The sequence below is a fragment of the Embiotoca jacksoni genome, unplaced genomic scaffold (assembly GCF_022577435.1).
Source record: "Embiotoca jacksoni isolate LCO1_2020_lvr unplaced genomic scaffold, fEmbJac1.0.p SCAF_1, whole genome shotgun sequence".
Lineage (NCBI taxonomy): Eukaryota > Metazoa > Chordata > Actinopteri > Embiotocidae > Embiotoca > Embiotoca jacksoni.
The window spans coordinates 19,204,157-19,478,175 of NW_027185229.1; the positions used below are offsets into that span (position 1 = coordinate 19,204,157).

Below are 274,019 nucleotides of genomic sequence, written 5' to 3' on the forward strand. Positions count from 1 at the left end.
TGCGCACATTTACTTAATTGAAAGGTTAACAAGCCAAAAACATCTTGAAGTGTAACCTTCGCTAAGCAGGCCAGTTAAAGTCTGTCCATTCAGAGACCACCATCAGTCACTGACTCACTTATTTCGGCCCGACATTTAAAAAAAAAAAAATTATTATTCAAAAGAAGCGCATTGCTCTGAATAACTTGGGAGAAGTTTTATCCAACACGGGAGTAAATAGATTTCTATATTTTTTCAAAAACGATTAAAAAAAAAAAATACTTAAATATTTACCTGCAATTAAGGACAATTAAGTATTTTTTACTACTTGAAATGTATGTATTTTTTTTAAATGAAGTTATTTTTGCTTTAATTTCTTGCTCTATTGTCGCACTTAGTGCATTTTGTAGATTTATATTTCTTCCGTTTTTTCTGATCAAAGCAAGAAAGAACGAAAGAACAAAAAAAAAAAAAAACACTTTAATAATTGTAATATAATAATAATAATATTAATATTCCTGAGGTTTAAACAGCTGAATGTCATGGAAGCAGACGCGTTTTTGGAAAGATAGGATTTAGACTAACATTTAGATATATTAACATTTTGAACTGGTTTGGGTGTATGGGGTCTTATGAGGGAGGCAGTCGTGAATTAAAAGTGGAATGTGTTGCTGTGATTGGTCGGCCGGCTCCTGGCTAAACCCACTCTCTTTCATCCATAAAAGAAAGGGCAGGGAGCCTATGGGAGCGCGCGGCTGTCTCCTCCTACGACATGCACGAAAGTTGGCCACTTAAACTACTACCAACCAGCCAGCAGACATTATACTGAACCCAAACAACACCAAGGGGAAAGAATCACACTGCAATTTTCCAACGCAGACACTTTAGGTGAAACTCCTCTATTTTTGCTAGCTTTTCTTTATAGCGGCTTTTTTTTTTTTTTAAAGAAAAAAAAAAAAAAAAAAAAAAATATCGTTTCTGCCTTTACTCTGTATTTTGGCGTGTTCATCGCACCAGAGGAGAGCATCACTTTTATTTCCCCCCCCTCCCCCTCCCCACCCCCCCGGTGGAAGAAGGGTTTGTCCGGTTTCTCCGCCTGGGATTGGGATTTGACAGCAGCAGAGCATCTTTTTGATAATTTTGAATACGTTTCGGGGTTGTTGTTTTTTTTTCTTTATTTTGGCTTGGACTTTCTGAGAGCAGCGCTGTCCGGTGTTGTGTTTGTCTGAGTAGCTACAGGATGGCTACTTTATCAGGAACAATGCCTCGGATGATGCGCCCTGCGCCAGGCCAGAACTACCCCCGAACCGGCTTCCCCCTGGAAGGTAAGAGCAACAACACCGTGTCGTTTGATGTTTGAACTATAGTGGCTGACAAAACGCGTCAGCTGTCCACTCTGTCAGCTTGTGCCGTGGTAGTGACACGTAGCACAGTTTGTTATCGGCGACATGCTGGGAAATATAAAGGTGGGTGAACAAATACAACCTCCAGTCAGTGCTGATTAAAGTTAACCTCAAGTCATGGTCTCGAGTGAATTAGAGTTGCAGAAAAGCCCAGTCCTCAACCTTTAAAACACCTTACACTCGTGTATGTTGATTCACTCTGGATTTTATTCAACTATTTAGATTATTAGTGATGTTAGTATATTTAAGAAAAATTCTCTTCCAGTAATTTCTACTTGTTATAGCTGCAGTACACTTCAAATATTTATAATAGGCCGGATAACAATTTTATTTTCTAATTTATGTTTTGATTTTCAAAACACATTCATTAAAAATGACCAGTATAAAATGTTATATTATATATTATCCTACCTTCAATTTTATATGCCAAAATAATTAACGTTTTTATGACATTTTAATTTCTACTACCCCAACTTTGATTGTCACACACACAAAAAGCAATCTAATTGGTAATTTTTTTTTTTTTTTTTTTTTAACTTCGATTCCCACTACACTCGAGTCGTCTGAACATATGGGCGGAAAAAAAAGATCATTTTGTATTTGCATTCATTTATGGAAACAGTTTTCCCATTACACCCAGTTCGTGCTCAAGTACCCTGGACTGAAATGGACAAAAAACACGTAGCTCGCGAGTTACTCGAGCTCCGGGATTTGTTCAAGTGTACTGTTGCTGGAAATGGCAATAATACACACAGCAAAGAGATGGCTCAAAGGATCACATCAATATTTGTACAGCATGACTAGGAATAATCAAGGTGGGAAGTGTCGCCCTCTTTAGTGTCTCTTGAATGTGAAATTGGATCCTGAAGTGGCCTTGGATACATCCTGCCAGCCAGACTGAGGACGGATGAATTTGGCACGACGCACTCTTGAAAATGTATAATATGACAATGTCCGGAAACTGCGTCCCATTAAAAGTCAGCAACACAGCAAATAAGACATTATTTGACTGTATGAGGGTGTAAATTGTTGCTTCATCGACTCTAAATTGAGATAAAGCTTCATGATGTGTTGTTGTTTTTGTTGTTTTCTGAGTCTTTTGTTGTTTATTGTGGCGCAGTGTCCACCCCTCTGGGCCAGGGTAGGGTGAACCAGCTTGGCGGAGTGTTCATCAACGGGAGGCCCCTGCCAAATCACATCCGACACAAGATAGTGGAGATGGCCCACCACGGCATCCGACCCTGTGTAATCTCGCGACAACTGCGAGTTTCTCACGGTTGTGTCTCCAAGATCCTCTGCCGGTACCAAGAGACCGGCTCGATCCGTCCAGGCGCCATTGGAGGCAGCAAGCCCAGGGTGAGTGGGGGCCCATGGTCCTAAAAGTGGGTCACAGCAGCACGAGGATAGCAATCGGTTTTGGGGGTGGAGTGGCACGAGGCGCATGACATCTGAGTGAACTCAGATGTGATGTTTGTGTTAGTCTGTTACTGATGGAGTGACACTATTACGACAAAAATGTTAGACCTCCTCAAAAAAATAATACAAATTATGACAATAATAATAATAAATTGCCTTGTCTAGCCTGTGACTTATGTCTTATGTAATTTAAATTACGTGTACATTATAGCACACCTGTAACATCCTTTCTGTGTCTCTTGAAAAACTTAATATTTAATGTTATATTTTTCTAAATATTTATGTAAATATCTACTATTTTACACATCATAAAAACTCGTGAAAATATTTATCCACAAAAATAAATAATACAAATTTATAACAGGGACTACTTCTCAAGAATGTATAGCCTATACAATTGTCATTATATTCTACACTGATATATAACAGTAGAATTGGGTATATTTGGTCATTTTTTACATATTTTGATATTAGATTTATGAAGTTGGTTTATCGTTACTTTTTTTTTACTGATTAGTCAATTTGTTTGTCTCCTATATGAAACCATAAATCCGTAATTTCCCAGATCAAAAAAATTACAATAATATCGATTTTACTTCATTATGTCTTGTAAGATAGTTTTTTTTTCCTCTTAAAAAAACCCTCCAAATTAAAACTGAAATTCCCTCTGCTTCGTGTCTTGTCTTATTCCCTCCCATTACACCATTTCAAACATTTCAAAACTAAAGCAGGTGGCAACTCCCGACGTGGAGAAGCGGATCGAAGAGTACAAGAGAGAAAACCCGGGTATGTTCAGCTGGGAGATCCGGGATAAGCTGCTGAAGGACGGGGTGTGCGACAGAAGCACAGTTCCTTCAGGTGAGGCTTCATCTGGTAAGCTGCACTTTTTTTTCTTACTACGAGCGAACACTGCAGCATCACTTCTGAATGAACATCACTTTGAATCCAACATGTTTTAAGCCCCAGTTACTGATAATAAAATGCTTCAGCAGTACAGCACACCTACAGCTGTTTGACCCAGAAAAAAAAAAAATCACCCTGTTGAAATGTGGCTTCAGTGCTCAATAGAGATTTTATATTACTGTTTTTTATATTACTGAATTTTATTTGAAATATTTTCTCAACGCTGCTGCTTCATGTAAAACTTTTCTTGTGCTATTTTTTTTATATCCTTCTAAAAAAAAATGTATGATAGGATTACTATGGTTCTTTTATGGGTTTTAGGGCTAATCACCCATTTACCTTTTTGTTGCCATTAGTGAGCTCCATCAGCCGCGTTTTGAGGGCCCGATTTGGCAAAAAAGATGACGAGGATGACTGTGATAAGAAGGATGAAGATGGAGAAAAGAAAACAAAGCATAGCATCGATGGCATCCTCGGTGATAAATGTAAGTTAACAGCAGAAAGTCTATGGCCCTTTTGTATATGTCTGAAATAACAAATTATTATTATTATTATTATTATCATTATTATTATTATTATTATTATCATTATATCGAGTAATTTGTAGCCTTGTAAGCAGGAAGCTAATGTTTTAAATAGACTTCCTACTTGACGTCCTCTTGGGAAATTGTCCCACATCCGAGCTGCAGCTAAACGCAGAGAATTTATTCCTGCTTTTAACTCCGAGCCAGCAGTTGCTCATTCACTCAATTATTTATGAGAGCCTTGGCAGAAGGTATTCAAATGCCGAAAAATTAATTTGTGTAGCGAATTCCTCCTCATTCATTCACTCCTTTAACGACCTCTAAACGACAGCTGACAGTTGACCCATTTCACAATCGATGTCAGCTCACTGACATTTCACCACTTGTCAGTTAAAGTGGAAATCAATGTTCATATTATCATTTGCTCTATTAGTAATAGGGGGGGAAATAAAGTGACGCAGGTATTCGCTGTCAGTGTCTGTCAATAGTGTTTACAATCTTATAATAGCTTTGAGAGATTTTAGTATATGCTGTGGTGTGTAACGTTTTCATAGCGTATTTTATGGAATTAAATTTTAAACATAAGGTGAGAAATACGATACGTGGAACATAACAAGCAATTTAGCGTTAGATTTAGAAAACATAATCATTTTCTTATTACGGTTCATTTAAAATTTAAAGTGGAGTGATGTGAAGAGCTTCTGATTTTATTGTCATATTTTATTGGTTTAGCGTTGGACCTTTTTGTGTGTGAAAGATGCACAGCCTCCAAACCCCTTCTGATGATCAAACGTATGAGGGTGTGAGATATTGTTTTTTTTAAATCACAAAAGACTCATTTTTCTCAAAAAGACACTGTTACAAAATTTTCAAACTTGAAAATGAACTTCACGAGCAAAACCTCCTCCTCTATTGATGCTATTCTAAAGTGAAGAGTCCGAGGGACAAAAGCAAATCCTGGAAAGCAGCGCAGCGAAAAGGAGAGTATGGACCCGTCCATTCTCATTTAAAAATCTGGTAAAAGAGAGAGAGAAAAGTTTGGACAAAGGGCAAGAAGAAACATAAAAGGAGATGAATTATTCAGTGCGCCCCGCTGGTAGATAGTTTTGTAATTTTATATAATGGCCCGTTGGAGAAGAATCAGTTGATAGCGTGAAAACGGTCTCTTTTTTCTGTCACACCACGCATTAATGTTAGGAGGAAAAAAAAAAAAAAAAAAAAAAAAGTCACCATTTTGTTGCAAATGTGTCCATATAGATGGGTGGTAAACCCTGCTGACTGTAAATGACCAACATTATGTGGAGAATCTTGGTTCTTACGCACAACTGAGGTCCGCGTTTGCTGGCCTTGCCCTGCGTTATCAGTGCATTATTATCGACTGTCTACTGATGGTACAAAATACCTACATAATGTTCCTGCATCTGTTTTCTTTTTTCTTAACGCTGCTTGTGTTTTAAATTGGGATTGAATTACGTTGCTATAAAAAGAGACGCACCCTCTGCGTAATGCAGTTTAGACTACCAGCATCCGGATGGCATTTAATAATGTTAATACTTATTAGAGTAAGCACTGGAAACGATGGTTGCTGAATAGGTGGCTGTGTTCGTGCCGGGTGTAATAGCTCGCAGGCATGGTAAGAAATGTATTTATCCCCAATCAGCCCCTCACTCTACGAGTTTGAAGCACAGCCCTTATGTGGAGAGGGGTTTTAAAGCAGATTAAATAGAGCCTTTTATTTCTTTTCACTTTCATCTCAGAGCGGAGCTCACAGTTGCTCGCCCTGGGCACAAAATTCATGAGATTTTTTTTTTTTTTTTCGTTTACTTATCCAGATTTTAAGACTTTATTTATTTATCTATTTGTTTATTAGGTTTGCGTATATGATTTTCTCAGAGGTTACATCACGGATTTATCCCAGCTCTAATCTAACTTTATTAAACGTGTATTTAAACTCCTAACTATATTACAACAGTATATATTTTTTTATTTTGCTGCACACACTCAGCTGTTATTTCTCAGAAGGATGGAGAGGAAAGTAGAAAAAAACCCCAAAAAAACCCCACCTTACTGCGTATTCACCAACATATTTCCACTTTTTCACGCTACTGACCCTTTTTATTGTGATAATTGTTTATTCCATAATGGAGCGGAATTCCTAGTCCATCCACAGTTTGTGCCAAAATAATTTCTAATCCGATGTGTGCACTTTAATGGTCACGCATGGCTATTATAAATATGTGCTAACGTTTAATTATGCGCAAGATGGGGCAAAGGCTGCACCACGTCTGCACAAACGTGGGCATCCTTTTGTTTTGCGCCACACCGGTCAGAAAGGTGAGTTAGCTGTCCGGCTTTCATCCGCCACACTGATGCACCAAACTGACCGTCAGATGAGGCGGAGACAGGCGATGGACACTTCAGCAAATTGCAGGATTACCTGAGGTGCTCAGTCTAATTAAACAGATGCCAGGTGGGATTATTTCAGAGCATCGGGGAGGGGGAGTGACAGAGCAGCGCAGAGGTGTGAGGAAGGCAGACAGCCCAGAGATCCAGTTTAGGATTGGGCAAGGGGCGGCAATTCAGTGAAATAATTTGTAATGCAATAAATATGGTGTGCAAATTTTGAGCATATTTTTGTTTCAAAAATATTTGGTGTAACTGTTTCTACATATTCCTTTTATAATTTCTGTTGCTCTAAATTAGCTGTCAGGATTTAATTTCAATTCATGTCAAATTACGCATTAAAAAAAAAATAATTTTCTTCAGTTTCATCCTCCATTACCAGGTACAACCGTGTTTTTCTACAGAAACAAAGCAACACAAAACGAATAGGTTTTTTTTGTTGTTGTTTTTTTTTTTGCCTATAAAGTGTAAAAAGATGCCCCATCCGCGCTTTACACGTCACGGACACACATGCGCGCACGCACGCACCCACGGACGCACGGTCGTGCACGCACGGCCGGTCTCTAAGTGTATGGTAATATAATGTAGCTATATTTCGGGTCTAAAGCCGTGCTGAATGAGAAGGACAGGGGAATGAAGCGAGAGACCACTTCAAACAAATCCATCTGGAACAGTGTGTGAGAGAGATTCAGTGAAAGTATGGGGAAGTTATTTAGCTATTAATAACGTTTTTTCCTCAGGCATTGAGAGTGACTCCATCTGCACTTTCTCGCAGCTATTTGGCTGGGTGGAAATTGAGGGAGACCCAAATGTTGGGCAGAGATAACATACCCATCATAGCCCAGACCCTGCGCTGTGCTTCACTGCATTAAACTCGGATTAACCTCCCCTGTCCCCGCAGCCACTCAAGCCACATTTCACTGGAATTTACATCGGTAGGCCTACATTTCTTATAAAGGGGGCAGGAGCTGAAAGACACGACATAATCGATATTATTATTATTATTATTATTATATAATATGATCATAATATGATTATTAGCCTATTATTATTATTATTGGCCTAGTTTTTATGAGTGATGATTCAGTTAGTTTTTCTGAATAAAAATTAATAGGAAGATGCAAAAAAAATATGTAGGCTATAGGCCTATATGCTGTTTAAAAAAAAAAAAAGTAAGTTTCAGACTTATACAAGGTATCTTAACAAAACAAAAAAAATTAGTCTATTAAAACTTAAATAGTCTATAAAAAAAATAGCCTGTTCAAGAAATAGTGTCAAAGTAATGGACTAATTTTCGCCATTTTTTACATTAAAAGGGACATTTACAGAACCAAATGAATGATTAAAACGCCGTCTACAGGGGGTCTATTTTAAGGTTTCTCTTAATTTAAAGGATATAACTATTTTTTTTAATTTTTTCTTGCAGAAACGTGTCTTTTTTTTTTTTTTTTTTTAATGATGTTTATTTGATATGATAGCTTGCGACTTGTAACCTTTTTCTCGATGACAGGTCTCAGCGTCAATGTATTATCTGTGAAGCCTCAACAACTTCCCCAATAACACTTAAAATCTAATAATAAGACGAGAAAATAATTTAAAATAAAACAATTCCCTTTTTAGTCGATGTAGCTAGCTTAAATTTCCCGTTAGCTCAAAGCTCGCTGGTTGCGTGGTAACGTGTTGCTTAGTAACGACTGTAGTATTTTTTTTTTTTTTTTTTTTTTTTTTTTTTTTTTTTTTAACAGTAGGCCTAAAACGGTGTGACAAAATTTCACTTTTAATTTCAGTAATGAGTAAAAAACCTGTAGATTTCGAACTGAAAAACGAGAAGTAGCTAATCAAAAAAAAAAAAAAAAAAAAGTCTAAGCATTCCCACCACTATTAATTCAAAGATTAAAGTATAATTTGTTATTTAATGACATATCGCGAGACTTGATGACAGGCGCTACTACCAGTGTAACAAATTGGCCTATTGGTTCCAGCAAGGTAACAATCCGTGCAACATAATAACACAAAACTCATTGCTTATGAGTAATGAGAATTGCATCAATTTTTTTTTAAGGAGTGCAGTTTAAGCTTGTAGGCCTACCAAACCGGCGAGACGTTTCAGTGTCAGGAGCTTTAAGTGTCGACAGCATTAAATAAGAAAAAAAAAATGGAGTAGGCTTAAATTCATTCTGTGCTGGCATTTGACTTTGATCACATGAGAAATATTCATGGAAGCACAAACACTGGCCCTGTCACCATTATCCAGGCTGACAGTGATACCTCTCAAGGCTGTCTATTAATTAAAGTGGCGCTTACCATGTGGGACGACTTCCTATCTGGGCACAAAAATGGTTTTTCCATCTCTTGTGGGGCTCTTGAAAAGGGGCAATCTTCCCTCTCCAGCTTCTTGTGGGAAATTTAAAAGTGTACAGAGGAAGACATGGGGATTTCTAGCTCATTTATAAAGACGAGTTTATAATCCTTTCCTGCTTAATAACTTAAAAGGATTCAATTTCTCCCCTCATTTATGGGGTTATGATCACACATTGTTAGACGCAGATAGCAGCATTTCAAGGTTAACATTTCCTGCTCGAAAATATCAAGAATATAAGCGGTAAGCCCATAGGTGCCCTTTGTTTAGCCTGCAATTTCTCCCCCCCCCCACAAATGCTGATAGGCCCATTTTAGATGTTGTTACTATTAATGTGATAACGACGACGAAGCCGAGGAAGACCAAGTCGATAAGATGCCACTATGCCACCGAGCATTTTTTTTTTTTTAAATGATACGATATTTAATTATAGCATATAATTTCACCATCGAGAATTAAATTCAGTAGGCTTACGCAGACTCTGAGGATTGAATGTCTGGTTGGGGGTCTCAAACCATACGAGACAAATTAAAGAGGAAGCGTTGCCCTCCAGGTATCCTGTCACAACAGTAGGGTGCTTCAGCGCGTCTCTCATTTCTGTCTGTGTTTTATTCCGCCAATTTTCACTATGGGGCTCCGGGATCCTGCGCTGTGCCTGCAGGGCTGCGGGCCAAAATAAATAGAAAATCAACATTTTTCTTTCTTTGCTCAAGTTTGACTTCTTTCTCTCTCTCTCTCTCCGTCCCCACCTTCATTTCCCCCCCCCCCCCTCTTCCCCCCCTTTCTCTCTCGCTAACATAGCCTATTTGCACGTCAACAGGTGGGGGTATTCAAACTTTTAATTAGCTTAAATTATTTTGATTGTCCAATGAAAACATAGAGCAACCTCAATTTCTAAGGCGTATTCCTTTTTTTCTTTTCTGCAATTTTATTTTTCTTGGTGTAACTTAGCTCAAAAAGATGGGGAGGGGGGGGGGGGGTTAAGTTGTGTTAAACAGCCAATGTCCTCTTAAAATGTCAGTTTCGCTAATTTTAAATATCAATCATGTAGAATTTAGTTAATTTCTTGAGAAAATTTGGAGTTCATTTTGTGGTATTTTTGTTGAAATTGTCACTTGGACACTCTTTTATTTCATCTATTACCCATTTATTCTTGTGGAAAACAGGAAAAACAACAACAGTTTTGTTTGCATTTTTTTTTACCACACATGCAACATTATTATTATTATCATTATTATTATTATTATTATTATTGTTGTTGTTATTGGCGGCATTATTACTCTCACCAGCCCGACTGACATCGCCTCAAACATTTACATTTCCACTTTAGGCGTTTAATGTATCCCCCTAAATTGCCAGCGCTTTGTTAGCATTAATGTTTAATTGGCTGGAAGAAGATGAATGAGGCTGACAGGAATCAGCTGTCCAGAGATTCCCCTGTGAGTCTGACTCGGAAATCATAACCTGACCAGCTTTTCCTCCTCTGAAACCAGCTCGTTGAACTTGTCACATCTAATTAGGGTGTTAAAACGCACCGAGTGCATCGGTGGGAAACAGTAGGTGGTTGGTCCGGGGCAGCCAATAAGGCCTTTTTGGGTCAGATGGTGGAGGGAGGAGGGGAGTTGCAGCGTGGTTGGATGGTGATGTTGTTGAATTGGACCGCTGCGGGCTTTTATTTCTTAAGCAGCCTTTTTTTTTTTTTTTTTTTTTTTTCCGCTATTACTTCAATTATGGCCATCCAGCAGGCTAAACAGGCCAGCATGCATGGACGGTAGCCTTGTTTTAATTAGGTATGAAATTAATTAGAGCAGACATCTATTAAAGACTTTTAAGTTTGGCTAATATTTTTTTTTCCGGCAGAGTTTAAAGGTATAACAGTGGATTAATGGCTTACACCCAAAATTACATTTTATTGCATCCCATCATTTCTGTGCTGCCTGTCTAACAGGTGTCAGGAAATCTGTGAATTTAGATATAGTGAAGAGAAAATGTATATTTTAATAGTATTTTGGTTTAATCTAAAAAAAATACACACAGGAATTTAAAACATTTTACCCACACTTTCTGAAAAACCTGAATGTTATTTTGGCCGTACATTCTCTGTCTCTATTTACTTTTATGTATGCAAACATTTTAAACATTTTAACTTAGCTTATAGCTTCTGTGCAAATATAATACAATTGTTTTCAATTCCCATTTTAAGAGCACACTTTTTTTTTCTTTTTTGAATACTTTTTTTTCTTGTATTGGTACAAAAAAAAAAAAAAAGATCCCTGTGATGTCTGACAGCCTACTCTCACCATTGTTAGATGAACAGCCACTAGAAAAGGAAGAGAGAAAGAAGAGGGAGGAGAAAAGGGCCTTCTGTTATTTTCTGTCTTGGGACTTGCTGCATAGGCTATTCAGGCAAGTTGATGAACTCCTCCAAAAAGTTTATTAAGGGGACGAAAACAATAAGAACTAAAGCCTTTGGGTGCCTGTGCAGACAGTTTATAAACTAGCTGCTATTGTGCCTCAAAGGCAGATGCATGAATACTTTTGAATGGGGGCCTTCAAACTGACACGATCAGGCTGGACAGCAGCAGTTTTAAAGGGAGACAGGGTGCTTCTGCTGCAGCTCAGATCGCTGCCTTTTTTTTTTTTTTTTTTTGCATTAATGTACATCTGCAAGGGAAGGGGGAGGAGGAGGAGCTGGGCACTGTTTGTCACTGGTTTTCTCTTGGTTTTGCACTCTGTGTTTAAATGAAATAAAAAGATGTAACATAAGTCAAAATATAGATGAGCATATTCTTAGAAATGCAAGTATAATAGGAGCTCTATTTTTACGATTATTCTCAAGGAACACAAGTCACATTCAAGAAAGTCTGTCCAGTGAATCATCATAAAAGCATCATATTTTTTACACTACTACTTACCACTACTATTGTTATAATTTTGTTATAATATTTTTTTTTTTAAAGGGAAACGCACAATCTGTTATAGAGACCAAGAGCACACCCACTTTCTTGTAAATGCAGAATTTAAACAAAAAGCTTTAAAATTCCTGATCATTTATGCACCAAAAAAAAAGGAATCTGTTGTGTGCTCTAGCAGAGCAACTCAGATTTACTGTTGATATATATTTTTTTTGAATGGGGCACACTGGTTACGTGGACTCAAGAAGATACATTATTCCCCTCCTTTTCAGTAAACAATAGACTGTCACTCTTTATCCCTCTTCCCTCCTCTGTCCCTCCCTCTCCAGCTTTCTCTTTTAGCCCTCTCAGTCTCTGGCTCTGTGCCTCACAACATCAGAGGGAGTCCAGTGATTTGTGACCCCAGCAACCCGCACTTAATCTCGCTAAAGAGGGGGAGCATCCAGTTTACAGCTTGGCGGGCCCCAAATAGACCAAGCCTGCTCTGGCAGGTGTCAACATTAGCAAACAATTGGTCCCCAGTCCCATGCCCCGTACCCCAGTGCGACACTGAACCTAAACTATTTGAGGCTCGCTGAAAGGAGCCACATAATAGGGAATGTGGAGGGGAGGAGAGGAGGGGGAGGACAAGGGAGAGATTACACTCTCAGACAGCTATTAGCAGGGATGAGGCTTTTCTAAACAAACAAAAAAAAAAGAGAAGACGATCAATACTGTGTTAGTTTACCAAGTGGAGTCATCATTGTGGCTTTGGAGTATTTATTTTCTGCTCCATTGTTTTTCTCGACTTCTCGAACGTCTGTGGGCCGTATTGGCAATCCAATTAAGTTTGGAGGGGGTCCCTGTGAGGCCTATTTCTTCTCCCCGGCAGCTGTGTGTTTGCGCTTGCAGTGGGCAGTTCATTCACAGATTTGGTGTTGTAATGAATCCTGATTGGTGAGTATTACCTTCGATAGTGGACACTGACTGGGCTGTCCGGAGGGAAAACAACACTCAGGGATGACAGAGCTCTGCTTAGCCCCTGTGGGATTGCAGTCCCTTTACTTCATTAGACAGGAGTGTCTTAGCGAAAAGAGCGGAGGAAATGGGAAGAGAACAAGTTGACATGTGGACTGTTGTTGCTGTTGAGTGGGTATGTGTCCTGACAAGAGGGCCAATGTTTTTTTAAAGGCTATTTATTTATCCCTCACTGCTGATTCCTGGCCATGCCACGAGGAGAGACAAGTGTTCTCAGCAGGGGAGATTAGTTTCAAAGGTTTTAATGGGAAAACCTATGATAGTTGTTATCGGACAGAAATCTCATTTAATTGCTTTGAGATGTCCTCTTGGTGTCTTTTCACCTGGCCTACAGAGAGAAAAAAAAAAGAGAAACATGGGCTAAAACAAACATCGCGCTGCTGTTGTTCTGCACACATCACTAGACAAGCTGCTGTCATTTTGCTGCAATAAACATGTGTAATTAACTGACCTCTTGACCTCCACAAACAATGCTGCTTTTTGTCAGGAAGCACCAATAACAATGTTGACATGCAATAAAGTAATTCTGAACATTTGTAGCAGTAGGACATCGCAGAACATGCAGAGCGTGCCCCCAAATGTAGAGTGATGATATTTTATTTTGAGACTCTAGGTAAAAGTCTTTTTGTTTTGTCTCATCTAGGTGAACTGCCAGAGGGGACAGAGAGTTTATAGTAATATCCGCTTGAAGAAGTAATTAATTAACCATGTAATTTAATGAATTGTAGTCATTTTGCCTAATAAGTTATCTACCAGACATCATAAAAGTTGTCGTTGGCTGACAAGATAATGTCACACAATTAAAGAAGAAGCCTGTGACTATGTGAAAGGTTTGCCAGTAATTATGCATTCAGCAGCAAATATAAGTGAGGAGAGGCAAGCTTTTGCTTTCAGTTTCCCTGTTTAATTTAAGACAAACAAATTTTGCCATCTTGTATTTGTAGGTCAGATTGACTAAGATCCGTCTCGTTGTTTGTGTTGAATTCGGCAGCCCGTTTTTACTGACTGCTTTTGCAGGTGTCAGACTAATACTCTACAATACACGGAGTCTTACATAGTTTTTCTATTGTTTCCCTTCTGTATTTTAAAAACATCGAAGGTGATGATTGGATATCTTTTAATCTGTAAAAATGGTCGCATAATAGTGTAATTTATTCTTGCACTCGCGTCATTAAGACTTGTTTTCGCTAAACATGTTTTTTTTGTAGCATGTAAATTTTATATTAAGCCCACTCTTAGGATATTGTTCTGTACTTTGAGGAATATTGAATAAACTCAATTCAAGTTGAATTTTCTGCCTGTCTGAGGTAAACATTTTAAGATGAACAGTGTAATAATAAGCAGGACCTTTAGTAGAAATAGATCTTTGTCTCGGTGATTAAGCCATTGTCATCGTGCTAAACAATAAAGGATCACAATAAAAAATGAGTGTACAGTACATCAGGACATCTCAGGCTTTATTATGTCCATGTTAAATTGTGCAATGGATGAGCAGGTCAGAGCCACATCATTTACTGAAAGAAATGTAGTTTCCTCCGATTCGCCTTGCCAGCTAAGGTTGTCAAACTCTGACAGCTGGCACAGATCGGGGACAGTGTGTTGCATTATGACCATCCGCTGGTTACCATGGCGCTGCATTAGAAAAGACAAAAAGCATTTCTGGCTAATTTTATTACAATACAGGAATAGCCCGCATAATGTGCAACAGTAATTATGTTTAGCACAGTGCGCCCATGCTCTCCCTCAGTGATGAATGAATAACATTGACCATGGTCTGCTAGTTTAAAAATCGCCATTAGCCTATGCTACTTAGGGCCAGAACATTTCACATTTTATGCTCTTGATCTGCTTCGCTATTGAAATATTCATTTGTTTTAATTGTGCATGTTCTTTTTTCACATCCACAAAGACAATAAACATGTTCCCTAAGTGTTGCAAATCAGAAATGTGTTTTTTCCTACCAAGTTAAAATGTGAAAGCGGTTGTCCAAACAGTGGGGTGGAGCTCCTGTCCTCGCCGACAAAATAACAACCTCAAATGTTGTCTCCTATTTTCAACTAATGGGCTTATTTCTGCATCGTCAGTCATTCTCTCCTTGGGGAATATGTTGTCTCAGTATAAAAAGCTTTTCTACTGTGCACATTACAACCCCTCAATATGCCGAAATTAATGCCAAGCACTCTAATGCCTAACTGTGGCTAGAAAAAAAGCTCTTTACAGGAAATATTCATTAAACTGTTGTATATAAAGGAGCTCTTTTGTGACAGTTTGTTTACTTACAATCCACTAAGGGTCAGTGGACTATAACAAAGTGGAGCATGATATTCTTTTTGAAAACATATTTTCAGGATTTCACACATTACTCAGAAAAACAAACAATACTGTTTTTATTTGTTTTCATTATAAAAAAAAACAACCCAATGTCCTGATGGAAAATACAGGAAAAGATGTAATATTTAAACACAAATCAGTGGCCAAAAGATCATAATCATATCAACAAAGTGACCTGGAAATGTGGTGTTTTTTTGTGAAGATAGAAATCTTAGTTATATTTATTGTGTATGAAATATTTTCAACTTTGTTCACGTTAATTCGTAGTTTTTGTTGAAGTTTCCATCTTTCTCTTCTATCCTTCCGAGTGTCCTCTATATCACGCAAACTTTTCCACAATATTTGCTGCCCATCCTTGTCCAGAAAATTAGGAAACTTCCCTCGGGCACCTAAAAATGTCCGCTGTGCATTCCTATACTGTGCCCAGTAATCTCTCTTTGGCTTTGTTGAAAAAATGATTTGTTCCTCCAGGAGACCTCGGCTCACAGCCCTGAGACGTAACTGTTTGATTTCCTGCGTAGGTTTTGAGAGCTTTTTGCTGGGGGAGCGGGACTCGGGCTCTTGTGCCATTTGGTAGAAACCCCCATGGGCTCCCTTTTACTTTCTTGTGCTCTCTGTTAATTTCATTACTTTCGCTGTGACCTCAATTAGCAAAGACTTGAGCTCAGGCGGTGACATTCTGCTCCACAGAAGAGAAAACCCGGTGCAAAGCTCAGTCTTAGTGGGGAAGCAAGAGGTGGCAGGAGTCTTTCTAACAAGGTTCCCGTTTTGTATCCTCTGAAGTCTTTAAGGGTCCATGTGGTTCTCTTAGATCCTCTGTAATCTGGCTTTGATCTTAAAAACTGACATAGAAGAAAAGGACATGATAAATGCATGTATTCCATTGTGTAAATTGATGAAAACTGCATATTTGCAGTGTTTGATGGGAGGATATTTCTCCGAATAACTTCATCAGTACCTGTCTTTCAAAAGAAGAATTCATATTTCAAAAGCAACAAACTTAAACAGTATGCTATTTGCCTCATGTAGAAATAGAGTATGTCTTAAAGTCAAAAGCAAACATTTATATTGTCACTAATATCCCAGTTTTAGTCAGCAGTATATTAAAGAAAAAGAATCCCACCCTTCGAGCCCTTCACGCTTTCACACTCAGGCAGCGCAGAGGCATGGGGAGTCAATATGTCAGCGTTTATGGATGCCCTGCGGAGCTGCACAGGGCTGTCAGGCCCCTATTCATGCTCTAATGGCCCCCTGAGGAGCTCGTCTCTCTGGGCTGAAAAGGCCGGGAGGCCCAGTGGACGCCCTGTTGTTGAAGGTGAGCGTGCGCTCTCATGGACGCGCTGCGCCTTCATCCATATGACAAGAGCCATAAAAGAGCATCGCTCTCGCTGCTTCTCCCTCTCTGTCTCCTCTGCTTTCTTTTACGCTCCCCCCCCCCCCTCTCCCACTTTCTCTCCCCACCTCAAACAGAGAGAAGGGGGCTAATTGTTTGTTGTGAGAGCCAAAGATTATAGAGCCTCCCATCTTTCTTCCTCCCTTGCCTTTTTCTCCTCTTTTTCAAGCCCCCTACTCCTTTTCTAAAGAGCGTGATTCTGTCAGAGAGACAAGGGAAGAAAAGTATTGGAATTTTCCTGAGGAATGTCGACGTAACCGAGACACTGTCAGAGAGACAGTGGCCGTGAGAGATCGTGTGTTTGGTCGTAAAACAGGGCGATCTTGTCTAGATTTATTAGACGTTGAGCGTGTTTGAAGTTATAAAATGCGTGTAAATTCTACGCAAGTTGTGCACATATTTTAGAGCTCTCCTACACTTCTGCTTTCCTTTTTCACTTTCCTACCACTTGAAATAGATTTTGGGAGAAAGTGTCCTTGGCCCTCAGCCACCTGCTATAAACCAGTAATTGACATGATAGGCGTGAGACAAAACTGAAACCACTGACATCTGTCCATAAAGGTGAGCGGAGAGTGATTTTATCTAAAGATAGACGGCGGATTTTTAATGTCTTTGTGTAAAGTTACACATCTCATCCCGAGTCAATTTCGACTAAATGTCAAATTGCGACCCGGAGAAGTTCACCGACAACCAGAGGAAATTCATGATGCATTTTGGCTTGTTACCTAACCAAGTAAACTGTTAACTTGATTTTGCCACATACACAGTACTTTTTACAAATTGTTTGGTATGTTGATCTGAATATTTTAATCCAATGTGAATAAATTGCAGCTGTGACGAGGCTAAGCTCACTTTTAAAGTGTTGAACTTGTTTTTCACGTTGCGGGGAAATAACTACAGGAAAAGATTATTCATAGGGAATCTGTCTTTATACCGTTATGGTTATCGCTGTCGTCTATCTCGTGTTCACATAAGGTTCCTATCTCGGATACATCCTTCGGTAAATGCCTTGAATCACATGGCTCCTTTAACTTGGCAACCCCTTTAGGAGGAACAGGCAAGTGCATTAAACAGAGATGCCGCACCATTCTCAGAGAAATGCAAATTGGGAAGTTGTTAGTTATTTGATGTTGCTGCACGATCCCCCCCGCCCCCGAAACATCCCTCCACTCCAGTGTTGGTGGTTGAATCGCATGCAGTCCTGGGGACAGGCAGGGTTGTTTATATGCAGGCCTGGAGCAGCAAAGACAGCACAGAGACAGATGCATGTCAGAGATAGCAGATCCCATCTCAAGCAGATGCCTCTTATCACAGGCCTGTTTGCATAATTAGGCCTTTTGATATTCACCCCCTCTGACTGACAAAAAGTATAATTGCAGTATCAAGTACGACAAAAGGTAGGCACAAAATAAACAAGTCAACATAAATAGGGAGAAAAGACGCGGTGTTATTTTTGTCCTGTGGGAAAAAAAGAGGGAGGAAAAAACACCATTTTTAACTAAATCTGCTGTCAGTCACAGTCAACTGGTGTGACTCGGTGCTCAGAGGCTGGTCCTGTGAATGCCTGCAAAACACAGAGCGCGAGGCCTGATTGTAATTATGCTGGAACTAATATGCTTTTCAAAATGAGCCATTATGAGCTAATGCTGCACTGCCAAAGCCCTGTCTGTTTTTGTCCCTCTGTCTTGGATAGTTTGCAAAGGTATGGCTGATATTGAGGCCATGGGTTATGATATCAGAGACAGTCTGACGAGGATGAGTGCTACTTTAGCCTAATACTGCTCACAGGTGAGATGAGGGATGAAGCACCTGCTCTACTGTGTTTCTGACGGTGACGGTCTTATTTTTTAGCTGTAAATATCTTTTGCACTTGCACATCAAAAGTAATGCTGCTGATGTTTAATTAGTTATTTTGTATTTTTTTTCTCCACTATTATTTCTCTTCTAAGTCAAAGTATAGAAATTAAGTAGTTTACCAGTTTTCAGAATAGAGCTTTTATACCTTTTAAACGTTTTTCTTGCTGTAATTCCTAAAGCTTTACGATTAACACTAACTTAAAGGACAAAGAGTCTGGTATTTCAATAAAAACCACCGCAAAGTATCAGATGCACAAATTTAGGCAACTTTTTTCAAGCACCTGGTAGAACATGAAGTTTATTGTCGTTATTACGTATCGTAAACTTGTAACCTTACAGATCACTTGGTTAATTGCTGGTTTTGAGTAGACAGATGTCTGTTTAATCAGCATTACCTCAGCGTCTCAGGGGTAAAGGTGGAGGACTTGGAGGGAGAAGATGGAGAAGATGCGGAGTCCTGAAGGAGTAGGTGGGGAGGGGGGGTCGTCATGAGGAGCAGGGCTTTGAGGAAACAGGGTGATGAGGATCCCATCTGCCTGTAGTCTGTCTGCAAGGTCAGCAGAGGAGCGTCAGGGGAGAGAGCAGACTTTAAACCTCACAGTAACCTTAAAACTATTAACTAGAAGCTCGAGTCCTTCAAGAGCAAGAACTCGGTTTTATCTAAAGGGCCTGGTCAGACTTAAAGCATCATTAAAGGAAAGTCCCACCGGAGTGAAAGGATGTTATGTGGTTCTCAACATCTGCGGGGTTCTTTTGTTTTATGAAATTTTACACAATAATTAAACACAGTTAACCAATTGTCACTGCAACATATTGATTGGGAGTGTGTTTAACCACCGTGTATAGTTTATGTAATAATAGGGGGTTTCTCCACTTCAGACACTTTGAAATTTGACTTTGTTTTATTTTTTCGAGAGGCTCATAAATAGCTCCCTAAACAGTTTTCAATATTTGAAAATTTTGATAAAGAATGATCGCCTATTGCTGTGGCTTGGCCCCACGTCAAACTACATCCTAACTCTTAGTAGGCACACTATTCTCCAACAATTAAATGCACAAAGAAACTGGAGAAGGAAAGAAAAGCTTATCACATTTGGAAAACATTTCAAACTAATTATCAATGACTGTGAAACAACTTCAGGAACAAACAACGCAAAGTAATATTGTTTGGATAAAAAAAATTATCTATCTTTGTGAAGTTTAAATATAGGTGAATTATAAAAGGACAGATTGATTGACAGCTGATTGTATGAATTGCATCCCTTCCTGTTGACATTAACTACATTGATTTTGTGTACACTGGCTGTAAAACTGTAGTACACAAAGATAATTAGTATGTATTCTATAATATACCCTAATGTATGGATTATTTTAATTATTTTTTTATTATTAAGAAGTTTTTTCCTTCTTGAAGTGATCAATCATTTTTTGGGGGGATTATTAATTAAATGATCCGCTGATTGATCTTCTTCAGTTAAATCTCTAAACTCTTCTGTATTGAAACCATCTCTTTCAGAAGTCATGACATCCATTAAAACGTGAGTTAAGGTAGCTTTTTACGTACACCGTATCCATTGTTATTTATAATCTTAATCAAGCATTTACCTTGAAAAAGCGGAGTCTAAACCTGATTAATTCCTATTTATAATGGGCACAATTTTAAATCAATATTGAGGTGAAACCTCTGAGGGCCCCTGGAGGAGAGTACACGGCACTAATCATGCCCACTGGATGGCACATAATTAGATTCTAATTGGACGATAAGTAATGAGACAAGGCATGAGTGGTTTATCAATATCCCATGAACCTTTGAATGGAAATTACAGCAGTCGTATTATGCAGAGGTCTAATCAGAATGTACCTTTTTGTGCCGAGCAGACCATTAAAGGAATTGACCTTGACAGCCCTGCAGGGATTTTCTTCAGTCTTATTTTGTCTTTTACTGTTCCCATTTGCAAGTAAGTGATGAGGGGAAAAAAAAAGAGACAAGTGATTTAGATTTTAAAGTGATTTTGTCCAGAAAACTGCCTGAAAAGTAATTGTTTTCCGTCTTTATACTTGCTTGTGTTTACTGATGCGTATTGAGGCTCTGTCTTACATCAGCATGGAGAGCAGCAGCCATGTGTTTTGAGATATTTTCTGTCTCCCACTCGCCAAATACAGTCAGCATATAGATGAGTTTTACGTCCAACCCCAATCCCAGTTGGCCCCATGGAGTGTGTGCCACGTTCTATTTTCCCTTACTCATTACAGGCAGGGCCGTTGACCTTGTGCTTCTGGTTCATGTACAAGAGCAGATGTGTTGGCTCTGCGGGGCTTAATGACGAGCAGCAGTACGAGCTATTGTCTGTTGAGGTTTATCAGTCATTAGCCTGGTAGCATGCTAAATGTGACACTGATTGCCACGGCAGTTTACTGGGAAAATAAAGTCGATGAAAGCGCCTCAAACAAAGGGGAGGACATGAAAATAATTTGAGGAGGAGAAGACTTTGGTGTCTCTCTCAGAACCCCTTGAGTATGTGTCGGCCCCGGCGTCTTCCTGTAGGACACAGAGGGGTGACTTTGGAAAGTGATCTGCAGACTGCCGGTCTGGTCTCAAGTGTCGTCATGGCAAGTTACCGGGCAAATGGATATACGCATCCTCATGAAAACCAACAAAGGGATATGTGGTGTATGTACATATTCAACTTTGTATGTTCAAGGGTGTTCTGCAGCTGAGTGAGCTTGTGCTTCAAAAATCAATCTTTATTAAAAAGGATAAGACTGAAGAATTGATTTAATGAATGCGGCCTCATGTCCTGCGGCCACATGTAATCCGCAGAGAATCATTGAGCATGAGCTCAGGGGGACAAAAAATGTTCGTCGAAGACTCATAGAGTGGCCTGTAATGATAGTCTCCATATAATCCCATAATTCCTTGTTTAATTAAACTCTGGAGCTGGCCTTGAGACTCCGCCAGCTCTGTTGCTCTTTTGTTCTCACAGTTGTTATTTGGAGGCTAGGTTTGAGTATTCTTTTGTCCACTTATGTTGAAAGATTTGACTGGAGTGAGCTATAAACAGAGACCGGAGCCATAAAACAATGAATTCGACTCAGACGAGACACTCAGGTGAGCATTATAGTTTTGGTTTGAGCTGAATAGCGAAGGGTCCCTGTCAGAAGCAGAAATCTCTTCATGCACCCTCTTCTTCAATATCTTCCTTTATTTTCCCTCTCCCACACTTTCTGGACTGTGCATGATGCAATCCAAATAGGCCTGGAGCAACACTGGCACATCACGCCGCCTTGTCAATGTCTCAATGAGGAAATTATGAAAATATGAATTTTATGACATGAAATGAAAAGGGCCATGGAGTTTGAATAGACATGCAGAGGAGGTGAAAATGATGCAATTTTCTAAATTCAGTTATAATGGTAATGTGCAATGGTAATGCGTATTTGCTGTCAAAAATTTCCCTGTCGGCCTGGATTGTACAGCTTTGTGCTGTATCTATATTCCTCGAGCAAAAATTCATCTTAGTTGAATGCCTAAAAAGTAATGTAAAATATGTTCTAATTCATTTAATGACAGCAGATGGAAACACATGGGACTGAATGGTTTTGGTGTGATATTGTGTTCTATTTTATACACTTTGGCTGTACTGTGGATGAGCTGGGTGCCCTGGGCCAATGACAGAGAAAAGCAGGGTGAGGAGCAGCAAGGTGGCCTGTGCAGATTAACCCCTCTACCCACCAACACCCCCTCAGCTCTCTGCCGTCACAGCCTCTGGGGCCCCTCTCAGAGGCAGGATTGTATATCAGGGCCTCTTCTATATTAAATAAATATCCACAGATTAAGATAATATTCTCCCAGTTGTATATTGAGAGAGGAATAGCTGTCATTTGAATCCTCTATGATGCCAAGCCTCCTCGCTAAATCAACAAAAGAGGCTCTTTTTAAATTCCAGTATTCGCTTTTAGACCGAGTTTGTGATCAGATTCAGCTCGTTTTTGTTTCCATTCTCTACAAAAAAAAAAACTCAGTTAATTCACATAAAAGACTTCCTAACTCATTTTTATTACATGATCATACAGATGGCCCTTTTTCTTTTCTCTTTTCACCCCAGGTAACCGCACAGACGATGGCTCAGATATAGATTCGGAGCCCGACTTGCCTCTGAAGAGGAAGCAGAGGCGCAGCCGCACCACCTTCACCGCTGAGCAGCTGGAAGAGCTGGAGAAGGCTTTTGAACGGACACATTACCCTGACATCTACACCAGAGAGGAGCTGGCTCAGAGGACAAAACTCACAGAGGCGAGAGTACAGGTTAGACAAACACTTGCAGTACACAGATTAATGAGTGCACACGTTGCCCTGTACTATGCTTGCATAAAAACTTTCTCTGGTAGTACCGAGCCATGAAGAATGATTTTGCTTAACACGCCATGTTTTGTGGGCGAGCAACCAGCAACATCTCTTTCCAGAGGCAATGAAACTCCTATTTTGGATAACTCATGCTTTAAATTGTTTTTATGGGGACTATGTGAAGTAAAAAGTTGTTGCATTGATGCGATTTTTAACACTGTAAACACCACAAACAAAACTCAACTAAGTAAAAGTATTTCAAACACTCAGTCAAAACTATCTGCATGACTTCAAACCACTGAATGTAAGCAGAGAAATATTTAGTTTCCTTCTAACTTGGGTGAACTGATCCTTTAAGTGCACGTGTAATTGCTGTAATTGACATTTATCTTTGCTAACTGTAAAAACTCCATCTGTTAACATCAGTGTGCTGCAGCAGCTCAGTGCTGACACTCAGCCTGTTATAGAAACTCCACCGCTGTCTGTGCTGCACGAACAACAAATATCACAATTCCCCCAAAACAAACTGGAAAAAAAACATCTGAAAACCTAACAACATTTTCTTTCTTTTATATCATGGCAATTAAAGATTCATCCATCAGGACCATGTTGTCCTTTTTATCATACTTCACTGGGAATGTAAAGGAGCTCACTGTCTACTCCTGTCCTTCATGTTCAAGTAGTTTGACAGAGATGCCACCCCCCCCCTACCCCCCCCCCCCCCCCACACACACACACACACACACACATACACTCACACCTCAGACCCTGACAGCCTGAGTGCCCTACAGTTGTGTGTGAGATTGAAGGGAGATATGTACAGCAGAGTTATAGCAGCAGCTGTTCTTCCAAAGACGGAGAGAGAGAGAAAAAAAAAAAAAAGAGGAGAGGAGAGAAAGGGAATGCATTCCTGATGGATTTCTCATTTCGGCCTTTGGCCAGGATCTCATCCCATCACTTTCAAGCTCGCCGCTGCTTGTAAAACCCTTCACATATCACACAGGGTTCTTCATCCTCTCCAGGGACCCTGTGCCCCGACAACAACATTAATCAATCAGCCACGAGTAAAAAAAAAAAAAAAAAAAAAAAAAAAAAAGTCTGGGGCACCCCTCTCTTCTTACCACAGTCGTTCACACTCGCTCTAACCCCCCCTCCCCCAACCTCTCCCTCCCTCCCTCCCCAAACTCCACACCGCATGCTAACTGTTCATCACACTACAAACATGCAGTTTGGGTAACTGATTCCACACATGTCTTTGTCCATCTTGAAACCCCCCAACGCGCATGGATGTCCAATATGTCGGAGTATTTAATGCCTCACTCAGGGAAGGAGATATTTATCTCACGGCTCTTATGAAGCAATATAGTTGTGTGTTTTTTGGTTTTGTGTTTTTAGTGTATGAGAAATAAATAAAGAGGTCAAAGGTATAAAATTATTTTTTATACCTATAAAATTATTTTTTTTTATAGAAAATGTGCTGTGACACATTTTGATAATATTGATTTAGAAAGTAAATTCAATTCTGCATTTTGTAAATTGACTTAGAAATAATCATAATCTAATGAATATAGACACGCAACTGCTTTATATATACATTTGTGATAACGGCCTTGTACATATACATTGTGTAGTGCATACCAAAGTCATCATGGACAACAGTTATTTGGGTTTAAAATACAAATTCATTAACACCTGTGTAGTTATGGAGCATTTCAAAAATGTCTAAACAAGACAGCAAGAGAAGAAATAAACCGGAGTGACTGCCGGCTCTTTGCTGTTAGATAATAGACTTAAATGATGTCATGTGAAAACCTGAGGAATTTGAGTCATGGCTATAATTTGTTAATGCTGTTTTCCTCATAATCTAATTCTTTGAGGCTTTGAAAGTCCCAAAAGGTCAACTCAAACTTAATTTTCTGAGAAGGTTACAAAGAAAGGGGCTCGGGTAGTCAAAATAAATAATGTCCACAGTTGTGCTGCAGTTTGGTGAGCATGTGTCAAAGAAGATGTTCTATAACAATAACTTTTTTTTTCTCACAAGTATGATAGTCTTTGTCTGGTAAAGACTACTGAAACGGTTAGATAATAAATATAAAAGTGAGAAAATGTTTCAGTGTAAAAGCACTGGCGTGTTATTTGTTTCACTGCGATCTTAAAAAATGTCCACCAGCTGGGCTTTCACATAGTTGCCCAAATGGCCCATCACAGGGCAGGAGAAAGGAGACCCTTTGGCCTGAGAGCAAAGCTTCTCCAGCACAGCTGCAATGACGCATCTTCCAGATGTCGTTCAGAGACTAACCGATGTTTGAGGGCCAAGTAAGAAACTATGGGTAGGGGTTGTCGGAGGGGGGTTTCACAGACTCATATTTTAACTTGAATTTGTGTCAGCTGTCATGGTTCACTGTTATCCGTTTGTCATTAAACATGGTGATAATGTGGAAAGTAGTTTTTAGGTTGGGTGCGGAGGTAAACTGTTCTCGTGCGGCGAGCACCTCCGCAAACATGGCTGCGCCGGCTCAAAGCTGTGCTGTAAATTAAACTGCTAGACTCTCGTGGAAGTGATGAGTGTTTGGCTTAGCGCTGACTCACAACCTAAACTCATAAACAGAGCTAACTCCCTCGTGTATGCCCTTGCCTGCCATTTTAAGACCATTTCGCCATCTATCTTTATCAGCCCCGTTGCCCTTCTCCGCGGAGCTACCAGCGCTTCTTCGCCACCACGAGCCCTGCAATGGTTTTATCACCCCAACTGACAAATTGAGGGATATGATCCATATCTCTCAGCAATTAGTTCCAGGCTGTCTCAGTAGGAGGGGATACTGCCAAGTCTACCTTCAATATATCCTCCACTGCTCTGCCACTTTCCATCTGATAACCCCTCAGTTCTAACAGGAGCAGGCAGCAGAGCCACTCCATGAGAGCATCATTTGTATCCGTTCCCTCCGAGGAGTGGACCGGGTGGGGGGGGGGGACGCACCAAAGAGAGGATGGGGATGTGCAGGCAATAGGCAGCAGGCTGCTGTAAATCAGCTCCCACAGACGAAGCAAGATACATTCTCTTCTGTTTAGGCTGAAGTTTTAAAAGAGACTGACTCCTGCGTCTCGTCTGTGGCTCATCATCTCAGCATGCCGCTGCCGGCTCGCTTTACCAAACCTGTCACATAGGTCCTCTTTCATTACCAATAAACATTCTGCATGTAGCTATTACAGTTAGTGGAATCTAATAAGGTATAAGCACTGCTTTTTACGAAGCGTGCAAATCAATTTGGTAAAAAGTTTCTCTCTTTATCCGTGGCTTGTGCTGGCCTGTCGATGCATGGAACGAGCACGGGGAAAAGGCCTATATGGAGCTTGATTGCTGGCCTTTATGCGACAGAGCAGGACAGCTGAATTCAACCTCATCCTGACGCTTTTGAGCAAGTTTTCAAAATAGCGAGTGGAAATATAATCTAATGGGGAGGCGTAAGGAGGTAACACACAGTTGTCTGATTGTTGCGCTATCAGTCATGTTTCAGCAGCAATCACAATGGAGCCGAGTGGCAGCAACCAAACCCAACAGGCAGCTGTATTCCCGCCAGTATGGGTTTATTTTTCATAAAGGAATAAATAGGATTTGTGTAGATTGTAGGGGAGAAATTGTTGCAATGCATCACTGTGAATGTTCTAACAGTTTCTTATTATTAGAATTTAAATGACTTTGGTACAGTGCTTCTGTACTCCTGATACTTATCAAGCTAATCCCACTCTCCTCACAAATTCACACTCCTAGCTACTTTAATTAGCATAGTGCCAGTCTGGAAGGCAAGCAGGGAGGGAATCAGAGAGAGAGAGCGAGCGAGTGAGGGGAAAGAAGAGGGGAAGGAAAGTGGAGGAGGTGTGAGGGGGGAGGAGAAGAGGGGGGGGGGGTATTGCGTGGTATGAGACAGAAGAGGATTTGTATGTTGAAGCTGGTTGCATCACCCCTGTGTTTTTGTGGATATGAAGTCAGCAGCACATTTTGTTTTGTCATTATCTCAGCTCTTGGTATTCATCTACCGAATGTTGCAAATTGGCTCCTGAAAGGCGTCACATATTCAGCACTTGTCTTTGACAAAATAATTCATGGAGGATTGTACAAACGGGGAATTCTGAAATACGAGTGATCCTATTTAAAGGGAAACAACACGCAGAGAGGTTTCTACTGCAGTGCAGTGTCACGCCTTTACAATGTCAGTGTGAGTGCGTATTATCACTTGATCGGCGATAAGAAAAATGCAAAATGCCACTTGATCGCAAGGAATCAATTCTGTTGGCTAACAGAGAATGGAAGATTAAAGGCAATGAAGCGATGCACGCAGCTAAACACGAACTGGGGGCTTAAACTGTGTCGCGGCACGGACTGTGCTGATTGCAGGTTTGAGGTTGGTATCTGCAGCCGATCCGCTACAACAACGCTCACTCCCATCCAACTATGTCTTCCTCCTCTTGTGTTTCTCAAGCTTGGCTTTTATAAGATGGGTTCCTGCTCGGCTATCCGACCCTCCCAAAAACTTTCTCCAGAGATGCAGCGCAACCCTATCCAAGTACACTAGATGCAGGGAAACCTTTTAGTCCGTGAAGACGAAACGGAAGTGAGCCACGTGAATTCGTCTGCACACTTGTAGGTTGATATGGGAGACATGGAGGAGCTCTCTGTACTGCAGAGAATTAAACCGGATTGGGGAGAGCAGAGGAGAATCTGTGGTCCAAGGTGACTTTGTGATCAGGTTCCAGAGCGCAGCCTCAAATCCTCAGCTTCAGGCTGTTGTTGTTAGTCCGAGTGAAAGTGAATGTGTGCCTGTATAAGACTGTGCTAGTAATGTATGCATGCGCATGATAGCGTACATGGGCAATGGCACGCATGTGCATCGCCACTTGAGTACATGTTTATCCCATTCTGTGCTGAGAGCCCGATGATTGTTGGAGAAAGCCACTCAGTCTATGACACATGCTCCTCTCCTGTCCTGTATATTAAAGTGGACGCACTGCACCCATTGCATGTTAACAGAGCTGCAGCCTGTTTGGTAGTTAAGGTCATTTTAGCGAAGGACATTGCAGCAAGTCTTGTGCATATCCTAAAAATACAACAAATTCCAATGAATTATGATGATACTCAAGACTTTCTTTTATGTGAGATTTTCTGATTGTGATTTGACCTCAAAAATAACCTTTCTGTAGTTCTGATTTGCAACAGCAAATACATTTTGAAAGAAACCCTGCATAGGCAGGATTGCTTTTTTTTTTATCAACATAAAAAAAGAAACATTGTTGAATGAATCCACCAAGTCACAAAATGTTGACATTGAATGAATCAACTAAAAACTGACTTTTTATGGTTTTTTTTTTTTTTTTTTATATATATATATATATATATATAACCATGTTTGCAATAGAATACCATCTTACCATAGCAACTAGAGCATGATTAAACATTTTATGGCTAAATATTACTTGACAGACACAGTTCACGGCTAAAATTAGGACACAATAACCTGAAGTACCAGAAATGAAGACCATTAATACTTGTGAGTATCATTAATACAGTTTGGAGAAGGAAATTGCAGTGAAAGGAAGTGAAACTGCAACACCGAAAAAAAGGAAAATGGCGAAAGCAAGAAGTGACTTAAACATTTAGGTGTTCTGGGTCTGCCAAGATGGAGCACCTCCTTCCTAAGCTTGGATGAAAAAGAAAAAAGGAAGTTAAAGTGAACATAAAAGAGGGGTGGGGTGAGTGGATGAGGTCGGAGGTGAAGTGGCACTGCGGGGTGGGGTGATTGGGAGTGTGTGGAAGGAAGAAGGGGTGTGCTCGCCCCCCCGTTCCCCTCCCCTTGGGCCAGGCAGCTGTTTGTCTGGCCCGGTTGGAGCTTAGTTCAGACCTTGGACCACGCTCCAATACATCCCAATAGCAGAAATTTCACTGGAGCCACACATCACATTTGTTTTGGAATAGCTGATTGAGGGACTCAAACTGGGTCTTTAGAAGCAATCGGGCTTGAGATAAAGATTTCCTGTTGGTTTTCCAGTTGTATAATTGAGGTTTCTAAAGCAGCGACAACAGCCATCGCCTGTTGCATCTTATTTTCTACCTTGTAAGCACTCACCATTAAACTGAGCTATAGGCAAAAAAAACAACCCAAAAACATTGACCAGGTCTTTGCAGAGGCCGTGACTGTGTGGGAAAAGAATCACATTCAAATTAAGATCTCCGTTGGGCTGAGATCCCTTGTAGGCCTATACGAGTTTATATGTATGTTTGTGTGTACAAAAAGAGGCAGCCCCCAAAAAGCAGTGAGTATGTCGCTGTGTAAGTCCCCTTGAAAGTGTCCTTCTTTAAGACCTGTTTAAAAGGGACGCCCCCTCTTTGTGTCCACTGTTCTCTGTGGCGTATGGAGGGGCTTTTGTCCCCCTCTTTCATGTGCTCTCACAATAGCCCTGGCCGTTTGAAACACAACAGTAGATGAACTGCGCTGACAGTGTATTAAACTCTGATGAATTGCCTGTGCGAGGCATAGATCAATGTCCTTCAACCCTTAGCACACAGTGAAGCCAGGGCCTTGTCTTGGTTAAATGGAACAGGTTGCTGGCTCTTTTCAAAGGGGGCTGATTATATTCATGTTTTGTTGAAGCAGAAACCTTTTTAAAATGTGTAAATCTTTGCCGTTCAAAAGAGTCCTATTTTTTCCCCTTTTCATTCAGGGAATTGACATTGTGTGTCTGCGCTTTGGTGCTGCTCAATTTGTGAGCATTTTGCTATTTGTAACCTCAAACTCTGCGTCTCAGGCCTGAAGTTAAAACACTTTTCCCGCTATTTAAAAGGACTTTTTAAGCTTTAAAAACAGCCACATTAAAACAGCACAATACTGATACACCACTTAGTGTTTCTCTCTGTCTCCAGCAAAGCGATGGCCTCTCTCAGAGCATCTGGTAGCTTTGCAAACATACTTGAGGTGTGTGGTGCATGAGGCTAGTGGCCTACCTCTGACCTTTAAATGACTTCTTCCCTGTGAAGGGGGCTTAAAGCAGCCTGTTTACACAGATCACAGCCTCAGCCACTTAAGAACAACAGGGACGGACAGCTCAGCTCCCACGGGGACTGTAGACGCTCAACTACTACCAACAGCACCACCACTCACACCAACCAGCAGATTAATCACAGGTGACAGGAGCCAGCAGACTGCGGCTAAAAGCTCATACAAGCACAAATGAAGTTTCAGTGAATGGAAGACAGAACAGCCTCAGACACCCAGGAACTCAACATTCAAAACTGGAAATAAAAATGCAAACCTCATTTTACTTTGAAACCGTGCCTCTTTTTAAGACTTATATCTCTCTCACAGGTGTGGTTCAGCAACAGACGGGCTCGGTGGCGTAAACAGGCCGGGGCCAATCAGCTAGCAGCCTTCAACCACCTGCTTCCTGGAGGATTCCCACCCACAGGGATGCCAACTTTACCCACATACCAGCTCCAAGAGTCCGGCTACCCCAGCACCACGCTATCGCAGGGTAAGACTGACTCTGCTCCCACTCCAACTAATATGTCTCCATACATTATACTGCTTCCTTGGAGTTTAATCCAATTTTAGAAACGATTACATTAGTCCTGTTCATTTACGGTATGCCATCCATAATTTATGTTCACGCTAACAATGTTATGAATTCTGTATGAATCATGTGCTGCATATAAAAACCATGCAGCAAGTAGTTATCTTTACAATCACATCTTTGTCACAGTAGAACAGAAACAAGTCTTATGAGGAAAGGTCATTTCTGCATCACTTTTCATACATAAACATGTGTTTGTACTTTCTAATGGATTTGCAGAAAGTACACTTAATGTATGGCTTATGACTTACTGAGTGTAAATTTGGAGGCCACTTGAGCATTTTTCTTGGGCACAGATTATTTTTGCCTTGATTTGTTCTTAAGTTTTGCACTGTGTTGTTTATTTTTTGTCAGAGGGCAGCAGTACATTGCACAGACCACAACCCCTGCCTCCATCCTCCATGCACCAGGGAGGTCTGAGCGCTGACAGCAGCTCGGCTTATGGCCTGTCGTCCAATCGCCACAGTTTCTCCAGCTACTCTGATACTTTCATGAGCCCTTCGGCATCCAGCAACCACATGAACTCTGTCGGCAACGGGCTCTCCCCACAGGTCAGTCCAACAAGCTTCACATATCTGTACATACAAGTAATGTTCCCCTATAGGTAGTGTTAGCAGTCCTCAGTCTACCACCTCCCTCCTCCTCTTCCTCCTCCTCCTTCTTCCCCCCCTCCTCCTCCTCCTCCTCCTCCTCACACTGTTCAGAATAAGTAATTGTATTTGACTGAAATTAAAATTCAGAAACAGCATGTTCAGCAAAATAACTGCCAGTGTGGGCTTTTATGTTCGCCTTCCAAAGCCCTGGATTTATTTTAGCAACTCTAAATTGCTACATTTGTAAAACAATTGGATTAACATCAACAAATTAAAATTCATCTTGATAGTACACCGCAAGTACTCAAGCTGCTCCAAACAGCGGTTTTCGACTTTCCTGGGACATCTAAATCCTGCACAGCGCACTGAGAACACATGCAGATGAAATAATTAGCTAAAGCTTATAAATGTAGACTCATAATCTTCTTCACGTAATTGTCTGCAGCTGGAAGACGGCAGTGCTATGTGTGATTTTTCTTCATCTCTTTACTGCATGATTTCCAGGCAGCTCTGTGTACAGAGTGACAGAGGGTCTCTTACATATACGGTTCCCTTTATCTGTTGGTCACTTCACCTGCTCCTCTTGCTGTAAAAAAATACTGGGAGTATATAGGTTTCTACATTTACTAATTCACGTTTAAATCAAAAGAGGATCTGAAAATATCTCCTCTACAAATTCTCCCCTTTGTTATCTAATTGCATGCTGCTGTATGTGCAGGTTTGTTTGGCCTGCCTCTGAAAAGCGCTGGATTTAAGATGTTAACCTCTTTGGACTCCTCCATTAATGAGCGTTTAAATGCGACTCTATGGTGAGGGTTGAGCCTTAAGTAGCACAGAATGAAAAATGATTTGTATTGATGCAAATCGTGTGTACGGAGTGAATTATACACAATTACCCATCAATACTGGCCAGTCTTGCCCACCCTCACCAACAAGATGTGGTTAACAGGCAGAAAATAAGATTGAAATGGTGTGTAAAGAGTTGAAAATGAATTTCAATGCTGCATTTGTCCACAATTACCCCGTCGTTCACACGTGTTTTATTGGGAGTTTTTTTTTTTTTCTTCAAATATTTCTCAAAGCAGATTGGAAACATTCTTGGTATTACCCTCTTTCTTCAGAGAAGAAAGAATTAAGGATTTTGTGACAAAAAAGAGATTTTCTCTCCTGCTGGAGCGACGGAGGATAACATGGAGGCTCACAGCGTGTTTGATTGTTAATCGTGGCACAGGGGCTTTAACTGCTAATGCTCTCACTGCAAACCTGCAGAAAAACACCAGGAACATGGAGTCGTTTTTTTTTTTTTTCATTAATGGCTCTCTCTAATACTGGCATGGGGTACACTGTCGCTTTCTCTCCCTCTCTTCACAGGCATTCAAGAATGTGTTGGGATATTAAACATTTCCTGTCATAGTGAGGATTAGGACAGGAGCCTTTGGGCAACTGTACAGCATGGATTTTCAGTATTCAATTACTCTATCAAGTGGTTTTGATGGAAGTCTTTTTAAAGATCAACCTAAAATGCACTTTATTTGTGTTTCTTTTTTTTTCTTTTTACTCATTTATTTCTTTAGAAGTCAAAATGTGGATTTAGTATTTTCTAAGGGAGACATATGCATATAGTGGGGATGTTTTGACTGCACAGTTGTTTGCACTGAAGTGAATTGTATTGAATGCATGCAGAATGCTATGTGGCATTCCTATCAGTCTCTCAGCGTGGAGATGAATGTTCCCACTGACAGCAGAATCAGAGTTCACTCTCTGGTGCAGCATCCTGCTGTGCTGGGCAGCCCCCATCTCTTTCTCCCCTTCTCACTTCACAAGCACGCAGCTATCCACATAAAACTCACAACACGGAAAACTCACACAATAAGCCACCAGTTTAACTTGCCCACATCAGACTTTGATTTTAGTTTTTTTTATTCCAATTAACCAAATTTAAATCAAAAAGCAGATCAGTTTCAGCTTTGAAAATGATCAAGACATTCTACACCTCTCCATTTATTTATAATGTTTCTTTCCTGGTATTCCTTCCCTGTAATGGAAAAAGGGCAACACAAAGAGACTCTCTATCGAGATGGAAATGAGAATTTGATATTGTAAGTTACAGACAGCATCTGTTTGCGGGAGATATGCTTGTGCATTGGTATGTGCAAGCTATTTCTTCAAGTGTCTGGCATTGATGGCCTTGCGGTTGCTGTAAAGATTGACAAAAATTCTCTGATTCGCAGTAAATGGGCTGCAGTGGCGAGGTGCCAAGTCTGTAATGGAATCCTGCAGCGTTCAGCAGTCCCGACAGGAGCTCGCGTCCATCCCAATCCCATAACCTATCCCGACAGCACACATTTTCCCATTACAGGCAGTGGAAAAGCCATCCACACTCAAACTGGTTGCTGTCATTGTGGGATCTACAGCATGTTTGGCTGGTTGAGGGAGGCAGTATATTAGGGTTTGGGAGAATGAAGCTGTGCATGGCTGGGCAAAAGGTATGAAACCAGAAGTGTGTTTTGTTGTTGGTCTTGTTTCATTTAGTGGCACAGCAGGTGTTGGAAAATAGGAAAGGCAAGGGCACGGAGGACAGGCATTCCAGTATTTTTAGCCATCTTTACCTGAAGTTTTAAGCTTTACGCCTGCCTTTTTCCCCCAGTCTTTTTCATATTAAATATTGCCTTCGTCTTGACCTTTTAAATCAACGTTATGATATTTAAAATTTACATTTTACAGACTAAAAAACAAAAATTGGTTTTGGAGAGACAGCTTGAAGAGGTCATGCTTTGACAGGCAATATTGCATTATCTCTGAAGAGCACAGTATATTTCCCATAAGTAATATGAAGCTGTAAGGGAAAGGATTCTTTAAAGCAGTATTCATTGCATTTGTGTGGAGACATTTGGGCTGAATTCCTCATTATTGCATGACAGGGACACCTGCTGGGAGAGGAAAGAAAACAACTGCTCTCACTCGAGAGCTGAAGCCACGCGAGGAGCTGATTGGCATAACTTGGGCTTCACTCCTCAGAGAAATTTCTCGAAATATTGACATCAGGGAATAAAAAGAGCAGAGTGCATTTCTCTAGCTGAATAAAAGTGGGAAATGCATGCAGAGCTGTTGTGGGTTGTTCGCCGGTATCTTCTTACGATAAGGAGGTGTGATAGGGCGAGTGGGAAGTCTGTGAACTCGATAGGTATGGTGGATAGAGATTTTATTTCTGTTTTGATGAAGGAAGTTCACAAAGTTTTGTGAGGAACTTTTTTTTTTTCTGTTTTGCAGTTTTGTCAAAGTGTTGTGTGTTTTGGAATGACAAGGATGTATGTCTGTGTGTGTGTGTGTGTGTGTGTGTGTGTGTGTGTGTGTGTGTGTGTGTATGTGTGTGTGTGCGTGCGTGTGTGTGCGTGTGTGTGTGTGTGTGTGTGTGTGTGTGTGTGTGTGTGTGTGTGTGTGTGTGTGTATCCGAGGAGGGCCTTTGGGCTGTGTGAGTGGGCCGGGCCTCCACACATACAGACACACAGACACACAGACACACACACACACACACACACACACACACACACACGTACACGGGATCAGAGGCAGAGCGGCTCTCACCCCTGCCTCCCTTTGATCTGTGTCCCCAGGCCTGCCTGCCCGCGCGGCGCTGCACCGTACCACGCACGCTGACACCATGCTCACCAGCGACTCCCCACAACTGTCTGAGAGAGATAAGCCAGGGGAGACTCCAAACTGTGCTGCTGCTCTTCCATTAGCTAGCGCAGACGCTTCTTTTAAAAATGGGATGAATTATTTTTAAGAAGCAAGCTCTGCCGTTGCCAAAAAAAAAAATGGAGAGGGGAAAATGTACGGAACAATCTGGAGCTCTGGCTTCATTCCGCCTCCCTCCCTGACTTCTAACAAGACATTCTGCACCTGAATACCAATGAGAGGGGGAGATTCATGTAGTCCCCCACATTATTAAAACTTGGGCATTAAGCCTCTCACCGGGCACTGTGTCAGCTGGCAGGCTCCACTGACAACAAATCAAAGGGGATGAGCACATAGCCTGCATTCATAGCTCAGCCACTCGCAGAGCAAGTGGGGGAATACATACTGGTTAATTAGAACTCCCATTAAAACAAATACTGTTTCAATTTGGCAAGTATAAAAAAAGATGTAAGAGGCTTTCAGAAAAAAGAGACCTGCTGTTGGCAGTTGCCAAGAAAATCCAGGGACTGTAAATCATATCCACTGGCTATACTGTTTCTGCACAGATTATTAGTGTTTGCTGTTGTTTTGCAACACTTTTGAACTCTGAGGAAAGATTTTCCCTCCGTGACACCAGAAATATATCTTTGCGTGCACTGCGGTTGTCGTGCATTGGCCTTTATGGTTTTATTTTGGCCGCTTGCAGACACTTGTATCTGTATAGCTGGTACAGTGTATGACATAACTAATGATTTTCTCTCTCAGTCTAAACGTGAAGCTTCATGATACTTTTAGGAAACGAAACACAGCACGTCATGGTCACAGCTGTGGGTTTACCGCTTCCTCTAGTAGTAGAGACAGTACTGCAGCTCTCTAGCCTCTGCATACCTGAGCCATTTGTTGCTCACTCCATCTTTTAAGTCTCTCGAGCAACCCAGTTGCAGCCATTTTCTTTTTCATTCCAAAATATTTTTGGTTGGAGCCTGGTGTATTCATAATCTATTTTTCACCTACCAACCTTCCTTTCCTCCATTTGGCTTGTTGTCATCCAATGATGCCTTGCCAATAGTGCTTTGCTCTCTCTCTCTCTCTCTCTCCCTCTCCCCACCTTCCTCTCTTGCTCCAACTCTCTCCCCTGGAGAGGCAGCTCTTCTCCCTACGCCCAGATGAAAGGCTACGGCGGACAATAAAAATGCTATTTAAATGCAAGGGTGTTTGTGTGCGGGTGAGAGATATTTCCTGCTGAAAGTGAGCTGCTGCATCCTGATAAATAGTAAATATAAGGGAATGTGATTTACATTTATCTTGCAGAGGCAGCCAATATGAATTTCAGTAAATCCTAGAAGATGGGGATTTAAGGAGGAAAATGACTGAGACTGATTCACATGCTGTGTGTCCCACGCAGTTGAAATGCCTATAAGGTGGAGAGTGCTCCTGCCTTTATTAAAGTATAGGCACAGACATCGATCCTATCTAAAATACCTATTACACACAGGCATACACAGAGTCACATGCTCATCTGCGGAGATTTCCTTCCTCATACACACATAATTTGAAGGTGACTTGTACCATAATAATAATAATAATAATAATAATAATAATAATAATAATGAAATGTAATGTGTAGTAGCAGGCTGCTGGACAGGTGAAGTGTCTGTGGGCCGTACGCTGGGTGACCTCTCTCTTCAGGGTCGAGGGTCAGGGTGCAGGGGGTTATGAGATGGCTGGGGAAGCAGGAGGGCTGTGAACCTGCCCTGCTAGCTGGAGGTTCGGGATGTTGTCTAGCTGCATGTGGTTCCTGTTAGTTCCAGATGCCACTCTGACAGGTGCATAGCTGTGATTAATACTCTCTGACTTGTTCTCTCACCCATTTGGTCTCTCCTTCCTTCTGTTTCTTTCTGCATGCCCCTCACTGGCTTCTTCACTCTCTTGACTTCTCCGTCACTGTGGACTCACACCTGTGACCCCTTCGCAAAGTTTATCCAACACTCACAGTTTTCTTAGCCTTTGTAAAAGAAAAAAAAGAAAAATATGGCTATCTATTTCCAGTAAGCTTCACTGCATGTGTCTGTTTCTCTCTCCTCCTTGACAATAAGATGAGAATATGGGAGGACGTTGGGTCCTCAGCTGGTTGTCTCATGCAGCAGCTCTACCCTCTCAGTCTCCAGCTGAGAGCTATTTCACTATTTATTTACATGTAATTATGGCTATGAGGTGCAGATATTAACACTGTCAAGAACAATTTGACCTGACATTTTTCACTAGACCTGGCCCCTGCTGTTTTTAGCAAACAACCCCCACTCCTCCTTCTTGCTCCCCCCGCTTTTTTCTCCTTCACTCCCTCGATCCGCCTCGCTTTCCTCCAGGAGCTGCTCTCTCTCTCTCGCACACACAGGCCCATGCTGAAACCACTCTCCTGGAATCAGAAAATCTGCCGTTTAATTTAGAAGAGGCGTTGGTGCAAGGTGCAGAGAGTTGAAGTCTGTGTGTGTGTGTGTGTGTGTGTGTGTGTGTGTGTGTGTGTGTGTGTGTGTGTGTGTGTGTGCGTGTGTGCGTGTGTGTGTGTGTGTGTGTGTGTGTGTGTGTGTGCGCGCCTGTGTATGTGCACGCTTAGAAGGGGCCTCTCTTGTTCCCAGTGGCTGAATCCATCCCATAGTTACTCAAGCATATCACTAGCAGAGAATAGAGGATTGCTCCCCACACGTTCTCCAATTGCAGTCCAATAGACGGCATATTAACCTCTGGTTAGTGCGGGGCCAAGTTTATAGCTTATACTGTGGGATGTTTAGGAGGGAGGGGGACCTTCCTCCAGCTTGAGCAGCTGTGCTTTCCTGAACGCCGAGGCCAGCATGAGCAGAAATTTTAGAAAGGGTTTAGCTTAATGAAAATTTGCAAAGAGACACAGAGGAAGTGCGGACAACCTCGGAAATAAATGTGAATTATCTTCCATTTCTGCTCATTTAAGCTTCTTTTGTATGTGTGAACAACCTCACGGAGCGCAGAGAGAAGAGACACGGGATGGCTAACATGTTGTGAGGAGTGACAGCTTGTTCCAGTGCCCGCTAATCGTCCTCATCTGTGCCTGACTTGTCAATGCCCAGATTCTGTCAGTGCCAATCAGCCACTTAATTGAACACAATTAGCAGCCCACCCCACCCCAGCCCCCCTATAAGCATTACATTCTTCAAAGGCCCATTTCTCTCCCTCCAGCACAACCCCCTCCTCAAATTCTACCTCTCATTCTGCCTCTGTCTCTTCATCCTATGGTGCGAGTGGAAGACACTTTTCAGTTTTTATTAATGTGCCGCAGCCAATTAACGCAGTGGCATGCAGGCCAGAGCCCGTCATCTGCTGCCTGCCACCATCCCGGCTGTCTGCTGCGGCCCCACGCCACCCCTCGCGCCACCTCCACCGTGACCAAAACGCTTTAATTCAATTTATGCAATCACTGTTATTTTTAAATAGTCATTTTGTCTGCTCAGATGAGGGGCCTTGCTGCCCGCTGGGCCGGCCCTCTCATGTGAGGGATGGGGGAAGGGTGGGACGGTGTGGGAGCAGGAGTCGACTGACTTGGGGAGGGAGGGAAAGAGGGGGTTCCCTGATATTTTCATTGGGTATTTACCTCCTTCATTTTTGTTTTATTTAAAGTTATTAAGTTTCAGATTTTGTTTTCTTTTAAAGGTTTAGAGCCAATAAAAATTACAGTTTTATTTAACAAGTTATTAAACTAAATCTCTCAATTTTTTCTGCATTTTATATCAATTAAATATTAAGCCTATTTCATATTTTGGCTGTTCCCAAAGTCAGATACTTTCCAGACACTGGATCTTTGTGACTTCTGGGTCACAGAATTAAACACTGCTCTCTTCCTGTAATCACACCCTCAGGACTGGCCTTCAAATATTGATCTGAAATTCAGTGTCATCATTGTGGATCTTTAATCGTTCTCTGCTGGAGCGAATATCAGTCAGGCAGATCTGCTAAGGTGCACAATGCTATTCTGCAGCACTCAGATAACTTACAGACATTTGGAGTGCTCATTTTTCCCTGTCTGCCCCGGTGACCTCTGCCTAACTTAAAGGTACATCTTGGGGGCATTTTGATTTGGGCAGAACGGGGAGGTATCGGTGACAGAGGAACTAATCCAGTATTGCGCAGATTAAGAGTATTTGTGGAGTGGGGTGTGTTGGCGCTGGCGCTGGGAATGGAACAGAAGGGGCTCCTATCAGCTCTCCAGGCAGGCTAGCCCTCAGGCCAGCGCAGTCCTACAGGAGTCTTTGTACTTCCCAAAGCCTCCACTTTCCTCTCACTCACTCTGTATCACTCTCTCCTCTGCCCCCCTCGCCTTCTTTCTATAGGCTATCATATTTTCAGCGCTCCATTTCCTCTCCTCTGTACGTTTGTGAATATGTGTTGTTTTAATCTTGCGCAAGAATGCACACTTTACTATGATCAGGTGCGACAGTGACAACTGCGACAGCTGCAATATGTTTTTTTTGTGAATGAAAGATTTGAGATGCATTCCCTCCAAATAGCTAAACATAGAGACATAAATGCTGTACATTTCGACATTGCATAAGGCATTCGAGTTAAATAGTTAAGTTGTAATAATACCAACAAATAATTACGATCTTAGTATAATAATAATTGTTGTCATTTTAAAAATGTCCGTATTGCAACACATTTGCATTCCCTCTCTTTACTGACTTATTTTTCTCTCGTTCTGTTTAAAAAAAATTCTTTCACTCGCAGTGCTTCTCTCAGCTCTGTCTCTGTCATGTTGTTTTATTTTGGAGAGAAATCCAACAAAGAACAACTCGTCAAACATTCGGGCAAACAAACAAAAAATGTAATTTGACTGTTGAAGAAATTAGGGAGGTATAAAAGGGCCTCTTTTTGTCTCAAGTGTGCTATTTATTTATCTGAAAGGATGCACATTGTATCAATTTACACTTCCCCACTCACTTTGCCACAGGCTGGAGGGCTCAGAAGTTGAGAGAATTAATTACTTTTTTATTATTATTTATAAAGTAATCTATCTGTAGAGAGGGAGAGCGGAAAAAAGGAGAGGGAGAGAGTGAGGGGAGGGTGGTGCGTGTGTGTGTGTGTGTGTGTGTGTGTGTGTGTGTGTGTGTGTGTGTGTGTGTGTGTGTGCGCGCGCGAGAGGCAGGGAACGCCCTGGAGCATTGTCCTTTAAACTAGGTCCTGGCTCACATTATCTCCCAAACCAGCACTCACACAACGTCAAACAACAAACGAACTCTGGGCTGCTGAGGACGCTGTGTGCAAGGAAAGAGAGGGAGGCGGGGGGAGAGGGAAGGAGGAGAGGGAGGGAGAAACTCTGCTCTGTACGAGTGTGTTGTATATATGTATGAAAAATAATGTGGACGGCAAGATTTATTATATAATTTTACATTCATTTGAACTCCAGAATGGACTTGCGTGTATTTAAATAAAATAAAATTAGAGCTACATCCTCGTGCACCGGATCCCATTTGTGTAAAATGGTGTATCAACCGTAACCTTTACCACATCATCAAGTTGTTAGATTTTATAAATTGTAAAAATCGAGAAAAAAAAAAAAAAAAAGCATTTGATTTCTTTCTGAGAGTATATGTTCATTGGCTTTGAGGATTTAGAATCACCGCCACCATATAGTAGACGTCAAGCCAGAAATCTATAAAGTTTGTTTTATACGGCGTGCAGCAACAGAAATATGCGAGTGTATCCAGCCGCGAATGGTTTTCACGAGCTTATGTGACAAAGTATCATTTAACACTTGAATGCGACGTAAAAAAAAAAACTTTATGGGAACATCAAAGTAGCAAAACCCTGCAATTAAAACTGACCCGTGGATCACATATAATACTGTAGGTATGGGTGGAAGAAGACTTTACTCAGAGGCCAGTATAACAGAATTTAGCCTTAGTCCTGATAGATAGGTTCACCTCCATCTGTGCCTTCATCAGACGGAGGATAATGGTGATAGCAGAGTGAACACAAAACACAATTTATACACAGCGGAACACAACCCCATGTGTCTCTTCACCTCTAGGAAAACTTAAACCATTTACACTTTTTTGGTAAGGATGTCATAAGGATAGCTACGTCCCCACAGATGCCAAAACTTGTCAGACTCAAAGTGGCCGACCCACCCTAATTCGCTAAAATAGCAAAACTGCAACAATGTCAATGATAAGAAGTCATTTTCTTTTGAAGAACTTTTATGAGCATGAATAATAATCGAGCCAATTGTTGGCTCTTCTATTTCATAAGGAAGCGATGTAATCAAGCTTCAATTAACCAATGACTAAAATGGTCTCATGCCCCGCAGCTGTCTCTCTCAGGACACTTCCCTTTCACTTTAAGCAAACCATCAGTACTCCTCATCCTCCCCAGAGTGTGCAGCTCAGCTCCATATGGGATGGAGCATCACATGTGTCCAGCATGAAGAGAGCCATGAATCTCCTTCTTATGGATACATGTCACATGCTTTGTCCGCAGATGTGCAGGGGACGATGGGGGTTTCCATACTGATAGAATTAACATGTGGAAATGACTAACCAGCCTTTATGTTTCTGACGTGCCTCGAGTGCTTCATATTTCCTAAAGATATGATTAATTTGCAGAATATGGTTAATTTTCTCTCTGTGGGATACTCCTGGCGTAGTGCATTATTTGTGGACTGTTTGGCTTGCCCCTAGCATTGCCTCTATGGTTGCTGCATAATGTGTGTGTGTATGTCTATGCATGTGTCCATTTATGCGTGCATGCATGCAAACACATGTCTGTGTGTGTGTGTGTGTGTGTGTGTGTGTGTGTGTGTGTGTGTGTGTGTGTATCACCCCTGTGTAACCACCTCCATGATGGGCTAATTGGTTTAGCAGCCAAGGGGCCAAAGGCCAGTGCAGCATAGCGAAACTCAACATGAACCTGATGTTGAAAGGAAGGCTTCTCTGCTATAGGTGGGAAGCATGTGTGGGACAATTCCCTTTTTACCACTCCCTTCCACACACACACACACACACACACACACACACACACACACACACACACACACACACACTCCACGTTCCCTTTTTCACTTAAAGAAACTCGCAGCATAAGAAAACAAAATTCTTCACAGCGTTCTGGGCCACTGTGCTTCAGATTGAAGGAGCACCAGAAGTAATCTCTTCCATTTTAACATATTTTGAGACCTTCTTCTGACGAATGTCACATGCTATTACATTAATCTAGAATATTGAATTGGAAGCTTTTATGCACTATGAGTAATATACACACTGTAATATTCAGGCGAGCCTCAACCTGCAGTATCAGCGGCCCCCTCAGTATGGTTTGTGAAGCCTACTTTGTGTGGGGATCTGAGGGGATCATTTACCAGTTCCAACTCCATTACTATTCATGAGATGGGTAGGCTAGGGGCGAGGGATTAGGGACTCCCTCGGTGCTTGTTGTGCTGTAGGCTCGGGCTCATGCCTCAGGCTCCGGGACAGGGGCTGTCTGGCAAGGATGGTGGGTCTATTATCACCCTGGGACCCTTCTGTCCCACAGCAGAACCCTTACTGGCAACGGCAGCTAATGGAAACTGTGTCTCTTGTTCCCTTTCTCCTTTTTTTAACCTCATCACCCTCCTTGTATCCTCCCCCCTGCTCTTTAAAAAAAGATGGGGAAGTTTCTCCCTTTCCCTATTTCAAAGTTGAAATGGTGTATTTCTATTGGCATCTTCACCGTGAAGTGCTAGGATGGCACTATACTTGCAGAAAAAAAAGTACTTTCCCTCAACTCTGTCAATGCTTTGATCCTCAATTTTCCAAGTTTCTACCCCCCTCTTTTTTTTTTTTTTTTTTTCCCCCCCCCAGGTGATGAGTATCCTGAGTAACCCCAGCGCCGTACCCTCCCAGCCCCAGCACGACTTTTCCATTTCCCCCCTGCACAGCAGCCTGGAGAGCTCCAACCCCATCTCAGCCAGCTGCAGCCAGCGCTCTGACACCATCAAGAGTGTGGACAGCCTGGCTTCCTCTCAGTCATACTGCCCCCCCACCTACAGCGCCACCAGCTACAGCGTTGACCCTGTCACTGCCGGCTACCAGTACAGCCAGTACGGCCAGAGTGAGTAAACCCTGCACAAACATATAAATGCTGCTGCTGTTGCGTAAGCAAGTGTTTTTGTGTGTTCGCGACGAGCGCACGTCACTCTTTTCTGTCCTCCTCTTAAGTGGACTAAACTTAAAAAGCCTATGAAGTGATGCCCGGCTCCCAGGCAAGAGAGCCTCCTGACCTTTGCACCCTGGTTGGTGGAGGCAGACACGTGCTCTTGATAAAGACCCCCTTCACCCCACCACCACCACCGCCATCCGCATACAGAGCTGCCTTAGTCACACCCCACTCCACTTGGATGGGAGAGAGAAGAGGGCCACTTCAAAGAACGGCACACCCTCAGGGGCCACAGTGTCCTCTTGCCCACCTCTCGCTCTCCCTCTTTCTCCCTGTTTCCATCACACACACACACACACACGCACACACGCACGCACGCACACACATACACGCACATACGTACACACACATACATACACACGCCCTTAGGGCAGGAAAGAGTTTGCTTTATTAGATTAGCATAATTGACTGATGCTGTCACAGCCCTTCATAAAGAGGTAAAATGAAGCACACTTCCCCAAAAAGCCAACCCGCATCAGCTCACTGACATTTGTTTGTATTTATACACAGGCTCCAGTAGTGATCGAGTGTATTGTGCATCTGGTGCTTTTCTTTTTCAAAACGTGTTTGTGCTGCGCGTGAATGCAAGCGAGCGCGTGTCGATCCGTCACGTTTTGTGTGTGCGCGCCAGTGTTTTGTCAGCAGCAAGAAACTGATGGCAGTGCGGATGTGAGCTGATGTGAGGTTAATTAAGATGGTGATTGAGCACAGTAGATGGGTAATGAATGGAGGAGAGAGGAGAGAGCTGCTGTCTGAGGATGAAAATGATCGGCCATGTGGAGTGTGGAGGGCATGAAATCAGAGATGCCAAGTGTAATGAAGACTGGCACATAGAACACACACGGGGACCCGTCTGAGTGACAGCATGGAGACTTAACCAGGATGCACATGCTCTGTGCCAGCAGCGTGCCAACCTCAGACAAGGGACAGGGGAGGGGTTCTTTATCTTTCACTCTTTCTGGGCGAATTGTTCTTCATTTGACTCATTCTCTTCTGCCACAACTTATTTCAGCCTTAATCAGAGAAATGAAATGGGAGTGAATAGGACAGATGTCTCGAAAATCGACCACCTATCTGACGTGTTTGTTGTTTTTTGTCGTTGTTTGTTTTTGTGTAGCTGCTGTTGACTACCTGGCTAAGAACGTGAGCTTGTCCACCCAGAGGAGGATGAAACTCGGAGACCACTCGGCAGTGCTGGGGCTGCTGCAGGTGGAGACGGGACAGGCCTACTAAAGCCGCTCGGGGAGACACCCTGCACTTCACTCTGCTTCGCCCGCTACCACCCTCCTCCATGCTCCATCAAGTCTGGACTCCAAACTCCAGCTCGTCTCTCTGCTGCTTGGCCATGACATCAGTGCACAGACACGCAGCCTTTCTCTGTGTACCAGAGAAAGTGGCGCTTGCGGGTGTGACACGTCTCTTTGGGGAACGGAACTAAACTTTCCACACAACTGTCAACCACCAGGCGGCTCTGCACCCTTTCTTTTAAATCTTTGGGCATCTTTGCCTGCTCCTTGTACTCCTGTCCCAGCCCCAAACCCTGTTTATTTTGCTCAGAGGGCCAAACAGGACCCCAGGCGACCCTACGATGTCCGGCTGCCTTGGCCCGGATTCCTCTTTGTCATGGCTGCAGTCCAGCACACATTTAGAGCCATCAACAACATGTACTTTGACCTTGCTGTTCATAGTAGTTAACAAAGCCAATATCATTTGAGCGACTCTTATTCTTGTTCCTTTTTGATATTGTTAAGATTATTGTTGCTGTTATATGATTATGGTTAATGTGATTTATGTTGTTCTTTGATTCCCTTCGTATCTCTTTTCTCTGTTAGATGTTGGTGTGTAAAACACGGTGGATGACTGAGATGATCAGGGCGTGAGTGTCTGTTGCGTGTGCATGTTTGCGTGTCGGCACAGTCACACTAAAGAGGATGATTGTTTTCCAAGCTGCTGTTCCCCTGCCTGTTCCCTGAGCTCAAATGTTCACGAGTGATTTGACCTTCCCACTTTCATATTCATCTTGACATTCCTAAAGAACTTGGCCTCTCTGTGGGAAGTCTGGCTGGATGGATTCTGCAGGGAATTAAAGCAGCGTTTTGGCGGCCAATAGCTTCCCCCTTGTAACCTCCATCCCATCCTTAGCCGCGGTCCATGGGGAGGGGGCATTGTTTTCAAAAACAGGATTGGGGAAACTAATGTATTTTGAAATATGGACCTTGCCAAGGAGGGCTAACTCAACTGCCCTCCTCCCCACTCCTCCCAAATCCCATCTGCCAGGGAATCCTGGGTGATTTAAACAGTGTAAAGCAGATTAAATCACACAAATATAATGTGGAAGCTAATTCACAGTGACCCTTTCCATTACTAGCCATTGTTTCAGTTTTTATAGCTTAATAATTAGCACATTTTGTAAATGCACCTTCAGTTGGTTTTCCACTAAATAAGCATTCCTTCACAACATTCCTCAGGCTCCATCTACGGATACATTATGAGCATTCCAGCATTTTCTGTTATTAGATTAAAAAGTAGACAAGCTGTGTCATTCACATGCACTCTGGAAAATCATATAATCCAGTCAGTTGTGAAAGGGCACAGGTAACACCACTGATTGGCCCCCCTCTCTGGTTTGGACCGGAGCCCTGTCTAATCCTCCGCTTTGACGCATTTACCGAAATGTACAAAAGAAGAAAAAAAAAATTAAATAATAGTGGATATGAGACATTTGTGTAGCACTCATAGTTGACTTTTGACATGATCCAGGACCACCTGTTCCCTCGAGATGTATGTGATTTTTTTCCATTGACATCAGTGTGATTATGTACACAGAATTGTTAACTCTCGCGACAGAGTTTGGTCCTCCGTCGCCTTTAAAAACTGAAAAAATGTACAGTAGCTGGAGCAGATTGTGTATTGTTTCTTTATAAAGAGTATGTTTTATACTAAAACAGAACTATGTTGAGTGGTAGGTAAGCAAGGGATCTGTGGAAGTAAATGTTTTATTTGAGTTTCCTTAGCTGGCTTGTTTTCTGTTGGTTTTGATTTGATTGTATTTAATTGGTTCACTTGTTTCAACCAAAAGTTTGTTTTTGGGCCCAAGCAAGATTGAATTTGTATAAATTAGTAAAATAGGAATTCCATTGAAATTGTTCCAATTAAAATTGAATTAAAGAGGATCAAACTGAGCTCAAAGGAAAACAAAAGCTTGCTGTCACAGACTCCCTGGACCAAAGGACCAATGTATATTTGAAAGGTGGCAGGATGAAACATCCATCATGTGTCTGAGAATTTTGAGGGTGTTTTTGACCACCTGGTTTTACAGACTGATTATCAGCGCAGACCAGGTCTGACTGGACCACGGAGCTAACACACCTGGACCCCGAACCTTCGGTGTGGGACATATTCCAGTGGTTCAGCATGATGATGATGATGTTGATGATGATGATGATGCTAGTGACGACAGCCTCTCTGCTCTGGGAAACTGAATCGAGTCACGTTTGATTTGTGGACCAATAAGACTTCAGGAGAAAACGACAAAGTAATGCTGACTCCGCACTGAATCGCAGCAGCTGCTGCTGCTTCACTTAGACGCCTCACTCATGTGTATATTTTAAAAAGGAAGAATTTTAGAATTGTCTTTAGTGTATCAAACCCATTTCTAACACTTGCGTCAATAAACATTTGGATATTTAAGGCATACGACTCCTTATCCCCCCTACCGTCTGTTTGACCCTTAACCTGTTTAGTTGCTTTCTGACATCTGTGCTTTGCTTTACTCCTTTTTCTGTTCCGCATGTGTGTATATTATCATGGTATAATTTATTCTGCTGTATGAAGTATTAGAGTAGTGGGAAACTTGTATTGGTATTTACTACCTTCAGCCTGTTGGTGTGTTTACTGTAACACTGGCGTAACTGTTATCAATTAAAGATCCAAAACTGACTCCGGTATTTCTCCCTTTTTTTTTTATTGTGTGGCTTGTTTATTATGTATTTTAATAATTTAAGCAGTTCGTTTTACCTCCTATGTGCTAATGTGAAGTAGCGCAATTTGTCAATAACTTATTGATTAAATAAATAAATAAACATTTTCGACAGCGGATATCATAGTTTTTCAGCCTCGAAGCTAAAATGCCAAACAATGTTTCAGCTGTACTGAAAAAGTAAAACAATGCTGTTTTTCTTTTAATGTGTTTTTATCTCACTAAAAATAGCTGAAAAGCATAACTCTGTTCATTTAAATGAAATGTTCTAATTTACATTTATGGCTTTACCTATCATTTTGTTTGGATAGAATATAAACTGTCAGTGGGACATACACGGCATCAAATATTTTGGTGATTGATTACTTAAATTGCTTTTAGCTGATACAACGTTTTATTCTTTTCAGTGTAGTTATCGATATGAGTCATAAAGTGGGGGTTTTATAGCTTTTCTATCATTTGCATCATAATAAACTGAATATATTTCAGACTTTTGAGACTATTTTGCACTGTTAGTGAGACAAAAACAAACAGTTAAAAGGTATCACCTTGGGCCCTGGGAAAATTAGACTGGTATTTTCACTATTTTATGAGATTTATTAGACAAAAAAAATGTATTAAAGAAAAAAATATCCACAAATTAACTCCAGCCCTGGTGTGAATTGTGCATCTGTGCAATCACAAACAAATCATCTACATAGATACACCTAACTGTATATGCCAATAGTCGATGCATGTGTGTTCTCCATGTGGGTTCAAGCACATGTGTGGGGTCACTGGGCCACCAGTGACTGTTCCAGCACTCACGATGTGATTAAGGAGTGATGAGAGCTCAGACTAAGTCCAAGACTAAGAGACACAGACAGAGTGTGTCTCGCTGCAGCTGTAGGAAGTCATTCATTTTGTCCGCTGACCAGCAGCACTCGCCTCTCCCGCCACTGGCCGGGAAATGTGGTCTGCAAATCTTTGCGGCATGGCATGAATGTAGGGGAACTAACCGGTGTGGTGTGGAAGCATCCGCTGCGCTATATATTACGACGTCAGAACAGAGAAGCTCATTCACTTTTTACCATCAGCACGGCTGGAGGTATGTCAAGCGTGCCTTAGGTATGTTCATTCAGTCCTGACTGATTTCAGACATGTTGGATATGTCTGCAGTCACCGTGGACATAAAATGTTGATAAGTCATCTTAGGCAATTAGGTAAAGACAGCAAATCAAAGATGTATTTACAATTTATGTACCACAAAATAATAACCAATACTTTTCCTGCCATTAAATGAAACTAATTAAAGGCATCACTAATCACAATTATTAACATCATTAACATCAAATGTATGAGGAGAGAAATTTGATGCTCAATGAAGTAAGTACTGATCTGAATAAACTTCCATTTAGACTGTCTTATCGTGAGGTAACCAGCATTTATATTTCATCCTCGGTGAGCATAAATAGATGCAGAATATTTAGTATTCGCTTTAGATTTACAGATTCAAATCAGCTACAAACAGCAGTGTTCTCATCACATTATATCATCAAGGCTCAGATCAATTTGATGCAAATGAGAATTTTCTTCAGTGTCTAATTACAAAACATAAATCTAAAACAAAGCAGTGTTCTTCGGTACAGGGGTAGCATACCAATAAGGCAGGTCAACTATTAAATCAATTCTAAACCAAGTTTTCTACGAGTTCATTCTGAGGAGACTGAAGGATTTCAGAGGATCCTCTCAGCACATTAAATATGCATTGTTAGGTGGCTCTTTGACTACTGTGTGTCATCCCTCATATATTCCTCTAAAAGTTTGTGTTCTGGTTGTCCAGATTAGACCTTGGCATGTGCTATGGTTGTCCCCTTTGCTCCAGCTTGTCTCCTGAGGTGTCGGCCCGGGAGTTTTGTCTCCCTCCGGTCTGCTGTCACTCAGACTGGACGAGGTGGCAGCTCAGGCAGTGGTGTGTGGGAGAGCTTTGTGACACTTCCCTCATCTCCTCCTTTGATCCCCTAATTGATTGACTACAGGAGCAGAGGATAAACAGAGCCCACAAGAGCCGATTCCACTCGCCTCTCTGGAGTGGTTTAGATAAAGTGTAGAGGCCCGAGCTCTCCGTTCCTCCTCGCCCTCCTCTATATGGCCATGCGGCCATTGAAGGTGGCTCTGTGCCATGGTAGCTTAGCTGTGGGCTGTGTCCTCAGGCCCGGGGCTTGCGTACTGCCCCTGTGCATAAATGGCTGTCGGTAATGGGTTTGTTTAGATCACAGGGATGGAAATGAAACTCCTGAGCCTTGCTGTCGAGACCAGGAGGCCCTATCGCTCAGGAGGCAGCGATAGAGAAGTCACAGCCTCAGCCCGGTCATACTTACTTTTAGAATGAGCCATGGAATAGAGGCTCTGATTCTGATCTAATTTAGGACCGGGCTCCCGAACCTGACCATGCTGTGATAAATAACCTGCTTCGGAAGACTCAGGAAAGCCATGAAGATGAAGACGGTAGAACATAAACAACCAGCGAGGAAGGAAAACAGGCCAAAAATGTTCCCATTTTTAAAGAAAATTTTGGTTTGAAAACATGACTTTAGAACGATTTATACCCGATATGATAATTATATTCTAATTTTACAAATTTGTCTTCAGAAAGAGTTCAGAGCCGTGTGCAGGTATGCTAAGAAATGATTAAGAGATGCTCTGGGGGTCTCGGTTTTATTCTTTGAGATTATGTGTCACAGGGAGTAAAAAGCTCCCAGCTGTCGCCATGAAAGCACTTACAGTATAATAATCCCCCAAATCCTGTAATTATGCCAGCATACGCTGTGTACCTGAGCCTCAGCTTTGTGCTCGTCACCTCAAGGATCCCACTGACACAGACATAGACGCACAGCTTGCCGTGCATATATCTCCTTACCAACCATGTATTTTGCATAGGGAGAAAATCTTATTTTCAGAACATTTTAGGTATTTTAAATTTCATGGTTCCCCTCTCAGGTATTATAGACAGATAATCTGTCATGTATAAGAAAAAAAGCAGGAGCTCAAATAGGGTATTGTCATAGCTCAAAGTCGTCTGATTTACAGGAAACCACCACTTCCCAATAATAAAATCTTTCACCTTTATCACATTTAATAAGTTAACTAATACTTTATATAGATATCTCTTGACTTTTATGTCCAATAATGCACATTTGCACGTACACACAAATCAATGCCCACATCCCTTAAAGCAGTTTTAAAAAAAAATGAAAGGAGAAGAAAAAAAAAAAGTCCAAGTAAAGTTGTAAATCTAAGAAATCAGAGCAAGATAAAAATCACTGTGAAGCCAGGCTTGATTTACATTTAAAATCTGAGCGGTGTTCTCAAACTAATTAATATTAATAACAAAAATGGAAATGAGTGCAGTGGCGGCCCTAAGTGAAGAACAAGCTGTGTGCATTCAGTCAGGAGATTCATATACAAGCCCTTTCTCAGGAGAAGTGGGCTCTAAACAAGCGTGACGGCAGGGCATAGACCGCCATACACAGAGACAATTTTTCTAGATAATAGCCTATCACGCAGGATACAATTTAAATTAAAAAATGCAATTTTCACCTTGAAATGAACAAATGATTACAATTTCTATACAAATTAAGGCATCCAGGCTGTGCCTCAGTACTGTGCCAAGGCCATGAAACCTGACATAATTACCATGAAATACATTTTCAAATATTTGTATTTTGTCCATCGCTTTAAAACATGCCACTCTGCCTTCTGTGGGTTTGTGATCTCACCTTCTGGGGGAAATACATAAAAAAAGAGAGAAAATCATCAGAGATGAAAAGCTCTTCAACAGGAGAGATAAAAATGTGGAAAAAAAACAACCTCCCATACACACAGTAAATCAGCGCAGCTCAGCACAGCGGCCCCCGGAGCTATCTCTAAAAGCCAAATTACTGCTCCTTATCTAAGGAATCATATCTACTAGTTATCTGCTCCTGAGATAGGCTCCTCTCTCTCTTGTGCCTTGTGCTCATCGCCAGAAAAGCTATTTATTTGTGATTACAGACACCCTTTGAATAAAAGATGTTTGTGTTTGAGATCCAAAGTTTCGGCAGATTCTGAACTCCACAGATTCTTCAGAGAGGAGAGTATTGAAGGCAGAACACCTTATTTGGGCAGGGTTGCTAGGGGTGGTCTGCTGCAGAGAGAGGGATGAAAGTGTAGCCGATGGGAAATATGAGACAAGACCTCAAACTTCTCTGACGCTTCATATCACATATGCTTTCAGAGGGGATTCATACTGAGATGAGGTGTCGAATTGACTTTAAATGCAGAACCTTATGTTTGAAACACACGGAGACATGAAGTTCTGGCATGTGTTTTGTAGAATGCTGCCAAAAGCGGCAAAGTTTTGGAGTTTTCCAGAGTTTCTCTTCTCAAAGGTATGTAAGCCCTAAACTGTGAGGAAAAATATGAAAATAAAATAAGGAAAATAAATGCAGGTAAAAAGTGTCTAATACTAAAAGCTAGTCATGTATTGTCTAGTAAGAGATGTTTGGGATGGAAACAATTAAGGGATGTCCAAATACTGAAATTTATCTTTAAAAAAATAGACTCTCATTTTCAGTATAATATTCAAAAATCATAATTACATCCATTTTGTATTTATCTTGTGTCCACTTCAAAATGAAAAATGCTCAGACAGAGATATTTTTGCACGGCTGATAAAGATGTTTCATCCCTTAAAAATACCAGAATTTAACCTTGCCTATATTTATGGTCATTCTTTAAAAAAAAATTTTTTTAAAAAGCAGATCGCTCGAGTTCAAAAATCAGAAACTACTTCTCACCCCACTTACAGATTTGACATATTTCAAGCAAAGTAACGTGTTGGTACAACACTTAGAGCTATGATGTACAACTTATTAATCTAAAGTGCGTCCTTTCTCCTTCCATTTCTTACCTTCCCTCTCTTTCCCTCCATCTGTTGAAGTCCCTCAGCCAGAGAGGCACACATCAGATTTCAATAGTTGACCTCTTAATGCTGAGGTCAGCACTGCACCGGCAGCGATTTCACACTCAAGATGAAAGGGAAATGAACACTGAGGATGCTGGGGGTGACATGGGGCCCTGACCATGCCAGCCATTGCCCCTCTTACCGCTTCACTGCACTGAGATCTGAGGTGAGCCAGAGAGGAGGTGCTAAGATTGAGGTTTGCCACCTGTGTAAGAATTGGATAAAGTCACTGACCTACAACAGATAAGCACTGATTGGTTTTCAGTGACGATAAAACTCAGTTAAACTTTGTTGGACTATTGATTTCCGATGCAGCACAAGGAACGGAGAAGCCAACAGAAGCAGGCGTAACTCTACTAGTATCGGCAGGTCTGGAGCGCTGAGCTCCCGTGTGACTGAAACTATACAAAGCTCTAGATGTCACAGTCATACGAGCTACCGGACCCTGACAGATTGTTCTTTCCACCAATGAGCCCGGGCCATCCTAAATGTGCCCTGATGCTTGGCGTCAGGACTGCCGGCACTGCCTGCCCGCTTACAACCGCTCGTTACGAGTGCATTTCTCCGAGGCCATTATTGAATGAACACTGAGACAAGGCGAGCAGTGAATGGACAGTTTGGTTACACCGCCATGAGGCTTGAGCTCCTCAGAGTAATGTACCGCTTAAGTACCTGTCAGCTTTATAAAGGAGGGAGTAGACTGTGTAAATGTGTGTGTAAATAGAGTGTCAGATCAGGACCCCAGGGAGTGGAGGTGGGGAGTGTGCATGTGTGTGTATGTGCGTTTTTATGCTCTTTTGTTCACTGATGCATATGTGAGCGCACGGGTGTGTGAGTGTGTGTCGGCGAGTGTGCATGTGAGTGTCACAATAATGATCATTTAACCCTCCTCAGCATTCCCCAGGGCTCCACGTTCCCCTTTCGACTTCGCAGGGCTCCGGGCTCTCTCCCTCTCTCTCTCTCTCTCTCTCTCTCTCTCTCTCTCTCTTTCTGCCTCTTCTGTCTGCTTCTCACGGCTGGGCACAGTTGGGGAGCAGCTCCTTATTCATTCATGAGAGAAGCACCGGATAAATAAAAAGGTTCATTACTGTGCTAAAGTGTTACTAATGACATGTACCTGCCACTGAGCACCTCCGAAAATCTAATGTGACACACTAGAATGGAAAATCTATTCTGCTGCACCGAGGCCTCCAATGGTGCTAGCACATACTCTATGGAAATTTCTCTCCGCTTGCCCTCCAATTGTGTCTCTCTAAAACCAATATTTACAATCCCATAGCCATTATGTCCTACTACGCCCTCTGCGCCTGCTGTTGCGACCTCCATATTAGCTGAAAATTGGACTTTGCAAACTTAGCAGGGGAGAAGAGACTGTTCTCATAGATGAGAGGGGGGCAGCACCAGGGGGACTCAGCGTGAGGTGTGGGGTGCCTCTCAGCTCCCTGCTGCCCAAACCCTAAACTGACAACACCCACCAAATGCCAAACAAAAATAAAGAAATTCTAGCTTCACTGCATTTCATCATGCTGTCTTTTCAATTCAAAGTCTGTTATAAATCGAATGCAAATAAAACGCTAACTGAGTGTTTAAGAGACACTCCAAAAATGACAGACTTTACATTATGGTTACACTGGAAATCTGCATGTTTCTGTTGTTTCTCTGGAGATATGAGCTTTCTTTTGCCACTAAAATGTGTCACTTGATCACGTACATTCAGTCGCGGGTTTATGGGGCTATGCAAATAAGCTCGGCATCAACACTTAGCCATTAAAGAAAGCTTTTGTAATCGTCTGATTAATATAGCCAACTGCAGGCACAAAGCTTGACTGGCAGGGGATGGATGGATGAAGAAGCCTCTATAGCTCCCACAGTAACAGCACTTAATGTCTTTGATGACACACTTCAATACTTCTGCTGTTTGAAGCAATGCCAATCAATTTCTCTGAAATCCTAAATGTTTCTTGAAGACGTTGCACTATTTAAATCAGATGCAAATATTGTTCTCAATGGCATAACATAGTAAATGTTTCGATGATTTTGCCGGAATTATATTTCATATATCATAATAATTGTGGTAGTTTTGTTGGGTTAAATATCAAACACATATTTGTTTTTGCAGTGTACCACATATTTCTCAATACAGATCCATGCACGGAGATATTTCTGTATAAGGAAAGCAAGTGGCTGGGTTTTCAGTTTTGATGCCTTGACTTTGATACCGGTTTTTGAACGATAGTTTTTTATCAGTACCAATTTTACCAAATTCATTTTAACCCATAGAAAATGATATCACACATTTAGGTACAAATCTTTAGTTTTAATGCAGCTTAGAGAGGGAGAGGATAACCTAGGTTGTTTTCTATGGTGACAATTAACAGATGTTCCCTAAGCGCCTCACTTGCTATCAGTAGATGCTAGCTAGCCAGCTGCTCACACAAAGAAGCTTTCAGTTACTTCAGCACACGCAACTCAGACAGGTAAATGGCAAAATAATGTATATGAATAATTTGAAATAAGGTGATCTAATGTTTGATTTACTTACTTAAAATGGCATTCATTAATTTGCGTAGAGGGACGTTTTCTGTTCACCAAAGTGTAATACTACACATAGACCTTATAAAGAATAAAAGCCATTTATTAGCATTTAACACTGGACCATATAAATAAATATTTAATTTCTGTTTGCCCAGCAGGTTTTGTAAATACAAATATTTTTATATTTTTGTCAGATATGACAAAATTTACAACTTTACTTCATAAAGCCTATAACTGAAATATACAAAGAAATGAATGAAAATGACAGGCAATAATCAAAATAAACAGTTTACTAATTCTCCGATTATGTGTCATTAAAGCATAGGACAAGAAAGAGGTGCGACATGATGACGTCATTAAAGAAGTACAAGACAAACCTCTAATGGTGGGAAATGAGTGGAAACAGTGATGAAAATAGGACATTTCTGTCAGTTTCATTTAGTTGATGAAAAGAAACAAACGATTATGGAAAATAATTGTTGTTAGCTTAAATAACTGCAATCAGGTCGTGATAATTGTGACAGGACTACACCCAAGCAGGGGCTGTGGATAGTAAATGCTGTGGCTCACTGACGTTGATGACATTTACTGTAGCCTAAATGTAGCAAAAGTTATGGTAGGTATTAAAATTTGGTACTGAATGAGGAGGCATTTTTCATTGTAGATCATATTGAAGCAATTCAGTCGGTGCCATAAAAGTATAATGGTTGAGGAATTGCCTGCTCTTGTAAGATGGAAACAACCTGTGGCAAAAAGGAGTGATTTTTCACTTTGATGTTTAAAGGATAAGCTATTTTACAAATAACAAACCTGATTAGTTTAGGAAAATTTTGAATGGTTTTTTTTTTTATATAATTTTTTGGAACATAATGGGACACAAAAGGATTTATGAACTGATCTTTCATAAAATAATAAAGAGATGTTTCAAAAAAAACAAAAAAACTATAGAAGTTTGGTACCCAGCCCTTGGAGCAGGCGTGTCAAGCAAAAGAGTGAATTACTTTAGTTAGAATAACTAAAGTGTATCCATAATTGAATTTAAAAAGTTACAAATTACTTACAAACACAACTATTACACTCAGAGTAAAGGTTGCTAAAGAACGAGAAAAACATATAAGACAATTAAATTACAGATTTAATTTGAGTTCAGCATGTGATATTGTTGCACATTTTCCTATTTTGTATAAAAAGTTAAGAATCAAATTATGTCATTATTTTTGTGCTTCAGGCATATCCAGGAAAGTAGCTTTTCTACTGGCTAAGACAACAACTGCCCTGTTCCAAACAGATTATATCATAGCCAGATAGACGTTAACCATGTTGTCTGAAAAATGTAATACTACAGATAATTAAAGATGTATGATTTTCTTTGCACAAATTTAATTCAGGTTTTTTGATGCAAAAAAACCCAAAAACTATAATGAGCTACAATTTAAGATTAACAGATGCAAAATGTGAAATATACAAAAATAAATATAAATAAAGTTAAGATGCATTTTACACACATGGACCAATGGTTCTACACGTGTACAAGGTCAGCTAACAAACACATCAAAGAAAACAAAGTATTTACTGAATACATCCTTAATATTCAATTTTTAAAGCTGTTATTACTCCTCAATGATCACAATGACTTTAATCGTCTCTCAGGAGCTTCACACAAGCTTTGGTTTGGTTGTTGTCATCCCTCCTGAGCTAAAATACTTGTTGCATCTTTAAGAGCTTGGTATCTAATTGAATCACGGCTTCCATCAGTGTCACAGCAGAGTCTTAAATGACTGTTTGCTGAACATGTCTGCCCATTTCCACTGATTAATTCATACGTAGCCAAACGAAATGTTCTGCCTTGTTTGTCATGTCACATCTACGCCCTGCAGTCTTCCTGCAGTCAGTCCTTCATCAGAGTGAATGTTTGCCCCTGTCTTACTCTTACTTACTCTTTCATTTGTGCAGTGATGTCAAACCTATTCATATTTTATGTATGCATGCAGGAAATGTGTGTCCTGGCAGCATCCTATTGGTTTGATTATTTGGCTGGTTGTGAATGCATATGATATGCAATAAAAAAATAAAATAAAAAAAGAACAATCAAGAAAAGCTTCTAAAACGTTGCTGTACATCTCCTGAAGCAGATCAGATTGAATATTACTGCACAAATCTGTTACACTAATTTAATGGATTATTTAGATTACTTAAGTTAATGATGCATCCAAACGTTTGGTCAAGCTAATCAGGCGGTGGTCAAAGTACACTATACAATCAGATACTGTATAACCTAACAGTGGAAGGAAATGAAAACAGTAAATCAAACCAAGTCCATTTTAAGTTTTCAAATAAGGCGGACTAATCAAGATTTAACTATGTATTCTAGATGGATATTGAATGGATTAGAAATAGTTTGTGTGAAAACGCTTTGGTAAAACAACAGCAGAACAAGAACCTTAACTTGGAAATGAGCCGAGAGGAGATAGTTATAATTTGGTCAATTTTCTCGATCACATAAGAAAGAAAAAAATGTGTCCTTTCACGGTTTAGAAGTGTCAAGTGCTATGAGCTACACTCGTGACTGAGGACTGACTGAAAGTCACTCTTCGATGGTTTTCTGAATATGATCTGTAATTAGACAGTAAAATACTCTCCTAAAATCGCTGCTGCATTGCCTCGTGTGTGTGCGTGTATGTGTGTGTGTGTGTCCGTGTGTGTGTGTGTTTGGTGGATGGGGTGTGGTGTTGTTTTACACTCAAAAACGTGTTTGTGTTACTAACAGAACAGAAATTCAAAAATCATTAGCCTCATGATAAATCAGTGAACGGGTTAAATAGTCAGTGGTGTCGTTGTATTACAGACCTTGTGACAGCCACTATAATTAACTCCCCTCCAAATGTTTCCCTGGGGTCCCATAAACCACATTAGCCACTCTAGCCAGGCAGATCATTTTAACTTCTATGAGGGCCTCCTCCTCTGAACATCACACCAATCCACCAATGTGTATGCCTACATCCAGGATTTGACACAGGGGTAAATATTCAAACACGATGATTTCATTATGATGTGCCCTCACTGCATTACATCTCTGTGTTCTGGTGTTAGTTGTTTTTATTTTGAAATGTCATTGACAATCGCAGGGCAGGTTTGTCATTGACTTCTTCACATTCTAAAAATCTACAATCAGGGCTTGATTGAGCACATATTTGTCGCAGTGTCTCTTTGAAAAGCCTGCTCAGTCCCTTTTCAGCAGCCTGTTCAGTCCGTGATTGACTTTCCCCTCAGCACCCTGCAGCAGATGAAGGAACAGAGCTTAAACCTGTTACTGTCAGCTTCTCACCTGGATCATAAGAACTCCTGCTCGGAGCATGCAAACCAATATCCTCCTATTCTTCGCACAGCCGCCCAGGATTCACAGCAGTAGCTTTTCACAAAGAGCAAAGCAGAGCGCGGTCCGTGTTATCTTATTGAGTTACCTGTAGCTAAGCTCTGAGCGAGCATACACAATGGCAGGCAGTTAATGACAGCGCAGGGCCTAACCCCTTGTCCCCGGCCTTTCCCTGAGCCTCATTTCCGCGCGGCGGCTGCCATTTCACAGCTGTTAGCCACAGACTCTCTTTGTCATGATTAAGGACAAATTAATAGATGCCTCCTGGTAATCAGCTTTCATTAGGGCTGTCAAACCGTCAGTGGCATTCGCTCAGTGCGCTGGACACGGGATGATCACCTCCTAGTTGAGAGACACTACAGCGGACTCTGTGCGGCTGTGGTGCAGCTTCTTAGCTACTGTATTTGTGTGCTTGGTGTGGCTAAAGTGTGGGTAACCAGTGCATTAGCACGCTCCTTCGTGGCACAAGTGCTTGTAGTTGGTGCATTAACAGTGCTCCGTGTGGAGCTGCAAGATGGAGGTCATCGTGGGAATGACATAAAGAGTAGTCTTTCTGCTGGGTGTAATTGGCCCCAGCATGCTGAAAATGGACTGTGAAATGTAAGGGGGGGGTCAAATAATTGATTTTCCCCCGAATGCAGAATCCAGGGCAGGGCTGTTTAGTGAGTAATTTACAAGAGCAGTTCAGCCCAGGCTGACTGGCATATCTGTTGAAAGTTCCCAGGGGCGCAGGAAGAGATAACACACACCTGAGACCCTGGAGCAGATGGACAGCAGTCACTGTGCTACTCAGAGGGCAGAGAGGATTCACATCAAACTTACTTCCACACATATACAGTATGTATGCAGAGGGGGTATGAGTGCGCGCACACACACACACACACACACACACACCCACACACGCGCGCACACACACACACACACACACACACACACACACACACACACACACACACACACACACACACTGAGGATGATGGACACAGGCTATTGTATGTAGAAATAGACTCTCTCCTCTCCTCTCCTGTCCGTCTCTCGTTCTGTCTGTATGTCTCTCTCTCTCTCTCTCTCTCTCTCTCTCTCTGCAGCATTTCTGGAATTGATGAAATAAACTCATCAGACTTCCAGCAAGTTTGGCATTGTGAGAGGGAGCTGAAGTCATTTCAGTATGTAGATTTCAGACTTAAACCCATAACCGTGTTGCGTGGTGCATGACCACCCCCACCTGCTGGAGAGAGAAGGCTGGGGTGTGCATGATGGGATAGGGACGTCTGTAAGACAGGATATAGCCTGGCCCTCTGTATGTTTGGTGATTTCTCAACACACAAGCCTAAGGGAATTAAGACAATAGCCTTATGTCAGATAGTATAATCTAGTGACAAAATGGCATTTTATTTGCTGTGCCAAAATTGAGCTTGAATACATGTGTAAGCTAATTGGTAAGAACCGGCTGCTTAGCCATCTGCATGGCTAAAATTGGTTTCATCTTCGATTCAGAGAATTTCTTGTTCAGTAAAAAGATGAGTGACGATTGTCAAGATCTATGATCTCTGTAATTTGAAATTATGGAAAACAACAATGATTACCTATTGTCGTATTGTACCAGAAAGTCATTGCTGTCAAAAAATGTAGATGAGGCACGCAGAGCTGATATATTGAGCTCATCACGACAAGACATTTGTATGGCACGCAGTCAGTGTTCTTCAATTTTCTTAAGCATCTTGGTAAATTGCACCAAACAATTTTCAAGATCAATTCCAGCGTCAAAAACAATGCACATAAATCCCATTTCTTCAACCCATATTGTGTCGGAGAGGGCCCCAGTGTTTGCATGAAGGTAATTACAGTGGGATTTGATGTTGTGGTGTGCCCAGAATTCTCCAGCTTTAGATCAGGCTCAGGGTGCTCCACCCCATTAATACTCCATATGGGGAACCCAGCTGTGATCAGAATTGGAAGAGCGGGAGGGGAAATCGATTTCATTTGCAGGATTATTGATGTAACCGAGATGCTGTTTGTATGAAACATAAAGTCTCATTTCAGAGGTTATGGATAAAACTGGATTGAAGGGCTGGCTGTTTGTTTTATTCAATGAAACATTACAGAAACAGTCAATATACACACTTATGTACAGTCCATGCTCACATTGCACCACATTAATACTTTGGAACAAGTTTTTTCTTCTTTTCACGTCTACCTGTCTATACTTACACAAACTACTATATACAACATGCAGAGCGTTGAGAAAATGCGGAGAAATTAGAGGAGAAATAATTGTGAAAAGAATAAAGTATGAAATAAGACTGTGGGAAATTTAACAAGATAAAAGTGATTTACAGCATTGCAGGAGGCAAAAAAACAGGGTTCAAAGTAACACATAATGTTGGCAGTGACAAGTGACCTGGCAATGAGCCTTTTTCACCATGTGCCAAACTTCCCCCTCCACCTGTTCCCTACATTTTTTTAGGAGGCTTTACAAGTCAGGCTGATGTGTTGGCGAGGTGATCACACATACATTAAAAACAGTATCAGACTTTCCCAGGGTTCAGATGGCCTAACAGCTGGATCTTTCAACTGAATCCATCCCTCTCTCTTATTATTCCTCCATCTTTCTCTGTTCCCTGTGCCCTGTGGAGGCGATAGTACTTCGCACTCGTATAACAGCAGCAGTTGGAGTAATGGCAAACCAGATGGGAACGGTTTTTTTCTGGGTTCACAGACCTCAACTGATGACAACAGTGAAGTTAAGTCTTCTATCATCAAGTCAGTAAGGCACTTAATAGGGCTGGCTACTCAACTTTGATACTTTTATGGCACTGACCGAATGCCTTGTCATTGCGTCCCAGATTTTGCTAGCTGGATTATATCCACACCAACATGTTTTTGTGTTAAAACACATAACTTTTGTTGCATTTATTCAAGAGTAAACCCATGACCCACCCACGAAGTCATTTAATTTTAATTTAGGTAAATCTCATATTAGAACGCCATATTTCCGTCTTTTAAAAAAAAAAAAGTTTGCCACATACGGGCAACAAAAATACCATCGCTAATCACTCAGTTGATCTCCTGTTCGCACTGTGGCATTTAATCTCACAGCATCACAATTTTACCTGGCAAAGCACCAGGGCTCGGTAGAAATGTGTTCTTTTCCTTATGTTGTTTAATGGTGGCTGGCAAACAGCTTTTCGGTGAATTACCGCCACCATCTGACAGGATTACCGCATTACAATCAGGCACTGGTAAAAACAGGCGATACAAGAAAGGACAAAAGTTGTATACACCAGTCAACTTTTTACATTGTAATGACTTTGAAAATCAGGACCCAGCCATACCACATACCTGTCTCTTTGCACAGCTGATCAGCTACCAATAGCATGTGAAGCATTTAGGGAACATTTATAAATTGTAGCGCTGGGCGATAGGGGATGTGAGGCGTTTAGGGATCTTCTGTAAAATGTAGCTACAAAAAACAACCTGGGCTATACTGTCCCCCTTGAAACTGGATGAAAACTAAATATTTGTACCGTACAGTCTAATACTATTTTATTTTGTATTAAAACAGATTTTATAAAATTGGTATTAAAAAAAAAGTTTAAAAAAAAATGTATCAAAGTAAAGTTATTAGTATCAGTATCAACATTTTTTGTAAAAGCTCCAGCCCAAGTACTTCTACATTATCAACAGATAAATAAAAAAAAAATTAAAATGGTTAATTCATGTAAAACTGCTGCAGCATAACTACAAATCCTGCCTGTCAGTTACAGTAAAGATTGTACAAAGTTCTTCCATCAAAGGCATTTTTAACAACTGATAATGGTCATTCATTTTATTTAGGGATGGAGGCCTTTGAGGGCAGTCTTCTCCCCCGACTTACTGTCCTTGTTCAGAGCAGATGTTCGGGGTGTTGTAGTGTCAGTGATGGGCAGTGTAAAAGCAGGCTTACACATGTTCATGTCACCATATCGTTACAACTGGAGGAGGAAGTTATGTCATCAAGCCAGCTGGCTCTAATATACGCCGCAGCATTGTGTGAAAAATACAGAGTAGAGGTGGAGCCAAACTCAAACTTGGCTGAGTTGCTTCAAATATTTCCTGCTTTGGGGTTTGGGGTGCAGACAGACAATGGGCACCTACAGTGGAGTTTTTACAAGTTATCATAAGTATGTCATTAATTTTACAGTGTACACAGATGCAACAACACTGTCAATCCTTCCTGTGCAGTTTTGTTTTCAGCCACAATAATTATGGGCTTAACAGTTAAGAGATGGGCTTGTTGCAGATGATAAAGGAAATTGCAGAATTCCATCACAGAGCATTTGTATTTTTACAGGGAGAAAGCTGAGCCAAGTGAAAAAAGAGAGCATGCCATTTTTGCGGGCCATGTCTGTGAGGGGCCGTTGTTTTGATATGGGCCTGTTTGGAGTGGGAAGGGAAAGTGGGCCCCTGTCTGGGAGAAAGGGCCGAAGCTCTGTTATAGAGTTTAGTTCTCCATCTAGCCTAATAAAAAACACTTAAGCCAAACAACCCCCTCTCGCTCTCCTTGTGTCTGATCCTGGGAGCTACCTGCAGGCCCTCCACAGAGCACATTTAATAATGGTCCCCCCCCTCAGCGATGGGCTGTCCATACGACGCTTGGATTTAAGCAGCAGCATGGTATTCTGGGAAGGCCGTAGCTTGTTGGAATGGCATGAAGGGTGTGGTTAGGGTCCCTGCAGTGTTTGCTTCGCAAATCCAACAGTGCCAAAGTGTTTTTAATAATGATATTTTTGGCATTTTTCCTGACTTTATGGAATTTAACCACATTTTAACTGACACATTTTATGTTTATTTTTCCTCTCTTCGTTCGTTTTCACCCTGGCGTTTTAAGGCGCTATTCTTTGATGGTGTTTACAGAAGCAGTTTGAAGTGGTTTTCCTTTGCCACCATAATCCCTGGTTTCCATTCCGCACAGACCCTGATGTGAATGAACGTAATAAAAGACTTGTGCTTTTGACTGCGTTAAACCTGAATAAAAAGTGGCATCTTTTATTTGTTTTGCCTCATGTTTGATTCTTGGTAATGCAGACAATCAACAGGGTAGAGGAGTTAAGTGCATTATAAATTACTGAGAGGGAGCCACCTCGCTCTTGGAGCTCATCCTGATGCTGCTGCTGCCACTTTGGGTTATGTGAGGAGTAAAGTACTTTAGCAAAGACCGTGGAGCTGCTCCACAGCACTCCTTTGCATATCAAATAAACAGCAGGGCATGATGGCAGTGCCAACCCAGACAGCTATGTTATATGTACACGCTGAAGCACATGCATATGTGTATAAAGGTGCCACTGAAGTCTATTGAATATCTCCTGTGATGCGGGTCGTGGTGACACAGTGGCTGAGGATGAAGTGGTTTGTATGTGGAGTATATAGTGTTCTGATGAGACGTCTCAAATGGCGAGCTTTACCTACAGGCTGTGACACTCTTGATTTGAAGCATCACAGGTGAATATGGTAATTAAAACCAAGCCATTCACAGAGAATATAATTAAGAATTTTACACAAGAGAGATTTCATATTAACATGAACTGTGTGCCTGATCATTCGCCCTGGTTTCATGTTTTTAAATTGCATTGTGTTCATAAATAGATGTATTTAAATGGTGCATGCCTTCATTTACAGTAAAAAAAAAAATTTTTTTTCAAGATTTTCATGCTGAAATCCCATGTTTATAGTCCCCTTTTTTGTGTCCTCAATCCACATTGTAAAGATCCATGACTCTTATTTTCATAACAAAGCTTTGCAGGGTCCAGCAAACAAACTGTTGTATGGATGTACTATTGATTTCACATTCACACGTCCAGACTTAAAGGGACTATGGGATTGCCCATGAATCCCAAATCTGTGTGGTACTCACAGTCTGTCAAGTTGACATCCACTCTCTTCTGTAAACTGGCAAGATTATTCACTCAACAGGATCTCTCTGCCTTTCATCCAGCAAACTACAGGCCAATCCGGCCGCTGACAGCCAAGTGATAGCATACAGATGGAAATGAAGGCGAGCGGGGGAATGGTGCTGTTTGTCAAACATTGGAGAAAGCTTCTGGGTTCAGGGAGTAGATGGTTGCGCCAGACTGGGTGTTCTGACTTCACTTAGTGTGAGGTTTCCGCTCCCGAAATCTTATACTCAATACAGTTATCATACATGTTCTATGTAGGCTGCACTTAAAACTTAATATGATCTGATTAGCTCTAGATATATGTGGTAGAGCCATCAAAGTAGGTGAAGTATATACCCACTTTCTTTACCACAAACATGTTGCAAGACACTATAATGAACTTTCACTTATACAGACAGGAACACTTCTCTGTAAGCCGCATAATGTCACAGTACCAATAGTTTTTGGCCATTCCTCCCTCTATTCTAAACAAGCTACGGTGAGCCGAGTAAGAACACAAGTACAGGGAAGAAAAACAAAATAGTCTGCTGAGGAGATGTCATTCATGTCAGTTATTTGTGGAAGTAAATTAAGTACAGCCACCACGTAGATAACAATCATCTAACAAGTAAACTGCTCTCAAACCCTGTGAAATGTATTTCCTTCTCCTTGGGCAACAGATAATATGCATTCCTCCCTGTAGTCCACCAAGCCATACAGAGAATGAATTCTGCCCGTTCAATCATAGCGTTGGCTTCCGCTTGGAGATGGTCATTGTGCTCTCTGGATCACAATTCAGTCACTGGAATGAAACCAATTTTAGCTGCTTTCAAGATAATGCAAATAAATATCAGCCCTGATTTGCCTGTTTTTTTCACAACTTTCCTCTCTTCACTGTCTTATCAGCAGACAGAGCATTTCTCTCTTTCTTAAGGGTCGAATGAAAGGTCCCTCTTTTCTTGAGAATCAAGGCAGAGGAGAAGCCTGGTCCAGGACTGATTCATGTCGCACACACTGGTGGGATGTTATGCATGGATAATTGATTGTCGAAGCAGCATGGCCACTGTTGGATCTTGATGGTGCTGCCGAAATGTCACCTTACTGATGTTACAGCGGCGCCGATATTAAAAAGGCTGGTCTCAAAGACTTCCATCTGAGCACACTCCTCTCCCACTGTGTCTGCGAGAGACAGCACTGTTTGTCAGGCTTCTATTTCAGAGAGACAGATCTTGCATTCGCAACCTTATCTGCACAGGACAGTGCACCCACTTCCAGAAGTGCATTGAACATTTCCAATCATAGGGATATATCACTCTCCTTTTAAAGTGGAAATCAAAAGTGTGGGAATAGTGAGTGTGTGTGTGGGGGGGGGGGGGGGGGGGGAACCACACACATAATTGAGATCTCGTAGGATTTATTTGTAGGTAGTTTGTCTCCTCCAAAACCCAGAAAAATTACACTCCTTGCTGCATATATCCCCTTCAACAACAATAAAGAATCCATCATTTTCATGGGAATGTTTTCATACCAATTCGAAGAAGTTTTAAAGGAAAATTGTTTGGAAACGTCTCAGACATTAAGTCAGATAATGTAGTGTGCGTTTATATAAAAAGTAGGGGATTAAGTGAGTAGAATCCGGTTAATTTCAGAGTTAGGATAGTGTACCGACAGCTGAACAGGGACTGGTAAACTGTGTTAATCTATAAAGGCTTATGCAGGTAAAAATAGACTAACACCGGCATGCCTTTTTACCACCATAATACTTTGCAGGGGGAGACTATTGCACATCCATTTCCATTACCAAGGAATGGTAAAGGGATATTTTACCATCACTTTTCAGAGTGGCTTCCATACATTGTCCAAAGAATGAAGCTACAGCTGCCATCAATTCAGACGCCTGAAGAGGAAAAAAGATCTAAACAGAATCAGAATTTTTTACTAAATTTGATGCACTATGAAATGCAACTGATTGCAAATATTTGAGGCAATACCACATAGGAATAAAAATCCTCTGAATGTACCAAAAAATCCTATATTCCCAGAAAGATCTGTTTCTGAGGAATGCTCTTGTAAATACTGTTAGAATTTTTTCTGTAATATATTGGCTCAATATTGTGTATCTACTGTTAAGGGGGTAGCCCTTGCTTTAATGTGCCTCTCTGACATACTGAAACCATTCAGAACTCAGGGTTTCCCCCATAATCAAGTGTGAATGAACATGTAAACTTAGCCAAGTATTAACAGAACTTGGCCTTCCTTCCATACACTGCAGTTCATGCTGCTGTGTGTATCCTGGTTGGCGTGACAGAGGTAAAAAGGCAAACAGCTTGAAGAGTGAAGAGGACCCAAAACAGACAAGCAGGAACAGACCATACTGTTGGGCACTGGGCTGCAGCTGAAAAGGGAGAAAGGAGCATTAATAGACACCATATGTCTGCATATTCTGGGGGTCTCTGGCGTAAATTTCATTACCCGACGCAACAAAACGGACCATCTAAAAGACGTGTGTAACGTGGCCTGAGACAGCTACCGTGTGAAAAGCAGGCCGTTATGTGTGAGAGCCATGGCCTGATCTGTCACGCTGGGGTTTTTAAGGAAAAAACGGGGGGTAGCAGCTGTTTGGTTCACCTGTCCTGTCCTGTACACGGCTTTCCATCAAACCAGAGGCTAATGTCCTCGCAGGCCTGCACCCGCAGACGTGTTCCTCCACAGTAATGTCAGATGTAACACTCCCATCTAATGTGACAACATTTACAAGAACACAGCCTCTGTTTATCAGACTTGTACAATTATATGGTGTTCTATTTGTATAAGCACACTGCTTATAACAGGAGAGATATCCATAAACATACTGTAAGGCATTTAGTCTGCCTATGCTCTGTATTAGACCACCTTTTCCGCTGGATGTTGAGTGGGATAAATCAACTATGAAAGAAAGTGCATTATCCTTGTATTGGACCATAAGGTTGCTGTGTAGGATAAACTACGCAAACATGTGTTGTATTTTTTTTTTCAAGCGCCTACTAGTCAGGAGTTGGAACATTTTAGTTTGAGTTTGCAGTGGGAAAGTCTTTAGTGAAAAATATGCACACCACGAGTATGTGATTGAATTATATTTAACTGTTTGCACATATGTTCCCTTGTTTAAGGGGGGAAAGTTACTACAGCGCCGCTTAAGCCATGGATTATCTGTCTGCGTCCTCTGCCTCTTTAGCATCAACATGAATTCACCCACTCAGAGTCTATCACACATCCACAGAGCTCCCTGAGAGAGAGCGGACCTTAGGGAAGCCCGAGCGGGGGGTGGGGGGCACCTCGAAAGAGCCGAGTGGAGCTGAGCAGGGTTGTGGTTGCGCCCATGGGCATGGCCCTCTCACTCTCTGGCAACCACTTTGTTAGGCACACAACACTAATCCTCCTTGTGTCTTTATTGCCCTCTGTGCAGAGGAGCAGGCCGGGGCTGAGGCTGGGGGGAAGCACCGCTACAGGGCCAGTATCATCAGCATTCCTGTTTGATGATAGGCCACACTGTACAGCATTAAGACATCTAATAGAAGCAAGCTGAGAGCAAAAAAAAAAACAGACTGATACTCTCGGAGACAGAGAGGGAGAATAAAGAAAAAGGAGAGTCCTCAAATATACCCCTCCTCCTCCTCCTCGTCCTCCTCCTTGGGTGGGGGCATAATTTGAGGATAGGCAGATTATTGCAAACCAGAAATGACTGTGAGGCAATTCTGGTCCATGTTGTTACACATACTCAATAATCTAAACAACACATTAATGTGCCGCCTTAATTTATAATACTGCCTCTGTGGTTGAAGACAATTTGTCATGCGTGGGATTTGTAAGAATCTCGTTTTTGATATTTCTAAAGCATTTAACACACATTTTTTAATTAATGTTGGAACATATATCCACATGTATGTCTGGTAAGTTGGTATGTTCATTTAACAATAGAATACACATCTGAAAAGTTGATAATTTGACAAAGAAGACTACTGATTTCCTCTGGTGTATCCTTACAAACACAACTTCTGTATTATTTTATTTTTATTATTTGCTGTTTCAAATATTCTTACTGTGTCCATGCTATCAAACTACCCCACACAAAGTTGAACTCACTCAACTGGCGCCATCTTGTGTCCATATGGGGCAGGTGTCTGCAGACACAGGTGCATAAAATTCAATGTCACCTTTTCCCCGGGATCTCCTCACTGTCCCCCAGCTGTCACCTGAGCGCTTGGCAGCATAGGGTAATAGCATCAAGATGCAATCAAGATTATATGCTTGTCACTCATTCCAATGCGCTCAGTGGCTTACAATGTGTGAAACAGACACAAGATAAAGCCGGTGCACAGATGGGGAGATAAAATGCTTCTAAATATTCATCAGTTTTCTGACTGCAGCAATGCAAGCCCCCGAATGTTACCATTAGATCATTGGGAAGAGGAACTGGTTAGCAAAGGGTTCACCCCAAAAAAGGAGTAGAAATGTAGCAATGCAAAGAATAAATAAAGAAAAACATCTGAATATTTTAATCTCTCCCTGTAGAAGCAAATTTTCTGTAACCACTTTGAATTTTGTGGCATTCTTCCTTACTGGGGATCTGAAACAGGGTTCGATGCTGTCTATCTCAACTGAACAGAGCCTCTGCTTGTAAGCTACATCCATATTAGCAGTTTATTTCCATGTTTACACCGTTTCATATTCTTTGCAATAGTAACAGGATTACTTTGTGACAAACGGTAATTTGTGGAATTCCCTCATTTCAGTTTGAGGATTTTCTTTTTTGCTCTGTACCCGTCTTATATATATATATAAAAAAGTGTTTCTGTATTCTTGTCTCCCCGGAGGTTTGATTCCAGAAGCCCTTCAGGTTTTCGAGAAGACCTCTGTGAAGGGCCAGATAAAGCAGAGCAGTGCAAGGCCTGGTGATACAGGCATGAGGGAGCATGGCAGAAATAATAATATGCCAAAGAATCCATTGATGAGTCCCCATTTTACTCCAAAGGCCAATCTAACATTTACCAGTCAAACATAACATACTCTTATTTAATTTGCTGCCATGTGACATGCATATTTTCATAAATTCCCTACAAATTATGTATGCTTGTTTCTAAATACTTCATAATTTCCCACTGATTCCTAATAAAGATCAAACACAATAACAAAAAATATTGACAAAAAAAAAATCCAGCTGCAACAGCAGGTAACTGCAGTTTTTAGCAAATATCACATAAACATAAGTAAATAGAGCCTTAAATGGGAACTATATTCAGCCATGGATTAATAAGTATTGGTGCCAGTAGGACAGTGTATGAGGAAATACACTACAGAGGCCATGTTTATCATAAGGGACCTGTCACCTCGTGCAGCAGCAGAGATATTTATCCGTTTTTAATAGTTTTGGATAACAATGTAGGTCAAAGAAACAGAGCAGTAAGCTATATCAGGTTTATGCTTATAATAACAAAGTGGACATCCTGCCCCTATTTTTTTTTTTTTTTTTTTTTTTTTTTACATGCACTGCTTTCCGTCACAAGTAAAGACTTGAACCTTGACATGAGAAGATAAAACTCTATGCAAACAGTTATATAATATTATTTTTTCAGTTATCAGTCAGGGCGTTTGTTTTCAGTGTCTCAGACATTAAGCGTTGTTGTTACAACTGCGTCACAAGTCACTTTAAAACATTTCCTGAGTTTGATCATGCACTTAATGATTACATACCGAAGAGAATTAGTAAATGTACATAAGTGAATTAATGTATGGAAATTAGCCCGAGTGCCATCGCAGGTCTGCTTCAGTTGATCCCCAGCTGCATATGTCGGTAATCACCGCTGCTTCTTGAATTCACTCTCAGGCACGCAATAAACAACCTGCTGCCAGCACCCCCTACGCTTTTGTCTAATCCGCCGTTTCACTGGGCTCTAGTTTGTCGCACAAATATGAAAGTGAATCTCAGCAGCAGAATGCACAGAGGCACATTAACTAGGATGTGCGCCTGCACACTAAAGCCCCAGACATTAGGTCTAGGATTTACGCTGGAATATGATTCCCTAACTGTCTTAAAAGTTTTCTGCAGCAGTTCAGACAGATCTTGAAGAACTTGGTGACCTTAGAGACTTGCTGCCTGGAGTTGTTTTCCAAAGTACGTTCATTAATTTACTCACTTGGCCCTTTGAATTGCTCCTTATAATCTATAATAAACCGAAGATGAACTAAACTAATGATACTTTTAAAAAGTATAATATTGGTCAAAGTTACATTTTTGTCTTTGGATCCCAGACGGTGGTGAACATTATTGATGAATATAAATATCTCTCTCAGGCTTCCCTTTAAATCCCTTCCTGAATCTTTGGTTAATGCTTCCACCTACTGGAACAAAGAGTGTATTGCCTGTCATTAAATGCCAATTTTAGCACTTTGCTTAAATTCTTGATTTAAGTTAACCATCACAGACTGGTAAACCTTTTGTTTCTAGTATCACAGAGAAATTAAAAATTGTATTGTTGTATGTGGATGAAGTAATAGTACCAAAAGCCTATCAACTTTTAGACGGTTAACTAGCTAACATAAGAGTGCCTCTTCTTAATTTCAGTGTGCACATGAATGGACACTTTTAAGATATAACAATTTAATGCTGAATTGACACTGAAATGGGCAGTGCATTTTTTTTCTTTTCAAAGAAAAATTATATTTCTATTCTATCAATGATTAAACACAAATCTGGCCACCCCTAATAAGTATCTATTCAAGCGAATTTTCTGAGTTGGTGTGACTTTTCCTTTATATCAAGCCAGCCAACCTAATCTAATATCCACTAGTCATAGCCGTGGGAACATGTTTCTAATGGCAGCTGTTGTGGGGATGAAACAATGTGTGATTTGACGGGGGTGTGGGGCAGAACCATCTTCAATGTCCATGTGAAAAAGTTTTGTATAAATGATACATATAGTAAAATATACAATGGTTTTCCATGTGTTCTCACAAACATTATTATAGCTCTTGAACAAGAAGCTGCTTACCTTGATGAACAAATATTATTTGTCTTTAAAAAGAATAATTATCATGTAGGAAAACATACAGAAAACACAGGCTACAAACACACACACACACACACACACACACACACACACACACACACACACACACACACACACACACACACACACACAAAACAGGAGCTGGGCACTGGGTCATAGGAAAGACAGATTTACACAACTAACGTAGATGATAAAACACACCACTGATTGTTTTTTAGTGTCACAGCAGGGGAGGATATGATGGCACGCAAGTACACACTCCGATACACAAACATAAAACAATAGCAGCGATGCACTGGTTGTTTTCAAAGACATGTTTACAAAATATTTTGATTATTAGAGCTTCAACTACCGACAGAGATTGTACTCACAGGCCAAGCAAGTAAATTGGATCGTCAAATTAACAGTAAATATTATAATAATGTGCATGAAGGCCTACTGTAAAGGGGCCATCCTAGAGAATATACACATATTTATATTTATATTTTTTTCAAAATTTGGATGACATGCTATAGTATGATTAAAAAAAAAAAAAAAAAGTCATTAGAGAAGGGGGAATAAAACCCCCAAACCTTCTGGCTGAGAGGCAGCAGTGCTAACCACTGCACCACCAATCTTCCCAGGGATCAAACAGCATTGTGACAAATCTTTAGCTCACTGCAACCTATAACTCCATCGTCCATAAATATTCATTCAAATGCGACCAAAATTGCCGCAGACATTCTTTGGATAGTAGATATACATGTTTTCAAGGGGGTCTGCAGTGATATTAAATATCTTCCTGTAATGTGTAGTGTATGCAAAACTTTTTCAATTTCTCCAAACGTTAATACTTCACTAAAAGTTGAATCACCATCAACAGGTGGAATCTGAACCATTAATATCAACCTTGGTGAAGTCGAATCTTTTACCTGTTGAGTTAACCAGACTGTTGGTTAAGTCTCTGGAAGCTCTGAGTGAATTCCGTGAAACTCTTTCTCCTGCCGCAAATCATTTTACGGCGCCGAAGATTGTCCAGCGGTCTACGACACCAACTCCCAGCTGGAAACAACCTCATGAAGACACGGGTTCGAGCCCCGCCGAGGTAACACATGGTACACGGTTTACCCGCCGAGGTAACACACAAGGTTCACGGTTTACCCGCCGAGGTAACACACATGGTACACGGTTTACCCGCCGAGGTAACACACAAGGTTCACGGTTTACCCGCCGAGGTAACACACAAGGTTCACGGTTTGCTGAGGGCAAGTCCCCTTAATAAGCCACACAGTTCACCAAGAGCAAATCCCTCTAAGGGTAAGCCACATGGTTCACAGAGGGTGAGACCTCCTAAGGCAAGTCCCTGTAAGGGTAAGCCATACATTTGTACATGCAGTCATATTAATACCAAACCAAAGGTCAACAACAATACAAAATAAAAGTCACTTTTTTTTCCCTTCATATTTCAGACATGAGTATAGTATAGTATAGTATAGTATAGTATAGTATAGTATGACAGTAGAGCAGTTGCCTCAGTGAGAAGTAACTTGAGGCATGCATGTCAGTTCAGAAAAAGGTCATACTCCCAAAAGTCATGAAAAGTCATCCAAAATATCCAAAGTATGTCATCCAAAATGTTCAAAGAAAATGTCATCCAAAAAGTGACCCAAAATTCATTTTTGTATATAGTATAGAGTATAGAGTATATGGTATATTGTATAGAGTATATAGTAAAGAGTAAATTGTAAAGAGTATAGAGTATATAGTATATAGTATAGCCAGGGCGATGCGGCTAAGTTTGATGTTTCGCAGTGACACAGGAAGTTGATGTTTAAGGTCAAGCGATGCTCCAAACCTCATGGAACTTGCGTCAGGCACCAAGTTTCATGAGTTTTTGAAGATGTTAAAGCCAACCAAAAAAAGCCTTTTTAAACAAAAAACAAAAAAAAGAAGATTAAGGAACAAGAATTATTGTATGCTTATGCCTTTAACCCTTAGAGATACACCATAGACTAATTTCTGTCTTTATTAGGCGGGCACAGCGGATCTTTAGGGGAAGACAGTAAGTCAACAGTATCTGCCACCTAAACTTATAATACAACATGAGAAAGCGGGGAACCTGAAGATCCCGCATTTTGCCGATCAGTACTTTCCTCAAATCCAGTCATATAGCTGCCGCCTATTGCCCACGCCCACAGCAAACGACATTTCTCTTGCTTTTGCGCATGCTTGGTCGACACCTGTAGCCTCTCGCTTGTCTGACCCTAGTCTGACCTGAAACGTCATTTCTGCCCAGGCCTAAGCCTTTTTGGAATTTAAGTTCCACCTGTTGACTACTTAGTGAAATCAAAATATCACTAGAATATGACCATAACCAACACAAATTAAGTAAAACGGATAGTCCAAAAATGACTTGTTTATTCATTTAATTTGTAGTTGTGGGCATGCAGTTCTCCTACTCTCTGCTAGGGGGTGCTGCTGCACCCTGTACACCCACGGTCTTGCTCAAATTCACTCAAAAGTATATTTAAATTTTTAAAGAACAAAGAAACTTCTCTGCAAAACACCCTGTATTTATTGTACAGCTAAAAACCAAACGAATAAACAATTCTGGAGTCCTTAGTTGTCGCCATTTAACAAACTAAAACTCTATTTCAGATTAATGGCTGCTCTGTGTGTTCGCTGCAGGAACATTATGCATTTGTTTTCTGCTCTAAGTGCAGGTGTACGCTATTTGTATTCACGATGGTGTTCGTGTCTCTTTGGTTCACACATTTGACAATATTCTATGAAGTCAGGGATAATACTTGACGTGTTTGTTGTGGAAGTGGAAGTAGGACCTCTGCGAAAGGGGGATAGACCGTCGCAGTCTGGCAACCCCGACTGTCAAACCCCCTCAGTCGCTGCTGGAAGTTGCACACTTTAACTTAGCGACTTTTACAGCTGGCTGCAGCAGAACTGCTAACTAACCATGGCGGGAAAGAGGGCGTTAGTAATCCTGCCTAAAGGTGCAGAGGAGATGGAAACTGTTATTCCGGTGGACATCATGCGCAGAGCCGGGGTTTGTAACTCGTCTGCAGGCCGGAGATGCTGCCTGTTAGCGGCTACGTAGCTAAGTGAAGGCGCGGACCAAAGCAACGTTAAAACTACGAGCAGCATTAAAACGAGCCAGCTCTACAGTCATAACGGCGTCGTGGTTTTTCCCCGTTTTGTGGTCATAACAGCTGTGTTAAGATATGTCTGTCGTCGTGATACCGGCGGCAACTACTTACTGCGTAGAGCAGTAATCGTAATTTGCGGCGTGCTAAAGTTAACATCGAGGAACCGAGGGGGCAACTTTGCCCTTTAATATATATGTTTGTTGTAACGGGGAGACCTTCATCAGCTGTTCAGGTTGCGGTCTGCTAACCGGTTAACAGCACTCGTAACCTTTTAAACGTCGTTGTACCTCTCCGCCATTTAATGTACTTTCAAAAATAAAAAAGTGTCCACCAGCCACGCTGCGGACGGGATGCCGTGTTGTGCCATCGTGCTAATGCTTGCACTTTTCACGTGACTCGCCCAAACCTCTAGATTGCGGTGACGGTCGCAGGTCTGACGGGCAACGAGCCAGTTCAGTGCAGCAGAAACGTCGTCATCTGTCCTGATGCCAGCCTGGAGGATGCAAGCCAACAGGTGAGGCTCGCCATCCCACTAACACTGCGAATGCATAGGAGGGAAAAAAAAAATACCTCCAACTTTTCTCAAGGTTTCAAAGCCATAGTTTGTATTTATTATTGTATATTTCCAGTCTGATTAGAGTGGCTGCTGTTGTGCAATGTTAAACCTGGTCAGCTCCCGTGTGTTATTGTTTCTGTCTCTAAGGGCCCTTATGATGTGGTGGTTCTGCCTGGAGGGACGCCAGGGGCCCAGAGAATGGCAGAGGTGAGAAAATACTCAGACATTGTTTGTGTTTTGATCTACTTTTTGATTCCCATTACAACAACAACAAAAAAAACCTCAATCCCAGTGGTTTTCAAAGAAGAAAAATGCTGTGCTTGCAACTCCATGTAAATGAATGTATTCTTTCAAATACAAAACACCCAAATTGAATTATTATTATTATTGCAGTGAAATAATGAGAATTGCCTGAATTTTATAGCTGCAACAACCGATTGATCGACAGAAAATTAACCACCAAATATTTTGATAGTTGATTAATTGTTCTAAATAATGAAAACATTTTCAGAGACCAGCTTATTAAGTGTGAATATTTTCTGGTTCCTTTAGTCCACCACTATAACAAACTCAATCTCTTTTGGTTGTGGACGGTTGGTCGCAACAAAATTAGACAGCCTAGGCTGCACCTTCATTATTCTTGAAACACTGGTCGACATTTTCAGACCTTTTAAGGACTAAATATCACTTTAAAGCATCATCTTTATATACAGTCTATACTTCAAACTAGTGAGAGGAGCAGAGACATCTAAAATTTGACAGGAAATGTTTTGACTCTGATAAAATATGTTTTCTGCGCCTATACACATATCTGGATCTAGTCTTGCTCATCTAAATTGTAGCCTTACCAGCATGAAAGCATGCTCGTATATTGTAACCTCATTCAAGTCATAGGTGATGTGTTTTACATTAACCCTTGTACAAATGTTCGCTGCTGCAATGGTCACCTCACACTTTGAAAGCCGCTAAATATGCCTTTCCGTCTGAGGGTGTCATTAAAAACGATAAGTTGATTACAACTACTTGAATGAGTTATCCTTAAACAGTTGTTGACTGAGTCAGTGATAATGAATCAATACCCCAAACATTTTGTATTTATATTTTGTAAACATTATGGTTAAAAAAAACAACAACAACATTATTTGATAAAGCATTCTGGGTTTGAGTCCATTAAATTCATGATCTGCTTTATAGTTAGTTTTGGGGTTGTGATTTGAAGCTATTTTAACTGATTGTCCCTTGCCCAGTGCATGGTGAGGTAGGCTCCAGTCATTCTGTGCCCTACATCCAATCACCCTTTGTGACTGGATGGAAGGAAAGTAAATGACCCTAGTGGCAATAAAAGAATGTGTTACCATCATTTGAGTTCATACTCCATGTATTTTGCACTTGTACTTGGATTCTATTGTATTCTTCTCTATCTTTCTGCGCTTCAAGATGAGCATGGAGAATATCATTATTTTAGTGTTTTCATGAAATAAAATGCATTTTATATTATGTAACTTTTTGTCAAACTCAACTAATAGCTTATAAGGCAAAGACCATGTGTAATTGACATATTGTTGTTCAAGGATTCTTTGGTTGTATTGAAACAGTGATGCGCTATTATTGTGGAGCAGTTCTGTGTGTTTGATCAGTTTAAAACATCGCCAGTTTGTTTTACTGGTTCTAATGCAGTCAGCATATACACGGTGGAATCGCATGGCCTGCAAATGACTCACTGTGCATCCGTTTTCTCTGCTCTCTTGCAGTCTCCTGCTGTGAAGGAGGTGCTGAAGGATCAAGATGGCAGAAAAGGCCTGATTGCAGCCATCTGTGCAGGTACAGTTTATAAAAACAAACCAAACTCATGATTATGCCGGACCAAACTCTAATAGTGATGTCTCTAAATAGGTTAAAGCTTTAATATGTGGTGACCTTAAATTTGACCATCACGTCGTTGCTTTTGATGAAATACTGTAGGTGTAAATTACGCAGCCAACACAGGGCAGTTTTTGCTTCATAAATACTTTTTACATAAATTTTCCAAATTGAACCAGTTTGGTACTAACAATATACATGAATGAAGCATGTACTTTTCTACCCTGTGGCCCATAAACATTTTTAGCTAGAGGCATCATTAAAGGTATATTCTGGTTTTAGACGTACCAATCTTATGTTGTGCCGGTAAATGGGATTAAAGAATATGGGGCAGAAAAAAAGGTGGTTTTATATTTACATGGCAGTTGATTCAGGACATGTTCTGGTATTTAAGTAACTGGATGTACCCTGAAAAGAGTTTATCACGCATCTTAACCACGGTTTAAAAAAAAACAAAAACGATACACTGTTAAAAAATGTACATGCTTCATTATCTTATGGTCATTTGTGAATCTTCCTTGGCATTTGATATGAAAGGGTGAGGGTTTGATGAATAGGTGTCCCTGAGTGAACCCACAAGCACTGACATTTTATTTGACAGGTTCTGTATGCAGAGAAAGGACACAGGAAGGACATTTTGAATAGGGACAGGGGACCAATGCGGCAAACTGGATTGAAGGGTGTCCTAGAAATGACTGAAATCCTCACAGGAATATACAGTTTAATGAACCTGCCAGCAAGAGGGCCCATTGCAAGACTTATTATTCTGCCGTAACATGAAAGTTATTATCTTGACACATGAGAAAGGTTAATTGACAAAGGACTTGATTGATGCCCGGAATGGTAATAAGTGCAAAAATACTAACATTTTTAACATTTCTTTTTTTGATCTAGTATTTTTTTTTTTACATTGTCATTCATAATTTGCTGTATGATAGGATCCCTTCCCTCTACATTTTCTTTGCTGTCCGCCTCGGGTTCTCAGAAGGTCTCTCTCTCATACTGGTGTCCTCTGGGTGGGGACTTGCTGTAACAGGAGTAGCCTGGCTTTAACTGGCAGTCTGCTGTTCTGCCAGGGGAAAGTGTAATCTTTAGACTGCACGGGAAGGCAGCCAAGGAGCATAATCAATAACTTTCTATTTATTAACAGTGTTTGGATGAGCTTACTGCAGTGCTAGGACATAACCAAAGTTAATGCAGCAACAGTCAATGTCTTCAGCCTCTCCTTTTTTTTCCTCTCTTTTCAATGTGGTGCAGATTATTTGGAGAGAAACTGAAACTGTATATGTTACGGGTGTATTTTTAGAAGCTGTGGAACAGTTGAGGACACCTATAGGACAATTGTTTATCATTGAATATTTTATACATATGTCATTCATTTATTATTCACTGAATCCCATAATCTAAAAGGGATCGTTTTTGTGTATTTTTTTTCCTTCGGCATTATGAGTTTTGTGTTGATCTTGAAGGGGAGTGATTCAAGTCAGATACAGCGGTTTGCCTCATCTTACCCATGACTCTGTAACCTTCTTTAAACTGCATTAAGATGAAAATCAGGACTGACACATGCAACACAATGTGTTCTTTAGTGTCACTTCATCACAGTTAAATGAACCAGCTTTGCCCTTCTGCAGGTCCCACTGCTCTTCTGGCACATGGCATTGGCTACGGCAGCACAGTCACTACACATCCTGCCATGAAGGAGAAGATGATGGCTGGAGGTAAGAAACCAACTTTATGTGCAGCTAGAGGCTTTTAATATTTACTGCTGTAACTCAGAATGGGAGGGATTGTAATGATTTTTAAAGGGCAGCAGATGGTGCTGTACTAGCTCTTTGCTGCCTTTACAGAATCATGTCACTATGCAGCAGGAGAGCACACCACTCAGAGGTGAAAGCGATGCAGGAATTTGACAGAACATGCTAGAATTGGGTCAGTTTAAATGGTGATAGATTATCTATCTGCATATACTTGTAGAACTCTTTGATTTATGACATGTATGGCTTTTAGTTTGTAGCTTCAGCTCACATATTGTCATTTTTCTTATGGAATTGCTTTGTCTTTTTTCTTTTTTTTTTTAGACCATTATAAATATTCAGAGGCTCGAGTACAGAAGGATGGACATTACATCACCAGCCGTGGGCCAGGAACCAGTTTTGAGTTTGCCCTGACGATCGTAGAGGAACTTATGGGGGCTGAGGTTGCAGCTCAAGTCAAGGCTCCTCTTATCATGAAAGACTGAGTGTAGCTACGTTAACTCAGTCCTGCCAGCAGCACTGCCGGCTACACAAGTCTGGCAATACTGCGACAACTAATGTAGCTGACACCAAGAGTCAAAGTCACAAGTGACAAAGTATTCTTCCCAGGGGACATAAGTCTGTTTTTGCTCTGACAGGTTATTGTCTTCCTTTGTCTTTGTTGGTGGCCAATGAAAGGCACCCTGTTATTTAACACTGAAATACAATATGGATAATTGACACACATGCTTTCCAAATTAGATTAAATTGGTTTTGTTTTATTGTAGTTTATATCAGATTGCTTGCTCATTATTTTTGACTAGTTATTGTGTCATTAAAATATGAGTATGTTGAATCTTTGTTTGTCTTACTCTATGCTATATTAATATTGGAGGTCATTGTGACTTGTTTTCGCATGCCTGCAGTGGTTGTTGACACCTAAATATAGGCTGCATAATGTAATGTTTCGTGAGCACCGTTTACAACGCGGGAAAAAGAATCCAAATAGATTGGCAGGTGACCTGGCCAATGAGAGGCCTCGGCCCGGCTGCAGTTACGTTCCATCTGACGAATGGCAGTCCGCGCGCAGTTAGCTGGGCGGGGCTTCAACGCAGCGCGTGGTAGCTGTGGCAGTGCAACAAAATCCAGACACAGTGGAGAAAGAAGAGAAGGATTTCGCCAGAGGTAAGAGCTTTTGGGTTTTCTCAATTGACAGGAAAGTGTTGTGCAGGTTGTCAAGACTTTTAAAGACAATAATATTCTGCCGTAATTGGTTGCCTGCTATTTAATGTTGGAAGATCAGTTTACGCAACGTCAATCACGGCAACTAGATATAAACGGTGTCGACATTAACATTACACCGAGATATTAAAAAGCGCGTCAGCAACCCGAACCTCATCAAAAGAGTGCGCAGTGAATCATTCTTGTTGGCCGTGAATAGCTTTCTAAGCAGGCTGAGCGGTGAAGCCTCAAGTTAGCTGCAATCCATGATATAATGGATTAACATCCATTGGCGTCTGATATTGACCGGGGCAGAGCAATGTTCACTTGCATGCTCGCAGATCAGACCGAGCGCGCAGGAACGCGTGAGAGCGGGAGGACGTTGTGTCGTTCACCGAGAGATCGTTCTGCAGATGTGACCCGACGCATGGAGACGTCGGTTCCAGAAGCTCTCCATCCTCAGCGGCAGCCGCAGTCAAGACTGCGCTGCACACGCTGTATGTAGCTGGTACAGTGCGGCAGAGGCCAGTTTAAGTCCTCCCATCAATCCGAGACGTCAACGAGGAAACTAACAATATAATAATCTAGAAATCTTCTGAGCACGTCTTGTGATCTTAATAAACACGATCGCTGAAAATGGTATAATCTCAAGGTTAGTATCACGTTGATATTAATGGGATTATGGGTCATTATTAGTTAGAATAACTGATCGCCATAAATGCATTGAAAGCTGTGTGAGAACCTGGAGCAGCATTCTTCTACACGAGCTGTCAAGATTACGCTTCTTAATCTTAATTTGGGCTCTTATAACAGGAAGAACCAGAGGTGCTATATTCACAGTTTTCACTTTTTGCAGTGACAGGAAATACAGTGCATGTTCTCTTCTGGTAGACTGCGTGTTCAATTGCCAGGAAACTGCATCTTTTACCACTTTCAGACAGCAGTCATCCTTAGCGAAGCATGCAGAAGCTCAGCAGTCAGGGGTCATCCAAATTGGAGAGCAACTCGAGTAGCTTTTTCATCCACCACTGTATAACCAAACCGAAGTGAGCCAGAAAGGACTGAGGCTCTGTTCCCATTACAGTGCATCAAGAGAGGTTTGTTTACTGTTAAAGTCACGTTGTATCAAAATCCACATCATCAAAAACACGAGTGTGTACCTGTGTATGGTGATTACTTCTGGGTGTATTTCGCAAAGGTTTGCTCGTCAACATTTTAGATGGGGCTATTTCTGTCATGTTGAGGGACCGTCATTTCATGGTGTGCCTGAGCTAGTTTGAAAAAACAAAAAAAACCTGATCTTCACTCACTAGAAGACAGACATCACTGCTTAAATAGTGCCTTGATGACAATTGCATAGCCCAGTCTCATTAATGCTGTTTTTTCAGTTGGATATTTCTGGAACGTTAACATTTTGCGCTGTTGCACATAACATGTTAGAATTATCCTGCTTGAGCAGCTGTACAGTAAAGAGCTCGAGGCTTGACTCCCTATTTCTGGATGGGGCAGAGGAGGGTGGGGTGGGAGGAGGGTGAGGTTGAAGTCTCTGTGACTGAGTCATTGGTTTAGCTAATGATGCAATTAGAGTGCTGCACTTTGCATCTCCTGATTAGATCCCTTACTTGCATTGGCCTGCAGACGATGTCGTCCGAATTTGCTTGCCTGAGTTGTTGTTACGAATACATTTTGGGTGGTAATAGACAATTTTCAAGCAATTGAGGTTTCATCAGGCATCAACATTTTTTTTTTTTCTGTCATCAGCAGCAAATGGAGACATTTGGTTCTGGCACTTAACCTAACGTGGAATCTAAATTATAGGTCTTGGTAATGGTGCCATTTGGAGCCATGATATGTCAGCGTTTCCCACACTTGACTTTGGAATGAAATTGACATTTTATGTTAAATGTTGTCCACCTCCATCAACATATTAAATTTGTAGCGGTGTGCACATCGTCAAGTGAACATGAAACTCTCTTCCAAAGATATGGAAAAAACCTAATTGTTGATGATACTGTACTATTTTGATATTTGAGCATCAATCTTGGATTATATGTTTTAAATGGATGCATGATGTGTTTTTAGCAACCATTTTACCCCAATTAATTTCTCTAGGGGATTTAGTTTGCCAGTGACATGGTTTGGAAAACTTACTCTGCTGCCATCTATAAATGTAAAGTACAAACTTGTGTTCGTTTATTTTTCAAACAGAATATGATAAGTTAATTTCGCAGATACTCAAGACTTTTTATCTAGAACATTTTTGAATGCAAAGGTTAATACGAAACGCTGGATCCAGCAGTCCTTTGCAATTAGTATTTCCAAAAACAAATAAGGTTTCATGGCTATCTGAGGACAGGCTTCAAATCTTAATAAATCTACATTGAAATTTTCATGTATTGATGATGGGTGTAACCATATTTACAGAGACTACATTAAGGCATTAGAGTGTTGTCCACATGTGACATTAGCTACAGCTTTCTTCCTTTTTTTCTGTTTGTCATTTGGTCAGGTACAATTTGCAGAAGTGAATAAATCTGACTCAATGTATAAAAGAGGATCATAAACCCAAACGGGAAGATTATTACCCTGCTCAGCTTGTTTGCTGTATGGAATAATGGCATTTGTTTGTCTGCTGTTTAAGGAAGGTGAGCGACCGCACAGACGAGCTAATGCCGCTCTGTTCTGTGTCGTCCCATGTTGACCTGTGAGTTGTGCATCCACTGTTTGCTGTTGCTGAAGTACCTACATTTCTGGAATAATTGCCTAAATTACATCACTCATACCCTGTGTTATCATGAAAACCAAATCCACACGTGCATTTTTTTTTTAAGCTGATACCTACATCTGCTACTTTCATGTTCAGCTTATTGTTTATTGCAGTCACATTCATGAAGTCGCTTGCACACATGACTGATTTTTGTCTGTTTGTGTTGTCAGTCTTACACATCTCTCCTTGTTGCATATTTACACTGTGATCTACCAGGTCAGGAGTGGAACAAGGATTCTTTGTCTGTTTGTGTTGTCTAAGAGTAAAGCAGGATTCATACGCTCTTGAACACCCCATACCCCGCACCTTTCCAATGTCATATAGGGTGTCTTATGTTCACCCATTTCTGTAACTGTGAAATTGACAATAGAAATATTCATCCAACTCGACATGCTAAAAATCTGAGGTGATAGTTTACATAAGTTCCGGATCAGGTGATCGGACCAGGAACATTTGTGTCAGGACATGCAGTGCTGAACACAGCTGACTGGTCCGGTACACAGGCTGGATTTTTTTTCTGCAGCGTTGTCAGACACTGGGTATTTATTTTTACACCTGCAACTTTGAACAAATTGTTTTACTTGTATCGTGTGGTTAACAATAATTTAGAAAGAGGAAGAACATATATTCCTAAGGCCACGCCAAAATTCTAAAAACATGATGGTGCTTGTTTTTCTGTAGCACTGAAGGTACTCTTGATTCTGTAAGTACTGCAGATACTGGACAAGATCAACAACTTGTGGAATGGTAGCGGCGGGTGATGAGTCATGAATGGAAATCTTTTGCCTGAGATGAGCAGGGGGAAGTTGTAGACGACCAGAAGCCAGAATCCACACGGTATTACAGAGAATTTCAAACTAAGGAAGGAAACGCCTCAAACTTAATTCAGCACATTAAAGACAGATATTCCGATATGTACACAGATATATCACAGTGAGAATTTCATTTGTTAACTTTAACAACATTTTGTCTAAAGTTTAATGTCCTGAAATGTTACCATTTCCGTTTGTGAATTGCTGACAGCTGGCATCTGTTGTAATAAGGCTCCACAGATGAAATTCAAACAGGCTAACGCTAACATGTTTAGACTAACAGAAACGGCTCATTACGTGAGCTGGGTGCAACTCGTAATGTTAGTTAGTTACTGTGTGCTTCACTTCTTATCTGTGACACTTCTAATGCCAACAACCGAAGGCAAAACTATGAATGTCTTCCTGGAAAATATGCACCATTATGCTCATTTTCAAAGTGTTTTTCACTCCCTGTTGTGGTTGCGAGAGGCCAAAAAAAAAAATTGCCTAATTCGTCAGAGCCCATCATTTTGTTTAGTTAATGCCTGTCACTTGTCCTATTCTCTGTGTGGTAATCCCAGTGAGACCAGGCAGAGACTGTAGTACTAAAAGCCTAATGGCCATTCACCTCAGCAATACCCAAAGGACCCCAGAGTCAACTCAATACGAGGCTGAAAGAATAACCAACTGCTTGAAAGCTGTTGTGCTGAGTGTTGTTTGTAGAGTTATGATAATTTGCTCATCCTTGTAATTTTGGCTGATGTTTATCTGTCGAGTTACATTTTTTCTCTCTCTCTATTTAGGCCCATGGAAAACTTAAAACCTTTTGTAATCACTTCATGACCTCACTGAAAATTCAATGTGACTATGTACTAAGTGCCTTAAGCTGTAATACCACCGGGTGCCACTAGAGGTTGGCTCCAAAAAGCCTCCGGCTCCATAGACTGCCATTCAACTTCTCTCCTATCAATAAAAGTTCTCCACAAGTTTTCTGCATGTCATTCTCTTAATTCACTCTTCATAGATTAGCGTTCTGGCCGTCCATCTGAAAATAATCCCATCATTAATGATAAAATAAGACTTAAAAAAAAAAAAAACGGGTTTTGGGGACGTGTCTGTTTGATTGACAGGCCTGTGGTGAAGTCAAGTTACAGCTATCGGCCGGCGGGTCGTAGTATCGCCTGGTTTCCAATCAGATCGAGTCAGATCCCCCGTTTGCTCCCCCCCGCTCGCCCAAATATGGTCACTAGCACCTCCAAACCGCTTGTGACTAGCAAGATGGCGCCAGCCAAATTCCGAACTCGAGGCTTCATGTCCCACAGTTTTTATATAGCTATAAACAGTCTCATACAACGATAACCGTTGAACTGATGTGGTAGAAAGGCTTGGACCGTTTAGTTTAAATACATCCAAAGCCTTCCTGCAACAGACTTCCTTTAAGAGCTTTGTCTAATTGAGAAATGTGACTAAAATAGAGAATACCGTGAATTGAACTGCAGGCTTCTGTTAATGCAGCACATGTACAATAAGCATAGTGGGTTACAATTGCAATGCTTTATATAGCTGAAAGGGATCCATTAAAAGAATACCTTAACCTGACCTGAAAACTGTTCTCCAGATTGGCTTGGGCCAAATTTAATCAGTTCACGTTGTGTTTCCATACAACCAGTGAACTGTGCAGACGCAGTTGAGTGTAGAAAATGGAAACATTGATGTTGCCTTTATATTTTTGTGAAATGACATTTTGGTATGCTTGTAGACAGTTTGGGGGGGCTTCAAGTCAGCCCTCAAACTCAGTCAGTATGAACATGGAGTTATAGGTTAGTATACAGCGTTTTTTGTAGCAGAGCTCAAGGTCATGATTTTTTTGTTTGTTTGTGCTAGCTCCTAGTTGTAGGTGCCGAATCAGTCATCCAGCATTATTTTATTCATTTCATAAAAGACAAAAATACATGTTTGAGTTGGAGGTGAAAATCAATGGCGTGGCCTCATCAGACTGTCTGGCAAACACCACACCATGTTTGGGGTCGTGATTGGAGAGGAGCAAGCCATGGGGCTGGAGTTTGACTGGAAGCAGAAGTTGGAGATGCCGTGACTGGGCTTGAGCTGAGAGAGAAAGGCCAGGGACAGTGGTGCGCAACAGTGAAGCTCTAGTTGTCTCCTCGGGCTTTGGGCAACACAAACATGTACACATACAGGGGCAGGCAAATCCATTTACACAAATCTAAAGGAAACAGCTTTGAACATCACGCTGAAAACAAACTACAGTGGAAGAGCACATTAGAATATTAGATACTTCTTGGAAGTCCAAGTGCTTAGTTGGCAAAAAAGACCTTGAAAATCCAAAATGTGTTATTTTTCAAAGCCAGCATTTTTGTAGACTTCTCAATTTTGCTGAAAAAGTACATGAATACCAGGGCAACTCGAGTTGTTAGTAACCTCAATGCCATAAATGCTAAAAAAGTGACATTTAAATGTTTCGTCCCTCTTTTCTAGAGCTCGACCGATACTGAATTTTTGAGGCCAATAATGATACCAAAAAGGGAACAAAATTGCAATATCAATAGATTGGCCGATATTCTTAACATGTAGTATCTTAGCACACTTTTTTTGTTGCAATGAACCCTTCAATGTGGTTATCAAACACTTTTGACACTTGGGAAAAGATATTAAATGGAGGCCGGATATTTTAAAGTTTGTGGTGCACAGTGCCCTCAATGCACTGAAACTGAAATTTAAAACTATAAGTGACCCAAAAAAACCAGATCTATTTCTAATGTACCCCAAGCATCTTTTTTTGCTTCATATTCTGCAGAAAGTTTTTATGTCAGTGCATATTAGCCAACATCTACACCGATACTAATCCGTGTTAGGTCAATATTGGCCATTTAAATTGACCAGTGGATATATCGGCTACCCTCTACTCTTTTCCTGACCCCTTCACTTTGTTTGACTCCTGCACTCACTCTTTATCTATTTTCTTTAAGAGTAGTCGGTAGTCGGTTTCATAAATGTTGTTACAAAAAAATCAATAACCTTAAGTCAAACTTCCATCCCTGCTTTCTGAAAGTAGTGGTTTTATAGCCGATTGATTTGTGCTAGCATTACTTGCAAATACTATTAGCAAGCTGAGGTCAGGTTCTCAGAAACTGCACTCGTGTACATTGCCTTGAGATTTCAAATTATGTTTTGGAGAGTAGGCAGCTTAATTCATACTAGCATGCATTGGATTTGATGTTCAGTCGATTACATTATAACAAGTTATTGATACTTGACCCCGTCCGTGCATGAAGGTAAGAGTGCGCAGACCTGGACAGGGCGGTGGACCTGAAATAGATTTTGTGGCACGCATAAAGATGGCGTGGTACTCGACGTTTGGTTGCGGAGTACATACCGCACTCGTGTTCATGTTACGTTCTGCCATATTAATGTGGGATTTCAAGGTGTGTTTCTGCATAGAACCTGGAAACACCGTGCAGCCACCTCCTCCAGACTCAGCTCTCTGAGCAGTGTTCACTTGCTACGCAGCCAATTAAAGTTGAATCGATCCGTTAGTGCAAGATAGGATCACTTGTGACTGAATTTAAGATTAACACACAATTGTTGTTTGCTTTTCTGCGGCCAATTCTCCTTCTTTTTCGGCATTTACAGCTAACTCTGATCCACTGAATGCATGCTCACTCAAATGCTGACAGTGCAAAGGGAGGTGTGTGTGTGTGTGTGTGTGTGTGTGTGTGTGTGTGTGTGTGTGTGTGTGTGTGTGTGTGTGTGTGTGCGCGCGCTTGTGTGTGTGTGTTGGTGGGAAAGAGGGAGGGGCATTTCCTTTAATGCATCTGCTCAGTGACTTCAAGCTCACACATTTATTCTGTCTCCTCTCTGCATCTCTTCCTTTTTTTTTTTCTTAGTCCCTGTTCTGTCTGTGGTGTTTCACTTTTTTTGTGTCTCATGTCTGACATACATGCTCATCTCACTCGGGCGCATAATCTTCGTCACGCGGGATCTTACATTCACTCGTCTTCTACTATCCTCCTCCCTCTGTTTTCCTGCTCAATCTCTTGGATTTTGGCTGCTGCTCCTCCATCATAGCTCCCGTGTTCTGCATTTACTCCCTGGTTCAGCTCACTGCGTCAGGAATCAGCAACAGACTGAGGTGGGTGTTTTAAGAGCATCATCGCTAGATCTGAGGCTACATGTCTTTGGTATCTCTCGCTCTCTCTCGCTCTCGCTCTCACTCTCTCGCTCTCTCTCTCTCTCTCTCTCTCTCTCTCTCTCTCTCTCTCTCTCTCTCACTTTGTTCCGTCAGTGAGAGTCGGGATGATCATGTTTGTCTGTTCCCACAGGGGAGCAAGTGCCATACTGTCTGTGTGCAGCAGCATTTAACATTGTCACAGACTATGCTAGGGAGGTAGCATATCTCCCTCTCCAGATCTCTGTGACTGTCTCAGAGCTGTCAATACGGTTGACAGTGCTGCAACTGCTGCATTGACAACCGCCGTTGCATCCCTTATTATACTGGCGTGAATTTTGCTCTCTCTCGCTCTCTTTTCTGTCTCTACTCCATTACTCTCTTTTGTCTAAATGTCTGTCATGTTTTATGCATGCTCTGTCCTTTTGAGTTCTCCTTTTGAGTTTGCCAAAGACTTGGCCATGCTCTAAGATTTATAAGGAACTACCTTAAAATAGACTGAAAGCCATGGGTGCAGGCTCGCGCTAAAATGCACATGCGCATTCACACAGGAGGCCGGATTCCTTTTCACTTTACCTGCCCTGCTGCTGCTGCTGCTGCTGCTGCTGCTGCTGCTGCAGTTCCATTAGTTGCAGTTGCCACAGCAAGCAACACCCCGGTGCGAGCCTTTAACAACTCAGTGTTGTGATGTGTGTTGCTGAGAGATTGTGACAGTTGGCGGTGGCTGGCTGCATGTGTTACTGTGTCATAGAAACGTATGTTTGTGTGTGTGGGTGCTCATGCTGAGGCTGGTTGTTGTGGGCCAGTATCTCTGTGTGTGTGTATGTGTGTGTGTGTGTGTGTGTGTGTGTGTGCGTGTGTGCGTGAGTGCGTGCATGCGTGTGTGTGGTGTGTGTGCACTCTTGTTTATAGTGTGTGTGTGTTTGCCTGCTCATGGGCTCCGGTCCAAGAAGAAAGCACAGGAGAGGCAGGCTGCAGGGGTTCAGTTTGGTGCAGTAAGCTGTTGAATGCTCTGGAACGAGCAGGAAAAGACAGCTTCACTTGCTGGTGTGTCCTCTCACTTGGCTGGTACATCTGTATCGCAGAAAAGCATGGCTTTTTCTGAACTGTCTGCAGTCCACATGTCCTTGAAAAGCATCATTCTTAACGTGAGCTTGCTGTACTAAGCTATAACTTGTATTTTCTCATGATGAGAGATGTGGTAGTGTGACAGTGCAGAACACTCATAAGGTTTGTTGGCAGGCTATATATTTTTTTTGTATCTGTTATTGTAGGGAAAGGCAGTGATGGGACACAAAAACATTTCTGCTCACAATACTTGAAACACAATTTCTTGAATTAAATGCAATGTGACATCCAATGACAAAAGAACCGTCTGATTAATCTGCAATTTGCAAAAGTACTTTTGTGATGTGTCATGCTTAATTGTTGTGCTCAAAACAAAGATAACACTGCTTCTCTGATGATGTTGCAATTATGCTGAACTTGCGACCTGCTGATTTTGAAGATAACTGTTTTGATCTGTTACTGTATAAAGACACAAATGAAACTACAATAGCACAGAGAAGTTAATTCCTATGAGGTTTAAATGTTTCCTTTCCTTAACATCAATATTATCAATAGAGTTGCAGCCATTGCTGTTGTAGAGGTTATAACATTAGTAAAAGGTGCAGTGCGCCCAAAAGAAATCAGAACTCAGACCTGGGGACATAATGCATTGTTTGATATATTATTATTATTATCATCCCACATTTAGAGTGGATTAGATACATTATCTGTGTTTTGTCTTACATTGTGATACTGTGTTCTTTCTGCCCAGTTGTATTTAATATGGCTCTGTTGTGCCACCAGCTGCTTAAACTAGTCTTGGTTGTGTTTCCATGCTTATGAAATGCAAAGCATTTCATTTGTAAACATAAAACCGCTTTAAATTTGTTTTGAATGCACTTTGGACAAAGCTTGGCTAAGACCTTGTTTTGCGAAAGCACCTCAGCAACCACATAGGATTGTATGTGAACAAAATGAGTGCAGTGGAACTCGCAATGCAGCTAGTGCAGGCAAGACTGGTGCGAAACAAACCCAATTTCACCCCGTGAATATATGTGTCTGGCCACCTTCCCCAGGGAATCGTTTGCGGCTGTTCCATCCTACATGGCGCAGACCTCCGCTTATTTAAACTATTCAGCATGCGCTGAAGCCGGCTGACACTCTGCCACCCCTGCAACTGCCTACGCCCTGTCCACCAAAGCCTTGTTTGCTGAGTGCAGTATATGTTTTTTTTTTAATCGTTCAGTAATTTTGTCCGGCAATGGGAGTTGAAAAATATTAACAATGCGCCCCAATCACTGCGAAGGAGGGGCGGGACAAATGCGGTTAACCACCGACACTGCTCGCTTATTGGTCCACCCTTCAGAGTGGCTGGATGCCAAATGCTGATACAAGCCGAAATTACCAGACTGTTATCACAGCAGCGAAAGCTGGGAGCTGTGAGCCACAGACGGTGCAGCCACACCAAGTGTAGACAGCAGTGTGGTTTAAAGTGGAAGTATATTTGCTACATCACATGGTGTTAGCTGTGTCAAACAAAGACGTCCGGACTCTCTACAGTTTTAACGGCGGTGTTTCGTAAACCGAGCTCAGTAATCATTTGGCAGTAGAGATTTAGCAGTTTGCCTGGTTTCATTAGCCCTGTTTTGGAACTCCCAAGAGAGAGAGAGAGACACACACACACACACACACACACACACACACACACACACACACACACACACACACACACACACACACACACACACACACACACACACACAGATCACACGTTTGTTTTACAGGTGTGTTTTCCTCCTGTTTAGTTCACATCTCTGTAATCTAGAGTTGCTAAGGTAAAGAGAAGATGGAAGTTTCAGGTTATATTAGTCTTGTTTTGGACAGACTCTTCATAATAGTTTGAATTGGTGGGTCTGTCTGCATTTGAAAAAGTTGATAATGCATATTGTTGCACATCAATTCTGGCTTTGCAATATTTGATTAAAAAAATGTGACAGATTGCTTATGTTGCCCGACGCCTGCCAAATAAAAACTCAACCCACACAGTCTTGATGAAGCCCATCAGTGTAGCTTGGGTGTGAAACATTTGATAAATAATATCAAAGAATCTTTTTGTGTCTTTCGCGTTCTTTCTTGTCCCTTATTTGGTCATTAACAGTTAAAGATATTGAGACGAATGTAAGATCAGAAGCCAAGTTGTCCGAGGCTTTAATCAATTTAATCAATGTCTTAAGGTGGATACATTTTGCAAACATGTTCTGGCAGCTACTGACTGATTATATAGAAAACTGTTGTTAGACAATTTTATGTGTAGCTAATTTAAGTTTAACCCTAACTATTGACTGTTCCTTGGTTAATATGCTCTGGATGTTTGTGTCTATATTATTTATCTTCAACCTAAGAGGGTTTTATTGAACAAAAACACCACTTTTTTAAAAATTATTATTTCACAGTTTGGATAGATAGAGGAAGGACTGTCTTTTTGCTTCATAAAAAAACAACAACAGAGTGATGCGCTCTTTTTTGGCAATCACGCTGACTTTTTCATGACGTTTTCAGTCGGGTATTAAGCAGGTAGTAAGCAGCAAGCCAAGTCATTCGAGAGTGAACAAATGACAAATGACTTGTAGGATTAAGCCCATCACATTGTTCTAAGCCTTTTTTGCAATTGTTTCAAAAATATTTTGGTTATAACATTTTTAAATAAATAAAATAATAAAGAAAATCTGGAGAGGCCTTAAAGCAAGGCCTTAATTGCGGGTCATTTACTGTTTATTCATCCACTCTGACCACTTTGCCTGCAGCTTTGCCTGGCTTGTCATTAACAGCCTTGCTTTTGGTGTCTCAGATAAGACAGATCGGCGTAGCCTAGTTCCAGTTGTTGTAGATCCCCCTAATGTGATTACTGAAGAAGACAGCCACTCAGGCTCATCAGTTGGTCATTGCCATGAGATTTAACATTCCAGCTGAGTCAGACCATGCGGCTGAAGTTTGTCTTTGAAGATGCCATTTTTCCTTTTTATTGTGATATTTGTCCTTTCATGAATTTCTTATGATCACAGTACCAGGACTGAACAGATGCTGATTTACACTTATTCTCCCTTAAGGATAGCTCTATGTTTTGAATCAGTAATGACGTTAAAGCCAAGGACCATTAGTGGCCAGTGTTGACTACTACAGCATGCCCTTGCCCTGTGGCAGGTATTGTGCGTCTATTGTGTGTCCTTGGAACTTAATAAATCACTGTAATGGAGAAAATTACCCCAGAATATTTCCACACAATTGTTGGATAATATGTTGGTTGGCTAATAAAGAGCGTAACTTACAGCCTTAAGTGTGATTGAAATGGTGGTTTGTTTTGAAAGTGCTGCTGCTGAGGGTTTTCAATACAAGCATACAAATGAAACATGGAAAAAAAACAAAACATGGATTTAAGGATGAATGTTTTTCACCTGATTGGTTTGAAAATAATAACCCCGAGTAGGACTGGGCACTACTTCAATCATTCATGTAATTGTATTGTAATGGAGTTCATATTTGTAATGTTTAAAAATATTTTAGCAAAGTTTCACAGTGAGATGTCAAAGTTTGAAAATTCGTATTATTTTCTTCTTGTGCTGCAAATTGCGTATGCATTTTTTAAATTGAAAAAAGTAGGTATTATTTTTCCACCATGACGCAGGCAAGGCAATAAAAACTGGATATGGCATTACATATTAAAGAAGAGTTGTGGAACTAATGATTTCAGCAAATGTGATAGCAAATTGATACTGCAGTAAAAGAGTGAGGACTAAAGGCTTCTCTGACTGTCTGAGGCGTTTAGCGGAAATTTGTGAATTTTGAGTACGAAAACATCGTGGGATACACTTTTCCCCTTTAATGTTTAGTGAAATATTTGGAGGTTTGTGTTTTCAGTGTCTCATAAGTCTTTACTTACGCCAGCAGCTTGCCATGGTGCTGACCATTTATTCTGTGCTGAATGCTAAATGACTTTGTTATTCATTTTATACTCGTGTTTTTTTTTTACACTTTTTTGCACTTTCTTGTAAAAATGTCTCACTTTTACCAAATTGCAAAATGCAGTATTAGTTTAATTGACCACTGCAAAGCACTGTAAAATGTATTACAATTTGCCATCATTTATTTCATTGTTTGTTATTGATTTAGCCACAAGTTGATGCTCAAAACAAAAAAACTTTCTCATTGGATACATGCTAGGTAAAGTAGTGCCGCTGGTTGTTTCCTCTAAAGATTTTATATTATAAAGGTATATTGCTTTTGATTTTGTAGGAAGCCCACCTCCTCTTTGACGCAGTGAAAGCTTTCACATGCAAGTAAGGAAGAGTGACTGATACTTTCTGAATGTTGTCGCATGCTTCCTGTACAGCACCGACCACAAACAAGACTAACGGTCCTAAATAGTTCAGCACGCATTTTCACACATACTCTACTTTTAGGTGATACTGGTCCATGCTGAGATACAGTGGGGCTGTTTCCCCTCTAGATGTTTCTCTGATTATCTCTGATCTTACACAGATTTAGTGCAAGCACAGTGAATTATGGTTCCCACATTCCTTTTTACAGGAGATGAAGTAATGTGTGTGTGTGTCAGACATTTATGAGTGAAGAGGCAATTGACGAAGACAATTCCACATCAATCATGATGCACTGCAACTCCGTGTAGACAGGCCATGTGAATTACGGCAACAGTATTACAGGTGTGAATAATGATTTGGCACTGACTCTTGTGGTTGACATGCGCTGGTGACTTATGGGATGTCGTGCTGCTGGTGACGGCTGAGTTATTGAGGTCATGTCTATATTTGCTGCAAATACTTTGATATTAATTTGAAAACCTCAGTGTAAACCTGAAGCCCCGTGTGGGATTTGTTTCGTGCCGATTCTTGATTGCACTGTGTTGCCTGCTTCGTGTACAGATCACTGATTCACTTCCCACACTTTGCAATTTGTTTATTTTAGGGTAACATGGTGAACCTTTTGCTCACTTACTTTGTTTTAGTCAAGTGTGATGTGCACAGGGATGTTTTGGAACATTAAGGGAAGTGTTAAGAGTATAGGTGCACTTCGATTTTTCTGTATGTCCTGTATCCCTCACCCAGATTTTCTGCTGCAGCATCCTTCAGTTGGCCAGAGCTCAAGTGGGTTGGACCAGCCACTGACTAAAAAAAGGCTATGACCTATCTCCTAGGGAGGGGGGAGAGGGGGATCAATACAGCATAGTATGACAGTATTTTGCTGGCAATATTTCATTGTATGAATAAATAAATGCATTTCTCAGGCGCATACAAGATTTACGCAATCTTTTTTATGACAGCATTGGTAAGTCTGTCTGCTCCTCAATCCCATTTTACTGCCAAAAATGATTGAAGTGAGATAATTTAATTTTTTTTGATAGAACAGAGATTTACAGTTTTTCTTTGGGTTCATAATTTGCAGTTAAGAAAAGGTTAATAAATTGCAATACATTGCAATATTAGTAAGGTGTTGCAATACTTTGTTACGTTACTTTGCAATACGTCTTGCAAAATGTTTCAAATCATAATCATACCGTATCATGATTTAGATATTGTGTTATTATAATACACTATCTATATTAGTGAGCCTCAAAATAGACTTGGTAAATGGTTCAGGAAAATGGGTTGAAAGAAACTAAGGCGTTTTAATTCTTCTCACACGTGACAAGGATGACAAGGATGAGTGGGCACAAATCTCAATAAGAACAGGCACAGATTAGTAAAGTTCCACCATTAATAAAAACAAATGTAGACAAGTAATAACTGAAAACCCATTTGTCTGATGGAGATTTGTCAGTCATGGTGTGTGTCTGAGCTGTAATGAGAGCAGGGGGCTGGCTGAACTGGCACATAGATCTCAGACAAGGGGGGAGAGGGTGAAAATAGGCTAATGGAAAGGGAAATGCAGAGAAAAAGAGCTCCAGAAGAGAAGGCAAACCGACCAATAGGTAGATGTACCTTATTTGTTAGTAAACTGGCCTGCAAGGGTAGGGTACTTAATTTTTTTTTGTCAATATCTTTTTGTGCCAATATTAGGTAGGACTGATCATTTATTTGTTTGTGTTACTTAAAAAAAATAAAAATAAAAAAATAAAAAATCTTTCCGGTTTAGTCATACTTTTGGAAGGTGACTGGAACTTAAGTTCAAGGGACTTGCGTAAACAACTAGGATATAGAAACGTGTCTGAAAGAGGGGCTGAATTTCTTTGCTAAGTGACTATGCAGTGAGCTAGTTCATATCCAAAGTTAATATGAAACACAGTAATTTTATACATTAAGGGGCTCTCCATTTGTGAATGACTAGACAGCAGCTTTGACCTCTGAACCCATATGTGACCCCTATCTCAAAGATTTTAGCTCATTAGCTGGCCTGATTTAAAGACAAGATGTCTGTGATCTAAAAACTGTTTTCTTCAAGACTTTCTATTCATCCTCTCTGACTGTATTTTTTTTAAGATGTTTTGGCAACTCCTGTTTTTACTGCTTTACAGTTATATATTTCTCTCTCTTTAGTCTGGTCTTCTGCAAGTGGAATGCAGCTCAGTTGGATTCAGATCTAGTAGAGGATACTGCGCTTCTTTACCCTGAAGAGCTTAGTTTATATGGCTGTATGTTCGGGATCACTGTCCCGCTGAATGTTGACATGCTGTCCAAATTAGTTTTGATGCATTGGACTGAATCTGAGCACAAGATTCTCCTTTAGACTTCTGTTTTTGTCATGTTGCTGTCGTCTGCAGTAAAATCATAAATATGCCAGCGTGCCAGTTCCATTGGCAGCCATTCATGTGCAGTTCATAACAGAACCACCACCATGTTTGACAGATGAGAGTGTATGCTTTGGGCCATGAATCCTGATTTTATTTCTTTCCCACTCTCCCGTGGCTTCCCTGCAGGTCTCTCGAAGTGTAGGTGTCACTGACCGGGTCTCTCATCGCCCTTGTCTTCACCCACAAAGTTCCCCCCGGTGGAGGCTTTGGCCGACGGGGACCAGAGAAGTCAAAAACACCCCCTGGTCTCGGTCGCACTGCTGACCTGACACCCCTGTGTCGCCCACCACCTCCACCTGAGCAATACACCTCTGGGAGCCCTTCAACTGGGCTGACAGTTGATGATGGGGTGTGCTTGGAAGCCAGTGGGGGGGGGGGGGGGGGTCACAATGTGAAGACAAGACCCACGGTATAAACTCACCACTCAAAACCTTTAACCTCTGCAGAATAGGCTGACTTCGGCCTCCACAATAGTTTGAGGCATTCATTCATCGACCCGAATGTGCTGCTTAGAGAAACGAGGGGACATTTGACGTAAACTGCAGTTGCTGTCCTTTTTAGGGAACATTATCCTGAAGCAGGTAGCCAAGAAGTGAGCACTCGTATAACAACTATGTTCATGTAAGCAGTGTCATACAGACGGTGCTCATTTGGTGCAAAGGAGCCTAATGTTTGGATATATTCCTGCCTCCATAGCAGCCTGGGCAGAGTGCTGTCAATGTCAAATTCTGTCTCTGTCATCAACATGTCGCTCCACAACATGGAAACTTTTGGACAGGTACAAGCTTCCCCACTCCAACCTCGGCTGATGATTTGTCCTCTGTGACAATGTCACCTTCTCTTTGACAGATTGTAAAGCATGATTATCAGCCGCTGAAGTCCAGTGTCATCAGTGCTTGATTGTACCTGCTGAAAACGCTTTGGAAGATCACTCTTCCCCTCAGCGGTGACGCATTTGGTTGCAAACTTACGGCTTGAGTCTCAACACGTTTGGATTTTCTCTTAGAGGAATAAAATGGTTTGTTGACGGTAAGCGTCCACTAATTGTTTATTTTGTTTTAAGCATTATATAATGTACGTTGCTGTGCAGATAGCAGGGTTGTAATTTGGCTTATGTGGGTGGTGAACGAATTTGCCAGTGTCGACATGCCTTTAGGAAACAACTTCTTTGGAGGAGGTGATAGTTTTTCCACTGAGATGTCTAATGCAGAGACTAGTGTCAGGTGCAAGTCAGATGTTTTCTAAATTTGGACAGGTGGTCTTTAGCTTCTTGGGTGTCTTATCGTCATTTCCCTCTGTAATTACAAATTTAAGTCCTTGGTGTCCTACATATGCAAAACTTGACTGCATGCTCAGTTGAATTCTCACACATCTTGTCACCTTCTACACAAATGTAAGTTAAACTGGTTTCACAACACAGTCCAAGCTAAAATGCCCCATCTTTCTCTCCGCAGTGTTTACAAATGCAAGAGAACCATAACTCAGAATGTTTTTTTGACATCAGAGGGCAGATGGTATTGCAAATGTTTTTTTTCCACTCGATGATGCTCATCACTAAAATATTAAATGTTAAGAATGTCTTTTACAAACAAGCATGGTTTTGTCCTATTTACCACACATATTTATATGTAACAATTGCTTGGACACGAATGTTTGAATTTATATATTCATATTTGGAACTTATATTATATTTATATATAATAAACTCGGAAGAAGTTCAACAGTAGAACATCGATTTACTTCATCACAGGCTGGGGAAATGCTGTGATTTTTGTGTAAAAATTTGAATATTCACCAATGAGAGAGAAGAATACTGTCATTGGGAGTATTTGAACCCTTGTACATAGAATACGGTACATGTTTCAGTAAATAGATAGTGAAGTGTCAGAGGCACATGAAAGGGCTTCTCAAAACAGGTTGAGAGACAGATGGGCGACACCGTAGGAGGCAGAGCGACAGTCTACTGGAGACCTAGAAAAACTGATACAGATATTGAGTTTGGTAAAGATGAAAACATGAGACATGACCGCTATACTTTCTCACCTCTTTCAGTATTATTTACAAACTTAAAAAAAGGAAAGGTTATGGGGGACAACACCTGATGAGATTCTTTTCTATGAATGTGATTATTATTGTTTTTTAGCTTCAGCCTCAAACCTGATGTCTACTAGTATAAAGGTCTTAAACTACTTGCAATGAGTAACTTGTACAATATCATGCCAATACAACCTATTACCAAAAATAATTATTTGATATCAACCGCAAGCTTTGTCGGCAAACTGATCTTCTAGTTTGCTCAGTGAACGAATACCGCAAAGGCAGTTGAACATCCGTGATGGGGAAACAGAGGAGCTGCACTTTGGGAGTTACAGTAGAGTATAGTTACAGTAGAGTACAGTGTTTGAAAAATGACTCAAATGATTATTGGATGAACTGCTACTAACTTACCCACTCCTAAAGCTAAAGCTAAGCTACAAATACTAAAACGAATACTTGCTTGGGGGGGATTTCAGGTTGGAAAACAAAAATGTATTAAGTTTTTCAGCTTTTTACATTTTTTGTGTATGATAGAAAGCATATGATCTCTCAAACAAGAAAGATATTACTTAAATGTCTGTCTGGCCACTTGTGTGATACAGGAGTGATAACATTATTTACTAGTGACAGGCTTATTTTTAGAGATTTTATCAGTGAAATTTTTAATGAGGATGCTCACACTTTGGATTTCTGAGAAGTTCCAACAATACTAGGAAATTAACATCTGACCGGGGGCAGAGGCACACATTCAGTATTACAGAACGGCTGACAGCAGTCTTTCTCATCTTCATATCATGCGAGCCTCACAGTCTACCAAGGTTAATATAACGGCACAGATGGCACGGTGATTCAGCGTAACACCTGGACACATTGCGCTGACACACAGGATCAAAACAAGTGCTATTACGTTAATCCACATAGAAGCTTGCTCTTCTTCGAACAGAACTGCTGTTGCCTCAGGGGACTCCGTAAACAAACTCTTGAACTTCTACAATTATTGTCTGTAACACACTATGGGCAGGCCAACGGCATGTATGTGGACATGAATGAACAGCATTACGTTAACCCTTTATGCCTCAGGAAACCTGGCGATATTCTCATGCTTCACCGTGCGAGCACTAAGGGTTTGTGTAGGGAGTCTGATGTAATGCCAGTGTGATTGTGTGTGTACAGAGAAAGAAAGTCCGAGATGGGCAAATGGTGCCAGTCGTCCTTCTGTGCTCCTGTAGATACCCGCATAGCCACGGTGTTTAGGCATGGTTAGATGGATCCATACACTAGCATACAGTCAATGTGTGTGCACTTACACGTAGCCATTAAGTTTATCCTACTTTCAGCTAAAGCCTATGTATTCTATAGGCCTGTTGGACTGCAGCTTCTGAGTTTGTAGTCTGATTCAGTTTGAAAGCAAATCTCTTCTTCAAACCAGCTGTTTGAGCTCCATGAATGTTGTGTTTAAAATAATGCTTGTCCTGCATGTTGAGTAACTTTATTTAGCAATTACTTGCAGTGCCCTCTGGAGAACAAATGCTCAGAGTCACAATGTGAATGATGGTCCACTCTGGAGCCATTACTAGGAGCAGTGTGTTGTTGTAAAAGAGCAGCTGCCTAAGTGTCCTGAAGTTGTGTATGCATGTGCGGAAAGTGACCCTTGCAAAGTCATCCACGAGTGTGTCCGATCTGCACACATGTACTGTATGCGATCAGAGGAGTGGAAGCCCGTGTGCACTTGGTGGTTACATACAGGGGGAATTTATCTGTAGTCTGCCTCTGTAACTAAGGTTACAGTGATTGCTATGAGTGGACGTAATGGTGCAGACAGTCATAGTCTCACAGGCGATAACCACAGTTAAGGTTGCAACCTCCGTCAGCCGGCATTTAAAGCCTGTTTGAATCACTCATATCATGTCAGACAGGCAGATTGTCTGCGTTCCACAAATCATGAGGGTTTTACTGCTATCTCAAATGCACAGTATGTAGCCCAGCTGGATTTGAATAGTCTTAATTGTTTGTGTCTGCCAACAGTTTTTTTTTTTTTTTTTTTTTTTTTTTTGCATGTGTGTATTTTGACATCATTCTGTTGTTTACTTTCTAAAATGTTTTTTGTTTTTTTTTACATTAGGAATGTCCCATCCTTTGATACTCAGTATATCCTGACTGCAGGATATGCTGAGTTGGTGTAGATTTTCACCTTTCACCATAGTAGTTGGACATCACAACCCAGCAGTTGTGCAGGACTGTGACTGAGGAGTGCTGGTGAGTGGGTGGTTATACTGTATGTGTAATCTGCCAGTTTGTCACTCAGTACTGTGATACATTGGCAGCCCATGTAGAGGATGCTGTAGTAGAGTAGACAGAAGAAGTTCAGAGCAGGAGAATTGTGGAATGAAATGGGAACAAATTAGCTCGGGTGGGAGCTGTTATTTTTTAATTTTGTCTTTTTTTGATGTGTCAAATGCGTCTTGATCTGCCCATTCAACCTTCAATCCTAAAGCACAAACATGCTGTCAGTCTTGTCTACTTGACTATTTTCACCAGAAACTAGGCTGTATCACAGTTAAGGAGGGGGGTGCTCTCCTTTATGTGCAATGCTCAACCATACTAACACTATAGCAGGACTTCAAACTAAATGTGTGAACACACATTTACAGCAGTAACACAGAAACAGCACCTCCCTTTTACACTGTCTCAGTTCTTCAGTGATTTTGCAATAGTTTGAATAACAAAAGCATGTTTTGTTCCAGTAAAGTGGCAGCCGGTTTCTGTACTCGGTCCATCTCATTCGTTTTCTTCCGCAAGACGCTCACACCACCCCGTTTAGTAACTCATTGGTCGTTACTTTGGGCAACAATGTCAAATAAAAGCTTAGGATGCTTCCAGGATTTGGTGACCAACAGAATTGTCTCTACTTGTTCTTATCACAAAACCTATTAAAAGAGTGCAGCAACCAGCTTGTTAAATATTTTATGCGTTGAGTGGTCTGACACTGTTAAAGGCAAAACTCCAAAATGGCACATTGCACTCTACTCTGCAAAATAGGAGTGGAAACCTTTGGCAATTTCACGATTTGATTCAAAATCATTTGTTTATTGATCATGGTTACACGTAGCATTGTATACTTTGCAGAACACCAAGAAAGAAGCTGCTGCTCTCCAAAACCAAAGTGCTACTGGGAAATGTTTTTTTATACTGAAGAAACCAAGGAAATCGCAGCTCTGCAAAGCAACATGAACACATCATCATGATGTACAATGGGAGGAGCCTCCTCATTGGGGCATGCTGCGTTACCTCTGGGCCTGGACAGCTCGCCGTGTTTAAGGGGAAATTAAATTCCCATGTTAAACAAGGGAAATTACAGGATAATGTCCGGGTGGCTGCCCGGCAGTTAAAGCTCACTGGTAACTTGGCGATGCAGCTATGCAATAAAAACTAAAGTGCATCTACTACAGAATGAAAAAAAAAAAAAAATCATCAGCTGGAGTAGTCTGGGCACAGCTTTAGACCTTAAGCCAATAGAGATGCTGTGGAATGACCTTAAGAAAGCAGTTCACACCAGAGATCCTCTGAGTATAGCTGAGCTGAAGCAGTTCTGTGAGGAAAAGCCGTCTGAAATGCCTCTTGAATAGTCTGACCCGCAGCCACCAGAAGTGTTGAGTAATTCTGCTAAAGGAAGTTTGACCAGATGTAAAATCCAGAGTACCGGTATGTGCAAATCAAACCGAGAACCCTTTAGTTGGCTGGAAGGTTTCCAAGTTTTTAGTCATCCTCCAACATTCAGTAACTGACTTAAACTCACAGAAACAAAGAAGGGTGAAGATCCAACCTGGGTTTTATATTTACTAGCATACACATATCCAAAACACAGGTTTTCAATTTCCATCTGTTCTGTAAATCTCTCTTCGGATGACGTTTGAAAATATTCAACCTGTCCTCGATGTATGTGAACAAAGGGTCTCTTCCACCAGCACTGTGAATGCATAATGAGCATGTTCAAAAAATATTTGATTTTGATACTTAAACACGTAGAGTCAATGCAGAAAAGGTTCACATACCTGCCACTATGCTCACATTAGCTACATTACTGTATGGATCATCACTTCCAAAATATTGATATAGAGTATTAAGAGTTCTTTTTTTTAGCATGTCATTAAATATTTCAGTATTCATGTGGTTTATTTTGTGAAAGCCTTGTAAAATGTGAGAGTGCTTGTGACTAGTCAAGTGTAACGCATTGCCACAGACCATAAGAGGAGACAAGTGAAGGTCTGAAATGGAGAGAGGACACAGAAGGAGGAGTGATCCGTAGCGCTGTTGTTTTTCAGCACAGGGACTCCCTGGACCAGCCTGCTCTCTACTGCCTACTCAGCTTTTTTTTCATCAATGTCTACTCAACTGCAGTTTTCTCTTCCTCTCTCTCCTCCTTTCTCCTCATTCTCCCCATTCCTTATTATCAGCCAGTGTTTTTCCTTTTCCTCTCCTACTTACCCAGAAGGTGTGTGTGTGTGTGTTGCTTGCTAGTCACTGCGGGCCTGCTTCTCCTGGGGCCACTCAGAGTCTGTTCAAAGAGCCGCCAGCCACTTGCTGCATTTGCGCCACAATTCATTTGGAACTCTGGACCACACTCGCTTTGTTTTCCCTGTCATTTAGTAAAAGCATCCGTCAGAGTGGCGTGGTAGCACCCTCAGGGAGAGGGTCGAATCCTGAGTGGCTGCAAAATAGAAAACCAGAGGTATCAAGGGCTTTTTGTACGTGAACATTTTAGGATAATGCATAAAAACACTTTGTGAATTCTTGAACAATCTGTTTAGATGACAATTGTAACTGTATAAATAGAAAACCAGCAAGCAGAAGCTAAGCGTTGAACAACACTTATCTATTGCAGTGGCTCTCTGCCATCTGCACAGGCTCCAAGGAATCCTTAGGCAAGTGCACAAACTACATCAAGCAGATAACTTAAATACCGCCACCGGCTATAATGTTTGTGTTGATGGCTATTGACGCGTTTACCAGTTGTCTCCTTCGTTTTGTGTTTGAGGCAGACTGTTACAATAAAGCGGTACCAAAATTTCACTCGATATTTCCAGCCAAGCCTTTCCAGAGCCCACGGCTCTATCCATCAGTTATTCAAACTTTAAAACCTCTACTCTGCTTGGACAAAGCTCATGCAGTATTTAGTAGAAATATTATAGATGCTACATCAGCAAAAAGGTAGGCAACTAAGTATAACGTTCTGTTGTTGCATATTGCTTTAAGTTCCTGTATGTGCTGGGCAGAATTCACTGTTTTTTCTGATCGGCTGCAGTTGTCTTGGTCTTCCCTAATAACCGTCTGGATTTAGTATTGATCACCTCTGCTACTCTGTGTTCCTCTTCACTGTTATGTTTTTGTATCAACTTAATACTTTCTGCTCACCTATGCAGAACTAAATATTGAACTCCGCTGTACAGCCTGCTCATACCCATATGTCAATGCATGTGCAGTGGTGCGGATAGCACTGATATGTATCACTTGAACAAGGATCAAATTAAAAAAAACAGGGCAGATCATTTATGGTGAAAAGAGTCTTGGAACCTGAATCCTGAATCCTGAATCTGGAATGTAAAGCATAGGAAGTAGATTGTGCACTGAATGTATGTGGCAGGCAAGTGAGAGCTATTGCAATTCTTTAATTTCTGTGTGACTGCTTACAGTTGTGATTGGAACAGGCTTTCAAAGCTGCACGGCAAGGACACGCAGCTCAATTTGAACATATTGGTACTTTAAAGTGGAGGTGGGATGTAATCTGACGGTGCAGCCTATCTATGTTAACAGGTTTGAGCCCGTTTAAAAAGGTCAGTCCGACACTATGGTCCACCTCAAGCCTCCTCTGTCTTGGGCCAGTCTCTATAGACACTCGCACGTCAAACATCATGTGCCGAGTGCTGGGATGTGAAGGCGACACGCGAGAGAACCGCTTCCTAAAATCACACGTCTCTCGGGGCCCAATTTTGATTATCGGTATTTTTCTTTGGTTTGCACCGGGAGCGCTGGGATGGTTTCATATTTCTACTGCAGTGTGCTGCTCTGTGCTCCTCGTTCACTGCACCATGTTCTCTCCCTGCAGTGCTAACGGATGCCTCATTTCTGCTTCTCAGGCCCAAGTTAGCTGTGCAGTCCCTCGTCAACTCATTCTTTTCACATTTACACTTGGTCTGTAAACCTGACTTTTTTTTATTTCTGTAGGAGCTTCTGTAGCACTATTATGTTTTAATATTAGGGATTGCCTATAAGTCAGTACCAGAGGATAAAGGAAATGTCGAGCTAGGACATACAGAGTGCTGATTCATCTTGATGCTGTCAGTGATACAGGCAACCTGGGACCATACATCTCATGCAGTAATAACCAGGTGGTGGGAGGTACATGCTACACTCCATGGGGATGCTTTAGGGCTTATTTATGCTCAAAAACACTGATGTCCGACCTAAATCTTTGTCATTCATTATTACATTAGTTTCAACAAGATGGGTTTTGTTGGATTCTGTCATAAACCATGTTTATATCCCATATGTGGATGGGAGAAGTGAATGGATTTTGCCGAACATGGGGGGAAAAAAAGCACTCACCACGAATAGTATAAAAATTAGATTTGATAGAATTAAGATTTTAAGGATTACTTCCACGTATTATGGCCAACATTAGACATTTGCAGCCAAACTCTAATCTATGTGGGACCAGTCACACGGCCCCTGATGATGGGCATGGCTTAAAGTTTGACCATAATATGTGGCAAACCTCTGTGTGTACAACAGCTGCAGCTGTCCTAGAATTTAATGACTCCTGACAGCAGAGCGCTCAGTTGCGCTTTTAACTTCTTTTAACTGAGGGGAGGAGGATTTGTATCTGAAGTTTGCTTTATAAATAGGCTATTTATGCAAATTGCTGTTCACTTTTTTTTTTCACAGTTGGCAGCCAGTGACCCGTACCGTTTCAGTAATCAAGGGCCCTCCACAGCTTAACAGAAAAGAGGCCATTTATGAAATCACAAACTGTCTGTCTGATGATGAGAGAAAAGACGATGCGCTAACGTGGATTCCCATCTTTACACAGGTTTGACTTCCATCCTTTGATGAATGTCACTGAAGATGAACAGGAGATTCCGTCTGAATCCTCCTTGTAGCATGATGGAGAACAAGGCTAGGTTAGCTTCTCTCTCTTTCTCTGCCTGACTGAACTCCCATGTAGGATATCCCTGGCAGTTCTCGTCTGTTAGCCTGTCTCCCTCTTCTGCAGCCATCTGCTGGGGTCTGGGTGTGTTTTCCGCAGCTGCCAACATACTACACAACACCGTGCTGTGCTTTCCAGGCCAGCGCTGCCTGCCTGCTTGCCTTGCTCACGTAAGCCCTGTCTCAAGAGGGAATTCACTCAGGCTGGGTGTAGGTGGATTTATGGATGGAAAACATGAAGAGCAGCCTTATTGTGACTCAATTTTGCATTTTGTTTGGAAGAGACTGAGGTGTATGAGATGAGCTTAAGTGAGGCTATGAAGATAGATGTCTGTCATGACTGCCACCATCTCTTCGTTCCGTCCAGTTTGTCCTCTCTCACCACAGCCTCTCAGGCTGTAATGTACTAAGGCTATATAGCTTTTATTTTAGCCTGACTGGACCTTTATTTCCAAGGATTTTTTTGAGAAGTATCCCTGAAGTTATTGTAGGGCTGTGAATATGATCTGACATTTGACATATTGAGCAATATGTTCGTGATAGTTGACTGAAATTTACAGTCAATCAATTATTAGAAATCATTTTTTGGCCTTTTTTTAATATATTTTTGTGATAAATAATGGTGTCCACTCAAGATGTAATTCACTGAGGTAGTATTCAGACTTTGTTTCCCCTCAAAGTCCATCTATTGTGCTCTTACTGTGCATGAGTTTCGTCTAATCTCCATCCAAATCTGAGCACACAGTCGTTTTAACTCCTAAAAATAAAAACCATTAGTTGTAAAAAAAAAACTTGTTTACAATAACTTATTGATGAGATAAGGCCTCTGTAAAAGCTGGATACAAAGCTCTAAAATTTAGAAATATAAATCCAATAGATTCATTTTTTGTAAAATGCAGATGTATAACAAGTAAAATGATTACAGTTGTGGCGTAAATCTGCAGCCTAAAATTTATAGGCTATGTTGGTATTATTGTGAAATATAAGGTAATGCATTACTGGTTTAGAGATTAAAAAACTCATTTCAGATATTATGTTCCCTTTTTGTTCTATTTTTATTCAGATGACTAAAAGAAACAGTTCACATGCCTGTGTGCTTTTTTGTGATGAGACTATTTGAAATGACATGTAAACATAGATTTTGAAAATGGATAACTCTTGAGCTCCAGGCTGTGTTGAGGTCAACAGTAACACTGCATCAAACACGCAGAGGGCTGCGTTAGTGTGGGTGTGTTGCTACTTGCTACAGGCTACAGGGTACCTGTGAAAAAACAACAACTAGGAAGTCCATTCTGACGTTGACCGATTCCCCTGACGAAAACAACTTGAGCTAGAAATGCAACAAACATAATGAAGAAACATTTTAACAGGAGCAGATGATTGCTTTGTGTTAGGAGAGAGGACTTTTGTTAACAGCAACTATAGTGAATACATTTTAGACTTTGGTTATACAAAACAACACCCCTGTCTACATTTTAGTGCTTTGCCTTTTCTTTTGTCTTTGTCTTTTGTTTTAAATCCAGATCTAACTGAGTGGAGACATTGAGGAAATAATGCTCCAATATCAAGTCCTTTTTCTCTTCTTTCTTTCTCTCTCTGTCTTCAGTTTTAATCTGCAAAGTGCACCTTGGTCGATTAGTGCAGTAAATCTGAGCCCTCTAACTTGAGCCAGGATGAGTCTGTAGTGTTCCGCATTGCTGCAGTCAGCAGCAACATCCTCTCCAACTGCAGCTCACTACAGGCATCTCTGTGAGACTGGTGCATTGCTCTACAATGTGCTACAGTCAGAGCTGATGTTAACGCAAGTATTTTGTGTAGTATCTAAATAGATCTAAACTGATAACGTACTACATTAAACTCCAGAGAGGGCAGAAGTAGCACTGGGCCCCGCAGGCATTTTTTCCTTTTCACAAATAAAACACAAATGAGCAAACAAAACGAATTTAAATCAAATAAGACAAAACAAAACCAGCTGCCAGCTTACAGAAAAAGATGCACATATATATATATATATACATATATATTCTGTCTGTAGGATGACTCCAATGTCCTTAAGTGTATTAACAGAACCAAGACCATGTGAGGTCGAGAAAGGCCCAAAATGAAGGCCAGAAAACTACAATTCTGGTGAATCAAAGCACAATACGTTACAATGCAGTAGTACAATGCAGTCGGATGTGACCCCATGTGGATGTCTCTCTTTCTTAATATGATCAATGACCTTTGGCTCTTCGGGTGGGCATTGGACAGAGTATACAAGAATTCCTCAGACAAGAAAACATATTATGTAGCCATCTTTTAAAGCACGTGTTGTCATTGTGTTGGTGAATCTTATTGCCTGATTGGTCCAAAGCATTAGTGTCTTCAACTTGTATTTGTATCTTGCTCAAATATTATGTTGCTCGCGAATATCATTTTCTTTTTGTAAAGTAGTTCTCCCAGCAGCAGTGTGTAGGGGTGTAGCAGTTTGTCGATTTTGGTATAAAACTTGATTTTACTACAACTTGTGATTGAAACTGTTGCTCTCAGAAGTCTTTTCATGTCTTTCGTGTCTTACAGCATGCTAGCTGGGTTAGCCTTTAAAGTGGGTCTTGTATGATGTGTTAACTCACATTATGGATGATAATTTACCCTCCTGCACGGCCAGAACATGCGACCTGGCTTCAATGGTTGATTGAGTTAAAAATAGACTAAATGGACCATTTTAATTGTTTTATACTTAATTAAGACCATAAAGGGCAGAGTTTTATAATGGGGCATTACTGGCATTATTTTTTATTTATTATCATTATTATTTTTTTTATTATTGATGATATGCCAGTATTTGAGTGCCTTAACTGTTAGATTATGAGTTATGGTCAATTTTCAAAATATATTACAGCAAGTTGTGGAAATGAAAAACCCCAAAGCTTGCATACTAAACTTTGAACTTTTTGTATCGCTACGCCTTTATGATGGTACTTCTGCCTTCATGGAAACTCTGTTTACAATGATACCACAGATTACCATGGTTTACCTCTCTAAACGATAAGAAATATGATTTCTATTTCATGTTGTATTTTACTTGAGATCTAAGCTACTTCCAAACAAATATGGTTGCTGTCCTATTATCTTTATGCTGAACTTGTTCACCTATGATTGTTTTGGAAATCAATATAGAGTTAAAAACTAAAAGACCTTCACTTGGAATTAAAACAAATTTTTTTTTTAGCTATTTTACTTGCTCATAATACTTGATTATGTACTGAACAGTACTAAATACTATAATATATTTCTGAGTGCTGCTAGGTGAGAAATAATAAATATAACAATATTGTAAACGTATGGAAACACAATACAGATGTTGATGATCTTGAGTATTCACATCTCATAGAACGGAACTATTAATTTCAATCAACCTGGATCAGTATGAATATCCTAAGTCCTACTAGGAACTAATTATTTGAAGATATTCCTGCGACCATATGCTTTCATAGCCCTCCATCCATCACACAGTGTCCTCTGATCCCCATCAGTGACAGATGAGCCACGAGGACTTTGCTGTGCTGTGTTATAAATCTGCGACCATGCCTTTTGGCCATCAGGTTCATGTCATCATCATCATCTGATAGCCGGAATGACCTGTGGTCCATTGTGGCATGATTGAAATGAGTGGGCAGGGAGCGTTAAATGCGTCCTTGGGAACATGGGACACGTATTCGCAGCATGGGAAATGGATGGCAGGGGAAAGTCACCTTCATGTTATCATTACGATGTCTGTTATGAGCCATGACTCACGTGAGTGCAGCCACTGGTGAAATAGGGTAGCATGAGGTTCTCAGCTCTCAGCTTTGTCAGGGTGACATAGTTGCCACTCTCTCTGCTGCTTTCCTCATTTTAATTGATCCACTACAGTAAACCGGGCTAAAACATCAGCCGTGCCTTTCCCCTCCCTCACAGGCCATAGTGGTAGCTTAAAATGTTGTGATAAGGTTGTTTTTTTTTTATTCGATTTTACTCGTTTTAATGGCATGTGTATACCTAACCACCCACCCAACCCTTGCCCAGCTCTCTTGTTATAGACCGTTTTACAGCAATGGACTGCTTCTTTGGCAGACACTTTGAATTATTCATAGAATCACGTCGCTCTGAGCAGTGGATCAGCTGTGGTTTGCTGTAGTGAATGCACATATGTACAGTCCACAGCAGCCATGGCTGATGAAGCTAGAAGGATTGAGGTATTTATACGTGTATGTGCTGCTAGTTGTCTCTGACCTGCCTTTTACGATAGAAGTGTCTTTGTGTTGTGATGTAATTATCCTTCGCTCTGAATAGGTAATTTTGTGATTGTTGCAAACTGGTATCCATGGCATGCACCGTTCTTCAAATTCGCATGTCATAGCTGTGGGGAAAATAGAGGTTAAAATAGTCTGATAGCTCATTCATTCAGCTCTTGCTTGTAGAGTGAGGACACGACTCCATCTAGTGGTGTTGGTGTGTAGCAGTCCTTTCAAAAAAAGGTGGGACAACGTCACCTTTACCCTGCTATTCCAGTTCAGGTTCATGATTTCGAAAATATTGTTTTGTAGTTTTGGTAAAATTCTAAATTGCAAGAAAACCAAGATCAAAACCAAAAGTGACATGAACTCGGTGGATCTTTTGGCAATCTGCAGTGTTGCATGCTCCTGTCTTTGTCTAGGATGTGCTGATCATTATCAAATTCACTTGAGTCAGTCTTTTAGGGTGACTGGTCAAACAAACACAAACACTGGCCGCTGTAGCTAACAGTAGGTTGGAAATGTGGTCACTTAATGTAATACATTTCCTGGCGTAATGTGTGGTGGCCCTGTGTTTTGTCTGTGTCTTGTATAGTCCAGTTCTCTGATTAATTGAATTGCTTAACAAACGGGAATCAATGGGTTAAAATGTAGAGTTGCAGTTAATTTTTGGGCTGAACAAAATTGAGTTTCTGAATTGTTTCACTGTTAAAAATAGCAACAAACAGGCCGATGGTTGACATGAATCCACAGCTGAGTCTTACATATCACGACGCAGGACGGCTTTAGCTTTGTGAACTGAGCCGTCCTCTTCTGTTGTTCTCTGTCACACAAGGACATCTGACAATGATGTTTAACTGACTTGGTGGGATTTTCTAAAATGTTTTTGTCTACGATAAAATCCCACTCACCAGCTGACATACATGTGCTCTCTCCTTTCCAGACGCCCTGATCAGTGATAGACTGTATACCCTGTGGTCCCGGTGAAAGAACACCACCCCCGGCAGGCTGGCCACACCCCTGTCCCTCCTGCCTCCATGTATCCTGAATCTACCACAGACTCCCCTGCTCGCCTCTCCCTCCGACAGACTGGCTCACCGGGCATGATCTACAGGTGAGCTGGTGGACGAGTACTGTTATCACATGCAGATACAAACATGTTTCTGTACATCGGTGTGCGTGTATGCCCGCATGTCAGTTACTGTGTGGGTGTCAATTTAGAGAATATTTGGACTAAAAGGTTATTGCCAGGTAATGCTTTGCAGGAGATGATTTAATAACCAATCACATGTACTTGCTCGTGAAAAGAAAGAAATCTGTAAGATGTTTGTATACTATACTAAGCTAAAACCTCAAGCCAAGACAGTTAACTTCACTCTGTTATGTTAACTGTGGTTCTCACCCCCAAAAAATACAAGTTTAACAGTGTGCTCAATTATTATTAGGCCAGAAAGTAAAATGCATAACTTGACATGTTTTCCACTGAACAAAAGTGGAACCAAGAGTTTGTCATTTAGCCCAGACATCTATATGGAGACGTGTCAGCTTTTTTTTTTTTAACTTTGTGACAACAGTAGTATGGACCACCAGTCCTAATGGTATGATCCTTTCACTTTGATGCTTCACCAGCATGTGGCGCCAGAGACTCATCCACTTGTATCATTAAAAGGCATCTGGTCCACTCTTGTTCTCAGTCAGCTTTATGGCTGTGTTTCACATTGCCTTTATTATGAACAGATGGGATGCAGTTGCTGTCAGCATAAAGCATTTTGTGATACGTCACCGTGACTACTGGGAAGCTCTTGGTCAGCTCAGTGATACAAAAAGGAAAGTAGATGAGATTTTGACGTGGCCTTCACTGGGAGTTCTGTAGCGTTGAGTCATTGTGTAGTAGCCTGTTATCAGCAGCCCATTGAAGCAATTCAGAATTTGTCCCACAACAGCTCACATCCACCACAAAGACTGCAAGTTACTGCAAAACTACTGAATTCAACTCGAGGCTTAAAATGGACCAATGTCATCGAACATCATGGGGTGTTGCTTTTTTAGTGATGGTTGACAAGTAGTCACATCTGAGCTGTGTTTTTAACGTCTAGGTTTACTAATCAATTATTGATAAGTTATGTAAAGTTAAATACCATTCTGTTTAATAAGTAAAATTTATTTAATGTTAACCTTTAATCTTTGCTGTATTCTTGGTATGTAGCTCCATCCAAACAATATTAGATTTGATTAGATTTGACTTTATTAATCCCACAGTGGGGAAATTTAGTTGTCACAGCAGCATAGAAAAGACAAAAAGGTGCACCCAATATGAAAACATTTACAAATACATATAAGATATAGGAAATAGAAAAGATTAAAAAAAAATATTATCTTAGAGAAAAAAAAAACAAGAGCAATGAATAAATACACACACACAGACTTTATACACAAAAAAAAAAAAAAAAAAAAAAAAAATACAGCTTGGACGATGAATGGAAAGTGACAGGTGCTGTGGATTGAAATGACCAGTGCAACATTATTTTATTGTGGTGTTGAAAAGTCTGTATTAGCTTCATCCCACAGCAGCCTTCTAATGACGTACATTTTTCTGCACAAGTTGCACATATGTATCCTGCACTCCGTACAAAGCTAAACAGGAATAGGTATTAAATACTTTAGTTTCTCTCCTCACAAATAATTATTCCAATTAGTTTGAGTAGAAGGTTGAGGGTGCAACTACTACTTTAGATTCAGATTTATAAAACTGTACAGTGTTGTTTTACTTGTTTATGTCTTTATCTTATCAGGTAGCATTAAAATAAAAATAAAAAAACATAAATGTGTAAATTGTTACAGTATGTATAAAAGAGACTGTGCTTCAAAAAACAACCCCATAGGTTTTCATAGATCATAGAAATCTAACGTCCTGGAGACGATGTTCAGATGACAAATTTAGGACATACCTGGGTTGTATTTCAATGTAGGAACAAATCACATATAAGGTTGTATAGGTTGGAAGACTTGTTGTGTTACAGCATTCATCCATATTCTGATCTCAAACTTTTGTCATTTTTATTAAACAAGTATCCCGGTAGCTGCATGTAACTGGGATGCAGATTTGTACATCATAAGTTAGGATATGGGAAGAGATTTTATTTATTACATTTCATTTATTTTTTTATATATTTTTTTAAATGTGAAAAGTTGAGGAAAAATACCTGGACAATTTTTGTTTTGTTTTGTCCTCAAACATGTACAAAGACCTGCATTTCTCATGAAGTGTAATAGTTCTTCTTGTGAAGGTTATGCAGTGATTGTGTGTTAGGACCTGACTCAGCATACACATGCTACTTTATCCAGCAAACACATTAAACAAACTTCTGAACATATTTAAAACTCTGTGTTTGTCTAATGCAGTCATTTCTTTTTCCTCCTATGTAAATCTGCCACATTTTGTTCCGTCTTTGGCTAATGTCCTTCATCTCCTTTGTGTCTGTATCTAACTTCTCGCTACAACTAACGTCGTTCCTCTCCAACTTTTATTAACGAAAGCTTTCCTTCCTTTTTCCTCCTCTCCCTCGATGTCTTCAGCGCTCGTTATGGGAGCCCCAAACGACAGCTGCAGTTCTACAGGTACCTTTCTGTCTCTATCTGACACAGAACTGGAATGAATATGACGTATATATTGTCCGTGTGTGTGCGCAGTATATCTTCCGAACAGTTTGTATTTCTTTTTTGTTTCATTTCACTATGATAACCTTGCTGCCGAGACTTGCTGTTCTGTCATTTAAAACCATGCATCCATCCTCTGCAGCAAAGATAATTCTTATCAACTACAATTTAGCTGGCAATGCACTATCCATCTTAAACCTGATAGGAGTGATGATGGATTTTGTTGCAAGGTTGCACACAAAACCTTTGAATCAACAAGAACTGTCTGAGTTTGAATGTTTTCTTTTTTCCCAGAAGTGACATTTGAGACATTCACTTTCGTACTTGTCAAAACATGAGCTTTTTTCTGCTTTGTAGATTTTTTTTTTTTTTTTTTAACTTTTGTGCAACTTAGCCTAACTGTTTTCCTTTATTCATCATTCCTATGTTACAAGCTCTTGGGAGTTGAACCTGATGTGTCTGATGTTCTAAAAACCACAGAGACCGTTTTGAACGGTGCTGGTGCTGAGAACACGCTCTCCTAGAGAGGGGTATCTGCTACTCATCCTGTAGTAGTGAGCTTTTAGACGGTAAGTCTTTGGGCTACTTTAGAGTAGGATCATATTATATGGTCTCATATCAGGCCTTATTCTGCTGATCCAGTTATAAAATCCCTGACTGTGTGGATGTGCTTGTAATGAGCTCACTATCAGATTTGTATCTTGGCGCAGAGCACGTTTCTGTCCTTTTAAAGTGCAAAGCGTCCCACTAGCTGCTCCCCTGGCCTCCGAGAGGGGGATCGATTAAGGCCCATATCTCTAGCTGTCTTGTATCACTTTGAGAAGCCAAACAGGACAATGCTGGAAAGAGAAGTTTTATTTTTTTCAGTTATAGAGTCTTTACTGGGATGCCAATGTACCTGTACATTTTGTCCCTATTGTGATGGAATCCAAGCACTGCTTTGTCATTATTTTATATTTACACAGTTTGTTGAATTCATTTTTTTGAAATACTCTTTCTTGTGTTGATAACACGTTTTAATTTTGTGCACCGCTGTAAACGCATGCATCTACCAGGGTGCTGAGCCAGAGCAGGAATAATGTAGAAACACAGTCATACAGTAGAAATTCCACTGCACGCAAGGGATGTCTGCTATTAATTAAATATTCTGACTGTTAATAAACGAAGACGATCTAGACATCCCTCGTGTGCACTAGAATTTCTTGTGCATGTCTATTATCCTACTTTATTATGTGATGAATTGCTTTATGCTCCAGCCTGAGTTGTACATTCAACTCAGGTTTGTTTTGTATCTAGCTTTTGTGATTCACTACTAAGAAAGCTTTTAGTGAAGTATTTTCCGGCCCTGGCTTTTGTTAAATAATTTTACTGTTTTTCGGGGACTGAGTGCCTTCCTGAAAGCAAAGGTACTTAATCTCTGACCTGAATATGCGTCTTGTGTAGATTACGGAAAAACAGATATGGTAGAACTTAAATTGTAACATCCCTATTAATATGGTAGGTCATGTGCACTTGGGCAATGACCACATATTTGCATAATACAATATACCCTGCTATGTGCAAGAGGGTTAGGTGCACTCAAATATAAACAAGAGGGCGTGCAACCCTCTGGGGTCTGCACTCGTGAACAACTGGAAAAGCACAGGCCTAGAGCTGCGAGTTTGAAGAAACCAAACATACCTACATTATTATTGTTTCTTTTTTTTCTTTTTTTTTGAGGGGGGGGTGTTTAAAAATTAATAAAATGTTCTAAATTCAAATTACTTTTTTATTATTGTGTGGTACTACAGCAGCACACATATTCAAATAGGGCCCGTTGTTTGAAAAAATTATAATCAGTTCCTTGATTGTATCTTGCAGCACTGAATATTTACCATTTTTTGAATATAGTACTTTTCGTTTTTAGCATCCCTGTTCTTATAACTTTTAAACAACTGGGCCCAAATAGCTGACCAGACTCAGAGGCAGGGTCAGAGAGACGATGTGTGATGAGAGACACAGCAACGAAAATATGCATCCAGAGGCAGATAATGTGGTTTTGTGATTTCAGTCGATATCTATTGACATATTGATGTCACTGTTTAAAATCAATGATTGTTACTTACTTATGACTCATACGTTTTCATGCATGTACAGTTAATGGTTTTCTTCTGTGGCCAAAACAAAGCATCTACACTGCCATAATTGTGTGGCGCCCTCTGATTTTGACCTTCATCTCAACACAAGGCTACTGAGAGGTAGAGATGCTGCAAGTGTGATTTTCTAAAATGCCTTGGTTAGACAGTACTCAAGCATGGTCGTTTATGTTTTTCTCTGTGTGTACACATACAGTCTATATTTGCTCGATACGTTGTGTTTGTGTTTCATGTGCACACAACACTTAGCCACTCATTATTGTCCAGCTCTTAGTATTCTTTCCTGTGGAACAACAATCAGATGCTTTTAGTGCAAAAGCTTTGGTGAATAATTTAGGGCTGATATTATTTGCTGCGGTTAGCAGAAACAAGACGTGCCCCTAAACGACATAAATGGATTTCTTCCATGAGATCGCACAGAGAGGGGAGGAGGAGAGGTGTTGGTTGAGATAATAGAGTATGGTCCAAGTGGTGAGGGGAGGGATGCACTCTCTTATTACCTAATTGGTTTAGACATTTCCTTGTAAGACACTCCCAGTTTGGGTGGACCTGCTTCATCGCTGTCTGCAGTGTGTTTATAAGAGCAGGCAGGAACCCCACAATCCGCTCATGAGCCGACCTCCAAGAAACCGGGTGAGTTTGAGGAAAGATTTGCACTCATGACCACATCAGGAGTATGTTTAATTGTGGGTATGTTTGGTGTGTGAGCGGTTGGTGGAGTTGAGTGGGTGTGGGTGTGTGCATGCATGCTGCCTAGCCTGAAGTCTCCTCCTGTATTTATATCTTCTGTCTGCGTGTGAGGAAACCAGTTGCTTGGAAGAACTTAATGAGATTTGTAATTAATAGAGACTGAGTCATGATGACATCAAGGGTTTGGCTAATCTTTTTTTTGTCCTATAACATAATTTCAGATACTATTGGTGTCTTTATAAGTGTGTGTTATATTAAATACTTAATGTGAGATTTAGTGTTAGTTTTAAATCTTGGTTTTAAATGGAGGTTTTGGTTTTATTGTTGCTCTGCAATGAGATGTAATGGATGCAAAGAAAGTGCTCTTCAAGTGTTGTATATGTCAACAGATTTTTAAAAGATCCAATAGAGTGTTGGGCTGAAGTTATATTTTAAACCAGCAGTGAAATACAGTTTCCTTAGTGGTAAGAAAGAAGGGAGTCTACATTTGACAATGACGCAAACTGAGAGTAAGTCTTGTTGAGGATACAGACTGTAGGATAAACTGTGGAATTGCAGTTTTATTTCAGTAATTTTTTTTAAGTTGTCTTTATTAATATGTTAATGTAAAATTATTTCAGATTGACCTTTTATGTCTGGAAAGACAATCTTCATCCTTTCTAATATTAATATTTTGTGAACAATTTATCTATAATGAAATCAAAATGTATTATGTTGAAATACAAAAATAAGAGAATCAGTGGTTGTTTAAAGCGTTTTATCATCTATTTTTGAGCAGCTATGACCATTTATTCAGTGTTTCTACTGTATGTAATTGTTTTTAATTGAAATCATGTATATTTAACTGACATTGTTTTGCAGATTTAAATATTATGTCTCAAATTCAATAATGCATTACTATAGCTATTCTTAATGTGATACCTCGTCTTTACCTAGAAAGTGGCTTTGTGGTCAGTGCTCACGAGTTCCTTTGGCATTAAGTTACATTCCTGTAGTAATGGTGGATCTGACACAATGCTGCCCTCTGTTGATTCATTTCAGCACCCTTTCTTTTGTAGATGTGGATGAGGAATCAAGTAACTTTAGAGTGGGACAAGAAGAGATGAGTCTTAGTGATTGAAACAAATACTTTTTGAAAAGGGAAACACAGTTGGCTGAAGCTCTCTAAACCCTTGAACCTGAAATAAAGCCCAACCTTGCATTAATAATTTGTGGAAAATGCATATTGTGCAGCTGTTTGAGGATTTTTTTTTGGGGGGGGGGGGGTCCTTGTTGTGCTCATCTATTTTTTTACAGTCCGAATTTGCTTGTGTGACCAGTTCTTGTGCCAATTGTACTGTGGACTACTCCTAGCAAGTTGGTCTCTTGGCTCTCCTCATTAGTCCAGTCAGAATCTGAGGTGAGAGCAGGGAAGTGTCCCCTCCTGTTGCTTGGTGCATGTTTAAATGCTTCCCCTTTGCAGACAGCATGTGCCCTCTTTCGTCCTGCTCCTTAATCACCAGCAAGTCACCTGAATGCTCCCTATCAGTGTAACCCTGCCATTGTGTACCTGTCAGGGGAGGGTGGTGCTGGGCAATGTTGTGCGACTCTGATTACACTATGCATGGCCGTGTGCTGCCCAAGCAGGAGAGCTGTTTTTTTTCGTGGGAGCAGGTGCTATTTAAGGAGGTGGCTTTTCCCTGCCGTCTCCTCGCACCGTCCGTGTCACTACTTTATTTCTTCACTGCACGGGTCGCCTCAGCATCACGAGGAGGAGGAGGCGAGGGAGAGGGGGGGCATGTTTGCGGGAGGGTACGCCAGCGGCTCCCGGGGGGCTCCCGGCAGGCGCAAGTCCAGTTACTGTCCTCCTGAAAACCTGCAGATCCCCAAACCGGCAGCGCCAAGCAGTGTTCGGAAGAGCAGCAGCAGTGGAAGCGGCAAGATGCTGTCTATGTCATACAGTGACAGCATCCGGAGCGGGATCAACCGCTACCACTCGGACCAGGGGCTGAATCAGCCACCGACCAGGCCCCCCGACCAGGCTGAGCTGCAGAGGCTCCGGGAACAGAGAGTCGCCGCTCAGATTAAGAACATGGAAGACTTCCTGAAGATGAACGGCCTGGCCCTGGAGGAGTGTGTGTCCTATCAGACAGGCATGAAGTACAGGTAAGAGAGAGGCAGAGCTTGACAGGGACTGAGCTACTCCCCAGACCAGGACAGCGGTGGGTGCTGAGAAGCGGCAGGTGAGAGCAGCAGAGCTTTGTGGTCAGAGAGGTCAGGGACCTGAGGGACTACTGAACAGGTGTGTGCGATTACATAGGTGTTTTTGATTTCTGCTGGTCATCAAACATAGTTTTTTAACTTGTTGATTTTGTTCTGATAAATGTGGTCACCAAAAACATATACGCAGATGAGAAGTGTTTATCTGCCTCTTCCTTGTTAATATCACCACGGTTTTGCTCTGTCCTCTGGTCAGACTGCACTCATGCAAAGATACTGGGGCCCAGGTTTTATTTTAATCATCTAGGTCGGTGGCATATTTGCCCAACTACATGGGAAGGACAGACTGCTCCGTAAGGAGTTACCTGGCCCCTTAAAATCTCACTCAGACTTTCTTTTCCTTTTCCCCTTGATCACGTGGAGAGGTACACTACCCATAATAATATTAGGTTAGATATTATTTTTAGTTTTTTTTGTTGCTATTATTTTGTAATACAAATTCAAATTGTGGTTTAAAGTGTTACCACTTCCTAGCATTTTTAAATTTTTAAAACCCAGTGAAAACCAAATCTTATATGAAGGATTAAGTGTTCCCTTATGGTCGGAGAATTTTTTTTAACTTTTGTAACTTGTAAGCAAACAATTGAAACCCACTGCATTCAAATGCAAAAAACATCGGACTTTATAAAGGGCTTTATTTATTAACTCATAAAAGAGATGTTTTGTAAATGCATGGTTTTTACATTAATATGCACATATTGTCACATTACTATCAATGCTGTACCGAGGCATTACTGCATGTAAAAAAAATATTGTAACGTTTTCCAACATCAGTGCGCCAAGCTTTAGTTCAAAATCAGAGGGTCAAGATTTGGATTTTCACGTTTCTACATTTATTTTCTACTCCTAAAGGGTTCTGATACTCATCTAGGCCCTTCTAATGCGTTTTATCTCACAAGCGATAAAACTTGAAGCATTTGCTCATTTTGTCCATGCCGTCAACGCTGTGTCAGGAAACCAAACAAGCTATTTTATGGGCTGTTGGACTGATAGAGCAGCAGGCTCAGCGGCTGTTGTATTGCCAAATGCAGCCGTTAAGGTGATGTTGTTATTGTCGTGGACATGGATAGCTTTCATCACGCACAGGCATGGCTGCTGTTGTTTTTGACCGAGACCAGTGACTAGAACGCAGGTATGGCTGGCTACTGTTGCCACGTCTGGGGTGACCAAGTTTTTACTGTCATCTGCCGGCAGTGTTGGATGTCACCACCGCTGGTATGTTACCTTGCCTATAGTTGCTTGCTTGTTGTGTAAAGCTCAGTCAGTGGCCCATGACGGACTTGGGTGCAGCTTTGTGAGCACGCATGGTGAAAATGGGGGTTTAGTATTGCAATAGGTTTTTACTAATTAACGTCAAAGAGTCTCCTACACTAATTATCAATACTGATACCACTTAAGTTGTTTATCTTTTATCTGAGTTTTTATTTTGCACTGTTCAATCAAATAGGTCCAGTGTCAAATCTAAGTGTATTATGTTATTTCTTCGTGGTGATGTATTCAGTCATTGGTATTCGTTACCACAAGAGCATTAGCTCATCCAGCAGAAGAAGTCCTGTTTCTTGTGTTGTAATCACCTGCAATTGTGTAATATGGGCTGCAACTGGGTCAGCAAGTACATGCAACCCCTGAGTAAAGCTCATCATTATTTCAGGTGTGTGGTCAGGAAGGCGGGCCAGCACCACCAAGCCACATTTAACCATTCTTAGCAGTGTAACACCTTTTCTAATAAATACAGGTTAAAACGTTGTTGTCTTTATTTTGCAGACAAACACTTTTCAGCAAATATCAACACTGGCTTTATTCGCAATGTGAAATACTTTTTTGCTGTTAAGGGGCTGTTATTTTTCCCGCTCAGGAAAGGATCGGTTTAATTTCCCCTGCTCTAAATTAACATAATGGACATTACATCACTGAGACATGAGGAGCGGTCTTTCTAGTATTGTTTAAATATGAATATTAGTGGTGCTGAACCCTTAATTATCTTAAATGAAATGTCTCTGATTTTGATTATAGGTATTTTCTTATTGTTGTAAATAGCATGCAGGTCAAATTAATTAAAAAAAAAATATTGCCATTATGTTGCCCTTGAAACAAAATACTACTACTCAGCAGGCCCATTTAGACACCGGAAAACTTTCCCTCGTATTCATGTCCTCCGACTGAAAGAGCCAGGCGGTGGGGTAAAGGAGCCAGCTTGAGTTCAGTGAGCTGAGACAGGAAGCCTTGTGTCTCCTGATTTATGTGGAGGAAAGCTGAGTGAGTATAGATTTCTGGAGCGACTCAACACTAATGGACATGGTAATGACCTCCATGTTTTTTTTTTTTTTTACTATAACTGTTCCTTGATGTCCGATAACAATAATAATAGTCATTTGTAATGAAATTTTTCTAAATCTTTGTATAATTGCTTTGATCCCATCAATTAGAGAGAAGCTTTGAGGTATATTTATTAACGCTGCAATAATCAGCTTTTGCCCACTAGGGGGCAGAAAAATATCAAAGCTGTCACATGAATAGTCGACACATAACTGCATTATAAAGTTGCTATAGCTAATACTGTAGCAAACAATTCCCTTTTCTGCATTCAGCAGACATTTAAGAAGCATTCACATGTATTCAAATTGTGTTTATGATCCACTGATGAATGTAACGCCAATATTCATTTGTTCTGAACTCAGTTTTTGTCTCTACTGTCTCCTGACAAAAATGTCTTTCGATGTTTGATGCTTAATTGCATTCACACACCTCTTACTTTTGATTATCTGCTAAGTAAGCTGCAGTATGTATTTTCAAGTTCTATAATGTGTGTATGCTGTATGTGTACGTTACATTTACCGTCTCATAATGACAGCTGCAGTGTTTAGTAGATAAATTGGGCAGACTATTTACACATAATTTATCGGAAACTTTTATTGGAATTCCTGTTTGCATTGTGGGCAAAAAACAGTGTGGAGCTGTTAGTCAGACAGAACAAGATATTTGAGGATATTACCATGGACTGTGGATAATTATAATATATATTCTTCACTGTTTTCTTCATTAATTAATTAACATTGTCACAATTACTCTTGTCAGCTAGATTTCTTGTTAATAATGCCTGATCTCCACTAGGTGGTGCTGATGTTCCACTGTAGCAGCCCAGTTGAAACTGTAGTACACATTCCTTTTGCCTCCCACTGCTTTTAATGCCATAATGCAGTCACTGAACACATTGAAAGCATCACACTCTGCACTCCTACACTAGACTGTATAACTTTGTTTTGTGCACAGCCTGGTATGGAAACTTGTGCAAGAGATGACTAATGCCATTTAAAATTGCTGCCTCAAATTGGCTGGCAGTGTGGAGGAATGCCCTTTATTGTTACTTATTTGCTTTAGTTTCAAAGCATTATTCAAGCACATTTCTCTCTCTCTCTCTCTTTCTGTCCTTATTTCTGTCTTTCTTTCTTTCTTGCTCTCTCTCATTCACACACTTATGCAGTTTATCTTATGTTTCTCAGATAAACACTCTGATGACAAGACAAATCTGCACTGAGCCACTTTAAACTGTTATTATTTTATTTTTCTTTCTCAGTGGCACTGCAGCGTGCGTGTCAGCTCGGGCAACTGTGAAGTTTTTCTTCAGGCGATCCCCTACTCAAGGGCTAAATTTAGCAACAGACTCCTATCCACAGCTGCAGCTGGATACAGCTGAATGGGCTGCAGATTAACCTGTTCATCCACGATTATACCTCAAACCCACTGCCTCGCTGTCTTGCTGCTCTGATGCGAGCTGCAGAAGTGGCCGTGCAATATCTCTGTCGCAAGTGTACGAGATGATGTTTAGGTATTTGGAGTGATATAGATTTCGTTTCCAGTGTTGACCTCTCCAGTTCCTCTTTGAGCTATCTCTGGCTGGCCTAGTCTGACAGCTTGCCAAAATGTTCTAGTCAGAAATGTGACTTGGGCACGGCGTGGCAAGTGATGGGAATGCCAGGGATTACACAATTCTAGTTTGTTTTGCTTGTTGTTGTTGTTGTTGTTGTTGTTGCTGCACTTCCATTTAGCAGCCATGTTTGGCAGCTCAACTGAATGATCAGAATCTGGGTTAGTGCATGATTGTTTCAGATGTTCGAAGTTACCGTTTAAGTGAAACTCTTACTTAAATAATACTACATTGTGACATAAAAGTGTCTTCATCTGGGCTTACAATATTGCAGCTCGTTAATTTGTAAGCCTTTGTTTTTGGTTGTGTTACACCATATATTAAACTTTGATGTCTTGATTTATGTCAGACGACCCATAAAAAAACATCCTTGAATGTCAGGAGGACATAGCCTTGTCACTCATGCGCGTTAATGTTGCTTTTATGTGATATGTTGCAGCCAAAATCTTGAGAGAATTGTTCATCAAGTGCATCTTCTTCCAGTGAATCACAATACTCACCATTTGTTAGATGGCAGTTCAAATGGTGATTATGAGAGGGGTCATTTTTTTTTTTTTATTCCTATTTGCTGTAGCAGTTCTTGATTCCCCATGTACAACATTGGCCCCAGAGTGGTTATTTTCCTTATTTAAATGGTGAAAGCATCTCCTTCATACTGCTGAATTTTAGCTGCAAAAAATGTGAATGTTTTGTTTTGAATAGTAACTGATGATGTTTCACCTCTGTTTTTAATGTTATTCTCAGCTGCTTTATTTCGTTTGTGTCACAACCCGTCTTCTTTTATGCCCTAAAGTATGAGTCTGTGTATGTGTATTAGTGTGTGTCACTCGAGGCTGCCAGGATCACTCTGTTCCTAATGAATACCCAGTAGTGACAGGAGGTCAGAGGGCCTCTCCGCTGTCCTGAGCCTTTTAGATCCTTTAGAGCTGTGCTGTTGTCCTTTTGCATCCCATAAAATTTGTCACTGAGCAACATCCAGCACATTTATCCCAAACTGCTTGGTTTCATAACCAAATCAGATGTTATGTTCTGCATGTTTAAATGTTTACTGGCAAAGATATTGCTTTCCTTGTTTTTGGAACTTTGCACTTAATAATGCTGCTTTTACCGAAGCTTTTAGTACATTTCTATGGTTTTGTGGCCGCAGCAAATTTTATGCAAAGGAAAGTTTTCTGTTTCACACTTGACTAACTTCTCAGAAATGAAGCAAAACCAGGCCCTTGCTTTGATGCAGGTGTTGTATAAAGTAGATATTATTTGAAATTGGAGGGTTTTTTGTCAGTTTACTCCCTTTAATTAAACATTTGAAGCATATTTCTTTTCATTGCTTTGTGCCTTTGATAAGACAGATCAGCTAAAGGCATGTCAGTGTCTTTGGGTCTGTCTCTCCGATGCTTTTATGGCTCATATTCGTGTTTGTTTTTTTAATTATATAACCGTCCTGGCTAAATCTACTTCTCTGAGCTTGATAGTTGAGCTCATCTCATAATGTTCTAAAAAACCTTTCTGTATTACTCTGACTTCCTTTTGTTCCTCGTGGTGTAACATCTGTGTATTTTGTGATCTGTTTTGCCTGATATTTCCTCACAGATTACTCCTTTATTTCAGGTAGTAGTGTTAGTGTGGACGGAGACTTCAGGCAGAAAAAAGGTTTGGCCTCTGAGTGTCGAGGTCGGGGATTTGCTATAACACCAGTCTGAGCGCCTTATTTAGTAGCTGCCTTGTTCCTATGTGTTCTACAGGTAGAGGCCATTCAGAGTCACAGACTCAGCAGCTAAGAATAAAATGGGAACCATCTGTTTCATAAGCTCAGTTTAACCCCCTATATTCAGTGCTTATGTGACAAAACCATCAAAAACTTAAGTTCAAATGGCATTTGCTATAAAGTGATGAGGTAATGTACATAATCTTTGTTAGTCATCAAAGTTGTGGATTGTCAAGGCTTTCATGATACCTGTAGATTTACAGAAAATGGTTATTCGCGTGCAGTCTGTCTGTATAGTATACAATACCTTTGTCAGTTTAGTGATATAATTTCAATAAAAATATTATTTACAGCAAGAGATTGTTTTGTTTGTTTGAAGTAGGGTTGTAAAATGTACTTTTCCACAGTCAGTGAGGGAGATAGGCACATCCCCAGCTTTGGGAAGCAGGTAGCTGTGCTTAAGCAATATTACACGAGAGGGTGTGACTTCAGTGATGCCTACAGACCTCAGCGCAAGCTCCTCGGTCCTGACCGCATCACTGTCGTGCCAATAATCACGTTAAAGCACACCCTCTCGCATAATATTGCGATTGTATAACAAGTAACCATGTAAATAAAATATGTAATCAAAATGTATTCATATTGGGGGCAATTCGCCCTCAAAATACAAAACTTTTTGTTAGTCTGTTCTCCGTTTCCATGGCAATACATGGGGTATGACTAACAGCTGGAAAACAATTAGTCGCGTCAGTAGAAGTGAATGTGTGCGATGTTTACCACTCCAGGAAGTAGTCCGACCATTAGTAACGCCGTAGCAACAGAGACGAGATCTAGTCTGTTTTATTGCTTTCTAGAGATTGTTTCTCAAACTGAATAAGTACAGCACATAGAAACACTAAACTCCAAACTAAATATCGATGCACTCATGTATTTGTTTTTATTTTAAAGACACCAGACTCCTCTGACAAAAACGGTAATATTACTGCTGCTGCTTAGTTTGTTTTAGTCTAAAAAACACCACCAAGTCACACAATAATTGAAACTGGTACTGATTTTTTCGTAATTTCTTTTAGGCTGCTGTGGGGCTTTTTTTTTTACGTGGCATGTTTTGTTGCTGACCCCGTCCACAGCAGTATATTGCTTAGCTTTTGTGCCGGTACAGCTGCCTGCTTCTCCAATCTAGGGACGTGCAGACTAAACCAACTTATTAGTAAATACCCCAAGTCAAATAAACCAAACCAGCATTTGAACTCAAGTTTCAACTCTGCACTCTGGATACAGTACGTCAGGATGCCAAAAGCATGTGCATCCTTCCACCAAAATATGTGCATCGGAATAACGCTTTTCCGTGCGAACATTACCTAAGGTATGACAGATACACATAGGCAGGCGTGAGGATCTTCCACTGAGCAGGATTATTGTGTTTTTATGTTACATAAAATCAAGGGATTCCTGTCCTCTATTTTTTTTTTTTTTTTATTGATTCAGCTCTCCGTCTGCTAGATGTCAGCAGGGACTGCTGACATGACAACTCCTCCTGAGCCCTGCTGTCTGCGGGGATTCTGTCATGTTCACTGGAGAATTAAGAATTGCAGCGCTCGCCGCTCACAGATGTGACCTGCGTCTCTCTTCACTCTTCTCTTTTCTCAGGAATTCCCAGAATCACCGTTTAAACAGACAAAATTTTTGACATTTCTTTGTATTTCTGAGTGGTATTTAAAACCTACAATACCTCTTTGTTACAGTTGAGCTCATTCAGATCAGTAATTGGTAGTTATTTGATGAAAGTACAGAAAATAAACAAGCAGTTGATGCTAAAATCACCTATGAAAGACAGCATTGTAATATATTTGTCTTGAGTGAATTACGTCCTCATTACACTGATTAAACAGTCAGCCATTAGAAATGTTCAGAAACAGCCTCCAGATGCATTAAGCTGCTAAAAAAGCATTACCACATCTGTCGATCAACACTGTCAATCTGCCTGACCTCACATCTCTTTCCATTAACTCTCTTAAGCCCTTTCTCACACACACACACACACACACACACACACACACACACACACACACACACACACACACAAACTCTTCTGCCTCCCTCATCTCAGGGATGCTGTTTCAAAGGAATCCTTATCTGTGCAGTTATTCCTACAGAGGGCTTCAGAAAGCCATGGGGGACTAAACGAGCTTGTACGGATCAGGCCCAGCACCCTGCAGCAACTTTGGATGCCAGTTCATTTGCCAGTCCCAGCTCGACGGAGGTACCCAGTCTGCCCCAGAGAGCAAATTAGTGACACACTGCATGAGACACTCACTCCTGTGACAAATGTCAATTTTGGAGTCCTTTTTCCCCTTTCAGTGGTTGAGGGCATTCTTTGTATTTTGTCTAGACTGTCTGTGTTGAATTGATTCAGAAAGCCAGTGCCTATTTTTAGAGCTAATACTGCGGTTGTGGCGAAGGATTGCTGCTCATGACAGTACCCAACCGTACTTCTGTGGTCGGAGTAGTAGTCTGACGCTCTGTTGATTTAAAGTAGTTGTCTTCTTCTCTCCTCCACTGGGCTTCTCAGCTGCAGTTGAGCCATAGTTTGTGAGAGGTCAGTTGTCTGAACTGAAACTCCTTTACAAGCAGGACTGACTCTTGAGGCTTCATGACAGCATGGCCTCATCGATGACCTAATCTTTCATCTTTCTGGCCAGGGCTGCAAGGATGAACTGAACAAAACCAATCATTTTGATTATGTATGTTTGTGTGTGTGTGTTCTGCACTTTTCTGTAGTGTTAATGGTAATAAATAAAGTAGTATTATCAATAAGCGGAATACATTTTTCAGCCTATTTTCATAGCCATTTGCATGTACTTGCAGCTACTGGGCTGCATGGTGAATTTGAATCTGAATGTTGTCCTCCAGTCTTTTTGTTTTTCTTCTTCATGTGCGCTTTCTCGCAAAAAAAAGAAAGAAAAGTGTGCTGTAGTTGGTTTTGGTTCATTTTTGCTCAACTGTAGTCGTGATCAGGGAAATACACATTCTTCTGTGAATCTTCAGCTTTTCTCTCATCTTCCTCCCCCACACATTGAATGAGGTGCAAGGCCCTATCAGTTTGCTGCGTTCACTCAGTGGTAATGTGTCAGAATGAGCTTAGAGGCTCTTAAGATTTTTGGATGACAACAAATCAGACGCCTAATCTAGGCAAGGAGGTGAAACCTCCAACACAAGGGAGAGACTTGCTCAGCACTGCCATAACAAATAGCTACTGAGTCCACTGTTAAAAAAGGGAACCAAAAAGATTTGGTTTGCAGGTATTGTTTAGTTGTTTCCTACTGCATTAATACAGACATTACGTTTTATCGTAAAAGAACAGTTGTGCTTGGGCTTTAGCACATTCTGAGTAACCCAACCGTGTGCACCCTTAACACAATGTCACTAATTAGCAATTCAACAGCAGCGCTCTAAGACATTATGTAAAGATCAGAGTTTCTTATTTTTAGTTCAGCATCCGCTATGACTGATTTATCTTGTGACAAACAATGAATAGAAGTTCATTGAGAATGTGTTCCAGCGCACGGTGATGAATGAACACTAAGCAGCTCATATATTAGGCCAGTATTCGCTTGATAATAGTGTTGCGAAAATAAATCCTGATGAAAGCGTGTATGAAAGACTGGATGAAAGTGTTAGTATTTGTCCAAACTGACTCTGACTATGGGTTCCCTACCAGGCCAGGAAGCAATGCGTCCTTCCTGTGCAGTTTTAAGTGTCATGCAAGTGCAAACTTCAGTAATGAATTAAACACAGAGGTGATGTGTTGGTTATGAGTAGCAGGCAGATGAAAGTCCTCCGCTGCAGGAGTGTTTCATGTTCATAATGTGGAACAGGGTCTGAGGTTTGTAACAAAAGACATGTAAACGGTTTCCCTAAACATCTTTTCACTTGACAGCAGTAGGTGTAGACCCACAACATGTCTTGTCAGGCGTGCTCACAGTTACGCCTGCCAACATTGTGATTTCTTCAAGAGAACCATACATGTCATCATGCAGTGATTAGGTGTCAGTCATCTTTAATGATCTTCTCATTTGTTTATCTGGTCTTTAGGTCCTTTTTTGTTTTTGTTTCCCTGATATAGTCAAGAGGAATGAAACGCATGCTGTCAGTCTGAAGCAAGTTGGCAGGTGTGCCTGTTATGAATTATTAAATTACAGTTAGTGTGACAGGCATGATTTATTGGATTGAGCATATTTTTTACTCACTCTTGATATATATACTATCACAGTTTATAGCTCTTGCTGTATTTAATAAGCACAAGGCGTTAGTGCATGTGGTGTAATTCTTATTGAAGACATTTTACGGGACGGTTTCAGTGCAGTCTGCATCTGGTGGTGGGAGTTGGTCAGCTGTACGAAATGGCAGAAGAAACAACGCGTTAAAGATGGTTGCTTTGTCAATACATTTAGTAGATGGATCACTGGCCTCTCGGCGTGCTTGTATTGATTACTCTACCTTGCATTGCACACCAGCTAATGAATGTGTAGATTTTCAGACATGGATAAATCAAGGGTCAACAAAGGACTTTTACGGTGTGGTAATGACAAGACTTCAGTCGTCACATGGTTTCTGTAACCCTGAAAATCTGTGGCAGGGATGCAAAAGCCTCAACAATATGCTGTAGGATGAAGATTGTACGTAAATAATCTACTCCCCCCCCCCCCCCTTAAATATTGTTAGATGTACGTTTGAGTTGAATGTTGATACCATGTTCCCATATCTAACTGGCGCTGTTTTTGTCAGGCTTTTTTTATGTGGGCTTAGCACAGATCACAAGGATGACACTGTATCTGTACAGACTGAGCTCCCGTCCCTGGCCTCTACCACTTCTAAGTACCTTCGCCATGTCACGACTCCTGGGGGCCCTGGAGCAGAGCAGCGTGAATTGTGGCATCACGTTTCCACGGCAGTGGTGGCGAGTGCATGGACCATACCCTGTGCTAAGGGGACGTCAGGTCAGACTTCTGCATTCACGCTCAACTGCTCTGATGAAATGAGCACACAGAGGTGGTGAAGGGAATGGCCCAAAATGGGTTTCCCATCACCCTGAACAAAAGCAAAATACATGCCCCTGCAAAAATTCAAGACCCCATCAGCGTTGCCTGCAGGCTGCTTCTGCTGCTGCTGTTGAGACTGATATCCAAACATACATTAAATATGTTTGGTATATTGTCACTGGGATGTCCCTTTTAAATTTCTTCAATCTGTCTTTGTTACAAGACGGAGCATTCAGAAGATCCTATTGAACTCTGCTTCTACGCTCTCCCTACACAGTGTGAAACTGAAATCAGATTTCAGGTCAATTAAACCACCTTTTCCCTCAGGGTTCTATTTAAGTCCAGGAGACCAAAAGGTCATAGCTCCAAGAATAAGGCTGTCAGTTCGCAACAGCATGTTGGCTGGATTCCTTTGATGATGGTGCCTTCTTCGACTGCTTTATTATACATGTCTGCTACTGATGGGATCTCTTTTAATTATCTCCTTGGCACAGTAGCCGGTCCACTCAGATAAGCTTCAGTATTGTATTACTGGGAGTGTGCGTCTCATCTAATATCTCATCACTCTGCAACCACTGTTGCATTGAGTCTAGCTACTGTACTGTGGTGTTCACTTTCAACCTCCACCCATTATCATATTTGTACTCTTCACTCTTACATGTACACCTCCCAGTTCGCCTAAGAGTAGCTTTTAAGTAGTACCTTGTTAATCAGATCAATTTCTAATTAATAATAATAACAAATGACACGGTAGTTTTATTTTACCACTTTAGTTATTTCACTCTTGATTAAACAGAATTCTGCACACTTGAAGAGTATTCAAGATTGAGGACAAGAAATATAGCTGTCTGGACAAAAACACTGTGACATGTCTGTCTTTGACATATTGTCACAGATATAGTTACGTAATGAATATTTCACGGGCAGTTGAACACACCCACGTGAGAGCCCCCTTTTCTGGGGCCATAGGCTATTGCAAAGTCCTGACCATTGAGCATTCAGCCTCCCACTTTTCTCCTGACAGAAATAAACTAAAACATACTGCGGGGCAACAGACGGACAAAGATGAGCACAAAAATTGCACTACCCTTTCTTCGCAGAGCTGCTGTAAACACACCAGATTTCAATGCCTGGATCTCTCACGCAGCTGTGGCTCTCTGAATATTCCACCTCATAGCGTCTCTTCATATCCCTCCCACTACATTCCCTCCCTCTCCCACTCTCTCTCCCTCTCTCTCCCTCTCTCTCTCTCTCTTTCTCGCTCTCTCTCGTTCTCTCTCCCCCCTCCCATCTCTCTTCTGTGTGCACCGTGCCGCTCTATGCCGAGCACAAGGCATACAGATGTAAGTTTTATCCAGGCAACAGTCAGAGCTGGGAAGTGAATACGAGGTTGACCTTTTACTAACATGCGGTAGTAGTCAGCAGAACATGCAGCAGCCAGCGCTATTGTAAAGGCGGACTTTGACAGGGAGATGAAAACCTCCTGGAACTGTGTCGCGTTTTGTTCTCCATCTCTTTGTGTGGATCTATGCGTTAACACTCTTGAAGCTTGACAGCAAGAGGTGTTATCTCTAGCGCTGAGCTCAGTTTAAAAGGAAATTGCAAGACTCTTAATCTGCTGGTCAGCTTCTGTTGAGCGTCTGATTAATAGATAAAGCGAGAGGACGACACTCGAATCAATCAAGGAACAACTCGCAGAGGTAAAATTAATACCTCCTGTGGTTTTTAGAAGATTTTTATTTTTATTTGATCCATTGCATTGTACTGGACTTGCATTTAATGTGTCTGAAGAGTGCAGTGATTGCACATTTATTTCTCATACCAGCTGAGGCAGAGAGGCTACAATGTTTTGCTTGGATTTGGACTTCCTTTGACAGGATTTTGTTTTCACTTAATCAGCATACATTCTCATCTGCCTTCCCACCCCTTTTACACTTCTATCGTGACCTGGTCCGTCACCTCAGAGACGGGGCAGTGATTTCGAACAGAGGCACAGCTCGATTTGGAGTAACAGCATCCTTCAGACTGAACTGCCTCACGCTTTTCTGAGGATCCTCAGACACTTAACCTCTGGGAGTTTTGCCCCACCTGATTCATCTAGAGTTTAATTGGAGAGTCTGCGGTCGGGACAGTCGGCCAGAAGCCACCATGCAGGTGTCATTAGTGTGCACGGACCATCGAGGGGGAGTGAGCCGCACCACGGAGGACCGGCTTAACCGACAGAATGCCAACAGCCCCAACACAGGCACCCGCAGCAAGTTCAGAGCTGTGGCGATGGTGGCTCGCAGTCTGGGACAACTCTCTGTTCAGAGTGTGCCTTCCTCCAGCGAGCAAAGTATGAAGACTGGCATGAAGTATAGGTAGGGCATGTCTGAACTGTTTACTGACAAATCTTGCCCAAAAACGTTCACAAACATTCAGCATTTAAATTTCCTGATCCAGTTAAAACAGATTTTGAATGATGGCCATTAAATTCCTTTGATTTAGGCTTTAATACATGACAGAGAAGTGATGTATGGTTTGTTTTCCTTATCCCTTCCTGTCAAACCTGTTTGAGATTGATGACAGTTTACAGAAGTTTTTCATTATGACAGTAACCTGTTATTTAAACTTCCCCAATTCTTTGTAGGTACACAAAGAATTGGGGAAGACAGGTACGTTGAGTGATGGGGAAAGAGTTGACCTGAAATGTTGCACTTCCGTCCATTCTTTCATGCACACATTGTATAAATTGTAGGACTAGCTGTAGTTCCAATTTAGTTAGTGGTCGTAGATCTAATTTGTGCAGTAGTGACATAAACAAGCACTACAAACACACTACCATTCAAAGGCGGAACTAATTTGTATTTTCCCAGATAAGCCTCTGTAGTGCAAGAGTACTTGCATTTTTGTACCTTAAGCTGATATATAATAGACTTGAATTTCTTATATTGTGGTTTTATAATAAGTAAATTATGTTGAAGATCTAATCGAAATAATTAGATGAATTGTATTTCCAATCCTTGAATCAAAAGCTATATTAAGTCAGTCGTCTCCCTTTTTTGTATTCCATATTAAAGAGCATCCCTGACATGCAAATGGATAAACAAACAGTGACACTTTGCATAATGATAGCTCTTGCCTAAAACATTGTATGTTAATATGACGCCACATTTACTTTTTATTCCACCCTTTCAGTCTTCTGATTATTGATCACTGCTCAAATGTAGTATTTACCATTCTGTCGCTTTCATTCTGACATAGTGGATGAAAGATTTCATATTTTGTTTACGGAAAAATATTAAGCTTGTTTGTGCGCTGAAACCTTAAGGGACATGAAGACTAATGACTGTTTTATCTAACACACCCCATATATAACATTTAGGCAACGGTTTACTTGTAGAAATCTCTATGTCTCACAGTGTCTCTTGTTTGTTAGGTGCATTATTTATCCTAGCCCAGCTTTAACACAGTGGAGGAAAAAGTGGCAGAGGAATGATTATGAAATGGAAAATCTTTAAATGCATATTGAAGCTTTGAGAGTAGAAGGCGGCATGCCAAATTAAACTGTACTTCAGAATTATAAATCTATGCGGTGTCGGTGAGAAAATGGGTTCCTTACATTTCAGCACGATCAGCCACAGTACATTATGATCTGCAGCGAGCTTGGTCATTAATGCTCAATATCTGCTTTGCATCACAGACTTGATTCAGTTTTGTCAGGCGTTATTTGCCATAACAATCGACTCTGTATATTGTCCCACCTGTGACTCAGCCGCAAACCAAAGACAGACAAAGTTTAATATAAAAAGCAATACAAATATTTCCAATACGTTTTCATCCATTCTCTAACCAGCAAACTAATGTTGTCTGTTATATGAAAATACTGATTAAGGTTGTAGATTGAACACATTTATTGACTGGAGATTGTATAAGGAATTTAGAAAATTAGTTTCTGCATTAGTATCAAATCCACACCATCCATGTTCCGAGAAGACAGAAAGATGAAAATTGTTGTTATATATTTGTTCTTTGTTCTTTACATGGTTGTCTTACTCGACTTGTGATCTACTTGTTAATTGTAAGATCAAAAGTGCATCTTTTAGAATCATGTTTTTTAATCCCCAAACCTCAGGACAAACTGAAAGGTGAAGTCACTCCTTTTAAAAGCGAGTACATTTCAGTTTGTCATCTGTGATCGTTGACTAAGAAATTAGCACTGAAGGTTGATTTGAGAAAACACATTACGCATCCTCAGTATTTTTGTCTGTGGGCACATGACAATCCTTTGCATCTGATTTGCTCGCGGCAGTAGTGCCATGTTGGCACACTGTCATTATTGAGGCTAATGATATTGAATGAGTGAAATCATTTTCAGCTCGGGGGCCAGCGGCTGTTTGTGTTCTTTGCTTCCGCAGTGTAGTCCCAAGTATATAACGGGCTGTGTGTTTGTGAACCGGGCCCGTGTCTGATGTAAACTGAAGGTAATGCAGGCCTAAATGCAGCATGAGGCTCAAGGATTCATGTACTGAGGGTACGACATAGTGTTTGTGTTTGTTTTTTTTCTCTCTTTTTCTTTTTTGAAAAGACAGGAGTGGAAGGAAGGATAGGAGAGAGTGAAAGTGAGGAAGGGAGATCACTGAGGTTAATGCTGGTGAAGGCACTATGCCCAAGAGGAAGTACAGTAGGCTGGAGAGAGCTGTGCTCATGTCACTGTGTATCATTCAAGCATGCCTCTTGGAGTTGGAAGCTTGCGAGCCCTTTAATACGGCCAAGCATTTCTCTTTGAGTCTTTGAGTCTTTTTCTTTTTTTTTTTCTTCAATTTGAATTTTTTTATTTTGCTTTTTTGACAGCTGAAAAGGTTCTAGGTTTCATAACTGTGCCCCCAAAGAATACAGTTAAAGCTGTCTTATCCACCCAACAAAACTTTCCCCGATTATCCTCACTGCAGAGTGGCAGTGTGAAATTCAGATGGAATTTCAGTTTACGTCTATGGGCAAGGACGCAGTTTAGATTATAAGTGACCTCTCCCCACAAGGCCAAGGAACCCATCAAAGTGGACGACTTCTCAAGGTGCACAGGGTTTGCAGCGGCTTTATTGTGCCGCCTGCCGTTTTGCAATGTGACTCTGCATGTGCCTGATATAACTGGTTAAAATCATCAAGGTTGACTGTGAGAGCCTGCACCTCTCCTAAGGAACCATTAACTGCCTTCAGTCAGGACTGAATTAATGATGCACACAAAATGGCTTATGATTATGTAAAGTAGTCTTTCTGAGGGAGTGGAAGAATATCTGAGATTGGGCAGGCGGTGCAGGTGAGGAGTCAATCCCATAAAACCCCTGCCATTCACAGTCAGGTATCAGCTCTTCTCTCAATCAGCCAGAAAATGCTGATTGAGAGTTTTATTTGCTCTGATGTAGCATATAAACAGGCACACAGTAATGCTGAGGTATATAAGTTTGACTATCACTTTTCAGCTGCGCTACCATTTTTGTGCTTTGTGCAGACAAACTGTAATAATTCACCTTCAGCTGCTGTGGTTAACAATTGTTCTTTAGGAGGACATATATACTGCATCTATTTATACATATTTCAAATAAGGTATTGTGCTTTTCCCCTATCTGCATCAGCTACAAAACACTTCTGCTGTGTTGCACTCGGTGTCGTTTACTGCAGAGGCCATGTAAATCAGAGCTGACTCACCTCCTCCTCTGGTGTAAATCTACAAGTAACTCTCCTTAACCCAGACTGTCAGTAGGATTCCTCACATCTCTGGAAGGTCCACTTGTGGTTGCAAATTTGACAGTGAATTACAGCCACAGTAAATAGCTTCTGGCAGTGTTGTGTAAGCGGATGGCATTTAAATCCCACCATGGTGTTGTGTGAAGTTGTAATGTATCATTATCAATGACACAACATAAGACCAAGCCTATTCCCCAGAGTTGTCTTTGTTTAGCGTACCTTGAAGTTACATGATGTAACAGATGGCAGAAATAACAACAACAAAAAAAGTGTGGTGAGAGTGTCAAAGACTTACAAATTAAACTTTTACACATTTACTCATTAACTATCACTCAACAGCTTTAATGTTATTAGCTGTGACTTGCAGAATGGAGATTTAAATGATAGCGCTCAACTATGGGTGAATTATTTTCTTTGTCGGGAAGTTTTCAAGAATAGCAAAGCGGAGCTTTTTGTTTTTCCAATATTTTGTTTCACAAATGCAAAACCATGCACGGCTCTCTGGCTCGGGTGACAAAAAGCTGGGGGTGTGCGATTTGGGGCGTCGTGAGTGTGGGTGCACTCTGGGACGTTTTTCTGCATTCGTAGGTCTCTCTTCATCAGGGAGCCAGCTTTCCACAGCCTGCCCTCCCCCTTGAAATATGAATCATAAATAGGCCGTGGTAGTTGAACAGAACACACATACAGCAGTACACTCTGGCCACTTTCAAGCAAGACTCATCCACAGTACAGATTTTAGGCCACACTAGCCACTTAGGTACCATCTTAAATGTGCACAGACAGAACATTCGCCATCTGTTTGCTCTGGGCATGTGTGGAAAAACTGCCAAACAGTGGGATGGTTCATTTATTGATGTAGGCTCGTGGTTCACTGAGGTTTGGTCTGTGTCGGTGTATAAGACTGAGATGGGGGGTTGTTGTTGAATTTCTTGCTCATGTGTCTATAAGCATGTCTGCATGTGAGAGCCATATTTGTGTTATGTTGAATGAGAAAATTAAGACAGCTGTTCTTTCTTTGCCTCACTGAGAGAGTTTAATTAGAGCCTCTGTGTGCGTTTGTGTCGTAGCACCACTCATTTTTCTCTGCATGTTATTTTTTTAAATGCTCTAGAAATAGCTTAGATTTATTAATTCTGTTAGACTGCCAAGAAGTGGCACGTCTCTGATTCTCTCACTATCAGTCAGACTGCTTATACTGTTTCAGACTGTAAGTTTGCAGGAATTTCATCTGTTTGCATTTGACTATACTGGGTTTTTTTTTCTTCATTAAAGTAACACATGATTTGTGGGATTATTATAGCATGCTGAAATTAGTCCAAAGTTTGGAAAGTAGGTGCACAGTGTGTTCAAAGGTTACAGAACGCTGCCAAGCTTGACTTTTATTCTGCATACAGTCAAAAGATAGGGACAGATTTATAACACAGAATCAACAGACTTGTTTCGACATTGAATTTTGTGTTTAGCCTTCCTTTATGCATGAGAAGCATTGGAACTGCACGTTACATAATGGGCAGTGATTGAGGAAAAAACAAAAGCAATGAGGCTATACTAAAGCAGGAGGCCCAAGCTTTAGCTTACACGTCATCATGCCCGGTCGTGTGTATTATGAATATTTAACCTTTTTTTAATAAGGCAGATGGCACCAGCTTTCTCTAAATGAACACAGTGCCAAGAGTAATTTCCTTTTTATCAGCAAGATCTCTTACAAGCTTGTTCGTACACTTTAGGCCTTTCATGTAAAAACATGTGAGTAGCACGTTTGGGATTATGGCAACAACAAACACTTATTTTAATTCATGATAAATCTGTTGAGTATTTTCTCAGTTAATTGATTGTTCTGTCTATTAAATGCCAGAATTTAGTGAAAAATCACAGTTCCCCAAATCCCAAGACAACTTTCTCCTGAGGTCTTGTTTTGTATGACCAACAATTAAAAACAGCCACACTTGCTTGATTTTAGAATTCATTGTTCCATCTATGACGGTAAGCCGTCCGGGTACAGCAAAACAAGCCCAAAACAGGCCCACACCATGATACTACTACCACCATGTTTCACAGATGAGACAAAGTTCTTCTGCTGGACTTCAGCGTTTTCCTTTCAACAAACATAACATTTAAACTAAAAAGTTCATCCATCCTCAAAACATGTTTCCAATAGACTTCAAGCTTGTCCATGTAATCTTTAGAAAACTGTAAATGGCCAGAAATATAATTATTGGAGATCAGCAGATTTCTCTTTACAATCCTGTCATGAACAACTACTGTTGTTCAGTGCTCTCCTGATGGTGGACTCATTAACACTTGTCAATGTGGGAGAGCCTTTAGTTGCTCAGAGGTTACCCCTGGTTCAATTAAGATCTTACAGAAAATTGCACAGCTTGCTCTTGGAGTATTCTTTGTTGATCAACCACTCCTGGGGAGGGTAACAAAGATCTTGAATTGCCTTTATCTGTGCAAAATCTATCTGATTGTGGATTGTGGAGTCCAAGCTCTTCAGAGAATTGTTTTTGCCATTTTTCCAGCCGGATGAGCCTCAACAACTCTTTTTCTGAAGTCCTCAGAAATCTCCTTTGTTCATAGCATTACACACAAACATATGTTGTGAAGGTCAAACTTTTATTGATCCCCATTCTTTAAATAAAACAGGGTGCCCACTCATACCTGATTGTCATCCCATTGACTGAAAACCATTGACTCTAATTTTACCATCAAATTAAATCCTTATCCTCGATGTTTACATGTTTTTGCCACTCACAGATATGTAACATTGGTAAATTTTTGCTCAATAAATAATTGACCAAATTTTATAATTTTGTCTAATTTGTTTAATTGGGTTCTCTTGTAATCTGATGATTTATGTGAAAATCTGATGTTTTAGGTGATATTTCTGCAGAAACATAGAAAATTCTTAAAGCATCACTGTAAAATACATTTTCTGTTGGCATTGTCAGTCAATATACTCTGTCAGTACCCTTTGGCAGTGATTTGAAAGCATGTTTGAGTACAGCTCAGTGTGACATTAAAGAGTAACAGTATAAAAACCCTTGCTTAGATTTGGAATCCCCTACAGGTTCTAGTAAATTTCTGGTTTGCTCTTCTTGAGCATATAGCAGAAGATTTTCTATCCCTGTGGGCACTGGCAGATTTATCCCCAGACAAGAGCCTCTAAAAATGCCTGAGTTAGACGAAAAACGAATTCAGCCTCAGGAAAACCCTCTGAGCCGACAATCTGTTTATTTCCAAGGAGAAAAAAAAATAAACTGCCATTGACAGCTGTCCTAAAGTGCTTCAATGCCCGTGGCTCCACATTTCTGGCTGTTGTATGTATTAAATTGTTTCCATTCACCAAACTAAATCACGTTTGATGTATTCTCAGGCTGCTGTCAAATGTAGCAGCGCAAGCAAAGCAGAATTCACTGTATAACAGGTTATACACTGTATAATGTTCTTGAAAGTCAGAAAGAGCAGTTGTTCAAAAGTTTCCTCAAAGTACGAAAATTAACATCCACAAAACAAGACATAAACACAAAAACTAGTATTACTCTTGAACATGAGTGAAATAAGTAGCTTCAGACTTATTACATGACATTGTTGACCAGTTGCAAGAAACTCAATGTTGGTTGCAGGTAATAAAACTGTTCAAATAATCTACTGGCCAGAATGTTCTCTAAGCAGGCCCTGTTCACACCGGGCATTAACATGCGTCTTGGGGGATCCAGTACAAAGTACAAGACACACAAACATCTGATCTGCTCAGACCTCATTCGGAGGTGGTCTGGGACATATAGGCCACATTCCTTTAGCAGTGTGAACACAAATGCATCCTGGGTCATGTTGAAGGACCACTTGCTCAACAGACATCCTTTGAATTAGCAATAGAAATATCCTATACAAAAATTATCTTGAGATTCTGCCTAGTGCAGCTGAACTGAACAGAGAGAAGAGGTTTATTTGCAAACTGAACTGGTGGCTATAAAACAGCTGTTTAGTGAGTAAAAACACAGGCCAGCATATTTCACCAAACCCTCTTATGCATTTATTTTATTTTATTTTTTTCCACTTTTTAGTTTTCCTTGTCTGTAATTTCTGGCACACATCAGAACAGCAACCCCTACCCCTTTACTCAGTCCATGTACTTCCTGGTGCCTATACCAAAGACGTGAAAGCATTTGTAAGGGTTTAAATCAATAGTTCAACATTTTAGGAAATTTGTCTGTTAACTTCTTGCCAAAGGTTAGGTGATACAATTGATGCTGCAGTTGTTGATGTTACTGAATGTATTTGAAAACCCACATTTTTGATAAGAAAAATGGACTAGAATTTATTAATTAGTGAGTTTTAGAAGTGCTGGTAGCTGGTAGAACAATTGTTCTAAATTCTCCATTCACCTACAGTCAAAACTCACCCTCGTAAATCCAGCTTGGCTTTTTTTTTTCCAATACAAGAATAGAGTCTTTTTGTTTTGGGCTATAAAAATAGTTCATCCAGCGAACAACACCTCAAGGTGGAAAGCTGTAGGATGTGCATAACAAAGAGTATCAACCATTCATGTTTCATACCAGTAAGGTGAATACTGAGGCGATTGGATGATTAAGGCCAGAATGCTGTCTGCTTGTTAAGTTCCAGCTAATACGACACGGGGCAAATATTGAAATTTTAATTTCGGAGGGAATCGTTCCTTTAATCACAGCTAATGAGTGTAAGCAGCTTTCCAAGCCCTATTCCTCCTCTTTTGTTTTGCCTAGTCAGGACAATTTATATCCAATATCTTATGAATTCACCACTGTCTCTCCATTGTTCCCTCCCTCCAAAGGGAGCGGATGTTACATAAACCTGAATGGAGGGGGGAAACACCTGCAGCCAATGCAAAGCTAGTGGCATTCATTGTGTGCATTTTTCTGAAGTAGAAGCCCGGGGTGAGGTTTTATTAATAGTTCTGCTCAGTGGACATATCTCTCAACACGGTCCTCTTTACAGCTCTGTGGCCTTGTTTCCTCGTTCATCACCCTGTCCTGTCAGCTGACTTCACCCTAACTTTAAACCTAATTAATTTGCTATAGCCTTTCTATAGCCTGGTTCTATTTTGATAGTTTTACTTAAATGTGACTACCAGCTCTGCTTTTTGCTCTACAAGATCAAAGACAATTTGGGTGCATGTAATAGTCTCCTATAAAATCTGCCTTTGCCTGTTCATAGTGATGAGTTATAAAAACAAATTAATTTATTTCAATTCATTACTGCGTCATTTACAGTACTGTTACCGAATATTTTAAATCACACGGTAAAAGAGAAAAATGTGTGTTCTAGTAGATTACAATAAATATATACAGTACAGTACACTGATGAGCCAAAACGATCTTTAATGATTATCTCGTAACAACAGAGTACGTCAATGTCCGGGATATACGAGACGTTCAAAGAGTTGGCAGAAATTAGCCGGTGTGAGTGACTTTGACCATTAATGGCAGGACGACTGGGTCGGAGTATCTCTGAAACAGCACAGCCTAGGGGATGCTCCCAGTCAGCAGTGGTGAGTACTTGCTAACAGTGGTCAGTGGTCGGAAGAGGACAAACCATGAACCAGCTACAGGGCTGGATCTACAGGAACAAGCCGGATCCGCCGCTAACGTTTTGGTTGCCAGATATCACAGCAGAGCTCAGAGATGTTTTGCTGGGATACAACACACCTGCAGCACATTAGTCAGAGGTGGTCAAAATGTTGTGGCTCATGTACAGGATATGGCTGATATGACATTGTCAGGAATGACTTTGAAAGGCCTAAGGGCTGCATGTCCTGCTCAATATCTCTGACTTGTGTTGGCTTAATTCTGAAGCTGATGGCTGTCACCATGTATCATGTTGAATTATATTGATGTGTAAAATTATATTGATTGTTCTGATAGGGTCACTAGATTTATTTTCGGGCTACTGATTGGCCCAATGGTACTTATATCATTCATTGGAAATGAAACATTTAAGACCTTTAGAAATAGAAAAACTGTGGCTTGTGTTAAAAACTACACCCACACTACTGTACAAAAGTTTTAACACAAAAAGTAAAACAAGTTACCTTTTAAAAATATAGCCTTAAATAGTTTTTTATAGATAAATATCAGCATATCGGCAAAGAACTCACGAATCCTTAAAATGCAGAACCATCTGCTGCTTGTTCTTATCTTAAACTATAGTTCTTTTTCACTCTAGCTGTATGTTTGGGATCGTTGTGATACTGCAGAATGAGTCAGTAATCAAATAATCAATAGTTAAATAATCAATAATAAATGACCAAAGGAGACAATGGAGTTGCCCATGGTATTCTTTGCCTCAAAGGGGACCTTGATGGAAAGAGAACATATTTCCAATTGGCGACTCATGCATGCACGATTCATTGCAACCTGTGTGTAAATGAAACCCAAACAGACTTCACACCACGCTCAATCAAATCAAGGAATACAGCAAAGTAAAAATATGTTCCTTTCCTCGTGTCCTTTGGACTGTTTGGATCACAGGGCTGATGTTCACAGAACCTAGGAGATAGGTTATTCAGTCTTTCAAAGACAACCAGCATACTTAAAATGTGCAATGGTCACCACATGTCCTGTTCACAGGATCCCTTCTGATTTTGACCCTGCGGCTGTACTGGTGTTACTGTCCTGTACTGTACCGGTCTCCTTCATTATTGAAGAGGGTATGAGAGGGATGACTTTAATCTTGTGGGATCATGTCTGCTGAGGCTCAGCTAGAACCTGACCCCTACCTGCTTCCCGGCCCCTGCTGAGGGTCTGCAGCACAATGCAGTATTCAAGGCCGGTCTAGTAAAATATTGAAGAGAACAATGTGCTGACAAAGGGACATGCTTACAATGAGAACAATGGCAAGGGCACAGCTGCGGATTCTGATATCCTTATTTTTAGGTTTTGGGGAGGTGCCTGAATGCACTGGTACTGCAAGTGCTGCATTAATGCTTGAAACATTCTTATGCAGAACTTACACAGTAAACTTTGCAGTAGCATGTGGTAAGCCTGAACACGTGCTAATGAAAATGATGCAACTCTAATCGGTTCACTATGCATCTCATTTTCTCGACACGCTTGTCAACTATAAAAACATTATACATTAAACATTTTGAACTAGAAGGTTACTCGGAGAGTGCAGATATCCATCAAAGCCAATACTCCACTTTTTTTATGGTCGGCAGAATCCAACCACATACATCAGGACATATTTCCAAAATTGTAGCGCTGTTACAATTGTAGTGGTTCTAGTTCTTCACCATGAAACCACCATCCCCGAGTATTTTACTGACTGCTTGCTGTATAAAGTTTGACCCAGTACATGTACTGTATATCCCAGACGATTACTGGTACCCGAAAATGTGGATTGTGATTTGGGGTCATGGCATGTGTTTAATAGTGACAAAATAGTATGGCCACGAGGGGTTGGCTCTTAAAGACTCTAATTCCATAGATTCCCATTCAACTCCTCATGAAATAGAAAATCAATTAATGTTTTCCACATATTATTTTTGTGCCATTTGTTAAAGTCACTCCTTCTTTTTAGCTTTGATGTATGGCATTTAGTTGGCCAAATATACTGCAATGTTTATTGGAAATCTGGGCAGTAGGTTTCCCATAATCCTGCTGGCAAACAAACAAGCTAACCTACCTTCCATCCTTGGCGGAACTAATATCACAGATGTGGTGTTTCTGGAAATCTGGAATAGTGTCATCTTTGAGACACTGCTGAATATACAGTTGCTCCCTACCAACTAACCGTGTCTCAGAAACAAACTACCGTGTTTATAAGGATGCAGCCGCGCAGAATCTTGAGCAAAGAAGATATTTTGCATTGACCAATGAAAAAATTTCTCGGTCCATCATTAAAGCACTTCAACTATTAAGCTCCTCTAACAATTTTGGTCACTAAACTGCTTTTGGTTTCAGCTATCCGTGTGTTGCTGCACAACAGCACCTCGAGGGGATATTTTACTCATGCAATTAAGGCAGTTAATTGTTGATCAGCTCTAGTGGCTTGCCAGAGGGGACTTGCACTGTGATGTACCGTAAGGGCACGCGAGTTCCACTGGATTCTCCCGTCACTCTCTCTTCTCCCTCTTCACTGCCTGCGTTGGATAGTAAGTTAAGGAGCCTCCTTCTCATGATGTCATCTGGCTCTCGGATTCAAACTGCAACACGATTACAGACCTCGCTGACCAAAAATGATCTTTTTAATGAGGCTCTTGAAGCACCAACAGCAATACTCTCAAAACACAACTGAACTTGATTTTTTTTTTTTATGTCACTTCATCTCACTGAAACCTTTGATAGCTCTGACAGCGGTGGAGTTTTGCTGCAATATGCCGTTTTGAAACCAATTACGTTTGCAAACAAAGAGTATAAATGAATGGAGAGAGTCTACGAGCATCTGGTTCAGTGAAGTGAGAGTGGAACTAATGACGTTGGATGGTATAGTGAGCTTTTAACTGGATTAACTCAAAAATAGAAAGTAGATGGATACACACCAAACCACACTTAAAGCATTTGAAGAGCATTCATTTTTTTGTTTGGGTTCTTATTTTACACAAAGGTAGCCCACTTAGCCTGCTTAGGGGGGATCTATTACTGTTGAGATTTAAAATGGTTTAGTCCGTGTTTTAGGACTTTGTGTTCAGACCACACTGAAGGGAGTGTTTTGTTAGTCACTGCAGCAATTCAGCAATGTTATCACGGCTTCACAACACCCCCCCCCCACACACACACACACACACACACACACACATACAGTCCCACCCACACATGCAATCACAAGCATGGTCATATAACACATCTGCACGCATGCACACACAAACACCTCTGTCTCTCTCTTCTACTCTATTTTCATTTCAACTGTTCTTTACAGCCAGTCTCACAAAAATATATTAGATATCCTCCCACATGTTCACTTTGACTCCTTCACATGTTACATCATCTCCAATCCCACATTTCTTTTATCTTTTTTGCACTGCTAGATTATCTCGTGAAGGAGGTTGACCACAATTAATTTTGTATTTTTAATCATATCTGAGGTACCTTAACTATTCAGGTCTCAAGGTTTTTGCAGATCTGAAGAATCCCTCCTGAAATAATTTGAAACAGATTAGATATTACAGTGCTCATAACTAATCTGTTATGATGCTGCATTTTAAGGAGGAACCATAGGCGTCTTAGAAAACTTGAAAAGGCTTGCATGAATCAGAGACCCAACCAAAGCTGTGATTGTCAGTAGAGCGGTCTGTCTGTCTGGACTGTGATAGGCTCAGAGACGCCAGCTTTATGAGCGAGTTGCTGTGTGTAGTCAAGCTTCCACTTTGCTGTAGGGGATTTTAGTCAGATGGCGGCTGAGGGATCCTGGTGTGCTGTGAGAAAATTTTCAGTGGATGTCATGGTGGGCCTGCTTAAGACCTACTTCCTGTCTCCTATGATTCTCCCTGAGACTTGGCTGCACACGCACACACTGCCATTGTCAGCTCACGTGTTACTGTCCTTCCTTACCCATCCACTCTACATGTGTCAGTGCTGCGGTAGATGCTTCTGCCTCAAATCCATACAAAGTCCTGTTCTTCTCAGCTTTTGTAACTGTAAGCCTGCAATGCAGTAACAACCCGAAAGAACAGAGAAGCTAACGTTACAGAAGATTGATCGGCTTATTTATTTATTCATCGAGCAGTCATTGTTAAAAAATGAGGCTTGAAGTTCTCCTGTGTTGGTCAAAGCCACCGCCGGAGTGCAAAATGTCACAAATCACTGCCACCTCAGTGCTGCATTATGTTAATGTGTTTCTCTCTGTTTTGACAGAAACCTTGGGAAGTCTGGCCTGCGGGTGTCCTGCCTTGGATTAGGTAAGAGATCTTGAGACAAACTGAGAAGTTAGCTGCATCCGCAAGACAGATTTGTGAGGGGGACATTTTAGAAAAAAACGAATTACTGAGTGTGAAAAAATAAATTCAGTGGCAAGTTCCACTGAGTCTGCAGAAAGTATAAAATGACTCCAATACTCTTATCCAAACTCAGCGCCTTTTTTTTTTTTTTTTTTTTAGCCAGATCTTGTTTCTTGAACACCATGTGCAGTATCATTTGTACAGAACATTAAGTATCACTGCTAACCTGCTTACGTGTTCACATATGTTTGTGCACTCATCCTCTGACCCCGCCTCCCTGTCATCCTCCACAGGAACATGGGTGACGTTCGGTGGACAGATAACGGATGAGGTGAGAGCAGATGTATTTTCGCATTTTCCATCAGTCAAGCCATGGGAATGGAAACCCGCCATATGATCTGGCATTTCCGCGGTTGCTCAAGAAGCCTATTTTTACTTACAGTGAAAACATACTGCCAGAGAGAGTCAACAGCCATTATAGTGAAGGCTGTAGAAAGCCAGTACAGCCTTCTTTAATCTCATAAAGGCCGTTTAATAATTATAAACTCCTAACACCTCGTATCAGCGGTCTCACCCCATTCCTTCCTCCCCTGCTTCCTTTAACAGATGGCAGAACAGCTGATGACTCTGGCCTATGAAAATGGCATCAATCTGTTTGACACAGCGGAGGTCTACGCTGCTGGAAAGTGAGTATATCCTGTGCTACAGGTCACTTATCCATGAACAGTAACATCAAATATTACTAAGCTGCTGACATTCAAGTTATTCTAAAGGTAGAGATTATATACTACCTGACTGTTGTTGTCAGATGGGTTGACCCACAGTGGTGCACAATCAAATGTTCCAAGCATTAAAAATGATCTGAATGCTACATTATTACATCAAGACTTGTGCTCTGACGACGTTAAGCTGCCAGTGTGTTGTGTTTACACGTTGGTAAACCAATCCATGATACAGATACAGCCGCATACCCCAGTATGCAAGGGCTGTTAAAAGATTTCCCAGACTGCGCCTGTTGCGAGCCAACAGAGTGCAGCACAGTATTATGTAAGGAGCAATCGAAAGCAGTAACGTGAGGAAGTATTTCTGGTTACATTGCTTAATCAACATCAGCACCTGAGTTACACACATTTTTGTGGCCATTGGTAAGGGCATATTTGTGATTTTTAGCATGGACCTGAAATTTGAGCAGATAGCTCAGATCAGGAACAGAAAGAAGTATACAAATAGGGAGCAAAATCCAGTGAGTGGGGGTGATGGGGAGCTACGATTGCCACAATTGTGTCTTTGCAAACAAGACAGGCGGGTGGTCATGTTGGACAACCCAAGTACCATCAGACAGTTGTTCAGGTCGCTCGCACTGAATGTTTTCGCCTCAGAACGTCACAGTAATGTTGTCGGTCTGGGGGACAGTTCACGGTGCACAACCAAGGGAATGTCAAAGAAAACCCACTGGGTTGGCATGTAACACAGGTGCTGATGTAATGTGCAATACTTACACATGACAGTTATTGCTTCCCCTGCTCCATGTGCATTACTATGCTGCGCTCCGTCTAACAGCAGCAGTCTCGTAACTTTTTCATCGCCCCTCATATGATCACATATATTTCAGACAGATTCAGTAAATATGCAGAAGGACCTCTGCCAATATCCCACTACATTGATGGTGGATGAAATTTATTTTAATCAACTCAAAGCAGTAAAAAAATATTTTTGAAGACTCATCAGTAATGTGTCATTTCAGAAACATAGTTTCTATTTCTGTAGTTTTCCAAAACATTACAAATCTGTTTCAATTCACTTTTTATGCACATTTTCAATGTGTGCATTATAAACGTAACTGAGAATACTTTCAATACAAAAAAAAAGAAAAGAAAAGCTGAACAGTTGGGTTTTCAATATGTGCCAAAGTGCATTGGAAACAGATTTAGCTAAGTAATAACACTGCACATTAAGCATGAGGCTTAAATGTCCACCAAAGCTGCGGCCTCACTGGAAAGATAAAACAAACAAAAAAAACAGCAGATCTGTGTGGAGCGACCATGACACTAACCTTCCACGAATGAATACCTGAAACAAACATAAGTGCCGTATTTCCATCACATTTTCCACATTGTTTTGGTTAATTTGAGGTTTGACAGGCACTCTTAATTATGTCTTCCCATTTCACCCTCTTCTTAGACAATAATTTAATATCTGCCGGCATCAGAATTAAGCTCCACTGACTGTTTATCTGGATGAACCTACTCCTTATTTTCACACACATTCTGAAAATGTGTGTCTAATAATGATCTCAAGAGATTAATGTCTCTGTCCTTTAACATGGACCGGAAACAATTTGAGTTGTCCTTTTCATGAACACCATGTCAGTAACATTTCTGAGGGTTGTGATGTTTATGGTCTAAATATACAGGCCAGGAAGTCATAGTATTTTCACCTTAGAAAAGCAGCCCAGTGTTGCCTTATTGCTGGATGAAGTGATGGTTACAATTCTGGCCTGGATTAAGATGGTTTTGTAGTAATTTGGGTGCTTTGAAATACTCTATGGGATTATCCTTTGCAAGCAGTATCTCTGATTAACAGTAGAAAGTCCTTCTAATACTGTAGTTTTGCCATTATGTTTAGGGAGATTCATCAGAGTTCCTGCGTCTCACACAGGACAATCAAAATAAAATAAAAAGAGAAGGAACAAGCAGGAGGTGTCTGTGGTTGTCCTCATTTCTCATCTAATGCTTCAGCAACTGTTGTCTGATACACGTCAGCAATACACCCTTAATGGTTCTGAGGAGGTTTCAACAATTTGTCCGCCTCTTGTGGTCCGAAAAACAAGCACAAGGTTGATCTTTGACACAGAAGAATAATCGCCTTCCTCTTCAAACATTGTGCTAAACAACTCGCAGTTCAACAGGAACGGCTCGGGCACGTGTTCGTGTTTGTGACAGCATGTCACACAACTGAGTATGTGTTGCACAGGTGCTAATCCTGACAGCTTCCACTGCAAAGCAGCACCAAGGAGCTTATATTACCCACAGACGCACCAGCAGAACAAATCTCACACTTTGCACGTCAGGATGGAAGAAGCTTTCATGTGAAGTCCTCAGTTCTGGCTTACAATTCTTTAATCAGAGTTAGAGAACAGGAAGTGGTGTCGCCGGCTGTACAGCCAGCTGCTGTGGTGTTGATTCTGTGTTTGCAAGCATGCTCAGATAAACAAGATTTGTAAACCGTTTGTTAAAAAGCAAAACATTCAACACAAGAATATTTAAATATTGATTGTAATGCTTCACCAGCATATCCACCCCAATTAGCAGTCTACTGTTTCTTGGAAGTATAAATAAATATGTTTAATTGCATGAATAAACATGTTCAGCTTATCCCATGTAGCTGCTGTTATCAGCAAACGCATATGGCGTCAGAGCATTTGAAAAAGCAGAAATTCTGTATTCATTTTCTCTGAGGTTCAGACATTTTGCTTTAGGTGCATAGTAAATACTTGATGTTATGTGAAACCAGTGACAAACTGGTCGTATAATTACTGAGACATCAGAAAGTAATAAACTCGTACCAACCATGAATAATGCAGCATTATATCAAGTCTTCTGTCGTAAGTTATAGCATTAAGTCAGCAGTGGAATGAAGACCTAATTAATGGATGGAAAAAGTCAACCTGCTCAAGGCACACTGTACCTTATGTTTGGCCACTCAAATTACCAATACATTTCAGAACGGCAGCCCTCAGAGCACTGTGTGGGTGTTTGCCACAGGCACACATACTCACAGTATTGGGCACACAAGCACACACATTATTGCCTCAGTGGTCGTTGTTTAAAGAAGACATAGTTCAGGCAGGGTCTGAAACCGCTCGTGGTATTGCAGCACCTACTGTACTCATGCTGTACTTTGTGAAATGGGCTGGTAGAAATCAGCTGCTTCTGAACGTGGCCGAGTCCAGAGATGATGATCAGCTTCAGAAGGAAGAAGACGGCTCCACAACCACTGAGTGTTCTGGGAGAGGAGGTGGACACGGTGGAGGAGTACAAGTACCCGGGTGTCTCCATCGACAACAGACTGAACTGAACAGTTTCATATTTGTGTTATAAACAGAAATATTTTTGTAAATTGCTCATTTAAAAAGTACAGCCCATTAACATTTACACTACCCAGAGTTTTTAAGGTACTTTGCTGTTGAGAAATGCACATTGATTTGACTGACAGACAAGATGCGGTGCGAGAGAGACGGAGAACCACTCGAAAAACAAGAATCAAAATTTGAGTGCATGTACTGTCAAATGATTGAGGCCTGTCTGGATTTATACATACATATATTTTCTATGCAGCAAAATATGCAAAGCAACAGAATCTTATGTTTAACATAGAAACTTTTTACCGTAACAAATATGTTTGGCTCTCAACCCTTTGTAATCACCAACATTTCAAATAGTAACTGTCATTTATTTAGATATGTTTTCTCAGTAAATCTAACAGATTACAACTACTTTTATTTCGTAATTTAATCATATGTAAGTAGTCACTCCTCAGCACTGATTGCAGGTGAGGTGAATCATGGTTATTGCTGTTTTCAACACAGTTTTGATACCTGCCAACAAAACAATTTATTTCAAAACTTCATCAATTAGAGCAGCTGGCTGTGGTCATCAGTGCACCAAGAATGAATCTAAAAAGACATTTTAGCCGTTGCAGTGTGTTTATTTTACCTCTGAGTGTCCGAAATCATTTTATGGGAAACTGTTAAGAACTGTTACACTCCCTGTGTGTGAGGCGTCCCATTATTTGTCAGAGTGAGAGGACTAGAGAGGTAGCCTGGTGACAGGTTTTTGCCCGGCCCTAATGAGCCCCATATCGAACGTAATGTCACTCATTAGCACCCCTGTGGCTGCTAATGAGTGATATAGCGGTGTCTCCAAAGCGCAGCTGGGCCCGGGCCCTGCTGTCTCTGACCTGGCAGCTTATTCTCACCCACCAATCCTAAACAGGTGCTCTTTCCTATGAAAGCTCCGCCGTGCATTATATAGTCTGTGTGCGGAGTCAGCCAGCTCCCTTTAATTTAGAAATCAATCCTAAAACAGTCGGGTGTAAACGCTCTTATCATTTCAAAACGATCTTTATTTAATCACGCCTTCTCTCCGTCTGCTTCACAGGGCAGAGGTGGTGCTCGGAAACATCATAAAGAAGAAAGGATGGAGGTATGAGGCACACTTTAATTGAGTTTGGTGTTTTTTAATTTCCGTCCCAGCCATCCTCCCTGATCTTGTATCATCTCCTTCCCCGAACATATTGGGAGGCTGTGTGTTGTGAACTGCAACAGTAAGGTAGGGAGATAAAAGATTTATGCGGGCAGCCGTGCCATGCCCACACTCGTGTGTCCTCCCTCAAAGACGCTGAATAATGGATGAACTTATCGTGCCCCATCTTCTACTTTGTCGATTGGCGTTTGTATTGTTTAGGTCATATCAGATTAGGTTGTACGCGTACAACACTCATTCACTGGCTCTTACCGAGTCCTGGCTCAGTCACACTTGTTGTGGGATGTGGGTTATTGAGACGGTCTGAGAATAAGGTAGAAATGTATGATTTCCCTAAAGGATATGTCTGAGCTTTCCATCATAGCTTGTATACACATTATAAAACGTAAGTCCAGCGTATAGTGTAGACACATATATATACAACTCCAATGCAGATGTTGTAACATATGTGCTTTCTTGTTCTATTTGTAGACGTTCAAGTCTGGTGATAACAACAAAGATCTTCTGGGGCGGAAAGTAAGTTCCATCTTTGATTCAGCCTAAATGAAAAAACTGTCCTCCTGTGTAATTTTCACTCAACTTGCCTTATGCTGATGCTCCTGATAATGGGATCATATGTCATCCAAACTGATCTGTTGTCAGGTACTTTCAATAAAACAACTCATATTTCACAAAGATGATATTATGTTACCGTCAAGGGGGCAGGTCCGGTCATCTTTTGAATAATTGTTTATAACCTAACGACTGTTTTTTCGTTTTCGTTTTTTTTTTCAGAGCGGAAACTGAGAGAGGGTTATCCCGAAAACACATTATAGAGGGTAAGTAGCAGCGTATTATTGGATTAAATGTTGACACTGCAACAACAAAATACTTCCTAATTAGTTGCTCTGGGTCGAGGGAATCAAGGCTGTGTTTTAATAATTGACATCCTCTCGAGGTTATTGGAGTTGCCAAGAAAACTTTTGGGTTCAGTAACCTCGTTAAAACTGTTTGAGAATCCTCTGCACTAATTTTTTTTGGCTGTGTATACAGAGGTTCAATATAACAGACTGACTGTGGTGTTTGTTTACAGGTTTAAAAGCCTCTCTAGAAAGACTCCAGTTAGACTATGTGGATGTGGTTTTTGCGAACAGACCGGACCCGAATACACCAATGGAAGGTAACGGTTCTGTTTTCTCTGCTATTTACTCTCCTATTTGCTTTTGATTTATCACCTTGTTATCATGTTTTGTCATAGAAAACAGCTTCCTTTCTGTCTCTATGACTACTGCGATGCGGAGACTCGGATATCCAAACCTCGTGTAACTGAAATATCTATTTTTAAATGCTGCATGTTGTCCTGGTGCTTCCTCCTCCACAGTCAGAATGAGGATGGATACTGATGCAGGAGACCTTTAAATGGCTGAGTGCTAACTGTGTGGGCTCAGCTGGTCACACAATATCCATCTGCTCCCATGTCAGAGTTCCCTTTTGGGTTAGCGTTCGGTCAGAGGTCATCTCTGTGCCTTCAGTTTTATGCTTCACTGGCTCCGTCTCCTTCAACAATACTTCAGGGTTTTGTTAGGCAGAAGTAGCTGGTGTGGTTTGATGTAAAAGTCCAGGCGATTCTTTTGCCCATCTGCCCTTTAAGGATTGCGCACAGTTCACATGGACAGCTCTGAGTATGTGCCGTCAAATCTACAGTGCTGAAGCCATCTGGTATTTTTTTTAATTTTTTTTTCAGGCAGTAGCTAAAGGGGTAAACAGGGTGAAGAGGAGGTGAACTGCTGCTCTGTCAGTTTACAGAGAAACCCTCTTAAGCCGAGCTGAGCCCACTCGATGATAGAAGGGTTCATTTGTTAGAAACAGTGCGTCAGTAAGGATAGATGAAGGATTATTGAGGGTTGATGCACCCGTTTTATAATGTTTTGTTACAGTCCTGTGCTCCTGATCTCGTCTGGGATGCCTCGATTGTTATCTAACATGTTTGATATTTTGGTCTGCAATCGGAAAAAAAAAAAGTAATTGTCACTGAGATCAAGGAAATGACGGAAATTACAGCCTGGTAATGTGAGACTTCATTCGACGGCACACACAGGTTGGTTAAAATAAAACTCCTACCTAATGGCTTTAAAGGTGCCATATGCAAGTTTAAGTCCCGTCCTGTAATACCACTTTGTATGTTAAGAGATGATAATGTGCCCTCAGTCCAGCTTTTAGTTTCGACAGTTTTCCAGTCGTTGGTAGTTGGCTGTTTTTATAACTGATGATTGTAGAGTTTGAAGGATTGACTCAGTTTTGTTTCTAGTTGAGCCTAAAGTTAATGTTTTAGCTGGCTTACCTTGTGTTTTTTTGACAAGATAACAGTTCAACAATTAGCTCCCTTTTTTTTTAGCAATTGCTACATAGCTTCTGTTATCATTAAAATCTGTGGAAAAAATGTGATCAGCTTCAGACTTAATTCCTTCATTTCCAGCAGTAGAAAGCAACGCCAATCTCATCTCTTGTTTTGCTTATGTTTCTTTCTTTGCTGCCGAACGTGGTTTGTTGCCAGGAGCGACTGTTGGTGGTGACGATGGCCGCTTGGTGAAAAGTTTTAGCAGTCGATGTGTTGACTGTTCAATTCATTTCACCAAGAGATTAAATTACACTACCTACTCTTCCTTCCACATGGCGGGCTGCAGGCAGATTGAACATTACAGTGACTCACTTGCGCCTCTTAAGGTGCGGGGTGGTATTACAAGACAGGACAGACCAAGCTGGTCAGCATGTTAACTTCAGTAAATGTCTCTGCAAAAACGGACACAATTTTAGACATGATGTCAAACTGCTCCTTGTTTACATTCTCTTGATTATTTGAGTTTTGATTTAAAAAAAAAATTGTGGATATTGCACTTATAGATAAAAAAAAAAATTAAAAAGCGACTATATAATAACATGATAATAATCTCTTTGTAATATTCAGTCAGCAAATTGAAGGAAGAAAATCCACCCTGGCATATTTTTTAACCCTCCATGATTAAAATACATAAGCCGTAGTCCAGTGTGTCAACCCAATGAAGACGCTTTGTGTATGATTAAAAGATTTAAACTGCTGCAGATATGGCTGCCACCTCTTATTAATTTGACTGGATTCATGCTTTCCAGCATGTTGCTGATCAAAAAGACTGATTCTTGTGAATTCTATCATTAATGTGATTCAAGTGTTATCGTTATGATTAGGTGTCATCCTTATCAGATTGAATGACTCGGCACTCTCATCTAAATCATCAGCTTTCCCACTTCTCCCTTGGATGGCCCTAAAAATTTGGTTTAATAATGATAACAAAAACATCTCATGAGAATAAAGAATAGCTACACATACAGCAGAGTCCCAGGACTGTTTTTTTCTACAGTTTGCTGCAGAAAACACAAAGTCACACCAGTGTTGATAATGTTTTTAACGTTTTCATGTCTGTGCATTTGCAGAAACGGTTCGAGCAATGACCCACGTGATAAACCAAGGCATGGCCATGTACTGGGGAACGTCCCGCTGGAGTCCAATGGAAATAATGGTGAGTGTGTCCAAAATCAAATCAAATGTACACAAGTCAAAGTTTTTTGCAAAATCTGTTTCTGATCTTCATGTTCACTGATCGTTTTCTTACAAAATATTTATATAAGACTCTACTGTTTTCTATAATCCTAACTTTGTTTATGCCATGCTTTTCCTTAGGAAGCGTATTCTGTAGCGCGACAGTTCAACCAGATTCCTCCCATCTGTGAGCAGGCTGAGTACCACATGTTCCAGAGAGAGAAAGTAGAGGTGCAGCTACCTGAGCTCTTCCATAAGATAGGTGAGAAGTAAGGTATTTGTGGCTCCAGACGGGGAATTGATCCAGAAAAACACTAGTGTAAATAAAGCATCTCGCACAGACCGACAGACCTGGGGGGACTTGTGACTCATGGACACACAAACTCGAAGAAGGTTTGAGATCACCGCTGTAACAAAAAGAACGATTTTTGTTTTGTTTTTTATATAATACGTTTTATCCTCATATGACTAAGTTTTTTAAAAGAAAACAAAACCACTCACTTCCTGTCTCCAATTTGAACCTGCATTCTTAATCGTTGGAGTAGCGGAGGTTGTCCATCTTAAAATAAGCTCATACCTGGTTGAGGTCTTGTACATGTTGTGATACAACTTCTAAAAATTACAATGAGCAGTCTCTGACTTCGCTGATAAACAGAGAAGAGTCACCACGTCAGAAAAATCAGAGAAGAATCGAACATACCGGATTCAAAATAGTGTTGCTGAAACGGTTTGGCCTCCGAACACAAAACAAGCGACCACAGCTCTTTGAGAAGGGGAGCTGCTGTGCGTCAGTGGTGACTTTGATGGCGATCCGACGTTTCTGTTCTCAGGTGTGGGGGCCATGACGTGGTCTCCACTCGCCTGTGGGATCATCTCAGGGAAATACGACGGCAGGGTTCCTCCCTACTCTCGGGCATCTCTGAAGGTAGACAAACCCCGCTCTCTATTTCCCGTCTTTATCCCACTCTGATCATCTGTGCCGCTCTCACTGTGCCGTGTTTCCCCTGCTGGTTGCTGGTTGCTGGTTGCTTGTTTATCGTGTGTTTTGTTTCTTTCAGGTTTTGTAACCTCGCGCGCGCCACATAACCGTGTACTCGTGTGTTTTCAGTGCCATGTTGACGCCGTGCACTGTGCACCTCTTTACAAGCAGTGCTGCTCGACACTGCTTGTAAGCTGGTGTCCGCTTAATGCCTTTTAGTGCACGCACATGAGCACACACGACACATGAGTACAAAACAAATATGCACAGAACAATAACAGCACAGCACTCCACTATGGATACTATTTTTTAAACTGAAACTAAACGATTAAATTGGTAAATTGATCTTTTGATCTTATCTTTATCAACACATACAAACTTTTGTTTTCCTCTATCGATAAGGAAACAGCAGAATATTTTATTTTAAAGTGACAGCTTGCATTACAACTACACACTCTCAATTATGAAGTAGGTCTTAGCTTTTTGCATCCAGACGCTGAAAAAGATTGTGAGGAGTTTTTTTTTTTTTTTATTCAGTCCAACTCAACACATGAGCTAACACCTGACCTGGTTCACTGTGCTTTACCTCTGTGGTGGAGTAGCATGTTGTGTTTCTGTGGATTATGTGTCGGTGACTATAGATTAGACCTCCACGGGGTTGTGAAAGTAGCTCTCCATTTTTGGTGTCGTGCCGTAACTTTGGTGACTTCGATGTGCAATGTCCTGCTTCCCGTTTGGCTCAATGTTGCCTGTTGGTGTTTGTGGTGGTTCTTTAACTCTGCTACTAACAGCATCCTTGATACTGCCGGGTTCTGACGGCTGGATGTAAACATTACTTCTTGACTCGGTACAGTGATAGTCTAGATTTTTTTTCCTAACTTTGTGATAATATTGAGTGAATATAGAGCATTTTAAAGAGCTTGGTTTGAGCCATGTTTCCCGGGCTGCGGTGTAGACAGCATTAGACAGAGTCACGTGTTTAAAAACAGGCCCTGGTGACACGGGAGCTGCAGCGCAGCGGTGTGAGCAGGGCCGTGTTTTTGAGCAGGTGTGCTGTGTTTTCGACAGGGCTACCAGTGGTTGAAGGACAAGATCTTGAGTGAGGAGGGCCGGCGTCAGCAGGCGAAGTTGAAAGAGCTGCAGGCAATCGCGGAGCGGCTGGGCTGCACTCTGCCCCAACTCGCCATCGGTACGCAGATACACTCTGCCGCTCTCTCTCTTTCTGTCTGTCTGTCCGTCCCTCTGCCTCGGACGTGCCGAGGTCAGCGGCGCTCTCGCAGCTGCGTGGTTTGACCGTCGGTGTGCTCTGTCGTCATGAATGTGTCTGTGTTGTAACTTCTGTGGTTTTGAGAAATACATCAACGTGAAAAAAGGAAAAATAGGGAGAAATATAATCTTAAAAAAAGGTCAATTTCTCCTCTAAATATGCACACAGACCCAATGAGAACATTACAGTACAGATGTTCACAGTATGTTTGGGTGTGCAGGTCTGAACTTTTTCCTGCTGTTAACATGTATTCGACAGTCTCCAGTGTCAGCATTAAAAAAAAAAAAAAAACGCTTCCCAGACATAAATCCAGTGAGTGACTGATATCGATTGAGTGCCTGGCAGCAAAGGGAGAACGTGCAAACTCCAAAGACTCTCAGTCCTGCGAGGGCTGTTAAAGCGCCGTACGTGAGGGATGCAGCGAATAAATCTGGGGGTCGGTCTCCCATCCCAGCGCAGATCACAGCAGATTTTTCACCCTCGCAGTGAGACAGCTTCGTAGATTAGGTTTCACGGCCCATTAGTGGACACCTTCAACTCTCCCAATTACCATAAATCCTTTCAGCGCTCCTGACGGCAGCACAGGAGATTTATGAACCACGTCGTCCCTAGATCACTGTGGCACTCCACCACTATTGAATACAAATTATATAACAATGACAGACTCCTGCCTGCCTTTGGCCTGATACCAAGGCCGGCACTCCTGAAGCAGGTTGGGAGCATCGGAATTAAACTTAGTGGGAGTTAAGAGATGTAGTGGTTCCTCAGTGGCCTGAAGGAAGATCCACTTCATCAATCCACAGGAAGACCTTTGCCTGGTGTCTTTTTTTGGCCACATTATCATTTTGGCAGAAGATTTGTATAGAATCATAATTCCACTATTTTTACAACAACACTCCCTTTATATTGTAATCTGTTTACACGCATATTTCTCTTGCTTTTAAGAACACTCAGTTGTTTTGCATAAATCAGCTCTCAATTATAAAAGCACACAAAGAAGGGATAGGTGTTTTATTGTGTTCGTATGTTTTTAGCAGAGTGCAGTGCTGGAGTTTAACTAAGTACGTTAAGAAAAGTTTGAAGGTACTTGTACTTCACTGGAATGGTTTCATTTTTCATTCTACTTTTTGCTTCTGTTTCATTATTAATTTCACACAAGGATGCACTAATCTAATAAGCAGATCCAGAATGATCCACCTAGAGATTCTATGTCAACGTTATTTTAAAGTTATATATTTCCTTTATGTTACATTTATTCAGTCACGGTGGGCCCCCACAACCTCTGGTCTCACATTAACCTACATGAAAATGAATTCATGAATTCCATGCATGGTGACACAGATTTAAAATCCTCTGCAGAATATGCTGAAGTCAGGTAGGGAATGTTTTCAACTCTCAATTTCACAGCTAAAGTTACAACTTTGCAGAAGAACAAATGAAACTCAGAAATCAATTATTCAGCGTACTATGTGGTTATAAAATAAACTATTCAGCAGTAAACTGGACATGTATAAAATGTTTTATTTAAAGTTAGTTTCCTCTCCGCTGTCTTTAATGAGTGACAATATTTATGTATAAGTAGTACAACTTTTGAAAGCACGTGTTTTGCTTATAGTGCCGTATTTTCATATTGTGGTTTAACCTGAAAACTTATTCCATCTCTGAATGTCAGTGTGATGAATGTGGGGTTTGGAGTTAATGTCATATTTCATCTATGGATTCGTTTATTTGGACTTTTTAATCATTTGACATGTAAATATGAATCAGATTGTGTGTTGTGCAGCATGTTTGTGTCGGAATCAAGGTGTGTGTGTGTGTGTGTGTGTGTGTGTGTGTGTGTGTGTGTGTGTGTGTTCAGTCGTGGTGGAGGTGTCATTGCTGTTTACTGGTCTCCTGCAGCGTGGTGCCTTCGGAACGAGGGGGTGAGCTCTGTGCTTTTAGGGGCGTCCAACACCGACCAGCTGATGGAGAACATAGGAGCGATACAGGTGAGGCGACAGAATGAGTGTGTGTGTGTGTGTTGTGTATTGTTTTTCTCAAGAGCACATAAGAAGCTTAATTTGTGAAAATGTGACCTGACCTGTTTCATCAGGCCCGTTTTCGTGCCTTACAGTCCATAAGTCCTCTCCTGGGTACATCTCAGCCTCCGGGGCAGTTCGCTGATGCACGCTTGGGTACTTTACTGTACCGAGTTAATAAGGTCAGCGCTGTATCAGTTGCCAGGGGGATTGGAGACGAGCTTACGGCCACTTCTTCCTCTTCTGATAAGATGCACTTTTTAATAGGGTTTTCAAACCGGTGGGGGTTTTACGTCCTCTCCTCACATTATGTCTGGCCTGCAGTAAAGAGCATCCCCACTTTCCTCCATTCTGATGCTTTATGTATGCTCCTGTGTGTCTGCGAAACACACTACGTCTCCTCTCCCTTAGTACATTTGATATTTTGCTTTTGAAATGCTATGCTCACATTTCCCGAGGGCTCTGCAGTTTTCCTTTTGTCAGAATTTTATACCAAAGAGCCTGAAATAGACACAGATTTTCTCAGGAAGTCCACATTTCTTTAATGTCTTAACTGTCGGACGAGAGAACCTATCGTGAGTACGTTATATCCCCCATCAGGAAATCCCTTTAATGATATGGCAGTGAAATTAAACTAATTGTCACTGTTCTGGATTTCCTGTCAAAGATTCTGCAGTTCCTGATATGACACTTTGACATTTAAAATAAAAACAAGCTTCCAGTTTTAATAAAAAACAAAGGCACAACATGAAATAATTGTTTTCTTATGACCTATACTTTACAATATCTTTGCACGTATGCAATGTTTTTAGTAAAAAAAAAAATTAGTCAATATTGTCGATGGGAATTTACAAAATCTTATTGTATTGTTATTTTGTACTTCTGCCTTTTATCAGGGAGAAATACACTACACTACAAATACAAAATGGATTATAAGTTTATAAAGTATAATGCATGGTTACAGATTAAACCACCCAATTATATAAAAACAAATAATAATTACCTCTTAACCAACATCAACAACAGAAATAGTAATGTAATTGAATGCGTCAGTAATAATAATCAGTATAATACCTATTAGTGTACATAACTAGTAGTTACCCTGCAATAATACCAGTACAGTGTTGTTTATAAAACTTAAACTGGATCATTTTTACTTTGTACTTATTGCTACTTTTAAGAAGCTATAAAAGCAAACTCAAGTATTGAGCTCATGTTGAAATTACCCGCAATATTAAAATTTAAAAGCTACATTAACAAAACAAATACATATTTGTCTCTGTTTTATTTCCTCTATTGGTGGTGACAGGCCGGCTGTAGAAATTCAAAGCTTGTTAAAACTTGAAAAAAATCCAGAGTCACCCTTCATCCCCATCTAAAGGATGTAGGTGAAACTGCAACAATTTCTGACGATAGTTTCTGAAGGACTTAAAAATGAACCACAAATACTGACTACACATGTAGAGACTTTATTCACCTTGTGTGTCTCTGTCCCGCCTCCAGGTTCTTCCGAAGTTGTCGTCGTCCATCACACACGAGGTGGACAGCATCCTGGGGAACAAGCCGTACAGCAAAAAGGACTACCGCTCCTAACGCGCGGCACGGCCCCGCCTGGCAGGGCTGCACCCGGCCTGCAGCCGCAGTGCCCCACCTTTGCCTGATCCTCCGTTTGCTTGAGCTTTTACTGAGTGAGACCCTGGCGCATGAGTCTGGCCACACCAAGGCCACGCAGGGCACCTCATTTAGTTACAGGGATAAGATAAGAAAAGGGGGGGGAAAAAAAAAATACAGTCACCTCCACAATAAAGGATGGAATTGACAAAAGAAAGACAAAAGTGGGAGAGACGTTAGGGATATGCGCTCATACTTAAATCAGTTATACATTCAATTCAGCTGAACGTATTTTAAAACCGTAGAGAAAAATATCTTTTTAAAAATATAAGCACACGCTTGCTTGGCAGCCAGATTTCTCTTTTGTTTTTGCTCTTTTTCTAAAAACCGAATGCAACTAAAAGGAAGATGAAGTTCATACTGTATGAAAATAAGAGAACTACTGTTGCACATGTACCATAGCCATGCATTTGTTCCTTGGATGTTCTGTTTACAAACACCTGTGTACTGTACAAGTCCGTCAAGTTTCTCTGAAAGAAAGTTTGTGTTGTCGACATTATCTGAGCCGCCTCGTGGGCTTTCACAATCAGCACTTTAGGACTGTCAGTAAAGGTGTCGGAGGGGAGTTTTAAGGAGGGGAGAGGATGGGTATTAATAGTCTTATCTCACAGCCATTGCACTATAAAATCGCATCGCCTCTCGGTAGTTCCCTCTCTTCATCTTCCCTCTGTGTCTTCACTGGCAGTGCGTTTGTCCAGCCTAAGGCTCCGGCGCTCCTGCTGTCGAAACGTGGCGTCGCTGAATTTAACAGGACGGAGAGGATGAGGGGGAGCGAGTGCCCTCTGCAGGAGGAGCTCCTCCCTCCTGACCACTGAACCGTTCACCATGATGGAGCTGAGGAGCTTAGGCTGATGTGTCTGGGCAACTTGTCTGCCATTGAGGAGACGAGCCGTTTATTCATCCCTAAGAGTAGGCGCTGCAGTCGTGTTAAATCAGACGCAGCGCCCTGCTTCACTGTGTTACCCAGCCGCTCTTCTTGCTTTTTCAGGCTGAGGATTTTCTGCACCGGAGGGGTGGTCATATCAGCGCTGGCTCCACATTTCATGGAAAGCTGTCCTTGATCAAATTTTGTTCAAGTATTTTGCCTTATTTACAGTTGGATCAAACTGTGCTTTGGGCTTTGGTTTTGACGAGCAGCCCGACGGCTGCCTCTTTGGCCAACTGGTCCCATGTCCCCCGGGTGCGACCGCTGACTGGTGGAGGTGGTGTTTGTCGCTCCCTGACCGGGAGGAAGGAGTCTTGCGTCCAGCTAATCAGCAAGTGGCAGCAGCTCAGGGATGTTGGCGTGCACGTGGTCAGGAGGTTGTATTTAGCCGTCTGTCTTTCTTTCATGTGTGGACACTGGACAGGACCAGTGACATTTCAGTGTGGCTTGAGCCAAAGATCTTTTTCCTCATCGCTTTTAGATGACACACCCCCGTGTTTCACTCTCACTTCCTGCGAGATTATAGACATCATCTTGAAGCATGTGCTGCCCAGCTTGTTATCTATCTATGGTATGGACTTTACTCCATATATATCTTTACATGACCAAGCTGTTATACTAGTTAACAAATGTCCTTCATATACAGAATGCATAGTACAGCTAAGTGCTTTAGAATCGGTAAGGTTTGTCTCAGGCGACCTGAGACATGTCAGAAGTATTACTGCAGATATTTTGATGCAACCCTATATCATTCTCTGTCCTTTGGGTGCTCTCTTACTGTGATTAAAGCACAAGTGGATAGCATGTGATACACCCTCTAAGCATGGACTCTCTTCACCCGGCCCACAGTACCTACGGGACTAGCAAGGTGATGCTTCTCGGCTTACTAACACGTGTAGAAAACAAATCTTTACTAACAGCTGATAAACTGTTGACTCTTAGCAGAAAAAAAAAAAACAGGTGCAGAATAGAAGGCTGTCAAGTTGGTGCGAATGATGATGTGAATGAGACGTAGAAACGTCTGAGCTGAGGTGGAGGGGATAATCAAAGTGAACGTCACTGTGTGGGATCTGTGTGGATGAGGTTTACAGTCTGCTTCGATACTGCTCTGAGGTGATCTTTAACTTCAGCAACGTGTGTTTAACGTCTGCTGTTGGTCGTGAGTGTGAGTGTGTGTATGGGGAGGGGAGACAACGAAACTACTCCCATGCTTTAGCCCGTTGTGTTAGTTGATCCCTGTTTGATTTGCTGTGTCTCGTACGGCTCAGTGAATAAAAGTGGCACGAGCCAATGCCGTTTTTCTCAGAAGAAAAAGAAAAAGAAAAAAAAGAAAAGAACATGTAGTTCATTTGTCTGTGGAGTTCCCGAGTCTTAATATTTTCAGGGAGTGGAGAAAAAGTCTGAGACTTGGAAGGAAAAGTCTGACATTTTGTGAAATGTGCTTGCTTTTCTTTCTTGCAAAGAATTAGAATAAGAGGACACATGATACCACACTCGTATGTGTCTGTTAAATATGATGGTCTAAAATAAAACACCTGCCAGCATCTACAAAGCTAATTCACACAATTCCACTTCAATTTTCGCCGTTTGCAGTGTGACCTGGACTCTCTATGATGTCATCTCGTTGCACCTTTTTCTGCCATGGTTTATTTTATTATTGGTATCTGTCATTGTTAGTAATTATTTTGTGTATTTCTGTATTAGTCTTTGTATTTTTTAGTTATTGTTTATATCTTATCTGCCCTGTGCAGTTTTTTTAACAAAGCCTTAAAAAAAATCAAACAAATGTATACTTGTATATTTCTATGTGTAATGCCGATAAGTGGCTGTTTTTCTTCATAACGTAGATTTTTAAACTATGATTAAGCCTCTTTTTTTTGGGCATATTTAGTGGCATATCATGAACAGACAAGTAAATTGCTAATTATTTGGATGACAATTAATCGTCAACTCAAATTCCCTGTGTGCAACAGCCCTGATCTTTACCCTCGACGACAAATTATAAGCCGAAGCACAAACCACAGGCACCAAAGAAATGGTTCAACACTGACGCCACCACTTCCCACTCATCACTGTGGGTGTGCTAAAGTGCTCAATGTAAAAACCTTTCTTGTTCGCTCCCCAAATAAAAGGACCTACAATATCCTGAACAGTTTATGTTACTGTTCAGCTTTTCATTTTTGGTTGTACCTAAATGAACATGCATAATACAAAATATTGATCCGCCTAGTGCCCTTGTTTCCTTTTCAACATATCTTCATAAACTCCCATAAAAGGCAAATAGTTGCATTTGTCCTGTTTAAATCGAATATGTACAGTTAGTAAATGAGTGAGTGTCGGACCTGCTGGTTTGTTTCCTTAACACAGAGCTGAGCTAGCCATTCGCCCGCTTCCGGTGCTTATGCTAAGCTAACTTAGCCGACTGCTGACAGTAACATCACATTTAGCAGACAGTGGTATCAACCTTCTCATCTAACTCCTGGAAAAAAAAAAAACTCATGTAAGCACATTTCCCAAATTGTTCCTTCCTATGACATGTATCGCTGTGCTTTTTGTTTGGAGTTATTTCTCACCGTGCCGACCTGTAAGAAGGTTTCTGCACATCATAGAAATAATGTTTTGAAGCTGATGTGTGTTCGTCTGGTGCCCCCACCTGTGTAGGAGAAAATAATGCTATAAGAGGTCCTAGTTTCATCATGTTTGCTGTTCTACCATTTTATCGACTAGTTCAGATATGAAACAGACCCGCGGATGGGTAGATCTTATTTTCCCGAAGGTTCTTGGTTATACAGAGAATATATTTTTTATGTTTTAGCCTTTAATGCAGTAGAGAGAATTAAAAGAACTGTTTTTTTTTTATTTTTGTCATCATGCTGCATTTTTCCTATCAGTATTGTATTGATTTGAAGACTGTGTTATGTGTGCATTATGAGGAATGCTTGGATACAGCGGTGTACTGAATTCACTCTGAAGACGGCGTAGTGAGAGCTTGGTATCTCCTGTATATACTCTGACCTTTGTACATATTTCTGGTTGTGATCACCTCTGCCTTTTTCTCTTTTCATTTGAATTTTGATTTTGCAGGCGTTGCTATCTGCACTGTGCTTGAATCTGAAATTTAGACAGGATGTACAGCTTTGATCTTCAATGAAAATGAACTAAACATAAAAATAAGAATGGTAAACCAAACCTCTGTGTCTGTCTTCATTTGCATTCATTTGTAAGACCGTGTTATTTATTCATGATGTTTACTGGTTTTCTCTCTTTTATCCAGTGAAAAAACAAAGATGCATTTTAAACTCCAAGTATATTGAACTGTACAAAACCGTGTTAAGTATAAATATGAAGCAATTTATACACAAAATCAATTCAAGAGAAAATTAGATGCCAAACCTTGAAGGTTCAAATCAATGTTAGCTGTGTAATCTTAAGGGATTTATATTAAACTGTAAAATCCCAGCTCTATTTATTCAATGTGTGTGACTGTGATAGTGGAGCATAGAACGACTGAGGATCATTATAATCTTTGTTGCACTGTACATTAAAGCACCATTGGAATGAATGTCATACTTCATATTGTATCAACTGAAAAACAACTTCATAGTAATAAAATAAAGATTGCCTCGGTGTTGCATAATGTTCGGTAATATCATTTTCTTTAAAAAAAAAAAAAAAAAAAAAAAGTTGAGATTATTTTATATACATTACCTGTAAAAGGTATTTTAAGGACACAAATAATAAACACAGTATACTAAAAGTGCAGTAAACACACCCACGATCTCCTGACGCTGCACGCTGGATGTAGTTTTTGAGGAGAAATTCCTATCCTGAAGATTAAAAGTGTTTCATGTTCCACTTAGAAACTCCAAACAGGAGGCTGACGACACAATCGGACAGTTCAAAGGAAACTTTGGCACTCAAAAAAAAAAAAAAAAATCATCCAGCTCGACTCCAGATATGGAATTGCAGTTCTGATCAGAGAGTCTATTTCCATGAATCTTCAGCTGCTGCAGCTTCCCATCATAAGCTTTCACTCACTTGAGTCACTTCAGTAAAAAAAAAACTCTGCCCTAGTTTTCCAGCTTGATGGAGCTGCTATAATGAGTTGTCGTGTTGTGAGTCTCCTCTGCTGCTCCCGGAGGTCAGGCGTGGAGGTCCACCTGAAGAAACGCACACAAGAGTCCAGCTCAGCAAATGCACAACATTCATATTCGATCAGAACCAAAACAAAAACAACACAAAAGGAAAGTGCAGCCGCTACAGTTGTCCTCTACGCAGACACAAACTGGACACTGTCAGCACTAATAACACTTATTTATTCTCATTTCACAGAGTCAGCGAAACGGTCGCTTCTGTTCTGACTCAAGAGTGAGCAAAGGTTGTCACCTGCCGTCCGACTGCATAGAGTCATGAAGTAAGTGGTTACAGAGCTTTGTGTGTGTGTGTGTGTGTGTGTGTGTGTGTGTGTGTGTGTGTGTGTGTGTGTGTGTGTGTTAGACTTCACTGTACCTTCCTGACAGGAGAGTCCCATCCAGCTGTGCAGGCAGCTGCAGCGGCCGTTGCGACGGTCACACTGTGCCCCGTTCTCACATTCGCAGGTCTCCGTGCAGTCCGGCCCAAAACTATTAGCTCTGCAGTCTGACACAACACAAATTTACACAGTTAAATAAATTTAAAAAAAAAACACAATGGTGAGTGTAATATTTAAAGAGCAGGCTGGTCATTGATGTCATGCAGTGGAGGATTTAACTCTCCTTCAGTCCAACTTGATATATTCTCCAAACATTTTCACATTTCCCAAGTACAAATATGAGCTACTCTGTACTTCCACTACATCTATTTGGCTGCTTATTTAATTATATTACAGATTAAAAATGTACATAGAGACCATGTGATGAGTTTATTATCTATTAGACTTGATGAACCAACAGTATAAAAAGTTATTCCAGTAAAATACTACTTTCATGATGGTATAGAGTATAATATATAAAAGTAATTATACAGCACCCTCCAGAAATATGTTAAGTAGAGTGAATCTGATGTTTTTTGTACTTTAGAAATTTTAATTTAAAACCAAAACAAAGCAATGAGACAAAATTACAGACCAACTTTAGCTTTTATTTCCCACTATTGAGAGAGACAAAATTAATACATAGAGATAGATATGTAGATGAGAATAGATTAAATATCCTTATGAAGTGTGAAAAATGTGTCTCTCGTTTCATTGTCACGTTTTGATCTCGCAAAGTAGCAAAACTATCATTTCTAACAGGAGCCAGTTTTATAATTGAATGCATTAAGATAATAACACATGGTGTAATTGTATTTTGCAGTGTCTTTTTACTGCTGTTACCTAACAATCTGAATACTTTCTCCGCCACAGCTGACAAAATACAATATTTAGTCACAGTGGATGAAGAATATATGAGCGATATACCACTTCAACAATCAGTTACGAAACATATAATATCACATTCAGATTTTTAAAACATTGTAACCACGCTCTTTCATCTGAATCCATCGATTGGTAAAAGATTGAATTTCTGTTGGGTTTTTTTTTCACTGCAAATCAGAAAATTCTGCTCTTCGCCCTCATTTCCTCAAACTAATTTTCCAAAACTACTCAAGTCGCTTCCATCCATTCATATTTATACATGAGTTATCATTATAATTTCAAAGTCTGTCTGCTGTGGCCGACATTAACACATGCATCCTGTAAGTAAATATCTTGTTTTTCTTGAACAAATATAATCCAGTGGAAAATGCATCCTCCTGGGAGCACTAATAAAACACCATCCTTGTCACATGGCATCCTCAGACACCATTGTAATGAAGGAGAGTTAGACGAAAAGGTTCGGTTAAGAAAGCAGGTTGCATTTGTTCTCAAAGTTAGAGATAGGATTGAGAATTACCAATGTCACATCTGAGTCCAGTCTTTCCTGAGGTGCACAGGCATCTCCCCGTCACAGGGTCACAAGGAGCTTCGTCCTCGCAGTCGCACACTTTGGCACAGCCCTGACCGAAGCTTCCCTGTTCACACACTGAGAGAAAGGTCGGGGGCATTAAAAACATTTCCAAAGAGAGTAAATTAGAACAAAAATAATGCCAGCAATCCTGTTATCTAACAGATCTGACTGACCTCTGTGACATCGCGCTCCGTGGTATCCTGGACGACAGACGCACTGGCCCGACACGGGGTGACAGGAGGCCCCGTTCATACAGTCACACTGCAGCTGACACAGCGAGCCGTGGAGACCAGGAGGGCAGGCTAACAGGGGGATTCATGGGAGGAGGTTTCAAGTCGAACGTCACGGTTTAAAATGTTCTCCCTAAATTAATAATCGACTAAAACCCCCAGAGTTGAACTCTGGCTCTTCTCAGCTGTGAGTCTAAAGCCTGAAATGCTTAAAATATGCTGTTTTAACATTAACATTTCACACACTTGTTTTAGGACTGAAATGATCACACTCCTTCTGTTCAGATTTCAATCAAAGGTTTTCCCGTTTATATAACCTGCTACTCTACTGTTCTTGTATGGCTGTTTGTGTTTAAACACATTTAATATGTAAGAAATGAGGCCTCTTTGTGAAATGAAATATTAGTTTTGTAGATAAACAATTTTCACATTTCAATAATAAGTATTATTGTATTGTTTTGGTATTTTAAGGTTTTATGTGACAACTTGTTTTAACAAACCTTAAAGCGACACTCTTTTGGCCTTCATGTGTCACAATAACATTTATTTATCTAAAGGATGACAGAGGCTTTAATATTTTTGCGATTATCAAAACAAATGGTAAGGCCAAAATCACTTGTTTGAAGAACCAGGAAAGATTTTGTGGGTCCTCTCCATCTTAAAAGAACCAGGTTTCCTTTGATGGACAAACTTAAAAAGATTTGGTCCACTGTGTCTGTCAGAAGTCCACATCAATAAGAATCATAAATCACATTGTCCAATTTTGGCTTTAGGGTGCTTTCACTTTTTGTACTCTGCACTGTACTCAAATACTTTGGAGCCCAAAGTCCAGAATGTTTGAAAAGTGTGAACACTGACAAGCTGTTCCCAAATCCAACTTTGGAAGAGGCAGCTTTAGGTCCACATCAGTACACATCAGGTAAGAAAGCCGGCTGTGACAAAATCAGGTTCCACTATTGAGGATGTTACGTCAAACATTACTGACAGTCTGTCTCTTTCTCAAACATAAAAAAAAATAGTTCTCAGCACCGCCTGCCAGAAAGATGCAGGAAGATCTCAACACTGGCTTCTTCTTTGTGAGATGACAGATGAAGACAGGTGAGACAGTCAGGTGTCCTACTTATCTGTTCACCCAATACAAAAGCAACAGCAACAGGAAGTAATACTCCGCTGTAAAGTTAGCTGTAAGAACTGTGCCGATTAGATTTGGTCAATATTTTTTACAGTGTATACAAGTGTCATGTCACTAATAACCTAAGCATATCCGGGTAAAGAACTTTAATGTGATGTGATCACTGACCAGCGGTTTGGAGGATCTGTACTCGTTTCAGTACAGATTCATTATATCTAATGTGGAAGCTTCTGGTTTGTTTTTTGTTTGTTGTTTTTTGTTACCTTGCACACTCTTAACTAAGGTTCACTAAGTGTTCTCTGTTTTCTTGTACTGGCTTTGCTTTACCTACAAACCTGAGGCTACAGCCAAAGTGTGACTGTTACTGACAACAATGGAAGTCTGTGGCTTAGAAGAAAGTAATGTCAAGTTTTGGCTACACAGATGAGAGCTGTTGGCGAAATCAAATCGTTGATGGTTTTGACCTTGAATGGGATTTGTAGATGATAAAAAAAATATTAATTTATCCTTTCAGTCACTACCATCAGTCTTTATGTGTGTTCAGTTCTCACCATGTTCACACAGATGTCCATAGTAGCCTGGACCACAATGACACGTCCCCATCACCCTGTCACAAGTGCCGTTATTTTGACAGCTACATTTCAGCTGGCAGTTGGCACCAAATCTGCCCGCAGGGCATTCTGGGACATGACGAGCACAACAGAAGTAAAATCAAAAACAATCCACCTCATGACTAAACAATTCATTATGTTTCGATTCAACATAAATACATCATATAAACATGACTACTGTGAGAAACGAGCTGTAAAAAGTGTTGTCACCTGTGTTGCAGTGTGCACCAGTCCAGCCCAGACCACAGGTACATTTGCCGGTTGCGGAGTCACACACTCCTCCATTGCTGCAGTTACAGCGTTGAGCACACTCCGCCCCAAACCAGCCATGAGGGCAGCCTGAGGCAAAAACACACACTCAAATTATGAAGAAAACATCCAGACAGGTGAATGTAGAAGCTTCATTATGAAAACAGGCAAGCGACAAATAGAAGACGACAAAAAGTTGTTGTTTTTGTTCAAATAAATGATCCTGGATGTTGTATGCAAACTCTACATCCACTTAAAAATCTCAGAACCGAGAAAAACAGTTTGCTGCCCCTCATTCATGTACAGTACAAAAACATCTTACAAAGACAGGAAAATTGTCTAACTGAGATAATTACAGCCTCGAGGACACTGAGGGAAACCAGCAGAGGAGTCTGGTCTTTTGAAATGATCAGAGGGCACCTCCTCAGAGGCTGTTCACAAACTCACAGAGGTCACAGATAAGATGGCTGTGAAGACGCCACAAAAATGTATCGGCGGTAATGAAAGCTCACCGTGTCCACAGTCTGCTCCTCTACGTCCAGGGACGCACACACACCGACCGGTGACCGGGTCATTCTGGGCTCCATCTCCACACAGCGCCACCCGGGCACAGTCGACGCCGTAACGCCCAGCGGAACACGCTGTCACCACGGAGACACACACCACACACGTCTCACTGCACGCTGCAACGCTTATTTATTCATTTACTGTCATTGTCAGAGTTTGAAACGGACTCACTGATGCTGCAGCGCGGTCCTAAAAACCCTGCTGGACATTCACAGGCTCCGGTGGAAGGAAAGCACTTCCCTCCATTTTCACACTGACACTCTCTTTCACAGTTTGGACCGTACCGACCATCCACGCACACTAAACATGAACAACAAAGAGTTAAATCACTTTAACCGCTTTAACTTACTGCTTTGGTTTAATGTTATGCGAATGAATCTGGTGTTTTTACTTACTTTGGTCACATTTGTGGCCATGGAAACCCGGAGCGCAGTAACAAGATCCAGACACCGGATGGCAGAGCTGGTTCGTCTCGGAGCACTGGCAGACCCGGTTACAGTTCTGACCGAATGTGCCTGGGAGACATGCTGATAGGGGGAGAGTGTGTTACAGAGGTTGTTTTTTTTTTTGCTTTCTCATTGAATGTGTACGTAGCTTATAAAAGCAAATTAACTACTTCGTATTTTTTTTTTTATATATATATTTAGCAGACAAATTCAGTGCTGCAGGACTCACTCTGTTCACAGCCGTTGCCAGTGAAGCCAGGAGGACAGCCGCACTCTCCAGAGACGTGGTGGCAGGATGTGCCCTGCGCGCAGCTGCAGCGCTGCATGCAATCCTTTCCAAATGTACCCGGCAAACATGCTGAAGGAAGCACAAAGAAAACATTATTACATATTTAGTTGCACACATCCCCTTTAATGCCTCAAAGGTCAATACATCTAAAGAATATGATCCCTGATATTTATGAACTTTTCTTTATAGCTTTTGGGTCTACATTCTTTTCTCAGTTCTCATACCTTTGTATGAGTAACCTGATCAAGTTTAATCAAATGCATTTTCATAGGTCAAGGCTGTTGTTTTATGATCTGAGCAACACATGGCACCCACTATCCTTAAATCCTCAATTCAAATGAGGAAAAACTTCATAAAAAAAACTTTTCATGGGAATAAACTATAGGAGAGACACGGCAGGACTAGTAACAGAGAAGGGATCGCTCTTCTAGGCCAGACATGTAGTCATATATACATAATAGATAGAAGTCGCAGTAACACAGTAATCCTCCCATGTATGAAGAGCTTTAAAATATAACAGGTTCATGTTGAAACAACAGGACACACTCCAGCCACCAGGGGCAACAAGCTGACTCTGAGCTGATTTCTCTAACTGCAGGTTAGCACCTTTGTCGCAGAGTTTCCCTCTCCACCCTGGTGAACAATGGCACTCTCCAGTGACGTGGTGACATGAGGCCCCGCGCACACACTGACATCGCTCCTTGCAGCCGGCGCCAAACAGGCCTGCTTCACATGCTGGGCAGAAGAAAGTGCAAATTAAAGGATAAGATTAAAACAAACACAGAGAATTGCCATCAGCAGTACAGTTTCCAATGCAGCGGCTCCCATGAGGTCAAAATGACCGTAAGTGCATTAGTTTCGAATCACTGCCTCACCTTTCTCACAGTGTTCGCCGATCCAACCCGTGCTGCAGCGGCACCGTCCGGTCTGTCCTTCACACTGGCCGCCGTTCTCACATTCACACTGCAGCTGGCAGTCTGCCCCGAATCGACCCGCTGCACACTCTGTGTAAACATGCAGCAAAACACAAGCAGAAACACACGTGAGACAGGAGAGGAGACAAAACAGAGACATAATGATGTGAAGCACATACGACGGGGAAATTTGCTCCGTCACATTTCTGCTGAGGAGTGCATTAGGGTTTCGTTTTTTTCAAAACAATTTATAATTGGACTGAGTATAAGTTGGCAATCGGATGTAGTGGCCACAGAGTTTTGGAGGGTAATGACATTCCAGCGACAGGATTAGAGGTTTCCTGAGCATGAAGAGTGGGCTGGGCCTGGCACAGCTTGACGGGGAAAGGTTGTAACAGGCACAGAGGGAGGATAGTGTGTGATGTGGAGCTCAGAGGGAGAAGGAGCTGGAATGTCATCGCCGGGTCGACAGACATTTACAGAGCAGACTCCTATGTGGTGAAGAAACACACTTACTGCCAGCAAATAACCAGACTTCAGGCAAAAATAAATGAGCTAAGGCAGCAAATTCAACTCAGACTGATGCATTTCCTGAGCACAATAAAACAACCACAGGCCACTGGTTTAAATGTTTACCTCAGGATCAGGTGATGTTATTCTTCCGCGTTTCTGTCCAGACTAACCAACATCGTTATGGCTTCACAAAATCAGAGGTCTTTGTGGTTTTAAACAAGACGCAGCTGAATTTAGCATTACTGAATGAGTTTGTGGAGCTAGACAAAATGAAAAATTATCACATTACCACAAAAAATAAACTTATCCTAAATTACTGTACATCCCATTAAAAATACTGGTCTGCTGGCAGATCTTTTGGTTGATTTTCTGGTTAAATGGCAGTTTATAAATAAAATAGAGATAAAAAGTCAGTAAGAGATTTATCAAGTTTTTTTTTGTTTCATACAACCTGGGTCTTATTACTGTAGTTCTTCACATTAGTAAAACATAACTTGTAGGTACAAAGAAAATCCCTCTTTTCTGGAAACATGGAAATATTGCAGGAGGTTTTAAACAATGTTTCAGGTCAGTTAAATGTATCTGAGGGGAAAATAAAAGCAGAACAGTAAAATGATTGCAAATGCAAACATTCATCACAGTTTACAGACTACTTTATTAGTTGACCAACTGTGTTTGCAGCAGTTTTCCTATTCAAAGAGGGATTTTTTTTTTTTTGAAACAGTTTGCATGCATTCACTTCAAATAAAATGTTTAGATAAACTGGCAAAATCTCAATGGATTTTACAGCCATGTCAGCATTTTCCCAGAATTCACAAATTAGTTGGCTGATTACAATGTTATTATAAATGACGGCCAAAAGTACAAAACTAGGACCCAAGTTCTAATAAATCCCTCTTTTTTTTATCCCCCTTTATGCTGTTTAGTGGTAACATACGGAGACTCTTACTCACAGCCTGTCTGAGTCTTACCGAGTTCACAGGCTGTGCCGGTCCATCCACTGGCACATATGCACTTTCCGTTGGTCTTGTTACAGGTGGCTCCATTCTGGCATAAGCATCGCTGTCGACAGTCCGCTCCATAAAACCCTGCAGGGCATTCTTGGAGAAAAAAAAAAAACATAGACAAAACCATCATGTGACCTCTTCTTTACCTGTCATAGAGATAATCACTTTTCTCTGTTGTGTAAACTCACCCTCTGTGCAGTTGGGTCCGGTCCAGCCTGACTTGCACACACACTGCCCACTGGCCGGGTGGCAGATGCCATCGTTACGGCAGCCACAGGTTTGGTTACATCCTTCCCCATAGAAACCCGCTGGGCATGCTGCCAGGAGAGAGACAAACAATATCATTACCTCCTGATGAACTCTGCTGATCAAAAGTGGAAATTCCAGTGTATGGTAAGTAATACAGGTCTCAGCATGGGGAACATCAAATTGGTACTTTCTCATGTGTGACTGGGCTGGGCTTTCCCAAATAACCCTGAAACCAAGCGTGTTTTTGTTCTACTGTGAGTCAGCGTTTTGAAAGATGTTCTCACTGCTGTGAATCTGCGACAGTCGTGTCCTGATAGAAAGTATCCAAGCTTCTGATTCCACCTATTTGAACGACACTGGGCAGCATCAGTCGGTTTAATAATCTTCTCTGGTGAACCTGTCACTCACTCAGGTTGCAGATGGAGCTGATCCAACCAGCAGGACAGGAACAAACACCAGTGACGTGATCACAGCTCCCACCGTTCAGACACAAACACTTCTCCTGGCAGTCCAAACCGTAGAAACCCTGAGGACACGCTGGAACACACACAGATGAAAGGACTACCTGTTACTAACACATTAACATATTCAGTCGGTGAATTTGGCTTCATGATCAAGGAGCTGCTCGTACGCTTTTCGCAGAAGGTTCCTGTCCATCCCACCTGGCAGGTACAAGCTCCACTCACGTGGTCACACAGCGCCTTGTTGTCACACTGACACCGATGGCGACAACCGAGACCAAACATACCTGCTGGGCACTCTGAGGGAAAAATCACACACACAACAGCACAGTTATGAAATCATACAAAAATAATGTATTATCAAAATAAACGGTAAAATGCAACACATAATAACTTTACTTGAAACTGAAAGAAAACTGGGATATTAAACAGAATATTAAAGACATTATGCGTACATTTTAAACTTTTACTGGTGGTGGCACAAAGAATTACAATGTGCAGAATGACAACTACACACATTGCTAATGGATGAAGGGACTGAAAATCAATACTTATATTTCACCAATTTTCAGAATGTGAAAAAAAAGTCATAATATAGCATGTCGTCCGAAAACTGAAAGAAAAGTCATACATGTCGTCCAAAATAATTTAAAAAAAGTCATACTATAATAGCATGTTGTCCAAAATATTTTAAAAAAAATTAATACTATATGGCATGTCTTTCAAAACGTGAAAAAAAGTTGTACTATAGTCGTACTATAGCATGTCGTCCAAAATGATTTCGTATTTGTACGACTGTAGTTCGACTTTTTTCACATTTAGTAGTATAACTTTATTATAATGGTATGACTTTCTTTTTTTTCCCTGCCATGCATGGCTCAAGCAGGGATTGATCTCACAATCTTCTCGCTGTGAGGCGTAAGCGCTAACCACTGTGCCACTGATGGTACGACTACTATAAACATTTTGGACGACATACTGTAGTATGACTTTGTATTAAGTATTTAATTTGGATTAATTCCACTGTACATTGTACTGTAATCTAAATCATTACCGAAATATCCTCCATACTTGTCTTTACTTTATTAATGACGTTTCAGTCGTCACACATTTATCGCACAAAAACATTGTTGATAAAGTGAGTCCAATGACTGACTGTGTGGAAGATTGTTTTGGTTCTTTCACATTCACGGTTTTTAATCCCATATATCAGTTATTATAACATAAAAGAAGTTTAAATTTGGTCAAATTGCCCACATAGTAACTTAACATCAATGCAAAATGAAGGTGTTGAGTTCTGTAATACAAAAACAAAACAACGTACTCTGATGGCAGTGTTTCCCAGTGAAACCAGCTTCACAGTTACACTGGCCCGTGACAGCATCACAGCTGCCGTCTCCGTTTCTGCAGTCACAGGTTTGTGCACAGTCAGCTCCCCAGTGTCCTGCATCACAGGCTGCAGAAAAAGTATTTGAGTGTCAGACACATCAAGGAAACTCGTTATTTGTCAAATAGAAGGGCTCAGTTTATCAGCTTTTGTGGTACATGCTACTTTGCGGCAGCAGGGATCCGCAGTAATGTTACCTTTCCTGCAGTTGTGTCCGGTCCAGCCAGGAGCACAGGTACACCGCCCACTCACTGGGTCACAGCGAGCATTGTTCTCGCAAACACATTTCATTTGGCACCCTTGACCGAAATGCCCAGTCGGGCATGCTGCACAAGGGAAAAAATATTTAGAACATCAAGACTAATCTACCATAACCAACTCCACCAGACTGCACGAGAAGCAAGTTGCCGTGACAGTTTCCGCACTGCCATTTCAGCTGTCGAAGGCTGGAAGAGGCTGTGGTTGGTTGAAATTGAATCATATTTGATCTTCCCAGGAAAAATATGCATGAGGTGGTTGAAGGATTTTAGCTAATGACCCCGGAGAAAAACGACTCCTCTGTCTTCTAGCATGTTGCTTCATTTAACATCCAAGCTGCATCACTTTAATATTCCACAGTGCTGCCATTCTCCTCTTCTGGTTGACTGTTTAATTCCTGTTGCTATAGAAACTTTCCCAAAAATGCCCACTGCTGTTACTCACAGTTATGACAGAATCCTCCCATGAATCCTGGAGGACAGTTACAAGACCCGTTGTGTTTATCACACAGGCCGCCATTCTCACAAACTGGGCAGGTTTCTGAGCAGCCGGGACCCCAGAAACCCTCCGGACACACTGCGAAAGATTGATCATGATTATTTTTATAATTGTTACCACGTAAAACTGTTAGCTTATTCTGTAAATCTGCTCTTGTGTCGGCACTCACAGTTCTCACAGTGCTTTCCTGATGTGCCAGATGGACACTGGCATTGACCCGTCACTTTATCACATGGGGCACCGCTGCAGTTACAAGCATGGACGCAGCCTGGTCCAAACGTTCCCTCTGGACAGTCTGACACGGGACATGCAAGAAGGATTTGTCTCAACACAAATAAGCCTGAAAGCATGTAAAAGCGAGCCGTTTTCACAGCCGTCTACCTTGATCGCAGTTCTCCCCGTGACGACCAAGAGGGCATTTGCGTTGGCACTCTCCAGTCACGTGATCACATGACACTTCTGGTGGACAAGCACACTTCTTCTCACAGCCGGCTCCAAAAGTACCTGGTTTGCATTCTGGAGACATAACAGAGCGTTCTTGTCACTTACCACATTAAGAGAGCATGGAAATCATCCCCCCCCCCTCCTTGTTTTTTATTAAGTGGCTCAGTTATATGGTTTGTTTCTGAATAATTACATCACTATAAACGGTACGTGTCTATGTGACTCACGTTGTAAATTTGCCACTGATTATATGAGAAAGCAAATGAACTCGGCAGTAACTTCAGGGGCCACTGTTCTCCGTCAGAGCTGTTTGTTGGATGGTTTAAACACTCTGGAAACCCTCACATCTTTCAGATGAGGGGAGTCTGTGTTTTACCATTTCTGTAACTTTCCTAAACCCATGATGCAACATTCACACCCACTTCATGCTGATTGGCGGGTGTACGTAGGTGAGAGAGGAGCCAAGTGTTGAATTTCTCTCTCTTTAATTTTTGACACAATGATTTCTGTCACTTTTCATGTTAACTTGGCAACACCTTGAATGCTACCCAGGATAGACTTTCTGAAAATGTGCACCATGATCTTTATATTGAACAATATCAAGTGTCCCCCCTCTCTAGGACAACCAGAATTTCACTTTGCCTCTGAGGTGGGCCATTAGAAGCTAAACGCTGTGGATTTCTAGTGTGGTTGGACATCACGCTGTATGAATTTGTTCTGCTCAACCATAATCCAACCCATAGTAGAAGCTGATATATGTGGCTTAATATGAAAGGTATTATTATCTACATTTGACCTGTCGAAGTTATTTTTTCTTTAATCACACTCATTTGACATTTCCAGATTACATCAGTGTGGATATTTGTATTTCGGTGACTATAAACACTGAAGACAGAAAATGTTGGCTTGCGTTTTCTTCGTCAACTTTTTTAATTTCTCTTTTCCCTTTCCTTTGAGTGTTTGTCTGCAGGTGTTGGAGAATGTACTACTTTTTTCCTTTTTTTTTACATATCTGTTCAAAACGGACTGCATGCTCACCTTCCTTGCAGGTGTTGCCCTTGTAACCGGGTTTACAGACACAGGTGCCATGGCGACGGTGACATTCCAGGGTGTTTTGCTGGTCACACTGACACTCCTCCGAGCAGCCGGGTCCAAAGGTCCACTTAGGACACGCTGAAGGGGGAAAATTAGGGAAATGGGACATGGAAGATTGAGGATGGGAGGATTTCACATCACGGTGCACGGAAAGAAATCGGATATGACATTACACCGTTATAGCCACAATATTAATATTTTCAAGCTTGATTTTACTCCATCTAGATATTTGTAATGCAAGCAAATTACATTACAGTTTGGAGGTGAGCGATGAAAAGCTGGTCATGTGCATGTAAGCAGTGGGACTCACGAAGGTGACAGAAGCGTCCGTAGAGTCCAGGATCACACAGACAAGCTCCATAGGTCCGGTGGCAGCGTCCAGTGTTTGCACAATTGCACTTCTTGTTGCACTGCTTTCCATAGAAGCCTTTAGGACAACCTGAAGACAAAAAAATACTTCTCAGTACAATTCAGACAACCACTCTGAGATAATTACATCACATCTTATCAGAAATATATGATTTGTCTGTGATAGAAAGAAGCAACTCACCATCCTGGCACAAGTCTCCACTGACACCAGGAGGGCAGCGGCAGCTTCCAGCAACGGGATCACAGCTGGCACCATTTTTACACTTACAGGGAAAGGAGCAGTTTTTACCAAATGATCCCTCGGGGCACGCTGTGGGATTGAAATATATAAAGGTTTATCTTTGCTAAACTCTCGAGACTGACTTTACAACCTGGAACAGTACCACGCAGCTATACACAGCTGTTTGTGAGTTTAAGAAGTATCTGTGTGTGTTGCGATCCCCACTCTGGTTGCAGACGATGCCTGTCCACCCGTCGGGGCAATCACAGCCATTTTTCCACAGGTTACATTTTCCTCCATGAGAACAGTCGTCACACGTCAAACTGCAGTCACTGCCGAAAGTGTCATCCAAACACACTGAAAACAACAGAATAATAAAACAGGCCCCTTAACTCCAAAAAACAGCAATGTTCACACTCATGACTATTCAGATTTACACATTGATTTTATTACATTTGTCATGACATTTAACCCTCACACAAAAAAAAAATAATCTTGTAGCCTCACACTGACTCCAAACTCCAAATACAGTAAATTAATATGGACTGCTCTCCCCTGCGATTGTTCATTTAATTGTATTGAAATTGGCATGACTTTGTCAGTAGTGTTTGTCAGCTTTCAGTGAAGTTAGATTCCATGTTCAACAACCTTTGACTTCTTGCTTTAGATTCCAACCCACCGATAGGCCATATAAGCTTCAGCATTCCTGCCAGTGAAACTGTGGTGGTTTCTTTGTATGTACGAACAGTCTGGAGGCATGAAGCAAAGCAATTAACCCCCACCATGTGGTCTGGTCCTGCCTTCACTAAATGAGTCTGTGAGACAGCTTCACGGGAGCCAGGTAATCAGATACACGTTTTCTGTTAATGATAACGAGACATTAATGGTTCGGGAGGAAACTCACCAAATTTCTCTGCCAGGTTGTTCTCAGCTCTCAGCTCCCCCTCATCATCTTCATAGTCGTCATAGCGCTCCAAGGGTTGGCTGTAGTCCTGAAGCAAAGTGAGCTGGGGTTGAATAAGAGGCAGCTCGATGGCACCTCCGCTGGAGAGGGCCTCGATCGCATCTTCTAGAGCTGCAATGAGATAAAAACAGAGTAAATTGCACATTCAAAATTTAATCTCACAAAATGGTTATTACGTACATCACATGTTGCAGAGATTTGAATCTCAAAGTTGTTCCTTCAAAACAAGTGGAACATTTTTCAACTTTTATAAGATAGCATGTCTTCAAGGCTCTTTAAATATTTTACTACAGTTTGTTACTGGATGCAAGTGACTCTGTGTGTGACTGTTTACAGGAATGCTATCCCTCCCTCCCCCACCTGATCCTTTCAGTTGTGTATTTGAGGCTGGATAAGAAATATTTGTTTAAATTATATAATTTCAGCAAAAATACTAACTTGGTGTAACAGTGAGAATCTCTGCTTCATACTTTAACTGCACGTCGATGAGATTTTCCTACCTTAAGTCTTTTTTTTTCTTTAAGCTCTTGTCTAAATGACTTGGTGCACAGGATTTTTTTTTTTTTGCAGTATGACAGCAACAGTTTGCCAGGTTTTCTGTTGGAATGCCTCTGGTGTGATTCCCACTCACCCACTCTCTTTAACATGATTGCGGATACTCACGGATGCATGATTGCCGGTCGTCGTCCAGACGGAAACCCCGGCGGCAAAAACATTGGAAAGAACCGGCGCTGTTCTGGCATGTGTGATCACAGCCACCATTCGCGGCCAGACACTCATCTACATCTAAACACCAGAAAACCCGAGAAAAGCCATGAAGTAATTTGGTGGTGCTCACCAAAACAAAGACAACATTGTGTCTGTCCAACTGGAACTCTCCCAGGAATTAAAATTCTGTCTCATAAAAGCATAAGTGCCATCCATATTTTGACTGAGGGATTAAATTTACCATCACAGCTACATCCGTCGGAGTTGAGTCTGTATCCTGCTGAGCAATAGCATTCATAACCCCCGGGGTAATTGGTGCAGTCCTGCTCACAACAGGAGCTCTGCTCTCCGCACTCATCAACATCTGCCAAACACAACGAGCAGGAAAACAGAAATTATGATCTAACTGCAGTGATATAATTCCCTGCTCACTGAGAAAAACACTTTATGAGATAATGTTAACTGTACAGGCTTAACAGCCTTTTAAGGGTAAAGTTATAAATAAAGGATGATAGCAATGAGCTTCAATATTTAACTCCTACTCCGTCTGTTACAAAACTTGTATTACTAAATGTTCAGTCCTGTTTTCTAAAAACTATCTTCCACTCTCCTGACTAGAGGAGCAGTTTGACACCACATATTGTAGCTCTGCAAATCCACAAAGGGATGAAAGAGTCCGGATTCTCTTCTGGTGTACAGGGAGAGCATTTACACCGAGCAGTCCTCTGCAGCAAATACAGCAATGATGAAAACTCCCATTTTCACAGGTACAGTTATATACATATTTACTCCTTAGCTTAAGGATGACCTACACTTACAAACTATTCTTATCGAGAACAATAGACAAACTGAACACGAAAAACAGAAAACATCTTCTGCTGTGAGCCCTAAATCAAAACCAGTCACAGTAACTGTAAGGCCTCAAAGTCATTGACGAGGAACACCTCAGTTATCTACTGTACTTTGTCTTAGAGATTTAATAAACTACTACAATACGTGCAAAGTTTTTATTGGTATTTTACAAACTTGATCCAAAGTAAAAAATAGCTATCAGAACCCTACAGTAATTGTAACTATGTCATAAACACCAATTTAATAACACACTATCACATAAAACTCTAACTTAAAGTAAATGAGTGCCGATTTAATGCATGAGTATAGTGTATGTTCTTATAAGTTATGTGTCTTTTAGTCTCTTACCAACACAAGTTTTGAGGTCGTCGTCTAGCCTGTAACCATGGTTACAGGAGCAAACAGGCCCACCAGTTGAATGCTGGCACTGATGTGAACATCCGCCATTATTGTTCTCACAGCTGTTCACGATCTCCATCTCAATTCCTTTAGTTCACAGTGAGATCAAAATGTGCGTCAATAAACGGAGTCAAATATGTCAAAATTACTAAACATCAGGATTCTACACATGGAATAAAATACGAGGATTATACTGACTGTAACACTGTTTTCCATCAGATCCCAACTCATAGGCCGTGTTGCAAACACAGGCATAAGAGCCAAGTGTGTTGTGGCAACCATGAGCGCAGTTGGCCACTTCTGTCTCACACTCGTCGATATCTGGTGAAAAATACATAAAAAAAATGCATCCTGTATATTTGCAAATGTGTGCTTCTCAAAAATCAGTCCCTGTCTGCACCTGAAAACTATTAAGATTACTTTTACACACTAATACTGACGATGACAATCCTGGCTTCCAAATTCTGCATCTTTTCATTAATAAAAAAAAGTCATTCTTCTTTTCATCATTACGTTTTTATCTTAAGTAAATTCATTTCTGATCAAATTTTCTCTCATGTTTTTCAAATTTGGCCACAAATACAGAAACTGACCGAACAATTTTACAACATGGATCATTTAGGAGTTTTAAAGCCGTCATCTGTATCTAACGATCTTTGTCAGGAGTTTAGGTTGAAATATAGATGTTCAAATTTTTCATTTTTTCTATTGTTTTTACTGCTTGAGACTAAGTCTAGTCTTGACATGGACAAACAAACTTTAAACCTCTGAACCCCACAATCTGCGAGCAGGACTGAAAGGCTTGTTTTATAATTATTATTATTTTTTAGAAAGTAAAAATTATAACAAATAAAACAATGCCAAAATTACACCTTTTATCATAGACATAGACTGTAAAAAAAATAAATTAGCATCTGAATTTCAAATTTCCAACAATTGTGGAACTAATCATGTGCACCAAATGCTTCTGTCTGAAGAAGTAACCAAATCTAGGCTTAAAATAAGGATATCTTATTAAAATGATTTTATTGTAAATGTTTAATTAAAAATGTTGCACTGTTTGCACTATCACAATTCTGTAAAAAAAATTTTTTTTAAAATCTGTGCTATGCACCACAACTTTGAAGCCTTGAATGAATTAGCTGAGACCAGCAGTCATGTGACAAAAATCTACATTTTTGAGTCCCCACTACTTCTAGCCATGATTGAGTTGTTTCTGTAGAGGCGCAGGACTCACCGGGTCCGTGAAAAATGAGCCCACACTGGGTAAAAATGTCACAGAAATGTGTGCAGATGTTTGTAAACTGTTTTCTGTTTGTCTCTCCTTAAACATTTTCAACACTTGGTTTACTGATCTGCATTAATACCACTCACACCGTTACTGGTGAATTTACCTTCACAGGTTTTCCCATCTTCAGCCAGGATGTAGCCATTTTTACAGTCACAGTGAGCCTTGCCGCCATCAACACGACAGTCGTGCATACAGCCTCCATTCTGATCTGCACAGGGATTCTGCACTGCAACACAAAAAAGCACACACTCATTAACATAAACCCACATGGTGTAACTCAGTGAGAAACGCTTCAGGCACAGTGGAGGAGAAAACTGTAAAAAAAAAAAAAAAAGTGACTCTCCTGCATTTTAATGCAGAGCATGTGGAGAGCTTTAAATCCATCCTGAACCTCCACCTCATCTCTTACCATTGTTCTCTCTGCATAGCTGTGTGTGTGTGTTTGACTTGTGTAAGCCTGTCTGGCATCTGGGATGAGAACCTTCAGCTCTGCAAGAATTACAGGAAGCTGTTCACAGCCAACAATTACAAAGTAAAAGCGCCTAAAAGACAGTCATTTAAAAATACATTTATGTATAATTTCCAACTTCCAGAGAACCTTACTCAACTGCACGGCCTCAGAGATCATGAGATTAAAAGCAAGGACATTAAAACAATAATTTAAGAAAAAAAAATAATGATGAAGGCTGCTGTGACTCATTCCAATTTAATATCTTATTCCACGAGTGACAGTTAATCATATTCTAGCAAAGACATCCTGGAAGAGAATTACACCTGGCAGCAGATGCATAGAATGTGTTTTTAATAGTATGATTAAAACATCAGAATAACACCTTATTGATCTTCCAAAGCACTCAATTTATTGGCCCTCTTTCCTCAGTAACCTATCCATTTAGTGTTCCTCCTCCCTTTTGTCTTGGGACATATGTTTATGTGTATTTAGAGCTTCCTTACAGCAGAGTTTGAAAACATGGACACTCACGTTTACAGTGCTTGCCATCCTCCTCCATCACATAATTTGGCTTGCAGCGGCAGCGAAAATGAGCAGAAGACTGCTGCACACAATAGTGTTCACATCCACCGTTGCTGATGGCACAAGAATGGACAGCTGTAAAGACAAAGAAGAAGAAAAAAAACAGTGTGAAATGACAAAAGAGTAGAGCTACTGAGATGCATGGACAGAAAAAAAAAAATAGAAAATCTCGCATCTTTGCAGACACAAATCAGTTCAAACTGCAGTCTCGTGTTAGTCTTTCAGGCTTTTGAAATGACTGAAATGTCACATCTACAGGACTATTTCTCAGAGAGGCTATATATTGACATTCCAACAGGAAAGTCAGAATAAATCAGAGAGTTGCTATGCTCTGAGCCATGCGAGATCCATCTCAACAAAAGGGCTACAAATCAGAGAAAGACTTGAATGGCAGGGTGCCTGTGGTGGATAGCACTGATTAGGTTAAGGTCAGTTTGAGCTAAATGGTCTGCCCTCTCAGTGTTTTCTTCTTTGTAGCAACAGATGAATCTGGATTACTTCAGAGAAAATAACGCATAGAGCCAAACAGCCTGGTGTTCTCAAAGACTGTGTTTTTCATACTCAGAGGCTTGAGTCAAGTTTCATCCATTTCAAGTATATGTCAAACCACAGAGTGGTTTCCAGCTCAAATATTATGCAGCTACACGCTAAGTGTGTGGGATAAATCTGACCTCTGCTGGCAGATCAAGAGCTGGATAAGACGAGCAGAGATGGAACTTCCCTTCTTTTAGCCCCATGATTATGTGCTGATTGGTATTTGGTGTCCTTTATTCAGCATGTGGTCATGCTGTTTGGTGCATCCTGAAAAACTGAGAAATCCTTTTATTCACTTGTTTTGGCAGCAAATGTTGAGTACTATGTTCATTTGTGAACATGGACACATTTTGCAGCGTGGTTCTGCACAGTTTTAACACAACTGCCAGCAGATGGATATGCACCATCACAGATCAGCTTCGCCTGGGAGTCAGCCCACATGTGCACTGTGATTATTAGTGCAATCAGTCCATTTCTCTCATGCACAACTGTCACACAAGAGCCTCTCAGGGACAGATGGGTCCCCACTATAAGGTCTCTGCTCTATAAGACAATGTAACAACTTTACTTTATGAAGCCAAGAAACGCATCATGATTTCCACTCTAAATGTCAGAGAGGACATTCTGTATATATTCCTGACCGAAGAAACCAGCGCCAGGCTTATACACTTTTTTTCATACCAGCTATTTCTGAAAAACCTAAAGTTAATGTTTCTGCTATGGCAGGTATGAGGTAAACACTGCAGAGTTTGAGTGACAGGTTATCACACAGATTGAAGGAATGAGGTTTATGTGAGCGTCAGCACATGAGCAGTATTTAATGGAGGGAAAAATGGAGGCTTCATAATTACATAGACATGGATACCACAGTTTTCTACCTTATCATAATGACTGTGTCACTTCGTTTAATTGTAAGTAGACATAGAACATATAGATGGTGAATATCTTGAGCATCCATTATGTGTCCTGATTTCATCTTTGTCTGAATTGATAGTCTCACTAAATCTCAAGGTAGACACATAATTATGAGCTGCGTATCAACCCCCTGGAAAAAAAAAAAAAAGCTCCAGACAAAAGAATCTTATCACAAGGTCCACTAAGTTGCTTTTCTGGTACTTTCAATCACATCACACAAACGTTTTCAGCAGAAAGACTTTTTAAGTGAGAATATGTAAAGAATGCAATGATCCGCAGCCACTTCGGTCACACATGGAGATTACAGTTTAATGGTAAATACTAAAGGACAGCAACAGTTACAGAAGTAGAGTCATAATGTCAACAATCAGTCATGTCAGTAAAATAAGAACATTAGTGACTGTAAACTACTTGTTTTATTAGTACAATTACGGCAACGCTGAATTCAAATGTGTTTATTTTGTTGCTTATGCATTAAACTTTGCACTTGTAAGAGAGAGATTATATTTTCTATTTTCCTAAAAGTTACACAGCTTTGCTTTAAGTAAAATTTAACAAGTTGATAGTGAAAATGTATTTTCATTTCCATTTTTGGGGCATTTTATGGGAGAGCAGACAAAGATTACAGAGTTGGAGGCGACCGTGACCTGCAAACTATTTAGGAATTATTTGTGTAAGAAATGCATCGGTGAAAAAGGCTACAAGTGCCCTAGTTTCAGATGCTCATTTGGTAAAAATATGCTGATTTACTTTGACTAGTGTGATTATAACCTGAATGTCACTTGATTGTTGGACAAAACGAGCCATTTAGCAACGAGACTGATGAGTTTAGAAAACTGCCTATTGACAGATGATTCTAAAAAGCAGACAATCGAGAAAGAAATCAGCAGATTAAGCAAAAATGAAAATAATCATTAGCTGCAGCCATGCTCAAGATGTTGTCCAGGACAGGATGTAAGTTGAAGCTGATTCATTTACAGAAAAAAGCTCCAAATTGGCTTTGCACAAGATATCCACTGAAAGGAAAAAGTGCATTAGGTGTACTAAATGTGGCTTTAACAGCAAATGTTATTTGAACAACCCCACAATAGAGCGTTTTGTCAGAATCAAAGAGGTCGTCTACAACAGTATGAATGTGGTCTACATGATTAAGTACCCATGTCAAAAACCATATGTCGCTAAACTTCAATGAAATAATGACCAAAAAATAATACTCGGAGTAAAGACTTAGAGAACCTTCCAGTAGCTCAGCTCCTCCAAAACAGTGCTTCATTGTTTATGTAAGTATTCAACAAGCGAGGTTACATTACAAAGCGCCTCTCGAGGCCTATATACTATTGGATTCAATGAAGGAGCTCAAATCCTCCCCATCACCATGTTGTAGTCAGTCGTGTTACTTGATCTTATGTTTTTAAAAATTGATGTATCCCTTTCATCTTTTAATAACTACTACTTGTCATTTTACTGATTCATAGTTTCTTGATATAGATGCAGCCCACCCACACATTGATCATAGTACTGTGACTCTGCAGAGCTGTTTCAGTGTGCACTCGTGTTCTTTTTCCCAGCGTGTACAATACAATCAGTGCCATAAAGCTGTAACATTACTCACCAAGACAGGTGCGGCCGTCCACATGAAGTCGAGAGCCCGGGTGGCATTCACAGTAGTAGGAGCCCCTGGTGTTAATACATCTGTGCTGGCAGCCTCCATTATGAACCTGGCATTCATCAATATCTGTAGGGAAGGAGGGAGAAAAGAGGAAAGACGAAAGCAGAGAAAAAGAGAGAAATTAGTGCAATTTGACTAAATCCTCTCATTATAAGAAAAAAATATGTTCACAAAAATAAAGACCAGAGGAGCTGCCAAACTAGGAGAGGAACTTAATACAGGTTTTAGGATAAAGATGTACCCCAGGAAACGAGGGGGTGATGGATGAGAAGGGAGCGTACTCTACAAGTGCATTGCAGCTCAAACAAACATATCCTCCATGTGGTAACAACTACTGAACATTTAAAACCAAATTTAAATTCCTGCTCCTCTTGTCAAAGTCCCTTGGGTGAGCAAACATATGGAAACTTAAATCGGAGGATGCAAAACACACACATTCCTCTCAGCCAAGCATGTGGATAGTAAACAAATAACATAAGGGGGTTCTTCCTCTGAGAAAACAGTGGTGAGCGAAACATGATCGGCTGGCTGTGTGACCAGACTTCTGATGAAACAAACCGTGTTACTAAACACTTCTTATTTTAGGGGTCAAAGACTAATAAATTGTTTAGTTAGTTCCACAGCATACCCCCTGTGAGATCTGAGTTGATTTATGAAGCCCCCGCTCTGTTTGGACTTCTGCTAACAGCCTGTCTGCCGTGATAAAAAAAAAAAAAAAATAGGACGTTAAGTGAAACCACGTCACCTCTAAGATGGTGACAAGTCACTCATTTGCTTAAAGATTACAAAAGTTATCACAGTGGAGTTACTGGAAATGTTGCTGACTGCAACATGTGATGTGACACATTAAAAAGTGGGGTGTGAATGTGTTTTGGCTGCTGGTCGATCGCTGTAAAAACAGCTAGCACATCATAAAATACTATTACTCAGTGCGAGATTAAATGTCTGGCTGAGAAATGTGTTGTTCAGAACAGTCCTGACTTCAGGCACCTATTTTCAGCACCAAACTATTTCAAGAATTCACTTCAATTCCTGTGAGAAAGTGTTTCGGAAGAGGTTTTATAAAGTAGCTGATTAATATGATTTCCTAAAGATAAATATTATTTTTATGTAGTTGTCTTAATTTTATTTGTTTTGGTGAAGTACAGAATTTGTGAAACATTGCAAGTCTCATCACAGACCATCTATTTTCTCTTTGGGCTCTGTGTTGTAAACAAGGCATTAGACAGTTTAGCATTAACAAACCCTATCATGACTTCTTAACATTCATCAAAGTGTAAAATCCCCCCTGCCCCCACATCCCTCAAAAAACAAATAGTCTTCTTCCATAAATGGAAAGAAAAACTTTCACATAAATTCATGAATACTGTAGCCTTCATGGCCTCGCAGTGTATTTTTCTCCCACAGTCCTGAAATGTGCCCGTTAGGGTAAATTGGAAAGTTTAAATTGCCAATCGATGGGAATGTGAGCACAATACATTGTCAGTGTGAATGTGTAAACCCTGTGATGGACTGGGAAGCTGTTCAGGGTGCAACCTGATAAGGGATGGAGCAAAATTTGCACATATCTGTAATTCACTCGCTTCTATTTGAGTAAATACCTGTGTGTTTAGCTGCTAAACTAGCCATCATTTTCCACAGCTATAGTCACCAATTTTGTTTGGCTTTGCTACGGGCAGGTAGGTACTGTGGGTCTATCAGAGCTTTTTTACTGAAATAGCTTCTTGTGTCTGGAAACAAAGGTTGCGGCCAGAAAACCAAAACAATAAGCTGAAAGAAGCTACAATGCTCCATAGACAGCAAGGTATCTGTGGATTCATCATTACAAGTGACCCCATTACACTTTCACACAGTCATTGGTTTCACTCTCTGAAAATATTGACTATGGCAGCTAAAGTAATGCTTTCTGTGGACCACAGAGAGACATATGAATGTTAATCTCGGAGTCTTTGTAACAAAGAAAATTTGGCCTCCAAAGAGCTCCTGTCATGCTGAGTGGGATGGAGGCAGCGGGGTGGCTGGACAACCTTCATCTGAGCCTCACAGTGCACATTAAACACCATCACATCACTGTCTTCATGCTCCCACAGTATGCGACCTGTAATTTACACATAAATCAGGTCTTTACAAGACCCAAACTCTGTCACCCTGATGTTATAGTACATGATGGAGAAAAGGCAGTGCTGTAAAATTATGAAAATGACAAAATCTTTGTGGTTAAAATATGATACATGAAAAACTGATTCTGGGCTTCATCGTAAAACCAAGGACAGGATTAGGATAAGGACCAAAATGCAGGACAGCAGCATAAAGGGACTGGAATTTACTTGCTTTGTGGTTGCTGTAAAACCTGCCCAAGAAGCTAAATTATAGAAATATCCTTCAGCTGAACTCTTCTACTTCCAGTAATATCCCACAACATCTTCAAACACAGTACAGTGTTTGGAGCAGAAATGAGATTCTAAACTTTCCTCTTCTTTGTCGCACTGCTGCCAAACTCCAGCTTCACTTCATCCAGGAAAGCTGGCAGGAGTCCTCCTTTTCGTTTTTCCATCCATGCTGCATGCTGTCCTTTGGTTTGGTTTTTCATAAAACGGGACCAGCACTGCAGAGCTGCTGTTAGTCTGTCAACTGCAGCACACAGTCAGCGGATCCCCTTCAGCCCAGTTTCCAAGTCCAGATCATGATCCTCCTTGAGCTCGAGCCAAAGCCTCAGCAGCCGTTGGCTTTCACAGAGGGCACATTAATTTTTTAGCCCATAGCCACCTACAGCACGGTGTCGTCCTAATGGAAAACTATTTTGGTCGGTTTACGATTGGTCTTTTATTTATTGTACGCAATAGATACATTATTTCTAAACAGTCTTGATTTATCTCCAGGAATGACATCTTAACAACGTAGCAGACCACAGGGATTATCAGCAATATGGTAATCATAAATTTAAAATATGTCTCGTGCATTTATCCCTGAGCACAGTCAAGCCAAACATGAAAAGAAATATTCAGTCATAATAGTGACATAATTTATCGAGAGAGTATTTTGTATTTAGCCCTGTTTTTGTTAACATTAGAAAACGTCTCTCATGATTCGTAGTTCATGTCTTCATGTGCGCTAATCTCTGCTGATAAAAGCGATCCTCCCCTGCTCTGATCAGAGACTAAGGTTACTGGGCAGTGCCAGACAGCAGACACATTATCAGAGGGTTAGCTTAACTACTACTACTGTAAATAACTTTGTCGGAAGAAGAGAAAATTAAATTCTTGAATTTATTTTATTTTACAATGACTCCAACATGTGAAATTTTAACTTTTCATTATTCAACTTTTAAGAAATAATGTAGTCATACTGACAACAGCAATAGAGATGCTTCATCTACATTTTGACTGTGAAATTATCACTTACCCGCAGCCAGGTAGCCAACGTTGTAGCCATTGTATCCATGGTAACAGTGGGGTCTATAGCAAATCCTTCTATAGTAGCTGTGTGGATAGTTTGCAGCAGATGTCAGATATGCCGTCGCTTCAATGACCCCCAAAAAGAAAATCCACTGTCCTGACAGCAAAGGCATTGCTGAAGTATGACGTGACACAGAATATTCAAAATACAAATTTCGCCTTTAAAATGTCTATTTATCTGTGAAAAAACTAAGTTATCTAAACATTTGCATTAAGCGTATTAACTATGATCTCTCAATGAATGACCAGTCCTGTGTTAAAGACTACTAATCTGAAATAACATGGTAACTACTTCTTATTCCCTCTGCCTCCTGATTATTCTGTCTCCCTCCCCTCCATCGCTCTGTCTGGTTCACCCTCCCATCTACCAAAGCCCATCACATTATAGATCCTCCTCTCCCTCCTCTTTTTCTTTCCCACTTTGCTCAACACCTCCCTCTCACCCCGTCCTGTCTCTCTCCAAATGTCCACTACTGTATGGACTACAAACAAATAATTCTGCATATTATCAGCCGACAGTGATCAATTCCTTTCTCAATGATTTATACATTTCACAAATTGTCAACTGTATTTGACTGTTTCTTCAAAGAATAATATGTGAGGATTTATGAGGGCACATACCTCAGGTATTGGAGAACAAAGAATGTGAACAGACTAAAGGATGTGCTGTCCATATTTTTCTTTTCATGCCGACATGTATCGGAAAAAAAACAAAAACTGCCACTAATGCAACGCCAAATTTTAAGAAGTGCCAGAAGTCAAATTCAGTATTTTTAATCCAAACATCTGAGAATGGAATGAGCTGTACAGTGAAATTTTCTATTCGGGAGCTGAGCACTCCACTCTTTAATCTGTTGCCAACACATGCATATGAACACAGGAGCAGGACACCAATGCACTTAATAGAACTTATAAAGAGCAGGCCAAGTTCATGGTCGGTATACCCTCCTCGATCTTTAGAGAAATGGCCCATCGAGACCTCTGCAGGATACAATGACTGTGAGCTTCACTTTTATAACTTTTCTTTTTCGTAATGCAGCCGTAAAGCCTCTCTGACATACACCTGTTCAGTCACGCCACAACCATCCAAGAAGTACTCAAGCTCAAGCAGACCAGCAGGAACCGATATTGACAGCTTTTATGACACCACATTCCAGCATATGCAACTCTGCACACAGAAAATGTATAATAGCGAAGACGTCTGAATCATGTGGACAGTGATGCCGGCCGCGTATGGAAGAAAAGCAGCCTGTACAAGTCAAGAAGACAGATAATAGGATTGTAGCCATAGTGTAAAATAACTCGGAGAAAGAAAAGAAATGTGGATAAGATAGCAAAAAAGTCCAGTAAAGAAGCGCATCTTTTCCGCTCTGCTCTGCTCTCAGTTAACAAGAGAAACTAATAACTGTTGATTTTGGTTCCTCACTATTAGACAGATGCCAAGCACTGGCAGAGCATTAATCCCACCCTCAACCTTGTAATGATCTGAGCTGCAACGGTCATTTGACATGACAGCTAAAATGTTGACACATACTGCACTCCGCATGATGGCTGTTAATGTTGGCCTCTTCCACGTTAAACAACGCCATTTCTATCAATGCTGCACTGTCCGAGAAAAAAGAAAATACAAAAAGGAATTTGACCAGGAGCATGAGAGGAGGTCTGCACAGGATTTTGTTATTATATTCGCACAGAACAAAGGCTGTATTTGTTCCTGTTTTGTTCATGCCACCACTGTCACATAGTAACATCCCACAGAATTGCCTTTCATTGAAAGAAATCTAACATGTTACCGAGAACAGGATTCCCCCGAAGTAGTAATGTGGCTGTGTACGGTCCAACTCAGGGAATCCTTTATTCTTCACAGCTAACTGAACAGAAGTTGTCTCTCATCTAGACTCAAGTGCTTTGCTCTGCAGCCCTGTGAGCTTCAGGCTGTCATGTAAATAGAAGGCAGATCACTTTCTGCAGAGACACGGACACACACAGCTCTAACTTAAACATCTACAACATCGAAAGCTTCCAGCCAGCTTCTTTTACCTCTGTTAGGACTCCTGCCAATTACAGACAATTAGGACATTAATGCTGTGGGTAGCTGCTTTCCTCCAATATACATCAGTGGCAAAGGGCAGCTAGCTATGAAAGCCAGCTGTGACAATGTTCACATCAGCTCTCCTAATAACCGTGACCTGGATCAGATCTCTTTCTGGTTCCCGCAGCAGACAGCCACACTGCAGAGCGTTTCTCCTCTTGGTTTGGCTGCTGCACAGAGGAACCATTATTCTGATTAAACCAACCAGTTGCAGAGATTCCATAATCAGAAACATCAAACTATGATGGAGAGACAATAAATCTCGTGGGGAAATGTCAGGAAGAAGCCCAGTTTTGGTGAGCTGTGGTTTAGAGATGCATTATAGACTGGTAGCTACACTTTTCCCCACTGATACTCTGAGACATGAAGCAGCAGAAGCCAAAATAATTTCTTCATCATTAGTGTAAAAGTTAAAGATTATCTGGTACTGCTGTGTTTTTGAGTTAAAATGATCTTGTTTTGGTGTTTACTGAGCGCAGGATCTGCATTTACTGAAATGGAAATGAAAATAAACTGTTTGAATGGCAACATAAGTAGAAGCAAGTAAACAGAATAAAGGATGCTGCTGTGGATGCCAATCACAGTAGAGCCACAAACATTGAGGTGAGATTTAAAAATAAACTGAGATGTTACCAATTTGCTTTGTGTAAAACAGACAAAATAAAGTGTAATGTTGATAAATTTTCAAAGAACAATAGTGTGACAATATGTTGGGGATGACAACTTGTGCTTAGAAGATTCATTTTTACTCGAGAAAATATTGAGAAAACATTAGCAGTAATGCAGAACTGATGAACCAACAGACAGAAAATGTTCTCAGCTAGACCAGTTAATTAGTATCAGAAACCATGAAAGCTGAAAGGTATGATAACCAGAAGAACTCCATACATCCCATCAAATCTGCTGTCACATCATCTATTCAGGGAGGTGCCACCCAACTCTTTGAATGCCCTGACCACATACACACACACACACACTCATGTACACACACATTCCTGCATGGGAGCAGCCTTGCACGACCACAGTCTGATCTGCAGAACCCTCAAAAGAGCAGTTGTGGTTACAAGCCTTGCTTAAGGGCACCTCAGTTGTGGTAATGAGGGGCGGATACTTTCCCTGCTCAGATGGATTCTGCTAGCCTGGTGTTCCTGCCTTCAGGTCACAATCCCTCTTTTGCCCCTTATAAACGTTAAAGAGACACCAGCAGGAGACTTTTTTATTTTTTTTAAAATATACGTTTAGTCTATCTCAAATCCTCCATTTTCCATAATTTAACCTGAAATCATCTTTCCTTATGACCTCTCTTGACCCTCCCTGTCTGGTAATTACCCAAGTTTTTAAATTTGTAACACAAATAACAAAACAACCCTAATTCTACCTCCAAAGCTAATAATGATGCTACTCGTGATGCGTTAAGTGCGTAAAATCTGTAGACTGCCCCTTTAAAATGAAACAGCAAAACTAAATTACAAGAAATACAAGACTGTACTGACCTTGACATGTTTTGCCGTCATCATTGAGTTTCTGTCCGGGAGGACACCTGCAGTAGAAGCTTCCAATGGTGTTACAACAGAGAGCCTCACAGCCTCCATTGGTCTCCTCACATTCATTCACATCTAACGGGAAAAAATAAGACAAAGTTAATCCAACCGTCATCAAAATCAAATTTAAAAACAGAAATTAGCATGAATAAAAACTAAAACAGATTAAATGAAAAAGGTCAGTCAAGTTATAGTGTTTCGGTTAAAACAACACTCATCTTTTAGGGAAGTAATGACGATAAAAGAATGTGTCTTCCTTTTATTGTCAGCTTATTAAGTTTTGAATGTCTTCCATGAATAAATTTGGATCAGACTTTTAAAAGTGTGGAAAGTGCTCAAATGCCTGAGAATGACTGCACGAAACTGTGTTTGCTGTTTCCAGCCTTCAATTGGTTTCCATAGTACCAACTTCAAAGAAAATGAAAAGGTAAAATATATATATGTCCAAAAACAGAATCAAAATATATCCAGTGATAAATTAAGTGGGACAAAAGGAAAGATGCTGTATTAATATGTTGTCATCATTACCTCTAAGCTGTAAACTCCAACATGAACCAGGAATACAATTAGTCAATCACACAGAGCACCCACAACACTTCCACAAGAAGTCACAGTTTTCCATTTCATTTCCATCAGCAAAATATGCTGCCAAACCTGTCATCAACCAAACCGGATAAAATCTTTCCACCCAGTTTGCAAACTACACATAATGACTGGGGTTAGATACAGGCGCTGACAGTCCAACGTACCATAATTGGAGCTGAGGATATTCTGCATAATAACATAAAAAAATTGAGAATGAAAGGAACGATGTGTAACGGATTATTCAGCTTTACACTATAGTTACAGGACACACTCACATTCCCTTCATTGACATTCAATTTTATTCATATGGGGCTTTGTCAGGAGAGATCATGCACACAGCACAGTTTTGATGACATCGGGCTGTTTTATTAGCCATGCCAGTAGAAAGAATTTTGGATGGAAAACTGAAAGCCATGGAGCAAATTAAGGTGGAACATTAACTTGGCACTAATCAGCTTGTAAACTTTCTCCATGTCCATAAAAGAAGAGAGTTACTGTACAGAGAGAAGAGTACAAATGCTAAGAAAATTGCTTTATAGAGCATTTTTTTTCCCCCTTCTAGCAAATTTTGTCACATTGCAATGCCAGTGTTAAACCTGTCAATTAAACAATTCCTTCTCAGTTTACAAGATCTGGAAATGTTCACACTGAAACACTGAACTCTTTCTGTTACCAAGTGTCATAAATATGTTAAGAGAAGTCACCCCTAAAATTAAGAATCCATTTTATTTCCAAATGAAACAATTTATAATAAATGTATTACATCAATTCTGCTTAGAAAGACTCAACATCTTGCAGCTGGGGCTCCAGTTTGGGAAGTGCATTCATTTGTATTTGGATACAACATCAAAGGATCTTGATTTAATGAATCTGCGTCCTGGGGTAAGAGAGAGTGTATGACTTTTAGTACATTTAACGTGTAAAATTACAACTGTTGTGATGACAGATGCAGAAAACAACCCAACTAAAGCAGGTGATGGTCACTGAGTAGAGTGTGACCTGAAGTCAAGGGTAGGATTGAAGACCCTGAGGAATCCCAAGGTTAGACCATGAGCGTGTTTGTGTTGAGTGTGTGTGAGGACTTCCACTGCGTGGCAGCTTGAGCAGGGGTCTGCCCATGGTCAGTGTCACGCTCATCATTCTCCAAGTCTTTCTGCCCAATAAGCAAGCAGGAATGTTGAGCTGCTAAGGGTCATGAGGAGAATCCACAAAGCAGCAGCAGAAAACTGAATGTCTACACTGGATCGATAACGTGCCATGTTTTTTTTAAGTATTGGACAATAATTTGTCTTCATCCTCCCATCAGGTATTCAGTTTAAGTGGTCCAAAATAATGTTTAGTTGGCAGAAAAAACAATGTAAAGGCCATGCACAGAAGTGAACCATTGTCATGTACTTTTAGGAAGTTTTTGTTATATAACCGTTTATATTTTGAAAACAAATCCCAGCCATGAAATTAATCTTCTCTAAATGCTTAACTCAATGACCTCTGAAGTGAGTCTGGTGGTTGAAACAAAGGCTTCAACCTCACTTTACGCCAGGGGGGGAACAGTGGAGCTTTTCTCTACGTCACCCTCACCCATCCATCAATCCGTCACCACAATGAACCTCCAGCAGGGTTACCAGACACATATAATCGTGCGAAACGACAGCTGAAACATACTTTAAGAAGATCAGCCTCCTCCTGTGAACAGCGGCTCACCAAGGTTTCCTCTCCCTGACCTGAGCCTTTGGGGACATGTTTTCCAAAAAGAGGTCAGATGCCTGAAACGTGGTGGTGTGTCTGCAGACCATTTTATGCCCATGGTCAGAGTCAAAGGCCAAGACTTGAACCCATGATGTTTATACAGGGCCAGGTGAGCTGGTTCCCAAAAATGTTAAACTAATCTTATAAATATTTTGTCCATAAAATGCTAAAAATTTTGAAAAATGCCCATCATAAGTTCCCAATGTGACATCTTGAATTTACTAGTATTGGGCAAATACTTGAGGTATCTGGGAGTCTGGAAACAGCAAATTATTTTTGCTTAATACATTAATGAAACAACTACATTTAATTTTATTTCAATAAGGAACTTTCTAGTTAACAGCAGTAGAAGCAGAGTGTATAGCTTTTGTTAGCAACACAGTCTGCTTCAACTGTATGTTCATTTTGGAGGCTGTTTTCAGGGAATGCTGTAGAATAGCACAAGTGGGTAGCCTTGACTGAAACCATGACCAGCTTCTCTAATGTTAGAAAAAAAATACATTTTCATAAAACTAAGTTTCAACCTTAAGGGGAAACTAAAAAGCTATGGCTGTTTTTTAAACAACAAATGCCAGTTATATACTTTAGACTATTGTTTAGCCCATCATATAGTAACTAATTTGAAACCAGAATATCATGATCTGAATGGCCAACAACCTCAGTTAACCAATTTTCTTGCAGGAATCCTGGAAGAGTTTCTGATGTTTCTATCACCCTTATGAATGTATGAAGGTGGAGTTTCTGTGCATTGTTCTGTGAGGACAACACAATCTCAGCTACATCATTGTGAGAGACAAATTGTCCTGTTATGTCTTCTGGTAAGTGAAATCTAAAAACAAACACATCTGTAAAATGGGTAAAATGTGCATTTCTATGTTGTGGACACTCTGTTAAGTAACCTGGTAAACAATGAAAAGTAACAAAGGCTTCACTGAAACTTTTTTTTATGTTTCTCCAAGTTCAGCTGCAGCAAAGCTGTGGGTTTACATTCTTCTGTTGTATTGTGTGACTTCCTCTGACAAGGGCTACCATCACCGCTCCCAGGATGATGAGGCTAATGTCTCGGCAGACCACGAGGGGCTAACTGGGCCAAAGAAAACCACCAGACCGCTGATATTATCGCAGGGGGTCATGGGCCGGAAAATTGCAGCATTCATCAAGATTCAGGAGGGGCGACGCCGTGGATAGCACTAACCTGTTTCCTTTTAGGGCCCTGATCTAAAAGCCTGCTGGTGTAATAATGCGCTTCGCTAGTGTTCATTCCTGGTTTCATTCCCTGCAGTCCTCACAGCTGCTTTCATTTACCAGGTGCTATACAGATGGGGACTGGCTCAAGGTTCCATGAGACGTATTTGAGTCAGAGGTTTCATTCAGCGGAGACTTGGGAGAGGATTTCTCTGCTGCTGACCTGCACATGTCTCCAATATGTTGTCTGACTAACAAATTAACCACCTATGAACTGGAACTGACAATTTGCTTCACACTCTTTCACCTTTGACCTCCAGTATAACCGACCCTTAAAACGTTTATTGTAAAGGGCACGTTGTTTTACACGTCTGACAGGCAGCACCACAAACCTGCCTCTTAGAAGCTTGAGTGAAACAAATGAACTGGTGAAATATCCTCACCCAGACTCACAAAACATAGTATAAAATGTATTTTATGAACCGTGGAAAGCCTTGTGGATTGCACATGGATAGGAGTCCAATATCACCAGAATCCCCAACATGCATCCAAAATGTTTTACCCAAGCATTACCTCTGCGGTTCTTGTAAATGTGTCCCCACTGTGTAAGTACTTTGGTACTAAGGTTTCTTTGTAATGCTTTTGTGCCAGACTGCTGTCTCTGTGCTATGTAACATCCACAGGTAGACTACAATACAACTGTAATGTAATGTAATACAAGCAAACAAGAGCAGAGATCAAGAAGCCGGCTCAATTTTTATGCCAAGTGTAATCAGATAAGGTGAATAGTTACATTTTGGATGTTAAGTCCTTTGCTTCAGGTCTAAATAAATAAGTATGTAGATGTATGAAAGCAAAACATCTCCCGCACGTTTTGGCAGCAGTGTCCAGTTTTTCAGGAGGCGAATGTTTCATGTAGATAAGAGAGAACTGATGACTGCAACTGATAAAAATTGGTTTGTCAATATTCTGATGAATCCTGAGTCAGACTGTAATGACAAACAACAGATTAACACAATGAATATAATTCAAATTGAAGGAGTCAACAACTTTAGGAGCTATTTATGTAAAAATAGACAAACTTCTTAAATGTATTTTTTTCCTTCTACTCTGCAGCTCAAGTTCAACATTGCCCTCTGCTGTTAATCTTGTACTACATCACTAACAGCCCAGATGTGCAGCTGCCTGTTTACTAAGTTAACGCTGCGATTCTGCTCTGCTGTTATTAATCATGTAACTAAAACACAGCTGCCACAGTATTAATTACAGTCAAGGAAAACCACACTTGCTCGGGTAAAACATCCTTCACTCTGGTTTACCACACTGACTTACACCAAATAACCATGTATGCTGTATTAAGCATCTTTTAATTTCCACCCCTCGTTCTATTTGATGTGTTCTTAGTGCCACATTTGAGTGTGAGTTCCTTCCTGAAGTCTTGTAATTGTGACCAGTGGGGCAGCTGAGTTGTTGTTAAGTGGCACTGTCACTAGGATGTGGTGCGGCTTTCCAGGAACCAGAGAAGTTAAAAAAAATGTGCCTTTAATGACAAAAGACTAACCACACGCAGACCTATATGATGGGTCTGCAGTGATGTTAAGGACGTCTGTACGTCTTTTCACACAACCTGTAATGTTTCTATGAAGTCATTAACAATCTCTGTCAAGTTTGCAGTAGGAAGTCTTACCATGAAAAAGGGGTATTACAGTACAGGCACTGAAAAGGCACTTTCATTTCCTTTTAAAAAATAGTTTTAGAAGATGCTTATAACCAGGCAGCAACCATTCAGCTCAATGAAGACAAAGTTTGTGGTTTTTTTTTTTTTTAAGCTGCTGTACTTTTAATGAATAAATGAGGTCAACCTCTACTAAAGTCAACAAAAAAAATGCTTCAACTTCTGTCGTGAAATGTAAAGTCATCACAAGATCTGTGGGTCTTATGTAGAGATGTAATGATTAAGTGTTTCATCAATGAGTTGAAAGAAATTCACAAATCATTTTGATGTTACAACTTGATCTAGCATAATGCACTGTGCATTTTCACTGTTTTCTGATGTTTTATAACCAAATACGTGGGAAAATAAATAGCAGATTAATCAATAATTAATTTAGTATAATTGTAAGTTTCAGGCCTGGTCTTAAAATCTTAAGAATCATTTCAGTATTAAGGAAATACAACATGTTAAAAAAGAAAATTGTTCGAGAAGTGTTTCTGTTTTTTGAGAGCCCACTAAAGTCAGTTGTGGTGTTTTCCTGAAATTTCACATTTCTCATATAAAAATGCAGATGTACAGAATGTAAATTCACACTGCTTATCTGCATATTTAAACAGTTGCATTTTGTTTTCATTCAGCTCTTCTTCCTAAGGCATTTGTTGACAAGAAACCAGATATAAGCAGCAGACTGTTATGTGGACAGAAGCGGTGGGAGGTTGTTGGACTCTGGGGTAAAAATATTAAATCAAACGACTCAGTAGTCTGTGTACAGCTTATTAGCCTGACCGCTGAGCCTCAGGTTTTAGTATTTTTGCATGTTTGACCACAAAGGAATTATAAGTGATATCAAAGACACTGAAATCCAGTGTTTAAGTTTGTTTAGTGAACATTCTGCTCTACTGAGTCCTAAACTCCTCTAATCCCTGTTTTGATGATTCATTTCACTGCACTTACAAGGCAAGCTTGTAAGTCTGTGAGTGCACACATGTGCACATGTTTGAGTGTAGGTATTCATGTAAGTTTATGTATTAAGGGAGACCCCACTCCTAGGAGGCAGCTACCTATCACTATACAAGCTAACAAGCTTTCTTTTTTTCTTCTCTGCTAGAGCTGAGTGCAACTCTCACAACTCCTTCATTCCCAGACACAGGCAGCTCAAATCACATCAGTAAGAGTCACAAGGCTGTTCCAATGGCCAGTCACCTCAAACTGGAAATCTGAGAGTTGTGAGCTGGTTAAGAAAACCCCAACGTTCTTTCACAGCACTGTTTTGACTAATCATATGATGGAAGCTGATAGAGCAATACGTCTTGGGAGAAATGTATCCCTTCAAAGACCACTGGATAGCCAAAGGTCTCGGACAACTGTCGCTCAATTTTATTATCGGTAAAGGTTACATACAACAGCAAGAAAGTAGGCCAGCTGCATGAACCCACGCATGTCTCCAGAATAACATTTTATGATCTACACAGATGAACAGGCTGAGCAAATACCTGGTGGACCTCGGAGGATTGCCCCCTGACCCTTTGCGTGTGCTCTATCTGTGCTCTACCTGTTCAGACCCGTCTTTTCGAATTTTGACGCAGTAGTTTTTAGAGCCTGGGACAACACATGGAGGCCTGCAGGAATCAAAAAATTTGTTGTTGTGGTTTCCAGCGTGTCTCCCTCTCAACAGCATGCATGAGATATGCTACAGAGGTATGTGCAGGGCAAGTAACCCAGAGCTGTGTACCTGCAGGGCAAAAGGTGGCAGATATATGACTGACTGTCATGCTCAAGAAATATCGGGAGAATAAACATTGAGGCTCTGATTATTGCTTCACCTGCTCAAGTGTGACATTACATGGTTCCACGGTTGTTCAAAGTTAAAAGGAACAGCAGTCAAATACATAACCCCCTGGCTATGTGAAGTTCACAGGCGATGGGCTCTATTTTCAAAGCAGCTTGAGCAAGCCACACTACAGGTGCTATAGTCCTGACCTTGAAAGATGTTTTGGCCATGACTTTGGTGTTTTCATACCTGGTGTGGCAAAGCTGAGTAGAGCTGCAACATGACCAAAGCTTCATGTTGACAAAGCATGAAGCCAAACATCTAAAGAGGTCTGCTTTCACTGCAATACCTCTCAGCTGATTATGAGGCGATTCCACCGTCAAGCACAAACTAAATAATAAACACAAATGAAGTAATATAGCGCACTAAACATCCTTTAAATGACACAACTACAGAATCATGTTGAAAAACTTAAATTAATAGTTCCACACCGAATGCACTGAGATAAATAGTTCTTTCAGATTGTTTATTTGAATACCTTTAAAGGCCAGAGGAAACAAAAAATATAAAATATCCAGTTTTTTATGGAGCATTTTATTAATGTTTCATTCATGTTTTATCGTTAATAACTTATTACATGCTTGTCTACCAGCTTAATAGTAACATCATACTTATACAGGTGTAAATGATGACTTTTACGACTCAAATCTCCGGCTTATGTTCTATTTATAATTTAACTAAGATTTAATGTTCATGCACGTATGTTCATTAGAGAGAGATATAGTCTTCCTGCAGAATCATTGTTGGTTCTTCAAGAGCTCCCTCAAACACTGAATCCATTTGCATAGTATAATTGCATAACCATTAGCTGAAAATGCCCAATTCTTGTTGTAAATGAATCTTACCAAATAACAAATTTAATGTGACTGTGTGGGACGAATGCCAGTAAATCCACTGAGATAAAGATAGGATTAAACAGAACCCAATGACAGTGATGGTATTCAATCTACAATCTGATTTTAAGAAACCAGCTTTGCATATGAAAGGCAACTGACCCTGTCTCACTGCATATCTTTCAGATTAGCATGGGATTTTCATACCTCAAGAAACATCAGCAAAACTGGCTGTGCATTGAAAGAGAATATTGTTGGGTGAATGTTCCCCAAGGCTTCAGGGCTTTCATATGGAGATAACATGCAGCAGTGGAAATAATGTCATAGGTAGAGGAAAAACAGAGATTAGAAGTGAAGTGTTTGACTCAGTTGAATGCACAGGGAGCTGATAAGAAGAACAATGGAAGCAAAGGCAAAATTAGGAGCAGTTATGGAAGTTAAAGGTGAAACAGATCAGGAGAATCACGACACCACTGCCAGATGAAGGGATCAGTCCATGCGGATTATTCCTCTAACTGTTTTGCAAACTCTTGTCACTTCTGATTTACACAAACTCTGTGCCTGGCCCCCGGTGTGACCATGAGCGACCTTTCATCAGGAATGCTGTAAAGAGCCTAATGAGACAGGGTAGGAGCACAGACTCAGCACAATTACGGGAGATTAGGGTGCTGCACAGGAGGCAATGGCAGGTAGTTGGGCGAGGATGCACCCCACCCTCTGATTGCAATGCACTCCCTTTCATTAGCGATGTCTCTCCTGACTTCACAGGCACAGGGCATCTCTCTCTCATGGTTGAACCCAAGTATCTCACAGATAAGCAGTGAGAGTATCTCACAGTGTTTGTGGGTAGAATAGCAAACATATGAAGACTAACTGACTTTGACAATCCACACTTTTGTCTGTAAGAGATAGCACAGTGTATATTATTCTATTTTTGATTTACACAATATCAGATTGTCCTTCATTCTGAGTGTATAAATGATAGAAGTACAGTTATAAACTAACTGATTAATCAAGTGTTTACAGGTGGGGTTTTCTTGATAAAGCGTTGGTAAAGTTAGTTTTTTAATTATATAATATATTGTACATTATTTACATCTGTGCTTTGTAGCTTGTAGTCCCCTTCAGTGCCTTTGTTGGCACATTACTTCCTCTTTTTTTTTTTTTACCCTTTACTGCTGCCAACTGTGTAAAACCAGTTGGAGTACTGTATGTTATGAACTGTAAAAAAAAACAAAAAACAAGGTACACAAATGATGGTCAAAAAGCCCACAGGATATCTATTTGTCATTTCTGAAGCAAAAATGCCAAACATTTACTGGTTTTATGCTCTCAAATACTTGTCTCTGTTTTATATCAGTGTAACTTCAACATAGTTTAGTTTGGGACTGTTAGGAAGAAACAAAAACTTGAAGAGGTTCAAGAAACAGTTGTGGTCAATTCACACTATTTTTGGACATTTTCTCGACCAAATGATTAAGCCAATATTCTAAACATTATCACAGATTAATAAATACTGAAACTAATCATTGAATTCCACCTTAAACAGAGGAGATGACTTTTCAGAGTTGGACAAATCCTTATTGTTTAGTTTGCGAGAGGACAGTATAAAGTTTAGAAAGGGGAAATGAGAAGGGTTGAAGAAATAAAAAAAAAAAAAAAAGGACCGACACAAAGGAGTTCAGGACAAAGAGGTGAAGAATGCATGAGAAAACCTCGTCTCAGAGCTGCGGCCTGTGTCACCATGGTCTCCGTCATTTCAGCTTTCCTGGAAGCCAGCTACTAACAATACTGAGCAAGAGCAGGATTAAACCTTCAAATGGCAAAAAACAGAAAACATGCCAGTGACTCTAAATGGCTCATTCAAGCACCAATTTATAGCTGAGGGGGGAAATTATATTGTAACAAAAAAAAGATCCAAAACAGGAAAAGTTGTAAATAGCAAGATTATGCCACTATCGCCATTTCTGAAGTAATATCTTATTATATATTTTTTCCACCTTATGTTCTTGTTTTTAGGATTCAAACTAAAGACATCGCAATTCTCTCCAAGTAAAGTAGATAAGCAGACTTCAACCTATTCACTGCCGTTTCAGCTGCAACCTGTGAAACCCATCACAAAGGAAACCCTGAAAATGATTTAGACTGCCTGTGATTTTCCGGACATTTACAATGCCATTATCAGCATTTATAACTTTTTCTCTCCCACTTAAAAATGCTTTAAAAGTATATTGGCTATATTAAGAGCAGATAAAACAAATATGGCCTTCATTGCATTTTGACCTCTCAGTGGAGGAGGAACCCACCAATCACAAGTGACAAACTCCCACAGCTAGGCATCTCACTACTTTACAGTCTCATGGCTTTTCAGTCTTTCATGCTCACACTGACGAAAATAAAAGATAATCATTTGAAGTGTGGGCCAGCCTTAAACTCTTTTAACCCCAAGCAACCATTCCCAGTCCTGGTGTTCAGTAGTTTGAGAAAACAGGAAAAAATGAAGGTGATATTCTTAGAATCCTCCCTATGATGAAGCAGCCAAAGGTGAAAGAGCATTTTGCACCAGTCACAGCAACCGTGTAATCAAATTGTTTTATTAAAGCATATCAAATTGTCAAAATTACAGCACTATACCTGTCAATCTGTAGGGCATGACTGTACATCTCACATTCTCCTTACACTATCATGAACATATGCATGTTTGGATCTCCTCCAGCCCCTTCTACTCCTGGAGCGTCTACTGGTTCACAAAACACCAAAAGCTTCATTGATCCTTCATCAAAGAAGGCCCAATAAAATCATCAGCCAAAGTGGATTGTCTAAAAAAAAGTATAATGTACTAAATCACTGCTCCAACAGTGAAGCTGTCAGGTGAGTTTCATTTCACGGCACTTCCTCACTTAAGTGTTTGGCTAGCTCAGCATGGAGGTTTCGCAAATGTTTTCTTGATCCCAAGTAAAAACCATTCAATGGGACTCAGAGTTCAGGGATTTATTTTTACAATGGGGAGGGTCTCAAGGACGGCATACTGAAAGCAGCGCTCTCATTACATTCCTCAGTGGTCCTGAACATGTAGGGAACAGAAACACGAAACACGAAACAAAATGAGAAGTTTCTCAATAATGTACCGACTGTTAAACTGGTGCCTCGGCAGGCACCATATGCGAAATAGTTTTACCATACGGAAAAGGGATGTTCGCTTTTACTACATGACCCATGCGGACCTTTATCTCTTTAAACATGACAGACACCATCTGTGTCACTGCTGCCCTTTCCCATCACTGTCAGTTTCCAAACAGCTTGATGAGCAATGGAAACGAAAAGCTACCCTATATTTCCAAATATAGTGAGATGCCGTGTAACACTCCTGCTGTTCAATACCAGTGAGTCTAGCCATGGAAGTCCAGCCCACACTAAAAAGGTACTGACGAGGTTCACATGCCAGTTTAACCTTTGACCTCACTGCTCCCCTGCAACCTTCAGTACAAAAGGATACAGCAAAAGACCACTAGTGAACCTTAGAAAATTTCAGAGTAGGACAGCAACTGGAGGAGAAAGAAAGGTACCACAAAGAGCAAACTCATCTTTGTCTTGAGATAAACTGAAACACAGAGTTTCCAGTTAAATGAAACTGTCCAGAAAGCTATTCAACATAGAAAGACAGTGAGAGACAGCCGGACGGCCAGTCTCTGCCTCAAGAATGCAACTTTTCTGCCAAAGATCACATCACCCTGAGCTGGCATGATAACATGATGGAATACACAAAAAAGGATCTATGACATTTTGATTATCTTGTCATTTTTCTTCCAATGTCACGTCATAATGAGACATAATCTACATTCAGTCCCTTGACCAGATGACCCTGGTTCTAGCCCGTGTACATCAAAGGGTTGCTGTCCTGACCTTGAAACCATGCTAACACGCGTCCCACTTTACAAAGCAGCCAGCACCGCAATAATCAGGATAGAAGAAGTGAGAAAACTTCTAAAGTCAATGGGGATCAGATTTGATCAATTTTGTCTCCTTGTTGCACTTATTAATGTTCATATACTGTAAAATGTATCTGTGTAGCGGTGGAATAAGTGTGTGGTTCTTTTATTTAAGCATGAAATACTCTGATTCAAAAACAAATACTCCGTTAACAAGTAAATGTCCTGCATTCAAAGTAGTGCTTCAGTAAAATTATAGTATTATCGGCAAAAATGAACACTGCCTATTAAATGACAGCATGTTAGGATGGTATATTTAATATCACCACTGTGTGTTACTACAATAGTTGAATGCTGTAGTAGTTACATCATCTTTACTAATTTATACTGTTAGGTAGCATACACTTTCTGTAAATTGATGCTTTGTATATGATTTCTTGATCTGCAAACTGTAGATGTCAAATACATTACAGGAAATTAAAAGTATCACATTTTGCTCTGAAATGTGGTAGGTGTAGAAGTATAAAGTAGCATGAAATGGTAATACTGAAAGTATAACTAGCTTTAGTGGCAAGTATCAAAATTGTACTGAAGCACAGTACTTGAGTCATTTACTAATTTATTTTTCACCACTATTATTATATAATTAATACCCACGTCTTGACATCACGTAAGATCCTTTTCAAAGGTTTAGAAAAGACAAATAATGCAATATCTTTCATATGCGGTTCAGAGTGGGATCTCACTGTGTTCCCACTGTGTCTTTTCACAGAACCATGACCACTGGACTGTGAAGGACTTGCATCATGCACCGAGAGGCTCCAAAGAAATAACTGACCTCATTATCTAGAGCTTCAGTCAACTGTTTATAAGCCTAACTAAAACTCTGAAGACATAATATTCAAAGCTGAGGTGTTCTTCATTGGGTTAAGACTCATTTCTCTAGTAATACATGCATACAGCATGTATTACATTTATGTACTACTGATGCTACAAACAAAATGTCACAAAAAGGGAAATTTGCATTGTTTAAATCTATCTTTGGCTGTAATTTGTTGTTTTTAAAAAATAAAAATAAATATATATAGAGAGAATTGAAAAGTTACTTTTCACCACTCTATTTGATGTTTTGATGACCAAAGGGGCTTGATTTTAGTATTTGGGGGGGATTTAAATGTGAAATAAATAAAACTTTTTAACTTCATATGTTTTTGAAACAAAATTGAATGCCAGGTATAGCGCAAGCCCTTTGTGCATAAGAAATTCCTTTCCAACAAAATATCCAATTTCCAATAAAATATCAAGAGCGCATATTTTACTATATTAGCTGTATGAAACAGTGGTATAAATCAAGCTGGGGGGCTTTATTTAAGTCATCCCTAATCTGGGTGGATAAACAGAAGTAACTTGGAATTATATAGTAACAGTTGCACTGACTGGAAGCTCAACATGGCTGAGAAAGCATGCCTGGGAGCCTTACAGAATAATAATAATAATGATGATAGTCATTAGTGCATGGTATGCCGTGAGTGACGTTTAGATCAAGCTGCTCCTGTTGGCATTGCAGTGAAAATAAACTGAGCCAAGATATGAGCTTATGGTTCAAAAGTAAAATAAAAAAAGAGATCCAATTACTGCAACACAGAAAGAGCTCTTTCAGCGCAGCATGAATCAACAAGCTATAGTCTAATAAACACAATGTTGAACCAGTGGGAAAAGAACAAACACTCAATTTTTGTCAATTTAGTCATTATTGTTAGGAAAAGTACTTACTCTGCTCTCAAGGATTTAACTTTCATATCACTAACTCCTCATATTTGTGTCAAATAATTCTTCTGAAGTTATTACACAATCTATCAGACTTATCTTTTTAGATAACTTCCATTTTATATATCAACACAGAACATGATACGAGGTGGCTTTAAAAGGCATTTAAAGATTCCTAAACTAAGATTGTAGTTTCAAGTTACAGAGAGTGTTTGCCAGCCTCGCTGTTCATCTGTCTGTCTGTTTGTCAATGGCCGAGCCCAGATGTCAGCTGGTATGAAGACATCTGCCCTGCCAGAGGTCTGAAAGCCTTGGAAGCTTCTGATCCCAAAGAATACCACTTATCTAATGATGACAGGTGGGATACAAAGTACATCAGGCACCAAGTGACTAAATCCCATTGGCCATAGACAAGAAAGAGAATTTTAAGAAGGATTTCCTCACTGTCTCAAAAAGAGACTAAACATCGTACGCAGAGGGTTGGCCCCTCAGTACTAAGTTAAATACAATAATTTGTAATTAAAAAACTATGAAAGAAAATAAATGTGCAGCTGAAGTTTGGAAGGGTTTGTCTTTTATTAAGCTGCACAACCTTAAAGTCCTGGAAAACTTGCCTTTAAACTTTAAATATAGCTGTGCAACTAAAATATTTATGAGTAAATAAATACATAAATATAAATAATAAATTCAGTTCAAAAAATGCGATTTACTGTATACAAAAAGAGTGGACGAGCCTCGCGGCTACAGTTCTTGCTTTACGACAGGGTTAAGGAACAAAAACAAAAAGGATAGTAATCATTGTCTTATACGTCACTGAGGCACAATACTACTGAGGAGCAAAACAGATGACGGTTTCAGACAACTCTTGAGGGTAGGGGACTAATTGGCTCCTTTGAACGATATAAATACACACTAGTTGCTATACACAAACATGGACAAACCACATCAAGAGTGCTTCAAGGAGATATCACCACATGCGATTACAGAAGAATTCTGCCGAGAAGCGTCTCAAGTGGTTAAATGATGAGTGAATCGGTGCGGATCCACACATTCGTCCTCAGCCACATCCTCCACTGTGGCTTCAGCTTTTATGTAAATATGACAACAGAGATAAAGTGGGCACTGACAGTTGTGTGAATCATCTGAACCGCAGCAGTAACTGCATAACAACGGCACCTTGTGTGAGCAGTGTGCACACGTCTATACAACCACCAAGATTATTTATCCAAAGCTCAAGAATGTGACAGAGTTACAACAAATTGGTATGCGCTTGACCACCAGAGTGTCCCTCATAATGACTGAACAATAAATCTGAGCTGTCACTCAATGAACAGAGTGATTCATTAAAGTGATGTTATTGCTCTTTCCCCAACGAACCACTTTGTACTCAGCCTGCAGCTATTCTCTTTGCCCCCATGACTCTTTACTCTGATACGATGTGTTTTTGGCACATGCAGGACCACAAAAAGTGACAGCTGTGGCAGTAATCCTGCATGCGTCCAACTCCCATCATCCTCCGGTCAGGCGGAGTCACTGACAGCCCCACACCCTTCGTCCAGCAGCCCATTCAGTGCCAATCACAGAGCAATATAACTGCCAGAGTTTATGGACTGATAGCCTCCAATAGAGGGAGGAGCAGGGTGTGGGGGCTCCTCTGCATAGCTCTCCACCAGCGAGGGCCCCTAGGTACCCATTGATGACAGCTATCATTCACAATGCAGAACAATGGTGGTGGATACCCATGTGTGGAGGGGGTGTTAATGGCTGCACTGATATCAAACAGTCTAGCTGAGAGGCAAGCTGCAGGCAAAACTGAACAGAATGGTCCTTTTAGTGACTTACAGTGAGGGGATGCAATGATAGTTGATTGGACATCAAATAACATCTAAGATTAGGAATATAGAGTCTGTGTTAGAGCCACAACAATATTCTAAGTACATGGCACTGCAGTGATGTATGTGTGTTGGCAGTACTAGAAACATGACTCAGACGACAGGCCAGGATACATCTCTCATAATGTGAAAGTGTTGTTCATCTCTGAAGATGTCCTCCCCTTTTTATACACCTTATAAGTAGGTGAAGGTGTGCCAAAACGTCTACTGTACTGCTGGAAACGCATCAGAATACCAGTATTTATATTTTAAATCACATTATACAATAATTAAATAAATGAACGTATTAAAATGTGGCAACAGTATGAACAAAACTGTTTGAGTTTTGACAGTGCTGTATATTTTCTAAATCCAAAAGTGCAGAGAAGATAGGTGTTTTCATTTGATTAAAAATATTGATTTTGGAGCAATTAAAATTGCATTTTCTTCCAAACTACAATCATCGCCCAGCAGTTGTATGCCTCCACCAACCAGTTTAGTTGACATCTATATCTTTCCAGATTCATAATAATGTAATAAAGACATTGAAGGGGTCTGGCCAATAAAGCGGACACAGTGATTCAAATGTGGATGTTGCTGCAGGGAAGCTACAAATTCTAAACTATAGATGCTTCACACACATCTTTAACCCAACAGCACAGAACATCTACAATCACCACAGTTTCAAGGTGGACACCCAATATTAGTGTCACTTATTCAATGTCGAACCAAATGTGAAATATGGTCACACAGTTTTTCCAAAACTATAGAATTATGTCTAAATATCCCTATGCCTTACATCTCAGCTGTTACTACTAGTTACTGGTACTGGTTCTCTACTCTGAAACCACTGTCGCCGAGTGCTCCATAACAACTGCTTGCTGTATTAGTACATGCGTATCACAGAGGATTACTGGTACCTGTGAATGTGGATTGTGATATGGAGTCATCGTATTTCTAGAATGCCCTATGCAGACTCGAGTCTAGCAGAGTTTCACTATCATTCCCACATCTTTCACACTGTCAGAAGTAAAGGGTGAGGGGCATCGTGACCCACAGTGCGCCCTGGCCCTTGCTTCACCACTCCACACTATGATACATTATTATGTGTCAGGGAGAAATGCTCTGATCAGAGTGACTGATGAGCTTCTGCTGTGGAGATCACAGAGGGCAGGCATGCTATCTTATATAACACATACAGTACATAATAGAACTCAAATACATGTCATTAAGACACACAATGTAATCCATAGAGAATACAGTATGTTGAAAAAGAATTAGATAGTTTATGGTTTAATGCTGAGTCAGTTATACTTGTTTACATGTTATAGATGTTTATATACAAAAATTTCGGAAACCTGCACTGTTGCATTTGCATGAACACTGATCAGCAAACATCATGTTCAGCAGATGGTTTCAATCTTCTCAAAGACCTCCGTTAAGCCCATCAGAACTAGCTTGTTTAGGCCCCCGATGGTCTTAAGCTGTGCTGGCCAGCACCTCATTGGTGCTGGCCAGCACCAATGAGTGTTGTCACCTCATGTGTGTTCATGGATCCTGTGTCCTAATGATCAAGTCTTTCACTCAACCATGAAGTAATCAGAGGTAAGCCAGGTCAGCTTAGCTTCCACAGAAAGTCCTGAACATATAGCGGAGCTGTCAGTGCTGCATTTCCCAAGGTTTGATCATAAATCTTGTAACAGCCACAGAGGAAATGCTAACGGGTGTCATCAAGCTACAGACTGTATGTTGCACCAGAGAACTCTTGAGAAAATCCTGTGTTGATCGAGAAGTTGGTCAGTTAGAGATGAAGGCATGTTGGCCAGATAGCGTCACGTCAGGCCAGACTATTGTAAATAAAAAAGAGGCCATGATGTTTAATTGTCCCCACAGGTTGAACTTATACAACAAAGTCCATTGTCTATAGGAGGACCTGAGGGAGACATGGATAATTTGAGTAAAATGTTGACACTAAAAGGAATATCCTGTCGTGTGGTGTTATCGGAAAAATAACAGAATCCTCCACTGTTTTACTTCAACAGCTCAAATTCAACAATGGAGTTGCTGATAAAATACTTGGGATTCTGGTGAGTGAGCCAACTGCTGATGTGAGGAGATTCCCATTCACTTTTAGAGAAAGGCTATCACTTAAATAGAGGTCAGTGGGGAGGTTTGGAGAGCTGGCTGAAATGAATCATAATGGTATCCTCCAAAGAACCCAAAAAAAGGGTTTTTAATCAAATGATACTGATCAGTTAGTTTGTGAAGAGTTTTCATTATTCCTACTTTTGCTATAGTTAGGTTTCAAACTATAAACTATCAAATGACAATTACAGAAAATGGACATGAGTAAAATGTTGGGAATAGAATAGAGGTTGCCAGCAATTACATCATTACCTTCATAAAAACGAAAGACAGAATGTTTTTGTCTTATACTCTGGACAAATGTGATTGTAGCAGATAAAAAAAAACAAAGGACAAAGAAAGGAAAACAAACAACTAGAACATGGTAGAGTAGTTTTTGCATATGAAACAGTGCAAGGATGTTTCTACTCACCGTACTGGCAGCTGGGTCCGTTGAACCCTGCGGGGCAGTCACAGATCTGGGTGGATCCCTCCTGACACTGGCCCCCATTGAAGCACACACCGTAGCTACACACCGCTGCACAGATACATGTGGACAGACAAGGTGGTAAGAGAGGAGAGACAGAACAAATAGGTGAGTGAAGCAGACACACCTGGTTGTGTTTATGTGATGTCAACATCTGCAGTTTCGAACACTGACCTCTTTCTATCAAAGACTTATCATCGGCCTGCTAAGTAATGTCTAGAGAGGAACCTTGATTCTCCTCCATTCACACTAACCAATGAAAGAGAAATCTGCCACTTGGCTTTGAAAAGAGGAGCAGCATCTTGGCCAGCTGAAAGAAATTTCTAAACTATATTTTCACATAGTTGTAACTGTAAAACATGATTGGTAGCAACATATTGTATTGCTTTTTGAAAACTGCCCTCCTCCCCATACACGTCAGAGAATATTACTTGAGAATGACCTAGATCAATTAAGTGAACTTTTGATCATTGTCACAGACTGCGATCACAAAGATGTGCCTCGGTGAGTTATGGGGTAAAATCAGAGAGCCACAGGGCGGGTGTGGCTCATCCATCTCTTGGAGCCTGTGACCTTTTGTCCATAAATCCCCCTGAGTCAAACCACTCTCACTAGTTAAGACATGAAATTTCAAGAATCCAGGACATATAAACAGTGGGAGCCACAAGGTACATGTCGTTCAGAACACATGAATCCACCTCTGAGGTGTGGCATTACATTACATAAAGACAAACACTCACATGAATCATCACAGCCCTCCACCTAAAACTGTGTGTGTGCACATACAGTACATGTGAGTCTACCTGCTTATATTTATACATCATGTGTTGAGGACAGCTGTTTAAGCCAGGGCTGTTGTTTGCACTCTCCTCAGCAGAGTACAGTGCTAACTGATGACGTGTGCAGGGAGTTGATGTCCATCCCTGCTGTTCCTGCAACATGTGGACACCAGGAGTGAAAAAAACAAAGTCCAGCTAATCATAAGAAGGATACAAATGCCAATCCTTCCGAACATGATTGTGAAGAGGTCCTCTGAAAGCCAGTTTAATTTAGCATCTGGTGCCAGACGTGCATTTTTGTAATCCAACCAGAGGCAGCGTGACCAATCATCACACCAGGCGCTGCCGGTTCTGATGTCATTTGTTGTCCATATATGGTTGTAGTGCTTGCTGGATAAAAAACTGAACACAGTGTCTTGGATTTTGGGTAATTGTGATCAGCATTTTCAGACATCATATGGATTAAATTGTTAATCCATATATTTTAAAAGTAGTTGACTGACAAAGAAAAGTATTAGTTGCTCCCCTGAACACACATCCAGACACTTTAAACAGATGTACAGTTAAAAAATTATCAGCTTAGGAAATGAGAAGATGCTTCAGGGTATGAAAATATAAAATGGCTTAAGTGGCTCAACGATCAGGCTTCAGCTGTACCATGTCAGATGTACCATGGGGAATAACAAAACATTTCCAGACAAAGGAGATGAATGTAGAGAAGTGGTTTCTCTAATAATCACAGATGAGTCGCAACAATTTCATGCATGTCTTTGAGCAAGCTCAGATGGTTCCGTGGAGACCAGCACTCAGCCTAAACATCCGCCTGTCATCTGACCCTGTCCTCAGACACCTGCTTAACACTTGGACCATCCACAGCATCTACAACAGATAACCCACACATACATACGCACTGTATAAAACCCACAACACACAAAAGACATCAATATTTCTTTCTTGCCATCTTCCATGCATCATATAAACACACCAGCAAACACTACGGTTCACACTGTAAAATACACGTGTTGTTGTGCTCAGTAGCTAATATTTCAACATTTTGCCCAATTTATGCAGCCAGCGAAATCCTATTCCAACAGGAATACCACTCACCACTGCTAATCTCCCCATGATGACTTCCAGTTCCTCAAGATTATGCGGCTACAGAGGCCACGATACAGTAACATATCTATCCCTGCTTCTGTGATTATATAATGTGAAGGAATTTTGATGTGGAGAAAGTAACAGATGACAGACAAGTAGAAAAACATACTCAGTGCTCAGGTTTAATTGCATGGTTTCAACTGGACCAAAATTTTTCAGGACAATGATGTTACCACCAGCTGTGAAAGATCAAATTAATGAGACATTCCTAAATTGGGTTGAAAAAAGCTTTAAAAGAACAAAATCACCAGCAACAAAAGGTCAGATGTGTCTCAGAGTCACTTCTCAGAGTAGCATGATTAAGCGACAACAGGGGGAATGTATATTCCCCCGTCAGAGATGCGAGACACACAAGATTGCTGGCAGCGAATCAGGACATTTTTGGGCCGCCCCCTTCATGAGCCCCATACGCCGCTTAATCTTCCCTGAAATAATTCTTTACTGTGGCATGCAGCGTGGCATAAAACTCACTCTCGTCTGTTGCTGTGAATGCCTCCACTCTATCACAAAGACACCTTCTCTAAAAGGATTAGCAGCTACCACAAAAAGAAGAGACGGCACAGGGGTCAGCGACTCGATACAGAAAAACTGAAAACCAGCGAGCAGGTGTCACCCTTACAGCTTCTGAAGGGGATGACCACATCAACACAGAGGAACCCCTGTGTTTGTTTAGGCTCTGTCAATCTGTTTAACCCCCAGAGCGCAAACCAGAGAGAGACCACATTTAGGGCAATTCACAGACACAAAGGCCTGCGCTCAGGGCTCCGTTTGGTGCCATAATTGGTACGCGCTGAGCCAAGCACTGTATTTTGAGGCAACAAATCATGTTTTGCTATGCAGAGGAATGTGTCATTTCAAAGAGTTCTTGTGAAAACCCAGGCTAGCTATGTCAGATCATCTCTGACAGGTTTCTTTGAAAGGATTTCAATACCATTTGAACTTGACACCCGGTATTTTTGACACAGCAGGCACAGTAATGTGTGGCACAAAATGTTTCATTGTGCAAGTCCCTAAAATTTGAATATCTGGAGCATTTGCTTTGCCCCGCATTATATTGCATGTCTATAGTGCATCAATTCCTGTCTATTTTCTGATATGCCTGTAAGTTTAATCAAGTAGGTGAATGAGAAATTTGGCATTCAGTCACCTAATACAGACAAAACATTTTTAAAACACCTGCTGCATGGGAATTATTTGGCCTACTATAAGATTATAGTCTTCATAATGATCACTTTGTGCTGCCAAAGATATGGATTAGACATGATAATATTGTATATAAAGTACCACTATACTCCATGCAAAGTTGAATGGGCAAAAGCCAGTTGAGCATATTGTGAGTTCTTTGTGGTTTCACTGATTGCAGTGAAAAACATGTCATGGGAAATAACTCATTTTTACAGCACACCTTTGCAAAACACTGCACCACTTAAAACTTTATAGTGAAACTTAAGCATCTACATTCTAACAGTATAAATTGATGGTTCTGGTGATGCTTATCTATCCTGAAGAGCTTTCTGTTTTTATGCGTGTAGCCTCATATTATTATTTTTATATGTCACTGACTGAATTAAAGAAAGGGTCTTTAACGGATATTTAACAGGATTTCAATATGACTTTAAACAAGCTGGCCACATCTTAACCAACTTCCACAAAGCCACGTTCACGATCTCATAATACGCCCACATTTTCAAGATTAAATGTAATTTTGTCACAAATCCTGTGACAACTTCTATCAGCCAGCATATACAGCGTCAAACAGACCTTGGTTGCTGACAGTAAACCAGTATTTGCTCCCGGCCTCATATTTGACGGCAGCTGCTCCACAAACTGTGAAAAATGTGACAGTTTCAATTTGGTAAAGAGTACTCTGCTGACCTTACTGCCTCTGCCGCATGCTACTCATTAGATCAAAAGGGCTGTTGGAGTAACCAGAGGCAGTATTTTAATAAACCAAACAATCTGAACTCCACCATTGTTTTGCTGTAAAATGTCATGTCTCAGTTGATTTCAGTCTGTTTCTCTGTTTGCGTCTGTGTCTATTTGTGTTCAACTATGCACGATGTGGTCCACATGACTGCTGACATAGTTCTTGCTGTGTTCCATGACACACTCAAACACACACAAAAGACCACCCATGGATAGACAGAGGACCATTTCCTCCTTTCTGGTGACTGGGCCTGTTTCACATGTAGCTACCTTCGCCAGTCCCACCACAAAAGGGGGCCAGTTCCTATTCAGCAGTTAACGAGGACGACAAACTGGACAAGCCATTGTCCCTGCTCCTCAGCCCCAGTCAAACAGCTTACTGTTGCCGTCAATCAACAAAACTGGTTGTCTCCACTCCCAGCTGACCCTGTCCATCCTCACCCATCCTGTGGCCACTTGCTAAGTAAAAGGTTTAACCCACTGATTGAGTGGTGCTCCAAATGCTCAAGTGGAGGAAGTTGCCCTTAAAAAGTCAAGAGCTCTTTGCTCGCAGCAGAACAAGATTGTCATTGAGCAAATTGGGGTCTTTTAAAAACACACAAAAGTCCCCTGCTAACACTTGTGAATTTTTCAAACACCACAGTCTGCCTCCACTCTTCACCTGGCTAACTTTTTGTGAACAAAGACTCATTAAACGTATTGTTAAAAAAAAAAGAAAAAAGAAAGAGATGGGACCCTGAGATCTAAAACATAACATTTGGATAAGAGAAAACAAGTATGGTGAAAAAAAATGGTTTTAAAAATATTTATTCCTCCAGTTGACTCTTTCTTTTGTATAATGCTGGAAAACATCATAAGTTGGAAAACAAAAACCCCAAATCTCAGATATTTTAAAATTCTGAATAAATAATATTGTGTGAATGGAAAACACAAAATTTCATAATTAGATGATAGTAGCCTGAAGCAGACAGATGTGGAAAACAAGGAAGGGGTCGCATGAGCAGAATAAAATGTGAAAACAACCCGACGTTTGCTTTGCTGTGGTATATTTTGTCTCCAAATATGTGACTAATTATCCTGGAATGCACAACATCTAACATTGTGGATTGCAATACTGAGCAATGGATGGATATAATAAGAGAGAAGAAAACAGGTGAATGATAATAAAAGGGCAAAGGGGGTGGCAACCAAACTTGGCACGATTAGACCCTGAATCTTACTTTACTGCCTCAAAATAGCCAAAGGTCATTAGTCTAATTACTTTACACAGACTGACTGATTTTATTGAGGAACACATATACACAGACAGACAAACAAAGGAGAAAAAACAAGAGACATCAAGAAACCCCAAAAGGGCCAGACATTAAATCACTATCTCAACACAAAGCATTCCCATCTTCCCCTCATTTGGGGTTTTTCAGAGGATTTGCTAAAGCTGTACATTTTGCAAAGCAGATTTTCCCTTTTGGAAGTTGGAGGTGCTGTTGAAAAACAGCCACACAGATTGCATTGTGCTGACTGAGGTACAGTACAGATAGCACATAGCAAAGTGTGCAGGAGTGGGAGGATTGTGGTGTGAGCTTCCTTTTATCCTGGTTCAATGGCTCAGAGAAAGGGGTGATTAGTTTGTCCCATCTCAAAGTGCTGCCACGTCTTTGGTTACAGAGATAAAAGGCCTGCCTCATGTTGAAGAGACCAGCCATTGTCACGCGAAACAAACCCCCGCCATCTAACTTAAGTGAGGGCACTGGGCAATCCTGAGGAATGTCTCTTTAAGACATTTCTTTTTAAGTGTTTTAAAACAAACCAGACTCATTGAAAAGCAGACAGTGTAATGCTTCCTTGTATAATTTAATACTGTAACCTTCTCCCTGGAAACAAAGAGCTCTTTGAAGAGAGAATAGAGGCCATAATAAGACACTGATGACAGCAACCTCCAGGAGATCTTCTCCCGCTCCCCATCCCATCCACTTCCCATCAGAGGGCGATCCCTCTAGCCTGTCCTGGGGGTGTGAGGGCTGGGTATTAAGCTCATAGGTTGGTTCCAGGCAGACAGGGAGGACAGGGAAGTGGGAACTTTCTTGTCAGTCTAACAGACAGGAGACAAACTGTTTACAGGAAGGATTTGCCAATGGTCTGTCTATGGTATTCAGGCTATGCGATCTGGATCACTGGCTGTAAAATCCCATCAAAGGAGGCTTCTTGGTCTCAGCGGTGTGAAGCTAAGCTCATCCACCAGGAGATGAGCTGCTGGCAGCCTCAGTGTGACCAACAGAACTACTTTTCCATACATGGATGTGGTGGGAAGTTTCATTTTTGTTTTTCTTTGTTCTTCTTGTGCAAATCAGCTGGTGGTCTCTCCACCATGGGCTGGTACTGTTCGGGAAGCCTTGACTATGATGAATTGGGATAAACATTGGACGCACTTGTCTGTTTTCATATCCACAATGTAATATTCTAACCTGCACTGCCATGTGACACCCAGCTGTAAACCGATGTTGTTAAGCCTCAAGTTCGGTATTTCAGGTGTCAGTGTTTCGGTATTTTGGAGCCAGAAGTCACCATATTTGGAAAAGCAGAGGAGGAGCAAGCCGTAGATCTGACTATCTGACATCTGACTGGGAACCTGAGGACACTACACCCACCAACCTATAGCGGAAACCTGACTGCACTCAAAGCCTGTCAATCAAACAGACGTGTCGTCAAATGTAACACTCTTTGAGGTATAATATCTAATTAATTATGGAAATATGTGCAGATGGACTGGGAGGAAACTGATCTGAAGGAATAAATGTATATAATGACAGCATAATGACTTGCAGAAAAAAATGTATTGACTTTGTATTTCATGAGAGAAGTTGAATGTGAGTCTATAGAGCCAAAGGCTTTCTGGAGCCAACCCCTAGCGGCCCTCGGTGGTGCACTTCCGCACTGGCCTCGCTTTTCAGATCCAGAAGCTATTTCCAATTTTATATAAAGTCAATGGTTACACCTCTGAATGAGAATAGTGGCATGACTATGAGTATTAGAGCCTTTAAATGTGGGCTACAAGCCAGCAAATTTGGAGGTTACCACACAATATACAGTCCAAAACCAGCCAAGCAAAAGCGGACAGCCAGACAAGTGATCTGTTTTAAACTACAGGAGCGCTGCAGAGCCATGACCTCAAACACTTAGACTGTAAACGTTTTTTGCCGAGTGTAGAACAAGACACAACAGCACAAATCCAATTTGAGAGCAAATGTCAACACTTAAACTCTTTCAACACTTGAGAATTATTTTCCCTGTATTCACATCTGAACAGAGTTGGAATGTTGTAACAACACAAGTACTTAAGGACATGGGACTGACTGATAACATCTGCTCTGAATACCGGTTGGGCAAATCACCTCTTGACCCTTTTCACCTTTCTCTGAAACCCTCTCATTCAGAGGTCTGTGCCATGTTGTTTGAAGCACTCGTCCTCCTGTCGAGTCAGGAAAAGGCATATTGCCTTTTAGTAAACATACCTACGCGCATGTGCTCTGTTGTGGTCACAATCAATGAAAAATGACTGTACGGATAATAGATAGAAAATATAAAAGCTGAAAATACTTACGATACAGACAACCTGCCTCTCCATTTAGCTGTGACCATCCAGGGCAACACTTGTATACAGTCTGATAATCCTGTCTGTACACTTGTCTGTACGCCGTGTAGTACGCCGTCCTGTTAACATGACAAACGTCAAGTTAAAAACTTCCAATTAAACCTGTTAAAATGGAAGCAATTAGAAATAACAAAAAAATAATGAAGAAATAGTACAACTGACAACATATGTGTGTTTTTGTAATACCCCACTATAAACTTAGTTTGTCAAGAGTTTTAGTTTACTATTGATAATAATCTTTAATGTTTCATGTGACACACATGTAATCTGATCAAAAAGTAAATAAACATTAAGTAGCATGTTCAGCTAATTTTCCCAGGCTTTCAAGGCACCATATTAAAGTGTGAGATTGTCAAACCCTTCTTCACAGATGGCTGCCTATCCCTGTACTTTGGGACCCTTCTCATTGCTCCACAGTCATTATGCATTGTGGAAACGCATTTTATTTACAGCGAGTAATTGTGGCCTTGGCTACCTTCAAAGCAGCCTTTGACTTTGTAACACAGTAAATGACGCGGAGAAAGCAAGTGTGCGCGGCACAGTGAGAAACTCCTGCAGCAGGCTCCCAGAGACGGGCTAAAATGTTAGCATTAGGACTGTCCTTCAAAGGAATGTTGGCTGCAGAGACGCCTGTGTGTTGAATAGCTGGTAACTCCAGTGAAGTGGGACTACATCTTGCACTTAGTTGTATGACAAGTTAAAAGCTGTGATTACGGAGCAAGAGTGAGAGATGAAGGGGAGAGAGGAAGAAGAGATCAGTAAGCTGGATCTCATCCCATTAGACACTGTTTGGAGATGGAGTTAAATGAAGGATCATGGCCTTTTAGATAAATTCTTTGGGTTGCTTGAGTCATGGGGAATACACAGAAGCATTAATTAATGCTTTGTTCTAGCCAGAGCTTGATCAACAAAGCACTACATCCCCTGCAGGTGAAACTGGGAGTGTTTGTATAAGAGCAGAATCAGAGGCTTTGAGAACAGAAAGGGAGGAGCAGCAGACAGACGAGAAATGAGATGTATTACTCACCTCCTCTCATATCCCATGCACCACGACTGCCCCACACAGCCTTGCTTCCACACTTTAACCATGCGTGTGAAGGCCTGCACACACGGTTGCCTCTGGGCGACCAGTGTCACCTCCCTCTCCAGACACACGTTGGGCCTGGAATGAAAACAGCGGTAAAAATACTTAACGTGTCAAAATGTTCTTACAGATGTATGCAAATTTATGAGCACCTAAAGAAATGTTGTGGCAAAGACAGATGGACAAAGCTCGCACAAGGCATTTTCCATTCACCAACGACGTAATGCCTGTGAGGGCGTTACCTGTGCTGAGGTGTAAGGCTGCTTATGATATCTGGTTTTTGGTATTTTTAAAGACTTAAGGGGAATTCCTCATACAGCACCTTTCAGAACGCTGAGCTGTAGAGCACACGATACAAGATACTACCTGTGCTTCAACCCGAATTGAATTCTCATCTTAAATGTGCTACCTGAAAGTATTTAGAAGATGACATGGACATGACAGTGGCAAGAACTTTCCAATCCTAAAGTAAAAAAAAAAAAAAAAATACACCAAAGAAGATTTAAATGTTTTAGACTGTGATGATGGGAAACAAAAGCACCTGAAGAACAATATCTGCAACCACTTATCACTTCATTGCCTGATATTTTCAAAATAAATGAACAAAACAAAAACATGCCACATTTTTCAAAACATGCATGTTTACACTTGTATGAGACTGAACGTCAGCAGAAGGAGGACGGTGTTAACGCTTTCTCCCCCAGGGAAAACACGATAAGCCCTCAACTCTGATGTTTTGTCCTCTTTGCACAACGTCTGTCTGGGTTAACCAGCAGAACTGTCTCCACCAACAGCGGAGTCTCATCCAAAAAAAGAAAATGTGCAGCAGGATCTTTGAAACATTTACTTTTTTGGTATCTCTCCAAGGACAGTCAGGAAGGCTTGGCATATGGAGATCAGCAGGAATCTTAAGACAACATCCAGCTGCTCATCTCATAAACAATAGTAATCACTAGCACCTCCAGCTGTACACATAGTAGCACATGAAAGACCTTATTGTTAGTGCCAGGTAAAAGCAGAGTAACACATCTCATATAAATCAAGATCTGTATTTATTATTTTGGGGTTTAAAGTACCTGTTAAAAGTGACTGACTCTTTACTTAGGGGGGATTTTAAAAAAGTTTCTGAAAAAGTTAGAAATGCTGCACTGACCATCCATGTTGAGCCAATTATGTAAATAATCATTTAAATTATTGTAGAATTATGCATGTAAACCAATGAAGGCCATCATAGGAGCACAAAGCAGCAAAATAGCCTAAATCTGTGTATAAATAGGAAAATGCTCTGTTTTCTGCCTCTGGTTGAGACTTGGACACAAGTTTATGGATGTGCAGGTGAACCAGCAGATTTCTCAAACAAAGGCTGTACAAATATATTTGGAGAGATGAAGCATAAGCATTATCCCTAATGAATATGTAATTTAAAAAAAAAAAAAGAAGCAAACCTGCCTACAATTAAAGAAAAAAGGACAAAACTTTACTTACATATAGGGTTGGAGATTGTTGGCAATGTTATAATGCAACATGTGAACCTCTTTGATAAATATTAGAAAAAAATAAAAAATAATACTATCCATTTTCCTCTTCTTAGATCAACCAACAGTTTCAAAAAAGTAAAGTGCTCCCAAAAACATTCATGGGTGTATCTCAAAGCCCACCCGGAAAAAAGTTTCATAAATAAACAGCCAAATTAAAAAAAAATCCGAGCGATCAACGTGACAAATTTAAATTACGCGTAATAGATCTTCCTCGTGGAAATGACCAACACTGTCCACAGCTGACAGAGCCATCGCATGCGGTGTAGTTTCTCTCTCACAGCCGGTGTGTGACACTGACGGGGAACTGCAGCTCACCTACAACTCGTCACTGCAGATGTTGGACTGACGGGCAGGAAGAAAAAAAAAACCACTCGTGGAGGCTGGAGCGCTTTCAGCCTCCCTCCATTGACTTGGTAATGATGGCAGGGGTTTGTGGTGGGTAGGAGGGGGGATGCAAAGAGAGCCGTCTATTATTCCAAACTTCAGCAGCCCCTGAATGAAGCCCTGCAGCCGGATAAGTGCATTCAAACAACACGTTTTTCTCCAGTCACTGACTTCAAGGGCTTTAAAAGTCGCATAAAATGTTTTCTCTTCTGTGCATCAGAGTAATCTCACCATCACCGCAAGCAGCCCTAAAAACTCGTTGTCTCCATGGAGACTTGTGATTGCGATGTGTGCGTCTTATGACATGAAGGTATTTACATAAATGCCTTTAAACTGATATTTTCGACACAAATACAACGTTTATTTACAATCTTTTACGCGTATTGATGGCGCTTTGGAGTGTGCGCACAAAACCGCAGATTCTGCGCGCTGGAATGTGTCCACGAGCATTTTTTTTTCCACGGGGAAAGACGCAGACCACTGATACATATAGAAAACTGAATGGTATACTATCACCGGTGGAGCAATACTGGATGTTTGGGGTTGCGGCGGGGCAGGATCCGACGCAGCTCGTGGTCACTCTGCAGGGCAAACAGCTGATGGGGCGGTCAAAAGGTCAGCAGCCAGGACTGACTACTGCTGCTCTCTAAACAAAGCTTTCATTGCACGCATGTGTGTTCGTGACCCGAAAGAGTCCCGGGTCAGCGCTGCCAGTGCAGCCTCCGAGGGCGCAAACTACACAGCATGCTGATCTGATTAGCTCCCAGACATATCAGAGCTCATCTTAGTTACTAACTGCCAAAGTGGATGCAGTGAACAAGACTCTTTCTTTCACTGCAACTACCAAAGTGAGTCTAATGACAACCAAATTCGTCTGTTTGTTTTTATTTGTGGGTCTGCTACCCCTTAATCCATGGATGAGCTAACCTGTTAGGAAGTCCATGCCAAGGTACAAACCATATTTTCAAGTAATGTGTAACCAACAAATGATTATAATGATAAAACTCAGAAACAATAAATCAGTGTAAAATGAATCATGAATTCCTGTTGCTAACAATTTAGAAATGATCACGTAGTAACTTCAAACAATTTTTGAAGTTGCATGCCATAGAATTGGATAAAATTCAAAACAAATGTTTTTCAGATACATGTAGGCCTAATTTGTCAGCACCTGTTGAAGCAGAACAATGTCTGTTCTCATTAAAATGCTCATTTAAGATATTTCTTCAGTCAATCAGGTGATCTGGTGAAAGCATCTAAGTGTTATATTTTCATCACCAACCGGACAGATTAATCGAGTGACCCCAGACACTCAGAGGCTGCAGAGATGGTCAGATCTTTGTTTGGTCACGCTACTAATCAAAGAATTGATCACAGTCTTAAGACATGTCTCACTGAATTTCCACTGACAAAATACATTTTTAATCCAATTAATATTTCAGTTGTTATTATGGTTACACAATGCATTTCATTTCCTAACGAATTTGTGTTCTCACACCAGACCTTTGTCATGGCACTTGATGGCTTCTAAAAATGGGAAAAATAGGCTCGATAAAGTAATTTTGCCTCCCAATTGTGGGTCAATCAAGCCTGGAAATGAATGGCATATTTCAAAAACCTCTGCAGCTTCTTAAAGATACACTAAAAAGCGATCTACTTTTATCCCAGACTAATCACATCATTCTACAATTGCTAAAATTAATAATAATTTAAAAAAATTTTTTTTTTTAAAATCCCTCACTTACCATAATGTGTGTAGATAACCACATCTACTCCGGACTGCACGTGAGAGCCGAGGAGGACGAAACTCACGAGAACCTTCCGTGAAACGGGTGGTGATATGCTGACACCTTGTGGTCAAACATGAGAATTACACACTATGACAAGTGCCCTGCATATGATGCAATGAAGAGACCAAAACAAATATTAACAGCTGTCTAAAACAACAGGAAGTAGTCACCCAAAAAAATGAACTTTGCACTGCCTCCACTCCAGCCAAGAAAGGCAGCCAAGTAGGTTTTTATGTCATTTGATAATTTAAATTAGCACATGTTCCGTTTCAAACCGATTAAGTAACTTTACGACGCTCCCTTATCGCTACTTTCAACACGACCTTTGCCCCCCCCCCGGTCGTCGCATGCTCACTGCTGCACTGCAGCATGCTCTGGGTAATAACTAGCGGACTGTGCACGCTCCGACACAGTCACACTGTCAAAGACCTGCTCGTACATTTGCCGAGGTTCGTGGCTCGTAGAAACATGTCGTCGTCGTCGTCGTCTGCTGCTAAACGACCGGTTTCGCTACTGGGAACTATGGCGTTTGGGGGCCGAGCTGACGCCGAACAGAGCCTGGAGATGGTGAAGGCTTTCCTGGGCAGGGGACACAAGCAGCTGGATACGGCCTTCATGTACGTGGATGGAAAGTCGGAGACGGTCATAGGAGGCATGGAGCTTCCTGAAACAGGTATTCTGGAGGCACATATCGGTGACAAACACCAGTACTGGAGAATCTGTGTGTTTACCGCACACCTGGGAGTCTAAAGTGACGTAACTAAGTACCTGCTGAATTTTTAGTTGGCACCCGCTTTGCATTGTGGGTAACATCTAATGTTTACTATTTATCAAGGCAATGTTTACATGACTTTTCAAGTAAACATTTTTTTTTTTTTTTTTTTTTTTTTAGTTTTTACATACTGTAGTTTTCAAATTCATTTATATATAGCTACTATAGCCTATGTAATACAAGCAGATCAATGATATCAAATCAAGCTCAACCCCTTTAAAACGCTCCTGGCCCATTGTTTGGGAATTTAGGTATCCATGTTCCTAAACTGCACTGGTAGTGAAATACGTTTTCAGAGGTAAAAGTACCATGAAGTAAAATTACTTCATTAAATGTCCTGTATGATTACAAAAAATAAAATAAAAAGCACACAAGCAAAATAATTAAAGTACAAATACTGGTTTGGTCCCTCCGACTGATATATTATTATGTATGGCATCATTATATTAATAATAGTTCATTCAACCCTTACTACACACTGACTTTTGGAAAACATCAGAAGAGAAACGGGTTGGAAACCAATGGTTTAATCTTTAAAAAAATGTGTTGTATTTTAAAAGCTTATTATATTATTCCAAGTCAAGTCTTCATCCTAAAAGTAACTGAAGCTGGTAAATAAATGCAGCGGAGTAGAAAGTACAATATTTTCCTCTGAAATGCAGCGGTTCGGCAAACTGCACAACTTATGTTGTACACATTCATACAGAGCCTCTGAGGTGTGCTGAGACGATGTCTTAACCTGAAAATGACGTACTGTCATTCACTCGCAGTAAGCCTAGCTACCAAGGCCAACCCCTGGGACGGGAAGACGCTGAAGCCAGAGAGTGTGCGCTCCCAGCTGGAAATCTCCCTCCAGAGGCTGCGCACCGACTGCGTGGACCTTTTCTACCTCCACGCCCCTGACCACGAAAACCCCATCCAGGATACTCTGAGGGCCTGCAACGAACTCCACAAGGAGGTGCGCAGACCAGGCAATTTATTTTCTGAGTAAAAACCTCAAAACATGATGTTGAAACATTTTCACGACACACCAAAAGTATCAACTACATATTTGTCCATAGTGTGTGAATTGTAAAACGGTTGATATTGCACCCGTGAGATACTTTATGCTTACGTGACAAGATTATATTAAACTGTGATTTCATGTTAAAATACCACCCTCAGGGAAAATTCAAGGAGCTCGGCCTGTCGAACTATGCATCATGGGAAGTGGCTGAAATTGTGTGCATCTGCAGACATAACAACTGGATCGTTCCCACTGTGTATCAGGTACTATTTCACGTCTTATAGTTAAAAGATATAAGGCAAGGCAAGTTTATTTGTACAGCACATTTCAACAACAAGGCAATTCAAAGTGCTTCACATAAAACCATTAAAAGCATCAAAACATAAGGAAAAGGACTTTTAAAAACAATTAAGAACCTCATCTCCAATTAATCTTAGAATAAATCAGCTGCTCTACATACGACCATGTTTCACCCCTCTGTGACTGTTAACATAATCGCAGTTGTTCTAGAAATTCTTGCGATAAAATGTTTGTGCCGCCACATCTGTTTGATTGCAGTAGCAGTCGTCAAGCTGAGAAGGATCAGTAAAGCATCGTTTCATTAGGTGTTCGAGACCTAATGTTTAAGTGCTCATTATACTTTCACATGACCTGTTTGACTTTCATTTACATTCCCAGGGAATGTACAATGCCACTACAAGACAGGTGGAAACAGAGCTGCTGCCATGTCTGAGGTGCTATGGAATGAGATTCTATGCGTACAATCCTCTAGCAGGTACCGTATACGTGTTCGCTGTGGTACACCTCGCAGTCGCCTTTTAGTTGTTTTTTTTCAATTAATACTAAGCTGCTACATATCTCATGTCACGTCCTTATTTTTAGCCATGTTAGCAGCATTGCTTTACAGATGCCAACATCAGCTTGACATAATTTAACAACTATTAAAACTGTCATGAAATTTGATCGACATATTTTTTAGATGATTGAACTTAACTTTAGTAATCCTCTGACTTTCCCCCATTTGCGCCACTATGAGGATAATCATTTTAAGTTGAAGAGAAAAACAGGACACCCAACTATTGTAATACAATGGGGGTGGCACGGTGGTGCAGTGGTTAGCATTGTCGCCTCACAGCAAAAAGGTTCCGGGTTCGAATCCGGTCCTGGGCCTTTCTGTGCGGAGTTTGCATGTTCTCCCTGTGCTTGCGTGGGTTCTCCAGCTTCCTCCCATCATCCAAAAACATGCACGTCAGGTTACCTGGCACCGCGTTAGTGGCAGCCCGTTGCAGCAGCTCCCCCATGAGAGCCCCCCCGCTGCAGTGAAGAAATTTCCCTTTGGGGATTAATAAAATAAAAAAAATTTGTTGCACAAGTACACTCATGTCTCTCCGAGGACAAATCGCACTCTTCGATGATCACTTTTCATCTAGCGACATCCTCGAACTTCAGATTTGTCCAATACTTCTGGACGTAAATGTGAAAAATGGATGACATTCCCATTGAGCTTAAATATACGTTGAGTTTAAGGTAAATTATCAAATCCAAACTGGTGGTGAACATGGTAAACATGATCTGATAAACATCAGCATGTTAGCACAATAACGTTACCATTTTCTGTCTTAAGTCTTGTTTCGACATTAACTGCAAGTTTTACTCAAAATGTGACTAGAATGAAAGCAGTGAGCGCACACATACCTGTTTAACGTGCCGACTTCCTCCTCTGCCAGGTGGCCTTCTGACCGGGAAGTATCATTACCAAGACAAAGATGGCTCTCAGCCTGCAGGACGATTCTTTGGTAACAACTGGGCTACCGCGTACAGGGACAGGTGAAAGACCGGCACTTTGTTTTTGAAATTTTTTCTTCTCCACCAACAATTCTTCTCATGTTGTTGCATGTTTGGGATTTTGTCAACACTGGAAAAGAAAGTAGTAACGACCGTTCTCTTCCTCTAAGATACTGGAAGCAGAGTCATTTCCAGGCCATAGAGTTGGTTCTGAAGACCTTGGAGACGGTGTACAGCTCAGAGAAACCCTCCATGACTTCTGCTGCTATACGCTGGATGTACCACCACTCCCAACTCAAGGTACCCACCGTACAGGAATAGCTGCAGTGACATTAGATTCGAGGCTCTTGTGAGTCGTTATTATTACTATGGGGTGTAATAACTGATAACTACTGAGCTAAGTTTGATTTAGTGCCCTTATCTTGCATCATTTAGTCTTTGATCACTATTGCAATGCGGTATTTTTTCAGTACCATGTTGGGTTTTTTTACACTTGTGTAGGATACAAGTCACTAGGTTTTTTTTTTCCTGTTATACTTGTATTTACATTTACTGTGTTTACCCACAGAATTTTAAAATACATCCTTTAGAAATAAAATACTAAGATGTGCATAGCTTTAACTGTATAAACAAAATAAGCACCTCATTGATGGACAGTTGAAGATTTAAGGCTGCTCAAGACTTGTGCATGCTGACAAGTTGCTACTGCTGAAAACCTTTTTACCATCCAAATATCCTCATCAAAACTATATTGTAGCTCCACAATACAATTTTTTACTGTCTACTACAGGGTGATCTTGGCGATGGAGTCGTCATCGGCATGTCAAGCATGGAGCAACTTCAGCAAAACTTGGCTGCCGCAGAGGAGGGTCCTCTGGATCAGAGAGTGGTCGATGCGTTCAATGAAGCCTGGAATCTCGTAGCTCACGAGTGTCCAAACTACTTCAGATGAAGACCCTCAATTTACTGTGGTGATAAAAAAAATCTCCATTACAGTCTAATCAAATATCAGAAAACAAATCTGCTACAGCCCTCTTTTCCTTAATTACAAACTTTAATCTTGTTCTTCAAATCTGATGAGTTGTTTTCTTTTGAATGCATCAACTGAACACCTTTGGATTACATAATTAGATTTAAGTTACTGTATAAATGTAAAAATGACAATTTCATGTATTTTCAGAGGAAAATAAATTTTTAGGAGTCTGCCTTAAATTTTCTCACATCAACAAAATGTTTTCTTTACATGAATATTAGCCATGAGCTGGGTTGGTGTAACACTACGAACAAGTGAACAACTCAGTTCAAGGCTAAAGAAGAAAATAATCAAAGTAAAAGGACCGGTTTGTGTTTTATAGGTTTAAAAAAAAAGAAAAAGAAACAAAAAAGACAGACAGATGAAAGAGGCACAGACTCCAGGAGCAGCACTGGCAGTCAGGATGAAAGGTTTCAAAATGAATGTCCCTCTGCTGTTAAAGGCAAAAACAAGTTTTTTTTTAAAAAATGAATGTGGACAAGATCCTGCACTTGCAGAAATTTCATTCTGCATCGTCCTCATCGTCGTCTTCCTGCTGCATCGGCTCTTCCTTGCCTGCCATGTTCTCAAACTCTCCAGTTTCCGAGTTCCACATACATTTGATCTCCACCTTGAATTCTGCCATTTCAATAGCAAAAAGTTTCTGTGGACAAAAGAAAGGAGCCAATTTGAACCATCAGTCAAATGAAATAGGGTTCTGTATGTTACTGTCAAAATGTTTACATTTATTCAAGAACTCACCAGAATGCGAGCCTGCTCAGGAGTTAACACGTCTCCCTCCTTACAGACCTCATGGTCCTTCAGCAGTGTTACCACTCCTTTCATAACAGAGGATACAAAATGAGACTGTCATGTTTCACTTTCAAATGATGTGAAAAATGATCTTTCAGAGCAGAGAGCTGTGTCGTCTGGTGCACTGAGACCTCATGTTGCTCAGGCCACAGACTTCCATTAATCTAAAAAAAAAAAAAAAACCCTCAAAAACCCATTCATGAACATGGACATTGTTGGGTTTTTTTAGTTGTTTTTTTTTTTTACAGTCAATCCCACATACACTTTCCTGCTGCCATAAAAACAGTTTAGTGCTGCTCATGACGGAAAAAAAATAATCCAGGCAGAAATGCATTCATCCCTGCAGAATGTGCTAAAAACTGCAGGGCCTGACATTGAAGATGGAAGTCCTCAGAAAGAACTGCTTGGCCTGGGGATAAACGCCGGTAAGCTTTGAGAAAAGGATTATCACATTGTTTGTTCAGTTTTATTCATGAGATTTATGCACAGCAAGAAAAATACGTGGTTTAAATCGTACCTTTCTTTAGAGCAGTGGGAAGCCCCAACTGCCTCAACTGGGGCTCCATTGAGTGAGGAAACTGTTCAAGAGGTCCCTCATCTAATGTTAAATCCATCTGTGCCTGGTTGCCTCCGCGAGCATAATCCATCTCTTTGAAATGACTGAAATACCTGCAGGTAGAAGACATCACAGTCAACTGATGAATGACGTTTGGAGAATCACTGCAACAGCTGTTTAATTTAGTAGAGCCGTACTTACTCTTGTACTTCATCCTTTGTTTTATTTGTGAATAGCACACCCACTTCTCCACGCAGATACTTGGTGACCTGTTCATTAACAAAGGCAATAAAGAATTAAGATCTCTGATACATTTTGGTGGTTATCATTACATTTTCAAATTTAACACCACTATTAAAACCTTGCTTACCTTGTGCAAATTATCTTTGTATTCGTCTGTATCCCTTTTTCCCAAAGCAACAACCATGACTTTATTTTTGCCGAAGAAGAATCTGTGATACAAAGACAAAACCAGTCGCTCTGTTGTCAGAGACACTTTTAAGAACTTAAATGCATGATTACGCACTGACAGGTAGAAAGCAAGTGTCCCATGTCATAAAAATACAAACACGCAGAACACTTAAATGCTGCCCTGAATTCAGAGATACGTGCCTCTCAAGATTCACCACAGTCTACTGCAACACACAAGTTCAAGTGTAGGTACTAATGCAGAAATAAAACTTGATGTAAGGACCAACAATAATCAACATGACATGAAGAAGCTCCACATTGATTTACTGTGATTATTATTTTCCCATGTTAAAAAGTTATAGCAGAACTTCCACACGCCATTTCTTATTTTTCCCGGTTGGTGATATTGCATCATGATTAAATGTGTTCTTTTAGGAAAGACTATATGCTCCTCATTTAAAATGTTCTCAGAAACTTTTAAACTAATGATACTAATACTACAAGTGATGGGTACCGTGAAGCAGAGTTACTGTTACCTGCTGTGTTTCCAGGCTGTCCTGATGTCTTTCAGCTTGTTGTTCCTCATATTGGCCACGGAGAATATGAACAGGTGTCTGTAAGTGTCCACACATTTCCGTAACTACAGGGAGAAACAAAAAAAAAATAATTTGTAGAAGTTTTAAAAGTGAACAGCTACAGTTAACCCAGTTTAACAATGCGATATTTCACCACTGGATGGTGAACAAACACTCACCTCCTCGATTAATTTTTGTTTGGACTCCAGTCCTTTCTTGGCTGTTTTTGTTAAGGAAACTGAGGGGAAAACATGCGAAAATTAGTCGATGTGTTTATCGACGTCAGCCAGCAGTTAAGAGCTACAGCCATGCTAAGAGTAGGTTTAGCTTGTTAAATCACTTCTGGTATATTTTACGGATCAAGAATAAGTCTCTCAAACAAAGAGTCCAGTTTAAAGCTTTAAACAAGTCGATCTGATAGTACGTATTACAAATTAAGCGTTCATTTTCTCACTTTTCTTGTCTCTCTTTGACTTCGGCATGGTTCCCACTCACGATGGCAGAGCAGCAGACGCACACGTGAAGTGAAAGGACCCCAAATGTTTCTGTTTGGTGAAGCTGACCATGTGGTGCCCGACTAAAAAAAAAAAAAAAAAAATTAAATAAGGGAAGAACACGTGGACTTTTAAATGGAAGCATTCTCTTACGCTCCAAGTGTTTACACGTATAATAATTGTATAAATTAAGCTAAAAGTGATGTTGGCATTGGCAATATTTTAATCAAATATGTGTAATAGATCGCACTTCTTGGGATGTTTGACCCTGAGCTTGCATATGACATAATTACTTATTTTAGTAGATACATTTTTATCAACAGGAAAATGTTTCGTGGTCTCTTCTGATTGAGCCCCCAAACACGATAGGGTGAAACTGCGTTGTATATGCAGTCTATGGTTTGAACTGATAGGGATTATGTGCAAATTAAATCGCTAGGGGGCTCCTGAGTCAAAGCAACAGCATGTACTGCAAGTGTGCATGGTATTACAGCAGTAAAGAAATAAATTTTTGAATTTACAAATAAATCCATGTTCTGTAAGTCTGTGTTTTAATATGTAAATTGTATTCGGATGGCAAGGGATCTGAGTAATTTAGGCACCAGGGCCATTAAATCAATTTCAGTTAGGCTACTTCTTTTTTTAATGGGTGTAATAACAAACCATTATGAAAAACAGTTACAGTACATCCACAGTGATATCATCTTTTACACAAATGATATTGAGTCACTTTTACCCAATCTGCAGGGCTGGGTAAAAGTGACTCGATATAATGGTAATACCAGTGAACAAAGGGATAAAACAAGACATGTCGAGACAAGACAGGACAAGTCGAGAGAATAAAAGACAAGGCGAGTCGAAGTAAAATATAAGGCTGAAGTATAATACACTCACAGAATACAATTATATACAGTTGTTAGAGTCTATAAATCATTAGAGAATAGAATACGGTCTAATAGCTGGAGGCATTAGGTTTTCAGGTATAAAAACAATATGTACATACTCAAATCCATCCCAGGCTCTTGAACAAAATATCTCAAGAACCGCTTTGAGGGGATTCCTACAAATTTGGTACAAACATTGACTTGGTCCCAAATATGAACTGATTAGATGTTGGGGAACAAAGGTCAAAAGTCTCTGTTACCTCACGTTCATCCACTATTTCAAACTGAAAGTCTCGGGAATGCCTCGAAGGATTACTTAAATTGTGACAAAACCATTCATTTGGATTTAAGTATGCCCTACATTTGGGTGCACAGTCAAAGGCCACTGTTACCTCACATTCTCGTGACACAATGCCAAAACTTGGGAACAGAAGGGGAGAATGTGAACAAATCTCACATTTGGTCGGACCTGAAATGATGGCACTAATCTTGGGTCTCCACCTTGAAACTGTGGCAGTTGTGTAGATTTTTTTTTTGTGTGTGTGAAACATTCATGTTTTAGAAATTGTGGCTTATTTGCAGCAACATCCATATTTGGAATCACTGTCTCCTGTCATTATGTTCTATCAGAATTAACTTTCTGAGCCAAGGATGTAAATACATGGATTGCTTCAAAGTTTTCACTCGCATAAACAGCTGTATGAATCTGGACAAACATGGATGTCAAGTGCATCTTCTTAATTCCAGTTATTATGAGCAACAATTCATCCAACTAATTGATTGAAAACAAACAAATAATAGACAACTTAATAAAGTAGCCTACCAAATGTCACGCCTGGATATAAAATGTAAAGCAAAATTAAATGGAACAGTTGTTGTGCAGTCTACTTCATCCTATTAATTAGGCTTATGTCTGCGATCCCACCGTCACCGTGAACGCGTGAGGGAGGGAGAGATATCGAGAGGGAGGTGGGAGGGGCGGATGTAGGTGATAGTGCCGAGTTTAGCACTTTGCAACATGATCCGCCAGGAGGCCGGGCTCTGCGGCGCTGCATCCTGCCTCACCACACCACATGGAGTACTGGATAGAGCCTCGGTAAACAGGGGATGATACAGAAAGAAGGTGGACCGTCTTCTTCTGTCGGCTGGCTATATGAACCCGCATCAACAGCTTCCTGCAAAAGGCAAAGGCGAACACAAGAGATGAGGGAGACGGGAAGTGCTGCCGGTTTTTGCGGTCTGCGTCAAACCTCTCGCTCCTTCAGGAGATGATGCCCTCTGTGCCTCTAAAAGGACTTTTCGGGTTTGTCGATCGCTCGTGAACACCCATGCTGCGGGGGTCCATGTTAATATCTCGGGGTAAACATCCAGCAGGGACAGTGATGGTCCCTCTATCTCCAGCCGCTCAGTCACTCTCAGCATCTGCATTGTAAAGAGAAACTCGTCCTGGGGGAGTCGGATTTTGAAGGAATATGCAGAGATAAAAAAAACCAACAAAAAAAAAAAAACAGTTTTTTTGTTGTTGTTGTTGTTGCATTCATACAGAACACAGCCATAGCTGGGTTTACCAACATGAACTCAATGTTTTTTTCCGACACTCCGCCCGGTCCGGTCTGCAACGTCCCCACCGGGTCGGGCAGCGCCCTGCGAAATGACCTGGGCTCCAACATCCATGTGCTGAAAACCCTCAACCTGCGATTCCGCTGTTTCCTTGCCAAAGTCCACGAACTGGAGAGGAGAAACAAACTGCTGGAAAGCCAGCTGCAGCAAGCTTTGCGGAAAACGCAATACCGCCACCTTTACGCCCGCGATGTCGCCGTACAGACGGACGGTCCCGAGTCGAGATTGCCGGGCACCATCTGGAGTTTCACCCACGTCCGGAGGCAAGGGGAGCGCTTCGAGACCGTGCACGGGCCCGGCGTGACGTGGACGCACCCGGATGGAGTAGGGGTCCAAATTGACACCATCACCCCAGAATTGAGGGCTCTGTATAACGTGCTGGCCAAAGTCAAGAGGGAGAGGGACGAGTACAAGAGAAAGTGAGTGAAGTCATGATGATTGCTCTAATGTAAAGTGCTTGTAGATGTATGTGATGCTCATATTTTCACCCCAAAACTGACACTTCAGAGCTGCTTTTCATCTCAGGCCAAGACACTTCCAAATTAAGTATTTGCAGAGGAGAGAAATCAATGAATGATTTTCTTTTCATTAATACTATCCAACCGGAAACGCTGTGGGCCCTTAGGCCATCATCACTGCCCTCACATATCTGCACAGAAATAAGAAAATAGCTAAACACAGACGATCCCTGTAGTGATTTCTCATTAAGCCTTCATTATGGTCCACACTGTAGTCTCCCAATTGCCACAAGACAAATGTTTGACTCATTATGTCACAGTTTATAAGGCAAGAAGTTGTTCTAATGTAGACTTACATTACATCTGGGCACAATATTGCTCTTGAAGATAGACTCACTTTTCTCATGTTAAATGGTTCACATTTAAGCAAAAACAATTAGTCGACAGACAGAGAATTAATCAGGAAAATTGTTCAATGAATTGTTTTGGTCCTTCATATTATCCAATTTGATAATGTGTCACTTTTTCTGTCTACATCAGAGGAAACAAAATATATTTGTGGTTTGGGCTGATGTCTGTTATTTTATGTTTTCTTACATTTTATAAAACAAAATGGCTAATCAGTCTGTTGCGGAAATAATCCAGAAATAAGGGAATTATGATTTTATTGAGAGTATGACTTGGAGAAGGTATTTTCGTCTACTCCTCACTTTGTAACTTCGAGCTCATCGGTGTGACTTTTCTTACATCCCGTGTGGATGTAGTGGGACAGTATAGCGGAGAGAGATGACAGACATCACAGTGATGGAGTTACACTTGAGATAGGATTTCACATGAAGCATTTCCTTTTAATAAGACAGAGAGACTTGAACTGATCCTGTTTCTCTCACACTTCTGAGGAAATTCCTTTGTCTGGCTCTGTCTCCACCAATTGTTATTCCTTTCGTCACATGAATTGTGTTTCCTTGAGGACTCACTGCAGCGTGCCCGGCTGACCTGAACGTCACTGCTGGCTGGCTTGGCTGGCTACCGGCGGGAGACATGCCAAGAGACCGGCTGCTTCTGTCTGCCGTCATGACTCAAGCAGAGAGGCATTTTTACAGGCCTCTGTCTGCTCGGTGTGGTCTGCCTATGACGAACACTGACTTCCTTGTGTGCACACTGACTCAGTAACATAAAATGTGTGTGCTCTCCCACTCCTCTGGGAAACTGGATATCCTGTCCAGTCATCCCCTGTAATACCAGCATGTCCTTTTTTGTGCATTTCTGCTGGAGAAGATGGACAGCAGGGACTGGGACAGCAGCCAAATTGAAAACTCCTGCAGCTGTAATTCAAAATACAGATCTCTTGCTCTTTAATTAGGCTATCGTTAGCAAATATCCAGATAGTGTACTTCACACACTCCTTAAGTGTATATTAGGCCCCCAAATAGTAGCTGTTGAGCTGTTGTAAGCTGGTTTTCTGTACTTTCTTTTTTCCTTTTCCTTTTATGATCATCACAAGTGACAAATAGGATCATTTAATTCTTTTTACATCTGGAAAAATGAGGAAAAAGACACATTTAGCCTATTTTTATTGGCCAATAATCATGGTAATCAATCTCTTCCTGTCTCTCTCTTTCCTTCCTTGCTCTGAGCTCAATAATTGCATCACCACTGAGTTCACTGGCCACTTGCTTTCCTTCTGTCTCCCAGTTGAAATCCTTTTTACTACAGTCACGTTTCAGCCCCATCCCGCCATGCTTTTTCTGTTCGGTGCTCTTTGTGTTCGGCCATTCCTTCAATCCACCCTTCCACAGCCCCTCCACCCCTCTGCTCCACTCTGTGTCATACATACTGCTTTGTAAGGCATCCTCATTCCCGATGGAGGCCCCCCCCCCCGATGCTCCTACACTGCCCTCCTGATTTATTAAAAGTTTACGAGTGTGGACACACACATGAGGAGATAGATGGCCAGTTGGCCTGTTTCTGATTCGACCACTGGCATTTGTACCTTGAAGGACTCAGTTGTTTACTCTCTGTCATTTTGCAGTACATCTCTTTCTGATTAAGGAATCCTGGGGCAAAACTGTGCAATTGGTAACACAGATGCTTATGAAGTTGAATTTTGAATTTAGAAGCTGTTTGACTGCATTAAAAGGCTGCAGATTTACGGCAAAAATACTTACCAGGAATATACTGATGATAGATAAAAATGTGTAAACAATTATCAACCAGCTTGCAGACATTGCAATGACAGATAGCTGTAGCATCAATCATTGCTGTTTTGAAATTTTAATTTAAATTGCATCATCGTTTGAAATATGTCAACAGTAAACATAGCTCATTGCCCAAAACCTTTAATAATATTTTCAGTTTAAGAGCCAGAAATATAAACATTTGAATCTACGGGAGGGCTTAATATAGCTAATAAAAGCTAATACTTTACAATACATACTAACAGTATAATTTAAACATCTGATGTATGTGTTTTAAAAGAAATGAAGTTCATCTTTAATTTGACACATTTTTTAATCCTTCCTTCTGTACATTTGATTATTTTCTTAATATTTATACCATTTTTGGATTGGCTTAATTCCTTTTCTATAAATTATTTTTATTGTGCTACAGTGTTGCGTTATAAACTGCAGGTGTGTCATATAGACCAATCACAGGGTTAGTTTGAGTCATACTGTCACAAAATAGAAGAGGTACAGTTGCTGTTTATTTTCATTCAGCTTGTTACTTAACCGTCTTTAGATAAATGTAATATGACCTGCTCATTGTTACAAAAAAAAAAAAAAATCTCATTTGACCTTAATTATATTTCCAAACCAGTTGCTCTCCATTAGACAAAATCCTTTTGGTGTAGAGAACAATCATGTTCTTTCAAAGTATATTTGTAGATCAGGAAAAGCTCTTTAGGAAATTTGGGATTTTATCCACACATGCTCAATTAATCTACCAGATTTTTCACTTTCAGAACATTGCTGTGTTTATTCACTGCTGTCATATGTAATAGTGTCCCTACTAATACATAGCCAGTCTCTCCCTCTGTCTTTTACACACAAGCATACAGCACATACACACACTGTCCCAAGAACAGGCGTCATAAATCAGAAAACCAGCTTATAAAAGTGTCCACTTAGTGCCACAGTGTCTGGACTTCAGGGTTACATACCTCTCACAAAACGACCGTGCAAAGCAAGGTGGGTAAGGTCAATGCCTGTACCCTCATTCTGTTTCGCATCACCACGAAATGTATCACTTGGTGTGTCAGTGAGGCTCTGCTGGTAATTGCCACCAGCATGCGATAGTGCTGAAAAAGCCATGAAAAAAGTGGCTGACATTGATGAACGTATTTGACAGCCGATAACACACTGCTTGTAAATTACGAACAGAAGGTGTTAGCAGCTGCAAATGTGAGCTGTATTTATGTGACCAAAACGGAAATGTGCAAATTCGTTTCAAATTTGCATGTTATATTATTTTTAGCCACTGTGCAAATTACAGCACGAACAGATAGATAAAGACTAAAAGACAGCTGGTATACTTGCAATAGTTTTCAAAGAACTGTATAAATAAAGATATTTATAAGAAAAGAGCACACTATAGAGTTGATATTAGTGTCATAAATGTATGGCAAACAGAGCCGTAGGATGCCGCTATGGAGGTGATAGAAAGGGATGCATAGAGCAGAATCATTTGTAGTATTAAACCCACTTTTTCAGTGCAGTGCCTACTGGTGTTTTAGACATACTTTACTGTAGTGTTAAAGGGCACATCAGTGAAAGGCTGTGCTCTGGTTAGGATTTGAGCCGATCATTGCTCTGGCCACCCCTAATTGGTGGTTTGTTCCATCACTGAACAGGGGCCAAACAACTGTCCTGCTGGATCACAGTGTGGGTGAAACAGGACATATAGACCAGAACAGTCTCTGGGCCTCCAGGGCATGTTCTTCCTGTATGAATAATTCACATGCATCTGAATTTAGCCGTGTGTGAATCAATGCAATGCAAATTTAGTGAAGACACTTTTCTGAGGCTTTGATCTTGGTTCCTTTGCTTAATAGGGGTAAAAGGCAGAGTTGAGCCTCTCTTTTAAAAGTAGGATTCAGGCTTGTCTCCTTAAAGAACTCTGACTAGCGTGAGGTAAACTGTGATTCCAAAGCCGAAGGCTGCATTGGGTTTCAAATATCATATGTCTTCACATAAAAAGCAACGTGCTGCGCTGACGACCCCTTCAGCCTCTGTCTGTGTTTATGGTGCTGACCTGGCCTGCTCATAATCCAGGCCGTCTATTCAGGAGAGGGATTTTCTCTAAGCCGTCACCTAGCACCAAGGAGCCGACATCCAGCCAGCCCTGCACCACATCCTGGCACGCAGCCGCTGCACTGAACTAGGGCCTCTCCAAGTGGAAGGCCTCCTGCTGCTGAGATACAGAGAGAGAGCTCAGTTCACTAAGACCATTGAGCTCCAGATTACAGTCTATATTGTCTCTGTTTTAGTCCCTGGGCCTCTGGGCCTCTCTGTGTGCTGCGCTTCTCTTGAGTTCACAACATGTTTTTTGTATATTTCCAGGCAAATTGCTCGGTCTAGGATTACAGGCCATCTTCGCTGCAGTTGAAGGTTTAATTTTGTCGGTTTCATCACCTTTACATTCATCGACCTCTGTGGAAACATTAAAAGGCTGCTGACATATCTTATTCCTCCGTGCCGTAGACCTCCGTGGTTGTCCAAAAATACATCAATGAGCCACACTTGCACTGGATGACATTTTCTGAATTACGATGAACATGAGCCCTAAGTTTATTTGGAGTGAATGCCACGTCCACTGTAAACCATAAGCACCGCAATATAAATCTGAGGGGGACCTGAGGTGATTCACAAGCCGGCTGACATGATCTGATACCAGGAAAAATGCAAATAAGGCAAGATGTTTCCATAAAAATGCTAATTAGCCCATGCTGTCAAGAAGCAACATTTAGCGACTTTTCGACTAGGCTTTAATGTCTGCTCTCCATTCAAACACCGTGCAAACCTGTGCTGAATGAATAAGTCAGCCGACTTAACCAAAATGCTGGGGCAGGATGCTATTCTACCGAAAAAAGCTGAACACATCTGCAGATTTAAGCAGACTGAACTGTTATCAATTATATATGCTCGACCTTCCCCGCCCCACCCATCCACCCTGCCCAAAAATAAATCTCCTTTATATGAGTTAGAAAAGGAGAAAAGAAGCTCTTTTCTTCAACACAAAATATTTTAGCTTTTTTTCTAAATATAGGAATCTGAGAAGGCCACATCGCTCTCACAGCTGCTCATAGACATATGAGTTGTGATGTGCGATTTTGAGTATGTAATTGTTTGGCTGCAAAAAGTCACATGCCAAAAAGATTGGGAGGTATTGCACTAGAACACCAAATGTTTAGCACTCTGCAGACCTCAAATAATATCCTGTTTACTTCTGTAAAGATGTGTATAATCTTTTTAAAAACTACAATGATCGGGTATTGTAGCAAATGACTGAAAAGGATTTGTTTCCTGTTTTTAAAGATTTACATCTCCAATGGACTGCAGAGCAATAGACAGGGTGGGAAAGAAAGAAAGTGCTGATAGACTGACTAACAAAAATCATTGGTTGCAGTATTTTCATGGAATTCATTTACGATGAGGGAGGAAGAAAGTTGTCCAGGGACACGAACCATTATTAAGACAAGAAACAACAAGGTGGAAAAAAAAAAAGATTAGAAAAAAGGAAATGCATTCTGTAGTTCACCACCCGTGCTTTCCTGTGCCTTTGTTCCCTCCATGCTCACGTCTAGGGCTGCTGCTGTGCTGTGCAGCTGTGGTTGATTATTCATGGGTATCGATACAGCTGAGAGCAGTGGCGCGTTGCCATATTTAAAAGTGCAGGAATGCACCTGTCTTTGGTAAGCACCGACTGCACAGAGAGAACATACTGACTGCACAGGAGGTTTACTTGCTAGATGGTTTTGGAAAAGCTCTTGCAGCAGTTGCAGGAAAAGTACAGAAAGGGACGGACAGTTTGTTAAGTCCATAATCATCAGACTCAATGCTTATTTACACCTAGTAATTTAACAGTGTCTTAGCCTTTCTGTTGAGACCTGCTCTGTTTGAATTGCTCCTGCACCTTTGGTAACTGCCTGGGTGTGCTGACACAGCATGACGACTTAATAGCCTCTCTATTTCAAAAGCTTGTTATTCTAGAGGAAATGTTGTTTTACCAGGGACCTCTGGAAACAACACACACAATCACATGCACTTCTTCAGACTGTATATAATGTCAGACATGTGCCAGATAGGAGGATGGTATGTGAGAGTCTTGACAGCGGTGTTAAATCTGCCTCAGCACTTCACACTTGACCTTAACATACAGCAGGACAGTTATGACTTTCCTCTGAGCTCTTTGGAAATCTTAATGTAGTGAGAGATGAAGTGCTTTAATCTCGTGGCAGCCTTTTCATTTTGGCTCTCACAGCGGCAAAAATTACTTTTGCCAAAGACACAAAATATAAATGAAAAATACAATTTGTGAGGTTTAAACTATATGTTTAAAGCTTTATGGTACGGCAAAGGTTTATTTACATTAGTAATGTTAAAAGTTGACCAACATTCACGACCAGTTGTAAAACAAACAGAATGCTGAATTTGTTTATTAAGCTAATAAATATGTATTTGTAATTTATGTATTTATTTTATAAAGACATATTGGGTCTTCAGTATTGTGGTTGGATTTTCAATATGCATTCTTATTAATGCCTCAAATTCATTTGTTCTTTTGGTTCAATTTTATTGGATGTGCAAACAACAGAAACATCATTAACTTGATTGCTGGAGAATCAAGACAATAATGTTTCTGTTATTTGTTTCTGTAGTTTTTGTATATTCACACAGGCTCCATGTAAAAAAATAATCAGTCATTCACCTCACTTGTTCTTTTAGGTCTAGAAACAGGTAACTTAGCCTTTACTGAAAAAAACCCCACATTCATTTGTGTGCAAAGACTCGTGATCACATGACACGTGATTGTGCAAATGTGAAACGTAATTTGTTCATGAGAAACGGGGTTTTGGAACATTTTCATGCTGTAATGCGTAAAGCCCGTGGAGATTCCCATGTGAAAACGTTTCCACATATTTTCCCTATGTTATTATATGTTCCAACATGTGGTAAACATGTGTCATTACATGAGATCGAATGTGTCTCGTGGAAAACATGGGAAGTTCATTTTTTTCTGTAAGGGAAGGTTCTGTTGGTCCTAGCTAAGGTGGCTGATTAACATATTTTGCATTGCAGTTTGCTACATGTGAAATACAATGTTGTTTTTTTTGTTAGAGCTGCTTTTAACAGTTATTTTCATTATTGACTATTGTCAATTATTGAATCGACTCGTTGATTAAATGTCTAGTTTATAAAACAGAAAAATCACAATTTGTCTATTACATCTTCTCATCTTGTTTTGCTAACAGTTGAAAACGTGAAGATATTCTGTTCCGACAAAGAAAATTAGCAAACTACTTATTAGAAAATTAAATGATAACCTTCAAATAGAGGACTAGTGTTGCTCTAGCTCAGGGAGTAGAGTTGGCCCTCCATTAATTGCAAGGTCGGTGTTTCAATTTCCAGCTGCTCTTCTCCACATGTGGAGATGCTAAAACAGAATTGTCAGGTCAGTGCATTGTATGATAGTTTGCTGCTTTCAGTGTTGTGTGCTTGTAAAAATCTTTTGATAAAAGTAGTATATGAATACAGTCCATTCTACTTCAGCAGGACCATATAAATCTGTGCTAGATCTGGCTCGCAGCTTGATAAATTTAGTTTGTTGTAAGTAATTAATTAAAACATAATTGTTGTAAAAAAATACAGATTTACTTTTTCTAACTCAAGCTTTTGCAGTTTTATATTCACTCTGTGGGGTTCATCAGGTGTGTGTACCCAGGGGTTCAAAAAATATTTGTCTTGCACTGATGTCTCATAGTTTCATTATGTGTCTCACAATTTCACTGTACACACCCTGCAGTGAGGATTTGTGTCAGAAATGAACATCTTTGTCTTCTTTTCTTATAGGATGTCACTCCCTGTGCAGCTCCACCCAAACATGGCCCAGACTTGCTTGTGCTCCTTTTTGAATGCACTTACAAGGAATCTCACAAATCCTTGTCATTTGTCATGCAGAACATCCAGCCAGCTCAAAGGCCCTCTATTATAGGATTGTTGAGACAGCTGTCCGGCTCTCTTTTCTCAAGTGTTTTTACAAGTTAAATCTGTACAGTTTTTGTGCAACTAAACGTCTTTGTGTACGTTAAGACAACATTCAGGAGCTATAGTGACACTATAAGAGGAAGAGAAATAAAGTAAATCAGTGGGAACATAACAACTTAACAGCAGAGTAGTGTGAATGGGGTGGGGTCAGTTTTCAGTGCGCGGCATGAGGACTGCAGAGAAAACTGATTTTGCGCTGTGTCACTCATTCTTCTGCATGCTGCACAAATATAACTCTCTGTTCTGCAAAAACAAAGGAGCTCTTGTTATTTCTCTGAAGAAAAAACAGCAATATAAACAATGTCTAAAAAATAACCAACCAAAAAAAAATTGTCTGAGCAATAGAATCTCACTTTCAGGTGCCTATCAGTAATTATGAAACTCTTGGTGACAAAAACTCTTGTGCCTTTCTGCCAGTTCTTCCCGCAAAGACATTTAACCGTCAACTATTGTGAGCATAAAAAAAACTATTAAGTGTGGGTGTTTTCACTTGGGCAACACCTTTGCATGTCCCTACAGTTTTAAGAATCACTGCCATAATAAAAACATGTTTCTTTGAAAACAATTATAATTTTTTTTCAAGAAACTCTTAGGTAATTTCTGTTGCTGATAATTACTTGTAAACACACCTTTATGTTTGTCTGGTTTGCAACTAAACTGACAGCAGCATCCCTCAGGCCAGAAAAAAGAGGGCTAGGTTTGGCTGTGGGAGTTAAGCAATTAGATAATCATTTGCAAAGTGAAAACAACTTAAGCTCACACCTATATTATTGGGAAAAGTCAGTGTGGCAATATGCACTGTGGGGCCAGGTCAGGACGGAGGATTAGACATGTTTCAACACTGGAACCCCATTTATCTGTCAGTCCATCACTATGGAGGGAGGATCCTCTGGTGTTGTTCCAAACCCTCTATTCAGACAGATTCTTCGATCAGAGTAAAATAGCTCGTAATAGTCCTTCATTTTTCCAAAGAACATCAGGAATAAATTGTGTCCAAGCTACATTTTCTTTTAATATTGCCTTGTTGTGCTGCAGCGAGTCTACATTTTTGTTCAGCCTGAACTTGCTTCTCAAAGCTGCTTTAGTGTTCAAATTCATAAAAAGTTGTTCCATTGAGCGAGGATTTACAGTAGCTTAGCTATAGAAGTTTTTGTCTACTAATAAGTCATGAAGATCCCCAGACACAAACAAAGTTTATAGAAGCTTCAATCCTGTTTGAGTGTGTAGATACATACTACTATTGTAAGAGCTTGAATTAAATCTGTGGTTATAAACGCAATCCACCAAGGTGCATACACACCTGGATTTTAAAGGATATGGGAGATGACAATGATTGTTTTATTTAATCTTACATCAAAAACACATCTATGATTTTATAGGGCACGAGGTAATAAACCATGTACCTTTGTACTCAGATAATCTGCCGTTCAACCAGCAAAAGGGGATTCGGACAAGCCCTAAATGCACATGCATGTTGGAGTCTGTGCTTAGATCAATAAAATATGAGGTGTGATCCAAAGGTTCAAAGACACCACTTAAAACATCCAAAAACTGTACCAGATTTTGATCAAGGAGCCGTCCCTTTAAAGTAGTCCCTACGATTTACTGCTCTCAGCTCTTCTGTCACACTTGGGAAGCTTCCTGGGAGTCCTCTTTCATTAACACGTCAAGCACCATCTATGATTTGCGCTGGATCTCCTTAATAGTGTCAAAATGGCGATCCTTCAGCTCAAAATTCATTCTCGGGAACAGAAAGAACTTGCTGGGAGCCAAATCCTTTGAGTAGAGGTGGTGTCGAGTGATGATTGTGATGTTGTTGTAGGTGCATTGTCATGTTGGAGAAATCAAATGCAATCACTTCACAGTTCAGATCGATTGTGACAAATATTTTCCTTCAGATGCGTCTGAACATCACAGGTGACGAGTGTTGGAGACTGCAGGCTCCTCCACTGTGAAGACCCAACTCTCGTCACCGGTGATAATCCTCAGTAAGAAGTTTGGGTCATTTCTGGGCCTGTTGACCGAGATCCTCGCAGAACTTGACTTGATTCTCCTTCTGCTCGGGAGTCAGGAGCCTCGCCAGGAACTTGGTAGTGACGGAGCACAAGTTCACATTGGATGTGAATTTTGAACTGTTCCAAATGACACCTTTATGACGTCAGCCATTTCCTGGATTGTCATACTATGATTGGTTTAATTTCTTTGACATTGCTGGGGGTTCTTGTAGAGGGTCGCCCTGACCTGTTGTCGTCCTGCAAAGACGTTATGCTCTTTTGAATTCCAAATGTCACTCAAACCACCTCGCCTTGCTCATTGTGTCATTTACGTAGGCTATCTGAAGCATTTCAAGGGTCAACGTCGCCGATTTCCAGAGTTTGAAACAAAATGTTACGTGTTCTCTGCTCAAGTTTTGGGTAAATTTGCAAATGCAAATGTACCAGTGTTCACAGAAACATATTTAACAAAGGTGGCAATGTTGATTAAGTGACATAATCTGGAATACTTACCAAAGTTACTGCTGGTACCTGCTTCATGCCCATTACTGCGCTGTGCTCTGTTTGCTCGCAGCACAGGAGGAACATTCTTGGATTGCACCTTGAAGAGCCCTTAGTCTTGTTTTGCAGCTGTCCAGCCTGTAACATACACGTATAATTCTGATTAATTAAGTAGAGAATCAAATGGTAAACAAGGAATATTGTTACCTGAAACATCACAAACCATATCTTTGAAAATATAAAAGATAAACCACAGGAGTAGAATATGCTCTGTGAATATATTTGAAATGCTTTTTTAATCAATTATAAAAAAAAAATATGTTGAACACTCTTCGCATGAAAAACATTATTCAGAGTTCTGAGACACCAACAATAATAAGTAGGTGTGTTTTAACACAGTTTCCTGCATTAGCTACCAGCATCTGCTGAATCCCAGAGGGCCTCTAATATCAGTGCCCTGGGAAAATGCCTGTAGTCACTTAGCAACGCGGACATTCCTCCTGGTGGTGTCTGTGTCCTGTCTGGGGTAGAGGGACTATATTTAAGACTGGCGGTCCTCGTGGAACATAAAGCAGAAGACTCATCTGCCAGTGAACGACGATCCTCATGATCCCCTGAGTGCACATTTTACATGATCGAATAAGCGAGGAATTAATCTGCATCCCTTTCAGACGCAGGCCGGTGGCATGGTTTCCATGGCAATAAGATGACAGGGTAATTGTAGACAAATGCGTATGTGTGCGTGGTTGTGTTAAAGATATGTATTGAGGTCAGGGAGGCAGTTGGAGTCAGATGGAGCAGAGAAATGAAATGAGCCTCGACCTTGGGGTGTCGTCTCAACAGCGGAGACCACGAGCAGCCAGACGGTTGGCTCCTGAGCAGCTACACTTGCCGGTCCGGTCCACAGCTGCCTCATTAGTATGCCACACATGTCTCTATATGGAGTCTGGGGAGGCTATTGATTACAGAGAAGCATGACGTTCAATCGATGACCAAAGTGATCGTCAGGAAAGCCATACATTGCCAACAATTTCACATGTCTGTGCTACAGATGCATCTTTCCAGTAGGCTCTTCCTATAAACCCAAGATTGCTGGATTAATGTGCTGAAAATAAGCTACATCTCCCACTTGTACTCTGTGTAAATGAGGAATGGGGAACGCTGCTGTCATGGAGAAAACACTATACAGACACCTATATACCTCAAACCTATAGCGCTCCATTGGAGGAATCACGTGTGCTGTGAGCAGTGATTTATCAACAGTGTCTGTGGCCTCATTTCATACAAGCAGCTCAGCTCAATGGAAGTGTTTGTCCTGCATGTATTGATCCATCCTCTTGCCATCATGCAACACTTCCTGTTTTACTATTGCCTGCCCTCATGAGGATTAATTGCTATGATTCCATTAAAATATCTTATTTGGGATTACAGTAAGACTCATGATGATTTGTGCTCTTATAACAATTTACATTTAAAAAATGAATTAAGGCTTTACAAATAAAGAATTAAAGCGTGTTAATATTATTTAGCAAATCAGATGTCAGTAGCTAGTATGAGTCTTACTTAGGATGAGGAATTCTATTTTTAGGTTTTGTAAAGGTTTTTGATCATATTGCAATTTATACACTATTAAACATCATACAGGAATGTAGTTGTGCTAACTGATCTTTTCTAATTCGCTTCTTTTAAATAAATGTTTTGTTAATTTTCTGATTAATTCAACTTGAAATGTCAAATTTTTGTATTTCTTTTATTTAAAAGGAAACATAACTAATATATTAGCAGACTTCCCAGAGTGCATTGTTCATGAGTTAAAACTGGTTGTTTTTTCTCATAATAATGAAAACAATTCTAACCATGACAAAGGTATTGAATTCAATTCCTCGAGCAGTACACACTTATACTATTTTACAGAAAATCTAAAAGAGAAGCAAGTCTGTCTCTAATGATGGCTCAGTCGCCCAGAATGAACAATTTGTTCAATTTAATATAGTAAGTTTATTAAACTTCATTCATCATTTGCTGTAACTCAGCTAGATTTGCAATTTGAAAACTTATAAGATGACTTTAAACTATTTACTCAAACTAAGTGCAGTCAACTTAAAATGATTGACAATGTAGTAATATTTTACCAATAATAATTTAGTAACTTTCACTTACTTAAGATACAGTACATCAGTGTTTTTGCTGAAAATTCCTACATACTTTGGGTCTTTAGAAACTAATATTAAACAGATTGATATAGAAATTCAAATCATATTAACTGCAAAACATTCAGAAAATCGTACTCCGTAATAAACCCCTTAAAAGAAATATGGTATATGGGATCAATAAAGTCTGTCCGTCTGTCTGTCCGTCCATCTATCTATCCACCCATCTACATTTTAATTGGGTAAACTATCCAATCAGGACCACATTACACTGTCAAATAATTGAAAGAAAAATTGTATAATTACTTTTACAACCTATATACACACATAGAGCACCAATACAACTCTAAGCTAGCTTAAAGTAAAAAAAAAAAATTTAAAAAAAAAAAATCAAATTTTTCCTGAACACCTGATGTAAACCAGGATGAAGGAACATGGTTACCATTGGTCACCACACAGTTGTTTCAAACAATTTTGAACCACAGGGACGTCATTTGCTCTAATGCACGTGTTTGTGCTTGTAGTTTGATGTCTGTTATTAAGAGCATCCATGGACTAACACTTTCCAGCATGTTGTATAGCTTAAGCAGGGTGTTGTCTCAGTTTTATGCGCTATGAGCAACAGAGGCTTTCCGGTATGCTATGCAACCACACCTCAGTGTTTTCCCTGTGGTCCTTTCGGTATTCAGCGCCTGTTGTATAACAGTAAAGTGGTCACAACGTAAGACCTTTGGAACATTTCATAATTGAAGTAATAATTAATCATTTGACAGTCACCTGCAATTATTTAGATTCTGGCAGACATAAATCAAGCGTCAACATTAAATCATTTGGAGTGCCACAAAACGTTCACCAAGAGCACTATCATTAAAAACAATCAAGATTGAGAACATCAGTGCATCAGACTTGGATGCGGACATGTTTTGTAAAGTTGCTCCGTGTCCTGGGGCGCATCAATGGGAAAACATTGAGGCAGCTCGCGTGCAAACATGAGTCCAGACACACCACACAAGGCAGGGAGTGTTAGTTGGCAAGCAGTGCAGGAATGCCATTGTTCAACAGACGAAAAGAAATGTATGAGAAAATGTCTGTTTGAAGTGAGAGTTAATTTTTCTCTTCCAGTGTTGCACTGCGGAGTTCTCTCAGATTTTAGATTTACATGAATCACAGAAAATAAAGGATTTAAAAAAAAAAAAAAAAAATGGATCTGAGGAAATCCACTGCAGTGCAACTAATATGAAACATCATAGTGCAAAACTGAAAATAAAAAATACATTCCCCTTGATTTACTCTTAGATTACTCGTAGATTTAAAAAAAATTGTGCAGTGACTCCAAAACACACAATTTATTCTTTAAAAAGCTTTTAAATATCTTTATGTGGTTCTTGACAAAGGCCAAGCATAAAATTGTAGTCTTGCCACCAAAACCACTGCACTTCCAGTTGAATTTGCAGGCAGATGTAACACATCTGTCACGCTGCTGTTTTTAATTTATTAGAGAAAGAGAGCACAGACGTCTGAGTTGACACAGGCTCCAACCCTCCTGCTGTCTTTGTCCTTGTAAGGAGACTCCCGGTGCGCTCGTTGGACTCAGTCACGCCAAAGGTGCAGAAAAACCAGAGCCACAGCAGTGGCAGAGAGGCCAGCTAGAATACCTTTGCTATGCTGTAGTGTCAGTGTGGCTTGGATTAGACATTTTTTTATCAGGATGCTTAAAAATGGTATCTGGTTTTCCAGTGGAATTTTATGGATTGCTAATTTGTTACTGGTCCAAATAATGTGGTAGCTGTTGCTGCTTCAATGACTCCATTGCCTTTGATAGATGACATAAACAGCCTTGACATACTGTTGATAAAGAGAGGCTTCCCCTCCATCGGCAGTTGGATTTAATCGTGTTGTCCGGTCATCACCCACAGTCTGACAGAAAGGTTTGTGGTGGACAAGTCGGGAAGTGACGACACGAGAGATGCAGATGATGTGATTTGAGTCTGCAGAGGCTGTGATGCAGTTGTAAACTCAAATGACCTCAGCCAGAGTCCTGCGGCAGACTGGCCGAGTGTTGTGAAGCGCCTTTGCCAGCATTTTTAGAGCAAGGCTTCAATCACAGGGGCGAGCTGGCACGCCCTGCCAAGGAATACTTGTCTCTAATTAGACAGTGGACATTCAGTGGGTCCTGAATGGAAACAAGGCTGAGTTTTGTTGGGAAAGTGAATCTCTAGTGATGCATGTTGTGACTTCTGGCTGTTTGTGGTTCTCCATGGTAAAGGCTACGGCTGAGCTAATGTCCCAAGAATTCAATAGTGGTCATCGTATGTCAGCTTTCTCCCTTCCAGTAAACCTATATGGGCAGGCATGTGTTACATACACCACTACACACAGATGTCCCCACTGGCTCACCCAGTCTCTCTCTCTCTCTCTCTCTCTCACACACACACAGAAACCCGCTTCCTGTTTTTATCCTCCTCTGTCACGCTGCATGTGGTCCTCATCACATGTGTGGTTACTTCATATTCCTGAATGAGTTTCTTGTCCATTCTGATGGGACTTTTTTGGATGCATCTGTGACTCAGCACGCCTGCTATCTCACATCCCAGGTCCCAAATCGAGTGTGTTTTGAGCATGCTGCAGCAGGCTGAGCCCTATGTGCTTTGTGTGCTGTACATACTGCGAGGCAATTAAATTGGCCTCTAATTTTGTTTATACATAGCTGCCATGCTGCAGAAGAGTGATGTGATGAGAGAGAAAGAGAAAGGGAACCTGGATTGCGAATCATAGCTTGCGGCCAATCAGAGGGCCCGGCACTTTATTTTTAGCATCGCTGGTGGCGTGACTCTTTGGATGGCGGTGTCAGTTGGTTGGGCCACCACTTGTGGGTTGATTGCCATGAAATACAGTGCAGACGTTAAGCTTCAGGGGAGAAATCGTGTGATCACGAGGTTGACATTTGTGGATTTGAGTGAAATGTTGCAACTGTTGATGGATTGACTTTGAATTTGGTACCAACATTCATATCCACCTCAGGATGAAATTCAATAACTATATTTACTTTTTGCATCTACTTTGGTTTATGCAAAACTATTGACACTGTGAGCGGAATAGCATGCTGATATTATCATTTAGCCTAAAGCAACCACACTTAAGTGCAGCCATGCAGAGAGGCTAGTAAAGCTGAAAACTGTTTGCGTTATGTCATCTTATATATTGCCTCTAAATCTACTAAACATAAATTGTAAGCTGCTTGTTTCTTCCTGACTTGTCTGCCCAGCCAGTGAATATGATATGATGAATAATTCAGCCTACCTTATCTTCAATAAATATTAGAATTTCACTAATTTGTTTCAGCTTTGGTAGCATTAAGCTCCGCAGTATATCTAAGTTTAATCTCGGTCCAAACCATTGTTAGATTTGTATTTGCTTTAGGCTTTCGCAAGTGACAAATAGATTTCCCGACTCCCGAGACTTCACAAGGATTGAAGCATGCAAGCATGAAGGAATTCAGGCTGTAGCAGAGCTACTCCACCCTGCAGTTGCTCAAAGGTTCAAAGACTAGTCCAGAACAATGTTAGTTATATTTGTAAAAGGTTGGAGCTACATTCTTCTTCAAAGTTTTTATTGAGGCAGTGGAGTTGTAAAGATGAACATACAAAGGAGGAAGGAGACAAAAGATCAAAAACAGGGGGGGGGGGGGGGTGTGATCCCACACTGTCAAGGGCATTTTGTAATCAGAGATGGTAGTATTATCCCCACAAAAGTACCATTACCTTGTCTGGTGGGCCCTGGGGGACCAGGCCCAGCGGTAACTGACCCACCTCTGTGCTCTGTGTTGCAGATGGGAGGAGGAGCTGTCCAAACGACAGCAGCTGGAGTCCACGGTGGAATCCCTGCAGCAGGTTGGGAAACACAAATGATAAAATATATTCAGCGAACATGTACAGCTATTTGACATCTTGCCAAGGGTCATTTACTACATGCACACAAATCAAATCCGAGGGAAAGTGTGTGTACGCGCTGTCAAAACTGCTACTAGAGCACATACATACACATATAACTTATTCTTAGTGGTGCTTTATGCTGTGTGGACTAGAAGTAGCTGTAACCAGCAGGATGTGTGTTCGATTAGAAAAACCATATTACAAACCCATCAAGAGGAGCCTGTTTGCCTAGATATAGATATGACCATCAAATATCACCAGCTGTCTACCATTATGCTTCTGCTCAGAGCAGGCAAAAGGAAATAGAAGTAGAGGTAAAATCAATTTAAAGTGTCACACCTTAAGGCTATATCACAACCACAACACATACACCATCCCAGCTGGTGTTTGTACCTAATCTAGTTGGCATCCTTCCCTTTTTCTGCTTTAGCGCACATCGATCGGTGACAGCATATGTGTTTGTCTTGGATTCTGGGTCAGCAAAAACCCCCTGCTAGAGAGGTGGAGTGCCACCCCCCTGAGGGCGTTAACCTTTTAGAGCACAGGCAGATGTCGCTGTGTATGGAGGAGGCAGAAATATGTTCAGAGATAGTAAATTCAGCGCAAACAGCCATTTATTGTTCAGGGCCCAGAGCCAGAGGACTATTATCATGTGCTCAGTGAATACAGAGGCAAAAGCCGGCGCTCTCGCAGTGACGGATAAACAGGGTTAGTCTTCATTTTAGTCTTTGTAAAATATGACCTTTGACTACTGAGTCCACATTTATGAGTTAAGGACCAAATATAAGGCTTGGCTGTGAATGTGATGCTCTAAAACAGGTAAAATTACCAGTGACATTTTGGGAAATAGTCTTAAGTTACTTTCTGTGTGAGATTTAGTTGAGGAAATGTATACGTCTCTCGCATCTGTCTGGCGCTGGACGACTATACGATGATGACGAGACTCATACAATCACTATATCCTGCCAAAAATCAGTCAGTCCACCTTTGGTTTTATGTACAAATTAAAGAAACAAGATGCTACACCTAAATTAGGGAATTTAAGAGGTAACCGTTACCCTGTTTCCAATCTTTATTTATCTTTTAGGAAAATGCATTACAAATGTTAGACAACTTTTTTTTTTAAAGGACCAGCGTGTAGTAAGACCTAGCGATGAGGCTTGTAGATTACAACGGGTGGATAAAAAAGTGCACAGTCTGCTCCTGTTACGTGCAAACAGTGCTCAGCATTGTGACGTGCAGGAAGCACAGAGAAGCTATAACGTCCGTGAGTAAGTACTCCCAAGTTTCGTGACTTGATCAAAATTATCACCTGAGTTACTCATGATTTTGTGAGCAGTGTGTCGGTGATTTCTTTACGCACCTGAAACTTCGGCGGAGAGCGCGCATCTGTGTTTGTGTAAAGTTTTTGAGCAATAGAAAGAATTAGCAGGGAGCCAAATACAGTGAGTAGGTTTGGTGAGGAGTGAAGATTGTTGTTGTGGGCAAGATACTTGCATGTTTTCAATGTGCTGTGAGCGGGTGCCTTTTCATGTTGGGAAACCTAAGTGCCATCGTGGCACAGTTCAGGTCATTTTCCCTCAAACTCCAACATCCAACACAGTAAATCTCAGTGTTGACAGTCTGACCCCGGGAGTACTTACTCATGAAACTTACAGCTACTCTGTGTTCGATGCGCACTGTTCACGCACAACGGGAGCAATCTCTGAACTTTTTGATCCACCCTCAATATACGAAGTGCTCATTTGAAAGTTGCCAATAAATCCTCCTACTCCTATTATACTCTGTCCCTTCCCTCATAGAGTATAACTACAAGTGCTGTTATATAACATCTCGCGTGTTGCTAAATTCTTTGAGCAAAGTTCCATCTTTGCATCTTGTAAATATGAAAAGGAAGCTACAGTGATATTCTGGGCAATAAACTACTCAATAACCAATATGACTGCCTGATATAAAACAATTTAAGGCTTTATTATATGGGCCTTATCAGAATGTAACCTGGGTCTATCTACCAAAATATGTTATAAATGTTTGTTATGGAGCTTTACACAAGTTTTACTGAACTCTATTAATACAAATTTATTTCTTGAACTTTGGTAAGGAGAGATTATGGTGGTTATAGTACATTGACTTCTGTTATATGTCTTGTTGTAATTCCTTCAGAATGCCCAGGACTCATCAGAGATCCAGGATGAGCTGAATGAGAAGGTGGACAGACTGAAGGCTGAAGTCGTGGTCTTCAAGAGCCTGATGAGTGATGTAAGTATTTGCTCAGCTCTAGGGTGATGTCATTACCACTTCCTCAAGTTTGACAAAGCTTTCCTTGCATACAAACAGTGCAGTGTTAACTCCCATAATTAAAGCAGTGATGCGAAGTATTCAAACAGTAGAGGCCACAGTGGGTACAATTGCTTTTCCGCTCTTCCCTAAAGCCTTATTATGAGAAAGGCTGTCATTGCTACAGTTCTAAATAATAATCCTAAACACACCCTTCCTTCCTTCCTTATTTGGGTTCACAAAAAATATATAAAGCCGTAAAGCCTGCAAGACAAACATTCATTTTAAAGAGCTCAAATATCAGCTGTAGATCAAGAGCACTTCCTGTTCTGTGCAGCGCTGTATTGTTCCCTGGCAGGCCTGCTCTGCTGTGATATACAGTCGTAATATACTGCAGTGGGCCCAGTCACAGCTGGTGCTGGCTCAGGGATAAACACAGTCAGATGTTGTTTTTGTTTTTGGAAATCGTTATTGTTTATCCTTTATTAATCCCCAAGGGGATTAATAAAGTGAATAAAAAAAAAAATAAAAAAAATTATCCTGCTTATCTGTACTTTGGCATCTGTGAATTGTCAATTTTTCATGTTATTTTTTTTGTGTTTTACCTTATCCCCGATGTGTAAATCCAGAGACGGGTAAGTGACGTAGAAGTAGAGGATCTCTGAGGAGGTTTAGATTATTTAATGCCTTATCGTGGTTAGACTTGCTGTATTTTGAGTCTCTGGATGTGTCTTTGGACGTAGTGACCGTCTTGGTATTGTGCAGAAAAGGGAGTGGTCCTCCAGTTAAAGCTGTCACTGTGTCAGGGATGATATATCTGCATGCTCCGCATCTGCCTCTGCGAACCTTATCAGAACAGAATAGTATTGCATATTTAGTACATCGACATTATTAGGATGCAATACGGAGAAAAGAATTCTCCTGGCAGCAGTAACAGTGGATAACCGACTTAAACCAGATAAAACAAAAATGTGATTGGAATATCATGAATAAATGTAAATCAATGTAGAACAACACCTTAAAGGGGCACTCAAGATTTGCACATCTATGATGTTAAAGAACTCACAATAGATAGATAATTTAGATACAGTTAACAGCTCCAGTTTCTATCACAGGTTATATGTTATAAATTTGAAATCTCGTGGTTATTTTTGACATTATACAACAGGCTGAGTAGTACGCAGACTAAACCAACCTGGGTATAAAATCGGCAGAATCAAAGCTGTCAATTTCACCATTAGACGTTCAACGGTCAGACGGGACATGTTTTAACCAACACCAACTAATAAAACAACCTTTTGATGTCAGTCAACTTAAATTCTTCTCCTGCCACAGCAAATCAAGTAGATACGTGTACATGTATGTTTTCAAAGTGTGAGAAGATGTTTGAATTGTACTTTTCACCAAAAATAATTTCCCATCCCCATGCAGCAAATGTCTGACCTGGACTCCAAGATTCAGGAGAAAGCCCGGCGGGTAGACATGGACATCTGCCGGCGGATCGACATCACGGCCAAACTGTGCGATGTGGCTCAGCAACGCAACTCAGAGGACATGTCAAAGATGTTCAGCGTCAGTCCTGCCAGGTCGCTGCCAGAGAAGGCAAGTATCCATCCACGTTGGATCCATGTGCTGCTTCACTGTTTGTCACACGATCGGACCGCAAACGCAGCAAAAATACGAATTCTCGCGCAAAGGAAACAGCCGGCACAAATGAAATCAGAGCAGCCAGTTGCTCACTCTATGGTGATATTGTTCCTTTTCGTTGCCAGCTGATTGTGTACCGAGTGACCCCTGGAAGCTGCAGGCGTGACTGCTAGCAAACACACTCACAAACATATAAACATAGACATGCAGAACACTTACAGTGTGGATTCTTACATATGCGCGCACACACGCATGCACACACACACACACACACACACACACACACACACACACACACACACACACACACACACACACACAAAGAAAGGCGAAATGCTGATGTGGTATCTCTTGGCTGCACACAAGGTTATTACATTGCACCGACATTGCTGGCTGAAGCTCAGGTATAAATCCTCAGTGAATCAAGCTGGTGGCTTCTCTCGTGTCACATGTTATTATATGTTTCTGCTTTCAATGAAATTTGTCAATTTACTGTTTGTCAGCAAGTAAGTATTGATTTGTCGATCCAGTTATGCAACAGCTGTGTAAGAGCACTTCAAAGTCAGATATGTATACTTGTACTATGAACAACACAGCCACTTCCACACGTACAGGAAAACTGTTTTATCTTCTTGTCTTAAGTTTTTGACATGTCTTTATGAAGTTGTTTTAACCCGATCGAGAGTACATCCTGTACAAATTACATCTGTTGCATCTCTAATTTGTAAGTAAGAAGTTTTTTTTTTTGTGTTGTCACTGTAAATAAACATAGAAAAGAAAAAGTCCCATGCTCACAAACATCCCTCCCTGGGAGCTGATGAGTGCGGGGGGGTCTTGAACGAGAAAAAAATATGAAAAAATTAATCATTACACCATCAGTATTCTTCAATAGTACGTATATATTTTTTAGTAAACTAGTGTATGTGCAACTCAGTCTGCAGGTGGTGTGTTGATGTGTTTGTGTGCATTTTCTAGGGTGCGATGGCCTGCTGCCGGAGAAAAGAGCGTAAAGCGGTGTCCGACGAGGAGAACTCGGAGATGGACGCCGAGCCGAGCCCTTCGGAGGAGGAGGTCCCTGGGTCACTTAACATCACAGACGAGATGAAACGCATGCTCAACCAGCTGTAAGTTGACACCTCGCCAACCAATAATGCACAAAAACACCAGAATGACATCCTCGCTGCTCTGAATGAAACTGAATGCGCTTTGCAGTTACACCAAACCATTCCAGTGTTTTTTTTTTTTTCTGATGTTGTCGTGTGTTCCTTCGTCTCCCCCTGCTGTTTGTAAGAAACAGACAGTATGCACGTTCAGCACAGCTGCATGTCTGTCCACTGACTTAATACTAACATTTAAATATAAGACGCTAACAGTTTGTGGTCGTGTCCTTCACTGCTCTTTCTTTACTTAAGCTACTTCCCCTCCCATCTTTTTGTCTTCTCCGCGAGCGCATTTCTTCCTCTCTGCACGTGACCTTTGCTGATTCTGGTAGCCGTTATACTTGTCCTTGCTCTCCTCCCGCTCTGTCTCTCCTTTCCTTTCTCTGTCCTTGTCCTACGCAGACATTGTTCAGATAACTCCTTTGTTGCCAGGCGCGAGACGTTCGACATCGACGACGACTGCGACAGTCTGACGTGGGAGGAAAACGAAGAGACCCTGTTGCTGTGGGAGGACTTCACCAACTACAACGTGCCCTCCAGCATCACCGCAGCGGCCTGCACAACCACCTGCCCCTGCGACGGCAGCGCTGAGGCCCCTGATCCGGTGAGCCTCTGAAAATATTTTGATAGTGCACGGTACGCTTGCAAACTCATGCAAGTCAAAGTGTAGATCATTGCTATGGGTGCTGTGTAAGACGTTTCCTCATGCATGATGAATGAGGCCTCTGTCTGTGCTCTCTAAGGACTCCCAGGATGGAAGTCTTGGCAGCCTCATTGATGAAACAGAGTCACTATTTAAGACCAGAGAGCGGGAGTACCAGGAGACCATCGGCGAGATCGAGGTAGGCAGACCTGCGTGTGTTTTTGTGTGTGAAAGAAAGAAAGTGTGTGAACCCGCCAGCACACAAGAAGATTAAAGCATATTAAATCCTAACATGAATCACTGAGTCCAGAAAATACACCAGCTCGCCATTTCATTTCAGCCATACTTTTGGCATGTTGATCTGTCGGTCCACCACTGTAGTCCACACTGAAATAAAAAATAAATAAATAAATAAATATATATATACATATATATATATTTGATGGACTGCCATCCATTTTTCTTCAGACATTCATGGTATAGAAAAGATTCAATCCGACTGTGGTTGTCCCTTTAATTTTTCTGTCGTGAAATATCTCAACATCGACAAGATGATTTGGTACCCAATAGCAGAGGTGGAAGAAGCATTCAGATCCTTTACTTCAACAAAAGTCCTAATACCAAACTGTCAAAAACACTCCACTGCATGTAAAAGTCCTGCATTCAAAAACGTACTTAAGTGAAAGTACGTAAATAAAATGTACTTAAAAGTATAAAAATTTAAAATGCACACTAAATGTTCCCTGTCAGTGTTTTAGTATTATATGTGATGTTTGTGGATGAATATTACTGTTACATATATGTGTATTATACAGCTGTAGGTATTGAAGGCTGTGCTGATTTTTTACTACTTCATGTGCTGTTGGTTGTCCATCCATCTGTTGTCCATCTGTAAAGTCAACAATGTCAGAAAACAATGAATTTTCCAGAAAATCCCAAATTTTAAATAGTTTAACCTAAAAAGGTGAATTCCCTCAACCCATGAAGTAACACTTAATCTCTCAGTTTATCCGAAAAACTCAAATTTAAAATGAACAAATTAGAAAGTTAATGGTTTTCACCAGACAGGAAGAGTATAAAAACTGTAATTTTGAAACTAACCGTTAACTGAAGCTGTCAGTAAACGTAGTGGAGTAAAAAGTACAATATCTGCTTCAGAGATTTTCAAGGATTTGGAGTAAAGTTGCATAAAATGGAACAGACATTCACGGTTCCCAGATGATGAGTTTTCATTATTCCCACAGATTTGTTTCCACCTCAATGAACTGTAAAAACTTAACGTGCCACGCCATCACCAGTACATAATCTCACATTGTCCAGTATTTCAATTTATGACAAATCGAATTATATTTCCCTCAAAATCAGCTTTACTTTGTTTTGATAGATAATTAGCAAATGTTAGCATGCGAAGATTGCTAGTCCATTGAGGCACGTGGTAGACATATCCGCTCATACCTGTCTAGCGTTCAGCTAAATACAGCCTCGCAGAGATGTCACCTGAACTCCGTTTAATCCATCTTTCATCCTTCAGATGGAATTGGCCACAGCGAAGAGCGACATGAACCGACATCTGCACGAGTACATGGAGATGTGCAGCATGAAGAGAGGCCTCGACGTGCAGATGGAGACCTGTCGGCGGATGATTAAAGGCGGCAGGAACTCTCCTTCCGTCAGCTCTGTGGCCAGCAGCGACTCAGGGAACACGGACGAGATCCAGGACGAGATTTTGGACAAAGACGCAGAGGCTGAAGTCCCCGTTAGTTGATGGCTGCATTGCTGGGCTCTGTCCCATCTCCTTCTGGTTATCACTGGGGTTTAAAACCCTGCTTAGAGAGGTGGACCAACCTAGATCTGGGTCTGTTTGACCTGTTAAAAGTTCTGATGGTCGTGCTCACCGATGCAGGCCCAGAACTGGTGCTTTTATACTATTTCTGTTGTTTAGAAAGTGGTGGTGGGGGATGTCTTTGCTTCACAAAGAGAAAAGAGTGCATATAGAAGCCAAGCTGTGCTCTCTTCCTCACTGCTGCCTCGCTGGATCCTCGTCCAGAGCTTCACGTCATTTTCAGGAGGAAAAAAAAAACAAAAAACGGTGATATTTTAAACGGGCTGAGAAATATTTTCTACCATATTTAGATCCTTTTTTTCTAAAGGAATTCAATATAGTACATATTGTGCTCCATATTTGGTAAACCACAAATACATTATTCACCAAAAACAAAACACATTTTTTTTCTATTTATTTCAGATTGGTCCCCCTTGTTTGGAGTACTGACTTGTTTTTGTGTTATTGGAGTCCAGGTGGGCTAGAACCCTAACCAAATTATACTGTTAAGAGATTTAAGTGTCCTCTGCCGAGGAGACAAAAACAAGTGGAGACAAATGGTGTTGGAGTTCATGTGGTTTCTGAGGGAACTCTGCAGGGTTGCCAAAGTTGACAGAGGAAAGGAGCACAGCCTTTTATTGCATCGGTGCACTACTGAAGTTCTATGCAATTTCGCTGGCCTTACTTTTGGACTGGCTGTCACCCGCCCCCGTTTCTCTTAAAACCATTAGCCTTTTAAGCAAAGCAGGTGTTTTCTATGTATCAGTTTATGAAATTATCGTAGTATGGGACTTTTTTCTTTTCTTTTTTTTTTCCGTGAACATCTACAGTAGAAACTGGAACAGCGCCCCCTAATATATTTATTTATGGCAATAATCTTAAGCATTTTCCAGATGCTGCTGGAGCAGGCAATGCATTTCTCTGATTCACAAGTACTTGTTCTCCTCTTGTTCAGTATATTTGTGCACATCATTTAAAAATGGATAAAGTCCACACATAGTATTAAAAGAAACTAAATCAAATTAAAGCCAAACAACTCCCTCCAACCTCCTAGGCAAAACCAAAGGACACGTTTGAAAAAGTTTCTCTATTTCATCAACCTCAAACAGTAGCATCATTTTATTCTAAGAAAATGATTTTCTATGTTATGCGTGGTTTCAGTATGAGTTGTTATACTTCTGATCAGAGACTATTTCCAGGTGTCCTGCAGGGGACTGTGTTCCAGATGGGTTCCACCTCCTGCTTTGTCTCTTCTGAATTGGGGCTCGAAACGTCAGACTGTGTGGAGGGCTGTAGGCATGTGATCGTAAACCCCAGAGGCCTTTTTTTTTGGTTTGTAATTGTCTTTTTTGCAAAAGATTGAGATGCCTCCCAATTTTTTGCTGTTCAGTGCTTCCACTGATCGACGCATGGGGCACAGAGGTGATCTTTTAATCACCTCTTTGTATTATAATGTATGTAGGGTTTGCTGGATCAAAGACTAAGTGCTACTTCTATCTTGGAGTTTTACAGAAGCCGAATGTTAATACGCAGGCCTTTTGTTGTGTAAGCATGCTTGTGAGGAGAAAAGGAGGTGTGGGTCTTTCTTTTTCTTTTTTTTATAACATTATATTTTGAACTAAAAAGCTGCAATGCAGACCGTGCGCTATGTTTTTAATCACGTTTATCCTAGTCATTAAGTATTTCTGGTAGAAAATGTATTTTTCACTGTTTTTAATCATTCTGTGTTAACCAAAATCTGTCAGCTTGTTCAGTTTTGTATTAAGTTTGCAGTTATATTAAACTTGTTCCGAGACATTTTGGTCATTTATTGACCATCATAGATCACCCATAATAAAAAATGAATTGATTGTAACAGACAAGAGTGAGGAGCAGAAAACGTCACACTTTTATCTCTCAGTTGATTAAAAAAAAAAAAAAAAAAACCAGCCTGATAAATAACAAAGAGCCTTTCATTTATTGGTACTGTACTTTGTAGAGACGACATCAAGCATTATTTCTTGACTGTACGGCTGTAACATCCAGTAAGAGAAAGTTTAACAACTACTACGCTGTCTTTCACACCACTCTGACCGTCACACTAACCAGCCAACCAAAGCAAACGTGTACAGTAACATGACAAAGATGTAAATCAAGTTATGAATCCTACTAACTCTGGAAAGGCGCACAGTCTCAGTGTTCGCACCTGCCTACCACATATGTGTTTGTTTGCAGATATTTTTTTATGATTTGGAAAAATGGATTGTTTTCCAACGTCAGTAATTCTTGCAAGCGCAGGGGACAGTGAGCGTGTTATCTACACTCTTGCGTCACTCGAAGCAGGTTTCAGTTGTATCAGTTGAAAACGCTGGAGCCACCCTCCTTGTTGAATGTAGCTTGATCGGATGCGTCCTCTAAAGACCATACAAGTAACTGCTGAGCAAAAAAAACATGTAGCTGTTAAAAACCCAGGGATACATGGTGTGCTGTTACTTACTGGAGACCTTGGTATGTTTTGCTTTATTTAACAGGTTCTCAACCTGATCAACTTACAGTATGTGACCTACATGTATGTAAATTAGGTCCTGGTGAATGTTTCATACTAAAAAACAAAGGGGTTTTTATATGAGCGGTTTTTATCAGCGAAGCACTGGGATTAAATGATTGTGTTAACATACAGTTTTACATGTTCATTCTTACACCTGTTTCCTGTTGACATCAGTATCACTTTTAATTCCATGAACATGACGGGATGGTGCAGCAATACTTGTGGCCATATTTGAATAAACTCTGCTGAACTGCGTTGGATATTTTGTATTTCATTTGCCTCACAGGTCTGTTGATTTCATTTTAAGTGGCCGATTTATCGACTTTTATTTAAGTGCTTTTCTTGCCTAGATTTGTAAATGTATTCTTTTTTGTTGTTGTTTAAACTATGGATACAATGTATACATGTGGGTCCAGGGAAGATTTAGTTTCAAATTTATGAATGTACTCAATTGATATTGGGGTAAAATGAAATAAAATGGTGGATTGGTTAAAAATAAATGCTACATGGCCTCTTTTTTCAAATACTTTTTGTATGATACGTTACCCCTTGAGAGCGGGTACAGAGTGTCTGCGTGTTGTTTATTTAGAGAGTATAATGCATGACAAAGTAAACCCTTCGAACCACTGCAGGTCTTATGTGTTGTGTTGCAGCTGTAGAAAGCTTGTTAATGTGTAAGTGTGAGTCTTAGAAATAGCGATGTCTATTCTGAAGTCCTCTGTCGACATAGATAAGTTTAACTTGTGTAGTTCTTTAAAAAGGAACACATTAGGTCATTTATTCATCATAAGAACTACTCAGCTCGTTAAAACAGTTTTATAATCTCCTGTGTGGCTTTATGGGGGAGAAGGCTTCAGTTGGCAAAAATAACCACGTTGCTACCAATGAAAGACAGTTGAGTTTAATTACAGGACGTGTAGGATCCATTGTTTTTGTGAAGCTAAATCTCTAATATGGACTACAAGTGTGAACATCTCAGCCTCCAAAAAATATTTTTAACCTGTTTTTGCTCATTTCCAAATTGTTGTAAAAAATTATTAATGAAATCACCCTTTTGTTTTAATGACTTTATTCAATCTGGTCAAAATCTGCATGAATTTATAATTAGTTGTAGTTTTGTCCAGCGTGCAGGCTGATAAAACAATGGAGCTTCATTTTCAGGTAACAATAGTTTTTTCAGTGGCTGCTCACAGAACTAAATCTGACCTTTTCAAAATTCACTCAGAAATAAATGAGAAGAACGAAGTAGCAGTAATAGTTTTAATAATTTAGAGAAGCAGATCTACATTTAGCTGTAGTTCATTGTGGTTAAGTGAGCAGAATTTCACCTATTGTGTGTTCTGAATTACAATAACATCTGTGACCGATATAAAACTCTGAATTCCAACCTTGTATCTACTCCAACCTTATTCTGAGAGGGAAACACAATACATGAATAAAAAAAAAGAAGACTTATGTATGGTATTAAGATGTATTAAAATATCCATTATGCAATTTAATGAAAACAAAACATAAAACGTTTCTGGCCGCAAGTAAAAATATAGATCATTGCATAGTATCTTCAGTGTCATTTAAAGATACAGTGCAGGACTTTTTCATGCAAATCAATGTCGCATACCTTTAAGCCCAAATGACTTCACACAATGCTGATTAAGCCAATTGCTGCCACATCAATCTCTCTGTATTTCACAGTAAACACACCGGTGAGACATTCCCACCCTGGCTGAATAAATGCCTACTGGGCGTGCTCTTTGGGGAGAGCGTACACAGAACTTCGAGTTTAGCCTAATGTTAACTTGTCAACTTGATCAAATAAATCAATCATTCTGCTCTTCAAGACTTTCTAAATGTTATCAGGCTAAATGGATCAAATTCTGAAAGTAAAACGAGTCCTTTCATAGGGGTTGTGATCTCGGAACAATTTATCCACTGCTTTACACCCAACAGGGTAGTGACAAAGTCGGCTACGTTGCAGCCCCTGACATAAACAGGTTTAAATTTGTTGACTTAGTTTAAGTCAATGAGCGATCCAGGAAACAGTCTCAGATTAGTGGTCGTATGACAGCACCTGAATGCTGCGGTTACGTGAGATTTTACCATTAACTTTAGTCAGTAGGAGCATCAATGAAGGAAGAAGCAACAAAATTAGTTGCGTTTCTGCTAAAATGTAGAGAATGCCACATCATGCATTTCAGTCGAGGAGGTTGATTTAATGGATGAGATTAATCCGTATGTCCACATTCATTCCTATTCTTCCTTCTATCTGTACCACTGTACCTTTTCATCTCTCCATCTCCAGAAACATGATTCTTTTGGCCACATCCTCCTCACCGTATTTCTCCTGCAGGTGCTGACGGATGACAGGATCAGCTGAAAGCAGGAGACTGTCGTCATGGCGACTCCAAAATGGTCCAGAGACAGAAGAGGGATTCAAAAGCAGGTTCAGTGCGGAAGAGAAGTCTCCACTGGTCTTTAACATGGCTTTGGTCACACTTACTAAATTCTAGAAGAAAAATAGAAAAGGTTAGAAATGATTTGACACAAAACTGACAAGAGAAAAAGATCAATAAAAAAATAGTCATTAGTGCGATTTGTATTATTACTCCTGAACATCTGATCAACAGTTTGTTGAAAGATAATAACACCAAGAATAAAAAATAATCTAGCATGAGTAGGAGTGTAGATTAAAATAAAATCTCACAAGTGCGCCTAGAAAAGCTACGCTGCATTAACAAAAGCGAAGTTGCAGCAGCGCAACACTCACCTGGTCTGTCTGGTTCATCAGCTCTCTGATTCGCTGCTTGTCCTCCTCCAGCTGGCCCTGCGTCAGAGAAAGGGCAGCGTCGTTGTTCGCTGTTGGCTGTGTGTTGGATGGAGCAGCTGGACGACAACCGAAAATCGACTGAGAGTCTTCCTCCTGAGATTCATGATCAAATATGAACAGGTGGGCTTTGCAGGTTGCATCAACAGCCTCAGAGACGGCAGGCTGAGCGGCGGTTTCCGGTTTAGGGCAGCGTCTCTCTGGTATACTACTGGAGGTCTGAGCCTGCTGCACATCCTCCTGGAGGCTGGCTGCAGGTTCAGGGTTGGACTGTGGGCAAGTAGGATCTGCAGCGGTGTCTGACGGTGGGTGGAGGGCTTCTGTGGATGTGGTTGCTGTTCCAGCAAAGTTTTGGAGGTCTGGAGCTTCATCATCATCATCAGACTACAACATAGAAAATAAACAGTGTTTAAAGAATAACTATAATCATTTCCACTGGAAAATGAATGTGTTCTTTGGCCGTGCCTTTGTGTTCAACCACGTAAATGGATATTATTTGTGAAGGTGAACATTTTTACATATTCTTTAAGCAGAGGTTCTCAAATATTTCAAACCATGTACCACTATGTACCAAACCAAATTTCCCAAGTTCCACTTCCCACTGCAGATACCAACAGTTACTGACTGTGTCAAACTAACGTTTGCAGTAGATCAGCTAAGCACAGGCACATTTTAAATAAATAATCACATGATTACCAACACATTTTTACATCATAATAGTTTGAGGTGTTAATGTTATCTGTAATAAAAATTAAATGACAATTTTTTTTTTTTTACTTTGGCCAGCTGGAGTACAACTGTTCGCCCTTTCAGTGAGGCTGTCAATACCACCAGATACGTGAACCGAAGTTAGGTAATCACTGCTTTAAAGTGATGATGCACTCAATAATAGAAACTAAATCATACATTTAACTGTAAACGTAAAGACTACAACGCATGAAAGTCAGTAGATGACGTGAAACTGTCAGGAGGTCTGCATGTAGCTTACGTACGTGAACGTCCTTGTGCATGTGAACAATATACGACCGAAACAAGGTGCTGCTCATCAAACAATTGTCCCAAAACATCACTAACAGTCAAACACCGCACAAGGTACCGTTACAAAACACCGATTGTGATGAATGTATCAAAGCTATAAAGATCCATGTCCTACCTCACTTTCATCTTCAAACTCTTTTGCTGCCAGCTCAAGAATCCCCAACTTTCTTTTCTCTTTTTTCTGCCCTGCTTTCTGAAGGATTGATTCAGATTCATCTGAAAAATAGAAGAAAAACTCAAATGATATAAATCTCTCTCTATGGTGAAAAAGCATGTTAAAAGATAACGATACTCTGTCTAAGCTACTTGTGTCATTTTTCACTCTGGCAGAAATATAACAAACCTGTTGGTGGTGTTTCAGAGACGGCAGCATGTCCACTCTGCTCCTGTTGACTCTCTGCTGCAGCGACGCTCTTTCCTCTGGCTTTCTTGGAAGGCGGCTGGTCTGTTGCCGTGTCTTTTTGGAGTGCAGACGTCGCTGCTGATTTAGTTTTCCTTGATGGCTGTGGAGATGAAGCGGGTCGCACGGCACTGTTTGACGACGATCGGAGTTTTTTGCCATAAGGTTCGGAGGACGGGGACGATGACGATGACGCTGCCTCGAGCACGAGTCGCCTGCGAGTCATTCGACACTGCGGTTCATCCAGCTGGGGGGAGGCCTTGTGCTTCTCTTTCAGCTTCTTTGAAGACGACGTTTGGGGCGAGGGCTCAGGCCGAGCTGGTAGGGAGTCCTCTGGTACGCTTTGTTTTTGTGGGGAGACTGTTGTCAGAGCTCCATCTCTCTCTGGCTCTGTGGTCTCAGCTATCAAGAGTTGGGTATCTGTCTGTAGATCCACCCAAGGCCCTTCAGTTTGGGTCCTGTCGGATGTTACAGCTTCTACAGTTTCTGCTTGTGTGCTTTCAGCTGCTTGTTCGTCTGTCTGTTGTTTCACATGTTGCTCTTCTTCTTGGAGACAGATGGATGTTTGAACATCCCTATTTTCTGGTGTTCCTCCTTCTGGTATGGCCTGATCATCTATCTGTGGGGAAACCATCCCTTGTACTCAGTTAAATGAAGTATTAAATCACATACAAACTTAATGCTTTTAAATTATCAGCTACAGTACCTGCATACAGTATACAAGAAGTGCGTTTTGGTTACTACTTACCTGTGTTTGGTCCGTTTCTGCTGCATGTATCTGAGGAGGAAGAGCATCTTCTTCACTAGAAGGTCTTTGAACATCTGTCTCTTGATTTTCTTCCACCTGGAGGCAGACAGATGAGAAGCTTCAGGCTTCATGACTATTAAAGATGTGACTGTTAGCAATATGGAGATTTTCCAAAGCTGAATCTGTGTTTCAACACAAAATATGTGGTAAGGTGTCATGTGATCAAAAATCTCTTGAAGATCATGATGACGCTTAAAAAATGTACACTCTATGCAGCCGGAAATATCTTTTTAATTGGCGCCACCCGGTGGCAGAACCTCCCTACAACAACTGAGTTATTTACTTTTTCTAAAGCTTCAAGAAGTTTGTGGAGGTAGATAATGCAGTAGAGAGTTAATATTTTAATAGTAGCAGCTATTCCACTTGTGATGTATCTTACTTTATATGGCAAAGTTTCTGTATAAACTCCCACGCTTTTTGAGCTTGCTTTTCTTGGTGACATTAATGGCTTTGTTAGTTCATTGACAATAAATAATACTATAAAGTTTAACTGAAAATTAGGCCTATTGAAAATAAAGTTTTCTAAATGACTCAATACATTTCAAGGTAACAAGACAGTTACAATTAATCTTATAATCTGAGATCTATTTCCTGCATTAGTTAAGGTTGCTTACGCTACTGGCATCTTCCACATGCATCTTTAGTGACCCCAAACTAAACTTTGTAGACTTCTTTTTTTATACTCTGGCTGAAGTTAATGTTTCAACAAGAACTGCTACTAACAGCCATGTTTCTCTGGTATTATATCTACATACATGAGGGGAGTATAATCATTTGCATCTCTCTATATTGTAGTACAATATCATACCACCAAAACAAGCAACGAATGTCAAACTTAGACAAAACACCTCTCTTGATGCTGTAGCAACATAAAGTTTTTTGCAGGATTGATGGATTAAATTGGTGCTATAATCTAGTTTATGCTGGATTCATTCATAGTTTTATAAGTGTACAATGTTAATGTAAACAATGTAGAATTGTGCAGATTATAGTAACATTTTGTATTGCAGTTGTGTGATGCTGATGAATGCTGCCATTCTTGTTGTGATATGGATAAAGTTTGACTGGTGTCTAGCAAGCAAGCAATTCTATTATATAGCATTTTTTTTTGTAAACGGGGACAATTGAATCAAACTGGTAACTGAAGGTTTAAATTCAAATGAGTATATTCTTTATCCGTCCATCCATCTATTATCTATACCCGCTTTATCCTGAACAGAGTCAGTGGGGCTGGAGCCTATCCCAGCTCACATTGGGAGGATGAAGGGTTCACCTTGGACAGGTCACCGGTCTATCACAGGGCCAACACATAGAGACAGACGGAAACAAAGACCAGTCACGCACTCATTCACACCTAAGGGCAACTTGTAGAACCACCAATTAACCTGAGGCGCATGTCTTTGGATGGTGGGAGGAAGCCGGAGTACCCGGAGAGAACCCACGCAGGCACACGGAGAACATGCAAACTCCGCACAGAAAGGCCCGGGACCGGATTCAAACAGACGACATCACATTACTCCAGTTCTGGCCTCTCTCCACTGGCTCCCGGTTGGTTTTAGAATTGATTTTAAGATTTTGTTGATCACTTTTAAGGCCCGCCTGGGTCTGGCCCCGAGCTACATTACTGAAATGTTAGCCCCATATGAGCCAACTCGCAGCCTTAGATCCTCCGGTGGGGCCCTTCTGGCCGTTCCAAAGTCGAGGCTTAAATCAAAGGGTGACCGTGCTTTTGCCACTAGGACCCCTCGACTTTGGAACGACCTACCTGAGATAAGGCTTGCAGAATCATTGGCTTCTTTTAAATCACTTCTTAAAACCCATTTTTATAGAATTGCTTTTAAGTGATGTCGTCCTTTTATGTCCTTTTATGCAGTTCTTTTGTTCCCCTGTTTTTGTTTGTTTATTTTATTAATTAATTTATTGTTTGTTTTCTATTCCATTTGCTCGTTTTGGTTATTTGTTTGGTTTTGTTGTATTCATTACCTTAATGGTACGGTCTTTTTTGCCTCCTGTTTTTTTTTAATGTTTACCGGTATTGATGTTATGTTTGACTATTCTTTGCTTCTCTGCAGAGCACTTTGTAAACTCTGTTTGTAAAAGGTGCTATATAAATAAATGTATTATTATTATTATTATTATTATAGATTAAACTGGATTAAACTGTGCTGTACTGCACTGCTTATGTACATTTTGAAAGAAAAATGTGATACAAACAAATATATGACAAAATACTTGCCAAGTCTTCACTTACCTCTGCTGTCTTGTTGTCTTCTTCTGCTGTTTCCACCTCCACAGCCTCCATTTGCTTCTTAGCCAGTCGTACTCTGTAGCGGTATTTCATCGACTGCCAGCTGTGACCGGTCACACCCTGCTTCTCCATCTCTTGCCAAAGCCGGTTCCCCCCAGTCGCCGTCTTGTGCTTGCTGACATAATTCAACATGGCTGCATCATCTTCTGGGGTGAAGGCAACCCTGCCTAATGATCATCAAGTGGAGACAAAATGTCGTAAGAAAATTAGATTTAACTATTAACCACATTCACACAGATTCCTAATTTGAGGATAAACAATTCAGGAAATAAAATGCAGTACACATAGTGATTTAACAAGATTTTTTGATTATTTGACAAGTCTTCCATAAATGTCAAACCAGAATTAATGTGAAACTCTTCAGTTATGCTCCTTAGAAAGTGCAAACTTTGGTATTTACATCATACCTGAGAGTCCAGGGGAGTTGTCTTTGCTGCTGTTGAGTTTTACAGATTGTCTCTGGACGACTTCAGGATTTAACCTGTAGTTCTCTAAATCCAGCTGTTCATTCTTCTCAATACAGTCATAAATATATTGAGTGGACAGGTACCTAAAAAAAAGGAAGAAAAAAGATAGTAGCCTTAAAAATGTGGTGTTAAATAATACTGCTTCAGCTTTCTGTGCTGAAACTTAAAAAAAGTATTCTGACATTAGAAAAAAGGCAGAGCACTTTACACAGCTAAGCACATTAATATAGAACAGACAGTATTGAAGTGTTTTAAACCTTGGCATTTCATATTATTATAGAGTCAATAATACATCCTACAAGTGATTTGTGTTTGACATGACAAAGAATCCTCTTTATAAAACAAAATTTCCTTTGATTGTCTAATAGGGTGGTATTGGGTCTTTTTCAATGTGCCTTTGACTGGCCAGTCACAACAAAGGGTGCAGTGTGACCCATGGTAGAATATGCAGTCACATAGTGAGATCACACAAATAAGATGGAGCATAGTTGGAGTCCTCGTGTGCAAAAAAAAAAAAAAAGAAAAAAAAAAGGGGGGTATACGTGATAAAACCTGCAGACTGACAATTCCACATTCAAATCTTCCAACTGGGCAAGTTACTCTGCCACAGGTGCGCTCCATTGCTGCCTCGGCAAACACAGACTAAATCTAAAAATATGACTTGGTAATTGGTTAAACAAACCTATCACCACTGAACAAAAGTCATTAATAGTGCAGCTTTAGGACCGTGTCATTTCCTCCTACAGATTAAATGGATGATATATAGTTCAATGCACTTCCAGTTCAGCACCTACCAGTGAGCAGTAGATTCAGGAATAGAGGCTCTTTCCTCAGCATCGAGCAGCAGGATCGCTCCTGGCCGCTGAACGTTGCACAACATCCCTCCTCCAGCCGTGATGAGCGGCTGGAGCTTGCGTTTGATGGCACCCGGTCGCAGGAAGAAAGACATGGGTTCACCCTCTACAGTCATGAATAGAACCGGGGAGAGATTGGGCTGGACCACGTCTTCCTTTTTAGATGGCATGGTCAGGGTGTCTCACCTGGTGGAAGAGATCTGCTTACAGACGATATCAAGAATTAAAAATGATGTTCTGTGACTGTATTATGTGTGCAACCATCAAAGCAACTGCGACACAAGTACAAAGGTGAATCAAACAAGTCCAGAGACTGCTGCTGGCGCGCGTGAAAAGAGAACGGCATCTTGATGTGCATCCACACATCTGTAAGTAAGTATTCCAAGTTAAGCTGCTTTATCAACATCAACACCTGAGCTACACATTTTTGTGATCACTGGTTTGTGGATCTGAAACTTGAGCGGAGAGCTCATACTTTTGTGGAACAGAGAGACGGAGCCAAATCTAGTGAGTAGGGGTGGTGGGAAGCTGTGACAGCGCTATCGCAGGAGAGAAACCTTAACGTGCTATGAGTGGGTGCACTTACATGTCGGAGAACCCAAGTGCCATCTCGCCACAGTTCAGGTGGTTCGCACCGAATGTTTTTCCCCAGAACATCACAGTTGAACTTGGTGTTGACAGCCTGACCCTCCGGGGACCTCGTGAATGTAAAAAAAACAAAACAAAAAAAAAAACCTGTTTGCACTTCTGACCTGATGCGCCTTCCCAAGTTTGGCACTGTGCTCAAGTCTATGTTGAAATCGTAAATGTGCACGTACCAGTGGTCACAAAAAGCGTGTGTAACACAGGTGCTGATGTTGATCAAGCGACGTGACCTGGGATACTTTACCCAAGAAGGTCAACGCTTCCCCCAGCTTCATGAGCACTGCGCTCTGTTTGCACACAACAGGAAGAGGAGCTTAACTTTCTGAAGCTCCCTCATCAACCTCACAAATATAACGGCAAATTTCAATTTCAACCATTTTTATAGACAAAACAATAACCCGATCAATTGAAAATCACTCTGTTGATCGCTTATTAACTTGATAAAGCTAAAAAAAAAAAAAAAGAAGTAATTCAGTCTGGTGCAAGAGCACTGCAGCAAATCCTATCTTCATGTTACACTGTTCTACCTCTCTCGAAAGTTTTAAATTAACATTTTTAAGTATTTTGTACAACGTATTTATGCAGCTATGTGTATGTTTTGTACATATTTGTTCAGTACCAACAACAGCTGATAACTTATTGCTTCAATGCGGCCTGGTTGCTGGCAGACAGAGAAGAAAAACGTTGCATATGCTGGGATTACATTAAAAAAATTGTGTTTAGATTAGAAACTGCGTTTATAACTCACCATGCAGTTTGTTGACTTCCGAGCTGAGTTTTGCCGCCACGACAAAAAAAAAAAAAAAAAAAATATCCAAAACAACTTCCGGTTCCTTTTCTTCCTCGGTGAATTGGTTCTAGTTAGTGTCAGCATTAGCGCCCCCACTGTCTAAGACTCGCAAGAACATGATGGGCCTCTGGCTCGTGTTGTGTGAGAAGGAAGTCGTGACACGTCGTGATCTTTTGGAGGTGATCTGCGTTTATTCTGACAATAACAAGAGTAAAACCAAACACACCATTGAAACGAAAAGCAGTCATGATAAAGTATGACCTTCCGATGTCTGATTTATTGCCACATGCGGGCTGCAATGTGATTCAGAAACTGTCTGAACGTATTCCAATCACGTTCACATGTTCAATTGAGATTTCGACCCCGAGCAAAAATAAAAGAATATATTCAGGCAGTGTAAATGATAAATAAAACTGTCAGGCCCACACAGTCAGGGTGCGGCGATTTTTAGGAGACAAACAAACCCAAAATGAGCTGTGACCTGGCTTCAGCAGAGAGAAAGCACATGTCTTTAAGAAAATAAACAAACCCAGTCAGCTCAGTGGGAGATACCACTTCTGATCCATCAACTGTTCCCCTGAGTCAGGTTCTGAAAAGTAAGATCGATAACTGCTGCACTGATTGCAACTCCTTGTTTTGAAAAACAAAGCAGTAACATAAGAATAAACTCAATGTGCAAATTAAAAACGGATTATTTTTTTTTATTTTATTTATTTATTTATTTATTTTTTTCCCATTGAATTTCAAGTGAAATTGCAGCGATAGTGTTGTGGGAGCATGTGTAATGTTTGGTTACTGAAGAAGCTAAACTTGAAATGTGAGTTTGATGACATGCACACAAATTTTTTTTGCAGTGTAGTCTGTGGAAAACGGGACCAAAACTTGACAACACAAGTCTGCATTTCAACTCCTGCATTCTTCCACTATTCAGAAATCCTGTAACATTTTTTAAAAAAAGTTCCCCCTCATGTGTTTAAATAAAGATACAAAATTGAACAAGACGCATAGTTATTTTGATATATTGTTTATAGATTTTACTTTACTTAACAATTTTTTTCATACACTAAAAAAGTTTGAGGATAAAAAAAACAACAACTAAAAAGGATCTATTGTATGCTACCATTTTTTTTTTTTTTTTTTTTTTTTTTTAAATTTTTTTTTAATCCTCTGCTTATCCAATTCTGTCATGAAGGTCAATACCTAATCAACATTTCAAATCAATGTTTCATCAGACTCATTGTTACTGTTAGATCCGATGAAAGATAGATTTAACTTTTCTTAGTCTTTGTTCAGTTAAGCCAGGAGGCTTTAGGAAGGAATTCGCCTGGCCTGTTAACTGCACCACCTCCCTGACTTTGCCTCCCTCACAGTCCTGACAGCTAAATTATTGTGATTGGCCTGCATTGTTCCTCTCCCTCTTCAGCTCAACCAGCTGAAACAATACAATAGCCACCGAGGTGTGCAACTCCTCCAAATTAATGTATGTTTATGGACAATCTGTAATAATTAGATAGATGTGAAGATATTCACTCCTTGCAGGCTGATTATGACCCATTTCTGACCTGAACTGCTGCCCTTAAATAATCAACTCATTCCTGAGTCATCCTCGCACTAAAGGGCTGATTTGCTGTGCTGATGTCAGCGAGGTTTTTCTTCCTCAGAATCAGCAGCTGTCGGGAGGATGTGTGGCTAGGTCACCACAGCATGACAAGAGTTTGGTTTGATTTAGCTCTGGCTGAGAAAAAAAAAATCCCCTGCTGAGAGGCTCACTGGTTGTTTCCTGTCAGTAGAGGGAGGTATCGCACCACTTTACTGAACACCAGTGCTGTCAATCATACAGTATTGACATTATTTCCAGTCTGATCTGCCTAACAGTCTTCAGTCGAATGTACTTGTTTGCTGAATCACCATCTGGAAACAGCTTCAGTAAACAGAACAAACCCCCTTCAGGGTCATGCACTCTTTATTGGACAGTATAGAAATCTCCCTTATTGAATCCTTTGTCACAAGATAATAGATTCTCTTGTTAGTGGTAGGCTGTCATTCTCTCTGTGGATGTGCTTCTTGGGTAAAAGACAACTCTGCTACAGGTTTAAGGGACCCTGGTACTCTGAACCAATGTAAGGATTCACTTTTGTTATAGCCATTAAGGAGCAGCTGACGATAACCAGACAAACCTACAAAGAGGGGGGCAAATAAAGCTCTGTCCTATTTAACAGCAGATCTAATCTCCTACCTTGAATCTTGATCTTTGGTTGGGGAAAAGATAAATTGTCAGTTTCAGAAAGACTAACTTTAAATTTTCTTGTCAATTACAGGCTCTTTCGATAAGAAAGTTTAGCCATTTTTCCCGGATTATAACTTTGGAAAGTACAAAAGACTGACAATCAGTGTGGATAACAGTAAGAAAGAGTTTCAAAATCTGTTATGAAAGAAAATAAGGCATGAAACTGAGGACAAAAAGAAGCAGTTACCGGTGAGAGCTGAGTTTGCAGAAGTGTAAGGCAATTTGATGATTCACTTTCTTGCAGAGGGAGAAAATTTATAGCACTCACACATCGGTGCAGGAGGTGAGAGTCAGGTGAAAGTCGGCTTAGTTTAGTATAAAAAGTAGAAACGGAGAAACAGATAGTTAAGTCCACCTGTCATCACCTTCAAAGGTCACTCATTAACACACAATATCTCATTGGTTAAATCCACACAAAAAGAGAAGTGGAGGTGGATTTTGTTTCCCCTCATTGCAGTCCTAAAGCTACGGTACCAAATAATTTGTGGCCCTGTTTCACCACTCAACTAAAAAGACACTCTTTTAAAGGTTGATATCTTTATATTAGGATTTAAAATTGTGCTAGTGGTTTAAAAATGGTTTAAAATGTTGTCGCTGATGTGTCTGTACACAGCAGATTTAAACCATTTTGAGAGATTGTTCTCAGTCCTTTCATTTTATCAGACAAATCAGGGATTAGCAATACTCTCTGGTAAATCACGTCAGAATACCTTAAACTAGGTCACATTTCACGACATTGCATCACCTTTTCACTGATGTCAATTGTGCTGAACAGGACATGAATGTGTGAATCATTTGGAAATAATCTACCTGATGACTCGGGGATGTGCGATGTGGAAAAGACCAGCCAGTTACTGCAGAAGTCACACCATATCTGAAAAATGTTAGTGGGTGGAAGCACGCAGTGACGTTTCAAATCATGAGATTATTCCAGAGTTGAAACTCTGGAATAATGGCTTTTTTCTTGTTGGTCCCAATGACCCAGGAGTTTGATTTAATGTGTCCTATTTAGCTGAAAGGCCGATTTTCATCTGCTGTCCCAGAGCAGGTTAATATGATATGGAAAGGAACAAACACAAAAAGAAGACAATATAAGATTATCAAACAACAATAAATACACACTAGAGGATTTTCAAACTTTCACTGATATTAAAAACGTGAGACCACAAACATAATGACAGATTTAACAGATTTTTTTTTTATATTTTATACATAAGAACACACCAGACAATTCAGTTGAGAAACAATTGGCGATCCCAGGCATCGAAAATTTCACAGAAACTCATGAGATTAAAAGTGAATTCAGAGAAAAAATAAACATGAAAGCGAATAGTCATCATCAACTGTTTGCATCGGCGTGTGCCGTGTTTTGTATAGAAAATAAAATAGATGGAAAACATTTGTGGATGAAGCCATGGTTGAGAGGGTGGAATCAGCATGGGCTTGACATTTAGGAGTGACTTGCAGATCAGTTTAAAATAAAATTGTATTGTTAGTTTAAAACAGAGCCAGTGTGAGGTGTTAGTACAAGCTAATCATACTGTTATTTGTACACAGGTGGAAAGTAAGAGTGGAATCTGTGATTATTCGAAATTCTGTCATTTTTACACATTCACTGACTTCCACTGCCATGAAGATACCGTTTCATATTAATGTTACAGTACTCTGGACTTGTGGGGTTGATGATGCTTCCCGGTAAGCCTTTTCTCATTGACTACTGTTGTTTTCTGCTCAGTATTTACCTGCTGTTTCTTTCAGTCGGGGTTTTCCAGTTGTAAATATCAAACATGTTTGATCGAAATTGGGGAGACTTAGTTGGTAACCATAAGATTATGTCTGTAAACCCCTCGCACCACAGGATCGTTGGTCCCGAGTCGGAACAAAACTCGGACCAATCATCCTCTAGTGAGGGACCAGCATTAAAATGACAAAAACCTTGTTTAAAACAGTTTTACAACAGACACATAACAAGACATATAACAATCTGAACCTGCCAGAAAATGACAAGACCAAACATCACAATGAACCACAAGACTGTAAATTGTGCAAACAAATGCTAAGGATGTGTGGAAATTCGATTCATTTAAATTCGGATCACATCATTGTTGCATATAGTTAATGAGTACATACTTTGTCTTTCTAGCTCGCTTTAAACTGAACATTTACACAACTAAATACAAACATATCAATAAAAAAATAGATTTAGATCTGGTGTAGACTTTAAGACGGTGGATCAAACATTTCAGTGAGTGCTCATGCTGTGCACGAAGGGAGTGCAACACTGTGACATGAATGGAGCAGGGGGAAGCTAAATTTCATCGTTTGATCAACATCAGCAGCTGAGTTACACAGGAGTATATTATGCAAATGTGAGAATTAATAGATGTTAGCCCTTGAATTTAGTTGCAGGAAAATGCATTTAGCTTTCAATGTTTATGTTTGT

The 274,019-nt window shown here is 40.6% G+C and overlaps 8 protein-coding genes across 17 annotated transcripts; 5 read left to right on the top strand and 3 right to left on the bottom strand.

Moving 5' to 3' along the window:
• Positions 1-793: 793 nt before the first annotated feature.
• Positions 794-46,892, top strand: pax7a (paired box 7a). 2 transcript variants are annotated; one of them, XM_069145986.1, is made up of 9 exons: positions 794-1,304; positions 2,503-2,738; positions 3,527-3,671; positions 4,058-4,186; positions 22,607-22,806; positions 30,201-30,366; positions 30,820-31,016; positions 42,599-42,848; positions 44,071-46,892. In XM_069145986.1, the coding sequence occupies exons 1-9, from the start codon at positions 1,220-1,222 to the stop codon at positions 44,184-44,186; spliced, it is 1,524 nt and encodes a 507-aa protein (XP_069002087.1). In that variant the 5' UTR covers positions 794-1,219; the 3' UTR covers positions 44,187-46,892. The 2 variants fall into 2 exon arrangements, with proteins under 2 accessions (XP_069002087.1, XP_069002099.1); XM_069145998.1 differs by having other exon boundaries at positions 3,527-3,656.
• Positions 46,893-73,621: 26,729 nt separating this feature from the next.
• Positions 73,622-78,933, top strand: park7 (parkinson protein 7). Its single transcript, XM_069146012.1, has 6 exons — positions 73,622-73,825; positions 74,338-74,439; positions 74,629-74,688; positions 76,233-76,302; positions 77,976-78,062; positions 78,423-78,933. The coding sequence occupies exons 1-6, from the start codon at positions 73,736-73,738 to the stop codon at positions 78,581-78,583; spliced, it is 570 nt and encodes a 189-aa protein (XP_069002113.1). The 5' UTR covers positions 73,622-73,735; the 3' UTR covers positions 78,584-78,933.
• A 229-nt stretch (positions 78,934-79,162) lies between these two features.
• Positions 79,163-162,306, top strand: kcnab2a (potassium voltage-gated channel subfamily A regulatory beta subunit 2a). 5 transcript variants are annotated; one of them, XM_069146062.1, is made up of 16 exons: positions 79,163-79,262; positions 109,331-109,501; positions 111,964-112,005; positions 143,358-143,401; positions 143,734-143,771; positions 144,047-144,126; positions 148,600-148,644; positions 149,176-149,220; positions 149,479-149,522; positions 149,777-149,863; positions 152,152-152,237; positions 152,399-152,519; positions 153,088-153,182; positions 154,305-154,425; positions 156,403-156,491; positions 158,025-162,306. In XM_069146062.1, the coding sequence occupies exons 2-16, from the start codon at positions 109,425-109,427 to the stop codon at positions 158,112-158,114; spliced, it is 1,104 nt and encodes a 367-aa protein (XP_069002163.1). In that variant the 5' UTR covers positions 79,163-79,262; positions 109,331-109,424; the 3' UTR covers positions 158,115-162,306. The 5 variants fall into 5 exon arrangements, with proteins under 5 accessions (XP_069002163.1, XP_069002172.1, XP_069002156.1 ...); XM_069146071.1 differs by lacking the exon at positions 79,163-79,262 and adding an exon at positions 79,847-79,950; XM_069146055.1 differs by lacking the exon at positions 79,163-79,262 and adding an exon at positions 86,714-87,006.
• Positions 162,307-162,315: 9 nt separating this feature from the next.
• megf6b (multiple EGF-like-domains 6b) lies at positions 162,316-218,215 on the bottom strand. The gene is made up of 37 exons (XM_069146024.1): positions 218,087-218,215; positions 217,009-217,118; positions 209,494-209,598; positions 191,428-191,550; positions 184,331-184,453; positions 181,219-181,344; positions 180,340-180,462; positions 179,144-179,266; positions 178,895-179,032; positions 177,936-178,058; positions 177,650-177,772; positions 176,927-177,097; positions 176,248-176,379; positions 175,984-176,112; positions 175,744-175,872; positions 175,377-175,511; positions 174,276-174,410; positions 174,064-174,189; positions 173,841-173,972; positions 173,336-173,464; positions 173,076-173,207; positions 171,922-172,050; positions 171,699-171,827; positions 171,230-171,358; positions 171,006-171,134; positions 169,483-169,611; positions 169,214-169,342; positions 168,548-168,676; positions 168,268-168,399; positions 168,044-168,172; positions 167,818-167,946; positions 167,267-167,395; positions 166,997-167,125; positions 165,257-165,385; positions 165,030-165,158; positions 163,627-163,755; positions 162,316-163,277 (listed from the first exon to the last, which is right to left on the bottom strand). Exons 1-37 carry the CDS (start codon positions 218,146-218,148, stop codon positions 163,213-163,215), a joined length of 4,632 nt encoding a protein of 1,543 aa, XP_069002125.1. The 5' UTR covers positions 218,149-218,215; the 3' UTR covers positions 162,316-163,212.
• A 3,845-nt stretch (positions 218,216-222,060) lies between these two features.
• On the top strand, positions 222,061-226,630 carry akr7a3 (aldo-keto reductase family 7, member A3 (aflatoxin aldehyde reductase)). Its single transcript, XM_069146083.1, has 7 exons — positions 222,061-222,528; positions 223,398-223,585; positions 223,792-223,896; positions 224,312-224,408; positions 225,361-225,460; positions 225,589-225,718; positions 226,209-226,630. Exons 1-7 carry the CDS (start codon positions 222,225-222,227, stop codon positions 226,368-226,370), a joined length of 1,086 nt encoding a protein of 361 aa, XP_069002184.1. The 5' UTR covers positions 222,061-222,224; the 3' UTR covers positions 226,371-226,630.
• A 123-nt stretch (positions 226,631-226,753) lies between these two features.
• On the bottom strand, positions 226,754-229,308 carry mrto4 (MRT4 homolog, ribosome maturation factor). Its single transcript, XM_069146098.1, has 8 exons — positions 229,240-229,308; positions 228,965-229,023; positions 228,747-228,850; positions 228,170-228,251; positions 228,001-228,068; positions 227,761-227,912; positions 227,193-227,269; positions 226,754-227,094 (listed from the first exon to the last, which is right to left on the bottom strand). Exons 1-8 carry the CDS (start codon positions 229,265-229,267, stop codon positions 226,954-226,956), a joined length of 711 nt encoding a protein of 236 aa, XP_069002199.1. The 5' UTR covers positions 229,268-229,308; the 3' UTR covers positions 226,754-226,953.
• Positions 229,309-231,189: 1,881 nt separating this feature from the next.
• On the top strand, positions 231,190-259,658 carry iffo2b (intermediate filament family orphan 2b). Of its 2 annotated transcripts, none has more exons than XM_069146150.1 (8): positions 231,190-232,202; positions 248,980-249,040; positions 251,246-251,341; positions 252,791-252,961; positions 253,982-254,130; positions 254,569-254,770; positions 254,910-255,008; positions 256,341-259,658. In XM_069146150.1, the coding sequence occupies exons 1-8, from the start codon at positions 231,736-231,738 to the stop codon at positions 256,572-256,574; spliced, it is 1,479 nt and encodes a 492-aa protein (XP_069002251.1). In that variant the 5' UTR covers positions 231,190-231,735; the 3' UTR covers positions 256,575-259,658. The 2 variants fall into 2 exon arrangements, with proteins under 2 accessions (XP_069002251.1, XP_069002260.1); XM_069146159.1 differs by having other exon boundaries at positions 254,599-254,770.
• A 552-nt stretch (positions 259,659-260,210) lies between these two features.
• terf2ip (telomeric repeat binding factor 2, interacting protein) lies at positions 260,211-269,285 on the bottom strand. Of its 4 annotated transcripts, none has more exons than XM_069146129.1 (11): positions 269,248-269,271; positions 268,673-268,786; positions 268,441-268,552; positions 267,795-268,040; positions 266,941-267,083; positions 266,477-266,700; positions 264,166-264,261; positions 263,361-264,036; positions 263,133-263,233; positions 261,923-262,363; positions 260,211-261,661 (listed from the first exon to the last, which is right to left on the bottom strand). In XM_069146129.1, exons 4-11 carry the CDS (start codon positions 268,022-268,024, stop codon positions 261,440-261,442), a joined length of 2,133 nt encoding a protein of 710 aa, XP_069002230.1. In that variant the 5' UTR covers positions 268,025-268,040; positions 268,441-268,552; positions 268,673-268,786; positions 269,248-269,271; the 3' UTR covers positions 260,211-261,439. The 4 variants fall into 4 exon arrangements, with proteins under 4 accessions (XP_069002230.1, XP_069002211.1, XP_069002221.1 ...); XM_069146110.1 differs by having other exon boundaries at positions 267,795-268,054; XM_069146120.1 differs by lacking the exons at positions 268,441-268,552; positions 268,673-268,786 and having other exon boundaries at positions 267,795-268,054; positions 269,248-269,285.
• Positions 269,286-274,019: the final 4,734 nt, after the last annotated feature.

What these genes read in the sequence shown, in the direction of transcription:
- mrto4 (XM_069146098.1), bottom strand. Translation starts at nt 229,267, where the DNA reads ATGCCGAAGTCAAAGAGAGACAAGAAAA. An exon ending in GTCAAAGAGAGACAAGAAAA is followed by an intron (nt 229,024 to 229,239) that starts GTGAGAAAATGA and finishes TTTTCCCCTCAG; the next exon opens with TTTCCTTAACAAAAACAGCC. An exon ending in CTGAGCAGGCTCGCATTCTG is followed by an intron (nt 227,095 to 227,192) that starts GTGAGTTCTTGA and finishes TTTTGTCCACAG; the next exon opens with AAACTTTTTGCTATTGAAAT.
- iffo2b (XM_069146150.1), top strand. Translation starts at nt 231,736, where the DNA reads ATGAACTCAATGTTTTTTTCCGACACTCCGCCCGGTCCGGTCTGCAAC. An exon ending in AGGGACGAGTACAAGAGAAA is followed by an intron (nt 232,203 to 248,979) that starts GTGAGTGAAGTC and finishes TCTGTGTTGCAG; the next exon opens with ATGGGAGGAGGAGCTGTCCA. An exon ending in AAACGCATGCTCAACCAGCT is followed by an intron (nt 254,131 to 254,568) that starts GTAAGTTGACAC and finishes TGTCCTACGCAG; the next exon opens with ACATTGTTCAGATAACTCCT.
- park7 (XM_069146012.1), top strand. Translation starts at nt 73,736, where the DNA reads ATGGCGGGAAAGAGGGCGTTAGTAATCCTGCCTAAAGGTGCAGAGGAG. An exon ending in GGGCCCAGAGAATGGCAGAG is followed by an intron (nt 74,689 to 76,232) that starts GTGAGAAAATAC and finishes GCTCTCTTGCAG; the next exon opens with TCTCCTGCTGTGAAGGAGGT. An exon ending in GATTGCAGCCATCTGTGCAG is followed by an intron (nt 76,303 to 77,975) that starts GTACAGTTTATA and finishes GCCCTTCTGCAG; the next exon opens with GTCCCACTGCTCTTCTGGCA.
- megf6b (XM_069146024.1), bottom strand. Translation starts at nt 218,148, where the DNA reads ATGGTTAAAGTGTGGAAGCAAGGCTGTGTGGGGCAGTCGTGGTGCATG. An exon ending in CGACCGGCAATCATGCATCC is followed by an intron (nt 177,098 to 177,649) that starts GTGAGTATCCGC and finishes ATCTCATTGCAG; the next exon opens with CTCTAGAAGATGCGATCGAG. An exon ending in AGGGAAACTCTGCGACAAAG is followed by an intron (nt 168,677 to 169,213) that starts GTGCTAACCTGC and finishes TGCTTCCTTCAG; the next exon opens with CATGTTTGCCGGGTACATTT.
- kcnab2a (XM_069146038.1), top strand. Translation starts at nt 116,647, where the DNA reads ATGTTTGCGGGAGGGTACGCCAGCGGCTCCCGGGGGGCTCCCGGCAGG. An exon ending in CCCGAATACACCAATGGAAG is followed by an intron (nt 149,864 to 152,151) that starts GTAACGGTTCTG and finishes GTGCATTTGCAG; the next exon opens with AAACGGTTCGAGCAATGACC. An exon ending in TGAGCTCTTCCATAAGATAG is followed by an intron (nt 152,520 to 153,087) that starts GTGAGAAGTAAG and finishes TTCTGTTCTCAG; the next exon opens with GTGTGGGGGCCATGACGTGG.
- akr7a3 (XM_069146083.1), top strand. Translation starts at nt 222,225, where the DNA reads ATGCTCTGGGTAATAACTAGCGGACTGTGCACGCTCCGACACAGTCAC. An exon ending in CATGGAGCTTCCTGAAACAG is followed by an intron (nt 222,529 to 223,397) that starts GTATTCTGGAGG and finishes ATTCACTCGCAG; the next exon opens with TAAGCCTAGCTACCAAGGCC. An exon ending in GCAACGAACTCCACAAGGAG is followed by an intron (nt 223,586 to 223,791) that starts GTGCGCAGACCA and finishes TACCACCCTCAG; the next exon opens with GGAAAATTCAAGGAGCTCGG.
- terf2ip (XM_069146120.1), bottom strand. Translation starts at nt 268,024, where the DNA reads ATGCCATCTAAAAAGGAAGACGTGGTCCAGCCCAATCTCTCCCCGGTT. An exon ending in CAACTCCCCTGGACTCTCAG is followed by an intron (nt 266,701 to 266,940) that starts GTATGATGTAAA and finishes GATGATCATTAG; the next exon opens with GCAGGGTTGCCTTCACCCCA. An exon ending in AAGACAACAAGACAGCAGAG is followed by an intron (nt 264,262 to 266,476) that starts GTAAGTGAAGAC and finishes GTCTGCCTCCAG; the next exon opens with GTGGAAGAAAATCAAGAGAC.
- pax7a (XM_069145986.1), top strand. Translation starts at nt 1,220, where the DNA reads ATGGCTACTTTATCAGGAACAATGCCTCGGATGATGCGCCCTGCGCCA. An exon ending in TGGCATCCTCGGTGATAAAT is followed by an intron (nt 4,187 to 22,606) that starts GTAAGTTAACAG and finishes TTTTCACCCCAG; the next exon opens with GTAACCGCACAGACGATGGC. An exon ending in GTACAGCCAGTACGGCCAGA is followed by an intron (nt 42,849 to 44,070) that starts GTGAGTAAACCC and finishes GTTTTTGTGTAG; the next exon opens with CTGCTGTTGACTACCTGGCT.